Source organism: Crinia signifera, chromosome 6 (genome assembly GCF_055691185.1).
Source record: "Crinia signifera chromosome 6, ASM5569118v1, whole genome shotgun sequence".
Lineage (NCBI taxonomy): Eukaryota > Metazoa > Chordata > Amphibia > Anura > Myobatrachidae > Crinia > Crinia signifera.
The window spans coordinates 131319999-131608356 of record NC_139222.1 but is presented as its reverse complement, the minus strand read 5'-3'; the positions used below and the strand labels follow the sequence as shown (position 1 = coordinate 131608356).

General features: G+C 44.9%; 3 protein-coding genes, 1 long non-coding RNA gene and 3 pseudogenes across 5 annotated transcripts; 3 read left to right on the top strand and 4 right to left on the bottom strand.

Moving 5' to 3' along the window:
* The first annotated feature begins 69025 nt into the window (after positions 1-69025).
* LOC146012759 (U2 spliceosomal RNA) lies at positions 69026-69133 on the top strand (annotated as a pseudogene).
* Positions 69134-83746: 14613 nt separating this feature from the next.
* On the bottom strand, positions 83747-98205 carry LOC146008191 (uncharacterized). The gene is made up of 3 exons (XR_014444480.1): positions 98143-98205; positions 92566-92800; positions 83747-84144 (listed from the first exon to the last, which is right to left on the bottom strand). It is a non-coding gene; the product is annotated as an uncharacterized LOC146008191 (long non-coding RNA).
* MED24 (mediator complex subunit 24) lies at positions 98176-201863 on the top strand. Of its 2 annotated transcripts, none has more exons than XM_083147233.1 (26): positions 98176-98430; positions 103484-103624; positions 110522-110604; positions 111179-111217; positions 121343-121416; positions 139743-139966; positions 141711-141822; positions 147366-147516; positions 147713-147826; positions 149185-149232; positions 149691-149773; positions 165216-165302; positions 165391-165496; positions 168457-168599; positions 168735-168772; positions 170194-170276; positions 172488-172669; positions 174106-174205; positions 175088-175263; positions 176586-176850; positions 179061-179242; positions 179369-179462; positions 180183-180285; positions 198950-199027; positions 199566-199714; positions 201038-201863. In XM_083147233.1, the coding sequence occupies exons 2-26, from the start codon at positions 103495-103497 to the stop codon at positions 201152-201154; spliced, it is 2961 nt and encodes a 986-aa protein (XP_083003359.1). In that variant the 5' UTR covers positions 98176-98430; positions 103484-103494; the 3' UTR covers positions 201155-201863. The 2 variants fall into 2 exon arrangements, with proteins under 2 accessions (XP_083003359.1, XP_083003358.1); XM_083147232.1 differs by having other exon boundaries at positions 98177-98430; positions 198947-199027.
* Positions 201864-209685: 7822 nt separating this feature from the next.
* LOC146011610 (5S ribosomal RNA) lies at positions 209686-209802 on the bottom strand (annotated as a pseudogene).
* Positions 209803-211691: 1889 nt separating this feature from the next.
* LOC146011609 (5S ribosomal RNA) lies at positions 211692-211808 on the top strand (annotated as a pseudogene).
* Positions 211809-232261: 20453 nt separating this feature from the next.
* On the bottom strand, positions 232262-238403 carry LOC146007069 (uncharacterized). The gene is made up of 5 exons (XM_083145456.1): positions 238330-238403; positions 237634-237749; positions 235045-235137; positions 233971-234108; positions 232262-233377 (listed from the first exon to the last, which is right to left on the bottom strand). The coding sequence occupies exons 1-5, from the start codon at positions 238361-238363 to the stop codon at positions 233219-233221; spliced, it is 540 nt and encodes a 179-aa protein (XP_083001582.1). The 5' UTR covers positions 238364-238403; the 3' UTR covers positions 232262-233218.
* A 24204-nt stretch (positions 238404-262607) lies between these two features.
* On the bottom strand, positions 262608-288111 carry PSMD3 (proteasome 26S subunit, non-ATPase 3). The gene is made up of 12 exons (XM_083147231.1): positions 287879-288111; positions 274859-275049; positions 274534-274671; positions 273621-273757; positions 273235-273425; positions 272437-272540; positions 272204-272318; positions 271131-271250; positions 268504-268607; positions 267493-267648; positions 265074-265124; positions 262608-263237 (listed from the first exon to the last, which is right to left on the bottom strand). The coding sequence occupies exons 1-12, from the start codon at positions 287997-287999 to the stop codon at positions 263160-263162; spliced, it is 1506 nt and encodes a 501-aa protein (XP_083003357.1). The 5' UTR covers positions 288000-288111; the 3' UTR covers positions 262608-263159.
* Positions 288112-288358: the final 247 nt, after the last annotated feature.

Genomic DNA, 288358 nt, shown 5'->3' with positions numbered 1-288358 from the left:
GTTTGGGAGCCCAACTCCCATTAAGAGTACATGTGTGTGTGCTAGCATTAAGCCAGGGGTAGATGGGAAGGGCTAGGTTTGGGCACCAGTGTGGAATTTAGAGTGGGGCTGCCGGGGGGTGGGGGGGGGGGGGGGAGAGGGGGGTGGTTATGGATAGGCTGCTGGTAGGGAGGTTTAGGGTTAGGCAATTAAAATGGGGATTAGGGTTAGGCTGCAGGTCGGGGGGGGGTTGGATTTTGTTGGCAGGGTAGTAGGGTTAGACACTAGTGGGGGGGACTAGGGTTAGGCTGAGGAAGGGGGGACAGGTTAGCCTGCTTTAGGGTCAGGGGATGCCCAGAATAGTCACCTGACCCATGTCAGGATTGCCTGTATTGACATGGCGGTGTTGGTATGCTGATTGCTGGCATCCACATGGCCCATCATCCATATACATTCCTTATAAACATCAACCTTCCCATCATCAATTAACCCAATACAATATACATTATAATTAGCTGCCTTATGGCCCTTAATGAGCATGCATCATATTTGTAAAGCTGCTCGCTGGCAGCTTTACAAATTTGATCCTTAGCAATTCAAATGCTGTAGGAGGTGTAATATACACCGCATTGGTGGAATCCTCTGTATCAGGCCCATAGATCTATACAATCAAAATGTAACATGTGCGTGTTTCTGCTGCCAAGTTAAAATCTTATTTTAAGATTACATTTTTAATCAAGTTCTAAGAAAATCAAAACATATATATGTAGGGCTTGCTGCACATTCAGGTGCTCAGGTGTATATTTAGCCTAAAGGCATCTGTACAAACTATTTTTCAAACATGAAATAAACATTTCTGCTTTTAACTTCTTTTCTTTCCATCTTCAGATCATTAAATTGGATTGATTTGTGTAAGGCCTTCTGAAAATATAACTGAACATCATGATTGATCTTTCTGGCTTGATTTCTATGGCCCTTGGATATAACACAAATGCTAGTTCTGTATACTAAATAATAATATGTCCGAAGATTGGCTTTACTTCACTTCCAAGTGTAGGTTGAGGAAATACACATAAAGCAGCCTAAAAGGCTGCACCCATAGTACATAGCTGATAATGTGCCCTTTAATACAGTCTATTACTTCATAACTAGATGATATCACCAGCTTGTAGCATGTAAACATGCATTGAATTTGAAAGGAATGTTGTATAGAAAACTAAGCCTCTTGTTTGGGGTTAGTAATATTGATATAAATTAGCGAGATTGGATTCACATATTAAGATAATGCATTTATGTTGGAGATAAATACACAGATAATTAAAATGTATAAAATGTATATGTTTAAGATATTTTGAAATGACAGATCTATTCACAATATATATAAAGAAAAGTTACACTTTGAATTTATTTTTTTCCTCACAAAATAAGAACAGGATTAGTAATTGAAATGAGCACTAGGGTTTACTCACAGTAAATATAAAGAGAAGTTTTGTTTTGCTCGGAAAACTACACAGAATAAAAATAGGATTAATTATTGAAACGTGCACTAGGATTTATCCACAGTAAATAAGAAGAGAATATGAATAGGAGTCATTTTATTAAGCTGTGCACCAGCATTTACCACCTATATTAAATATTATATATTACTACTGTACATACTTAGTAATAAGTTAATGGAGGATTCTCTTCAAGTGGATAAAAAAAATCAGCAATTTTAGGTATATGGTTAAGGTATGTTTAACAATTCTTAATAATTCAATATGTTACAGTATATCATCAATAACAAAAGTCATCTACAGAGCTGAAGTCTTTTTTTCATCTAATACTTATTCTATGTAGGAAACTGAGATGGTTAATATATAACCGTTATTTAAGATATCCAATGGCAGCTGTGATATCAGAGAAAAAAGCACTATTGTTATAAATATAGGAGAAAAAAAGAAAATAATAAAAGGGTGATTTATGTAAATATTGAGTAAATATAGTTAAGTGGTATGTTTTGGCCTCTTTGGGATGTTCTTACTTAGTAAACCCAAGCAAATATTGTACTAATGTGAATGAAAAACTACCCATTGGTGGTGACCTCATTTTGTCTTGTAATGTGGAAGCCCCCACCTTGGAAATAACAGCAAAATAACACAAATAGCTTATCTGTGTAGTTGAATACACAAAGTATAATAATATCTAGCGGTTTATTACAATCACATACATACTGTATACTCACCATCACCAAATACCTACTTGCCACACAACACAAGTTGAGTGCTGAGATCAGCCCCCTGGACTGTCCGGATATTTATTATTTGATGTTATTGTACCTCATGAAGTTCCCATTCATTGGAATAAGAACAGCTCATCTACTCTAAAGGTTCAACATCTGAAACCAAGGGACGTACAACCAGATATATTGTAGTCATCATCACTACTGTCATTTTGCGCCCCGTGATTGTGCTCCTTCAATACTTCCCAGCTCATTACCTCAGTAATATCACATATTTGGCTGTAATGACCCCTTAAGCATTAATGGAATTAGTTTATCTGTGCCTTGAACTCACTCCTTTTTTCCATCATACCATTGTTCTATTTTCTCTCTAAAACTCCTTTTCTGCTTAAATGATAGACTTTTCCCTATTAACACTCTTGTGCCTCTATTTTTATATGACTGTTTTCTAGTAATTTGTTTCTTATAGCAACCAATCAGATTTTGTTTATAAATTTATCAGGATGCAATGGAGAAATGATAGACAGAATATGATTGGTTGCTATGGGCAACATCACCTCTTTTCATTTTATAAAAGCTTTAGTAAATTTACCACTATGTCTCCCTATACAGCACATGAAGCCTTGTTTTTGCACTTATGTTCCTGGCGACTGACTTGTTTCAGGCTGGGATGCTCCCTGCTTGTCCCTGTGACCCATTCTGTACAATGTCTATTCTGTAATAAATGGTTATCGAGTAATTTGCTTTGGTTTTGTTCTAGTCCCCATTGTTTAGCTACAGTATGCAGAGCTTTACATTTATAAATAAGTTATGATAGTAATCATAATTGCAGTGATATTGGCTTGACTGGCGATTTTTCTATTGAGAGTTTAAAAAGCTGGTGAATTATAGCTTACTTTGCCTTTAGCAGTGAAAATAATAATTTGGTTTGGAATCTACCTGTAAATTTCTTAATGTTTGGTTTTATAACTATATAATGTTTGGTTTTATAACTATTTAAGAGAATAAACCTTTATTAAAATTTACCTAAGAAGATCTACCTATGCAAGGTCATACATACTGTAGTGACATCGTGACTAGACTACTGCAATGCCCTATTTTTGGTCTCCCAGTAAAAGAATTGCACCGCTTGCAAAAGGTACAAAATGCAGCTGCCAGGCTACTCACCAACCATCCCCATTCAACACTCATTCTCTGCTACCTTCATTGGCTTCCAGTAAGATGGTGAATCATTTCCAGGATTTTCTTACTGACCTACAAAGCCATTACATGACAAGGACATAAGGTACCTGAAGCAGCTTCTGATCCCTTACTGTCCCACCAATGTTAGCAATACTTAGTATTTCCATGATTTCATCTGGCGGTCAAGATTTGTAGCCCCGACTCTATGGAACTCCCCACAGAGTTTAAGAGGCCTCAACTGTAGAATATGCCAAAAGCCTTATGCGTGGCACTGCTGACAGAGGACCTCGCACCACTCAGAGTAAGTATGAAAGCGGGCTTCTGGGGCTGGGTTGTGGGGGCTAGCTGCACAGAGATAGGGATGCTTGCTGCATAGAACGGGGGTGGGGTGGCTGGCTGTACAGAGACAGGGGGTTGCTGCATTGAACAAATGGGGACTGCAGAGTGAGACAAGGGGGCTGTCTAGAAGGACAGGAGGTGTGCTGGCTGGGGAGACAGAAAGTGTACTGTGGGCTGTTGACACGAGAGTTGTTGACCTTTTGGGGAGGGGGGGTGCTACTAATTTGCCTTAAGACAACTGGTTGGAGTTTGCAACACTAATTACAAATACAAATGAAAGGTACTTTGAGTCTTATTGGGTGAAAGATTATGATTTTTAGATTCCCCTTCCTTGATTCCTTGTATTTATGTGATACAGCCTCCATGATACAATAATAGGAAAAGGGGCTCTAGACTGAAAAACCCAGCTGATTTGTCCAAATATATGCTAACAATCTCTTATATGATAATTGACTATATATTTCATACTTATACATAAGAGGTAGTGGTAGAACTTGTGGCATCTTCTTTACTTCTAAGAATCGAGCCCCCATGGACGTCATCATTCCGAGCCCGGTTCAAAGCAGCGCTCTGAGATTCCCGCCTGACTCGGGTCCTTCCGCGTGGGAAGAACGTCATCACCCGGCGCCGGATTTTGCGAGGCTTTAAATAGCGGCTGCCGCGCCCGCCATCTTCACTCCAGTCTAGTAGTGGGTTGAGAGAGGGTGTGTTGGTGCTGCTGCTGGGGCTTAAACTTGAGCTTGACCTTGAACGCAATATTTTATTCGCTGGGGCTGTCTCTCCCAGTGCTGCGGTGTACTCTGTTCTCCTCTCTGCTTAGGGTGGGATCACCCTAGCAAGGAGGACAGTCTAACTGTGTACTTGTAGTACTACTGTCTCCTCTGTGCAGTCTACCTCTGGTGTGCTGTGCTGTAATACTTTTACTCGCTGGGGCTGTCTCCCTCAGTGCTGCTGTGTACTCTGTTCTCCTCTCTGCTTAGGGTGGGATCTCCCTAGCAAGGAGGACAGTCTAACTGTGTACTTGTAGTACTACTGTCTCCTCTGTGCTGGGGCCTACCTCTGGTGCTGTGCTGTAATATTATATTAATAATTAATTATATTATATATATAGTCCACTGGCGCTGCCTGCACTGAATCTGTCAGTATTATTTACTCAGTCCACTGTTGCCACTGGCAGTGCTACTGCCTAAGTGTACCTACCTAGTACATACTAGGCTGCTACATATAATTTAATTAAAAAATAATACCTGGGCTGCGTGTGACTGTAAAAAGTAATTTCATGCTGCTGGTGCACTGACGTGTGCCACTGTGTGCCACTGCCAAGCAGTACCTAATAATAAAATTAATTATTATAAATTCTGCTGGTGCATAATAGTCTGCTACTGGTGCTGTGTAACTACCTTTTGTGGTGACCACTGGCAGTGCTACTGCCTACCTACCTAGTAGTTTAGTTTCTCTACCTACTAGGCTGCTATATTATTAATACTTAATTAATTTAATTATATATAGTCCACTGGTGCTGCCTGCACTGAATACTGTGAATAAAGGTTGCCAGTATTATTTACTCAGTCCACTGTTGCCACTGGCAGTGCTACTGCCTAATGGGCCCTACACACATGCCGATGTGTGTAGGGCAACCTAGCTGTGCTATGTCGGGCCGTTCTGCTCAGCACACAGAGCTGACAGCCCACACACAGAGCGAGCTGTCAGCTCTGTGTGCTAAGCGAGCAGACAGCGCCAGTGTTCTCCGGTGGGAGAACCCTGCCGATGCCGATATTGATGGACACTGTTCATCAATCTCGGGCATCAACAAAGACGCGCGGGGACGCGCACATTGCTGTCGATATAGCCCCCACACACACACCGATGTGAGGGCATTTTCTAAGCGACTTTGCCAAACTAAGCAAAATCGCTTAGAAAATGCCTTCATATCGGCATGTGTGTAGGCCGTATAAGTGTACCTACCTAGTACAACTTTTATTTATTACATTTGTAAAAGGCTGCAATACTTTAAAACCATATAACAGACAAGGGTGGGTAAACACACATAAAAAATGGGGTGGCTGGCAGGTGTTTGCTGATAAGAGCTGGAATGTTCTGATTTGATTATATCTGCAAGGATGGCAGTGTATAGGGCCAATATTCGACCAGTTTTATGTCTGGTACTCTGATATAGCTCGGCTGATAAGTCTGGCTGGTTGCCCTAATTTAACAACAATTGTGTGCTCAGTTATACTGACACAGTTGCCGTGTTTATGCTAATCACAGGCAATAATATAACACTGAACTGCAGCTATGGTGATTATAGCTCTTCCTGTATGTCTACTCTTATATCAGACAGACCTTAGCACACATGGATCAGTGTGTGGTCGGAAGGTAGTGGGGGTTTTGCTGTGTTAAGTATCGCCCAATCAGCAAAAATACCCCTATGTACTAGAGTCCCAATGAAGGGTACCACTAGTATGAGCACAAGTGGACTGTAAGCCCTGATAAGGGCTATCGAGTCTGTATACTGCTGCACATCAATCAAAATGCATTGTAAAGAAAATAATAAATCTATCAGCAAGACACTGCTGCCTGCACACCGCTAGCTGGCGCGCTTCGCAGTTAAGCTTCCTCAGGGCCCTGAGGAAGCTTAACTGCGAAGCGCGCCAGCTAGCGGTGTGCAGGCAGCAGTGTCTTGCTGATAGATTTATTATTTTCTTTACAATGCATTTTGATTGATGTGCAGCAGTATACAGACTCGATAGCCCTTATCAGGGCTTACAGTCCACTTGTGCTCATACTAGTGGTACCCTTCATTGGGACTCTAGTACATAGGGGTATTTTTGCTGATTGGGCGATACTTAACACAGCAATACCCCCACTACCTTCCGACCACATACTGATCCATGTGTGCTAAGGTCTGTCTGATATAAGAGTAGACATACAGGAAGAGCTATAATCACCATAGCTGCAGTTCAGTGTTATATTATTGCCTGTGATTAGCATAAACACGGCAACTGTGTCAGTATAACTGAGCACACAATTGTTGTTAAATTAGGGCAACCAGCCAGACTTATCAGCCGAGCTATATCAGAGTACCAGACATAAAACTGGTCGAATATTGGCCCTATACACTGCCATCCTTGCAGATATAATCAAATCAGAACATTCCAGCTCTTATCAGCAAACACCTGCCAGCCACCCCATTTTTTATGTGTGTTTACCCACCCTTGTCTGTTATATGGTTTTAAAGTATCGCAGCCTTTTACAAATGTAATAAATAAAAGTTATATTTTAGATTCTTTCTATTAGGTGCACCTAACAAAAGGACATTCTTCTCTTTCCTTCATTAGTCCATTTTTCTTGTCCTGAGGTAGCACACCCCTACCTGCATCTATATTTGACCATTGGCATATAGGGGTCCTTCTTATATTGTAGTCCTGTGCGATCACCCCAAAACCCCCTCCCTTCCTGATTACCTACCTAGTACAACTACATACTAGGCTGCTATAGATAATGTAATACAAAAATAATACTGAATAATAAATAATAGTGCTGAGTGGGACTGTAAAAAATAATTTCATGCTGCTGGTGCACTGACGTGTGCCACTGCCAACCAGTACCTACTGCCATAATATATATAATATATATAATTAATTATTATAAATTCTGCTGGTGCATAATAGTCTGCTACTGCTGTAACTACCTTTTGTGGTGGCCACAGGCAGTGCTACTGCCTACCTACCTAGTAGTTTCTCTACCTACTAGGCTGCTATATTAATATTTAATTAATCTAATTATATATAGTCCACTGGTGCTGCCTGCACTGAATAGAGGCTGCCAGTATTATTTACTCAGTCCACTGTTGCCACTGGCAGTGCTACTGCCTAAGTGTACCTACCTAGTACCTACTAGGCTGCTATATATAATTTAATTAAAAAATAATACCTGTCCTGCAGTGCTGCGTGGAACTGTAAAAAATAATTCCATGCTGCTGGTGCACTGACGTGTGCCACTGCCAACCAGTACCTAATAAAATTAATTATTATAAATTCTGCTGGTGCACATATACTAGTATTGCTGACATATCTACCTGTCTTTTGCCTAGTACTGCCGTATCTACCGTCTGGTGCCTAGTACTGCCGTATCTACCTGTCTGGTGCCTAGTACTGCCGTATCTACCTGTCTTGTCTGGAGCTCACTGCCTAATGCTGCCGTATCTACCATCTGGTGCCTAGTACTGCCTTATCTACCTGTCTTGTGCCTAGTACTGCCGTATCTACCGCTGCAGTGCCACTCTTACATGAGACACGTGTTTGTGCCGCACACTTGTGTGGCTTAGCATAGTTATCCAGCTACCTCGGTGCAACCTTTTGCCCTAAAAACAATATTGTGAGGTGTTCAGAATAGACTGGAAATGAATGTTATTGAGGTTAATAATAGCGTAGGAGAAAAAAAAATCCAAACATAAAACGTTTAGGGGGTGTTTTGTCAAAACCCATTAGAACCCAAAACCTGAAGGTAATCAAAACCCAAAACCCAAATCAGGAAAAGTGGCCGGAGCACATCCCTACTTCTAAGGTGCTGCAAAACACTGCAGTACCTGTGAATCAGTATTACAAATGCTATAACATACAGTACAAGTACATATAAAATAGAACAGGTACTGGCAAGAGCTTATGGCATACATGGAAGAGGGCAATGCTTGGTCATTGGTATCTAATGGAATGGGAAGGAGCATATAATCAAATGAGATAGAATATGCAGATAGAGAAGGATCAGGAGTAGGGATAGGTTATCATAAAGAGGGGGGTATCAGAGGATTAGGCCAATGGCAGAACCCAAGAGGGCAAGATGGAGTTTATCTTGTTACAAAACCAGAACTATATGAACTGAAGTGGAGGATTTGATAATGAGCTTGTATTTATATAATGGAACACTGGACGCGAGAAGGCAAGAGAGGAAGATACAACTCTCTGCTGCATTTAGGATTAATTGTAGAAGGTAAAAACAAATAAGGGGAAAGCCAATAGTAGAAGATGCATTAGTTAAGATGGGACCTAATGAGAAGATAAAAGTTTATTAATATTCTGAGGTGTTTTAATATTTTTTCAGAGGAGGCAGCAGTACAGAACAAGAGACTGAAGTGTTGTAATAAATGGATGTTAGAACAACTGGGCGTAGAACTTTTTATTTTCAAAGTTTGCTCTCATCTTACTTTAGGCAGTATAATTACTTTCCAAAAAAATTGACATTTTTTAGAGGGACTGCTACTCTAACACTCACTTCTCTGACACTGCCAGCTTACTGTATATGCACTGGGTACAAGTTAGTGTCATTATATCCTCATTTACTCTAAATACATTAGCCAATGCAGCCTGGGACCTCAAGGGTTTCTTTCAGAAAAAAACAGCAATCCTCACACTACTCAACTCATATGCACGACAGGTTAACAAACCTACTGCTCTTGTGGGATACTTGAGCTCACATTCCCGACTCCCCAGAGCATCTCCAGCTTCTTCCTTTCTGCATACCGGAGCCTCCTTTAAGCATTACTCAAATGGGTTACAGTTGACAAGGTAATACTTTGACTGAAACAGTCTTACTGAAAGTACTACAACCGCTCTCACTACAGGATTAGCTGGAGGCCAGTGCTTCATTATTACATTGATCTTTTTCATCTTCCAGGTACCTAGTCACACTAGCTTGCACACCTCACACTTATTGTACAATGAGAATCAATGTCTCTGGCATGTACTCTAGGTGCATTACTATTGTAATATTCTTTGGCATGTCAGGACACAAAAGGGATTTATGTCAGGTGTCTTGTATGTATTTTAGTATTCCTTATGACCATTTGAGGATGGCAATACTAGTGGTATGTACAGGCTATTTGTTAGACATAAACGATTTATAGTAGCTGGCACTAGACTAATCTTTGTCCCACTAAATGCTGGATACAAGGGCGTAACTACCATAGGTGCACGGGATGCAGCTGCTATAGGGCCCAGAGCTGAAGGGGGCCCATCTTTGCTGTCTAACTAATAGGATTTACACACATTTATCACCATCAGTTGCTAAATAGTGGGCCCTTACAAACTTTTGCTATGAGACCTACTAATATCTAGGTACAGCACACCTCTGGCTGGATAAACATGTTTTTCAGAAATGCTAGTGAGACAACAGCCTTCTGAAGGATCGTCTGGAAAATATACTACAGGTAATGTATAATAAAGCTGAAATACAGAGTGGTTGATTATAGACATTGAACATACTGTACTTCTGTCCCAGTTGTATAGATTAATTATACACCAATCCCATCACTCAATGACTTAATGACTGGTGGTGGTGGTGGAAAGGGTGTATCAAACTCATGGAGATATAAGTACCAACCTATCAGGGCCTAGCTGCCATTCTATGAGTTGAAAATGTCAGTTCACAGCTGATTGGTTGGTACTTATCGCTCTCGCAAGTATGATGCATATTCCCCTGGAACTGTACATAAGGCAGCTTTTGGTAGCAGTTAAGATAACCAACAGGGGGGGTTACTGAGAAGAGGGTTTAATGCTCAGGATGCATTGCACAGGGATTTAATAGAAGCTATGGGAGATAACTGACAACTGAGCAATACCAGTAGATGAGCGGTGGCCGCCAGTGATGATGCAGGAGCGCGCAGCAGCGCTCATCCTTGCCCCATACACACTGGGCAGACGAGAAAACTGAGCAGCTTTCACATGAAAGTCTGCCAGTGTGAACGGGGCTTTATTGGTGGCATGGTCTTTTGTTAGTGAATACAATTTGGCTTTCAAGGGGTTAAGGAGTATTGTTGCTGCCTATATGGGTGTGATTCATTCAACACTCAAAAAGCCTTTTATTACATGTGTAATCTGATGGAAAAGAATATGTAGGGGAGGAGGGAGAAGACAGTGAGGGAAGAGAAGAGGGGGAAATAGAAAAACAATGTTTATCAGTTCATAACCAAATGTCCAGATATTTCCCTTCATTTCCCCATTTGTCCTGCTATTGACATCAGATTGCTGTTTCTTTTCTAACATGTGTTTTATTCCCACTTTGCTGTCACTCTTACATGGGCTTTGTCTTGCCTTTCACCCATCTGTTTCAGTTCTGCAGTGTCTTTCCCTGCTCTCCCCTTCACGGCTACAAGTTTTATATTCCACAACATGTTACATTTTTGCACACAAACTGGAATTAGTTTACGGTAAAGCTCATCTGTGCAAAATCTGTAATATCCCCTTAGAGCAGTTATGTGACCGAGGCCGGGAGACACGAAGAAGTAAGACTGCCAGACGAAGGAGGGGAGCATGAGACAGACTGATCTTCAGAGACGGATACAAAAAAACTAGAAAGCGGTCATATAAAAATAGAGGCACAACAAGAGTGAAAGCTGGGAGGGGAATATAATTTAAACTGAAAGGGAGTTTTAGAGGGAAAATAGAATAATGTTAAAAGGTGAAAGGAAAAGAAGAGAGTGGGTATTAGTCACAGGTAACCTAATTCCACCAATGCTCAAGGGGTCATTACAGCCATATGTGTCATATTACTGAGGTCATGTGCTGGGAAGTGTCAGGTGTCTCCTCAGGTGGATGGCAGGGAAGGAGTTAAATACTGTATATATATATTGTATATAGTATGCAGTAGTCAGAGAACAGATAATGAGATTAGGGCTGGCGCCAGTAAGGGGGAGCGTGGTGGGTGCGCAGAAGGAGGAGAGTGGGGGAGTGAGTGAAAGAGTACAGGGAGTAAGTAGGGAGGAATACTGGGATGAATGGTGCAGTATTTGGGAGAGAAAAATTGCAAAATATGCAAAAGCACATAGACGGTAATAGAAGAGTGGAATAGAAAACCATGGTGTACAATAGGAAAGGGATGGTGTGTACAATGAAAAGGTAGGTATTTGGCTATGGCGAGTATATGCGTGTGAAGGTAATAAACTGTTAGATATTATCGTACTTTAGGTGAAATTTACTAAGATGGCAGCTCTATTTCACATGGGATGTTGCTATTGGCAACCAATCAGAATCTACTTCTTATTTATTTATTTTGTACCTTCTAGAAGATAATAGATAGTATCTGATTGGTTGCCCATAGCAACATCCCATGTGGTACAGAACTCCCATTTTATTAAATTTCCCCCTTTGATTATTTAAGTACACAGATAGGCTGTTCATGTAGTATTATTTTGTTGCTGTTATTCACATAGTGGGGGCTTCCACAGTACAGGACAAAATGAAGTCACCTCCAATGGATAGATTTTTAGTCACATTTAGAATATTTGCTTGGGTTTACTAGGTATTATTATTATTATTATTATTAACAGTTTCTTATAAAGCGCAGCATATTCCGTTGCGCTTTACATAGGGGACAGTGATACAACAAAACAGGGTATTTACAGGCAGTCAAAATGTAGGAGGGCCCTTACAATCTATAGGAAGCAACATTTCCAACAAGAGGCCTATTCCTCTACACAGTGTTCCTTTTTCAATGTATGTTTAAATGCTGTAAGCAGGTGATATCATCTAGTTATTAAATAATAGACTGTATTAAAGACAGTGCACATTGGGCGGGATGCACTATCATCCGCAGCCCCTTACCGCCCCCCTCCGACGGCTACCGCTCTAAAATATGCGATTAGTATTGCAAAGGGCAGCTCTAGTGATAAGAGCTGGCATTTTGCATAGCAGCCAGCTGGGGGTGAGCATGTCCCCAGTGTCTCTCCCTCCTCCTGTCCCTGGCTGCTGCGTGGCTGCTCCTCCTCCTTCCCCCCAGAAGGTGCTAGGGAGGAGGTCACTGGTCCGGGAAGCACAGCAGGAGGTTGCCCAGACACCAGTGAGGGGGGAGCAGCGGGGGTCTATGTAGGGCGGCGGGGGTCTGTGTGGGGCAGCGAGGTATGCAGTATAGGGTACACCCCCTTCCCGCAGCGGAAACCCGGTGTGTGTGTTTTCCTACATACTAAAATGCTGTAAAAATCCAGGCAAAATCCCAGCATTTTTTCTTTAGTGCATCCTGCCCATTATCACCTATGTACTATGGATGCAGCCATTGTGCTGGTCTATAGTCACAAGAATGCAGCCAATCAGTTCACTAGGAACAAGCGGCATCAACAAGATATGATGCACAAATAAAGGGCAGGCTACATTTTCATAAATATTGATTCAGCATCATCTACATATACTGTATATGTCAAGTGTCCATATGTCTCCGAAACACTGCCATCTGTTGGCAGTGAGTGAAACTACATCTATTTCTCTCTCACACACGCACAAACACAGAGGCAACCACATGGTAGTAGGCTAGCTTTCAAAGCATTTGATTTAAGCGGGCTTACTAGTAAAACATATGGGTATCTCTACTGTGTGCGGGCATTTTGTAAAATTTAATAACTGCTTTTTTCCGCACCAAGAGTATTGTTTAGGGTTAATATCCCTCTAAAAGAAAGATAGCAGTGACAAGGGAGACGGTACACATGAAATGTGAATCCAGGTGTTAGAATTGTGGAAGACAGGAAGGGGGAGGGGGGGGGGGTTAAGAGTGTTGAGATATGAAAGAATCTTTAATGAAAACAACACTATTTTATAGGACAGCAATGTATCTGAAGTCTTCACTAACTTTAAAATAACCAGTACATGCATTTAGGGATTCATGTTAAAGAGGATCATTTCTAACACACTCATGAGAGAAACAGGCTGTAACTCTTTCTAGTTAATGATAGAGCAAAACATATTACTACTGTATAATGATTTAAAAATAATCACTGATTGTTTAGTCACTTTTGGAAATAAGAATGATTTGGCATATTACAGCAAACGGAATGTTTTAGGGCAGTGGTTCCCAAACTTTTTTAAATCATGGCACCCTAGAGCATCAAAATGTTTTCAAGGCACCCCTAGGCCAAATGTTTCTTTATTGAGAAATTTAGAAAAAAAATATGGTACTTGTGAGTTATCCGGGCTGCCGATTTCTAAATCGGGTCGGATCGGGCACATCGCATCGCATCGCATGCGACCATCGGATGCGATGCGATGCGATGACCCGATTTTTCCATAGGAATCAATGTTAAAATGGACTGAGTCCATTTTAACATGGAATTCAATGGGAAAAAGGGGTCCTTTTCATACCCCTACTATCCAAGTGGGCATGGAGTTGGATATAAACCTGTGGCGAGCGTAGCGAGCCACCGAGCCCGAAGCGTGGCGAGCGTAGCGAGCCCCGCGAGGGGACACAGAATACCGTCCCCTCACGGGGCTCGCTTCGCTCGCCACGCTTCGGGCTCGGTGGCTCGCTACGCTCGCCACAGGTTTATATCCAACTCCATGCCCACTTGGATAGTAGGGGTATGAAAAGGACCCCTTTTTCCCATTGAATTCCATGTTAAAATGGACTCAGTCCATTTTAACATTGATTCCTATGGAAAAATCGGGTCATCGCATCCGATGCGATGCGATATCGCATCGCATCTGATTGTATGCCTTAACTTAAGGCATACAATCAAAAAATCGGCAGCCCAGATAACTCACAAGTACCAAAAATATTAAATTAAGTACATTGGGGGAAATTTACTAAGATGATTTAGTAGAAAAAAATTGTATTTTCCTACGAAAATACGAATTTTTTGGGTGTATTCGTATTTTTGGCATTTACTATGCCAAAAATATAAATATTCGTATTCATATTGATGGGACATTCGTATTTGTATTTACAAATACGAATGTCTACACCATCGATAGAATACGACAGGAATCACCATTCAAAAGAATGGAGGTTCCTAATTTACTAAGCAGCAGTATTGAAAATACGGCTGCTAATTAATGTAAAACTGCCACGAATATACGGCAGGAAAATATACTTTATTTTCCTGTCGTATTTGGCAGAAGCCTGCACGGATCAGTCAAATCCGTGCAGGCTTTAGTGTAAAAAAATATAAAAATAAATGAATAAATGAAAAAAAAAAACGGCGAAACCAGCAGCAGGCTGACAGAGCCGGGGCTGGTAATTAAAAATCAGGGAACCCGACAAATAGAGGTTCCCCGATTTTTAACAACCAGCCCCAGGCTCCAGGTCTGGGGCTGGTTCCCAAAATATGGGGGACAAAATGATTAGGGTCCCCCGTATTTTAAGAACCAGCCCCAGGCCAAACCAGCCAGCAGGGTAATGTCACAGCCGGGGGACACTTATTATATAAGGTCCTGCGGCCAAAACATTCATCCCTACTGACCAGTCAGCCTGGCCAGGAGCCCTGGGGGAGTGGGGACCCCCCCAATAAAGGGGTCCGTCCCCCCTTCAGGACTTACCTGACCAGGCTGAAGCCTGGTGCTGTCCCCGGTGGCCCTGTGCTGTGGCCACCGGGCTGATTGAAGTGTAAAAAAATAGATGAAAAACTATTGTTTAAAACTGTGAAACTATGAGTCCCAGCAAGCCTCCCCCGCAAGCTGGGACTTGGAGAACCACAAGTCCCAGCCTGCGGGGCATTAAAGGGCCCGCTGGCACTTGTAGTTCCACAGTAATAAAAATAGTAAAATAAATACACACTGACACAATGAAAATAAAACTTTAATTCTTCCAACGCCCATACATACTGATATTTACCTATCTTGAGCCCCTAGGTAGCCCTCGGTCCTGGTGTCCAGTGTCCTGTGTCGTCCTCCATGTCCATGTCGGCATCCGTGTCATCCTCCAGGTCCATGGCGGTGTCCGGGTCCGAAGTAATCCATGGTGGAGCTGTGGAAGGAAATCCTACTCACCTGGTCCTGTGGCGAAGATGTCTTCTCTTGATCTGCCGTAGTCCAGGTATTCTTCAGCATGCCGGCGCTCCCCGCACTCTCCGCATCGGACTGTCAGAGGCGCAGAGATGTTTCATCTACCGCGCCTCTTCTCAGAATGATTTCTATTCACGTGTGTGTGGTGCACACACGTGACCGGCTCACTCCAGGCAAGGACGCCAGCAGGAAGCAGCGAGCGCATACATACTTTCACTCAGCTCAGCAGCAGACCTCATTCCGGCTTCCCATTACCATACCGGTGGGGTCTCCCAGGTAACCACTGGTATCGACCAGTGGACACTTTTCATTTTTTCATTTTTTTTCATTACTCTGCTGTATCTCACTGTTATTATTACTATCACGCTGACTTACATGCTCACATATTGCTGTACATTATCTAACTCTGCTGCACGGCATACTGCTGCAATCCCTGCCGCGCTGGAAGACAGAACTGGTCCAGGAAAAATCCTATGATTTAACTATTCACCCCAACACAACAGACCACAACCTGGTGTTAATTAGGGGATTAATGAGGATTTCTGATACCCTGACCTGGACCAGTGTCAGTCTCCACATCACTATCATCCATATTTTTGCTGCACTTTTTTATAAAAAAAAATTTCATGGTACAGGAACCAATTATTCTTTTTAAAGCATACCTAATAAAGGATATATTTTAACTAAATGTAACATACCCTGATCTGTAACATAAGGGTGCCCCCACCCAGAGTTTTCTTTTCTTCTCCTCCTCCCTTGGCATGGGTATCATAGTTCCACAATTTTAAACAATAGTTTTTCATCTATTTTTTTTACACTTCAATCAGCCCGGTGGCCACCGCACAGGGCCACCGGGGACAGCACCAGGCTTCAGCCTGGTCAGGTAAGTCCTGGAGGGGGCCGGGGACCCCTTTATTGGGGGGGTCCCCACTCCCCCAGGGCCCTTGGCCAGGCTGACTGGTCAGTAGGGATGAATGTTTTGGCCTCGGGACCTTATATAATAAGTGTCCCCCGGCTGTGACATTACCCTGCTGGCTGGTTTGGCCTGGGGCTGGTTCTTAAAATACGGGGGACCACTACTCATTTTGTCCCCCGTATTTTGGGAACCAGCCCCGGACCTGAAGCCTGGGGCTGGTTGTTAAAAATCGGAGAACCCCTATTCACGGGTTCCCTGATTTTTAATTACCGGCCCCGGCTCTTTCAGCCTGGTGCTGGTTACGGCTGTGGGGGGGACCCCACGCTGTTTTTTTTATTTATTTATTTTTATTTCCATTTTTTTTTACACCTTGCAGCCTGCATGGATCTGACTGATCCGTGCAGACTGCCTCCACTAATTCGTATTAGCGGCCGTATTTACGGTCAGCTAATACAAATTAATACGACATTGGAGGGTTACAAAGCAGTCATATTTGACTGCTTTGTAAATCCACCTCTGGAACACGACTTTGCATACGAGGTATGCAGTCGTATTCATTCGTAGCAAGAATATGAATACAATCATTTGTATTCGTATTCTTAGTAAATTTCCCCCACTGTGTCTGTAAATGTCACAGTTATGTGGTGAGGGACAGGATTAGCTCCTGTTTATTCACATATATTATGATTGGCAGCCACAAGCACTAGTTTTGCCTGTTACATTGACCATTAATAATATGAACCTTGTCCACCAACCCAAGGCACCCATGCAAGTGTCCTGAGGCACCACAGGGTGCCTAGGCACACAGTTGTGGAGCCACTGTTTTAGGGCATGAAATGAAAGAAATAATGGGGGAAATGTAATAGGATGAGAGATTCAGAAAGTGAGAGATTTGGTAAGAAACCTCAAGTTTTTTTTTTTTAAACGGCAATAATTTACACTGCAAAACCAGTTTGATTTTGCAGTGTAAATGATTGCCGCTTTAAGAAAAACCTGGAGATTTCTTACCAAATCTCTTACTTTCTGAAATGCTCATCCTATTAAATTTTGCTCAATATCTGTATGCCAATTTCAGTTGTTTAAGCACACTCACACGCACATAGCCTTTACAGCGAACACCACCCAGGACATCATTTCTCAATATGTTTTCTATCCAGTAAACACAAAAGTGTCAAATGTCACATATCCGTTTCCCATCTCTGCAGAGCTATACAGAGGCGTAGCAAGGAGCAATGGCACTTGCAGCAAGCTCATGTCACAGCACCCCCCCCCCCCCCCCCCCTCTACATACTGTATACACAGGCACAAACCAGCCACCTTGGGAAACAGAAATAAACATTGACCCCACATGGAATAAAATACACAAAAGCCCCACAAAAGAGAAATTCACAAACACACACAATGGCCCTTATTATGATCGCTTTGCTCGGACCCGTGCACAGGCTAAAGCAAATGTTGCAAACCCCGCCTAGCGAACGGATCGCCAGCACCGCCCATTTGCGCGTTGATTTAGCATGAGAACATCCATTCAAATGCCAGTTGGAACCTCCCCCATCAGGCCGCAACACCCCTCTCCACCCCCTGCTTGGAAGGCCACAAGCGAGCACTCAGCGACTGGACTTCTCACCCAGTTTGCTCGCTCCCTCCGTACAGACATGCACAGAAATGGTTCTGTGTATACGCACAACATTGGTGCACTTGCCAAATTCTGGTCGAGTGAAGGGATCAGAATAAGGGCCAATGTCCATCTACAGGAAAAAAAAAACACATATTGGTTCCCACAGCCCCCATCACATTTCTCTGCCACAGCCCCATTTCCATCCTCAGCCACATCACCTTCCTCAGCCACAGCCCACTACCATCCATTGCAGCCTGCCTCAGAACAGATAGAACAATGTGCAGCGACCTGTGATGTCACTCTGCTGCGCAGGTATAAGGTCACTAGTTTGACAAGCATTAAGTTGACCACTGAAGGTCGACATGACTGAAGGTCCACATGACTGAAGCTCCACATGGGTTAGGTCGACAGGGACATTAGGTCGATACAAGCATTAGGTCAACATGGGGAAGATTGACAGTAAAAAGGTTGACATGTGGTTTTTCCGTTTCTTCATTTAGCCAACATGTTCCGACAGGCGGTATTTCATGCCCTATCATTCACTAGAGCGTGGTGGGAGAATAACATAGTGTGCCGAGCATAGTGAGGAGAAGCATGGGGAGTGTAGCAAACCATGCGAGGGGACACTGTGCACTTTTTTAGTACCCATGTGTCGACATTCGGGACAAAAAGAGTGAAAAACCTCAAGTCGACCTTTTGACTGTCGAACTTCCCCATGTTGACCTTCAGTCCTGTCAACCTTCAGTGGTCAACATAATGCTTGTAGACCTAATGTCTGTCTATTTAATGATCCATACCCGCTACACCACCAACTGTAGGGGTATGCTCAGCCTGTGCTACATCTGGAAAGAGCCTAGCACTGGCCAAGACAAGCTACAAGGGAGATGTACAGCGAAAAAGGGTCCCATCAGCTGCCTGCACAGCGCTGTGTGAAGTTGTCAGCCCCTGGAGATCATGCTCCACCAGAACCACCCTCGCCTCTGAAGCCATCTAGTCACAGTGTGGATAACTATGAAGAGGACAAACTCAGTCACTGCCTAGACGGTCTGACATACAACAATTTGGACCCTTCTATGTACTGCTAATACAGGAACAAGAACCATTGTTGTATTGCCCCACATGGTAAAATATATGAGTGTCAATAAACTTTTGCCACTCATTACAAAATAATTATTGTACTTATTTAGAAAGATTGATACTACCTCAGTCTCTATGGGTAGCAACATGGCTAGGCTTCTTACAGACCTACCTTTAGCACCATCCATCACTGCCATCATGCATCCCTTAGGCCAGAATTACTGTACAAGGTATTGCTTTCTGAATTTAATGATGTGTTACAAGTTAAATTCATCACACTCATAGGTTAAAAGTAAACCATGGTGCTGCTCAGTGTCAGTATCAAGTGTAGTGGTACAAATTAACAAAATGTGAAAATAGTGACAAGAAGTGTGTGCTGATCAATCTGTGCTGAGGGATCTGAGGGATGCTAGATTGCACATCACAAAGCTACAATCGACCTGTGTTATAGATATAGACAGAAGTTATTACTTATTCTATCTACAGTTGGCTTTGAGGGATGGTAACCTAAATTTCACCCAGACCCCAACCTTAAAAATTCCTGATCACTAAGTAATCGCAGTTTGATTGAAGTAATCGTAGTTGGATTGACTGGAAGCCAACATTTCTGCGTGGAAATCTACAGTTGTCTGGGTGTGTTAAAAAAAAATGCGGGCATGCCCAGAGATTTTCAAGGTGAGTCTGTGACATCAGCAATGACCGCTTTCAGCCTCTCAATCAATCCTCAGAGCTACTCACATTTTCAGAGACTGCTAAATCCTGTAGAAGTATTACACCATTGATTACAATAAGGCTGTATTAAGAAAAGTTGGTGGAATTAACAGTAGTGTCTGAGTTCCACAGGAAGAGACATTGCAATGGGCTCAGGTGCTCTACAAGTTACAGAGGATAAGAGGATAATAACAAGAGTTTTTAAACTGAGGAAAGTTCTGCCTTCACATAAAAGTCTTTTCAGCTAGTGTAAATAAAGAAGGAAATGGTAGATACTCAAAAGCAGAGGATGACAACCCAAACCCACTGGAGGTCCATGAGAACATGGAGCAGCAGAGAAGTTTGATGCCACCACTGAAATGGCGGGTAAACTTGATCACGAGGAGTGGAGGAATACCAGTGGGGACCTGAATGGAGCCTACCAGGAACAGTCCTACTACCTATGCAGGCAATGATGGACCAGAGATGTCATACTACACCAGACCACAAGGCTGGCAGGCTTTTCCAAGGAGCAGATCTCAAACAGGAGATTGCTGTAGGAAACAACTGCTGACAGACACCCAGATAGCAACTGGGCTCCAAGGATGGATAAGATGGCCAGAATTTGGGGTTTAGAATCTGGGAATAAGCACCATGTTAAAATGGGCTTATACCATGTCTGGTGCAAGTGGAGGTACTTATGATGATGGTTGCTGCAGCTGGCATAAAATCTAAGCTTCATTTTTGCAGATGCACCAAACCCTAAATTGCAAGTGAAAGAAATTTAGCATTAGCATTCGAGATGTGCACGGAACCCCCATGTTTTGATTTTGGTTCTAATTCATCATCATGTGTTAGTTTTTGTCTTGAAAAAAAAAACACAGTAAAGTGTTTACGTTCAGATCCAGATTGGTTTTAAATCAATACAATATTGATAATCAATTGAAAAAATGTGATAAAAGTCAATAAAAACATCCAAAAAGATGTAATTTTTGAAATCCTAAACTCAAAATTCGGATTTAATATTCAAATTCCAAACTGCGGGAAGGTTGAAACCCAAACTCAGTTCAGATTGAATCTCCTCAGGCAGACCTACAGTTTAGATTTGGCTTGGATCTACAAAATTCAGGTGGATTTGCACTTGGCAAACTTTACCATTCCCAAACGTGGATAATAAAGTATGAAAAAGTTATAATAATTCAACAATCTTTTCATGTGTTGACTATTACCATATGGACCATTTCACTATGTCAACTGTATGGTGTTGACCTATTGACCTATTACAATAAAAATACCATATTAAATAGTGTGATGTTTGCATCAGGAAACAACATGGGCTGCTATGGTGGTTTCCACCTATGAAATTAAAATGGCGTCCTATGATGGGAACCCGAAATACAGCCTAGTTGCAAAGCTTATTGAAGGGATCTCCAACTCAACTAAAACTAAGGGGATTATTCAGACCCGATTTCTGGGCTGTTTATTTGCAGAGCCCTGCGATCAGGTAATCTCCACCCAGCCAGAGTGAAATCCCACCCTGTGCAAGCATGAGAGAAAAGCTTGCAAAAATATCTCTCAGCACATCCCACACCGCTGTGTGCTGGACCAGGGAGAGAGGCGACAGCAGAAGTCATTCTCTCACCTATGTGCGGTAGGGATGCAGTCCGCTCTTGCCTCCTCAAACATCCATCAAATTTCACATAGGCCAATGCGCATAGCCACTTAGCTGTCGCACGTACAGTACTGGACATTCTGTAAAGAGGCGGGCTGGCCACATCTCTCCACATTTATAGAGTGACTCCGGTGGTTGATCTTATTGGGAGAGTTGTCCTTTGTGATACTAAGTGCAAATGTAGTACATACAGGTATGTGAATAGTATAAATGCGGTAAGTGGTGTAAATGCGGTAAGTGGTGTGGGATGTGAGTGTGTGTGTGTGTGTGTGTGTGTGTGTGTGGTGTGTTTAAACACATTTTTATTCTTTTATTTTCACAGCATATGCAATCCCAAGATAAAAAGCATTGCTTTATATTTCACAATATAAAACTCAAACATTGCTTAGTAATGACACAAATATAACTCTTGGTGACATCACAAAACACTTCCAGTATAAGACTTTAATGCAACCACTTTGTATTTTTCCAGAGGAACTGGGGTATGCTGCAGTAGTGTCCTGTGCAGCAGAGAAGTGGTTAAGTTAGGGGCCCCTGCAAATGTCCCCCACGTGGGGTCTGAATATCCATAAAACGCCAGGCGGAAGGAAGGCGTCTTTACGATGGCGCTTTGAGGCAGAGAGAGATGGGGTCAGAGGTCAACAGGCCCCAAATAACTTCATACTGCTTTTATAAAACCCAACCCAGTTCTATTATGGATGGGGTCACAACTCTAAGGCAATGAGTGGGAGGGGGTACCCAGAGCAGGGAGAGGTACATGCAAACAGTCGAGAAACACAGAGGGGTATAGAAAAAACTAGAGACAGGGAAATAGAGACTCTAGCCTGGGGATTAAATTGTTACATGAGAGATAAAAACAGGAGTCTAGGCGGATACTGCACACAGAATATGTGAGGGATTTCATTTTCAGGATAGCAAGTTGCAAAATGTAAATTAGGAGTTTACAGATATCCACATCACATACAAATAACCCACTTTGTGTGTGTGTATGTTTAAGGCAAAGTAGTGGACATGGAGGGATTGAGAGTCCTCTGTGACTACATAAACGGTCTGTTTTATTATTTATTACAAGTATAAAAAAGTTAAATATTTTAGAGGCTTCGGAGAAGGCAGCCAGGAGAGAGGGAGGGGGGAATAAATGGGAGGCATATGGGCCTCTGTGCCACAGTCTCTTGCAAGAAAAGAGGACACAAGGTTAGGCTAGTGTTAATGTGCAGAAAAAGAGCATAAAGGAAATCACCAGGCTGCTTCTTCACCATGTGTTATACTGGGCTCTCCGTCATTGTGTCAGCCAATGGACATATGACTTTCTTTCCTGTCAGTTACTGTATCTGCAAAATGATCTAAACCAACTGCTTTGGTCAGTACTTAGTACTGTATGTTCCTATACTCGGTTACAAGAGCATTCATCTTTCTGAAAGATTTACATCATTATATGTAATGCACGAGTCTAGGTGCGCAGACTGGGACTTAAAAACAAAACTTAAGTATCCTAATGGAGCTGGTGTACCTACAGTTTATTAAAATATTCTGTGTGTGTGTGTGTACATGTGGTAGGGACTATAGATTGTAAGCTCCACTGGGGCAGGGACTGATGCGGATGTTCAACTATACTCTGTACAGCGCTGCAGAATATGCGCGCTATATAAGAAACGGTTAATAAATAAATAATATTATCAGGAAATATCAACAGATAATAAAAAATATCTTGCTTTAGATTTAGCTACTGTACCTGTAATTCTGCCAATATAACCGTGTAATTACTGCCAAAACTTCAGCCACTTGTAACCGAGAGATACATGTAACTTCTCTTAATTAAATCTGATTTCTCAATAGATCCTTTACTCTATAACCAATATATCAGAATAAGGTACTATGGAGTGCTGACAATGCAACTTATAGATCTTTCCATAAGTACAAGTCCATAGAATAACCATAAATATATCCCTATTATTTCAAAATAAACATGTGGATGCATAATCTTAGAGACTGGAGGACTAAGTCTATGTGTTCATTAAAGGATTTGTAGATATGTGGAAATGTAGCCTGCAAGGTCATAGCTGTGTGTCTGGGTGAGTGATCACAGTGAGAAGAGTAAATATGTGTTGAGTACATTTAGCAGTAAAGGTTGCTGGATGTGAAAGACTAATGCTGGGTACACACTAGACCTGGGGTAGCCAACTCCAGTCCTCGAGAGCTACCAACAGTTAATGTTTTCCAGATCTCCTCACAGAATCACAAGTGAAGTAATTAGCTCCACCTGTGGATCTTCGAACATTTTTCAGCTAGTAATGAGTGCACCTGTACAGCAGCTAGGTTGTCTGGAAAATGTGAACTATTGGTAGCTCTGAAGGACCGTAGTTGGCTACCACTGCACTAGACTATTCCTGTGGTGCAGCAGGAGAATGATAGAATGATATTGTCTGTAAGTACACACTAGCCGATATCTTTCCCTATATCAGTCAGTGGCATCACCCGCCCTCCTGCTCTGTAGTACGGATGGTATAATTGTTAGCATTACTGCCTCACAGTACTGAGGTCATGGGTTTGATTCCCACCATGGTTCTAAATGTGCTGAGTTTGTATATTCTCCCAATACTTGCGTGGGATTCCTCCGGGTACTCCAGTTTCCTCCCACAATCCAAAAATATACTGGTAGGCTAATTGGCTACCAACACATTAACCCTTTTTGAGGACCGGGGCTTTCCAAAGAGCCCAGTTCCGTGTCGCTATCCCCCCAGGAACTGGAGATATTGCCAGACAAAGCTAGAACGTTTTCCCCATAGGATAACATGGGACCCGATAATTCTGACCCCCACCCGGTTCTGACGGCTGCCATTTCACTCCGCGGCATCACAGAAACTCGTGGTTGATCTCATTCGAACCCAAAGCAATACCAGGCAGGTCCATATGGGTCAATTGGTTCCGGAGATATTGTGGGTAAACAGCGTTTTTATTTCTGAAATGTAATTTCATGGCTGTTCATGTTCTTTGAATACAGATTACTCAAAATCATTTGAAGCCCACTTAAAAGTTCTTCAATAAGGATACTGGTCTCATGTAAATGGGTCAGTTGATTCCAAAGATATAGCCGGTTAAAAGAGATAGCCGGTTAAAAGGGAGGGAAGGGGGTGGTTTCCCCCTCACCCCAGAAAATGCAGGAACTAGGCTGGTGTAAAAGGGGCTAACCTGGGAATTTCCCTGCATGATCCTTGGACAATATTCCCTGGTAAATCCCTGCATTTTCTGGTGTGAAAGGGGTATTATTTCAAATAGCCAGGAACTGCAGTGCTCTGAATACAGTCGGGCAGCCTCCCGCTCTCTGCCTGGCTGTCAATGGCTGTCACTTCTGCCTGGCGGTGGCTGTCCCCCAGTTACCGCAAGCATGTATTCCCCCTTGGCAATGAGCATGTAATCCCACATGGCAACGAGCATGGAACCCTTTGCAATGAATATGGAACCCCTTGGCAATGAGCATGGAGTTAAGCAGCACTTATGTAGCATAATATTTGTAGCACTATGGTGTTTGGCATAATACTGTGCAGAATGTCCCTGTATGAAGCATATTGTGAATTTTGATTTAATCTGTGTGGCATTATGTGAATTTTGAATTTTGGCACAATCCATGTAACATTATATGAATTTTGGTTCAATCCGTGTGGCATTATGTGAATTTTGGCACAATCCATGTGGCATTATGTGAATTTTGGCTCATTCCATTTGGCATCTTGTGTAAGGGGCAAGTATAATGGGGTCTAGTATTTTGTTGCATAGTGTGTAGAAGTTGTATATGGTGTGGTACACTACACTCAGGGACAAGCCCCCTTTTGAGTGGCCACACCCCCTTTTCCAGAGCACGCCTTCAGCGCGCTCACAACTACATCCTTTACTTTTGTCGCCAAGGTGGTACTTTAAACGCCAGGGCCTATTTTTAATCCCATTCCCGCCCTCTCTCTGCTCTCCTCTCCTCTCTCTCGCCGCTCCCTTAGCATGTACACTGGCACCACTAACACCCTCCTCCTCCCAAACCCTCTCCTATCATGATGCCCCCCCTATCATTTTCTCCTGGATCCGCCCCTGCATGAAGAGATGACAAGGGGGGTCGTTAACGAACCGTGGCAGTGTGCATCGTTAACAATATTGATTTACACACTGGATAATGTATACGCCATATAGTAAACAATATTAATATCATCAATATAGTGCACGATATATCGCCCTGTGTATACAAAGCTTAGCAATGATGGGTCATCATGTACTGTAGGTGCCAGTACAGAAGTATCAGTAAACCAAGTAAGTTTGGAATTAATTGAACATGTGACAACAGGATCTAGCTTATGTACAGCGATATAGCTAGGTTGTAAATATTAAAAATCATTCATGAGTTAAACATCTACTACTTTTCATTCATAATGTATCCAGCACCTTCCCCTGTCCTTAAGCAGGGAGCCCCTCTCTACTTCTGCCACTCAGACATAAGAGGGCCCCTTCTGGGTCAGAGAAGTTTCAGCTCCCTAAATCCTGTCCTCATAAATCTGAATCCTGCAGCACCCTGTCAGACAGAACAGGATCTCGCAGGAACAGTGCATGAAGACAGCCCGAAGAATGTGTTGGTAACATGCACATGTGTATTGCTAGTATGATCATGTATGTGCCTGCATTTCCTTTGTGTGCACATATACAACTGCAATAACATATAATCCTGTATCTAGGTAACTCAAGATATGAAATGTATCAACGTCCTACTTGGCAGAATTCCCAGAATGTTACTGTAGCAACTATGATTCAGGATTTATCCTGATTTACAAAGAGTGTCAGGGATGGTCTTTGATCTATGGCTATATCCGACTGCAAATTATCAGGACAGGACCAGTCGTGTTGGGTTTATAGTTACATGTAGAAATCCTAGTCAATTGCCATTTGTATGTGATGGTTGTATAATTGCCATGTTCTAAAACCACTTTCCTTTTCCAGATGGTTGGTATTTAGCTAGTCCTTTCCATGTGCAGGTACTGTAGTTGCCTCTTCATGACCTCCTGTAAGCCGCATCCTAAGGATCTAGTAACGCTCAGGACTCAACTGAATTCTGACATTGGTGTCTTCAATTGCAAAGTTCCAAGAAATGTATGAGGAGGTGTCAATAATGAAAGAGCTTTATTAATGTGTCAGTTTCTGGTCAACAGTCAATAGTTCAACACCATATGGTAGACATTGACAATATCTACCTAGGCAAAATGTTGACACAAGCAAAGTGCTGACATGGCAATGATTGACCAATGAAAAAAGCAACATGAAGGGTTTTTCTTTACTTTTTCATACTATACCATCCATGTGGGCTATGGTTGGGGATGGTAAAGCATGCCAAACGCAGCAGTATCAGAGCAAGGCACCTTGTTCAAAGCATGTAAAGGGACTAATTTGGGGTACATGTGATGAAATCTATAAATTGACACCAAAACACAAGAGGAAATCTTGAGCTGTTCATATATCTACAATTTCCATGTCAACCTTTTGCTTGTGTTGACCATTTGGTGTTTCCCCTTAATAACATAACCCAATTTGTCAAAATTAATTTTTGGATCTCATTACATTACACATTGCAAAAGGTCTTGTTTTGTCCTGGTGTCCCTAGGTGGTCCGCCAAGCACGCACCTATATGTCTATGCCTATTCTTCCCCAGGGGTGCCGGGTAAGGGTGGCTTTGCGATTCTGACGAGGGTTGGTCCTTGTGTTGCTTGAAAACTATTGAAATGCTTTGAGCAATAAAGGGTACAGAAAAAGAAAGAAGGGGAAGGGGATAGCTTAAAAAAACTCTAAATAATGAACTCTTCCAAACATGTAATTCTGGTTTGTAAAAGGTATACACTTTGTATGAACAAGGTCTAATTAAGTTCATAGAAAGCAAGACACAATCCGCCCGTATTCAGTCTTTAGTGGATGAATCCACTGCAATCCTTTAGAAACTGTTCTTATTATGAATTATTAACAGGACACAGCCAGTATGACATGACAGTACATGAACAAATGTAGTGTAGGCAACATTTCAGAAAGTCTGACACAGGTGCAGTTAAACAGCAGGCATGCATTACCAGAATCTTGAGGCAGACTGCGGTATTAGCTGTGATGTGATTGGTCAGATTTCTAGAAAACTTCCAGAAGTCTGTGATCATGTAGAAAGTGTTGTTTGTTTTTCAGAAGTTAAAGCAGCTTCAGAGATCAGTGCTAGACAAGGTACACTATATGGACAAAATTATTTGGCCACACCTGTTTGTTATTAAATTCAGGTGTTTCAATCAGACCCATTGCCACAGGTGTATACAATCAAGCACCTAGCCATGCAGTCTCCATTCGCAAACATTTCTGATACAAAATGGGTGCATTGTACTGTGATAAGATGCAAGGCTGTAACTAGGTTTGTGCCAATGGTGCCTTGCCCACAGCACCTCTGCACTGTGGGCATACCATCTGGCAACACCATCCAGATGGCTGCACACCTCCACTGCCTGCCTGCTACTCACTGACTCCGCATAGCCATTGCTCCCTGCCAACGATCTCCGCCACTGATCCAACCGATCAGCTCCTATGCAGAGACCAGCGGATGTTTCAAATGTGGTGCAAGACGCTAGCCTATTAGAGCTTGTGGACCAGCAGGCACAGCCTCACAAACTCAGCCATGATGCGGAAGACCACAGAAAGTACAGAGAGGGGTCAAGGACTGCTAAGTCTCATGGTGCATAAATATTGCCAAGGCTCTGCTGTTTTCATAGCTGAAGAATTCCGAAACTCCACTGTCATTAATATAAGCACAAAAACTGTGTGGCAGGATCATCATGGAGCATGCAAGCCACACATCACCAAGTCCAATGCCAAGTGTCGGATGGAGTGGTGTAAAGCGCATTGACTCTGGACTGTGGAGCAGTGGAAACGTGTTCTATGGAGTGACAAATCACGCTTCTCTGTTTGGCAGTCAGGTTGGCAAGTCTGGGTTTTACAGTATATGCAAACATGGTTCCAAACTTCAGCAGGATAGAAGTCTATTACTAATGCTTCCAGACAAGAGTACTGTACATCAGACTTTCACAGAACATACACAAATATCACCAGCTCAGAACAGTGAAGCCAGGCTTTAAATAATAATAATCATTTCCATGATTCACCTAATAAGTTCAATACTTATTTCTCCAAGTAACCATGGTAAAAAGACACACTGCACACAGGTGCTGCACAGTATATAGAAACATGAAATTCACTGGACTGAAGTGTCATGAATAATGTGGCCCTGCCCACGGATTCTAACACTTTAGTGGAAATGCATTTCCTCACCAAAGAAGTTTTGTCACGAACCTCATCCATTTTGAACTTTATAAATTAGCCCTGTATATCAATGTGCTATACCTCACATGACCACTTCTCTCAAATTTGTATTCCCTTTGCCCAGAGCTGCACTGCCGTACAATACAGAGAGCACCCTAGGGACCGCCATATAATAGAGAAATCATCTCAATGATTGTCATACAATACAGAGAGAACCACAGTAACTGACATAAGAGCATTATTGTGAATACTTAATATCCTCCCTCCAATAAACCCTCCCAGATCACTGTAGCAACACTCAACATAATTAACGATTTTACAACTATCAACAGCCATATCATCATTATTAATAATGACATATAGATTAACTTTTTCAATATCATCAAAAGAACTCCATCTTATTTAACTTCCCTCAACTATAGCAACTCCCCCCTCCAATAACACTCTCATGCTGCTGAACTGGTCTTTCGGTCTGTGCTGTTCCCACGAAGCGCAGCCGTATCACTTGTAAAGTGTGTTGAGGAGGTAGGGGCGGATTGGTAATAAAAGTAACTGGGAAGATTTCTGGTGGGCCGGGGTGTCAGTGGGACCATCTGTAGATGGGAGAGGGTGACAGGCTGATGGCGTGAGTGTTTTAGGACATCAAACTCAGAATCCAGCCTTATGAGGAATTCTACCCCTTCAACATACCCCACCCCCTCAACAGACCCTGCCTGCCTTCATGAGGGCTACTTCCGGAAACTTTCTGGGCCAGTTTTTCCATCTCATTCTGCTCCTGGGGGGAGGGACCAATATAGAAGAGGTAGATGCCATGCTCTGTAACATTGGGAAGCCCAGTCCCGTCAAGAGGAGGGATAGTGTAAAGGGCACTTTTTTTCAGGTGGCCATCCCTCACCAAATTCATTGATCATTAGAATATATATTTTTTATAAGTATACAATCCACAATCCTCCTGTCCTGCACCAGTGTCATTTTTTCTATTTGTGTGTGTAAAAATATTATATGATGGGCACTGTTTAATTTAATAGTAGGTCAAATTGATTGAAGGGACGAGTTGTTTAATGCTCGGTTGATAGTAATAATAGTAATAATTCAATGTGGGACTGGCTTTGATGGATTCATATGTATTAATTGTGAATACTAATTATTTAGGTCCGTGTGTTTTTGAGGGGGAAATTATTATTATTTTTTTTTAAATATGAATACAAAACTGCAGGGTATCCATTTCCAAAATTAAAGTACTGGTTTTGTATCTATGCAATATGGTTCCTACCCTGCTGAACTTAATTTGATTTTAGACTTCTAGTGATTAAAAACATCAGCTGAGCTAATTCTCAGCCATATTGGTTGACAAAGAGCCTTGACTAGTGTGGATATAATATAAAGTGATATCATCCAGTTTTTCAGAATCCAGTCTGCTCAATATAAACAGATCAATCTTTGTGTGGTTCATCTGCTATATTAAGATCTACTTTTAGATTTATACTATGTAAGATTCATGTATGACTACCATGTAGGGAATATATTTGTTGATTTTAAATACTGTGGCACTAACTCCATATTTTCTATTTGCTTCTATTGTGGATTTATAAAGAAGCAGTATTCTACCCTTAGGGCCTTATTCTGGTTAGGTCGGTGCAACGTACGTATGGTCCGTTTCACCATACGTTTCCCGTACGTGGACGGTGAACGTAAGTCCGCCCACAGAACAGCCGCACATGGACGGTCAAAACACCAACAATGGGGAGTGGCGTACACTTGAGCGTACGCCACCGTATATGGACGGGTCTCCTCTTAGACACTGTTAACTGGCGTACAACAGAGCGTACGCCACCGAATACGGACGGGTCTCGTCCGTTTTCACACCGACATCTTCTGTATATCTGAGCTTACGCCACAGTGCACGGACGGGTCTCGCCTTTTTTCAATGGAAAACTCAGCGTGTGTCACCGATCGTGAGAATGAGCGTACGTCCGTGCACGGTGGCATACCCTTCACATATATGGCACTGCAAATCTTGCCTTTCAGCTATAATTAAGACAATTAATTAATTATTCTAACTGTTATTCAATAATTGTTTTCTATTAACTCAATTGTCTACCTTAATAAACACCCTAATAAAACAACATTTTAACCCTCATTACATGTATATTTATTATGTTCTAATGTTGCATTTTAATCACTATCTATGTGTCCCCACATTGGTTTTACTTTTAAATAAAGCTTTGTTGGTGTTACAGTGAAAAAGTTGACACATGTTGACTTCTGTGAATTGAGTGTCCTGCTATTTAAAGTATACAAAATCACTTACTGAATGGGTGTAGATGGTTATAAAATAACTACCTTGACATATATAAGCAGGTCTTAGAATGAATCTTACCTAAAATTAAAACAACCTTTACATGTAGAGAAGTGTAGAAAGATATGCTTCCTATGTGTTTGAGGGCTGTGTGTGGCTTGCAGGTAGTAAAATCATGGTTTTCACTTAATAGGCTGCAGCATTGCTTATTACATTCAGGTGTAGTAATCAGCATTAATTAGCAGACCCAGGCGTCCGCTCTCATACGGTATCTCTAGGGGTGGTCTGGAGCTATGTCTGGAGCTATCTTTGGCGTCCGCCTGTTTTTGGCCCAAAATGCACGGTGCGTTTGCCGATCAAGCGGTTGTAGCACCGTACATTTTTTGTGCACACCCCCGTGTACGCCCATGTTTACGCCCAGTTTTCCTCATTATTCCAGCTGCTCCCCTAAAAACACCCCCATGCCGCCCACAATGACCGTACTCTTGCGGACAGGTTTTTTCGCACGGAAAGACCCGTCCGTGAGCGGTGTGAGGTCGCCGAACATGCGCATTGCAAAGGCTACGCATGCGCAGATGAAAAAAAAAACGATCCGCCCGTATACGGTCCCACCGTACCGAGCAGAATAAGGCCCCTAGTGTGACAGCAGCTGACAAAATGCAATCTTATTTCTGATTAATTTAAATCACTTCACATTGGAATACTTAGTTCATATATTTACAATGTCTCTCATCACAGCAACTGTGGACACACCCTATATTCACAATAGGCATGTAGTCAAATTCTCTTATATACTAAGCTACACCCCTCCAGCCCTCCCCCAATTATGGTGCCTCTTGTGATATTTTTTTTGGTCCCACCAGTGGGCATACCTACATTTTTAAGCTTCCAGGTACAAAAAGAATAACATGGAAGTAAAAATGATATCAGAACATTGTTAATGTAAAGTAACCTATTCTGTAATCATACCTCCCAACATGACCCTCTCCAGGAGGGGTGTGGTATATTTCCCCGACAGTCGGGATTCCGACAGTCATTACTCAGACGTCGGAATCCCAACTGCACAGCGTGGGGAGCGCAATGAAGCCCCTTGCGGGCCCGCTGCGCTCACCACGCTGCGGGCACGGTGGCGAGCTGCGCTCGCCACCTATTTTATTCTCCCTCTATGGGGGTCGTGGACCCCCACGAGGGAGCAGTCGGGATTCCGACATCGGTCGAATGACTGTCGGGGAGCTGTCCGGCACCCTCCAGGAGGGACACAATGCTCTGCTCCTAGACTTCTCTGGTAATGTATGATTGCCATCACCTGTGTTGAACAGGGTAAAGGTGCCCTTACAAGCTGAGATATTCATGTGCTGTGCGTTTTGAACTTTAAAGGTGCCATGCGATTTTGGCATTGGAAGGGGATGCAATGCGATGCGATGTACTGTGCGGGTGTGATGCGATGAAATGCGATGTGATTTCAGCCTCTTTTTTTTTTAAGTTAATAGTCACTAATGGACATTGCATCGCATTGCAGGTACTCCAAAACTGATGCGATGCAATGCAATGAACCACAAAAAGTACTGCCTGCAGATACTTTTTGTGCTTTACAATATTGTACCCGCGGGGACGCTCATCGCATCGCATCCTCGCAGGTGTGATTTAAGCCGATGCGATGCGTTTTGATCTTTAATAGTTCAAAACGCATGCTGAAATTGCAGCGTGTATGGGCACCTTAGTTGCTAAGAATGTTCTTCCAACACAGGTGATGGTAATCATACATTGGGGCAGATGTATTAAGACTTAACAAGAGAGAAATGTAAAGGTGAAAAAGAGAGATAAACGTCCAGCCAATCACCTACTTACTGACTTTTTTCAAACACAAAAAAAAGAAAGAATAGGACTGTCCTTTGAGGGACAGAACTTGGGGGCTCCTGCCAAGAGTTGCTTAACCAGCAGCCGTTCGGTTGGAGAGATAGTTAGTCCCGTATCAACTATAAAAACGAACAAATGTGAACAGCGCGTGTGTAATGAGAATCTATGAATAAAAATAAATGATTGGATGATCTCTTACAAAATGTATTCATTAATCAAAAAAAACAATAGTCTTAGACCAAATTGATAAACATTTTAATTAGTTAAAAGCAATCAAAAGGGAATCACCTTAAACATGGCAGTTGTATCGGAGAGTGTATCGGAGAGTCCGTTCCTATGTTACCCCTAGAACAGGGCTGGGTAATTGCGGCCCTTCAGATGTTGATGATCTACACATCCCAGGATGCTTTGCATTAGTTTTGCTATGTGGCCATGCTGAAACTGATGCAAGGCATGCTGGGATGTGTAGTTCATCAACATCTGGGCCGTAATTGCCCAGCCCTGCCCTAGAAGAACATAAATGATGTAGGATAGTTACCACCCTTAATAGGGTATGTTAGTCCTCCACCGAGTGTCCACAGGTCGGCCCAGGTGGCTTTATCACCAGGAGTGGCAAAACGCGTCAAGGGGCTGCCGGGAAACCCCTCTTTTTATGCTTTCTAATCCGGATCGTAGTCCGTACCAACTTGCTTGCACCAATGACTCCATTACTAGGTGCCTCCATCCCATGACCAGCCATTTGGCAACACACCACCTGTTAACCATTTTTGGGGAGCACTCGAGTAGCACATACAAAAAACTGTCGGTAATTTGAGCCAATCCTGGTACAACCTGTGGACACTCGGTGAAGGACTCACATACCCTATTAAGGGAGGTAACTATCATACATCATTTAGGTTCTTCTAGGCGTAACATAGGAACGGACTCTCCGATACAACTGTCATGTTTAAAGGGATTCCCTTTTGATTGCATTTGAACTACCGTATTTTTCGCTCCATAAGACGCACCTAGTTTTTTAGAGGAGGAAAACAGGAAAAAAAATATTCTGAAGGGATCCGAGCAGCATGGTCAGCCAGCGCAGGGAAGGGATCCAGGCAGAAGGGTCAGTGCTGACAGGCAGCCCCCCCCAAAATGAGGCATTTTATAATCCCCCCTCTTACCCAGGCAATAGCTATAGTAATACACTAGGAAGGGATGGTCAAAGCCCTTCTAATGATGGTACTGTCTTTGAGGGTATCTGGAGGGGGATCCTTTTTCTCATGCACCAAACAGAGCTCTGGGGAGTGGGTGAGTAAATCTCCGTTCCCTGTCAGGCAGTGACCCACCTTATAAAATGTAGTAGCTGCTGTTATAATCTGTCGCCGCTGTCCATGACACTTCTGGCACAGGGAGTCTCTCCAGCAGGGATCACGGGGAGAAGCACAGCCGTGCACTTGATCTGTGCTGGCCGGGCCTGCAAGATGGCCACCGCAGTTCAGGAAGCAGTGGGGTCTGTGCCACCATCTATCCCCTCCTCAACGGCAGGGAGGCAGAATGGGAGCAGCGGGGGACACGGCAGGGACTCACCACATAGTGCAGGGTGCCATCCGCCGCAATCGCGGTACTTCAGTCCGCGCCCACCGCTATGGAGTCTAGGGGCGGGGAGCGCTGAGCAACAAAGGCTCCGGTCTCCCAGGCCAGGCAGGCCACAACCTGCAAGGACCCGGGGGCAGGACTCCCGGTTCTGCGGCGATCACCAGCCCACGTCCTGGACAGTCAGCAGGGCTCAGGTGTTGCAGTAAGGTGGGTATTGGCAGGGCAGATGGGGTTAAATGGAATTTGAGCAGGAGCTCCGGAGATGTGCTGATATCAGCCGCGGGGGTCCCTGCAGCAACTACTAGTTCCCATCCGCTGCAGGGACCCCGCCACTGATATCACATACACCGCAGGGACCCGCTGCCAATCTGACCCTGCTGCCCAGCCCTGCCTTGCCCAGGTAGGGGGGAAGTTACTGGAGCAGGTGCACGGCACAGGGCAGCTGGCTTACTGGTGGCTGGTATTCGCTCCATAAGACGCACACACTTTTCCCCCCACTTTTTTGGGGAGAAAAAGTGCGTCTTATGGTCCGAAAAATACGGTATTTAAAATTTTTAACAGTTTGGTCTAAGACTATTGTTTTTTATTGATTAATGAATACATTTTGTAAGAGATCATTCAATCGTTTACTTTTATTTATAGATTCTCATTAATCACGCGCCGTTCAAATTTGTTCGTTTTTATTTTTTCAAACACAGCCTGTAACATGGCAGTTAAGGCCGCCATACACTATGTGATATGACCCCGATTTCCCCCGATCCAGATGGATCGGGCAGTGAAATCGGACCAAATCGCAGGTTTTGACACCCGGTCCGACCCGATGCGCGGTCCCGTGCGCATCGGGTCAGAGTCGGCGGCGAGGGAGGAGGTCGGGAGAAGCCGGCGAGGGAGGGGGGCGGCAGGGGGAGCCAGAGCAGGGAGCTGTCATGCTCCGTCCGGGTAGGGGGGGGACGACACGCCGCTAGTAGTGCGGACGCTGCGGGGGACACAGGCGGCACTGACATAGAGCCGGGCGGGGGGAGCCGGGAGCTGTCAGCACTGGAAAAAAAAAAGCCCATACAATGAATGGGCAGCCTGTGATTGGCTGAGCGCTCTCTCAGCCTGTCAACAATTGGCTGAGAGAGCGCTCAGCCAATCACAGGCTGCCCATTCATTGTATAGGCTTTTTTTTTTCAGTACTGACAGCTCCCGGCTCCCCCCGCCCGGCTCTATGTCACTGCCGCCTGTGTCCCCCACAGCGTCCGCAGTACTAGCAGCGTGCATCCATCCCCCCAGCCGCCTTGCAGCATCCCCCGCCCGCCACCTCGATGTCCCCGGCCCCCCTGCTCGCTCCACATTGCAGCTCCCCGGGAGTTGCAAATGATACATCACATGCGATGTATCATTTGCAAAACTTGGCACATCAAGTGCCAAATCGTGTGTCCCCCTCCCGGGGAAATCAGGTCCGACTTGTCCTTAGGACAAGTAGGACTAATGTATGGGGGCCTTTAGGATGTGATTGGCTGAACGTTTATCTCTCTTTGGGGCAGATTTATTAAGCTTGGAGAAGAGATAAACTGGAGATAAAGCGGAGAAAAGGTAAAAGGAGATAAAGCACCAGCCAATCAACTCCCAACTGTCTTTTTCAAACACAGCTGATTGGCTGTGCTTTATCTCCTTTTACCTTTTCTCCGCTTTATCTCCAGTTTATCTCTTCTCTAAGCTTAATAAATCTGCCCCTTTATCACCCTTGCATTTATCTCTTGCTAAGGCTTAATATATCTACACCATTAAGAGAAAAGGCCAGTAGCAGAGCATTGTGTCCCTCCAGGAGACAGCCATGTTGGGAGGTACAGTATGCATAATGGTGACTGAGAGCAGGGGGAAGCAGGGATGTAAGAGAGCATAGCTTTATACCTGCAGTAAGTGGTGAGTGCTCCATCACAATCCAGTCAACTATAGTGCACTAAGTATCCCTATTTTAAGTCTTTTAGGTGGGGCTATAGAACACAAGAACAGAGATTGTGCGACACAAGAACAGAGATTGTGCGGTTTTTATATAATATGCAGTGAGCATTTATGACTAGATTGTGTCAGTATGGAACTTTGGTAAATAAACACATTATTTAAAATGAAAACTGAGGTACCATCATATATACTACAATATGCTTCCATGCTGTATATTATCACATATTATGATTGACTCACACAGTGCTGAGGTTGTATGTGTCTGTATATGCAGTATTCCAGCTGCCTTGAATTTATCAGGACTGGGTTTCAGCATTATAAAGATTACTTCCTGATTAGTTACATCACAGGTTCAGTGTGGAGTGACATCAGACCACACTAGTTCTCACAAATTAACACTTTCTTCCTTAGAACGTTAAACCTCTATCTTTGGCAGTGAAGCAGTTACAGACTGTAACATAAAGCAGTGCAGGAGGAGTGATATCACTGCAGAAGCATGCAAAAACACAACTCCATTTCCCTCAATTAGCATAGCGGTTTAGCTACACATATTTCCAGAAAGCGTCTAATCAATTTTTGGCTGGAAGAGAGGAATCAGACGCCAGTTGCTTTGAGTTCCAACATGCTAATCAGGACTCGTGGGGAATGAAGACTGACGTGAGGGGTTGAAGGAGGGGGTATGTGCAGGATGAAAAATACATATTATATATTTATTACACATTCAGTTTCAGAGGAGTCCAGACCAATGGATATTGTGACCTGATTTGTGCAGATGCAGTTATGACATAAGGGACGATTTAGACCTGATTGCACAGCTGTGAATTTGCGCAACGGCCAACTGTCGATGGACTGTGCATGCGTATGGGCCGCAATGCACGTTTGCGACAGTTTCCAGTGATGAAGTCCTGCTTCTTTTTCTATTTGCAACCCATTTGCAAGGTGATTGACGTTCACTATGGGAGGTACCCGGCCGTTTTATGGGAGTGCTAAGAAAAATCCTAGGTGTGACAGAAAAAATGCTGGGAGTGTCAGGCAGTGTTTTAGGGGAGGGTGTGTGACGTCAGCAACAGGCCGAATATACCTGTATTCATTGCAGCTGCAGCTCAAAAATAAAACTGCAGAAGCAGCCAGTATTTACTTTGCATACAAAAACAATAAATGTATGTGCACCCCTTGCAGTGCTACATGGTTTGTTCCAGATACAAAGTTTAGTTTTTTTTTGCTTTGCTTCCAACTTAGGGGGTTATTCTGGTTGATTCGCAAGGCTGCGATTTCGCAGCCTTGCGAGTCAACCAAACCCCGCCCGGCGAATGGACGCCCACCCGCCGCCCCCTCGAAGTGCAGGTTCACCCACACAGGCTGCGAATGGATGTTTTTGCATGCCGAATGATGTGCTGCGTGCACACATATATAAGCAACTTTTAAGTTACTTACATATGCGTGCACGTGCACGTGCGAATGCACACAGGACCAAAAAAAAGTGAATAACCCCCTTAATCTGGGTACACATTAGCTGATGTATGCCCATTGTGATATCACCTACGATGGGCAGGGGAGCCAAGGGGGGGAGGGGGTGTTACAAATTTTCCAGGCCCAGGTCTGACAAAGGGGCCCAATGGAGGCCCTGGTCCTCCCCCCATTACCTGGAAGCAGCAGCTCTTCTTCTCATGGCTATGCCTCTTGCGATTAGGCCACACCCCAAAGGGACATGGCGGGGAAACCGGCATCGGCAAGTGCATACACACTTGCCAATGCCGGAGCTGCCATGCTGCATTCTGCATGGTGCTCGCTTGCGATGTCCTATGACACCCTGCATGTACAGATGACTGAGGATGTCGCTGACAATGGCTTGTCCTTCTAAACCACTGGAATTGCCAAATCCTTTCAAATATTGTCTAGTGTGTACCCAGCTTTAGAATTAGCCTTAAGTGCTATCGCACAACCTTAAAAGTACACAGTGAGTTTAATTTTAGAAAGACAGCAAAAATCCCTTGGCTTCGCACTAAGGCTTACATCAAAGTACATTATACTTGCCTACTCTCCTAGAACGTCCAAAAGGCTTGTGAAGATCGAGATACTCCTGTATTTGCCTACACCCCGCCACCCACTTACTGAGTAAAGTGGGGTGGCTGATAACATGAGTCGTGTTTAATCAGGGTTGCCTACCTGACCCTCCTTCAGGGAGAAAATGCTCTGTTCCTGGACTTCCCTGGTAATGTATGATTGCCATCACCTGTGGTGAGCTAGATAAGAAAGGTGTTTCTCCACAAGGGATGGTAATCATACATTGCCAGGGAATCCCAGGAACAGAGAATTTTCTTCCTGAAAGAGAGGGTCAGGTAGGCAACCCTGTGTTTAATCCATACTTGCCTCCATGAGGGAGAAAATGCTCTGTTCCTGGACCTCCCTGGTAATGTATGATTGCCACCACCTGTGGTGAAACACCTTTCTTATCAATTACCTAGCAATCATGGCACTAACAGGAAAGTCCAGGAACAGAGCATTTTCTCCCTCATGGAGAGGGTCAGGTAGGCAAGTATGGTTTAACCATGTCATTAAAGCCATGGCCCCCGCTTTACAATGCTGGTAATCTATTCATTGCATAGTGGGCGGCATGGTTATGATGGCATCAAGGCTTAAAGTGGTCCTAGAGAGTAGGTGGAATTAATTTCCCCTGCCACTGACTTGCCCCCAACAAACACACACACAAACACATACACACATTAGGGGGAGCCTGGGCCAGTGCCAGGTTTTCAGGCACGCCCCTACAAACTACAAAATTTGTGCCCAAACTCCCATACTTTATTAAGGGACAGTGGTCTCACAAGGAAGCGGTGAGGTCATGAAAATAATATCCCCAATTCAAAATATGCCACACAGTAGAACAATTATATGCACATTACGCCACATGCAGTGCCTCTGATTCATATTACACCACATACAGTAGTAGTGCCCCTTATTCACATAATGTCACACAGTGTCGCTTACACATAAGGCCCACAGTAGTATTGCTTAGTCACATAATGCACAATAGCAGCTGTATTCCTTACACAAAATGTCCACCTTCAAATGCCCTTTATACACATATCTGTCTCTTCAGGAGCTAGAACGGCTTTGCACCCCTGGGCTATCACTATTCTGGGATGGGGATAGGCCATTGTAGCCTATGGCTACACATGGCACTGGGCGAGGGGCAGTGCGGTGAGCGGGATTGGGGGGGTAATTATTTACAATAATCCTCTCTTCTTCAATTCAGTGGCATTGATAACATGACATGACATATGCCATACTACTGGGAAAGGCTTTTTTGTTGAAAATACTGTGTAGGACTGTGGTGAAGCAGAAACTGAGTTTCCCTATCATTAAAGGTGGGGGAACTCAATTCCCCTCAGTTCCCTCCCACTTTCACCCCTGGATGGCATCATTTCAAAGCCATGCTCAGAGTCTTTCTTGCCCCATGCCTACCCACTATGACAAGCCACACCCCCATCTCCTGTTGCTGTGTCAACGTGGCAACTATGAGGTGTATAACTACTTTCTCCTGCCATGAAACACCAAACCAAAAATTTTTGGAGATGCAAAAGATTCTGCTGTCAAATTATGTAATTACTAGGTGATTCATCGCACCCTACGGGCATTCTTCACACTGTCGTAGGGGGCTACGACCCATTAAATTTACAAATAAAGTTTGTTGTGAATTATGTTTGTATTTTGGTTCCCGCGAGAGTGGGATAGTGCAGGCTTAAACGTGTGGGTGGTTTGCGAGATCCCGCGAGACAGGGGTGAGTGCAGGTGCCGGGGCAGAGTGATAGTTATAAATGTAGCAAAATTATAGGTGTGTGGTATGAAGTATCCCCCTGCAGCGCCGGTGGACGCATCCCCCTTAGGATTCTATGGGATATGCAAAGCTGCCCGATGTATGAACATCGGGCAGGCCGGCTTTGCACCCATGGGCTATCGCTATTCTGGGATGGGGATAGGCCATTGTAGCCTATGGCTACACATGGCACTGGGCGAGGGGCGGGATTGGGGAGGGGGTCAGCGCATAAATAATTATTTACAATGCAATCGTGGGCGTTAATATTCCGGCCAGATCGCATTGTAAATGCAATATTGATAAATGTGGCCCTTTGGCTGGGTGTATAGTGGAAGTGTTGTTGCTATAGTGATTGTAAGATAGTGTGTGTGGTTGAATTGCTTGTGGGGGTCGGGGGGTGGTGGTGTTGTGGGTAGGGGTATGTTGGGTTATGGATTTTGTTGGTGTGCTGTAATTTTAGGTAGGTGTAAAGTGCATGGGTTGGTGGTATAATGGTGGAAAGAGTGTTTGTGTGGTATGAGTGTTGTATGGAGGGTGGATTGTGGTACCATTAAGGGGTGTTAGTGGTTGTGCTGCAGGCTAGGTAGCATATGTGCACAGTGTAGGCTTAGTTACAATATAGCAAAAAAGGTACCTGTTATCCGTTGGTGGTATAGTAGCCAGTGTTCTGTTCTTGGGTGCCGGGCTGGTGTCGGCGGACAGGCAGGTGTGAGGGGAGTGGGAGCTTAGTGTCCGCGGCGGCCGGTGGTGGCAGGCATTGGCCACAGTACAATCTGGCAGGAGGGGATGCCAGGCATCGGGCTCAGGGTAAAGGTGCCTGAGCCGGGGTGATCTCTTCGGGATGGCGGCAGGAGGAAGTATGAGGCAGCGGGCGCACGGGTCTGCACTGTGTGTGCGGAGCGTGTGCTGGGGTGGCACAGGGAGTTCCCACGAGAGTTTGCTGGCTTGAAAGTGTGTGTGCACAGTGCGAGATCCCGCGAGACTTCCCTGAGCGCAGGTGCCGGGGCAGAGTGAGCGAGTATGTGTACTATGTGGGTATTATAGGTGTGCGGTATTGGGGGGGGGGGGTGTAGCGCGGGCGGGCAGGGGGCAATATGTGTGTATATATATTTGGCAACATGTTATATTTGGTGTGCGTGTATAAGGCTGGAGGGGGGGGGGGGTGGTGGAGTTTCATGTGTGACCCCGCCCAGCGTTATAGACACACTCTGAGGATGATAGACACATGTAGCCAAATATATGAGATGACATCAACAGTGCACCCTACTACCAATTTAGAAAACCCTCCTTTCTGGTATGGATCATAGGATAGACAGACATTAGGTCAGGGTTGCCGACCCTCCCGCATTTAGCGGGAGTATCCCGCTTTTTGATCCATTCTCCCGGGAATATATAGGATCCTCCCGGTTTTTAGGCTGTCTGTCAAAAAAAAAAAAACAGTGACTGCGCATGCGCAAGTTACAAAGCGCAGGGGCTGACGGTGACCTCGCGGCTGTCCTATTACATGCTGGCCGGGGTTCTATAGCACCGGACATGGTCACCGACGGTCATAGCTGGCAGCGGCAGCACAGTGACAGCATGGGGCAGACGCGGGAGCAGCAGAGGAACTTGGAAGCGGCACGAGCAGCAGAGGGCAGCGCCGCAGAGGACATGGTAAGCTAGTGGCCGGCTTCCCTCCTGCTTCTCTCCCTCTGCTCCCCGCTGTTTTCTTTAATAGTGCTCTGGCTCAGGCTGTCTCTCTCTCCCCCCCCCCCTCGCTACAGTATAGCTACGGTGCAGGAGGAGAGGAACAGTTCTTTTTATAAAGCAGCAGCGTCGTGGAGGGAGGGAGGGAGGGAGGGAAGAAGGATTTTCAAATTTGCAAAATGTAGCTCTAAAGTACACTCTGAAATGTACTTTGCATAGCTCCGCCCATGACCCAGCCCATTTACATGCCGTAAATGAGGCGGGGCCATGGGCGGAGCAATGCAAATTACGTTTGAGAGCTCCCACGCCCCCTATTTCCTCTAACAAGCTGCTCTCTCCTGCAAAGCCCAGCTCAAAAGTCGGCAAGTATGCATTAGGTCAACAAGCATTAGGTCGACTGAAGGTCTACATGACTGAATGTCGACATGGGTTAGGTCGACAGGGTCATTAGGTTGACAATTGGAGGGGAAAGGACAGTTTGTCACGGTAGTGGTGCACCACAGTAAATAAGAACGACTTAAAAATTAACTTTTAATATTTAATCACATAAAACAGAGGATGCTGCGAAATATGACAGACTACATAAAACATATAACACGGACAAGTGAACAGATAGTGCTAATTAAAAAATAGGGCTCATGCGGCGTCCCTTGCACTACAAAATCCTGTTTATCATAAATTCGTCTCTATCCTGTGTATCGGCTGAATCGCCTCTTGACACCAGGGGGACGTGTTAAATTAGTGCAAATAGTCCTGTCTGTAAATACGTCTGTTGTGTCACGATGTTGTCATGTGCAGATGTTTATGATTGGTGCCACAGTATTAATTACTCGCTATGGAGGTACAGCGTGAATCACAGGTCTAACCAGCTAGTAATAGAATAGAATAGAGACTGGAGATGGTAGGTTCTAAATTGTGGTCATACAGCGGGCAGAAGTTGCCAAATATGTGCTGCTGCTCTATTAAAGGTAAATAAATTAAGCTGGTATGCTGTGTATCGAGTTGTAATAATAGGATAGGAAACCCTGAAGTGACCAAGCGCCAAATATAGGGTAAGTATCAGATGGTGCCGTATGGAACTCCACAATAAACACTCTACACCAGAGTTGTGGTGGGTTCTCTAGTAGGCTGGTCAAGGTATAATGCAGTAACAGGTAGTAAATCAATGCATGCCGATATCTCCTTTAATTAACTGTGGCCGACCTTACGGGTAAGACCCTGTGGATTTGGGTACGGTCCACTTGAAGATAGCTGGCGGCGTTCTACCGTTCAATACTGAAGATGGTGCGCCCTGTGTAGCGGCTAGGTTTGTGCAGCAGGTAAAAATTGCCTAGTGTGTGCCGCTCAATACAATGTAGGTGTAGCCGCTAAATTGGCTGTGCAGACGTAGCTGCAGTTTTGTTAGCAAAGAGTACCCTTTATAGGCGATGGTCAGATGTATGGGAAAATTTTTCAATAGCGGCCGTATGAAAAAGCCACACCGTGCGCTCTGCATCGGGGTTTGTGGACAGTTATCCAACCGGCTGCTCAAAGTCACTCGTAACACGCTGACATAAATAAACGTATTGTATGGTGATAAGTAGTGAGTATGAGCGTGCCGCAATGCCCTCTTGAATGCTGTAACCGACCATAAGGGTTAGACCCTGTAGCTTAGGTACGGTTCTCACGGGGTCAGCTGGCTACGCTCCAATACTCATGCTGCACCAACACGTGAACATACAGACATAAATCACTTTAAGCTAAACATTAGAGTCCTTAAAAGGACTAATATATCAGACAGGAATAAGGAAAAGGGAGCGTCCGCACGGCTATGGTGGCCGGCGTACGCTTCGCAGTTCTTCTTCAGGGCAACCTGCATGGATGTCACTGGTCAGTTTAAATAGGCGATACTCCATTGTTGTGCCAATGAGCATTCGTGCTCCGTCAATTGCCCCGCCTTTGATATTAACATATTGCATGAGTGTAAATCGCCCCATGTATTTGTCCTTGACGCAGGTATTTAATCAATCTGTCAGTAGGTTTAGCGGGTGACGCTATCTACCATTGAGGCAAATGTGCGTATAATCATGTTGTGGAGAATAATTATAACCTAATTGCATAAGAATGGCGTAATGTTTCAGCGAATGCTAAACCCTTACTAAAGGCCGGTCAATCTAATAGGGATGCTGTGGGCAAACTTATACCTCAAGTATAACGTCGCGATAGTGAATGCTGCACTTTATGTATAAAAGGTCGACATGTTGGGTGTCGATACCAGTTAGCATTCGTAGGCAGTGGGCGGTAAGCATGCTTTTGGTGGAGAGTCTATGGTCCTCAATTGTCTATATTATTGGACAGCACATCTAGCATAATTCGTCCGAATATCAAGTCTTTTGTACCGTTGTATATGTGCGGGGAGCATAAGTGCCAATTAGGTGGCTGAATAGGGTCTCGTGGGCGTATAGTACTGGTTATGTGTGTTGACACAATTTGTGTTGGTGCCCATAGATCCCCACTATATGATATACGGCAAGGAGGTTCCTGTATTCCGAGGATAAAGGAGCAGACGATGTGTCTATGTTTGCCGCGTAAGATGTGACAGTAAAAAGGGAGACTGTACATAATTTTAGTGTCGACTGATCCTCATGTTGACCGCTGATAATTGGCACCCAACCTTGAGTAGCAATAGTCTAACATAGGATATTTTGGGTTGACACGACTGTGTCGATGTATGCAGAGGTTAATAGGATCTGTTAGCGCAGAAATCCCCCACATAGGTACTAAATGCATCCCTTATTAGATGAGCAATATGCAGGTTCCTACATATAAAAGCATGACTGCTTTCTTGTATGCATAATAACCCTATATAATGGGGTAGTCATGGTGACGGCATCGCTGCTAGCATACGCATGTACGGATGGGGTATCAGTACAATCATAGTGCCGACACTGCTGTATGTTAGGGTGGGGTAAAGGGGCTCCTCGATGGGGGTTGGTCGAGTTAGGATTAATCGTTGATCTTAATCAATAAGTGATCGTGTTCTGGTAAGTTGCTTTTAGCATTTGTTTTTCTTTTTATCTATAGGTAACAGGCTTGAGGTCAAGTGTCCGGGAAGGCGCCCCACTGGCCCGCGACGTCCATCAAATCTGCAGGGGGTGAGTATCGTATACCTATGTGTCAGCCTTTGGGTTGACGGTACATATCTGTGGGTTCTTTACAGATTTTTATTAATAAATGGGTTCTCCCGGTCTACAGTGCTAGGTCCGTGTATCTTCATTTATAGAGATAAATATAGAATAATATAACAAATAGGGGTAATAATGTGTTTGGCTTTTAATTGAGTGAAAAGAGTGTATAGGTTACGTCGGTGTCAAGATTGTGCTAGAGTGCGGGTACCAAAATATTTGGGATCGTGAACATGAATAGCATATGAAAAATTGGGACTCCAATAAGGACCCTAAGGGTAGGATGTGTGATGGATAATGCACAGTGACACAGCAAAAAAAGGTCTGTAAGACAAGTGATAACGCAAAACAAGAGTGACGGGAGTGAGACGGGAAGAGGGAAGATGGGGGGGGGGAAAGGGAAGAAGAGGGAGTGGTAATAATAATAACAGAGATAATGTTCAGGCTGTATGTCGTGAGCCGTGAGTGGATTGGATGAGAACGTGTATTAATAAATAAATAAATCATGATTACATCTAAAGGAAGTAATATTAAGATACAATAAGATCCTTGTCACCTGATCATCTGATATCATAGAATGGACATGAATACGTCAGGTATGGCATAGGGGTAATGCCCTATACTGGTTACCCTGTAATTATGAGTTTTGTTATGATGGTATATATAGGGGGAATTCCCATATTGCAAAAGGGTGTTAATCAACATAATCTGTTAATATAACTGATCAGATATAGTCCTCCTGTTTACCCGTGGATGACATTGATCTGGGAGTCTGCCCAATATGTCTGATGTATCGAAGGAATGTGTTATTCTTTGGTTCTCGGCAGTTTCTTATTTTACAGGTAGCATACATAGCTATTTTCCTCATTCAATCCCTTGGGGACCATGGTGTCCATGAGGAAGATGAGTCGTGTTTCCTGTTTAAGTAGTGCCTTGTCTCTATCCCCTTTTCTGGTACCCAGATCAACTTCTATCATACCAAATGCTTGCAATTCCATTGGGTTGCTCCGGTGATGTTTCAGGAAATGTCTTGCAATAGGTGTAAGGGTTTTCATGTTGTTTTTATCCCTCTCTGCATTCCTAATGCTCGACATATGTTCTAACAATCTCTGCTTCAGGGGCCTGATAGTCTTCCCTATGTAGTGCTTGTTACAGGGGCATTTGATTGTAGATAACTCCAGATGTTGTACATGTGATGTGGTTTTGGATTTTCCTTGTTTTATTGAATTTGTCAATGTAGGACATGGTAGGAATCATGAGGGGGCATGCCTTACATTTCCCACATCTGTATGAGCCTTTTTTGATTTTACTGTTAGTGGTGGGTTTGTCCAGGTGACTCTGGACTAGGATATCCCTCAAATTATTGGAGCGTCTCCAACTCATTTGGACTCTGGGTCCTAATATATCATCCAGATCTTTATCAGTCCTGAGGACATTGGTGTGCTTGTTAATAATTCCTTGGATAGTTTCCCATTCTGGGCAGAAGGTTCCGATAAATCGTACCGTCTCTTTTGGTTTTTCTGTGTTCCTGACTTTGGGTAAGAGGAGTTGGTCTCTGCTAGTTTTCTCTGCCTCTTTGGCTGCCTTTCTAATTCCTCTCTTGCTATAGCCCCTGCATTCCAGGCGTTGTGACAATTCTTCCGCTCGTTCCTTATAGGTTTCATTTTGAGAGCAGTTCCTTCTCGTTCTCAGGAACTCTCCTTTCGGGAGACCCCTGAGAACAGGTGGAAAGTGCGAGCTTGTATGGTGCAGTATGGAATTGGTCGCAGTCTTTTTACGGAATAAGTCAGAGGATATGTGTCCATCAGGCTCAATTGAGAGTTTGAGGTCCAAGAATGTGACCGAGTCCTGACTAACATCAAAGGTCAGCTTGAGGTTCAGCTGGTTCTGGTTGAGTATATTAATAAATGCGATGAATAATTCCTTATCACCCTCCCAGATGATCAGCAAATCATCTATATATCTCAACCAGAGTTGAACATGCTTGGTGAATGGCTCATTCTCTTCACAGAAGACCACCTCCCGCTCCCACCACCCCAGGTACAGGTTCGCATAGGTTGGTGCACAGGCACTACCCATAGCGGTCCCCTGTACCTGGAGATAGATGCTTTCGTTGCAAGTGAAAAAATTCCTAGTGAGTATGAATTCCAAAAGTTGTATTATGAAATCATTAAATTCCTTATTTTGTTCCATACTCAGGAAATATTTTGTTGCATTGATGCCGTGTTCATGGATGATACTAGTGTATAACCCCTCTACATCACAAGTCACCAACCAACAGTTGTCATTGAGGATCACATCCTGGATTTTATTAAGGACATCCATAGTGTCGCGGGTGTACGATGGTAAGGTGAGGACATAGTTTCGCAGCCAATAATCAACAAATTTACTGGCTTTCTCAGTGAGTCCATCCATCCCTGAGACGATGGGCCTCCCAGGAGGGTTCTTATCATTCTTGTGTACCTTTGGTAGTAGGTACAGTGTGGGTACTTTGGGGTGATCCACAGTCAAAAATTCTAACTGTGATTTGGTGATCGTGCCTTCACTTGCTGCATCTTTGCATAGCTCCGCCCATGACCCAGCCCATTTACATGCCGTAAATGAGGCGGGGCCATGGGCGGAGCAATGCAAATTACGTTTGAGAGCTCCCACGCCCCCTATTTCCTCTAACAAGCTGCTCTCTCCTGCAAAGCCCAGCTCAAAAGTCGGCAAGTATGCATTAGGTCAACAAGCATTAGGTCGACTGAAGGTCTACATGACTGAATGTCGACATGGGTTAGGTCGACAGGGTCATTAGGTTGACACCAAGCATAAGGTCGACATGTGGAAGGTTGACAGTCAAAGGGTCAACTTTTTGACCCGAATGTCAACACAGTCAAAATGGACACTAAAAAAGTGCACCACTTCCCCTCGCATGGATGGCAGGGCATAAAATACCACTAGTTGGTTAAAAAAAAAAAGTGAAAAACCCCATGTCGACCTTTTGACTGTCGACCTTCACCATGTCAACCTAATGTCCCTGTCGACCTTCATGCATGTTGACCTTCAGTTATGTTGACCTTTCGTCATGTCGACCTTCATCCATGTCGACCTTCAGTGGTCGACATAATGCTTGTCGACCTAGTGATCGTCGTATCCCAAAACATTGGCATGCTATATTCAGCAGAGCAAAGAATGTATCTAAAGGTTAACTTTCTCAACATTGAATTGTCTCATACAGAGAATTGTCTCATATTTGCTACGCGATAGATGTCACCGTTAGTCAAGTGCAAAAAATATGTATTTTTAGATAAGTTACAATGTAATAGCATCAACTACTTTAAGCATATAAAAATATTAAATAATATATAACAAAAATAGTGTACACACTGGAAATACTGAGAGTGAAATGTAATAGGATGAGAGATCAGAGGTAAGTTCTAGGGTGGCCAATCCCGGGATCGAGATCGGCGGGATCCCGGGATTTGGCCCCCAAAACGCCAGGATTTCAATTCCGGGATTGGAGTTTCCAATCCCGGGATTTCGGGATTAGACTGCGCATGCACGCAGTCTAATGCCGGGCAGCGTCTGAGTGTCTGATTGCTGCTTTAAAAAAACTGAAGATTTCTTACCAAATCTCTCACTTTCTGAGTCTCTCATCCTATTACATTTCCACCTGAATGTTTTTTAGCTCTGCAGAAAAACTAAAATGTTGACCTTGGGGTATGCAGTAATCATGTGTATATCTGCATAGTGTTCACAATCTGGGCTTGATTCAGATTTGTTTGCTAGGTAGTGATTATGAAAGACTGTTCATGCGTATTGATCGAAATGCACAAGGGAAATTAGCGACAGAAAAAGTGTTTGGATCACAATCAGAATCCTCTCACAGTTTGACAGCTGGTGTTTGTGGGTGTGTCATAAAAAAAATGCAGGTCTGCCCAGCCTTTCTAGATTAGTGGCTTCACAGATTTCAGATCACAGATCAACTTTCCTCCAACCATCCAACTAGTTGGTTGGTTGGACTGAAAATCTGGTACTGTATGGGGGCAAATGCCAATAAACAATTTGCTCACAAACAGGAGAATGGACAAAAACATTCAATGAACTAGTTTGAATCAAATAGGTCCAACTACTGTACATTGTCTGAGTAAAGCCCTGTACACACGGGGGAGATATATTGCTCAGCCATATATTGCTAGCAATATATCCCTGAGCAATATATTGCTCAGTTTCTCCTTTTCATTAGTGACCAGAGATGGTCGCTGATGAAAGGGAACCTCTGCCGGGGGTGCCGCAGAGGTAATCAGCTGGTCGCAAGAGCGATTAGAATGGGACTGAAAACGGGAGCGCGCACCCAGCGATTTATCGCCGGGGCACACTCCCATCACTGGCAATATGGTCACCTGCGACCATATTTCCAGCGATTTTAGCCCCTATCGCCCCCGTGTGTACACAGTTGTCATCCATTTTTCAATTTGGGAAACAAAAGACTAGTTGGATGGTCGGAGGAAAGTTGGTGTGATGTGTGGCCAGCATTACTGACAGACAGTAAAATCCTTTTACTGGTCTGTGAATAGCATATGGATTTGCAAGTTGATGCCTATCAGAGATCCATTCGCAATTCTCTAGCAATTTTGCATGGGGCGGTTACTCTTTCTGTCCGGGCGGTGGCTTACTCCTCACAGTCCACAGAGAATTCTCACATTAGCGAACAAGTCTGAATCCGGCCTTCTCTTTGTAAAACAATCTTAAGAAATTGGGATAACAAGAACTACATGCTTTCTATAGCAGAAAATATGGACTTTGTTCCAGTGTTGAGGATTCACTTCTCTGTCACAACTTTAGTGCACTTTTGCTATGCGGAAAACACACTGGGGGTAATTCAGACCTGATAGCTGAATTAGCGATAAGTGAATTAGCAGCATCCAGCGGTCAGGTAGATGACGTCCCACTAGAGCAGGGGTTCTCAAACTCGGTCCTCAGGACCCCACACAGCTCACGTTTTCCAGGTCACCCGGCAGGTGCATTCATTAATCATTGACACATTTTAAAAGATCCACAGGTAATTATTTCACTTGTGATTCTGTGAGACTTGCATAACATGCGATGTGTGGGGTCCTTAGGACTGTGTTTGAGAACCTGTGCACTAGAGTGAAATCTCACCTTGCGAAGCCAAGCAAATCCTTCGTTATTGGCGCACTTTTCCACTGGGCACCAATCATCACAAGCTAGGAGTAGCCAGAGACTTACTTGGTGGCTGCAAGGATTACAGGCACATCCGGCCTGGAGCTGACGTCACCCACCCTTCCATTTTGACATTACACATCCTCCCTTAAAAAGCTTTTCCACGCCTGTGTTTTCTATGCACTCCTCACTTGCGAACGGCTATGCGAATGCATATTACGGGCCATGCAGTCTATCGATGATCGGCCGCTGTGCGAATCGCACACCAGCAATCAGGTCTGAATCGGGACCACTGTTGTGATAAAAGAAGGGAAAGAAAACTCCTTTATTGGCTTATGTATAAGGCATATAGCTAAACCAATGTATGCCCTGCTGTCCAATAAGCCAAGGAATCCTGGGAATTTGCTCTTGGAAAGCATTAAAAGGCATATCATAGTAAGGATGTATCTAAACTTTAATATCTGGCCCAACACAAAGTACTTTGTGACATATATTTATTATCCTTTATTTATAAGTGCCAAAATATTACACTGTCCACTTGTCCTGTAAACAGAGGGTTTCATGACCAAATATATTGACCCTATAGTTTGTAAGCTTGCAAGCAGGGCCCTCCTACCTCCATGTCGGTTTGTTTCTACACAGTTTGTTTAATCACTGTTGTTTCCAATTGTAAAGAGGAATATGCTGCGCTATATAAGAAACTGTAAATAAATAAATAAATATAAAGTCTTAAAAGATAAAATAGTAAAGCAAATCTCAAATTAAGCAGAAATTATAGAATTAATCCATTTTAAAGACACTTTTAAAAAGCTTAATAATTCCAGAAAATATGGTGTTAAAAGCTGCACAATAACAGGAACATGATCCCACATAAAGATCTTCTTATAACCTGCTTACATATTGGACCCTCTGCCATGGGGATGCAATTTTTGTTGCCGCTGCCATCCCTGTCAGTCCCCGCTGTGGTTGTGGGACCGGCGCATGTGCAAAGGCATCCTCTGTACAGTGCATGTGCTGGCCCCCTGCTTCTATGGGCTGCTTCAGCAGCAGCCCATAGATGCTAAATCCCAGTTCCGGTGCTTGTACACTGCAGGAGACAGACACAGGGACCTGCACATGCGCAGTATCACATACCCCGGATTCTATGTGCTGCAGCCGAAGCAGCCCATAGAGGCATCCCAAAGGGAGGGAACACCACCCAATGGGACTGCCTTGGGCGACTGGCAGTGCCAGACACAGTGAAGCAAGTGCAGTCTCACAGACTGCACCTGGCTTGACTTATTCAGGACACACAGTTTTTAACAAAACCCCCCAACACACACACACACCTCCAGTTAAAATCCGCCACTGACCACAACTGTAGTGTCTCAGCCTCACTGGTAACCTTAATAATGAAAGCTTTCAGAGTAGGTGGTGCTGATCTACATATACCCAGAGTATGCTAGGTGCAATTTGACCGTATTGGCTATCCGAAACATGTCAAAGCCGATAGCCAATACAATCCTGATTTGACAACTGAGTAAATCCGAGTTAAACTGTAACCCCACATCTCTAATTACAGGTTCTTAATAGTGCAGCAAATTCTGTTGTGTTTTACAATTGAAAACTGATAAATCAAACTGGGTAGATAGAGACAATCAAAACCTAGGAAGGAATTAATGAAGTTTATCAAACCTTAAAACAGTGGATCCCAAACTCAGTCCTCAAGGCACAATAATGGTTCAGGTTTTAAGGATGTCCATATAGAAGCACAGATGGATAAATCAAATGGACTAAGGTCCTAACTAGGTCATCTGTGACCATTTATTGTCATTCTTAAAACCTGGACTGTAATGCAGGTTAAAGAGTGATGGTGAATACACATGTAGCTCCCTTGTAATGCTGGTAAACACATGTGTATAGGATGCTCAGGGACTCACCAACCATACTGCCCATGTGCATGTAACAAAGGTTATACAACTGGCATGTAGGATCTAATGGGATGGTGACTTTGGCTTCAGGTTGACCAGCTTGCGATGTAGCCCAATGTATGTAAAGTAATGGTTCTATCAGTAAGTTACTGTACATTGGCACAGCCATCTGGCAGTCACCTTCCGAACTTTACCCCTAGAGATCTAGAGGTCTAGAGATATATCTGCAGATCAACTGATCTGCCCATATGCCTGTAGGTGTGCACCTAGCCTTAAACTGGCCATGCATCTACCAGAGGCAGAACTCTGGGAGGCAATGGAGTCATCTGCCGTCGGGCTCCTGCTCCCAAGGGGGCACCTCTCCTCCCCATCAAGTTTGAATCAGTTAAATGAAAGCAGTTGATATTGCTAATGTGGCTGACTCCTCCTTCTAACATCATTTTTGCAAGTATCACACCCTGTATTAGATCCCATGACCTTACTGGAGACAGACACCTTACTGAGCAATTTGGGGGGGCACCAATATTTATCTTGCCTCCGGGCAACTTGGATGAACTTACGCCACTGGCATCTACAGATCGATTGTCAGATCTGGCTGGTTGGAACAAAATCCTGGTAATGGATGAGAGCAAATGACAGTTGACCATTTGCTTTGAAATGCTAGAAAACTGTCATTCAGCTATTACCAGGTTTTTCTTCCAACCAGCCCAATCTGACAATCGATCTGTAGATGTATGGCCACCTTAAGTGTGCCTTGAGCACTGAGTTTAGGAACCTCATCCTTTAAATACCATTTTGGGACATTTGTGCATGTCCAGATTCAGTTATCCGATTGTTTGTGATCTATCCCATCACCTATTATATGGATATTTAACGGGATAATTATTCAGCAAACTAGTGCCTAGGGCTGGGCTCATGGCTAAATCCTCACTGCAAAGAATTTCTGGGATCAAAAAGATTATGTGATTTCACAGCTGGCAGTAAATGAGCAAAACTGTGCAGGCCGTGCTTACATTGTCTGTCTCATTCTTAAAAATTGTATGTTATGTTCCCTGCTATAACAAAAAGAAATCAGATGAGTGAGCACATGGTCATTCATTCTATACAGCATCTAGTCGCCTATTTGCAGCAACATGAGAGATGTCTGCTTACTTGTATGGTCCTTGCTGTCTGTTGTCACGGTAACTCTTCCCGCTAAGGATGCTGCGTGGGAGGATGTGAATGCTGCCGTCAGTGGCTCAAAGTAGACAAACAAACTCTAGTGACCCTCAGACATGATGAGGAGTAAAGCACATTAGCTGCCCCCACCACATTAGATGGTTCTCACCATAGTTCCTCATGTTTAGGCATTGCATTTTCCCTCTCATTACACTGGAATTAATGCAGAGGCTTATGTTTTAAAACAATTTAGAGCCTCTTCATTTTTTTCATTGACAATAATAAGATATCTGCAAATAGTCAAACTATCTTTTAATAATCTTAATGTCAAACTTCCATCAAATAGCCGATATCCCTAGTGCCTCAGTGCTTGTTTCTCTAGCCATAAAGTGTAGCTCTGTCTGTGGTTCTCCAGTCTCTGAGGTGCCCATGTTAATACTCACTAATTACCCATGTCTTGCTCTTGAAGTTTACAGCGGGTTCGAGGACAGAGGATGTGGCTATAATCACTACAAGCTTGAGTCAATGATTTTATTCTCTGCACAATTAAAGAAGAAAAAAAAAACTTATTTGCACTGCTGAGGCTGCTGCTTCTTGGAAAATGTGCTTAGCTGTTAACTCAATATTCCCCAAGCTGGAACTCAAATTAAAAAATAAAATAAACACCATATTTTGCGTTGATATCGCAACATCAATATCCTTTTACCTTTTCTAGAACTTTTTTGCCCTCAGAAACAGAACACCTTAACAGCACACAAATCACGCCTTCTCGGCGACAAACAGGTTAATGTGTGTGTGTGTGTGTGTGTGTGTACAGTGCTTGGTCTGTTAATCTGTGAAGAGACATATGGACTTCAGAGCAGAAATTATTCATGGTGTGGAGTAAGTAGTGACAGAGGACAAAGGTAACGTGCAAAGCAGCAAGCACATCAGACTAAGAGAATAGACAGGAATATTCATCATAAAGCATAAAGGGAATGTGTAAAAGTATGGATAATGAGAAGACAGAAGTTGAATGATGAAAACAGGTGTTCAAAAACCAGACATCTGAGTGAGGGGTAACCTAGAAGTGGTGAGAGAAAAAGCAAAGATATGATCCAGAAAACAACAGTGATATGGGAATTTTTTTTTAAATATACTAGATGTAGAAATTTGTTATAATACAGATGGTGGTGTTACAAGGAGGTGTGACAGAAGAGTGAGAAATTAATATAGTATTTGATGGCAGATACGAACCACTTGGCCCATCTAGTCTGACAATGTACGCCCATGCACTTAGACACTAAGGCCCTTTTTGGCAGGAGCCAATTAACCTACCAGTATATTTTTGGATTGTGGAAGGAATCTGGAGCCCCCGGAGGAAACCCACGCAAGCATGGGGAGAACATTAAAACTCTGCACAGTTAGGGACATGGTGGGAATCAAACCCATAACCTCAGTGCTGTGTGGTAGTAATGTTAATTTTTACAACAGGACAGTGGTTCCCAAATTGGGTGCCCAGGCTTGGTGATCCAGTAACAATTCACATTATTTATGGTCAGTGTAATAGGAAAGTATGTGGGGCTTCCAATCATAAATTATATGGACAAACAGAGGTGAAACCTGTCCCTCGTCATACAAATAAACCTAAGGATGAGATATAAACACAATTTACTTAATATTTTTTTCTAAATTATTCAGTATGAAATTTTTGGCCTAAGGGTGCCAGGAATCAGAACGTTTGGGCACCACTAAACCAGGAGATCTGAGAAACTTTTACAGAAGTCCCAGTAAGATACTTTTCACACTGCACCTCGGACCCAGGATATTGCCGGGTTCTAGTATAATGACCCGAGTCGAGGTGTGGTGTGAAAGCACCAAACCTTACAACCTGGGTCAAGCAGCCTGACAATTTGACCTGGGTTATAAGAAGAGTTAAACCCAGGTCACCCTCTGTATAATGGGTGACCCGGGTTTACTGTAAATGCTTTGGACCCGGGTCCGACCCATGTTTGTGATGTGAAAGGGTAATAAGGTATATGAGACAACCATGATATTCTATCAACACATCCAAATCTCCGTAGATAAGGATAATCATGGACAGATCTTTCTCAGGAAAAAAATCTACATTATTCCTGCTTTATAGAACCATAGTGGCATTTAAGACATGGCACTTACATTTGATACCCTGCAATAAGGTCACACAGGCTCCATGCAGGACTGCGATGACACAAACGCTCTATAACTGTGCCTGTGATTACATATTTTCTGTGGAACATTTTAAACAAAAGCTGAGTGTACAGTATGTTGTTCCTGTCATAATAATGTGGAGGACAGATGGAGGGAATCACTTTTACTGGCAAACCCTATTACTGTAGTACATTTAAATTGCCTCGGTCTGAATTATTTTCCAACGAGCTTCTTAGATACAGCCTGGGAATGATCCTCTAAGTGCTGGTTGACTGGTCTCTACCAAGTGTGAAGCATGTTTCTATAATTAAATTACCTTGGGTATTAGCACTGAGTCTGAGATAATATATGTGCTCTTATTTCATAAATTTCCTAATACAAATAACTGAACAATGTAGTTAAGGGATAATCCCACTTTAAAACAAGTGGTTTCCATTAATCACAATCATTCATGTTTGCTAGCACACAACATGGGGGTGTGGTTTAATAAAACGACAGTAAAAAAGATAGTTGTGACCATCAAATGATTTTGGCCCCGTACGCTACCCTGCAAATGGGTGTTTATGCATACCAAACATTTGCAAAGCAGGGATGTGTGGACCGCGGTGGGGGATGGGGGTTGGATTCGTGCAGGCTAGTGTTAGTTGTCTCGCTAAGCAGCGAAGTTACAACTTAGTGAGTCAATCCCCCCATGATATGTAGACTCTGATCTGATGGGTACGGGAACGTGCATTGGATGTCAGACACATCTGATTTGGCTTATTTTCATCAGATACAGCGGCGTAACTATAGCACCGCAGCCCCCACCACCGCGGGGGCCGCTGTTCATGTGGGGGCGCCGGGGGCTGCGGTGCTATAGTTAAACCCCCCCCAATCCCCTGCAGACTTACCTATCTCGCTGGTCCCGGCGGCTCCGTTCTTCTGCTGAGGACCACCACAAAATGGCCGCCCCCATATAGCACACTGTTCTCTGAAACTGTCTGCTGTATGGGGGCGGCCATTTTGTGGTGGTCCTCAGCAGAAGAACGGAGCCGCGAGGACCAGCGTGATAGGTAAGGCTGTGGGGGATTGGGGGGGTTTGCATAGGCGGCGGGGCGGCAGGGCAGGGGGGTAGGGGTGCTTGGCGGGGCGGCGGCGTGGGGGGGGGGGCGCCCGAAACGTAGCTACGCCACTGATCAGATATATTGTCCCAATCGAATGAAATTGGATGAAAAAGGTCAAATTAGGCCTGTGTATGGGGGCCTTTGGGATTAAAGACCCAGCAAATCCTCGTTTCTATGGGAATAAGCACTGTGATTGTCTGAGATGTACTTCTCACTTCAAACTAAAGTTTGTTTTGTATTCTCTGCAGGTGCTGGCTCTTAAAATTCACAAAACATTAGATGGAAAATACATGCTATAGGCAGCTTGATGAAGCCTGAGTGGAGCAAAATATATTATTTAGTTCTGTTGTCAGTTGTGCAGTTTCAGTGGGTGATAGGATGCTTAGTTTATTGCAAAGATCACTGCACATAGAGGTTTGATATCAATGCACTGCTCTGAATGAGTGCTACAGCTATTGTAATGCTGGTTAATATACTGAGAAAAGATCAGAACATTTTCACACTTTCCTCCTCTTCTTTTCCCTAGAGGAGGAATCATGGCATGGCTGAGGCCAGCACGCTGGTGCTAAGGCTAGAGATAACTGTGCAACTCCCTCCTTCCTCATCTTTGTTTTTCAGAAAAGTTGCTTTGTATGTAAAAAGAATGAATTACATACTAGTAAGCCCGCTCGAAGCAAATGCTTCGAAAGCTAGTAAGGCAGCTAAATGTACATGATTGCCTCTGTGAGAGAGAGAAAGAGATGTCGTTTCACTTGCTGCCAATGGATGGCAGTGTTTAGGTGGCACACAGACACTAGACATATACATATATGGAGTTCCGACTGGCATTCCATGCAAAACGGATAGACCTATGACTACTTAGCACTCCAGGTCTGCACAGGTGGTTGTGATTGATTCAATTATGTAGAAGCCTTATATACTGGGCTGGTGCACTCATTTAGTGTGGGTCAGTCCAGGATGAAGGCTGTATAAGCCGAAACGGCTCCGTTGACTGCTACCAGACTGTTTTATGATGCTGTACCCGGGTGACTATGCTATTTAAAGTCTCCATGCCTCTCTACCTCTGTCATCAGTTGCATTTCAGTCCACTTGTGGCTAGGACCTTGGCCACACAATAAATCCTCTTTTTTGCATTTACCTAGGAGTGCTGCCTCATATGTCTCCATGACATTAAGTTTTTCTATATATATATATATATATATATATATATATATATATATATATATATATAGATTATAGCACTGTTCTTTTCTGAAAATGTGGCACTATAGCTATATCTGCATAAGTATATTTTTATGATCATTTTATGGACATTTCCACTGCTGCAAACGACCTTGTGTAAACACTGCTCATTCTCCTAGGAGCCCATAATTCTACATAGGTTAGCAGCTGAGGAATAGAGCCCCCACATAGGACTTCATATATAAATATATATATGTATATTAGGCCATTGTGTCTTGCTGTCTCACTCCATGATAATACAGCCTTATTTCATTGCCAAAATGATACTTCATATTCCCAGCACCACCAGATATCAAGTTAGGACTTTGACATGTGGTTAAATCATCAAAATTACGTTTTGGCATGATGCTGTAGGGAGGGACAGACAACGAGTTACATCACAAAGAAAGACAAAAATCGACATGCTTCATTCAGCCCTTATGGAGCAACCGTGTTGAGGCGATGGAACCATGCCTCTCTTTGAAGTATTTTTTATCGCGATCGCCACCCCTTAAGGACTTTGGGATTATTTTATACCGCAATGTGGAAAGACCATGTTTAAATTCGCGAAAGTGCGGTGGGACTGGTTGCTCCGAGGGACTGATCTTACCCTCTAGGGCCTGTCTGATGTGTGATCTGTGCCCTGCCATTCGCTCCATAAACTGTCATGGAGACCACACGGACAGCGTATTATGTAAATGACATGAGTTGTGCTACACGTCAAGATGTGGCGAATGGGGATGCAAACTCCCATGTGAGGGTGTACAAAGCTATCCCCTGTCTCGAGAAAGCTGCAGGTTGTGCAATTGATGCACTTGTAACAAACCGGTTTCCTGACTAGAAAGTTAATATGTGTGGAGGGAACCTGTTTAGAGACATTTATTATGGACAAGCCTATCTTTTTTTTGTTTTGTTTTATAATAACTTTTTATTGAAATATTGCATTGCAAGTATACAGTTGTCTCACCATATTTGTTTCAATCAAGACACTGCACATTGTCAACAACCAACATTAGTAAGGGATGAGTTTGAACAATAATACATTTTTTTGTTTTGTTTTGTCACATAATCAAGCGTAGATCTAATAATGCATGTAATAATGCATGTAAACTCATCTATTGTTTGATCCTTATATGGAACACTCAACAGCAAGAATAGTATTATGATGATTACAATAGAAATCAGTAATAACAATGACAGTGATACAAGCCAATCTTTTAAATTGCGAGGTCTTGTATAGCTGGGTAAAATGGCCTCAATACGATTGCTTCATGGCCTCAACAGGGCTGAATGAAGCATGTACTGTAGCTTTTTGACTTTTTTTGTGAAGTAAAGGCCCATACACACTGGGCGACTTTGAGCTGAAAGCCGCGCAAAATAGCCTGGTAGGCCATCTGACCAATCCTCTTTTTCAAAGCAGTACCAGGGGGTCCGAGGCAAGGGATGGGAGTCAGCTGTTATGTTGGTAAGGGAGGCATGCATATGGTAAGATGGCAGCCATGATCTGATCCCAGTGCTCTAAACCCACTGCTCCCTGCTCACCTGAGACCTTAGGCTCCTAAAGGCATGTCTCGGGTGGCTTGTTGGGTAATAAGAGGCAGTAGAGGCCATGGCAGGTGCAAGGAGGCAGAAGGAGCCCAATAAAGGGACCGGGATTCTGACATGGTGATAGTGTGTGAAGAATCAGGGGTAAATTTAGAAAGATAGGACTTCTGTAGAAAATGGGATGTTGCCTATAGAAAACAACCAGTTTCTACTTCTTATTTATTTTGTACCTTCAAGAAGATAATATATATAATCTGATTGCTTGCAATGGGCAAAATCCCATCTTAAATAGAACTCCCATTTTAGTAAATGTTCCCATCAATCCCACTTGCTGTCTCAGATAGTTTGGGTGTGTGAAAGTCTCAGGTTTTGTCCCTGGTGTACCAACAGTGTAGCTCTTTGGGGAAGCTGGGTGACGTGAATTGTCATGGATGGGAGCTCTGTCAGTGTGCGACTTTGCCCAGCCCTACCATTAGTTAATTCTGTACTGGCTTTACTTTCTTTTCATCATATATAGTTTTTCATCATGTCCCTTTTTAAAAATGTATATCTTTTGGGTGCAGGAAAAGACATATCCATAGTAGCAGGTCAGAGCTTGTTTGAATTTTATTTTTATCATTAATTAGTGACACACCTTGGTTTTGTATGGGAGCAATTCTGAATTTACAGCTACGGTATATGCTTATCCAAGGTCTTATAAGTTTTCTTTGCAGATACATTAGTCAGTTTTCCCCCTGACGTCAACATGAAAAGATTTTGTTTTCACGTTTCACATGAAAGGGTCACGTAAAGTTGTCCAAAAGGAAAACATTCTCCACTCCGGTGAACTTCAGTCACATTAAGGGGTTTATTCTAGTTCATTCTTTCTGACAAAATCCTTCTTAGATGGACAAAACCATGTGCACTGCAGGGGGGCAGATGTAACATGTGCAGAGAGAATTAGATGTGGGTGAGTTATTTTGTTTCTGTGCAGGGAAAATACTGACTGCATGATTTTACACTTCAATATAGATCTCACTTTGAAGAAAAACCCCACCCAAATCTAATTCTCTCTGCACAAGTTACATCTGCCCCACCCGCAGTGCACATGGTTTTGTCCATCTAAGAAGGATTTTGTCAGAAAGAATGGACTAGAATAACCCCCTAAGTGTCATTCCCAAGCAGACTCTTATCGGTAATAGGACTCATTTGAACTTAAATGCCAATCTTCTATTTCGGCATATTGGTAATACAAAATGTAAATTCTAATTAAAAGAGCTCCTCATACCCATGCACACTTTCTAAAATGTTCCCAGGGGTTCCTGCAACTTGCTGGAGATGTGAGTAGGACTTTGGTTCCCCAGTGCATATTTGGTGGACATGTTCGACATTACGGCCCTTCTGGAACAATGTGATCGTGATTACAAGAGAAATATTGATTCCAGAAATTCCAGATGGTACAGAATTTTGGCTACTGAACCTGCACCCCTCCCCCTTATCAAATTCTAAAAAAATCTGTACTGAAGTACCTTAATAGCGCAGCAAAAGCAGTCATACCGGTCCACTGGAAATCCACCTCCCCGCCATCCCTTTCGGAATTGTTCCAGAGAATAGAAATGTACAGAACAATAGATGACATTATAATGTCTTCCTCTGATAAATTCCAAACATACTCCATGATTTGGCTCCCCTGGCTAGAATTTAGTGAAACAGATAAATACAAAAGCATCAACCTCCTTCCTGAACCCAAGCACCTGTGCAATAGAAAACAGCATAATTTTTCTAGATGTTTTTATGTTGGTTCCCCCACCTGACCACTTCCCCCCCACCCGTACATTTTCTTTGTTTCCCCTCTTCTCTTTATTAAATACAATATATTGCTAATATATTTTTGGTAAAAATATACAGTATATGACAAGTTTATTATTAAAATGTTTATTGGGAATTACAGTAAAATGTAATACTATTATGCCACACTTTAGTTTTATACTAACGTGTAGTGGCTTCTCTTATGCTTCTCTCTTCAATGCTGTCGAGGAAGACAGCATTGAATAGGGCCCGGCGGCCATCTCCCCTGTCGGGAGATGGGCGCGGGAGATTGAATACCCCCCTCTTTTTCAAGATTAAAAAGTAAATTTGTACTCTTCATCTGTAATCTAATTGTAATAAAAAAATATCATGGAAAAAAAGACCTCCTCAAACAAAAGTTGTGTCGATGCAACAGAAGCATTTACTATGGGCAAACACTGTGTACTCTCTCACTGGGCACAACGCATGCGCCTACAATCGGCCCAAACCTGTCCTCCGCCAGTTTGGACCTCACCTTTTCACTTCCATTCTTATCGACTTTAGCTGCAAGTGTAAAATGTGTAGAAAAACAGATATTCAAAATAAATGTTACTTTGAGGAAAAAAATGTTTTTCACATAAATTAAATAGGAAAAGAAAAAAAGGGGAAAGCTGAAGTTTTATATCAGTAAACAGTATTTTCTAAAATATTTTGAGGGAATTCCTGTAATACTGTATATATCAATCTGTACATATAATAATATAGAGTCCATCATCACTGCACGGCTCCCACTTGTCATACATTACATACATACATTAAAGATTCATATACTAAATAGGGAAGCCAATCCGGGGGCATTCTTTCAGTCCCGGGTTTTGGGATTGAAAATGCCCAATCCTGGGATTACAGTGCGGGGTGGCCGGTGGGCTGTGCAGGTGGGCAGCTGAGTAAGAGTTCCTGAAGGCTCCTGAGTAAGAGTTCAGATGCTGCCCAGCATTAGACTGCACAGTTGGCGATTATGGGGCCAAATCCCAGGATCCTGACAATCCAGAACGAGGGATTGGCCACCCTAATACTAAACCATACTGGACAATTCTATAGAATTGTGAAACTCACATCAAAATCTATCCAGTGGTTCTCGAGATTAGTACAAACAAACAGACAGACAGACAGACACCTTCTAGGTACTTTACTGTATACTACTTACTTTATTGTATACTACAATATGAAGAAATTTGTGCATTATATAAGGTCGTAGCCTACAAGTTGTTGTTTCTTTTGTAGCTAAGGACATTTTACCAGAATGTAAATTTACATTAATATAGTATAATACAACTGTTCATTATAATTGTTCAGCAAATAATTTAGGATTTAGTATTGCAGACTTTAAAACACTCCAGTTGTACCCTGGGGCATTTAACCATAGTTACCACAAGATCTGATCGGGTATTTAGAACACTGTTCCAATCCGGGTCAGATTCGGGATTCACTGCATTTACACTGTGGTGCCGACCCGGCACCGCTCACACTGCACCGCTCACACTGCACACGGGTGCAGTGTCTTCAATGCTGATGCTTGGAGATGACACCATCTCCAAGCGTCGGGAAGCCCGCCGGCCGGGACCCTCTGTGGCACCTAAGCCATGCTGGGGGCAAGCCCATCACTTGGGAAAGCTGCTGGGCTGCCCCCAGCCACAGCCCATGTGCCCCCAGCTTCCATCCATGAGGTGAATGGATGCCTCACACAGGCATCCATTAACCTTCTCCCTGACTCTGCTGCGGTCTGCATAGCCACACTTCCCAGGTTGGATTTACGGCTCTTTGGAGCCAAGTTATTTTTAAGGGGCCTACAGTATTTACACAACCTATTTACTCGACCAAGGTCGACCAGTCAATAACCTGGGATTGGGAAATGTTTTTGATGTAAAAGGGGTATAACAGATGCCCCGCAAGCCAAACACAGTTTGATCAGGAAAAAAAATCCTGGTGAGTGCACAGTTAAACCCTTCATCCAAAATAATAACATAAAAAAAGATGTGTATAATGAAACATGTTTTTGCTTCTAGGTCCATCCACTGCTGCAACATCCACATCCAGAGATGTCATTGGTTCATGGGAGGAGACTGCTGGGCCACACTCCCCACATCTGGAAAATGAGCCTGTCAAATGGCGTTTTTGCCCAATGTATATGCCGAACGATGTAATGAAAATTGATAGCCGATAAATCGCTCTCATACACACTGAGCAATTTTCACTCTGCCCAGTAATTTTCACAGGGTGAACCACTTAGCGGGAGACTATGAAAAGTGGTTCACTCAACCTGTAAAATAAGCAGACACTGCCCACCCATACACTCAAAGAGATTTTGAGTTCAAACTAGCTCAAAATGGGAAAAGTGAGCTACTTTGAGCTCAAAATCGCCTATTGTGTAATGTACAGCCCTTTACACATAACATTACACAACACACAAACAAACAATACAACAGTGCACATCATGAGGATATAAAAGAATCTTTGTCACCAAAATAGCAGTCTGAAAGTCATGACACCGTGCCAAATATTTGTGTTTAAGGCATTTTCACACACAACAAATATACCAAAATGCTATGTTGTGCACAATATTTACATCCAGAAAAGAATACTTACCCACATGTCTATCTTACGTTCTGATGACAATGTCCTAGAAGCTAAAAGCAGTGTTGGATGTTCAGCCTGTAGAGGGGCGAGCAGGTAGCCACAGCTCCGCCGAATGCACGCGCTCCCACTCCCCTTCTCCTGTGCACGGTTGTGAACGCATACGCAGCTGTGCACACAGGGGAAAATCGTTCACCATTGAAAGTATTTGCCCCTGCTCGCAGTGCTGAGTGAGCCAGGACTTACTTGGTAAAGGCCAAGTAAGGCTCTGGGCGTTCCCATTGGCTGGGGAGCAGCCAGAAAACACTGGCCACATCCCCCCAAACGCCGACAGGGTGTCAATCACCCCGCGAGCCGAGAGCGAAGGGCAGATAGTTTGCGTATGCGCACTGTGTACCGTGCATGGTCGCTCTATTATTGCTCGAGCTGCAAATTCGCAGCCCAGGCATGCAGGTCTGAATTGGCCCCTATGTGTGTGTACATGTGGTAATATGTGCACAAATGGTTAATAATACATGTTTTAGTTAAAGGACCAAACTGACTAAACAAACAACTGGGTTAGTTTACAGTGTGAACATCAGATATTATTCCAATATTTTACTTTGTTTTATTCACTCATAAAACATGTGCATTTTTTGCAAATGCAGCCTTTTAATTAAAATAGGTAGTAATTGCTTTTTTAAATCTCACCATATCTTCTCCACATCATTTAGCCAAATTAATAAGCATTGCATGAGAAACAGTTCAACGAATCAAAGCTAAACATGCGCTCAAATTGAGCCTTCTGGGTATTTGGAAGAAAAGAGATATCAGACCTAGACAGAGATATGATACCCAGAGTATGCCAGCCTGCCCGCCTCTCTTGTTATGCTCCATTTCCTTCACATGTCTAGGATCATCTAAAACCCACCCTGAAGGAATCTCTAACCCAGAAAGGACAGAGTAAAAATTATTTATAGGGAAGTGCCCATATGCAGCAGCATTATGCATCGATGATGCATAATGAGATATAGATAGATGCTGCATGAAGCACAGGCTGTTACACCGCACAAGTATGAGGAGTAGAGACATTTTACAAAGAGGAAACTGTATGACAGAAAACAATGACAATGGTATCTTTATGACAAAGGTTCCACATTTATGTGATGATGTGGCACAATTGCTCAGTGCCAGCCCTAACCATTTTGGTGCCCTAGGCAAAAATGTGGCTGTTGCCCCTTAATAGATAATTATACCACCAAGCTTAGTGATTATACACGGACACCTAAAGCACACACTGACAAAGATACTGCCCACCTCACAGCACTCATTCACTCTCCTCACAGAACCATTTACTGCCCTTCTCACATCACCACATATTTCCTCCTTCACTGCCCACCGAACGGCACCTCACTGCACCACGTACTGCAGAGAGCATTGCAGTGCCCACAATATAATGCAGAATATTGCACAGCTCGTCATAGAATACAGAGTGTTGCAGTGCCCACAGTGACCCTTCATTTGGAGGTTAACTGGGTCAGTCAACAGGCCAATCGGACCTGCAAGAGTAGCAAGAACCTTATTAGAGATGTGCAGACTCGGATTCCAGAGATCCGAGCCCCCTCGGATGTCATCATTCCGAGCCCGGTTCCGAGCAGCACTCAGAGATACCCGCCTGACTCGGGTCCGTCTGCGTGGGCAGAACGTCATCGCCCGGCGCCGGATTTCGCGAGGCTTTAAATAGCGGCTGCTGCGCCCGCCATCTTCACTCCAGTCTAGTAGTGGGTTGGGAGAGGGTGTGTTTGTGCTGCTGCTGGGGCTTAAACTTGAGCTTGAACGCAATATTTTGTTCGCTGGGGCTGTCTCTCAGTCAGTGGTGTAGCTAGGTGCCACGGCGCCCGGAGCAAGGGCATGTTTCACGCCCCCCCCCCAATTTGTAGTAGGTGAGGCTCCTGCGCAGTGAAAAGTGGACACGGACCAACATTATACCACACACCGTAATGCCCATTGCACATTTTAGTGAACTTTGTAATTCCAATTACACATAAGCCCACACATGATGCCCATTACATACTATACAACACTCCGCAATGCCCATGACATACTATATAACACTCCGCAATGCCCATGACATACTATATAACACTGCAATGCCCATGACATACTATACAACACTCCGCAATGCCCAAGACATACTATATAAAACTCTGCAATGCCCACAACATACTATATAACACTCCACAATGCCCATGACATACTATATAACACACCGCAGTGCCCATGACATACTATATAACACACCACAATGCCCATTTCATACTATATAACACACCACAATGTCCATTACATACTATATAACACTCCGTAATGCCCATTACATACTATATAACGCTCCACAATGCCCATGACATACTATATAACACTCCGCAATGCCCATGACATACTATATAACACACCGCAATGCCCATGACATACAAAACAACACTCCGCAATGCCCATGACATACTATATAACACTCCGCAATGCTCATGACATACTATATAACACTCCGCAATGCCCATGACATACTATATAACACTCCGCAATGCCCATGACATACTATATAACACACCGCAATGCCCATTACATACTTTATAACACACCGCAATGCCCATTACATACTATATAACACTCAGCAATGCCCATTACATACTATATAACGCTCCGCAATGCCCATGACATACTATATAACACTCCGCAATGCCCATGACATACTATACAACACTCCGCAATGCCCATTACATACTATATAACACTCCGCAATGCCCATGACATACTATACAACACTCCGCAATGCCCAATACATACTATATAACACTCCGCAATGCCCATGACATACTATACAACACTCTGCAATGCCCAAGACATACTATATAACACTCCGCAATGCCCAAGACATACTATATAAAACTCTGCAATGCCCATGACATACTATATAAAACTCTGCAATGCCCATGACATACTATATAACACTCCGCAATGCCCATGACATACTATACAACACTCCGCAATGCCCATGAAATACTATATAAAACTCCGCAATGCCCATGACATACTATATAACACTCCGCAATGCCCATGACATACTATACAACACTCCGCAATGCCCATTACATACTATATAACACACCATAATGCCCATTACACATTTGACACAAAAGTGCCACTTACCTACATGCTCGATGCCAAAAGGCTTCATGCTCGATGCCAAGGGGTTTCATGCTCGATGCCAAGGGGGACTGAATTTGCTCATTGCCAAGGGGGACAGAACTGTGCAGTGTCCCACTCCCCGCCGCTATTTTCAATTCAATGCACCGCCAGTAGTATGCAACAGGGAGGGAGCTGTAGTGTGCAGCAGGGTGGGTGGGTGCAGCAGGGTGGGTGCAGTAGGGTGCAGCAAGGTGGGGGGGTGTAGGCAGTAGGGTGTGGGAGGGTGGGTGCAGCAGGGTGGGTGCAGTAGTGTGCAGCAGGGTGGGTGCAGGAGGGTGGGTGCAGTATTGTGCATCAGGGTGGGCTGAAGTAGTGTGCAGCAGGGTGGATGGGTGCAGTATTGCAGTAGGGTGGGTGCAGTATTGCAGTAGGGTGGGTGCAGTAGGGAGGGTGGGTGCAGTTGCAGTAGGGAGGGTGGGTGACTGCAGTAGGGTGGGTGACTGCAGGAGGGTGGGTGGGTGACTGCAGTAGGGTGGGTGACTGCAGTTTGACTGCAGAAGGGTGGGTGGCTGGGTGACTGCAGGTGGGTGACTGCAGGAGGGTGGGTTTGACTGCAGGTGGGTGGGTGACTGCGGGTGGGTGACTGTGGGTGGGTGACTGTAGGTGGGTGGGTTTGACTGCAGGAGGGTGGGTGACTGCAGGAGGGTGGGTTGACTGCAGGAGGGTAGGTGCAGTTGCAGTAGGGAGGAAGGGAGGGAGTACACCTACATAGCCAGCCGCTCACCTCCCCCCTGCCAGTGTGCGTCCTGTCCCCCGCTGTGTCCGGGAGACGGAGAGAGACGTGCACTGCTGCTATGTAAAATTCATATCTTCCACGCTGGACCGCTAGCCAATAGGCGCTCGCGGTCCAGCAGCCACCAGTTGATTGGCTGCTGGACCGCAAGCACCCATTGGCTAGCGGTCCAGCGTGAGAAGTGAATATTACATATCAGCAGTGGACGACTGGACGTCTCTCTCCGTCTCCCGGACCCGGACACATCGGGCAGGGGAGCGGGGGAACGGTTGAGCGGGGGGACAGGCGAGCGAGCTGGCGGTACCGGTGCCAGCACAGCTCCGGCGCCATGCTATCTTCCGGCGCCTGGAGCGTGTGCTCCACCGGCTCCGCCGTCGCTACGCCTCTGCTCTCAGTGCTGCTGTGTACTCTGTTCTCCTCTCTGCTTAGGGTGGGATCACCCTAGCAAGGAGGACAATCTAACTGTGTACTTGTAGTACTACTGTCTCATCTGTGCTGTCTACCTCTGGTGTGCTGTGCTGTAATTATTTTATTCGCTGGGGCTGTCTCCCTCAGTGCTGCTGTGTACTCTGTTCTCCTCTCTGCTTAGGGTGGGATCTCCCTAGCAAGGAGGACAGTCTAACTGTGGGGTAGATTTATGAAGACAGCCCTAACGTTCCTTAAGGGCGCAGGTTCGCTTCACCACTTTATCGTGGTGAAGAGAACCTGTCTATCGCCCGAATCTATCAATGTTCGACTGTACGTTATGGGAGTGCGCTATCCCCTCCTGCCGGGGATACGCTTCCTCCCATAACGTTTGTGCGCTCCCCCCTCTCCCGAGTACTGCGCATGCGCCGGTTACCTTGTCAGGCGCTGTGTACCCGGCGCATGCGCAGATACATCCGTCGCACGGCGGGGACCAGCAGGCGCCGGGGAGAGAAACCTCTGTCAGCCGGGCAGAGGACCAATAAAGTTTTTTTAATGAACAAAAAAAAAAAAAACTCCGTTTAAACTACTACACAGCGCCAGAAAAATCCGGCGCTATGTACAAGAGCTAAAAGCAGCAGCGCGTGGCCACAAAGTATGTTGATAAATAAGGTATGAGGCAGGCGCCCACTTCCCCCTAAAGTATATACGTTACCCCTCCTCCCCCATAGCGCCGAGCGTTACAGACCCGCATCGCGGGTGTCATAAATGAAGTGAAGCGTTATCCCCTGCTTTAGCGTGCGGGGATAACGCATATGCCCCACAGCGCTGCTTCATAAATCTACCCCTGTGTACCTGTAGTACTACTGTCTCCATCGCTTCTCGGCCTTTTGGCTAAGATCAAGTGTAGTATCTGTTCTTATCAGTTGGGTCTGGACCGCCCCCCTGGCAGAGAATAGAGAAAGGTTGGACTAAACCACCTTGCTACTGAGCTGAGGAACGGGAATGCCTCATGTTCTGGGCGGGTGCAAAGTCTCACTGAGTATCTTCATCCTGCCGTAGGGGGGGGAACACACTCTCCTACTGGTAGGGAGGGGAGAAGCATCGGGCCTAGTAGATGGGGCTCTTGTTCGGGGGTCTATAGCCTCCGAGGGAGAGTCACTCGAAAAGCCTGGTCTAGTATCCAATCCCAGGAAGACGGGAAAAGCTGGGACCGAGTAGATTGCTCTCTGGTCCGGGGGTAACATGTCGCCCCCGGCCAGGGAGACAGCGAAAAGCCCAGCCCAGTACTCAATCCCTGGGAGAGGTGAAACGTCGGGACTGAGTAGGTGTTTTCTTCTCCTTCGGTTGGTCTATTCGGCCGCTGCGGGGGAGACTCATCGAAAAGCCCGGTGGAGTATCCATTCCCATGCCGGGGGGCCGGAAAGGGCCTGCTGGTGAGGCGGAGAAACACTTGGTCGGACGCTGACTGGCTGGCTGCTTGGAGTCCGAGGCTGCACTGTGCCCCCGGGGAAACTCGGGGGTGCCGAACATGCACGGGTGATCCCAAAATCACCATGCACTAGTATGGCACTAGCACTGCGCACTTTCCCTCTAGGTATGCGCTTCACGTCCTTACCTCGTCCTTTTGGATGGGGTAGGACAATTTTTCACACCCCCACCCTGGCCTTCTGGCTAGGGTCCTTTATTATTTATTTCTCTTCCCCCTCCCACGTTTGTCACTTTTCACGTTCCTTGTATTTTTTTGTAGTTTGTCACGTTTTTTTGGGTAGTGTGGTCGACCCTTTTGGGCCTTCCATTTCCCCAATGTGCCGAAGCTCTCGCCTTTTGGGGAGAGCTTCGGTCCCCCCGAGGACGACCCCGAGCCGCAAGGCGGAGGGAAGTCCACTGCGGGTCTCTCCAAACCACGGGGTGCGGAGGACCCACCGTCCTAACCCTTTCGGGGGTTGAGGAATGAGGGTCTCTCTAAGCTTCGGCGAAGAGGACCCACCGTTCCCTATTTTCCCCTCTTCGGCCTTATGGTTGAGAGGGGTTAGGGGAAAAACGGGGCCCTGTCTCTTAGGAGACGGACCCATTCGATCGCACGGCCTCCTTTGCACATGTTTAGGCACAGCACTGGTGGTGGGGAGCACACCTCGGGCTCCTGAGTTTTTTCAAACTACTGTCTCCTCTGTGCTGGGGCCTACCTCTGGTGCTGTGCTGTAATATTATATATTATATTAATAATTAATTATATTATATATAGTCCACTGGTGCTGCCTGCACTGAATCTGCCAGTATTATTTAGTTACTCAGTCCACTGTTGCCACTGGCAGTGCTACTGCCTAAGTGTACCTACCTAGTACATACTACATACTAGGCTGCTATAGAGAATTTAATTAAAAAATAATACCTGTGCTGCGTGTGACTGTAAAAAATAATTCCATGCTGCTGGTGCACTGACGTGTGCCACTGCCAAACAGTACCTAATAATAAAATTAATTATTATAAATTCTGCTGGTGCACTGCTTAATAGTCTTCTACTGGTGGTGTGTAACTACCTTTTGTGGTGACCACTGGCAGTTCTACTGCCTACCTACCTAGTAGTTTAGTTTCTCTACCTACTAGGCTGCTATATTATTAATACTTAATTAATTTAATTATATATAGTCCACTGGTGTTGACTGCACTGAATACTGTGAATAGAGGTTGCCAGTATTATTTACTCAGTCCACTGTTGCCACTGGCAGTGTTACAGCCTAAGTGTACCTACCTAGTAGTACAACTACATACTAGGCTGCTATATATAATTTAATTAAAAAATAGTACGTGTGCAGCGTGGGACTGTAAAAAAAAAAATTCCATGCTGCTGGTGCACTGACGTGTGCCACTGAGTGCCACTGCCAAGCAGTACCTAATAATAAAATTAATGGTACTCTTTACCTAGCACGGCGCCCACGATCTTGATCGTGGGCATCGTGAGGTAAAAAATCGTGTCGGTCGCGTCGTATGCGGGCTAAAGATGCCCGCACACGACGCGATGTCCACGATTTCCCATTGAAAACCATGTTAAACATGGACATCGTGTCGGTCGCGTCACGCCCGGCCATAAATGTGCACACGATGGCCGCGACGCGATGCCCACGATTTGCCATAGGAATCAATGTTAAAAGGCCCGATGGACACGATTTTAATGTTAAATGGCTGAATGGACCCGATTTTACCATAGGAAACAATGTTAAATGGGCCTTAGAGCCCAAATACTTACCCTGAACTATGAAATGGCCCCCCCAATTGTTTACGCCACCCCACGATCAACGTCAACCCGAAGCGTGGCGAGTGCAGCGAGCCCGCGAGGGGCGGCGGTACGCGTCCTCCGACCTTTTCATACCCCCACTATCCACGTCGGCGTGGAGTTGAGAATAGAATAGTGTGGCGAGCGTAGCGAGCCACCGAGCCCGAAGCGTGGCGAGCGCAGCGAGCCCCGCGAGGGGACGCGGATACCTTCACAGCTATACGCGTCCCCTCGCGGGCTTCACAGGTGTCCGTGGCAACGCGGACACCTGTGAAGCCCGCGAGGGGACGCGTTTACCTGTGAAGGTATCCGCGTCCCCTCGCGGGGCTCGCTGCGCTCGCCACGCTTCGGGCTCGGTGGCTCGCTGCGCTCGCCACACTATTCTATTCTCAACTCCACGCCGACGTGGATAGTGGGGGTATGAAAAGGTCGGAGGACGCGTACCGCCGCACCTCGCGGGCTCGCTGCGCTCGCCACGCTTCGGGTTGACGTTGATCGTGGGGTGGCGTAAACAATTGGGGGGGCCATTTCAGAGTTCAGGGTAAGTATTTGGGCTCTAAGGCCCATTTAACATTGTTTGCTATGGTAAAATCGGGTCCATTGAGCCATTTACCATGAAAATCGTGTCCATTGGGCCTTTTAACATATATTCCTATGGCAAATCGTGGGCATCGCGTCGCGGCCATCGTGTGCACATTTATGGCCGGCCGCGACGCGACCGACGCGATTTCCATGTTTAACATGGGTTTCAATGGGAAATCGCGGGCATCGCGTCGGTCGCGGGCAGACATAAATGTACCCGCGATGGGCGCCGTGATAGGTAAAGAGTACCAAATTAATTATTATAAATTCTGCTGGTGCACAATAGTCTGCTACTGGTACTGTGTAACTACCTTTTGTGGTGGCCACTGGCAGTGCTACTGCCTACCTACCTAGTAGTTTATTTTGTCTACCTACTAGGCTGCTATATTATTAGTAATTAATTTAATTATATATAGTCCACTGGTGCTGCCTGCACTGAATACTGTGTGAATAGAGGTTGCCAGTATTATTTACTCAGTCCACTGTTGCCACTGGCAGAGCTACTGCCTAAGTGTACCTAACTAGTAAAACTACATACTAGGCTGCTATATATAGTTTAATTAAAAAATAATTCTTGTGCTGCGAGGGACTGTAAAAAATAATTCCATGCTGCTGGTGCACTGACGTGTGCCACTCAGGGCCGGCGCCACCACTAGGCAGGTCTAGGCATTTGCCTAGGGCACTGGCCACTGGAGGGCGGTACTGAGCCGCCGAGGAGAGGTACCATAGAGGTACCCGTACCATAGAAAGCAGGATGCGCGGCGGGGACTGGGAGCAGGTGAGAAAGGTAGCGTAGCTTCCCTCCCCCCCCCCTGGACCCGGTGGTTGTGGGCACACGCTGCAGTGTTGCCCGCACCCCCACCCCTTGGTGCAGTATCGTCCGCACACCCTGCCCGCCATCCGCTGCCCGCTGAAATCTCCCCTGCAGCGGGGACTGGGAGCAGGGGAGAAAGGTAGCGTAGCTTCCCTCCCCCCCCCTGGACACGGGGGTTGCGGGCGCACGCCGCAGTGTCGCCTTCACCCCCACCCTGTGGTGCAGTATAGTCCGCACCCCCCTGCTGTCCGCTGAAATCTCCCCCGCAGCGGGCGGCGACACAAAGTTCCCCATAAGGAAAAACACATATTGTCCACCACGGAGGAGGGGAACACACATTGGGGAGTACTCTGATTCAATTGGTCCCCCTTGCGTTCGCATGGGGACCAATTGTTTGCAAATGTGCATAGGTTTTAATGCACGTGTCCAGCCACTGTGCGCGAGCGCCCACAACGCTCGCACACAGAAGTCTGGGCGGGGGGCATGGGGCTGGACAATTTGCGTATGGGAACGCTCAGCGTTTCATGGGAGTTCCCATGCAAACTGCCTGGTGACACGGGTGCGGGGGCGGACAGCTGAAGTCAGCGGATGTCAGCGGCCTGCCCGGTCCTCGCTCAGGGTGCCTGCGGGTCTGAGACACCATAGAGGTGTCTCAGATCTGCGAGCGCTAAAGAAATCATTCGATGGTCGCCGACTATCCAATGATTTCTCCCTCGCAACCCAAGGTTGCATATGGATGATTATGCAAATCATCCATTTGCATGCCTACAGGGGTTTGGGGGGGGGGGGGGGGCGGGCGGCCCTCGGTGGACTCGCAAGGCTGCAAAATTCGCAGCCTTGCAAGTCAACTAGAATAAGGGCCATTGTCCCCCATCTCCAAATGGAGATGAAGATGGGGTAAAAAATACACAACAGGGAAAAAAGTGCAAGGGGTACTTGGGGGGTGGAAGGACCAGGTGGCAGTGTGGGGCGGCACTTATTAGGTGATACAGGACCGAAACTGTGTGCACACCAATGTCTGCGGGGATGAGATGAGAACTTGTTAGGAACAGCCCATCCGATTGTTATTCTGTTCCATTTCCTAAAGGTGCCCATACACGGTCCGTTTAACGGATTCGTTCGGCACTTAATTAGCACGCATCGCATCCCTAGTGCATGCCTTGTGCATGCACTGTGATCCGATGCGATGTGTACCTAGTACAAAAAGTATGTGCAGCACATACTTTTTGTACCGTACTATGTGATGCGCAGGAGCGCGCATCGCATAGTACTAAACGGAGCCGGCGAAAACGGACCGTGTATGGGCTGCATTATCCAGATCTGAACATTACAAATACCAAAATAATGCTGGGTACACACTACATGATGTGTGTACCTAACGCAGTGACATCAAAGCAGGGGAACGTGTCATCGGCAAGTGCCTACACAGATGAAGCTAGGGATGGCCAATGGTGAAGTTGCCATTGATGGTGAGTCTGCAACCAGACATCGATAGTCATAAACTATGTGATGGATAACCATCAATAGCTTTAGCTATTGATGGTTATCCATTATCTTTGACTGAATCGCCCATGGGCCAATCAGAACGTGGGATGGGGCTTCCAGGTGTTGGGGCGGAACTATGCTCCACGTTCCGGCACCTTTAAAAAAATAAAGAAGAAACATTGGTTCTCCTTTGCCATCGATGTAGGGAAACCCAGAGGCAGAACTCTGGGAGGCAATGGAGTCATCTGCCGCCGGGCTCCTGCTCTCAAGGGGGCACCTCTCCACCACTGCCAGTTTAAATCCATTAATTGAAAGCCATCAAAATCGCTTCTGTGGCTGAGTTCTGAAATATATGTGTGTTCTCCCTCTCTTTCTGTATATACATACAGTATATATATATATATATATATATATATATATATATATATATATATATAGATTATTTTTTTTTGGCTCAAAATGGTGGTGTGCTGGTTCTTGTGCTCTAATACCAGTAATGGATCTCTGAATATATGATTATTATATGCTCCAGCACCTGCGACCCTTATATAATATATATTTCTTAACAGACTATATATATTTGGAATAACGTTGTGTGTGTGTGTGGAGGGGCACCAATATTCATCTTGCCTCCGGGCAACTGGGACAAACTTACGCCACTGGGGAAACCATCTGGTTCTACCACATAAATGGCAAAAGTATTCAACATCGGCCATAAACTATCAATGATTTCAAATAATCAATGGTCAATGGCCATCCCTAGATGAACCCCTATTCTAGGCTACTAAATGAGTAACTCAAATGTATACAGTATATGCTTCAGGTCTCTATAAAACAGTATAGGAAACTAAGAAAAAGGGATTCAGTACTGAATCCCGGCGGTCGGGACCCCGGCGTTCAGAATCCCGACGCCGGAATCCCGACAGCCAAAATCCCGACAAGGGGGGACGTGGATCGCCCCCCCCCCCCTTTGCGGGCTCGCTGCTCTCGCCACGCAGCAGGCCCGGTGCCTCGCTACGCTCGGCACACTAATTTATTCTCCCTTCAGGGGTGTCGTGGACACCCACGGAGGGAGAATGTGTCGGGATTTCGGCGGTCGGGATTCCGGCGTCGAGATTCTGAATGCCGGGATCCTGACCGCCGGGATTTTAACTGCATCCCAGAAAAAGCTATACAGGTTTTTCAAGTATTACAGATTTGTGCATATTTTTATTTTTAAATCGGACTGTTCCTAAAAGCCAGGAAGACCATGGGGCAGATGTATGAAGTGTTGATATGGGGGAGAATTGTGCTGATACCTCTTATCCTCCATTTATGATGGGGCTGGTTTTCTAAATAATTTACCATATATACTTGAGTATAAGCCTAGTTTTTCAGAACATTTTTTATGCTGAAAAAGCCCCCCTCGGCTTATACTCGCGTGAGAGTCCCACTTGAGTCAATAAGTTTTACCAGTTTTTTTGTTGTAAATTAGGTGCCTCGGCTTATATTCGGGTCGACTTATACTCGAGTATATACGGGTATGTCAGGAGCTATGTGCCGTTAAAATTATTGGCGCTGCTACCTAAAAGATAGAATGCCGATGCGGGGCACTGTGTGCGCTGACTCAGTGGCGTAACTACAATTGGGGTGCCCCCGCCACTGAAAAGGGTGTGTGCCCCCCCTCCTATTCCCCCTCCCCCACTCACCCGCACTTACCCCCTCACCACTGCATCTTCTGCCGCGACGATCCATTACGGTCCCGGGCCGGCTTCCTGGACCTGCTGCTATCTTCAGTCCCGGCGCTTCTGCTCCTCTCTCTGAATGTCACATCAAAAATGGCCACGGCCTTACAGCAGACCATTATTTAGGATGCAAGAGGACGTCTCTGCCTCCTCTAGCATCCTTAATAACTGTCTGCTGTGAAGGGGGCAGCCATTTTACAAATGACAGGAGGACAGGAGCACTGGGACTCAGTGCAGACAGGCACTGCGGGAATCAGAGATAGCAGGAACTGGCTATGGCAACTGCTAGCTCAGTGCTGTGCATATTCCAAGTCGTCTTTAAAGATTTTCCGGATTTCTAGATTGTAGTGCCCACTGATCCTGCCCTTCGCTGCATTGTCCTGCTTGTGATTTAACATTGGGGGTTATGTATAACGGCTTGGTTTCATTGGGTTGACCACAGGAAGGTTAACATTCATTAGATCGAACACTGAAGGTCGACAGGCCTTAGATCGACACCCTCAAAAGGTCGACCTGGGTCTAGGTCAACATGGGGAAGATCGACAGTTAAAAAGGTTGACATGTCTTTTTTTTTGTCCCGAATGTGGACACAGTTGGTGCACTGCATGCCCTTGCATGGTTTGCTGAGCTCGCCATGCTTCGGGCACAATATTTTATTCTCCCACCATGTACTAGTGGATGGCAGGGCATGAAATACCACCTGTTGGCACATGTTGGCTCAAAAAATATGTGAAAAACCCATGTCAACCTTTTGACTGTCAACATTTCACATGTCGACCTAATGCTTGTGTCGACCTAGTGACCCTGTCAACATATAACCATGTCAACCTTTTGGGGGTGTCGACATAAGGCCTGTCGGCCTTCAGTGGTCGACCTAATAAATGTGGACCTTCCTGCGGTTGTCCTAGTGACTGTGGGGCAGAATTATTAAGATAGGTGAAGTAATAAACTGTCTGGGTTTTATCACTGGCCAATCAACTCATAACTGGGAAGTTACAGGCTTGGTTTGAAAAATGACAGGTAGGAGCTGATTGGCCAGTGATAAAAACCAGACACTTTATCACTTCACCGAGCTTAATAAATCTACCCCTGTATACCATGTATAACATGATGAATAAGCACACACACATAACCTACAGCAAATAACCAGGCATTTCATTTCAGAGTAAGGCGACTAAAATTCTCATTTTATACATTTTACAGTGGCTTCTGTCCATTTTCAGACTCACAAACAATTCATGTAAATCTTCAAAGCTTTATAGTAGTCAGTGAATCAATGTTAAAAAAAACTACATAGCTTGAAACGAGTGAAGGAGGAGAGGAGAGCCTGCATCATTAGTGCTCAGTTCTATGGTGATACAGTACAATTTTTATAAGTGGAAACCCTCTAGCGCTAAAACATGAATGATAGTACTTCCCTTAGTCGGCGTGGATACTTCTTTACACACAGATGTATAGAATAAATCGTCCTTGTAGTTTAATTCTCATAGATTTTTATAGTCCATGTAAAGAAAATAAAAAAACAAAGACATCAATAATCCACACTGTGCAATTTTGTTCTACACCCGTGCGGATAGATGAAGACTGTGAGGTATTCTTTCTTCCACCCGACACAAAAACAAACAGATGTGGTCTGTATAAATAGTGTTGCGTACCAGAACTCACATAAAGATGTGGCTGGTTACACACATCAAGGTATCTTTTAATCTTTGGTGCGTACCCGACTCACAATTAAGAAGTATGGTATCCTCATATAAAGGTATCTTTCACCCAACAAATAGCAATTTTTAATCACGGGGATGCGTACCCCAACTCACTGGTGCAAATGCTGTGGTAATCGCATCAAGGTATCTTTCAGGCCACTCAGTTGGTAAATCAGAAAAGTGCTTTAATGACTTCCACATCCAGAAGTGATAATATAAAATAAAATCAAAACAGAGTGATCACTGTGACTACCGTATTCAATAGAACAATGGTGCAAACTTGGAATCTACAACCTGGGAGGTCTTCCGGACGATCCAGCCAGGGAGTAGGTCAGTCAGGGTTCCAAGGTCCAGCAGTCTTCCAGGGATCACCTTCCTCTAGATACACACAACGCGTTTCGATCCACTCCAGAGTGGATCGAAACGCGTTGTGTGTATCTAGAGGAAGGTGATCCCTGGAAGACTGCTGGACCTTGGAACCCTGACTGACCTACTCCCTGGCTGGATCGTCCGGAAGACCTCCCAGGTTGTAGATTCCAAGTTTGCACCATTGTTCTATTGAATACGGTAGTCACAGTGATCACTCTGTTTTGATTTTATTTTATATTATCACTTCTGGATGTGGAAGTCATTAAAGCACTTTTCTGATTTACCAACTGAGTGGCCTGAAAGATACCTTGATGCGATTACCACAGCATTTGCACCAGTGAGTTGGGGTACGCATCCCCGTGATTAAAAATTGCTATTTGTTGGGTGAAAGATACCTTTATATGAGGATACCATACTTCTTAATTGTGAGTCGGGTACGCACCAAAGATTAAAAGATACCTTGATGTGTGTAACCAGCCACATCTTTATGTGAGTTCTGGTACGCAACACTATTTATACAGACCACATCTGTTTGTTTTTGTGTCGGGTGGAAGAAAGAATACCTCACAGTCTTCATCTATCCGCACGGGTGTAGAACAAAATTGCACAGTGTGGATTATTGATGTCTTTGTTTTTTTATTTTCTTTACATGGACTATAAAAATCTATGAGAATTAAACTACAAGAACGATTTATTCTATACATCTGTGTGTAAAGAAGTATCCACGCCGACTAAGGGAAGTACTATCATTCATGTTTTAGCGCTAGAGGGTTTCCACTTATAAAAATTGTACTGTATCTCCATGTTGGAGGAGTGGTGACTCCTCAATAAGTGTATTGAGACCCTTAAGCAGCTGCGCCCGAGGGTGATCCAGATCATTTTTTTCTGCTCAGTTCTATGGTGCCCAGCACTTGCTAACCAGGGGAGAGGCAATAAGTGGGGCATGAGTCAGAACCAGTTGTCACTAGCAACCAACAAAATATTATAGTCTGTTTAAGATATACACCTAAGTTAACTGAAAAGTGACATTGAAATTGAAACACAAAAACGACTAATTCTTTTATTTTAAAAAATGAATCAAATTTATAATTAAATATCTGTTACACTCTCAGTAACAGACAGTTGCATCATCCATAAAGGACTATTTTGTCTACGCAAAATGAAATGCTATACCCCAATAAAACAGGCATAAGGCTTATCTATCAACATCGTAATTGAAAAATTCCCATATGCATACTTTCCAACTGCCCAGAATTTCACGGGACCATCATGGTTTTTTTGGGGGGGAAGGGGGGGGGGGGGGGGAGTTGGGAGTCCCCCCCTGCCACTGCTCTCATTAGCAGAGCAGTGGTGAATTGAAGCTTCTATTCACGGGAGGCAGAGTGGCTGAAGGCATGGCCAGCATCTCATACAGCTCTGGCTATACCCACACAGCGGCACAAACAGGGGCATGGCTACACAATCGCAGACATCCTGCAATGGCACACACCTTTGAGCAAAGCCACGCCCAATTTCCGGGGCCTTACATGGCGTGCTGCCCTATTGCTGACTAGGGACGTGACAATGTTGGGCGGAATGCATACTGTATGTGTATTATGAAATCAACATTTTATTTCCGACAGCTGTATCCCTATATCTCCTACCTTATATTAGGGCTAATTCAGCATGGATAGCTAATTAGAGAATTCATAAATCGAGTGATTATCGAATGACTGTGCATGTATACCGGACACCGCATATGCCAGAGGGGAATTAGCAACAGAATATGTGTTTGGATTGCATTCTTATTCCTCTCATGCTAGTGCTGTTTGCCGCCGGGCGGGAAGCACTTAAGATTTTGGAAAGACTGGCGGGTCCCCTCCACCTGCCGCTGCCCGTGTCCCTTCCACCCGCCGCTGCCACTGCCCCCTCCAACCTGCTGCTGCCCCGATCCCCTCCATCCGCCGCTGCCCGGATCCCCGCCACACGCCGCCCGCCGCCTTTCCCTAGGACAGTGTGGTCATTTCCCATTGTGGTTGGCCCCTACTATCCTTGGGCCCCTGGGCAACTGCCCAATAAGCCCAATGGGAAAGACGGCCCAGGGTCTGTGACGTTAGAGATGACCACTTACAGCCTGTCTCAGTCACAGGTTAGTGGAAGCTTTAGACTTCCAATTGAACTCCGATTGAAAATCCTTTTGATGGTTTGGGAATTGTGCATGGATTTGTGAGTGGATACCTATTAGCGATACATTTGCCATTTTGTCACAATTTTGCAAAGGGGGTTAACTCTTTCTGTCTAGGCACCAGCTTACCCCTCGCAGTCTATTGCGAATTCTCACATTAGCAATCTATGCTGAATTAGCCCCATAAAGTCCTCTAAAACAGCTCTTACCTGTCATGTATGGAATTCACAGAGCACAGAAGGACGTTTTATTAGCACATACCACAGATGCTGGATTGGATTGAGATCTGGGGAATTTTGAGGCCTACAGTAGTTAACACTTTGATCTCTTTAGTACAAAATTAGAAAACAACGCAAAATTGACCAATTCTGATATAGATAAATATAAACCGCCAATATAACAATATTAAGTAGTAAAGAAACAATCTAGAATAAAATTGACAAATATTTAATATCTAAAATATAGCACATATTTAAGATCTAAAAAAACACAATATATACAGCAAATTTCTCCTTTAGTAAATATAAATTGTATACATACAAACAATTACCCTTTGATTAAAATATATATCTTATCTCATGCTTGCTGAAGGCGTAATGCACTAACCTTTTGTGGTACAGCACGCCAAACATTGGGTCTGATTCAGAGTCAGTTGTCATTTTGTGAAACTTTTGCAAAATTACAACTGCCGGCACCAAGAACCGGGCAGCCCCACTCCCCTTTCCAGGGATGTCACTGCAAATTTGACCACACCACCCCCATCTCAGCTACCATTAATATTACATGTACTGCATATCATATGGAGAGAGTTTCTTTGATCCTGCATGATACATCAGCCAATCTCATAAAACCTTACTTTACAATATTACTGATTATGGGGGAGATTCTCTAAACTAAAAATGCGGTAAAACCCCTGTTATCAGGGTTTACCGCATTTTGGGATGCTCTAAGCATCCCCCGCCGGGTTACCGCGGTGGGGGGCATCGTCAGGAAAATCTGGTGATGCCCCATAGAAGCCTATGGGCTTCTAACGCGACCCCCCCGCCACCCCGCACCGACCTCCCCTCACCTATGTCCGGGAAGCACAGAGCTGTGCTGCCCGGACCTCCTCCTCCCTGCACTATGATCCTCTTCCGGGTGCAGGGAGAAGGAGAGCCAGCCCCCCCACCGCAGCAGCAGCACAGTGCCGGGCAAGGGAGGGAGGGGGGAGCCGCCGGGTCCCGATGGGACCCGCTGACTCACCGCAAAGGACAGCTCTTAACGCAAGAGCTGTCCTTTGCCATAATTATCGCATATGTTACAGCATATGCGATAATTATGTATGCGGTACCCGGCGATAGGGGGCGGTAAGGGGGAGCGGATGTTAGAGCATCCCCCCCTATATCTTGAGAAGTGTGGAATCCAGGAGCACTGGGTGTCCCTGCGCGGTGTCCCTGCAGCTCCTTGCCATGAGCATGTAACCCCCATTGGCCACCAGCATGTAACACCCCCAGCAACTAGCTTGTAACCTTCCCTAGCAACAAGCATATAACCCCTCCTGGCAACCTTCTTGTAAACCCTCCCCCCTCTGGTAATGAGCATGTAACCCCCCTTGCTATGAGCATGTATACCCCCCTGGCAACAATGAGCACTAAACCCTCCTGGGAATGAGCATGTAAACCCCCTGGCAACGAGTACACAACAGCCCTGGGGCTGAGCATGTAACCATTCCTGTCACTGAGCATGTAAACCTATCCTTGCAATGAGCACATAACCCCCCTGGCAATGAGAATGTAAACTTCCCTGGCAATGAGCAAATAAACCCCCTGACAATGAGTACATAACTAAACCCCTGGCAATAAGCAAGTAATCCCTGGCAAGAGGCTTGAAACATCTGGCTACAAGCATATAACTCCTTGGCAAAAAGCATGTAGGTAAGAGGCACTACAGTGGAGCATTTTATGAGTAAGTGGAATTAGTGGGGGTACTGTGTGTGTAAGTGGCACTATGAAGGGGCATTATATGTGTAAGCGGCATTACCGGGGGGCATTTTATGTGTAAGTGGCTTTAGTGGGAGGCATTATGGACCTTATTTAGGTCCATTTGCATCGCACCCATCCTTGTGAGCGGAGAGGGGGGTTACAGGGGAGGCCATTAGCATATGGGAACGCCCGCAGTCTTGGGTGCGTGCCCAGGCAAAGTCTGATCGACATGGCCGCACGCACGCGGCGTATGCAAACGCACGGGGGATGCAAATGAATTATAATAACCTCCAATGTGTAAGGGTGCAGTGTTTCTAAGGGGCTCTAGCTAGCACAGTGTGTCTAAGGGGCACTACTGTGTGGTGTAATGTGAATTGGTACTATTATGTGGCTGCTATATTTTTACGTGTCGATACTCCACCCACATTGCAGCTCCACCCACAATATACAGTGAGCGGCACTAAAATCTATGTTTGCCTCAAAAAAAATTAGGCTCGGACCTGCCCTGATTGGGCATTATGTTGTGGCATAATTTGGAATAAGTATTCTGGTTTGTGTGGCATAATGTGTTAGAGACATTACTATAAGAAGGAATATGACTGAGGTTGGGGGTTGCCAAAAAATGCCCTCCTAATGCTAACCCATCTATGCCTCTCTAAACTACACAAACCATTTATTGGCAAGCTGATCAAACAGATTGTGGCATAGATGGGTCAGCATTAGGAGGGATTGCTGATTCCAGAGTGCACCTGAGTGACATCACAATCTGATTGAGCAGCTTGCCAATAAATGTGTTGGGTGGACCCTATAAGTAAGTAATGGATGGGTTATTGTACTATGTATTAAAGTTTTGTAGGTGTGTGTGTGGAGAGTATGGGGAGAATCTAGGCGCCTTAAAAAATACAATGTATCTTATAAGAAAATAATTTATACATATACCCAAATGTCTATCATAAAAAATATTTTAAAATTAAAATAAAGATAAAGATATAGATATATAGGGGGAAATTTACCAAAATGGATTCGTAAAAAATAGGTGTATTCGTAGGCAGAAATACACCTATTTTTTACACATTTGTATTTTCGGGATTTACAATCCCGAAAATACAACAATTCGTATTTGTATTTACAAATACGAATATCTACACCATCGATAGAATACGACAGAAATCACCATTCAAAAGAATGGTGGTTCCTGATTTACTAAGCAGCCGTATTGATAATACGGCTGCTACTTGGTGTAAAACAGGCACCAAAATACGACAGGAAAATACACCTTTATGTTCCTGTCGTATTTGGCTTTAGCCTGCACGGATCAGTCAGATCCGTGCAGGCTTTAGTGTAAAAAAAACAGAAAAATTAAATAAATTTAAAAAAAAAACAGCGTGGGGTGGGGGGACCCCACGCTGTTTTTTTTTTAAATGTAACCAGCACCAGGCTGAAGGAGCCGGGCCGGTAATTAAAAATCAGGGAACCCGACAAATAGGGGTTCCCCGATTTTTAACAACCAGCCCCAGGCTCCAGGTCCGGTTCCCAAAATACGGGGGACAAAATGACTAGGGGTCCCCCGTATTTTAAGAACCAGCCCCAGGCCAAACCAGCCAGCAGGGTAATGCCAATCAGGAGCCGCTAGGCCGCAAGGCGGCCAATAGCGGCATTCGGGGGCGGAGCCGCACAATGTACACACAGTACCGTGCGGCTCAGCTGTTCGTCTGGTTCGGCTTCTCGGTTTGTTTTTTTGCAAAGACCCCTTCCCTGGACTACGTCGCCCTAGGACAGGTGAGTATAGTTTCCTTCCACAGCTTCCTTCATGGATTTCGTCGGACCTGGACACCGACAGCGACGATGACATGGACAGCGACGGTCGACATGGAGCCAGAAGACGACACAGGACCAGAAGATCAGGACCAGGGCTACCTACGGGATGAAGATAGGTAAGTATTAGTATGTAAGGGCTTTGGATGTATTAAAGTTTTATTTTAAGTGTGTGTCAGTGTGTTTTATTTTACTATTTTTAATACTGTGGGACTACAAGACCCAGCGGGCCCTTTAATGCCCCGCAGGCTGGGACTTGTGGTTCTCCAAGTCCCAGCTTGCGGAGGAGGCTTGCTGGGACTCATAGTTCCACAGTATTAAACAATAGTTTATTCTTTTTTTTACACCAAGATCAGCCCGGTGACCACAGCCCAGGGTCACCGGGGACAGCACCAGGCTTCAGCCTGGTCAGGTAAGTCCTGGAGGGGGGGGACCCCTTCATTGGGGGGGTCCCCACTCCCCCAGGACCCCTGGCCAGGCTGACCGGTCAGGGGATTAATGTTTTGGTCGCGGGACCTTATATCATAAGTGTCCCCCGGCTGTGACATTACCCTGCTGGCTGGTTTGGCCTGGGGCTGGTTCTTAAAATACGGGGGACCCCTAGTCATTTTGTCCCCCGTATTTTGGGAACCAGCCCCGGACCTGGAGCCTGGGGCTGGTTGTTAAAAATCGGGGAACCCCTATTTGTCGGGTTCCCTGATTTTTAATTACCGGCCCCGGCTCCTTCAGCCTGGCGCTGGTTACAGATGTGGGGGGACCCCACCCCGTTTTTTTTTTTTACACTCTGCAGCCTGCACGGATCTGACTGATCGTGCAGACTGTCAGAAAAATTCGTATTAGCGGCCGTATATATGGCCAGCTAATACGAATGGTTACACCATCGGAGGGTTACAAAGCAGTCGTATCTGACTGCTTTGTACATTCCCCTCCGGAATACGACTTTGCATATGACTGAAACAGTCGTATACAGTCATAGGGAAAATACTAATACGAAAAACTAGGTTTTTCATATTGGTAAATTTCCCCCATAGTCACAATATACATAAAAAAGAACATAAATACAGATGTACATACAGCTTTAAGATTGGTCAGGATGGGGGGGCGGGACGGGAGAGAAGGGAGCAAATGAGGGATAATAAATGGTCGTGAATGATATACAGGAGGGATTGAGATATATAAAAAACCAAAGTTGGTACTTAGCTAGGTAAAAGAAAGCAAATAGTTTTTAAAGGAAGTCCTTTTTCCTAGTTGAAAACTAGGGAGCAGAGCAGTAGTCTCAGGGCTCAATGGCAGGAAGGTTTGGAGGGTGATCCCGACTCTATCTTTTTTCTCAGTCCGCACACATCTGGGAGATTTACACAATCCGATTCGGTTAAGTTTTCCAACAAGGTATTATCTGAAAGGTCCTAGGACCTCTCTGAATCAGGAGCAGGCACTCAAGGGACAGATTGAGCAATTGTTCAAGGCCAATGTGTGTGTGTGTCTTTTAATGTGGTATTGGTTATGTTGTAGAACATGGGGGCCAGCGGGCCCATTAATGCCATGCATGCTGGATCTTGTGGTTCTCCAAGTCCCTGCATGTGAGGGAGGCTTGTTGGGATTTGTAATTCCACAACAACACCCAATTATTTACACTTTATTGTCATCCTCGGTGCCCACTGCCCAGTGACACTGGGACCAGTCCCGGGCTTCAGCCAGGGCCAGGTCGGTGCCCAGGAGGCAGGACCCCTTTATTAGGGGGAGGGCGGTCCCCACTCCTCCAGGGCCCTGGCCAAGGCTGACCAGGTTAATGCTTTGCATAAAAAATGTCTGTGGCATTAGTCTGCTGGCTGTTTGATCCTGGTGCTGGTTGCCAAACTATGGGGGACCCCTACTCGTTTTGTCCCCTGTGTTTTGTGAACCAGGACCATGCCATGCGCCTAGTGCTGGTTATAGAAATAGAGGGGGACCCCAGCTGTTTTCTTCCCTCTGTATTTCTGCAACCAGGACTGGCTCAAGGAGCCTAGGGCTGGTAATTGTCGAGCGGGGGGATCGCACACCGAATTATTTAAACGTGCAGGCTCCTGATTGGCCGCTAGGCGGCCAATAGAATCATTCGGATGAGAGGCGCGGAAGATTAAACATATCTGCACCTCTCAAAGTCCGATCGGGTACCGGCGGCTGATGCGATGGACTGCGGCGGAGACGGAGAAGATGACGGGATCTTCGCCAGAGGACCTGGTGAGTAGAATTTCCTTCCACAGGTCCCCCATGGATTTCTTCAGATACAGCACCCTGGACCAGCCCCGGAACCAAGGCACCGGAACCAAGGCACCAGACCGGACCCAGGGATGTATGGGCTTTGGATGTATTAAAGTTTTATTTTTATTGTGTGTCAGTGTGTTTATTTGACTATTTTTTATTACTGTGGAACTACAAGTGCCAGCGGGCCCTTTAATGCCCCGCATGCTGGGACTTGTGGTTCTCCAAGTCCCAGCATGCGGGGGAGGCGTGCTGGGACTCATAGTTCCACAGTAAAAGACAATAGTTTTTATTCTATTTTTTTACACTTCAATCAGCCCGGTGACCACCGCACAGGGTCACCGGGGACAGCACCAGGCTTCAGCCTGGTCAGGTAAGTCCTGGAGGGGGGACCCCTTAATTGGGGAGGGTGGTCCCCACTCCCCCAGGGCCCCTGGCCAGGCTGACTGGTCAGTAGGGTTAATGTTTGGCCACGGGACCTTTTCTAATAAGTGTCCCCGGCTGTGACATTACCCTGCTGGCTGGTTTGGCCTGGGGCTGGTTCTTAAAATACGGGGGACCCCTAGTCATTTTGTCCCCCGTATTTTGGGAACCAGCCCCGGACCTGGAGCCTGGGGCTGGTTTTAAAAAATCAGGGAAGCCCTATTTGTCGGGTTTCCTGATTTTGTAATACCAGCCCTGGCTCTTTCAGCCTGGTGCTGGTTATGGCAGTGGGGGGGGGACCCCATGCCGGGGTTTTTTTTACGGGTAAAAGGGGTACCCCTTTCCCACTGCCGAAAAAACGGCTTTTAAACGGGTAAAACTCTGCTTTTTACCCAGTAAAAAAGAAAACCGGTATTTTTAACCGGGTAAAGCAACCTGGAGCTTTCCCACTGCAGCCCTACCCGTTTAAAAAGCCTAAAAAAACTGCAAATGACCATTTAAGAGTTGCAGTGGGAAAGGGGTATCAGCAGTGGCGGAACTACCGTGGGTGCAGGGGATGCAGCTGCTATGGGGCCCGGCGGCTGGGGGGGCCCGATAGACAGCAAGCACTCCCCTGCACCGTGCTTGGGTTTTGTATTTTTTTGGGGGAACCGCGGCCGCCTATATTAGGTGAAGCTGCTCGCCGGAGGGGAGAGAGGAGAGCAGCGAGCACAGTAAGGAGCTGGGCGGGGGGATGGGCGGGGGCGCTAATCCGGAAGAGAGACTGCGAGGAGGGACTGTCTGCCTAGCACAGCGCCGCAGGCACGGCAGCGCAGTGGTACGGACGTTGATGTGATGTGCGGTGGTGGCTGTGGCTGTGTCCACAGAGAGGCACGGCCGCCACCTCCTGCTCCCCGCCGGCTGCCACCGATACCCTCCCCGCCGCCTACAACCCCCACTTCCCTCCAGGCTCCTAGTGCTTCAGTACAGTCCCCACTAGGAAGCCATGGTAGCAGATACAAAGCTCCTGAGCTTCAGGAGACTGCTGCTAATTTCCCCCGTAGTACTCGCTGTCTCTGCTCTGACAAGCAGATCGGGGACTGACAGCCAAACTTCTGGAGACAGCGCAGGGGCATTTTGACTTTGCTGCTGTCAGTGAGTGCTCACAGATAGGCAGTCGCTCATCCTGATTGGCTGCCTGTACGTGAGCTGTGATTTACTTCAAGAGAGCGGCACATTCAAAATGCTGCTGCGCTGTCTCTACAAGTTTGGCTGCCAGCCAGACTCAGTCAGTCCCCAATCTGCTTGAGTCAGAGCAGAGACAGACAGTCCTAGGGGCGGAAGTAACACCGGTCTCCTGAAGCTCAGGAGCTTTGTATCTGGCTCCACAATCTCCTTCTATGCCGCCCGGGGGTCTTTGGGCCTGAGACACCAGTCCCATTTTCCATCTCCTGATGGTGGCCCTGCAGCAGCACGCACACCTGCCCCCCACTCCTGCTACTGTTGCATTATTAAATGGCCTCTCATACTCCCACATGCTTGTGTGCACTGCCTCTCATACTCCTACACCTGTGAAGCAGAGAGGAGCCGCGCTGCCTGAAGAGCATCTTGGGACAGAAAAAGAATTAACGCGGTAAGTTTGTAATTGTTGCCTAATGTGTAACAGACTTTGAGGTGTGTCACTTAATGTGTAACGGCTTTGAGGTGTGTCGCTTAATGTGTAACGGGCTTTGCGGTGTGTCACTTAATGTGTAATGGGCTTTGCGGTGTGTCACATAATGTGTAATGGGCTTTGCCGTGCATCTCATAATGTGTAATGGGCATTGCGGTGTGTCACATAATGTGTAATGGGCTTTGCGGTGTGTCACATAATGTGCAATGGGCTTTGCGGTGTATCTCATAATGTGTAATGGGCTTTGCAGTGTGTCACATAATGTGTAATGGATTTTGCGGTGTGTCACATAATGTGCAACGGGCTTTGCGGTGTGTCACATAATGTGCAACAGGCTTTGCGGTGTGTCCCATAATGTGTGAGGGGCATTGCGGTGTGTCCCATAATGTGTAATGGGCATTACGGTGTGTCACATAATGTGTAATGGACTTTGCGGTGTGTCACATAATGTGTAATGGACTTTGCGGTGTGTCACATAATGTGCAATGGGCTTTGCGGTGTGTCGCATAATTTGTGAGGGGCATTACCCTTTGCAGCGAGGCCACACACTTTTTTATAGAATGTGTCCATTCTTTATTTTAGAAAATATCTATTGGAGGGGCACATTTTTACTGTTCACACTAATGGTGGCCACACACCGCGGGATGCGCACTGGTAGAGACCTGAGTTAGGGGGGGCCCCATTATAAATTTTGCTATGGGGCCCACAAAGTTCTAGTTACGCCTCTGGGTATCAGTAAATTTCCCCCACTGTCTGGGTTCAGTGTCTTAAACCTATGTTAGGTTTCTTCACACAGGTTGGAAAAAAAAGGAAACATACAATTGATAAACCAAAGTGGCTCAGTTTCTAACTGTATACAAGACAATTAAAATGTAATTGCATTTAGAAATAAGGAGAATTCTTAGAAAACAAATCAGCATCTCCTAACCTCCTGTTTCAATGTATGCCTCTGTATTATTGTTGCCAATAAACATTCAATTCTGTCTCCCTTATCTCCCGTACAGCTTTCTGCTTTTCAGCATCATACGGATGCTTTGGTCACCATGGTGACTATTATTTGTCCTGCTTAGCTTAAATGATACATATTACAGAATGAAGTGTTTGTTTATAACGTCATTTATTTTTTAAATCAGTTTCCAAAAAGAAATCTTAGACCCAGCCTTATTGTAAAACAGTCATTCTTCCACCTGCCCCCTCCCCCCGGCACGGATGTTTCTTGGCTCTGTTCAACTTTTATTCTATCACATGAAACAGGCAGGGCTGCTTTACAATCATCAGCCTCTTTTATATCAAGAGCTGTATTAAATTCAGCCCCTACCACAGGAGAAATTAAAGCCAATGCAATGGCTTCACAAGCTGACAAACAACCTGTGTGTAAGCCAATGGTAGTTGCTAGTCCAACATTCTAACATTATGGGGGAAATTTCCCCCAACGTTATGTCCAGCTCTAGTCACATGAAAATGGCGGTGACTTAAACGCCCCAACTGACCGATATTAACATGGTGACGACTGAGACATCCCATCTGACTAAGGCACAACCTAACGCTGGGAACTCTCACCACCCCTTCTCTGGCCGGTGTGGACACTCCGATGACGAAGTAGCCCGCACTAGCAAAGGGTGACAAACTGCTGAGCCCCCTTAGCTAATACAAATTTCGACACAGCAAAGTTAACCTTTATTCTAGCCTTGTCAACCTCGGTCTGTCTTGGACCGAGGGATCTTGCACATGAAGCGCCCCTCTGCCAAGACTACATCAGCGAACAGCATGCCTGTGCTCGCAGAAACCTTACTGGCCACCACCAGCTCGCTAATCTTGAAGGTGCCAAAGAACGCTAAAGAGAAGGCTAAACCGAAAAGTCTAGATCAGAAAGGGGAGTCCTCAATTACTGACAGCGCCCCTATCAAAGCCCCCAGCAAATGCAGATCGATGGGCCTGTGCACATCGGCCGTGGGGGTGCTCTTTAGCCCAACCACGCAGAACCTTACTTAGTACAAAAGATCTAGTGGGATCCTGATGCACCCGCAATTGCGGGCACCCATGGCCGCCTTGGACCTACCCCAGCAGTAGAGATCCTACACAAACGCCAGCAAGCAATCTGCCTCTGACTTACCCTGGATCTCAAACCTAAGGCGATGCGCCTCCCAATCCTGCCAGGCAGCTGAGTAGGCCCGACGAGTAGAAGGGGCCAAGGATTGCTGGGCTAAATCCATCATCCCTGATCTATAATCTGCCAGACAGAGTGCGGGAAGGTAAAACCTATAGAAGATGCTGCTGTCGCTAACTCCCGGAACCACGCAAAGTCAAAGCGGGAAAGTGCATTGGCAATGCAGTTATCCATGCCTGGAACATGTGCCGCGGAGAAGTCTATCTGGGCGCGCAGGCATTTCAGCACTAAATATTGCAGCAGCCACAAAGCCTGTGGCGATGCCGTACCATGATTATTAATCGCTGAACCACACCCAGGTTGTCGCACCAAAAAACAATTGTCCAGCCGGACAACTGCAGCATCCATAACTCCACAACAGCAATGATGGGGAACAGCTCCATTACGAGAAGATTCCTGGTAAAACCCTGCATGACCTATGAGGGGGGCCAGGACCCAACACACCACTCACCCTGAAAAAAGGCACCAAAACTAGCGGAGCCGGCAGCGTCCGTGTGCAGCTGCAACCGCGAGCTGGACACAGGCCGCGATGGCCATAACAACTTCCGGTTGAAGTCCTCCAAGAAGGAGGACCACACCAGGAGGTCACCCTTGATCTCTCCAGACAAGTGAATGGGGTGGTGCGTGCTGGAAATCCCCGCTATGGCCCTCTCCAGCTTCCAGCAAAAAACGTACTAAATTTCTCAAAGTAGGCACAAGAGATGGAACAACCCATGGGCAGGCAATGGTCAATATAGAAATGCCCCTCTAACCGGAAACCCATGAAACGAAACAAAGTGGGGTGAAGGGGTGAGGCGGAAAGTGGATTCCACATTGAGTTTGGCCAAGGGCATCTGAACCGAAACCCTTTATTCTGTCCAGGGACTCGTCGAAGAGCTGGTAACGGACCCGGCAACATTCTGCAGGAATAGCATCATTAACAGACTGCCCATGTGGATAAGACAGGTGCTGGATCAGACGGTACTTGCCCGGTAGATCCTGGGGCACCACCACCCCCCGTTGAGAAATGCACAAGTCAGGCAAAGGCTGGGAGACAAATGGTCCGCACATGCGACCCATTGCTATCTCCGCATCCACCTTCTGTCTCACCACATGGGGCAATTCTGTAGCCGAGCACAAATTCCTGCGTGAAATCACTGTGACACCCTCCCCAATGGGCAAACGAAACCCCAAAGTGAATCACTTGAGGAGGAATTTTGTGTCCCGCCTATTCGGGTATCGTGACAGCCATGGCGCCATAGCGGGGACCCTAATAGGTGAGTGGGCCTTACTTAGAGCAGAGAGCGTGCTGTGGGCTGCTGTGGCATCTGTAGACTAACAATCCATGGCGGGGTGGCCTCCATCGCACACTCGGTAGACGTGTGGGAACCAACAACTAGCGCCTTGTGTGCATTTGGAATCATTGTATGCGAAACACTTTCCTTTGCCTGAAGGGGGTGTGGCCCCCTTCTTTGCTGGAAAGGGCTTCTTAACCAGTGATTCCACTGTGGTTATCTGGCTGGTGATTTCCAGCCAAATCTCCACGTCCTTAAAACCTAGAGGCAAGGTGGTATTACCCTCCTGATTCTGACAAAACTTATCATCATAATCCCTCCAGACATACCCCTTGTACTTCAAAAACATCTAATTTATCATGAAGATGTACTTGACGACATTGGGGTGTTCTTCTGGTTTCTCGTCCAGGTAACAGTACCACGAGAAAACTATGAAGCCCTTGAGCCAATGGTGGAAGCTGCACTACTCTCGGTAATCGAGAAGAAGTCCACGAATTTACCAGCCTTGATCTTGTCGCTGACCCTCTTACGCAGACCCCTAGTCACTGCAGTGTTGGAGCAGTGTACCATCTCCGCATGCAAAGGCGGTTCCTTTGAAACCGCTGCCTTCTTAGGTGTGTTGGTCTTCCCCACTTTCTTTGCGACCTCGCGCGCAATTAGCTTTCTAATCTTACGTGGGTGCCCCACCGAGCCCAACTCCTCGCTGCTAGCCAAGCTGTCCGTAGAGGACTACCCCAAGGTGGAGACAAGCGCAGTAGTAACCTCACCTGATCCTGACGGGAGCCCCTCGATGGCCCCAACACTCCAGGAGAAGGAACGACAGTGGGGGAACCAGACATCGGAGCCAGGGCAGGCAGATTGTCTGACGCCTCCAGTGCCACAAGAGGCAAAGGCACGAGGGCTGGACGGGCCTCCGGAATAAAGGCGAGCATAGCCGGAGCAGCTGCCCCGCTTGGATCCATGGTTGGCGGTAAGAAAGATTCATTGGCTCCATCCGACAACCTGAATAAACAAGCAAAGTTACAGGAAGGTGCTGCACGACTGCAAGGCTGAAAGAAACTTCTGCAAGAGGAGGTACTTCCTGTAAGGACCTGCCTATATACCCCTCTCCTAATCACATGCCCCTAAGTTCACCCATAGGCTAACCACAAAACTGAAACCAACTTTATACAACTAGCAGTCATTAACTCCTTACTGAAAACCCAAAAAAGGTAAGCATCTTAAGTACACTCTGGCTTAGGCAGCCCTCGTTTAATCTGAACTTAATAGATAAAATGCAGTTGAAGTATTTTGCAAAGCCACACCACAATTGTTTAGTATGCAGTTGGCACAATTTATATCTATAAGGTATTTAAATAACAGGACTGATGCTATATTTTACATTTATTGTATTAAGTACATTAATTTGTTTCCCTTCCATGTATTCACCTTCTGCATTGCTGTATTCTTATTTTCCAATAGATTATACGGTACTTATATGTTAGTACGCTCTTACCCCCACTATCCATGTCGTTATGGAGTTGATTTTATATAGTGTGGCGAGCGTGGCGAGCCCCACGAGGGGACACGTAAAACTAAGCAAATAGCTTAGTGGGTGCCCAACAAACTTATATGTACCAATTATACATTATCTGTCATTTTCTCAGTACCTGATGCAAAATGGGTTTCAAATGAGTACCGTTTTGACTTTATGGAAAAGAAAGACGTAACAGAGTGCAAGGTCTTGGGAGTATGGAAGGTGTTCTAGCACTGAAACCTGTTTCTCAGACAAAAACTGCTTCACAGAGAGAGCATGTGGGATAGTGTGTTGTCCTGCTGGAGGATGAAACCAGTTTTCAACAACTCTGACTTCTTTCTTCCAATTATTTCTCACAAATTTCTATAAAATTTTTCAGTAATGTACACAAATGGAAAATGACAATTTCCTAAATATTTTTAAGTTCCTTGTAAGGGAAATCATATAAGTCAAACTTAAAAAAAAAAAACAATGTTTTCAGGCGGAAAGGGACGTGCTGATTTACTTATTACAAGTGTTGCAGTATAAATAGCCATGGGTCCCAGGAAACTAGGCAATTATGGAAATGTGGGGATAAAAATAGCAGCATGTACCTGGGAACTCCCTGTCTCACAGCATGGCCACATGCATGTCACCATGCTCATTACTCATAATGCTTCGTACCTTAATATTTATTGGCTAAGAAAATAAAAATAAATACTATTATTATAACCAAGTACAGCAAATACACCATGACATAGGGCAGTATTCAATGCTCCTGATTCACCATTTATTCGGCGAATCGGGCTGTTTTCACTCCTTGCAGTGAGTCTTTCCCACTGAAAATCTGATTCACCATATTCAATGTTCACTGTTCGCCAAAAGCGAACAGTGAATGCCGGCCAGTTCTCCATTTCATGCTCGCTGCAATTCGCTGGTGTATATCAATGGGGTTTTCACTGGGATTCGCCGAGCGTGTATTCAATGCTAGGATGGAGAACTGCTTTCACCATGATTTTCGTCATGATTCACCGTTTTGCATTCAACATATTTCAAGGTGAACTGGAATGTGATCTTTTAAAATAAAGGTTTTTTTTGGTGTAAAAAAAAATCAGTAATATTATTCTGTAAAGGGGCATGCTATCTGTATTCATGTGCAATTTATTTTATTTATTTTTTACACATTCGCCAGCAGGGGGCGGGGAGCCGCTTATTAAATATTTACTGCACACTGCTCACACTCATTACATATGCATAGGCGGGACCAGTGCAGCGGCTCCCTCCACAGAGCCCTTGCCAGCTCTCCCGGGGGGGGGGGGCAGCTACCATCTCCCTGCCTGCCGCCATCCCCCGGCAGGGGTTAAAAATTGCCTTCCGGGGCAGCGAGCCCGTGAGGCGTTGAATAGGGTGAGAGAGAGGACTGGCAGCGAATGCTCCAGCCCTCCAGAACCCTGTAAATGCGCAGCAAATCCTAAACAGGATTCAATGCACATCGTGAAAAACCTAATTAAATACTCCCCATAGAATGAAGGCCACAATGTCTTCCTGTACTGGTACCACTCAGGGTAAAGGCCCCCATACACTAGTGTGATTTGGCCTGTTTTTACCCAATTGCTACAGATTGGGCCGAGAAATCAGGCCAAAATTGCATGTGTTTGACATTGGAATCAAACTGATGCACTCATAGGCATGCGCAGCACATTTTATTAGGGGGTGCACCACCTATTGTGCATGTCTAACAACACCCATTGGGTGCATCTAACGCCATCAATCAGGCATATCTAACCATCATCTATTGGCACTCACTACAATATAAAAGTCTCTCAGCCACAACATAATCTCCTGCCTATTTCAGTTAGTTTTTAATCTTCTTATTATTCTCTGTAACAGTTCATGCAAATAAAGTCAAAAACATATATGGATGACACAGGTATGTAGTGATATGGCAATGGTCTAGTACAATTAACAATGCAAAACACACATAATTGAATGATGTGCTCTTCTTTTAATAGAATACAGTTCTAAAAAGCAAAAGTCTTTAGTAAAAGGTATTGCTGGTTGCTAGCCGCAGGGAGGTGTTTATAAGGGCGGGCACAGCATTAGGGGGAGCCTGTGCACCCCTAACACTCTATGTGCGCACACCTATTTATGCACTATCCAGTGAGCATCTAGTTGGATGTGCTGCACATAAGATAAATCGTATGTGCAGCTGTCAGGTGCACATCACAGGTGCTTTTTAAGGTGCCAACACATGGTACGTTTTATACTTCATGTGCTCTGTACCAGATCCCATCTACTTAAAATCACATGCAATGCTCTACAACTGGGGTGGCCAAACCGGTCCTCGAGATCTACTAACGGTCCACGTTTTCCAGGTTACCTAGCTGTGCACAGCTGCAGTTATTACTAAGGGTGCGTACACACGGGGGCGATTTTGTCCAAAATCGCGGGAAATATGGTCGCTGAGCGACCATATTGCCCGCAATGGGAGTGTGCACCGGCGATATATCGCCGGGTGCGCGCTCCCGTTTTTGCCCCTGTGGTGATCGCTGGTCGCAGGAACATGCTCCTGCGACCAGCTGATTACCACTGCCGGGCTCCCCCAGCAGTTTCTTTTTCATCAGCGACCATCTCTGGTCGCTGATGTAAAGTAGAAACTGAGCAATATATTGCTCAGCCATATATTGCTCAGCCATATATGGCTGAGCAATATATCTCCCCCGTGTGTACACAGCATAACTGTCAAATTTTAAAACATGCTGCATTCATTCCTACTATAGATCCACAGGTTGCCTGGAAAACATGTACCATTGGTAGATCTTGAGGACAGGTTTGGCCACCCCTGCTCTACAACATCACATGGCAAGGCAAAAAAACCACGGTGTGATGTGATCTACACACAATGCGTTTTGAAATAAAAAGTTCAAAATGCATGCGATAATCGCATCATGTGTGGGCACCATTAGCACCCATGATATATTGCATCAGATTTCCCCTGAACTCCCTGGAAGCTCCATGGGAGTCAATAGTCTGTGACTTAACACAATCACATACCCTCCAAGTGTACCGATTTAGCCAGTCTGTACCGACTTTAAAAAATTATACCGATTGTACCAGTTTCAGGGATAAGACGGTGGCTCCTCCTCCAGCGCTGCATGACAGCCGATAAGATCAAAGCAGCAGCTACTTTCCGTTTGTGGAAACTAGGATCTTTGATAAAGTCACCACCCAGGTGACCCGCTGTCCTCATCAGGGGGAGGAGTCAGCACGGACCACATTTGCAGAACCACAGCTGCAGGACTCTGACGGAGCAAAAGCATGTTTGAAGGCAGTACCAGGCACACATTCCGGGGGCTAAACACCTGATGGCAGTGCATCCCCCCCCCCCCCCCCCCCCACACACACACACATACCCGGGGGCAGAGCACCCTTCCCCCCCACACAACCTGCAGCATTGCGCCCTCACCCCTACCACATACCCGGCGGCAGAGCACCATCCCCCCCCCACACAACCTGCAGCATTGCGCCCTCACCCCCCTACATACCCAGCGGCAGAGCACCATTCCCCCCCCCCCCCCCGCACAACCTGCAGCATTACGCCCTCCTCCTGACACCAGTGTTCCCCATGTATACTAGGACAGTACATGCTGCCCACCCTGTATAATAGGACACACCACAGGCCCCTCCACCTGTATATGACACTACATGCTGCTCATCCTGTATAGGACCCTAGATGCTGCTCCCCCTGTATAGTATATGCTTCTTATATTAAAAATCTGCCCAGTACACATTCATTTGGAAAGGGAGTGATCACTCCCACTTTACCTGAGGCCATACCCCCTATACAAATGACCATGCCTCCTTCCTAAATGTGCACTGATTTCTGCCCTTCAACTGTCGGAGGGTATGCAATCAAGGTGCCAACACCAGGACAGTTTTGGGCTTGCGACGCACGTACTTTTAAGGCGCGTACACACGGGGCAATATATTGCTCAGTGTCCTGTTTTCATCTGTGACCAGAGATGGTCGCAGATGAAAATGTCACACTGCCGGAAGAAGATGCAGTGAAAGTCGCTGGTCGGAGGAGCATGCTCCTCCGACCAGCGACCATTTAGGGGCTGAAAACGGGAGCGCGCACCCAGTGATTTATCGCTGGTGCACGCTCCAATCACTGGCAATATGGTCGCTCAGTGACAATTTCCAGCAATATTTGCTATAATCACCCCCATGTGTACGCACCATTAGAACTAGATAGCATTGTATCTACTTCTAAAGGTGCCCATACACGCACCGATCCCGGCGTGCGTTCTGGGCTAAAATCGCATCGCATGCCTTGTGCATGCAATGCGATGAAAAGCAAGTACAAAAAGTATGTGCAGCACATACTTTTTGTACTGTGTGATGAGGTGCCGAGGGAGCGCGCACATCAAAGCACAGATCGCACCGCCGGGATCGGTGCATGTACGGGCACCTTAATGGTGTATTCAAATCACACACTGCTTTAGCACATCACATGCATCTTGAACTAGATGCAATGCAATCCAGTTCAAAATGCACGGTGTGCGTCGCAAGTGTGTGGCCACCTTTTTAAAAAAAATTACACATCAAGTGCCAAGTCATATGTGGCTAACATATGACTTGGCACTGATGTGTAATTTTTGCTGGGGAGCTACCGGGGGAGTTCAAAGGAAAGTGAATCCGACACATGTATAGCGGCCTGGATCCCATGGTAACTAATGCAACGCCACCGACACTCCATTGACTTCACCAGATGTATGTAATACACGCCCCGACATCCTATAATAACACCCGTGCGCGCGCGCTCTCGCCGCAGCTATACAGTACGTACGGCCTCACTTGCCAGCGTCAGCCGCTGCCGGCCTGCCGCCCCCTCTTTAGCGATGGACGCCCACCATCGATGTGAAAAAAACAACACACTACATCGATGGTCTATGACCGATGTTAACACACTCTCCTCCTGCTGTACTTCTCCGCCATAGTCTCAGCGTTACAAAACTACATTTCCCGATATGCCATTCGCCCGAAAATGACGCCATTTGCTTGCGACTCAGCCAATCAGGTGCGATGAGCTGTCATGGCGGCAGTTAACGCGTAGGTGTGAGTGTAGTCACCGGAGGTAAGAACGATGCTTAAAGGTGCAGATGAGTGCGGTAATGTGCCGCTCGGCCTATATGCCATCAGTAATGTTATGTATCGTGTTTCTGTGCCAGAGTTGGCTGCATAGAGTGACCGGGTCATAGCTGGGACTTGGGTATGCCACTGCTCTGCTACAGCTGTACATGCCCGGGTACCCGCACACCCTACCGGCCAGAGGTTGGACCTTGTCATTCAGCAATTCCCGGAGTGAGAATATAATTGAGATGGTCAATATAAATACAGTCCCTCCCCCCAAATAAGAGGAAACATTCAAGGGTAGATTGGGAACTGAAAGTGACGATAGAAAACGTAGTAGAATTAGCCTGACATGGATAGCACCAGAAGCATAACATGTCGTGTAGCTATGGCAGTATCACTCGAGTTTCTGTACTTGGTACTTCCTCATTTTTGCTGCCACAGCCAGTTGCTGCTTTCAGAATAGCACCATTGTTAGCTCGCCACGCTTTGGGCTTGGTGTCTCGCTCTGCTTCTCTCGCCACAATTTTACTAAAAGTAATAAGGGAGCCGGACGGGATCCCAACAGTCATTTACCCGACGTCGAGATCCCGACTGTTAAAACACCGACAGACGGTTTCTTGACGGCCACCGGCTATTCTCCCTCGTGGGGGTCCACGACCCCCATAAAGGGAGAATAGAATATGTAGCGAGCCACCGTGCCCGCAAGGGGCTTTGTTGCGCTCGCCATGCTGTCTTAGGGGCAGATGTATTAAGCCTGGTGAAGAGATAAACTGGAGATAAAGTGGAAGGAGATAACGCACCAGCCAATCAGATCCAATCAGATCCCAACTGTCATATTTCAAACACAGCTGATTGGCTGGTGCGTTAACTCTTCCAAGTTATCTCCACTTTATCTCCAGTTAATCTCTTCTCCAGGCTTAATACATCTGCCCCATTGTCCGGCCAGTCGGGATCCCGTTGTGGGGCTAATGACTGTCGGAACGCTATACCACACCCGGTAATAGATGAAGCCGTGGACATAGGAGGGTGGCGTGTACCCAGGGTGGTGCGGGTTACGCTATGTAAATTCTGTAGCGTAAGCTGTGGCTGCAAAGATGAGGAAGTACCCTGTACTGCATAGGTGATAACATAATTAATGGGTACAATGCAGTGTAATGAGTGCTGTGGGCTGTCAGCAGGCAAAACGGGTCTTGGGTGCGTCTGCCCATCGGGATCTTACCTGGGAGCTCTATAGCCAATTTACCCCTGTACAGGTTCAGCAAATTTCACCAACAGGCTGCAGCTTCTAGGCTCTGGCTGGCTCAGTCCTGCTGAGTGCTTGCTGCAGAGTTTAGGCCCTGTCACTCTCACACTGGGCACATACCTCCCAACTTGTAGGGAGACAAAGGAGGGACACAGGGATGCGTGCCGGAGGTGCGCTGAAAATCTCAGGGGAGGGGCCTATACTCGCGCGCTCCCCCGTGAGGCCACACACCCGATTTGATGCTATGGGGGCATGACTCTGTGAGCCTCTAGCCATACCCCCAGCCCCCTGGCTGCGGGAATAGACGCTGTGTGCATACGCACAGGGTTTATTCCTCGCTGCTCAGCAGCCTACAGGGGGACTCCCAACAGCCCCCCCTCGCCGCGGGTCACTGCCGGCCGTGGCCCGGCCCGGGACATTCTCGTGGTAATCGGGACTGTTGGGAGGTATGCTGGGCATGAGCCTGGCAGCAGGACTCAACGTCCCTCAGTCCTTCTGCCAGTAGTCAGACTGATGAACCCTCCACCCTTTGTGCTCCTCTCTTACAACAGCTGCTTGAGCTGAGTCTGTGAGGTACTACTGATGGCTGCCAGAGGTACCTCAACTGCAGCAGCTCCTCCTCTGCTTAGGCAAGATGTGAGGCTGCACAGTGTGAACTCTAAAGCTGGATTTATCTGTCTGGTGGGAATAAAAATTTGGTAATGTATGGCAGCAAATGACAGATTGCTCCCAAATGCTGGAAAACCAATAAAAAATATTGTAGCAAATAAAATTGCATACGTTTACTAATCCATGAATCCTGGCATTACAAGCTCCAATTCTGTGATTCAAATCCTGCTATTTTTAGGCCCAAATCCCTACTCATCCCGATCCATGAATTAACCACCCTAATCCTGTCTGTCTTTGCCATACCTCCCAACATGACCTTCTCCAGGAGGGACACAATGCTGTTTTTGGATTTTACTTTTAATTCATGATTGCTATCACCTGTGTACAAACACCTTTCTAAAGGTGCATACACACTGTACAATTTTTTTGCAATTTTTTCATTGAAAGACATTTCCATTGAACCCAGTGTCCTGGACGAAAGAGATTGACGAAAGACAAAAAATCTAGCTACAGTTTATAGGCTCTTTTTGAAAGATATCCAAATTGAGCTGCATGCACAGTTGACGAACAATCTTGATGAACAACTGGCGGGTATGTGCATCATCATTCGTCTTTCGTCGCAAATGCACTGAAAGATATTTTGACCAATTTTATTTAAATTGGCTGAAATGAAATACATTTTTCAAAAAAATTGTACAGTGCATTTATGCACCTTTACCCTTTAACTTGTTGGAAACAGGTGATGGCAATCATACATTAAGAGGGAAGTCCAGAAACAGAGCATTGTGTCCCTCCTGGAGGGGGTCATGTTGGGAGGTATGATTTTGCTGCTCACTCTGAGGGTTTCCTCAAGCATGTGCTGAGTTTATGTTTGACGTTTGTTGAGTTCACGTCTTAACATCAACCCTATTTTGTTTTTACGCAGTACATATTCCAATTCGCACCTCTTTTTGTTATCCTGTAAAATACCATTGGTCTTTTTTGCTTCTCTTAACACACTCATAATAACCTATAATTACAGTGGCCAAAAATACTGTGTTTTTTCTTGAAATTAAGCTACAGTAATAGAAGGTCTGTGTATGTTTATATCTGCTCAGTCATTACATTAAAACCATTTACGCTTTAAGTGAATAACATTGATGATCTTGTTATAATGACATATGTCAAGGGGTTGGCTATATTAGGCAGCAAGTGAACACTCAGTTTTTGAAGTTGATGTATTGGAAGCTCTAAAACTGGGCAAGCATAAAGATTTTGTGTGCGTCAAAGGCTCACTAATGCATGTGGGGTGAGAAGGCCAGCTGGTCTTGTCCTATCCCACAGAAAGCTACTGTAGCACAAAGTACTGAAAACATTAATACTGGCTGTGATAGAAATGTGAGAACACACAGTGCATACCTGCAGACTGCTCAGCATGCCCATGCTATTCACTGCCCAAACTGCCTACAATGGGTATGTGAGCATCAGAACTGGACCATGGAGCAAGAAGGTGGCCTGCTCCTATGAATCACATTTTATTTGACACCCAGGTGCCTCTGTGTCATTTATACGGGGAAAAGATTGCACCACTGGAAGAAGGCAAGCCAGTGGAGGCAGTAAAATGCACAGGGCAATGTTCTGCTGGGAAACCCTGTGTCTGGGCTTTCATATGGATGTTCGTCCCACCTATTTATAGTGGACCAAGTACACCCCTTCATGGCAACTGTAATCCTCCATGACATCGGTGGCAAGAGGAGGCCCTACATAATATTAGGCAGATGGTTTTAATGTTATGGCATGTGGGTGTGTTTTCTCTCTGTCGCTCTCTATTTTTTTTATATATATATATATATATATATATATATATACACACACAATTGTGCTATCTAAACAGTACATCATAGGTATCCTGAATTAAAGTGATATTATGATATCTCTCACAGACTTACTTTTTTGGGGGAGAATTAAAAGTTACATAATGGTCTGTCAGCATGCAGTGCACAGGTTAATTTATGGGGCCCACACAAATTGAGAATTGGCTGCATGCCATGACCACTGAATGCAGCTGTGCTGAAAGAAAGTATCACATTTCAAGACTGATCACTCTCACTTTCTGGTTTAATAATAAGTCCAAACAAATAGCGATGTTGCTCTGATTCAACTTCATTTTTTGTGTGTGTTTTTCAGTTGATAAAATATGGTCCAAGCTGACTGGATTTTGCACTAGTAAAATTTTTAGTTGCTTTAAGTAAAATTCATCTCGTACTGTCCGTTATGGTGGACCCAATTTGGGCGCGCACAACTTCAGGGGGAAAAAATGCTATTCTCCATGCCTATCCTGAATGAACCTATAAAAAGGCACAAATTCTGGCCTATTTCCACTACCTTCAAAAAAGTGGGTTTATAGATGTGAACGTGATGTGAATTGTGGGTTCTTGCTCAGTGGAAAATGCTCCATCCAGGTCATAAGGCCTGGACATCTAGTGGTAGCTAGTATCATTTTTCCACCAAAATCCCAGGTTACACACTATTTTTGACCTGGGGTTTTTGCAGGTCTCCATATCCCTTTGTTCCACTGCCCTGTTTTTCTGGGTTGACACAATTTCCTCTGAAATGGGAAACCCTGGAAAGCAGGGGGGTGGGCACAGACGGGTGGTCAGCGGCAGGCTTGAGGTGGCTGTGCAATGGCCAGTCGAAAATCCCAGCTCACATTACCCGGATTTCTACCCTGTCACCATTTCCACTGCCAAAAATGTGCATAAACCCAGGAATATTTAGGCCGGTGGAAAAGGGGGTAGGGTTTCAGCTAGCAAGGACCTGGGTGAGCTGCAGTGTAAACGGGTAACCTGGGTCATTCAACTCAGGACCTGTTAATAGCTGATAAGAGACAGATTAACCAGTGTTAACCGCGCTGACCCAGGAATAACTTTTCTCTGTAAAGGTATATTTAAAGGTATGTTTCAAATTTAATTTCAGAGCCGGGACATCGGTAGAAAAAAAGAGGTGTAATTCTGGAAAATATGGTGTTTTAGTCCTTTGATCTGTTTATATTATGCATTATTATTAGTTATATTATTATCATTAGTTATGATTGCTTATCTTAATGTTGGTAGCTCCAGCAACTGTGAAGCAGGTTGACAATGTGTTCTGAATCCTTGTTTATTACTATAGTCTCTTTTTGGTTATATTTGATGGTCACATTAGACATTTTCTTCTTGGACAGAGACTTGAGAAATGAAACTTGTAAACCTTAAGCAGGCCATCCTACAGGCCTGGAAGGAGAGGTGGAGCGATTACCAATGGGCTATCAACATGAAGAGGTTCTTTCCGAAAGGAGTCACATGGGACATCTTGAACTTAGCAGGTCAGATGAAGAAATTTACCTTAACTTCTTACCTAGAGCACAAAATACTCATCTCCTATATTGGTCAGCACATATAGAATTGGAGTATTGCCTCTTCCTGCACAATCAGTGAGGAGAGCATATTTACATTTAAGAGGACTACTGTAGCGATATATCACATCTAAAATGTTGCCCTTCAAAATGCAAATAATCTCCTCACTGGCTAGTATCCTGCACCTAGAGGGAGTATTACTTTGGGTGGTATTCAATGCCGCCGGTGAGGGAGTTTGTGTGGCGAGGATGCCTTCTTTTTGGCGAGGTTCTCTGAAAACAAGCCATCCTCACCGGCCGCTCGCTGTATGCAAAGTTCTGGGGAAATCTGATTCCCCGGAACGGCGTGGTCTGTCACAAATGCAGCAAGCCCAATGCATATAGTGGTGGGCCATGCTGTTTGAACGTCCGCACTCGCCGTTTTCACCTCCCTGAAAAGAAGCAACGAGGTGGAAACCGCGAGTGAAGGGGGGGGGGAAAGGTTGTTGAATAATGACCGCGAGCTATGATGGTGTGCTATCGGCACTGCTCGCCATCATAGCTCGCCTAAACAGCATTGAATATTGTGTAGCATAAATTGAAAATGGAAACGGGAAAAGACCCATACTGCATGCACCAGTGTCTGCCACATGACTGGTGAGGTATAATTGGGGAAGGCCAGGTATTATAAGGTTGTGTTCACGCAATTTGTGCTCTTGCAGACCTGCAGAAACAATTAGGGCCAGATGTATCAACCTTCCAAACGTGTATGTAGACAAATAAGCGCTCAAAAGATAACCAAAATTAAAGTGTAATTTAAATAAACTTAATATCACCCAAATGCCTTTCCATAATTGACCTGCTGTATGCCATGGATCATTGATTATGCGATTACCAATATATTTATATTGTAAGTGCAACCTTATATCTAAATCCACCACATAAAAGTTATTTGCACTATTGTTTGTTTTTATTTCTTCCATGGTATGTATGTACTTTGAATTAGAGAAACACAGGTTTCTCTAATTCACTCATATATATGAGTATTGGACATTTTGGTGGATTCCCAATTGAAAATCTGGAAGGATCCATTTAACCTGTTTGGGTGATATTAAGTTTATTTAAATTACACTTTCACTTTGGTTATCTTTTGAGCGCTTATTTGTCTACATACACTTTTCTATTCACTTGTCTCATTGTGGTAATATTTTGGGATTATTACCTTAGCACTTGAAGTTTAATTGCACACTGTGATTTGATTTATATCACTTTTAACCTTAAAAACGTGATACACAACCCGCCAATCAGTTCCTACATGTTTTTTTTTCAAACCCAGCCTGCAACATGACAGTTAGGAGCTGGTTGTTTATCACTCTCCATTTTATCACTTTTTGAAGCTTGATACATCTGCAGGATGGTGCAGATACACGCATGATGATGGCATAGTTGCTTCTTAACATAATAGCATATGCTGCTGTTGCCAAGTAGGATGCTACTCAAGATATGTAAGCCTGTATTTGTGAGGAAATGTGCGGTTTGTGCTGTCATTTGTTTATGCCCAGTAAGTAAACAACACTGCATCAGCTGCTCTGTCTCTACAGATGGTAGATTGGACAGACACGTAAGCTCCATACACACTAGCCAAGCCGGCTGATGCCGATAGATTTATATCGGCCGCAGGCAAGTGATATTGTGCATACACACTGAACAATATCGGGCGCCGATATCTTCAGTGACTTCACTGCAACCTGCTAAACATGCAGGTCATTTGGCGATTAAGCAGATGTATGTAGTCTGGTGTGGTGATAAGTGCAAGGAGATAATGCAGCCAATCCGCTCCTTACTGTCAAGTTACAGGCTGGACTTCAAATATAACAGGAGCTGATTGGCTGGTGCGTTTTCACCATCCACCTTATCGCTTCACCATGCTTAATACATCTGCCCATTGTAGGAATTGTACTAAGATTTGATTTCTATTTCTCATTGGATGTTGCTATGGGTAACCAATCGGAATCTACTTATTTCATTATGTAGCACCTTCTAGAAGATAATAGATAGTATCTGATTGGTTGCCTATAGCAACATCCCATGTAAAACAGAACTCCCATCTTAATAAATTTCCCCCACTATAAGCAAACTGTGTTTCTTTCACCATTTGAGAAATTTATGAGTTGATTACGGCTAGCCCAGTACCGATATTGGCAATTAAGTGCACAAAGGTTAAAACTATCAGCGGGAAGTTTTAGGACAACCTATATCCTTTGTAAAATCTGAAACTCCCCATACACTATATGTGTTGCTGGCTGCGGCCGGTAAAGTTAACAATATCATCTGCCTAAATTCATTGCACACACTGAAAGATATCGGTAAATTATATTGTTCAGTGACATCATTCAGTGATCGTCTGATCAGCAGACAGAGAGGCACCATAATGATGCTCATCGTGTACACACTAGATGATATTGTGAAAAGATATCACTCAGAAGGCACTTTCGGAGCAATATCTTTCACAATATCCTCTAGTGTGTTTGGGCCTAAGGATTTCACAAAAGATATCTTTAAAGATATCTTCAATGACCAAGTCCAGGAGTGTAGCAGCTGTTGATAATATAGTCAGGATTGAGCTGCAAGTAGAGATGACAGAGGGGGTCACTAATGACCTGAAGGAGCATGCATCCATAATATCATCTAGTGTGAACGCACTAGAGGATATGCACGATAAAATAGTTAACAATGGTCATTATCGTACATATAGTTCAATATATTGTCTAATGTGTATACATCTTCAGGGTAATTGTGTTTGGAATGTGTGGTAACCTAGTACTGGAAAGTTATGATTATATCAGTATTTACCAACAGAATATTTTAAATGTATAAGTCATACCCAACTCTTTTTTTTTTTACCTTTTCTTTTCCCTACCCCATTATTATTATTATTATTATAATTTTATTTATAAGGCGCCACAAGTGTTTCGCAGCGCCGTACAAAGGAACAATACAGGGAAACAAAACTTGGCATAACATTGAATAAATAACAAAAATACAGTACAAATAAAGAGCGCCACAGATCAATACACATTACAGCTTGGATATAAGTAGTGAGGACTCAATCAACATACAACTAGAGGCTTGAGGCCAATGATGGAGAGGAGTATGCAGACGAAGATGGTCACTGAGTGTTGGAGTAAAGGAGAGCTGTGAGTGAAATGTGAAGAGAAGTGGGCTTTGACAACAGGAGGGAAGAGGGCCCTACTCGGAGGAGCTTACAATCTAGTAGGAAGGGGAGACAGACAGATTACAAGAGGTGCAAGCGAGGGGGTGGTGGTTAGATAGCAGGATGTAAACAGGAAACAGGCAAGGGGTCGGAGAACCAGCTGGTTTATGCAGTGGAAGGGTACGCTTTGATGAATAGGTGAGTTTTCAGTGCCTGTTTGAAGCTTTGCAAGGTCGGGGAGAGTCTAATGGAGCGAGGGAGTGCGTTCCACTGAAGGGGTGCAGCACGGGCAAAGTCCTGTACTCTAGCATGGGAAGCAGTGATCAGGGTGGAGGAGAGACGACAGTCGTCAGCTGACCGTAGAGGGCGGGAGGGTGTATGAATGGAGATGAGGTTAGAGATATATGGAGCAATGGAATTAGAGATGGCCCTGTATGTGAGTGTGAGGTGTTTGAAGAGGATTCTGTAGGGGAATGGAAGCCAGTGCAGATTTTGTTGAAGGGGAGTAGCAGAATTAGAGCGGCGGGAGAGGAAGATAAGCCTGGCTGCAGCATTGAGGACAGATTGGAGAGGAGCTAGTTGGGATTGAGCAAGGCCGGTGAGAAGAGCCTTACAGTAGTCAAGCCGTGAGATGACCAATGAGTGGATGATCAGCTTAGTTGCACTCTGTGAGAGAAAGGGCCTGATGCGAGCAATGTTGCGTAACTGGAACCGGCAAGAATGGGCCAGCGTTTGGATGTGGGGTGCAAAGGAGAGGGAGGAGTCAAGAGTGACACCCAGGCAGCGGAGTTGGGGAACAGGGGGGATGATGGTGTTGTTAACAGTGATAGAGATATTAGTAGGGGGCATAGCTCTGGGTGGGGGAAAGATAATAAGTTCGGTTTTGGCCATATTCAGCTTCAGAAATCGCTCAGACATCCAGGTAGAGATGGCAGCGAGGCAGTTGGAAACTTGAGAGAAAACAGTGGGGGACAGATCAGGAGAGGAGAGGTAGATTTGGGTGTCATCTGCATAGAGGTGATATTGGAAGCCAAAGGAGTTAATGAGTGCACCCAGAGAGGAGGTGTACAGAGAGAACAGAATGGGGCCAAGGACGGAACCCTGAGGGACCCCGACAGGAAGGATAGAAGGTGGTGAGGTAGAGCCAGAGGCAGAGATTGAGAAGGAACTGTTGAAGAGGTAAGAGGAAAACCAGTTGAAGACTGTGCCAGAGAGGCCAATGTTTTGGAGTGTGTGGAGGAGGAGAGGGTGATCCACAGTGTCAAAGGCAGCAGATAGGTCCAAAAGGATAAGCAGGGAGAAGTGACCCTTGGATTTGGCTGACAGCAGGTCATTGGTGACTTTCACTAGGGCAGTCTCAGTGGAATGAAGTGGGCGAAAGCCAGATTGAAGGGGATCTAGGATGGAGTGGTCAGACAGGTAGCTGGCGAGACGCCTGTAAACCAGCCGTTCTAGTATTTTAGAGGCAAATGGGAGAAGAGAGATAGGGCGGTAGCTTGTGGGAGATAAAGGGTCCAGGTTAGGTTTTTTAAGAATAGGCGAGACCAGAGCGTGTTTGAAGGGTGAGGGAAAGATGCCAGTAGAAAGAGATCGGTTAAAGAGGTGAGCAAGGTGGGAGCAGCCAGTGGGGGAGAGGGAACTGAGGAGACGGGAGGGGAGAGGGTCCAAGGGACACGTAGAGGGGGGAGAGAATGAGATGAGGGAGTGGACTTCCTCAGCTGTAGTAGGGCAGAAGGATGACAGAGTGGGGAAGTTGGTAGGGGAGGATGATTGGGGTGGGTGGGCAGCAGAGGGGGTATGGAAGGAGATATCATGTCGGATTACCTCAATTTTAGAGAGGAAGAAGGAGGCAAAGTCAGTGGCAGTGAGGGATGAAGGGAGGAGGGGTGGTGCAGGGCGAAGTAGAGTGTTGAAAGTTTCAAAGAGACGTCGGGGATTGGAGGAATGGGAAGAGATGAGAGATTTGAAGAAAGATTGTTTGGTATAGGAGAGAGCAGCGCTGTAGGAGGAGAGAATGAACTTGAAATGGAGGAAGTCTTCCAGAGAGTGAGATTTCCTCCAGAGGCGTTCAGCAGAGCGTGCACATTTTTGCAAGAATCGAGTTATTTTGTTGTGCCAGGGTTGTGGTTTAGAGCGTCGAAGGGGAACAGTGTGGAGGGGGGCTACAGAGTCGAGAGCAGAGGTGAGAGAAGAGTAATAGAAAGAGGCAGCCTGGTTGGGGCAAGTCATGGTTGAGAGAGGAAAGTCTCCAGGGAGGACAGGACAGTGGGGCCAAGAGACCCGAGGTTACGTCTGGTGACTGTGGGTCTGGGCAATGAGGGGAGAGGGGAGGATGAGAGGGTGAAAGAGAGCAGATTGTGGTCAGAGAGTGGGAAGGAAGAATTAGAGAAATCAGAGAGATTACAATGGTGGGTGAAGACTAGGTCAAGGGAGTGTCCGAGATTATGAGTGGGGGTGGAGGTCCATTGAGAAAGTCCAAAGGAGGTGGTAAGGTCAAGAAGGTTAGAGGAGGCAGCATTATTGATGTCAATAGGAATGTTAAAGTCACCGAGGATGATAGAGGGGAGGTCAGAGGCGAGAAAGTGTGGAAGCCACGCAGCAAAGTTATCAAGGAAAGGGGAGCAGGGGCCAGGGGGGCGGTAGATTACAGCCACAAGGAGGTGAATGGGGTAGAAGAGGCGGATAGTGTGTACCTCAAAGGTGGAGAATGTGAGGGAGGGCTCAGGTGGGATGGCGCGGAAGGTGCAGTTGGGGGAGAGGCGGATGCCCACTCCTCCACCCTGGCGGCCATCCGGTCTGACCGAGTGTGTGAAGGAGAGGCCTCCATAAGAGAGGGCAGCAGGGGAGGTAGTGTCAGATGCGGACAGCCAGGTTTCAGTGATGGCAAGAAGGTTAAAAAAGTGGGAGATAAAGAGGTCGTGGATAGTTGGAAACTTGTTGCAGACTGATCTAGCATTCCAGAGAGCACAGGAGAAAGGAAGGGGAGGGGACAGGTGAGATAGTAATTAGGTTGTGAGGGTTGTGGGTGCGTGTGAAAGGTGTGGAGGTTGAGAGGGGGTGAGACCTGATAGCAAGGACTGGTATGGGACTGGATCTAGGAGCCATATTACTGTGTAAAGTTGATCAGAGTAGTGATATAGAATGAGGTTGGAGTGGCCTAGAATGAGTAGTGAGAGGGTGATGTACTGGAAGCGTGGAGAGCCTACAGGAAGTATAGTTAATGTATAAGGGAGACAGAAGCAGTGTGTGACAGCATTTAGTTCAGCATGGAGATCAGTGTCCAGGTTGTGCAGACTGTAGGTGATGATGAGGCAGGAAACTCACTGCAGTATGTTGATTGCTGGGGTTGCAGATGGAGGACGAAGTGTTCTTTGTCCTCCTGTTTCCCTCCTGTGCATCTCCTGTATATCTCCTATGTTATATTACTATAGTCTGCATACTTTACACTAGAATACTTCACATCTAGAAGACTACACAGCCAAAGGCCTAACAGCCTAGCATATAGTGTCTGTCCTAACTGTCTGTCCTAGGCTGTAATATAGTGTCTGTCCTAGGCTATCCTAACAGCCTAGCATACCCCATGTCTGTTTATGTTGCCATAATACACCAATAAAGTATATTAAACTATATAAGTATACCACAGTAATACCAGCTATGTTTTTGTGCATTGACAGAAGCACTTTTGGACCAGGCTATGATTGGACCAGCCCCAAACCCTCTAATCCTCTCTTATCTCAAATATGCAATTAACTCCCAGGTACTGTATGTTCTCTATCCCAGTGTTCACATGTATTGTCCCAGACCCACATTTTGGCATCCCATACATTAAGTCCTTATGCCAGAAAGTAATTTCCCTTGAGTAGCCTAAAGATTGGTTACACAATATTTGCTTATATTATCAGAATGGTATTATTATTCTATCACTTTTTCTGCTAGTTGTGACTGCTGTTTAATAGGTTGAAGTATTCATTGGGGTTAACAGTCATGTTGGACCCATATTTGCAGAATGAATTATTATAGGCAGGTTGGTCTACAATGTATGAATGTTTTAGTACTGTGAATTAGCTCTGAGATTGTTCTGTTTTAATGTTAGGTTTATCTAATCGTTTTACTGTTATAATAAGTATATTGCTGTTAATAAGGTTTGATTGCTAGGGGAATATGTGGTTATGCAATATAATGAAAGCAAGATTAACAGTTACTGCAAATTTTAAACAGTCAAGGCTAATGGCATGGCAACGCTCATCGTGAATCAGATTTATAGTTAATGAAAATCTGATTTAACAATTTTTTTTTTATGTACTAATATTTATCCATTGTGTTTATTTCAGATGGTGTCTTATTCCACAGTTCTGATGGCTATCAGCAAGGTACAGTATGTGGATGGGGTATATTGATGGTGTCTTCTAAATGTTAAGCCCCTTACACACTAGATGAGATTGTAAAAGATATTGGTCAGAAGGACCCTCTAGACAACATTGTTAACGATGCGTGCTCATGTGCATCATTAACGACCCTCTTCCTTGTCTGAATAGTTTAGCCAAGGGAGGACCTCGTTAATGAAGGCCATGCTAGTATGGCCCCCGCTCCCCTGCTATTACTCCCTCCCCACTGGCATCGGCAAGCGTGTATGCACTTGCCAATGCCGGTACACCGCTGGGTTCCTGTCGTGGACAATATCGCTGGGTACACATATCAGCTAGAGTGTTCCCGGCTTAAATTTTTAATTGGTTAGCCTTTTTCAGGGTTTTTTAAGAAAATAATAATTTTGCTTTAAAAGTCAATGAACCACAAGTTACAAGCAATAAAAACAACTTCCAGTGGTTCTGTCCATGTAGCTACAGTATGTCTCTTTTCTAGCAGAGGATTATAAGTTTAGAGAACCTGAGCCTTCGGAGGCTAATGTGTACAGACTTGTACTGAGGCTTTGCTCTAACTGGGACAATGATTCTGAAATCTTCAGAATTCTGAATGCAACAATTCATAGCCTTGGAAATACTTACATATCAAGAACTGTGGCTCCAGATCTGTTGTTTGTTTGCCGAGTGCTCTGTAGAGGTTAGCTCTCTATTAGACAGGCTAGGGATTGTATATTGCTCAAGAGTGGCTGCGGTCAACCTTGCAATTATTCTGATCTAAGTGGGGACTAGAATAAGCTTTGTAAGTAGTCTGATTTCGATTGTGCAAGATTTTGGAAAGTTTAGACTTGCATTGTCCTGGATTAGCAGTGGTTACATCTGGAGGTAAGCCTTGGATGTGTTCTTATATCTCAGGATTGCTGTATAGGTTTTTAGACCTCTATGGGAGTGCCTTGACCATGGTTACATCATTGCCAATGGTTGGCTCTTGTGGCAAGATTCAACACTGGTTATTCTAATTAATAACAGTTAAATAGCTACAAAGTAGAGTCCTGCATCTTCCATCTGGTAAGGGTGCCAGACAACAAGATAAATGTCCAATTTGGCCATACACCTTTGCCCTTTTATCATGTTCACTCTAGGTGTAGGGTGCTGATAAGTGAAGATTACTTATTTACATTTTGAAGGGTACAATTTAGATGTGCTGTATCTACAGTAGTGTTCATTCTAGCACCCGCCATATTTGAAAACCCATTCAGTTCCTCTTCCCTGCCTGGGGTGTCGCTGTCTGCTGTGGTGTTTCTAGCACAGGTCTGGTTTTCATATCAGTGCTGATATACAGACCTCACTGTGCTAGAAGCACTACAGCAGACAGCGACACCCCTTGGCAGGGAAGAGGAACTGCATGGGTTTTCAAATATGGCGGGTGCTAGAATGAACACTAGTATCCATACAACCAAAGAAGCTCTGATTTTTAATATTCCCTGCTCACTGACCAGCACCTACATTACATGCACTAGGCATGTAAATGCACTTTATTAGCCTCTTTTGCAGGGCGCCCCGCCCTGCCTGTTTTTTTAAGCCTCTAAATGTGTCCTGCCCTTTTTGTGTGTACCCTTCCGCTGCCCCCACAGTGCTGACATGCCGCTGAGAACTTTCTTTGTCAGTGTCAGCTCTTCCAGCTCCCTCCGCCCTTGCCCACCACATTGCTGAACTCTCTGCTGAGAACAATATGCCAGCTCTTCCAGCTGCAGTCCCCTGCACTGACATGCAGATGAAGTCCTGTGATGAGATCGCCGAGTCATCTCAACTCTTCCAGTTCCTTCCAAGCCCCCCCCCACCGCCGTGACATGCCGCTAAGCTCTCTGCTAGCAGCGGCTGACAGTCAGCTCTTCCAGCCGGTTAAGCCCTCCCACCGCAGACAGGAGGTCTGGCTGGGTTTGCCTTTCCCCACCCTGGGCAACAAGCATGAAACTCCACATTGTAGACCTTTTTTCTGATGCTTGGCAGCAATTAGAATATAAGATACTTGAATGTTTTTCCTCATGTACCTTGGTGGCACTGAGAGTGTGAATTCTAAATCATTAGGTTCTGTTCCTTTGCTTAGTAGGCCTTACATGTATGCAAAGGGATACATTTTCGAAAAACCAATAACTACATGTTTCTGAAAATAATGGATAGATATTAGAAGACAAAAGCTAAAGGTGTTCATACACAGGTCCGATTTGGGTTGATTTCATCTGATTCCGATGGATCAGGCCGATATATCGGGCTAAATCGGCCCAAATCGGAGGTGTTTGACATCAGTTGGTTCCAATGCACATTGGATCGGAGCCTGGAGATTTTATAAGATGTATCGGAATTGGACCATCAGTGGCACATCCTGGGTGTATTTTAGCACCCACCCATGATGTATTGCATCCGATTTCCTTTGAACTCCCCCGGCAGCTCCCCAGCATTCTCTTACATGTGATAAATCGCATGCGATTTCTTGCATGTCAAAAATGTCACATCAAGTGCTAAGTTTGGGGTATTCCTCCTGGGGAGCTCCAGGGGAAACCGTTCCGACTGTGTATGGACACTTTTAGTCGTGTATCTTCTATTTATGGGATTACAGATAGGTGGAAATTTACTAAGATGGGAGTTCTATTTCACATATTATGTTGCTATGGGCAACCAATCAGAATCTACTTCTTATTTAGCAGGTTTCAGAAGATAATAGATAGAATCAGATTGGTTGCCGATAGCAGCATACCATGTGAACTCCTATCTTAGGAAATGTCCCCCATAGAGGTGAGGCTTGATTAGATCCTTGGAGACGGGTATCAGGTGCTGTTAGATAGCCAAGGGAGTGACACACTGGCTGGAGGTTGGTTTAAATAGACATGATATATATAATTTGGGAGGATGTGGCCCTGAAGTAGGTAGCTCTTGTTAACCTGGGACCTTGTAAGTAGACAGATTCTGGGTAAGAAGACAGAACTGAATAACTGTAGGTGGCTCAGAAATAGATACATGTAAATGCATGTATGATCATTACATGCCCACTGCCAAAATGATGTCGTGTTTTGGGGCACACTGCCTAATATAATAAATAGAGATGTCCAAGTCAACCAGCTAGCCAGGAAATGAAGGATTTTACATGACGGGCATATGTCTCTTAATCCTGAATATCCATATAACCACCAAGTAGACTGTTTTGGGTAACACCCAGTACACTGCTGCAGTTAAATAAATACCGTAACTGGTTTCTTTTTGTAGTCTATATTTTTCCATCTTATATAAACCAGACGAGGGTGAAGATGAAATGCATAGCCTCACTGGGGCTATATGTCACCGAGCAGGAACTACAGAAAGAGACTGTTTTTTTCCTTTTATGAAGAAACATTGGATTGTTGAAGGCAAATGAGGACTGCATGTTTACACTTTCATGTATACATTTATGTGTACATAATATTGCTCTCTGGTCACCTCGCCTCCACAGCGGAAAAAAAAAAAGAAATCAGGTCTCTAGCTGAGAAACGCAAATATTTACATTAGGGAAAGAAATATGGTCAGCAGCTAGGGAGATGTATGTAAGTGGAATGTAACCCTTTAGCGTTTGTAGCATGCAGCAATGGGAAGGTTATATGGGGTTTACCATAGAAAGACATTGCTTAGAGTAAGGAGTTCCTTTAGTGGCATGCAACGCAGTGCACAATTGACCAGAATAATGTGGAAAATAGAATATTGAGAAGGAGCATATGTTGTGCTTATGAACAAGCGATCCGATTATTATAAACATAGGGATAATGTGATGAGTATATGGACAGATAATGTATGATGGATTTGTGGAGCAATAGGAAGCTGTTCAGGCTATATCTGGACAGGAGGGAAAGGCAAAGAAGTGGTACATGAAAATAAAAACAGCAGCTCACTGTGCTTCTTGAAATGATTATTAGCAGTAAAAGAATGAAAGCAATTGGATTGCAAATATATGGTGTGTACACACTTGTACAATGTGCATGAGCTTTTGACTATATAGTCAAAATCTCATCTGGATCTCATGCAGATCGCACAGGTTTTAACCCTTGCAATCCCGATGCGCGCTCCCGTATCGCAGCCAGAAAGTCTTGGCTGCTTAGACTATATCTGGGGTAGCCAACCCTAGTCCTCGAGAGCTACCAACAGTTCATGTTTTGCAGGTCTCCTCACAGAATCCCAAGTGAGCTAATTAGCTCCATCTGTGTATCTTTTAAAATGTGTCAGTGATTAATGAGTGCAGCTGTGCAGCAGCTAGGTTGTCTGGAAAAAGAGGATTTTGGTACTTACCGATAAATCCATTTCTCTGAATCAGCAGGTGACACTGGAATCACATTGGGGTTTAGAGCTGGGACAGCTGGGAGCTAGGCACTACTAATTTGATTAGGGAAGGCTGGCTCCTCCCCTCCAAGACCCATCAGCCCCAGTTAGGAAATTGTCCTACTAAAGGAGATGGTAACAACAAATAGTTAGATGAGACAACAAACATTCATCAAACATACCGAACTTGCACGAAAAACACAAAAGGCAGGAAAAACTCCAGAGCTTGGAGGGCGTCCAGTGTCACCTGCTGATTCAGAGAAATGGATTTATCGGTAAGTACCAAAATCCTCTTTTCTCTCTCATGCAGCAGGTGACACTGGAATCACATTGGGGAGGTTCCAAAGACCATGCCCCGGGTGGGAGAGCTCTGTGGGTCCTGCAACACCATACGACCAAATGTCGTAGAAGAAGAAGCAAACGTTTTAAACTGGTAAAAGCGAACAAAAGTGTTCACTGATGACCATGTGGCTGCCCTGCAAAGCTGGGAAGCCGTGGCTCCCCTTTGAGCCGCCCAAGAAGTGCTCACAGACCTAGTAGAATGAGCCTTCACGGTCGAAGGTGGGGTCTTCCCCGCCTGAATATATGCCTGTGTGATGGTCAGACGTATCCACCTAGCCAAAGTCTGCTTTGACGCAGGCCATCCTCTGCGGAATGCGTCATAGAGGACAAACAGACAATCTGACTTTCTGATAGATGATGTCCTCAACACGTAGATCCTGAGAGCCCGAACAACATCCAATGTAGACTGAGAAGATGGATCACTCTGAAAAGCAGGAACCACGATGGGCTGATTTACGTGGTACTTAGACATCACCTTCGGCAGAAAAGACAGATGAGTACGCAATTCCGCTCTATCTTCATGGAAGATAAGATACGGGGCCTTACAAGATAAGGCGCTGAGCTCCGATACTCGACGAGCTGATGCTAAAGCCAGAAGCAGCACTGTCTTCCAGACGAGGAACTTCAAAGGTACCTCCTCTAGAGGCTCGAACGTCCTGGACTGAAGAAAAGAAAGGACCAAGGCAAGGTCCCACGGAGGTGTCGGTGGGACAAATGGAGGTTGAACCCGTACTACTCCTTGTAGAAAAGTCTGGATCTCTGGGATGAGTGCTACCTTCTTCTGAAAAAGAATGGAAAGCACCGAAATCTGCACCTTCAAAGACCCCAACCGCAGTCCAGCATCCAGGCCCCTTTGGAGAAATAACAACATCCTGGATAACTTAAAAGTTCTGAAAGGCCAACCCTGAGACCTACACCAGTCTGCATAGACACGCCATATGCGATGATAATGAGCCGCCGAAGATGGTTTACGAGCCCTCAACATCGTCGGGATGACAGAACCTGGAATTCCCCTAGCTCTTAAAACCTCGGTCTCAAGAGCCACGCCGTCAAATGGAGGGAGGACAGCCTCTGATGGTAAAACGGACCCTGTTGTAGAAGGTCGTGTCTCTGCGGAAGAGGAACTGGTTCGTCCGCCAGAAGCTGCCGAATGTCTGAAAACCAACTTCTGCATGGCCAAAATGGGGCAATGAGGATTGCTTGGACGGATTCTCTTTTCAACCTCTTTAGAACTTGACCCAGAAGCGGAAGAGGAGGAAACAGGTACACGAAGCTGAATGTCCACGGTATTGCCAGGGCGTCGGTCCCTATGGCGTGTGGATCCCTTGTCCTTGCCACATACCTCGGAAGCTGATGATTCTTTCGAGATGCCATCAGATCTACCTCGGGAGTTCCCCAGCGCTCCGTGAGTTCCCGAAACACCTCGGGATGTAAAGTCCACTCTCCTGGATGGAGATCCTCTCTGCTGAGAAAGTCTGCCTCCAGGTTTTCGACTCCCGGAATGAACACAGCGGTGAGAATCACCTGCCTGCTTTCTGCCCACTGAAGAATCTTGGTTACCTCCGCCATGGCCATCCTGCTTCTCGTGCCTCCCTGACGGTTGACATAGGCAACCGCTGTGGCGTTGTCTGCCTGAATCTTTACCGGCCTTCCCTGAATAATCTTGTTCTGCTAGCAAGGCGTTGAGGATCGCGCGTAGCTCCAACACATTGATGGATAACTGACTCTCTCTGGAGTCCCATCTTCCCTGAAGACGAAGACCGAGCACAACTGCCCCCAACCTCTCAGACTTGCGTCTGAGGTTAGGAGGATCCAGTCCCAGATGGCAAATCTTCGTCCCTGTCTGAGGTTCTCCGAGTGGAGCCACCAGAGTAAGGACTGACGAGCCAGCGGAGATAGCCGAATCAGTCTGTGTAGAGACAGCTGGAACGGTCTGGAATGAAATCTTCCCCAAGTTACCGCTGGAAAGGAAGCTACCATCTTCCCCAATAGCTAAACACATAGGTGAAGCCGAACTCGACGCGGTTGCAGAACCCTGCGGGTCAAGGCTGTTATGGAACTGATCTTGTCCTCCGGCAGGAACACTCTCTGAACTGCAGTGTCCAACCAGAGTCCCAAAAACAGAATCCTCCTGGAAGGAGTCAGAGTGGACTTCTTGAAATTTAGAATCCATCCCAGACTTACAAGGGTCTGAACTGTCAGAAGCGCGTGTTCTTCCAGTAATTCCACTGACGGCGCCTTGATGAGCAGGTCGTCCAGGTATGGTATTATGGTCACACCTTGATGTCGGAGAGAAGCAATAATGACTGACAGAGTCTTTGTAAAAACCCTGGGCGCCGATGATAACCCAAAAGGCAGGGCCCTGAATTGAAAGTGATCCTTCCCTATGGCAAACCTTAGGTAAGCCTGGTGAGCCTTCAAGATGGGCACGTGCAGGTAAGCATCCTTGATGTCCAACGAGAGCATGAACTCGTTCGGCTCCAAGGATGCAATGACAGAGAGAATCGACTCCATCTTGAAAGGCTGGTATGACACCAAAAGGTTCAGGGATTTGAGATTTAGGATGGGTCTGGCTGACCCATCTAGCTTGGGCACTACAAAAAGATTTGAGTAGTACCCCTTACCTCTCTGTGTTGCCGAAACCGGAATGATAACCTGAGACCTTAGCAAGATATCTATCGCCCCCTGAAGAGCCAATCTCTTGTCCTGAGACACGGGAAGAGCCGTGGTGAAAAAACGCGTGGGAGGCGGAAGGTCGAACTGAATTCGATATCCCTCCGAAATAAGCCTTCGAACCCAAGGATCCTCCGAAAGGGAGAACCACTGGGTTCTGAAATCCAACAGGCGAGCTCCCACCTGCGGTTCCCCCACAAAAGCTGGCAAACCGTCATGCCACCGGCTTCTGAGGTGGCTTAGGCTCCTGTGGTGGAGCGTTGGAGTGAGGGCGGGCTCTAGCACGAGCGCCTCTGGAAGATTGAAATCCACGTCCTCTCCCTCGAAAGGACTGCTGCGGACGAAAGGACTGAAAAGACGGACCCGCATAATGACGCCGTGCTGGCGGAGCCGCTGAGGGAAGGAATGCGGACTTCCTCCCCTGTAGCCTGCGAAATCCACTTATCAAGCTCCGGTCCGAACAGGATGTCTCCTGTAAACGGAAGTCCTTCTACTGCTCTCTTGGACTCAGCATCTGCTTGCCATGAACGCAGTCATAACGCCCTCCTTGCGGATATGGCGTTGGCCGAGATACGAGTAGATATAAGCGAGATATCCTTAGCAGCGTCGCCCAAAAAGGTTGCAGATTCCTTAATGTGCTCTGCCAATTGACCAATCTCATCATGCGACATACCTGAATCCAAGCCCTCCAAGATCATCTCCGCCCATCTAGCATTGGCCTTGTTCACCCAGGCCGATACGATAGCAGGTCTAAGCTGGGCGCCCGCCGCAATGTAAATGGTCTTCAGGGTGGCCTCTAGCTTGCGGTCCGAAGGATCCTTCAAAGAAGATGCTCCCGGAACCGGCAACGTCGTCTTCTTTGATAGTCTGGACACAGATGCGTCCACTGGAGGCGGAGTCTCCCACTTACCTAAAGCAGCTGGGTCAAAAGGATATAAAGATGGGAAGCGTCTAGGTATCTGAAAACGTTTATCAGGGTGTCTCCAGGCAGCCAAAAGCTGCTCCTGATTTGGACAAGGAAAAACAATAGCAGACCTCTTTGTCTGACCAAACAAGCAGCGTCCTCTGGTAAATTAAGGACCTGCTTAACCGCAATGATAAGAGCTTCAATGCCGCCCGGGGTAGGTTCCGGATCAACCGGATCATCCTGCACCTCCTCCCACTCACCCTCCTCCATTTCTTCAAACGGAGGCTCCTCATCAGAATCGTCTGACTGAAACATAGTCTGCAAAGGCCGCTTTTGACTAACTGATGCCTGTCTCTGGGTCCTGTTCATTGAAGAAGCTAAGGACTCCACCGATTTAGCCAGGGTAGAGGCCCACGCCGGCTCAGCCCTGCATGACTCGGCCAATTCTGCAGATAATTTGGACATGTTCCCTGCAAGCAGGGAAGCCCATTGAGGGGTAGGAGGCTCATCCACCAAGGATCCCGTAGGGGACGCAGAGCAGATCTGACAAAGCGATGGCCTGCCATCTGCCGAGTATTGGGAAAACTTCACATTACAAGAAGTGCAGGTAAAAGCCTTCTGGGAAGCCTTGGTATTTGCCCTGGCCGTCATGTTCCCCGCGCAAGCTCTGACCAAACTGCGCTAACACACACACACTGAAAACAAGCCCTGTCACCCACAAATACCCTCAAATAATTATACCCCCAGGGGTTAACAAAAGCCACTGACTGCAGTAATCCTATGAGACAGGAAAAGAGCAGCCATTAAAACCAGGGTATTTCTCTGTGTGTGTGTGTGCATACAGTGAGTAATATTGGGCCGTGCCATGCCCGCCTCAGGCTTAAAAGCCTGTACACTCTCTCCCTCCTTCCCCCGGTAGCAGCTCACAGAAACAGCGCGCGTCTTCTCACGCGCCCCCTGCAACGCTGACCGCCCGCTCCCTGCTCACACCCCCCTCCGCCCGACATCAGTCAGGACAGGAGGCACTGTGGAGCCGGAGAGACGGCAGCAACAGTGTGCCGGCGCGATCCAAGATGGCGACGCCGTGAGTGTAACGCGCATCCCGCGGCGGCAGTTTGGGAGGGTGCAATGATGGGGAAACTCACTTACCCCAGAGAGGCCACTGTAAGCGTGACTGGCAGTCCCTTTTCAGAGGAGGGCTGGCAGGAGCACGAACGTCAGGACAGGCGCCTTTACAGAGGCCCTGACCGACAGCCTGGAGAACCAGGGGCGCAGGAGCCCCGGACCCAAAACTTTTGAATAAGCAGGGAAGGGCTCTGAATAAAGCTTCACAAAGCCAGTAGAGAAAAACCTGCAGGAGCAGGAAGAAACGTGACCAGCTCCCTGGGCACAATTTTCTAACTGGGGCTGATGGGTCTTGGAGGGGAGGAGCCAGCCTTCCCTAATCAAATTAGTAGTGCCTAGCTCCCAGCTGTCCCAGCTCTAAACCCCAATGTGATTCCAGTGTCACCTGCTGCATGAGAGAGAAATGTGAACTGTTGGTAGCTCTCGAGGGCTAGGGTTGGCTACCACTGGACTGTATAGTGCAGATCTGCACTATATAGTCTAAATTGTGTATATATAGTCTAAATTGTAATATAGTCTAAATTGTAATATAGTCTAAATTGTACAAGTGTGCACACACCTATAGGCTGCACTTACTGACAGTGACGGTCCACACAAAATGCTACATGGATTGGTAAAAGCAGAGCATGTGATTACCTCAGCACAGTATAGCCCCAATACTTTTATGAAAGATATGACACTGGATAATGATAAACAGGCCAGAAATATAGACGTGTGCATTTCAAATATTTTCTTTTTTTTCTGTTTAGTTTGATGACTTTTCAAGAGATCTCTGCATCCAGTCCCTATTAGAAGTCATGGACATGTTCTGTGATAATCTGAGGTAATGTTTAAGTTCTTTTAACTTTTCTATTGAGCAGCCTTTGTGTTCTCTTGACAGACCCAAAGCAACCAATTAGCAGCTGTGAACTAGTGTGGATCAGAGCAGATATTGGGGCAGGTGTGTGTGCATGCTTTTGTAGTATAGTTAGTATAGGGATTAGATGCATTTTCAGACCTGGGGATAGATGCACCCACCTTCAAAATGTGACAAAGTGGAGAGTGATAAACAATCAGCCAATCAGCTCCTAACTGCCATGTTACAGGCTGGATTTAAAAAGGAGCTGATTAGGGAGACTGTTATGAGATAAGATTTGAGCCTTCGAAGGTTGTGGCGCTGGGAAAGGCTGAATTTGATTGTTTGAATAGCTCTTAAGCAGCCCATACACGCTGCTTTGTGGGCGTGCTGTACTAGCCCGGATCACATTGCATTGCATTGCATGTGCATCCGTTGTGCATGCAATGCGATGCAATGTGATGAAACCTAAGTACAAAAAGTATGTGCAAGCACATACTTTTTGTACTTAAGTTTCATCACATTGCATCGCATTGCATGCACAACGGATGCACATGCAATACAATGCAATTTGATCTGTGCTAATACAGCACGGAAAGCACGCCCTCATAGCAGCGTGTATGGGCTGTATTAGTCTCTATGCAACTTTTTGAAATAGATTGAATTGCAGCTAGATGGCAGAGGTAAATATCAGATAGGAGGAGGCTGTAGTAATGCAGATGGGAGATGAGTGAATGGATTATATTGGTAGCCTCTGGAGTATGATAATCTGCCAATATTTCAGAGTTGGATGTCTAACTTTGCAAATCATAACATGTGAATTGACATTTGTATGCGCAACTGATGCAATGTATGTATGCCCTGTTATCCCTTTTGTACCATGCTTGAAGCTGCACTGTATCCACAAAAAATTCCTGGTATACGAGAGTATACATGGCCAATAAAGGGATACTGATTCTGATAAAGCAGTGAGTAGATGCCACTGTAACGTCTTTGGAAGAGATATACTATAGTGATATTCTTGAATGAGGGGAATTTGGGGAGATGTGATCTCGAGATCAGAGAGAAGTTCTTTTTTAAACATGCTGACACTTAGGTAATATTGTCCAAAGCCTGTTAAATTCCTTGCCCCTTCCTGGGAGGTCACTCTTTTCTTTTAACAGAGGTCTGGTCTGCAGATCCGTGCTGAAATACAGATCAGACCTGTGCTAGAAGCACCACAGCAGAGTGATATCCCAGGCATGGAAGAGGAACTGCTCAGCTTTTAAAAGATGCAGGGTTCTAGAATACACACCAATCCATGTGGTGGTAGCACATGATAATACAGAAGGGGAGAGTTCAGGGGATTAAGAAGTATCTTTGCTTTTCAGTAGTGTGGATGTGATCATGGATGATTAGTTTTTGAAAAAAAGAGCTTGTACAGGGAGAACAGGGTTTTATGGGACCTCAACCCATACTGAAAATAGGAGAATGTGCCAGAGGTAAGAACTGTGCCTTGAACCCATTGGAGTAAAGGGTAAGCAGGAGTAGTGAGTGAATAACATTGGATAAAGCTTCAAAGTGGTCCAGAAGGATAAGTATGGAATAGCAACCTTAGGGCAGTATCCAATTAGCTGCTTTACAGATACATCTAGCCTCCTTGTGTGTGAAACAGACCCTCTAGTCGTGTCATGCAATGTCATAACTCGGAATCCCTGAGCGTCTTTGTGTGACTTTTTCCATTACATGCATTGTAATGGAAAAATTGGCACGCAAAGTGGCTCTGCACTACGGAGTCTCACAGATATGTGTAATGTGACTTGTAGCACATTAAGGATAGATGTATGTGGCTACATCTGTAATTTGCAGCTGATTGACTTGACCTGAGCTATCCTATTTGCCCCAATGCCGGAAGTTATTGGGGTTATGCTTTGCGTACCTTAGGTATGCACTTCCCTTATAACTAACATATAACAGTTTTTTCTGTTAAAACACATGGTTCCAGGAACTTATCCCGGATCACATGTGTTTTCTCCCGAAAATTGATAATTTTTCTGCTAAAAAAGGGCTATAATTGGATAGACTGATTAATAACCATCAGGCTAATATGGCATTAATAACTCTTTTTTTTATCTTAATCCACCAGGAGACACTGCAGTCTTCATTCATTCGGGATAGAGTGGTGATTGAGGGAATTGGCATTTAAAAATTCATAGTGTGGCAGGCTCCTCCCCCTATAACCCCTTCCCAGAAATCAGTCTTAGAAAAGTGCTTTAGAAAAGTTTAATACCCTGGGCTTGGTCTCCTCTATATTGATTAAAACTTTACACCCGAGGGAAGGAAGACCGAGGAAACCAACGGTCTACCTGTGGTGTGCGTCTCGGGGACCAGCCGCAGCTGCCTGTGGCTCACGTTACTGGTCTGTCTGCGGCCCATACCACACTGCCAGGGGTCCGCGGCTCCAGTAAGGGCGCACATGTGCCATTTGTTACCCTAGCGAGTTCAGCGTGCTGGTGAGGCAGAGGAGTCTGTAAGGCCGCTGTACACAGCGTACGCACTACTACCCAGCCTCTTCCTCCCTGCAGAGCTTGCATCCTTATACGGACAAACGCCATTACCCACACTGCAGACTACATAAACTGTGCTTGTGGCGTGATCTCAGCTGACCTGCACAGTCTCAGCGCTGCCACTCAGCTTTACTTTCTCTCACAGGACAATGACTTGTATTGCATTGCGCTGGGGTGTTTGAATATATAGATATATCTATATTATTACAATTGTGGGTGTCAATTCGGGGGTTTGGTGGCTCCTCTCCCCCTATTGTATTATTTTTCTATCCACCTTGTATATCTTGGTGTGTGTGAATGTGATTGGCCTTGCTGGGAAACCAAACTTTCAATCAACATCCTGGAGCTTCTGGGGCAGGAGGACCATTTCCTGTGAGGATGTGCCATCAGAATTCAGTCACACAAGGACCCGGCTGTGGAGGCATTGGATGCCCTGTAAATTATATGGAATTACATTCTAATGTACTTTTCTTTTTCCCCTCATTCTGGGGCTACTAAAAGGGATCAAAAGAGAGTCTGCTTCCGTCATGCTAGGGGTTCAGACTGGCTACGCAGGGCCTGGTACTCAGACCTGCATCTCCTTCTGAGGGATGACCCCTGGCGTCTTCCTCTAAGGGAGGACCTGCTACAACAGGGTCCATTCATTTACCCCACGACTTAAAGCATCTTCGTTTGCATCCACGTTGCTGAGTAGGCCTGGTATCCTCACATTAATCACCCCTACCATGCTTACGACAAGGAAGACTATTACTTCAGCCCATTACTGTAGAATCTGGAGATCCTATGTCTTCTGGTGTAAGAAACACAATACCTGCAGCTGTGTTTAGTCTGTCTCGACTTCTACGCTTTCGTCAAGCTGGAATTTCAGCAGGGCTGAAGGTCCAGGCTTCGGCCCTGTTAGTCTTCTTTCACCGACATCTGGCCCTGCTTCCTGAATTCCAAACATTTCTGAATGATGACTTCAGCCACCGTATATTTGGCTCCTATGGAACCATGGTTTTTGTCCTTGGTCCTATCCTTCCCTCAGTTGGATATTTTATAGCCATTAGTCGGTGGATTTGCACTTTTTAACCTGGAAGACGGTTGGCTTGTTGGTACTGGCTTCAGCCAGAAGGTTTGCGGAATTTGGTGTTCTATCTGCCGTTCAACCTACGTGGTCTTTGACGAGGATAGGGCGGAATTGTGGACCCAGTTGGATTTCTTACCGAAGCCATTGTGGTTCTGGCCTTGGAAGGGGATTCCAGCTCCCTGGATGTGGTACGCGCTCTGCCCATATATGTCGACAGGACAACTTCCTTGCAAAAGTGTTGTATCTTAAATGTGCTGTGATAAAATAAGTGATATCGCTCAGTATGGCTAAAATGATCGATATCGCTGATTTTATCTCTCACCGTGTGTATGCACCTTCAGTGTGAGATGACGATTAATTTTTTTTAGGATGGAATGAGGAGTGTATGAAAAAGTGTTGAGGAGGATATTGGATTTGGCATGTGGGAATATCTTGACAAATGGTGTCAATTTTTGTACTTGTGGCTGAATAAAAGAGGTCCATATTGCTGGTTAAGACAGAACAATGAAGAACCATGTTAAACCTGTGTAATACTTTTGTCGTTACTTAATTCTCAGTTAAGCCCCCTCCCACCATATATAATTGGTCATAAAGTAATTATTTATCATCCTATTATCTTTAAGGTACTTGTGTATTATCACGGCGCCCACGATATTAAGTCGTACAACATATAATCGTATCGCATGCCATACACCCGATGCACAGCGATGTGATTTTAAATTGTATAAGCCCCCTATACGATTTTTAATTGTATAAGCACCCTAATGGGTGCTTACAATGTTAAACGCACCCCCACGCCACCCCCACTATGAATGCCAACTCGAAGCGTGGCGAGCCCGCGAGGGGCGGCGGTATGCGCCCTCCGACCTTTTCATACACCCACTATCCACGTCGGCATGGAGTTTATTTTATATAGTGTGGCAAGTGCAGCGAGCGACCGAACCTGAAGCGTGGCGAACGGACGCGTATTACTTTACATGTATTCCGCGTCCCTGCGCGGGCTGCTCTGGATTAATTAAAACTTTACACCCGAGTGAAGGAAGACCGAGGAAACCAACGTATGCGTTGGCTGTGGTGTGCGTCTCTGACCCCGTCACCGCATCGGGGACCAGCCACAGCTGCCTGTGGCTCACGTTACTGGTCTGTCTGCGGCCCATACCACGCTGCCAGGGGTCCGCGGCGCCAGTAAGGGCGCACATGTGCCATTTGTTACCCTAGCGAGTTCAGCGTGCTGGTGAGGCAGAGGAGTCTGTAAGGCCGCTGTACACAGCGTACGCACTACTACCCAGCCTCTTCCTCCCTGCAGAGCTTGCATCCTTATACGGACAAACGCCATTACCCACACTGCAGACTACATAAACTGTGCTTGTGGCGTGATCTCAGCTGACCTGCACAGTCTCAGCGCTGCCACTCAGCTTTACTTTCTCTCACAGGACAATGACTTGTATTGCATTGCGCTGGGGTGTTTGAATATATAGATATATCTATATTATTACAATTGTGGGTGTCAATTCGGGGGTTTGGTGGCTCCTCTCCCCCTATTGTATTATTTTTCTATCCACCTTGTATATCTTGGTGTGTGTGAATGTGATTGGCCTTGCTGGGAAACCAAACTTTCAATCAACATCCTGGAGCTTCTGGGGCAGGAGGACCATTTCCTGTGAGGATGTGCCATCAGAATTCAGTCACACAAGGACCCGGCTGTGGAGGCATTGGATGCCCTGTAAATTATATGGAATTACATTCTAATGTACTTTTCTTTTTCCCCTCATTCTGGGGCTACTAAAAGGGATCAAAAGAGAGTCTGCTTCCGTCATGCTAGGGGTTCAGACTGGCTACGCAGGGCCTGGTACTCGGACCTGCATCTCCTTCTGAGGGATGACCCCTGGCGTCTTCCTCTAAGGGAGGACCTGCTACAACAGGGTCCATTCATTTACCCCACGACTTAAAGCATCTTCGTTTGCATCCACGTTGCTGAGTAGGCCTGGTATCCTCACATTAATCACCCCTACCATGCTTACGACAAGGAAGACTATTACTTCAGCCCATTACTGTAGAATCTGGAGATCCTATGTCTTCTGGTGTAAGAAACACAATACCTGCAGCTGTGTTTAGTCTGTCTCGACTTCTACGCTTTCGTCAAGCTGGAATTTCAGCAGGGCTGAAGGTCCAGGCTTCGGCCCTGTTAGTCTTCTTTCACCGACATCTGGCCCTGCTTCCTGAATTCCAAACATTTCTGAATGATGACTTCAGCCACCGTATATTTGGCTCCTATGGAACCATGATTTTTGTCCTTGGTCCTATCCTTCCCTCAGTTGGATATTTTATAGCCATTAGTCGGTGGATTTGCACTTTTTAACCTGGAAGACGGTTAGCTTGTTGGTGCTGGCTTCAGCCAGAAGGTTTGCTGAATTTGGTGTTCTATCTGCCGTTCAACCTACGTGGTCTTTGACGAGGATAGGGCGGATTGTGGACCCAGTTGGATTTCTTACCGAAGCCATTGTGGTTCTGGCCTTGGAAGGGGATTCCAGCTCTCTGGATGTGGTACGCGCTCTGCCCATATATGTCGACAGGACAACTTCCTTGCAAAAGTGTTGTATCTTAAATGTGCTGTGATAAAATAAGTGATATCGCTCAGTATGGCTAAAATGATCGATATCGCTGATTTTATCTCTCACCGTGTGTATGCACCTTCAGTGTGAAATGACGATTAATTTTTTTTTAGGATGGAATGAGGAGTGTATGAAAAAGTGTTGAGGAGGATATTGGATTTGGCATGTGGGAATATCTTGACAAATGGTGTCAATTTTTGTACTTGAGGCTGAATAAAAGAGGTCCATATTGCTGGTTAAGACAGAACAATGAAGAACCATGTTAAACCTGTGTAATACTTTTGTCGTTACTTAATTCTCAGTTAAGCCCCCTCCCACCATATATAATTGGTCATAAAGTAATTATTTATCATCCTATTATCTTTAAGGTACTTGTGTATTATCACGGCGCCCACGATATTAAGTCGTACAACATATAATCGTATCGCATGCCATACACCCGATGCACAGCGATGTGATTTTAAATTGTATAAGCCCCCTATACGATTTTTAATTGTATAAGCACCCTAATGGGTGCTTACAATGTTAAACGCACCCCCACGCCACCCCCACTATGAATGCCAACTCGAAGCGTGGCGAGCCCGCGAGGGGTGGCGGTATGCGCCCTCCGACCTTTTCATACACCCACTATCCACGTCGGCATGGAGTTTATTTTATATAGTGTTGCAAGTGCAGCGAGCGACCGAACCTGAAGTGTGGCGAACGGACGCGTATTACTTTACATGTATTCCGCGTCCCCGCGCGGGCTGCTCTGGGCTCGCCATACTTCGGGCTCGGTGGCTCGTTGCGCTCGCCACACTATATGAAATCAACTCCACGCCGATGTGGATAGTGGGGGTATGAAAAGGTTGGAGGACGCGTACCGCCACCCCTCGCGGGCTCGCTGTGCTCGCCACGTTTTGGGTTGGCGTTGATAGTGGGGGTGCCGTTGGGGGTGCTTTTAACATACTAAGCACCCATCATATTTAATTATGTTATAGGGGGCACTTTTAACATTGGAAACCCATTATCGTGCTTATACAATTTTAAATCGCATACCATTGTATATGCGATACAATGGCATACAATGCCATACATTGCAATGGTATACAATTTAAAATTGTATAACATCGCCTGCCATCGCGTAACTTTGCATCGCATACCATCGTATGCCTTATGGTCTGCGATGCGATAGCACCGTGCTAGTACACAAGTACCATCTTTAACCCCTTCCCGACATTTGACGTACATTTACGTCATGGCCGGGATGTACTTCCCGACACATGGCATAAATGTACGTCATGACTTTAAACTGTCACTGCGTCTAGAGACGCAGTGACAGAGGGACGATGTCTGCTGTCCCTGACAGCAGACATGTCCCTGCATGCCCAGGGGGGGCTGCGATGCCGCCCCCCCGTCGGCGATCGCTGTGATTGGCTGTTCAGTGTGAACAGCCATTCACAGCGTTTTCCTGTGTTACCAGCGAATCAGACGCTCGGTAACACAGGTGTCAATCACCGCCGGGCGTCAGGGGACATGAGGGGGTCATCGGTGACGACGACACCTCACCCCACCCTCACCCCACCTGCCCCCAAGGCTGTGATTGGTCCGTGGGACCCACGGACCAATCACAGCCAAGGCGCGACATTTAAACTAACGGTGACTGCGCTGCAGACGCCATTCCGGTCTGGAATTGCGTGCAGAGCGGTCACCGTGCCTATCTGCCGTGATACTGACCTGATCCTTGCAAATACTTACCTGATCCTTGCAAATACCTTACCTGATCACCTGATCACTGCTTGTAGCGTGCTGGATGCTTCCTGGATCTGACTTCTTGTGACTTCCTGCTGCTGCTGCAGTGTGATAGAGAGATAGAGAGAGATAGAGAGAGATAGAGAGAGATAGAAAGAGATAGAGAGAGATAGAGAGATAGTGACAGAGAGTGCTATATTTTGTGTCTGCTACCCCCCCTTTTTGGGGGTGCAGGTTTTTTTTTTATATATATATAACTGTCAGTGCTGCTGCTGCAGTGTCATAGAGTGATAGATAGTGATAGATAGTGATAGATAGTGAGAGATAGTGAGAGATAGTGAGAGATAGTGAGAGATAGTGAGAGATAGTGAGAGATAGTGATAGAGAGTGCTATATTTTGTGTCTGCTACCCCCCCTTTTTGGGGCTGCAGTTTTTTTTTTTATATATATAACTGTCAGTGCTGCTGCTGCAGTGTCATAGAGTGATAGATAGTGATAGATAGAGAGATAGTGATAGAGAGTGCTATATTTTGTGTCTGCTACCCCCCCTTTTTGGGGCTGCAGGTTTTTTTTTTATATATATAACTGTCAGTGCTGCTGCTGCAGTGTCATAGAGTGATAGATAGTGAGAGATAGAGAGATAGATAGAGAGAGATAGATAGAGAGAGATAGTGACAGAGAGTGATAGAGAGTGCTATATTTTGTGTCTGCTACCCCCCCCTTTTGTGCTGATCAGTATATCTGTGCTGATCAGCAACTTTTTGGGGGTGCAGGGTTTTTTTTTTTTTATATATACCTGTCAGTTGCACCAAAGGTTGTGCACCTGCTGCCCCTCACTGGTAATCAGTGTCGCATCACTGATCACCTTTTTTTTTTTTTTTGAGGGTGCTGTGGGGTATTTTTTTACATTTTTTTGATCAAATTTTTTTGATCAAATTCCTGTTGCCTTTGAGCGCTGTTCAGTGACGGACGTTACTGACCAACATCTGTGCTCAATTTTTGGCGCAGGACCTTTTTTTTTTTTTTTTTTCTGCACTACATACACACTACATACTACATTGAAATAAAGTTTGTACCCCCCCTACACTATACACGTGTTGAAACATTTCACTACCAGAAACACAAAAATAAAAATGGCATCCCAAATGTCATCCCAAATGTCATCCCAAATGTCATCCCAGTCATCCAGAAGAATGTATTCAGCGGAGGAGGCATATGCCATGCTTGCCTCTGACTCTGACACAGCCAGTGAGGCAAGCGGGGAATTTGAAGGATTCATCTTAAGCTCCTCTTCCTCCTCTAGTGATGAGGGACCCCCTCAAAGACGCCCCCGTAGAGCAGCTGAGACCCCCCCCCCAATAATTGATCTCGTATGGACCCCACCACCAGACAATTTTGAGCCCCAGGTTCCTGAGTTTTTGGCCATCCCAGGAATCCAATTTGATTCAACAGGTCTCAGAGAAATTGACTTTTTCAAATTATTTTTCTCTGATGATTTTATAAATTTAATGGTGGACCAAACTAATTTATATGCCCAGCAGTTTATTGCTCAAAACCCCACGTCATCATTTGCTAGGTGGACCCCTGTAGATGCAGTAGAGATGATGACGTTTTGGGGTCTGGTGTTTCATATGGGCATAGTAAAAAAGCCAGAAATTAGGCAATATTGGAGTACAGATGTTCTGTACAGCACCCCACTTTACCGTATGGCCATGACCCGGAATCGTTTTGAGTTAATCCTTAAATTTTTGCATTACAACGATAATGCACAGTGCCCACCCAGAGATGATCCCACCTTTGACCGGCTATTCAAAGTCAGGCCGGTCATTGATCACTTCAGTGCCAAATTTGAAGAGATGTACATCCCAGATAAATTCATTTGCATAGACGAGTCCCTTATACATTTTAAAGGAAGGGTTAAATTCCGCCAGTACCTTCCCAGTAAGAGGGCAAGGTATGGCATAAAAATGTATAAGCTGTGTGAAAGCACCTCAGGGTACACCCACAGGTTTAGGGTATATGAAGGGAAGGATTCAAGAATTGAACCGCCAGAATGCCCCCCCTCCCTCGTAGGTGTTAGTGGAAAAATTGTCTGGGATTTAGTGCACCCCTTCCTGGATAAAGGTTATCACCTCTATGTGGATAACTTTTACACCAGCATCCCCCTGTTTAAGGCCCTTGGTTCAAGAGGTACAGCAGCTTGCGGTACTGTGCGCAAGAACCAAAGAGGCCTCCCAAAAACGCACATTGCCCAAGTAATGAGAAGGGGTGAAAGCAGGGGAATATGCACCGAAAATATGTTGTTGGTCAAATATAAGGACAAGAGGGATGTCCTTATACTGACAACAATTCACGGAGACAGTACCACCTCCGTCCCTGTACGAGGTACCAGTACCCACACCTCAAAACCTAATTGTATCCTGGATTACAATAGGTACATGGGCGGAGTGGATCTTTCAGATCAGGTACTGAAGCCGTACAGTGCCCTGCGGAAAACAAAAATCTGGTACAAGAAGCTGGCCGTGTATATCATCCAGATGGCACTGTATAACGCTTACGTGCTATTCCGTTTTACCAGCCAGAGGGGGACATTTATGCACTTTCAAGAGGAAGTCATAAAGGGCCTAATATTTGGGAACCAGCAGGCAGAGGGCCCCAGTACTTCTAGTACTGGCCCCCGTATTGTACCAGGGCAGCATTTTCCTGATGAAATCCCCTCCACTGGAAAAAAGGGCAGGACACAAAAAAGGTGCAAAGTTTGCTATAAAAAGGGAATAAGAAAGCAAACTATTTTCCAGTGTGACACTTGCCCCGACAAACCCGGCCTATGTATAAAGGAGTGTTTTAAAATATACCACACGTCTATGGATTATTAGGTTCATCATTTCACCGTGCTTCGGGGGTCTTGCTAATGCCACATAGCACCCACCATTCATTCCACCAGAATCTGAGCCGCAAAATCCAAAAATCACTCCTTCCCTTCTGAGTCCTGCCATGCACCCAACTGGTATTTTTTGGTCACATGTGAGGCATTGCCGTACTCGGGAGAAATTGGGGCACAGATTTTGGGGTGCTTTTTCTCCTTCATTCCTTGTTAAAATGACATATTTTGAGCCAGAACTGCATTTTTGTGTAAAAAAATGTAATTTTTCATTTTCACTGCCCAGTTGTATCAAAATTGGTGAAACCCCTGGGGGTTTGAAATGTACACTATACCCCTAGATGAATTCCCTGAGGGGTGTAGTTTGCAAAATGGGGTCACTTGTGGGGGGGTTCCACTGTATTGGTGCTTCGGGGGTCTTGCTAATGCGACATAGCACCCACCAAAATTCCACCAGAATCTGAGCTGCAAAATCCAAATATCACTCCTTCCCTTCTGAGTCCTGCCATTTTTTGGTCACACATGAAGCATTGCCGTACTCGGGAGAAATTGGGGCACAGATTTTGGGGTGCTTTTTCTCCTTCATTCCTTGTTAAAATGACAAATTTTGAGCCAGAACTGCATTTTTGTGTAAAAAAATGTAATTTTTCATTTTCACTGCCCAGTTGTATCAAAATTGGTGAAACCCCTGGGGGTTTGAAATGTACACTATACCCCTAGATGAATTCCCTGAGGGGTGTAGTTTGCAAAATGGGGTCACTTGTGGGGGGGTTTCACTGTATTGGTGCTTTGGGGGTCTTGCTAATGCGACATAGCACCCACCAACATTCCACCACCAAAAATCACTCCTTCCCTTCTGAGTCCTGCCATGCACCCAACTGGTATTTTTTGGTCACATATGAGGCATTGCCATACTCGGGAGAAATTGGGGCACAGATTTTGGGGTGCTTTTTCTCCTTCATACCTTATGAAAATGAAAAATTTGGAGCCAGAACTGCATTTTTGTGTAAAAAATTTAATTTTTCAGTTGCACAGCCCAGTTGTATCAAAATTGGTGAAACCCCTGGTGGTTTGAAATGTACTATATACCCCTAGATGAATTCCCTGAGGGGTGTAGTTTGCAAAATGGGGTCACTTGTGGGGGGGTTCCACTGTATTGGTGCTTGGGGGGTCTTGCTAATGCGACATAGCACCCACCAACATTCCACCAGAATCTGAGCTGCAAAATCCAAAAATCACTCCTTCCCTTCTGAGTCCTGCCATGCACCCAACTGGTATTTTTTGGTCACATGTGAGGCATTGCCGTACTCGGGAGAAATTGGGGCACAGATTTTGGGGTGCTTTTTCTCCTTCATTCCTTGTTAAAATGAAAAATTTTGAGCCAGAACTGCATTTTTGTGTAAAAAAATGTAATTTTTCATTTTCACTGCCCAGTTGTATCAAAATTGGTGAAACCCCTGGGGGTTTGAAATGTACACTATACCCCTAGATGAATTCCCTGAGGGGTGTAGTTTGCAAAATGGGGTCACTTGTGGGGGGGTTCCACTGTATTGGTGCTTTGGGGGTCTTGCTAATGCGACATAGCACCCACCAACATTCCACCACCAAAAATCACTCCTTCCCTTCTGAGTCCTGCCATGCACCCAACTGGTATTTTTTGGTCACATATGAGGCATTGCCATACTCGGGAGAAATTGGGGCACAGATTTTGGGGTGCTTTTTCTCCTTCATACCTTATGAAAATGAAAAATTTGGAGCCAGAACTGCATTTTTGTGTAAAAAATGTAATTTTTCAGTTGCACAGCCCAGTTGTATCAAAATTGGTGAAACCCCTGGGGGTTTGAAATGTACACTATACCCCTAGATGAATTCCCTGAGGGGTGTAGTTTGCAAAATGGGGTCACTTGTGGGGGGGTTCCACTGTATTGGTGCTTGGGGGGTCTTGCTAATGCGACATAGCACCCACCAACATTCCACCAGAATCTGAGCTGCAAAATCCAAAAATCACTCCTTCCCTTCTGAGTCCTGCCATGCACCCAACTGGTATTTTTTGGTCACATGTGAGGCATTGCCGTACTCGGGAGAAATTGGGGCACAGATTTTGGGGTGCTTTTTCTCCTTCATTCCTTGTTAAAATGACAAATTTTGAGCCAGAACTGCATTTTTGTGTAAAAAAATGTAATTTTTCATTTTCACTGCCCAGTTGTATCAAAATTGGTGAAACCCCTGGGGGTTTGAAATGTACACTATACCCCTAGATGAATTCCCTGAGGGGTGTAGTTTGCAAAATGGGGTCACTTGTGGGGGGGTTCCACTGTATTGGTGCTTTGGGGGTCTTGCTAATGCGACATAGCACCCACCAACATTCCACCACCAAAAATCACTCCTTCCCTTCTGAGTCCTGCCATGCACCCAACTGGTATTTTTTGGTCACATATGAGGCATTGCCATACTCGGGAGAAATTGGGGCACAGATTTTGGGGTGCTTTTTCGGTACTTGTTTCCTAGCACGGCCACACCGATTTAGATCGGGGTGGTCGTGTCGGAAAAATCGGGTCGATCGCATCGCATGCGATTTGGTCGCATGCGATGCGATCGACGCGACCGACCGATTTTGGACCCGATTTTTTTCATTGAATCCAATGTAAATTGGGTCCCTGGGACCCAATTTTACATTGGATTAAATGAAAAAAATTCCCAACCCCCCCAAATGTAAGCGCGTAAACTCCAGCCCACGATAGACGACAACCCGAAGCGTGGCGAGCGCAGCGAGCCCGCGAGGGGCGGCGGTGCGCGTCCTACGACCTTTTCATTCCCCTACTATCCACGTCGGCGTGGAGTTGAGAATAGAATAGTGTGGCGAGCGGACGCGGATACCTTCACAGGTAAACGCGTCCCTTCGCGGACTTCACAGGTGTCCGCGTCGCCACGGACACCTGTGAAGGCCGCGAAGGGACGCGTATAACTGGGAAGGTATCCGCGTCCCCTCGCGGGGCTCGCCACGCTTCGGGCTCGGTGGCTCGCTGCGCTCGCCACACTATTCTATTCTCAACTCCACGCCGACGTGGATAGTAGGGGAATGAAAAGGTCGGAGGACGCGCACCGCCGCCCCTCGCGGGCTCGCTGCGCTCGCCACGCTTCGGGTTGGCGTCTATCGTGGGGTGACGACGGGGACATCTATAATGTGAAATGGGTCATATTGGCCCATTTCAAATTTTTTCACAATTTTTCACCATTTCAATGTTAAAAAATATTTTAACATTGAAGCCTATGCAAAAATCGGGGGCATCGCGTCGCATCGCGTCGGGACCAATGTTAATGGTCCCGACCGACGCGATGCCCCCGATATTTTAACTTTCCCGACAAGATTTCAATGTTAAAATATTTTTTAACATTGAAGCCTATGGAAATATCGGGGGCATCGCGTCGGTCGCGTCGGGACCTATGTTAATGGTCCCGACCGACGCGATGCCCCGGATATTGTATCCTAGCCGGCAAAATGGACCTGATTTCAAAAGAAATCGGGTCCATCGGGGGTAATCGTGTCCCTTAATTAAGGGACACGATTACTCCAGATTGTGGCCGTGCTAGGAAACAAGTACCGCTTTTTCTCCTTCACACCTTATGAAAATGAAAAATTTGGAGCCAGAACTGCATTTTTGTGTAAAAAAATGTAATTTTTCATTTTCACTGCCCAGTTGTATCAAAATTGGTGAAACCCCTGGGGGTTTGAAATGTACACTATACCCCTAGATGAATTCCCTGAGGGGTGTTGTTTCAAAATGGGGTCACTTGTGGGGGGGTTCCACTGTATTGGTGCTTTGGGGGTCTTGCTAATGCGACATAGCACCCACCAACATTCCACCAGAATCTGTGCTGCAAAATCCAAATATCACTCCTTCCCTTCTGAGTCCTGCCATGCACCCAACTGGTATTTTTTGGTCACATGTGAGGCATTGCCATACTCGGGAGAAATTGGGGCACAGATTTTGGGGTGCTTTGTCTCCTTTATTCCTTGTGAAAATGACAAATTTGGAGCCAGAACTGCATTTTTGTGTAATGTACACTATACCCCTAGATGAATTCCCTGAGGGGTGTAGTTTGCAAAATGGGGTCACTTGTGGGGGGGTTCCTAACTTTTAGCATCTTATGGTGCCTAGAAACCTACATGGTGCCTAAAAAATAATCTCATAAAAAGGAGGCTCCAAAATCAAGTAGGTGCTCCTTCTATTATGAAGCCTGTGGTTTGGTCAACGTGCACACTAGGGCCACATATAGGATATTTATGAAAACAAAAGAATTGGGGGAATCAATTTTTAGTCACATTTCTCTAGTAAAATGTACTGTGTTCCTTAGAAAAATGTATTAAAATTGCAAATCTGCAAAAAAAATGAAATTTTGAAATTTCACCTACACTTTGTTTTAATTCCTGTGAAACACCTAAAGGGTTAACAAACTTCCAAAATGCTGTTTTGAATACTGTGAGGGGTGCAGTTTTTGAAATGGCATCATTTATGGGGGTGTCTCACATACAAGTCCCTCAAAGTCACATCAGAACTGAGCTGGTCCCTAAAAAAATCAGTGTTTGAAATTTTCTTGAAAATTTGAAAATTTGCTATTCATATTGTAAGCCTCCTAGTGTCCAAAAAAATTAAAAGGAAGTTGAAATAATGATGGAAACATAAAGTAGACATATGGTCTATGTTAGTTATTAACTATTTTGAGTGGTATGATTATTTGTCTCACAAGCAGAAAATTTAACATTTTGCAAATTGCTAAATTTTCCATTTTTTTCCGACATTTTGGTATTTTTCACAAAAAAACACAGACTGTATCGACGAAAATTTACCACTAACTTGAAGTACAATGTGTCACGAAAAAACAATCTCAAAATCACTGGGATAAGTAAAAGCAAAAAAAAGTTATCCCCACTTAAGTGAGACATGTCAGATTTGAAAAAAAGGGCTCTGTCAGGAAGGCAAAAACATGCTGTGTCAGAAAGGGGTTAATATTGGTGAAGGTGAACAACGTTTTTTTGTTTTAAGGCAGCAGTCCATGGTTTTGCCTTGTAAATGATTGCTGCTTTAAAATAAACATTCTAGTTTAGCCATCATCTTGCACTTGGACACTATTACATATGCCCCTTGTAGTGCCACAAGGTTTAATATAATTAATGCTTCTATCATCCATTTTACCCTCATTGGAATAAAAATTAAATTGTCAGCATAATTTTAAATGAAATCTTGGTACTTGTTTCCTAGCACGGCCACACCGATTTACATCGGGGTGGTCGTGTCGGAAAAATCGGGTCGATCGCATCGCATGCGATTTGGTCGCATGCGATGCGATCGTCGCGACCGACCGATTTTGGACCCGATTTTTTTTTTTAATGTAATGTAAATCGGGTCCCTGGGACCCGATTTTACATTGTATTCAATGTAAAAATATTCCCAACCCCCCCAAATTTAACGGCGTACACCGCACCCCACGATAGACGCCAACCCGAAGCGTGGCGAGCGCAGCGAGCCCGCGAGGGGCGGTGGTGCGCGTCCTCCGACCTTTTCATTCCCCTACTATCCACGTCGGCGTGGAGTTGAGAATAGAATAGTGTGGCGAGCGCAGCGAGCCACCGAGCCCGAAGCGTGGCGAGCCCCGCGAGGGGACACGGATACCTTCACAGCTAAACGCGTCCCTTCGCGGACTTCACAGGTGTCCGCGTCGCCACGGACACCTGTGAAGCCCGCGAGGGGACGCGTATAACTGTGAAGGTATCCGCGTCCCCTCTCGGGGCTCGCTGCGCTCGCCACGCTTCGGGCTCGGTGGCTCGCTGCGCTCGCCACACTATTCTATTCTCAACTCCACGCCGACGTGGATAGTAGGGGAATGAAAAGGTCGGAGGACGCGCACCGCCGCCCCTCGCGGGCTCGCTGCGCTCGCCACGCTTCGGGTTGGCGTCTATCGTGGGGTGACGACGGGGACATCTATAATGTGAAATGGGTCATATTGGCCCATTTCCCATTTTTCACATTTTTTCACTATTTCAATGTCAAAAAATATTTTAACATTGAACCCGATGGAAAAATCGGGGGCATCGCGTCGTGACCATTGTTAATGGTCCCGACCGACGCGATGCCCCCGATATTTTACCTTTCCCGACACGATTTCAATGTTAAAATATTTTTTAACATTGAAGCCTATGGGGAAATCGCGGGCATCGCGTCGGTCGCGTCGGGACCATTGTTAACGGTCCCGACCGACGCGATGCCCCCGATATTTTATCCTAGCCGGCCAAATGGACCTGATTTCAAAGGAAATCGGGTCCATCTTATGGATCGTGTACCTTAACTAAAGGTACACGATCCATAAGATTTGTGGCCGTGCTAGGAAACAAGTACCGAAATCTTAATTGTGGCTCATCAATTTTTTAATTATATTTAGGGTATCTTGATTAGTATTAATTATTGATACATAGGGGGTTATTCAGGTTGATTTGCAAGGCTGCGAATTCGCAGCCTTGTGAGTCCACCAAACCCCGCCCGGCAAATGACCGCCCACCTGCCGCCCCCTCAAAGTGCGGCTTCGCCCGAACAGCTGTGAATGGATGTTTTGCATAAACATCCATTTGCATGGCTCGGGTAACCGCCCACATCTTTCGATGGTCACCGACCATCGAATGATGTTTAGCGTGCACGCATATATAAGTGACTTTTCAGTTGCGTATATATGCGTGCACGCTGGCGTGGATGTGGCCGGGCAGCTGACATCCGGTGATGTCAGCTACCCACCCCCCCCACACCCGCGTCACTGCCTCATTACCATGAGAACGCCCAGCGTTCTCTTGGGAATGCTGGGCGTTCCCATATGGTAATGGGGCAGGCCGGCGCCCCCGCCCCTCCCCCCCCCTCCCCCACGCCGGCAATCCTTGATATGGCAAAAATCAACCTGTTTTTTCAGTGTAAATGATTGCCGTTTTAAAAAAAAAATGGCAATACTCCCAAAATCTCACACCCTATTACATTTGGCCCTATATGTTTAATGTAGCTCTTTATTGTGTTCGGTCTGGCATATAGCTCAGAATCCGTGCAGTTGAAGCAATCTCTCTGGCCAAGTGCCCACATTTGTCAGAGTTTATTTTCCAATGTAGAGCCTACCTCCATGGGCTTTATCAGAATATGTCTGCTGAGCTTTGGCAGCTTTGCAATACAGTGTAACTTTTACGTTTATCTGTATGAGGAGCTTTTCCGAGGAGAAATGCTTATGTTGCATCAACAGGGACTTGAGAGAGGCAAGTTATTGCCACAAATACCTTACTATTTGTTCTGCCCATGCTGGCCTTATGGGTTTCTCACATGTGTCTAGGTGCAATCACCTAAGTTTAAAAAAAAATCATGATTGCAACTTTATCACTTTATAATGAGCTTGGATCATCTTTTGCATTACACAAACTTCACAAGTTTCCATATCTGTATTCACAGCTGTCATGGAAAAGCAGAAGAATGCATCAGCTTATGTCGGGCCCTAATGAGCATTACAAACTGGCTCCTGCGATGCTCCACCTTCTATGCAGAGAAGCTAAGGGAGGTTTTAGATCCAATGACTGGGGAATGTCAACTGTCAATGTGCCTGAAGAGGCTTGAGTCCATCCTTTCCAGTACCAAGAATCGTGCACTCGTCCACATTGCCAAGCTTGAAGAACCAGGTAAGCAATCTAATTTTTTTTTACATTTCTGGTCTCTTCCTTTGTTTAAAATACTGTAAATATTTAGAGGTTTTATATTGTATACTGCAATATCCATTATTGATCAAACAGCACACAGAGGGGGAGATGTATGATGCAGTGATAAGGAAGAAGTAATAAAGTGCTTGGTACTCACCAGCCAATCAGCTCCTGACTGTCAAGTACCAGACTGGGTTTAAAAAGGGACAGTTATCACTTCACCTCCCTTAACACCTTTGTTTCGACTATTAGAGGTTAAGTCAGTAACTAGCGGAATCAATAGCCAATAGATACTGACTTTGCTGCTTACACGTAATTATCAGTATCCTTTATGTGCGCCCCCCCCCACAGCACAAAAAAAAAGCAAGACAAGGACATGGTGTAAACATTGCTGCATCATACCACTCAACTACAGGGTGGCAGTAACCAATTTATAATAAAAGTAAGGGAAGGAGAAGCACATATGGGAAGAAGATGACACTTGAGAGGCTAATATGAATGAGCTCTTGCTGTATAACGCTCATGCAGTGGCGTAGCTACGTTTTGGGCGCCCCCCCCCCCCCCGTCACCGCCCCGCCGAGCACCCCTATCCCACCGCCCAGCCAAGCAACCCTACCCCGCCGCCCATGCAAACCCCCCCTCAATCCCCCACAGCCTTACCTATCGCGCTGGTCCCGGCGGCTCCGTTCTTCTGCTGAGGACCACCAGAAAATGGCCGCCCCATACAGCAGACAGTTTCAGAGAACTGTGTGCTATATGGGAGCGGCCATTTTGTGGTGGTCCTCAGCAGAAGAACGGAGCCGCAGGGACCAGCGCGATAGGTAAGTCTGCGGGGGATTGAGGGGGGGTTTAACTATAGCACCGGCGCCCCCACATGCACAGCGCCCCCCCCCCGCGGTGGCGGGGGCTGCGGTGCTATAGTTACGCCCCTGCGCTCATGCATGGATGGCAGCACACTGTAATCATTTATTTTACTTCTGTATTACTGAATAGGCGTAATAACCTCATTAAGAATGTTTAAAATTGCACTGCCCTTTTTGTTTGTTAGTTTTGCTGTCTAAGCTATGAGTGTGCCTCCTTATAGGAACATACTTTTGGCAAGCTTACAAATGTTGTCACTAGGTGATGAGACAAATGACTCCCAGGGTGCTACAATAGTTTCCAGTCAAAGAACAGCCCTTTCTATAGCGGAACATTTGACATCAAATTGAATAGCCAAGAAATGATCTCTAAAACTGTGATTAAGATCTAACTGTATAGCATACTTCCCGATAGACCTGCGTAATCCCCAACAACCTAAAGTTGGGTTTAGGTGATATCCATCGGGTTAAGGTGGCTCTGTAGGTCTGACAGGCGGCTGATAATCCGTTCTTTGCAAAAGCTTTGTTTTCACAGATACAAGTGATTTGTATAGCCACATTGCCACCTGGTGACACAATTTGTGACTAATAATTATTTTGCCATAAATGTCTAATGCATTATCTGAAGTACTGTACAACTAATGTGAGTGCTGTAAATATGGATGCTTTCATTTTAACAGCTACATACACATTTATTTTTGAGAACTCTCAAAATTTCCCACTGCATATGATAGCTTCTACCTCCTAGTAGTATTTTGTGTTGAATAATGTACCTTCTTTCTGTATCGGATCAGCAGTGCCACTGTGTGATAGTCTCTAGCTGGCAGTTATGTCAGACCTAGTTATCATGTCTTATCCTCTTGTAGCCTCCTGGGCAGCCGTTGAACAGTCATTGCTACGACTTGCTGAATGTATAAATCTCCTTCCCAGTGTTCAGCTGAGGAACCTGGCAGAGGATTGCGTCTCACTAATCAGGAGGTACAGCCCTGTGTGTGTGTGTGTGTGTGTGTCTGACTGGCTAGTTTTACTTTACATGTACAGTAGTTTTATAGAAAACGGAACTGAAATTTAATTTGTTGTGTCTGGGAACCCAAAAGCTTTGTGCATTTTTATAATGAATTCCCAAAGTCTTTCCAATGTTTATATGATAATATCAGATGCAGATTTGCCTGTCCAGTATAGCGAAGAGTTTAAGGGCGGGATTCCGACTTTTGGAAATGTCCTGACAGTCGGAATCCTGGCCTGTTTTTGTCCAGCTCGAATGAAACTCGACAGCTGGAATTACATTTTTTGTCAAAAAGTGGGCGTGACAAAACAGATCTAACTTGTTTCAAAGTCGGATCGGTTTCGTCATAATCTGCCTTCAATGGTGACTGAAACGGCAGCATTGAATAGGCAGTGGGCACTACTTCCCCTGTCTGAAATAGCAGCCAGTATTGAATATCTCCCTTATAGTGTCGTTTAAAGTGGATGTGTCCCAAATAAACCTGCAAAATCTTTATATACTCTGGTGTTCAGATATTTTACATTGTAACCTTTTCATTACCCTCTGTTACCCTCTGGGCTTGGATGGCTTCCATTGCTGCCAAGGGATGTTTAACATAAACATCCCTTCGCAGGCTATGGGGAAGCACCCACACCATTTGATAGTCGCCGACCATTGAATGATGTGGAAGGTGCACGTATATCTAAGTGACTCTCCGATCACTTAGATATGCGTGCATACTCGACAGAAACTGGGGGGCAGCTGACATCTGGTGATGTCAGCTGCCCGCCCCCACGTCACTGGGTGATTTCCATGGGAACGCCCATAAAACGCTGGGCTTTCCCATGAGCGCATTGCCCGGCCTGCCACCCCCCGCCCGCAGTCTCGGTTGCATATGCCTGGTGAACAGTATGCACGCACCCGGCACATGCACAGAAATGTGCATGCGCATTTCAAAAACATTGTGCTCGTATGCAAATCAGAATAACCTCCATGGTGCGTACACATAAGCCGATATGCATGGTAAAATTGTTAACGATATCGTTATCGTGCATATCATTAACGATTATCGCATAATTAGTACCCAACTTTAGAAATTGTCTGGTCTGCTTTGAAGAAGAAAAAAAAACTTAAAATTCTCTCCATTTCTGATAAGGATTCATAATTCATTACAAATCTTCATTGTAAAGTGTTTTCCTATCTGTATCGACTGTTTAACCGTGCTTCTTTCTTTTGTTTTATTATTTGTGTTTTGTGCGGAAATGCAAGTCTGTTATGTTCTGTTTGTTTATAAGGACATTTCTGTGTTTACAAAATGCAATCAGCCATAAATGGTCCACGATGGCCCCTTTTGTACAAGGCATCATGTACAGATGTGTCCTCCTACATCTAGCCTTAACACTCCATGCAGCCTGAGATGCCAGGTCACGTGCGATTCTGTTAACACTGGGTGTCATTCTACTTGCTTAAAGTATGTCAAGGTCGCAATACAATGCCACTAGGACACACAAGGAGACTGCTGTTTAAATTAGATATGACACTTGTATATTATATGTGATTAAGTGTATATGGAGCAGAACAGAACTTGTGTTGGAATAAAGCTGCAGCTGCTACATTGTAGCACTTTTTATGCAGATTTAGACACTCTTTTCAGTCGCCCACAGATATAGAAGTGTACACATTTTCAGCCAAGCTAGAAGAGTCTTGCGTAATCTGGCGGATGCAGAGGGGCTGTTTGGCTTGCCTGCAACAAAGATGTATGAGAACGTATCTGTAGTTAAGTAAAGTTATGCCAACCTAGTACCTGGTTACAGTTTTGCTTTAACTGCTGTCTTGTAGCTAGCAACCTTACATCCTTCTCTATCATCCATCTTGGTGACACAGCTTAATCTTGGGATGTAGTGGGGTCTCCAGGAGCCAGGCACCTATGCTGCTACTTTAAGAGGCAGGCTCCTCCCTACTGCATCCCAGAAATCCCCAGTTCGTTTTTTGGTGCCCACAGGAGAGGGTGCATATGCTATGGGCTGCGTGCTGCATTCGTTTTAGCGTTAGCTAGGATTTGTTTTCTTATTAATATTTTCTTAGTTAGTGCAGGTTACAGTGTGAAGCTTCTTTAAACTGAAAAAAGGACAGCAGATCCTGACAAAAGCAATTTCTTGTTCAGATCTCTGTGTGCTGAGAGATAGAGCTGCTTTCTCTCAACACAGCAGTCTGAACTCCCCATACTCTTGGGCCCTGGGGAGAGACCTGATCCGGCTCCCTGCTTAGAGGGGGATCATGGGTGATTGACCCCCCGCTATGGCACCACCATTTTAAAGGACTTGCAGGCAAACTCCATGTTGGAGATGAAGCCTGTTACAGGAGCCCTGCACAGCAGGGCACTTCCAAGTGATCCCATATCGAGGGGAGACACTGGAAGGCAGAAGAAACCGCAGATGGGAGCGGCTGAAGGGGGAGGACGCTAAAAGGCTTCCCCTCCCCGCTGAAGAAGGGACTTGGTCTCTTCCTCACTCTAGTCTGGCACACTTTTCCCCACACTGTGCAGAGCTGAAAGGGAGATTTCTCACTGCAGGCTATTGTGAAAGTTTCTTCTGAGCAGCGCTTCTCCAGTGACCACTGAGGGTCCATTTCAGGCCCATTCTAAATTTAAAATCACTGAACAATCATCTGTGGGTAGACCACTTCAGGATGGAGTCCCTAAGGTCGGTACTCCTATGCATTGAACCAGGGGAATTTTTGGCATCTGTAGATATTCAGGATGCATATCTACAGTGTTTATTTGCGTTAAACATCAATCTATGCTGCGATTCGCCATAGGCTCACAACATCTGCAGTTTCAGGCTTTTCCGTTTGGTCTGGCTACTGCACCGAGGGTCTTTACAAAGGTCATGGCAGCGGCCCTCAGGTTGAAGTGAATTGTAATCATCCCATACTAACAAGACGTTTTGTTCCAAGCGGAGTCGGCCGAGATGTTGCGGGACCACCTGGTAGTTGCGACGCAATTCTTGCAGGAACACGGGTGGATATTGAATATCCAGAAATCCCATTTGGGTCCAACCCAAAGACTGCAGTTTTTGGAAGTGGTTCTGGATACTCACCTGCATCAGGTGTTTCTTCCAGAGTCCAAGGCCAGAGACATACGTCTGTTGGTCATATCACTCCTTCACTCTCCGAGGCCATTGATCTGGAGGTGCTTGAAGCTGTTGAGCAAGATGGTGGCCACATTTGAGACAATGCAGTACGCAAGGTTTCATTCAAGGATTTTCCAATGGAACATTCTCACCAGTTGGTTAGGGAATCCAAAGTCAATGAAGCATTGTTCTGACAAGAAAGTCCTTAGTCTGATGGACGGACCTGGAAACTTTCCAGCTGGGTCATTCCTTGCAAATGTGGGACTGGTTGGTATTCACGACCGATGCCAGTCTCAAGGGATGGGGAGCAGTACCTCTACATCTCAGGCTGCAGGGGCTGTAGTCCAACACAGAATCCACCTTACCGATAAAATATTGGAACTTCGTGTGGTGTGGAGGACTCTTCAGCAAGCGGAGGAGGTCGACTTGATGGCATCCAAACACAATTGTTAGGTGGCCAGATTTTGTTCTCGAACCAGGGATCCGACAGCGTGGGCAGTGGATGCCATGACGGTTCCTTGGAACTTCGGCCTGGCTTATGTCTTCCCTCCTTTTCCCATGATTGCTCGGGTCCTCAAGAGTGAGGACGCAGAGGTCGAGGGTCATTCTGGTAGCACCAGATTGGCCCAGGAGGTCCTGGTATTCGGACATACTGAGGTTGTTGGTAGCGTCGTCGTGACGTCTTCCTCTTCCAGACCTGCTCCAGCAAGGTCCTTTTTCTCCACCAGGACCTAGCTTGTCTCAGTTTGACGACCTGGATTTTGAGACCTCCTTATTGAAGAAGAAAGGTTTCTCGGAGACAGTAATTCGGACTATGCTGAGAGCTCGAAAGTGATATCATTTGAACAAACAATTGTTGAACTTAAGTACACTGTCAAAATTATACATTCCTTTGTTTACCATGTAAACAAAGGAATGTATAATTTTGACAGTGTGCTTATTTCAGAAAAGTCAATATCTTTGCAATCCCTGTCTATAAAAGTTCAACAATTGTTTGTTCAAATGATATCACTTGGGTAGTACTCTTAGGGTAGGAATGCAAGGTACAATTAAAAGAAAACAGTTTGCTTAAAAATTTCCACATTAATAGCAGTAACTAGCATTTACCAGCTTTACTTGTGTGAATGTCTAAACACCAACTTTAAGTGCACCAAGAGTAAAGCGTGTGGTTTTTCCATTATTGCTCCTCTCTCTGTTGTCACATTGAGCTTATACCAGTGTTTCCCAAACTTTTTTCAATCGAGGCACCCCTAAGTATCAGAAAAATTTTCACCGCACCCCTAGCCCAAACATTTCTAATTGAGAAAATAAAAAATAAATATTGAAGTAAGGAAATTGTGTTTATATCTATTCCTTAGTGTCAGTTATGTGATGGGGGACAGGATTCACTTCTGTTTGTCCACTATTACATTGGTCATAAAATAATTTTAATGGGTCATAGACCACTAATCCAGGGCACCCCTGCAAGTCCTCCAAGACACCCCTGGGTGCCATGGCACACAGTTTGGGAACCACTGGCTTATATCCTTTTAAGTCACTAAGATATACAGTAGAATAGTGAAAACACAATCAAAATTGGTCCAGTAGTTTTTGCGTGGTGCTGGGACAAACCTACAAACACAAATTCTGATTGTTGTTTTGGTCTCCTCTCCATCATCTACAGTATACTTATGATTGGCTTTGTTTGGCTCTCTGGACACAAGAATAAAACCGAGGTGCCTTCCACTGGTAGTAATATATATCTGGTCTCTCATACATAACCTTGCGGACGACGCATGAGATAAAAGGCGGCACTCAGACGGATTTTACAAGTGCTTTTGTATTATTTCAAAACCTTGTTACAATCCACATGACAACGTTTCAAGACCTCTGCAGTTTTGTCATCAGGTCATACATCAAAGAAGGTAAAGTGCAAAGTGAAATAGACAAACAGTTTGTCTATTTCACTTTGCACTTTATCTTCTTTGATGTATGACCTGATGAACAGACCGCAGAGGTCTTGAAACGTTGTCATGTGGATTACAACAATGTTTTGAAATAATACAAAAGCACTTGTAAAATCCGGCTGAGTGCCGCCTTTTATCTCATGCGTCACCCGCAAGGTTATGTATGAGAGACCAGATATATATCATCTACAGTATATAAATGTCTAGTGTCCATTTTGTCTGTCTCTTAAACACTGCCATCGTACATGGTCTATCTTGAAATATTAATTTCTATTTGATAGTATACGAATTTTCATTTTTAAATTCCTTTGATTTTCATAAAGATTTTTAGAGAGAGAAAAGTGTCAACAATCTCCTTTTTAATATTGAATTATTTTCCTTTAAATGTCTGTCTGGTGTGTTACAGCACATTTTAATTTCTTATGGTTCCATCTCGGTCTGTCTTTCTGCCCACCGCAGCATTCCCTCATTGTTGTCCACTCACTCTGACCAGCTACACAGGACTGGCTTTCCAACGGTACATGCTGTTGTTATGTTAGAAGGTGCAATGAACCTGACAGGGGAGGCACAGCCATTGGTGGAACAGCTGAACACCGTGAAGAGGATGCAGGTGATAACATGATATATTTATTGTAGAGCAATGCTAAAGGTTTTCCTAGACTAGTACTACTAATCCCATCATCAATACAATTGCTTTCAAATCCTTCACTATGTTAATTCATTACAGTCAGAATAATGTGCCATTTTACCACTTTAACTGTGTGCTAATTAATAGTCTAATTTTGACCATGTCCTCTCCTATTAAGCGCATCCCATCTCACCTATTCCTCCTGGAGATCTGGAAAGCATGTGTTGTGGGGTTAATAGAGTCCCCTGCTGGAACCGATGAGCTGAAGTGGACTGCATTCACTTTCCTTAAGGTGTGTCCTGGCAACATGTTTACGTAGGGGAAAAGCATAAGGGCCCTTTAATGTTTATTTGTGTTCCCATTTGTGTGTTTAAACAACCATGGAAACATAAAAAAAGCATTGCTTTTGTATTATGTGATTGTAGCGTAAGCCTGTCATTTATATCAACACAGCAGAATGCTTAAATTTAGGAGATTTGGTATCTATTTTTGCATCCTATTTGTACTTCATAATTAGTCACCTCTCTGGATTGTATCACTTGTGCATCATCTACCAATGGTTTTGCTGTCCCCTAGTGAATGCTTAGGATGTATTCTTCTATGTTTAGCTGTCTCCAGTGTATGCACATGGTGGTTATGATTTAAATATTGTATTCAGCAGAGTAACTGCACTTCATTGGTATCAGGGTGCTTCAGTCAGTCATATGAAGTTCTACTTGTCATTGCTGGGGCTGTATAAACTGGTAAATAGTGTGATGTAACGATCTTCTTTCAGTAAACGCATAGATGTTAGTGCAGGATGGATGGGATTGTCTTTTAATTTCCACAAACTTATGTCATTAAAACACTGGCCAACATTGCAATTCATATAAGTGGTGGGTAGGCGCTCTCTTCTTGTGCACCCCACTAATTATATTTCACCATGTTTGCCACAACAAGATCCTAGCAACTCTTGCATTGAACAGTCTTCAGGCTATTTTGCTGTATTTGATCCCCTCAAAGAGAGAGAGATGTTTTTTATTTGACATTTTCACTCTAGATCCATTGTGGCTGCAAAAAAAAAAAGATTCTCTTACCCTGTACAGCACCTAAAGGCAGAGCCCCTCTACAGATGTTGTTGTGTAAAATGGCAGCTTGGAGCAGAAAAGACCAATTTACATGTGATCCACACCATGTGGGCTCAAAGAATTCTGGACAGATCTCATTTTCAGATCTAAATTTGGAGGGTGCATCCAAGTAGTAACTGAGCTCAACTCAGTACCCCAGTACAATCTAGTATAGCTGAATTATCAGTGGATCATTTTTCAGATGATCAAACATATTGGGCTGATCAAGAGTTCCGTGATAGATGGGCACATTTGCACAGTCACTGTATGCATACTCTCTTACATTCCATAGTGCATGCATATGTGCCTATATGGAACAACTGGCTCTGTATTTTTCTCAAAGGCTTTGGAATGTTTATTTATTAACATTAATGTGTTTGATGCTAGCATACGTCTAGGCACTTTGAAACTGGCAACAAATTCTATAATCAATTAAGGCTTTGTATTAATAATTGCACAAGGAGGTAAGAAGGCCCTGTTTTCACATTAAAGAAGGCCCTGTTTTCACATTACACTCTATTCATTATGGTTGTTTCCTCTTCAGATCCCACACGTGCTTTCAAAATTAAAGAAATTCTGGCAGGTGGATCAGGTAAGACATTCCATTTTATCACTGAGTAGTTGTTGAGTAATCTATATAAGTGCATATTCCATCCTGTCTCTTAGCAATTACTGAGTATTACACATACACATGCATTATATGCTACCACTCTGCAGTAACTGAGCATTAATTACATGTGCTCATGTATTCCATCCTATTACTCAGCCGTCACTAAGTAGTACATGCGCTTATGTATCCTTTTACTTGTGTATTCCCTCTCATCATATAGCAGTCACTGAGAATTATATGTGCAGACATTTTATATCCTTTCACTGGCACTAGACCTTCACCCAGCAGACCCTACAGTACCGTATTACGTATACGTGCATATCTCTTTATACCAGTCAGCAGTCACTGAGCATTATTACATGTGTGCATAGATTCCATCCCATCACTGCTATTAGATGGACATTAAACATCCAGTACTGTCACTCTACTATGTCTTATAGGATTTTAGCGAAGATATGAACACCGCTTTTGAGTATTTACTCAAACTTACCCCGCTTCTAGACAAAGCCGACCAGAGATGCAAGTGAGTCACCTACTTTCTGGGTTTAATTTTTAAAACAATCTTCTGATCAATTGGTTGTCTTTAAAGAAGAGTTAAGGGCCCCATACATCAGCAATTAATTGTGACAATTTTCAGATATGGAGATGATTGCCACAATTAATTTTAGATGTGTGGGCTCCCTCTTTTGGCAATCCCAATCAAAATCGCCAATCGATTGCTTAATCAGGTTTTTAAACATGTTTAATAATCTGGTATTATCTGCAGATATTTTTTATATGTGTGGGCATTCCCAATTTGTCTTCTTCATCTATTTACATTATGAACAGCAATCGATTGGGCAATTTCCAGATATGAAGATGCAATCTTTAGATGGAAAAATCTGCCGATCACTGAAATAAATCTGTAATGTATGGGCAAAGTCAGATAGATTGTAAAATCCATTTATCTGGCCAAAATATCCCTGTATCTGAAAATCCATAAATTGTGATTGCTGATGTATGGGGCCCATTACATGTTATTTACATGTGACATTTATTTTTATGGTTTCTTCTTTCAAGCTGTAATTAGAAGGCCATATATAGATAGATGGACCAGCGCTGACGGTTTAAAATGTTTACAATTGGACCAGTGGTAATGTAACGCACCTCGAATACTCAGTGCAGTTCTGGGCCCCGCACTATAAAAAGGACATCATAGAATTAGAAAAAATCCAAAGAAGAGCAACAAATCTTATTAGGGCAATGGAGAATTTAAACTATGAGGAAAGATTAAACAATTTGGGACTATTTACACTAGAGAAAAGACGTATAAGGGGGGATATGCTCAACATGTATAAATATATTAGGGGCCAATATAAGGAACTGTCAAACACCCTTTTTTCTACTAGAAAGGAATCTAGGACGCGAGGGCACGAGTTTAGATTAGAAGAAAAAAAGATTTTGTTCATCTATAAGAAAAATTTCTTTACAGTCAGAGCAGTCAAACTTTGGAACTCTCTTCCTGGAGAAGTGGTGTCGGCAGACACTATAAATATGTTTAAAATAAGGTTGGATAAACATTTATTGGTTAAAAACATCCATGGGTACGAATAAGTAACAAAATCTGTCTTTAAAACAGGGCTGTGGAGTCGGTAGATAAATGGCCCGACTCCTCATACGGCTGACCCCGACTCCTCGACTCCGACTCCTCTGTATTAATATGTGAATATATTTGATACATTCCTTGAAGGAAAGTAAGGCAACATACATATTATTACTACAAAAACTAGAGGCTGGGAAGCCAACAGTCTACTGTATTGAACAGTTTAAGCAAAGGACAAACACAATGTTTGTCCGCTGGTTTGCTTGCTCGTCACCGTTCAATTCACTGACACAACGAACGATTTCTTTACCGAATCCTTACTGGCGACGAAAAATGGTGCCTGTGCATCAATATGAACCAGCGTAAGGAATGGCTTAGCCAAGGTAAACAAACGACCCCGCGCATGAAACAACATCTTCATCCATGTAAAAAGATGTTGTGCGTATGGTGGGAGAGCTTGGTTGAATGAATTTTTCGAGGTATTGAAAACCTTATTGAACGTTTGAAATAAGTTGTAAACTACAAGGGAGAATACATTTATAAGTATTGGTGCTCCGAATTGTGCGTTGCGTGCCATAAAGTGAAGCACATGAAAAGCATGCTTTTTCATGGTCACTTAACGTGTTCGTTTTGCGGTTACGTGAGGCACTGCATGCATTGGTCTTTATTCTTACAGTAGAGAAGTCATTAATTATAATTGTCGGAGTAGGAGTCGGTGCATTGTTTGCCGACTCCGACCCCAGGTACTCGAAATTTACTCCGACTCCAACTCCGACTCCACAGCCCTGCTTTAAAATATCATAACATACTATACAACAAGGGATAAGCTACTATAAACATAGGTTGAACTAGATGGACGAAAGACTTTATTCAGCCTCACCTACTATTTAACTTATGTAACAGTTGTAATGTATTAAAATACAATTTAAAGGTCTGTGTGTGTGTGTGTGCGTGTGTGTGTGTGTGTGTATATATATATATATATATATATATATATATATATATATATATATATATATATAACTGTATATCCAAAGATATACAGAAGCAGCACTCCTTATTTGATTTTTAAAGTCCCAACAAACAGACAATTTATTCCATTGGCAACTGAGCATAAAATTTTTTGCAGCTTATCAATCGGCAATTGCATGCCTTTAACAGTAGCGGGGGTCACAAACATAATCACCCATCCTAGTAGTGTAGGGAGAACACAGTCATAGTCGACGAATCCGTTTCGGCTCAATAGAGCCTTTCTCACAGACTGACCCAATGCTAGTGATACTCAAGCAGTGTTAAATAGCCATCACCATTAGTTTCAATCAAACCACAACAGCTGTTGTGCATCACAGACCAGCCAATCCTAGCTTATAGCCAAATAACGCCCATGCCCGATACTCCATGTATGGAGATAGACAATCACACACCCCTATCCCACTCATGTGGGTCTCACCTGCCACTATTGGACCCCGGGCTCACTCGTCCAGCTGCTGCGGTATCAGCTCAAGTGCTGGAGACGGAGGTGGAACGCAGCACTTCGCGCCGCGTCACCCGCGTCATCACAATGCACTAGGTCCAATCAGGGAAGCCGGCGTCTCGCATCATCACCTGACGCGATCCCGGCCACTCCCCTGGACCAACTCTGGAGCGCATCGCCATGTTGGAGAGGGCAGGGTGCTCTACGGGCTAGGTGTCTGGGGATGCGGACGCCATCTTGTGGAGGTCACTGAAAAAGACCTTAGGTAATCGCGTCTTAGGCATTAAAGGAATGTAAAACAATAATTACAGGCATTAACGGCGGGGGCAAGTCACCAGATAGGCTGGCTGTTAAAACACATCAGTGAAGTGAACATAACGAGACAGATGACAACATATAATATATACAGTATTTACAGTGGGGAAGATTTCATAGGAATATCAGTTAATCCTGAACCAGTGACATATAGCCCGATGAGGTCAGACACTAGCCCAATGAGGTCAGGCAATGACTGAGCGGGAGATCACATGCATGTCATGGAGTCACAGATAAGCAGAAATAGGGTATTCTTCATTGAGTCCAGATGGTGATAAGGTATCCAGTTTCCGAATCCACTGGCATTCCCTCTGTAGCAACATTTTATGTCTATCACCTCCTCTTCTGAGAGGAGGTATATGGTCAACCAGCATGAACTTAAAGTCCCTTATCGAGTGTCCGGCATCTACAAAGTGCCTTGCTACCGGAGGTGTATTTATATCAACCCCATTCAGGGCCTTTTTGACAGAAGATCTGTGCATCGCTATTCTCTCCTTCGCCATCCTGATGGTCTTACCCACGTACAGTTTGTTGCAGGGGCAAAGGGTGACGTAGATGATGAATTTAGATTCACAATTTAAGCAATGATAAATCGGAAATGTCTGTCCGGAGATCGGATGGGTGAAATGTGTACCCGTAACTAGGAAGCTGCAGTTGGCACATTTTGTGCATTTGTAGGTGCCATTCCTAGATGTCAGCCACCCGCTTGATGTCTTAACGGGGCTGATGTCGGAGTAGGAGACCCTCTGTTTCAGATTACTGCTCCTTTTGTAGCTGAATAGTGGAGAATTGGCACAATCTGGGCCCAACACTGGGTCGGTGCTCATGATGTGCCAGTGTCTCTGTACAGACGATTTTAGGAGTCCCGAGTTGGTGGAATAGGTGGTAGGGAACACTATTCTGTCGAGGTTAGAATCTTTATTTGATGGTTTAAGTAGGTCCTCACGTTTTATGGTTTTACATTTCTGTACTGCTTCCTGGACCTCTTTTTTATCGTATCCTCGATCAAGAAATTTTTGTGCCATAATCTGCAGTTCATTATTAAGATCATCCGGATTAGAAGTAATCCTCGCAACTCTGATGAGCTGCGAGAAGGGCAACCCTCTCTTAAGCGGCTGAGGATGAAAGCTGTCGTATGCCAAGAGTGTATTCTTGTCCGTTTTTTTTTTGTATACTTTAGTATCATATTTATTGTTTTTGACAGTTATTGTTACATCCAAAAAGTTAAGGGAGGTTGGATCGCTTGTGCAAGTGAACCTGATCAGGCCAGGTAGGCCATTGAGGTAAAGGACAAAGTCATCAAGTTGCTTCTGTGTGCCAGTCCAGACCATAAAGAGGTCATCAATGTACCTCATATCAATTGCCACATATTTGGAATATTGTACATTGGACATAATATGAATTTTCTCATACTGGTACATGAACAGGTTGGCATAGGATGGGGCCATATTGGACCCCATCGCTGTGCCAACCAGTTGCAGGAAGAACGCATTGTTAAATAAAAAATAGTTCTTATGCAAAATTATGTCGATAAGAAGAAGCAGATAATCGACAGGCGGGCCTGTGTAGTCAATGTTCCCCACCAGAGTATTACGGACTGCCTCTATACCTTCCCTGTTGGAGATGTTGGTATAGAGGCTACTGACGTCCAGGGTAGCCAATATGCTGCCAGTTGGGGGTCCCCCGAATCCCTGAAGTTTGACTAAAAAGTCAGTGGTGTCACGTATATAGTAAGGGGTACACTTAACTACCGGTTGTAGGTGGTAGTCCACGTATTGGGAAAGGGGTTGACTCAACGAACCCCTGGCAGATATAATTGGTCTGCCAGGGGGAGCCACCATGCTCTTGTGTATTTTCGGTAAGATGTAGATTAAGGGCACCTTGGGGAACTCCTGTTTAAGAAAGAGTGAGGTTTGGGTATCCACCCAGCCATTGGTGTGTCCCAGATCTATTACTGAGTCTATCTCCCTCTTGTAATTAGAAGTGGGGTCAAACGTCAGTTTCTTATAACAGTTTGAGTCATTGAGCTGTCTCATTATCTCAGTCACGTAGTCTGTATGATTCAAGATTACAATACCCCCGCCTTTGTCGGCGGGGCGGATTATTATGTTCCTATTGTCATGCAAGGAGCGTATAGCTGTTGATTCTGCTCTCGTTAAATTGGACCTAATCTTGACATTCTTAGAGGCATTATGTAGGTCAGTTTTGACCAGCCTAAAGAAAGTGGCAATTGACGGGTTGACTGTGGGTGGGTCAAATGTACTCCTCGGTTTAAAGGGGCTTACCGTTCTGTCAGTCGTAGGACCCTGTCTTTTATAGAAGTCCATTAGGTTCAATTTACGCTGGAACTTATACAGTTCTACTTCAAGATCAATAGGTTTTTGTTTGTACGCTTGTATAAAAGTAAGTCCTTTCGATAGGACCGTCATTTCCTCTCTGGTAGGTGTATAATCAGAGAGGTTGTAGACTACTTGTTCCTTGGGCCTGACTTGGAGGTCGCCCCTCTTCCCCTTGTGTCGCTGTCCCCCTCTTCTTGTCCTTTTGGGGTATTCCGATTTCGGCTGCGCGTGTGTACGCGCTCCCGAAAAAACGGCGGTCGTCTAGGTCGAGAGGATTGGTCGGAGTCACTTTGAGAAGTGTGGGAGTCTATGTCTGTGTATTTTCTGTCGTAGCGTCTCCTAGGGCCCTCGTTTGTCTTCCAGGGGCGTCGGGTATTTTGTTTGTTAAGCCAAGGATAGACTCGTAGGTCTTTATACTTTGTAGATGCCGGACACTCGATAAGGGACTTTAAGTTCATGCTGGTTGACCATATACCTCCTCTCAGAAGAGGAGGTGATAGACATAAAATGTTGCTACAGAGGGAATGCCAGTGGATTCGGAAACTGGATACCTTATCACCATCTGGACTCAATGAAGAATACCCTATTTCTGCTTATCTGTGACTCCATGACATGCATGTGATCTCCCGCTCAGTCATTGCCTGACCTCATTGGGCTAGTGTCTGACCTCATCGGGCTATATGTCACTGGTTCAGGATTAACTGATATTCCTATGAAATCTTCCCCACTGTAAATACTGTATATATTATATGTTGTCATCTGTCTCGTTATGTTCACTTCACTGATGTGTTTTAACAGCCAGCCTATCTGGTGACTTGCCCCCGCCGTTAATGCCTGTAATTATTGTTTTACATTCCTTTAATGCCTCAGACGCGATTACCTAAGGTCTTTTTCAGTGACCTCCACAAGATGGCGTCCGCATCCCCAGACACCTAGCCCGTAGAGCACCCTGCCCTCTCCAACATGGCGATGCGCTCCAGAGTTGGTCCAGGGGAGTGGCCGGGATCGCGTCAGGTGATGATGCGAGACGCCGGCTTCCCTGATTGGACCTAGTGCATTGTGATGACGCGGGTGACGCGGCGCGAAGTGCTGCGTTCCACCTCCGTCTCCAGCACTTGAGCTGATACCGCCGCAGCTGGACGAGTGAGCCCGGGGTCCAATAGTGGCAGGTGAGACCCACGTGAGTGGGATAGGGGTGTGTGATTGTCTATCTCCATACATGGAGTATCGGGCATGGGCGTTATTTGGCTATAAGCTAGGATTGGCTGGTCTGTGATGCACAACAGCTGTTGTGGTTTGATTGAAACTAATGGTGATGGCTATTTAACACTGCTTGAGTATCACTAGCATTGGGTCAGTCTGTGAGAAAGGCTCTATTGAGCCGAAACGGATTCGTCGACTATGACTGTGTTCTCCCTACACTACTAGGATGGGTGATTATGTTTGTGACCCCCGCTACTGTTAAAGGCATGCAATTGCCGATTGATAAGCTGCAAAAATTTTGATGCTCAGTTGCCAATGGAATAAATTGTCTGTTTGTTGGGACTTTAAAAATCAAATAAGGAGTGCTGCTTCTTTGGATATACAGTTTTCTATGATTTCTTGCTGACGGGCACCCTCAGAAATAACCTCTTAAGTGTGCGGATTCCCTAAGTTTTTATATATATATATATATATATATATATATATATATATATATATATGAAAAAAGATAGAAGACAGAGCGCGCCACTATTTTATGGAGATCCACCACCAGAAGGATCAAGAAAATATATCGACAGGTCACTGTGCAACAGTATTTAATACAATTAATTTAAAAACAAAGTAGAAGAGGGGGCGTGACCACGGCGGTACGTGAGTGAGCTCAGGTGTGTGGGAGCTCCGGCACCTGTATGTGCTCTCCGCTTGGAATCCCCATGTGAGAAGACACCCGATGAGACATCTATCCTAACCCAGCCCAGACCAGACTGAATCCAGCCACCAAGCTCCAGAGGCTTGTATACTGCCCGTACACCGCCCGGTTACCATCCTGACTTGGCTGCTCACCTGCCGCCACTGAGACACGGTCCTCTCTTTAGACGGAGGGTTCCCCGGCGGCTTCCCCAGTGTGCAGGACGGAGGCGAAGACGGGAGCAGTCTGTGGAAGCGGTGGACGCCGGCGAATCGCGTCATTGGGAGGACGCGGCACACACGCCGAGTGAGAGAAGGCGAGGCGCTTCCCCCCACAGCTGAAGAGGGAATTTCAAACCCCGCGGCGAGGGAGGCTTGGAAACGCTCCCCGGCTTGGAAGCAGGTGCCGGCAAGCCCCGCTCAAGCAGCGAGTGGAAGTGGCAATACTGCAGGCGTCCCTCTAACTGAGCTCCAGCCCAGGCTGACGGTGGAAGCCCCTGCAGAGATCGGGGACTGCATATATAATCTCCCAACCTGTGTTTGGATTCCGGATCAGAGACAGCGAGTGGCAGTGGTGTCCCTGCACGAAAATTCAGCTCAGGCAGACGGCAGGAGTTATAACAAGGACTTGGATGGTATACTACAATCGTATCCTCTCCTGACCCTGGTGCAGACAAAAGTACTGAGGTAAAAATCAATCTTAAAATCTGTGCTGCAGCTAAGACTGTCTATCTTTTCTTTGAAAAACGTATTAAGCTGAATTATACTTGACAGATAGTAAATACTCTCTATAATATACAGATTGCTGTAAGGGAAAAGGTGCTGTGAACTTTCAATCAAAAAGCTGCATTTAACCAGAAGCTGATATATTTAAAGGGATATTAACCTAACATACGGCAAAAATAAAAAATGGGAAAAACTGGCCAAACCACAGCTGCGGCACGCTTGGAAAAGTATGCTCGTTCACAAACGCAAGCTGCAAATAACTCACAACTCGCCACACCGCAAACAACACCCTCCAAACCATCGCCCCAACCCCAGGTCCCAGAAGTTACACTACAGCAGGTTTTGGAGGCTGTTAATAACTGCGAAGTACGACTCTCTGAACAGATTAATAAACTACAAGCTGATATTATGCTAATCAGAGATGACGCACAAAAAACCAGGGATAGGGTCACGGAGTTGGAGAAGCGTGTCTCAACAACTGAGGATACAGTTGGTCCTCTACAGGCCCAAGTTACTAACATCTCTAGTCAGTTGATGGACTTGCGATCCAAGTTTACAGACATGGAAGGGCGTTTAAGGCGGAACAACGTCAGATTTGTCGGGTTGGAGGAACGTGTAGAAGGGAGAGAGCCGGAGAAATTCTTGGAAGAATGGTTAAAAAAAGAGCTGGGGCACGAAAGTTTCTCAGCCCAATTCTCAATTGAAAGAGCCCATCGTATACCCGCTCGTCCACCTATCCCTGGCGGACACCCCCGTACCCTTATCGCAAAGTTTTTGAACTTTAAGGACCGGGATAGAGTCCTAAAACTAACTAGGGACAATACTGACTTTGGGTATAACGGGACAAAGATATCTACCTTCCCGGACCTCCCTCAAGAGGTGCAGAGAGATAGAGCCAGATTCCGGGACATCAAAAGCAGGATGAGAGAACTCGACCTGAAATATTCAATGCTGTATCCATCGAGACTCAGAGTGATTGCTAATGGAGAAGCAAAATTCTTTACTGTACCCTCAGAAGCTGCCACGTGGTTGGATAAAACATATCCCGGCAAAAAACAAATAGCAATTGAATAGATATTAAATACTGCATATTTGATAAGCTAAAATTGTGATAACATAGGTAGCTTATGGAGAGAGTGGCTGAAAAAAAAAAAAAAAAAAAAAAAGAGTTTAAAAAATAAAGAAAAAAAATAGGGTTGTCTTTCTTAGTAGGGGAAGAAAAGCGGGGGAAACAGATGTTAAGCAAAATATAGATCTAAGTGCCGGGGGCAACTACCGTACCAGACGCGGTCATTAAGTAAAAGTCCCCAAGCAAAAGAAGTGTGCGGGAATATTTGGGGGTAACGACATAGGTATGCCTCACTGGGTAGGTTATACGGGGTGGGGGGAGGAGGGGGGGTACATGTTATATGTTGTATGTTTTTTTGTTGTGTTTGTTTGCTGCATTATTGTCCTAGGCCATGATCTCTATTTACTCCCAAAAAAAGTTAACGGTAACCTGAAAATTAATCTCTGTACCAGGGATCTCCCAAACCCCTCAATCAACATATTTCACCTCTGGTTATACTTGTGTAGCGGATATAAGGTAAAATACAATGAATGTTTCTTTCCGGAACTTAGTAGAGCCGAGACACTTAACTGGCTGAGAGAGCGGTATATTCACAAAAAGCTAAATGGTTAAAATTTTGACTTGGAATGTTCGCGGTTTGAACAATAAGATTAAAAGATCTTTAGTCCTTAAGCATTGTAAGGCCCTAGATGCCGATATAATCTGTCTACAAGAGACCCATTTGTGTGGAGACAAATTATTGTCTCTAAAGCGTCCATGGATAGCGCGAGCTTTCCATGCTCCGTTTACCACATCCTCGCGAGGGGTCTCTATATTGATTAAAAAAACTGTTGTTTATGAGCATATCTCGGTCCAGATCGACCAGAATGGTCGCTATGTGTTTATAGAGGGATTGGTTAATACAGTTAGGTTAAGTCTGTTAACAGTATATGTTCCCCCACCGTTTAAATGCGATGTATTAAGAGCCGCATTGGAATTTATTGTCGCCAGGCCTGATAATCCATTTATATGTTTAGGCGATTTTAACAATGTGATGAATTACGGTCTGGATATATGGAGCCCCAGAAGGGGTAGTCCGGTGGGGAGTACCAATCTTGCCAAATTTACAAATGAATTGGGTTGGTATGAGGTGTGGAGAGAAAAGTTTCCGGAGAAGTGTCAATATTCATGTTACTCGCCTACTTTTAATAATTTTTCAAGAATCGATATGATCTTCTCATCCAGAGATTTACTTAATAAGATCTTAACAATCGAATATAAATCCCGAGGGATCTCGGACCACTCTCCATTGATATTACAAATGGACCCAGAACCCTGTCGAGGCCACCAGTATTGGAGGCTTCACCCTGCATGGCTGCCTCAGCTGGGAGATCTAGGCGATGTGAGGGTGGAAATTGACGGCTTCTTCGGAACTAATATTAACTCCACCAAACCTGCAATTGTCTGGGAATCCTTTAAAGCCTTCCTACGAGGTATATTGATTAAGAAAACTGCCCAGACTAAAAGAACACTCCAAAAAACAGCTTTGTCGTTAGAGGGAAATATGATTAAGTTGGAGAATATATTTCTAACTACCCAAACTGAACCAAGTAAACAAGAATGGTTGGTGGCACAACGCGCCTGGGTCACACACCTACAAGATATGGCGAAATGTAGGTTGCTAAAGGAGTCCCATAAAGCGTATTTAAATTCAGACAGAGCAGGAAAACTTATGGCGTACATGGCCAGAGTGGACAAACCCCCGAATGTAATCCCTAAAATATGTACAAATACGGGTGAAGTGGTTACCGATACATTTAAAGTGGCAGAGGTTTTTGTGACCCATTTGGCAGAAACATATAAATCCAAGAGTACACAGGGGACTCTGGATTGCAATAAATACCTACATAACCTTGAGCTCCCTGTGCTATCTCATGAAGCCAGAGAATCATTAGAACAACCTATCAGTTTACAAGAGATTGAAGGGGCAATTAAGGGACTCTCGACAGGCAAGGCATCTGGGATCGACGGCCTGCCAGCTGAGCTATATAAAGTATTTGAGGGTTTGCTGGCGCCAAGGCTATTATACTTCTTTCGAGAAATGGAAAGCGAGGGCACGTTATCTCAATCTATGACAGAGGCTGTTATTACAGTGATACTTAAAAAAGGAAAAGACCCACTTAGGGCAGAGTCATATAGGCCAATATCCCTATTAACGGTCGATGCAAAGATATTCGCAACGGTTCTCGCCCATAGATTAAATAATGTAATAGACGAAATTATACATCCAGATCAGACTGGATTTAGGAGGAGTAAGTCTACCGCAATAAACCTCCGCCGGCTATTTACCTACTTACAAATAGGGAAGATCACCAATACTGAGGTAGCTGTGGCCTCATTTGATGCCAATAAGGCCTTTGATTCGTTGGAGTGGCCGTACCTGAAAAATACATTAGAAGCATTCGGTTTCGGTCCACGATATATAAATAGGATTTTTACAATTTACCAGAGTCCCACTGCTAGAGTCTCTATTAATGGGTTCGTCTCAGAATTATTTCCCCTTTTTCGCGGCACGAGACAGGGATGCCCACTCTCCCCCATCCTATTTGCGGTGGCCATTGAGCCAGTTGCATGTAAGCTCAGGAAAAACTTTTTGGAAAATCAAGCAGGGGGTGGGGGCGAGATGGGCACCCTTGTCTCGTTGTACGCAGACGACCTACTGGTCGGTATGTCCAACTACAAGAAAGACCTCCCTCAGGTAATGGCTATTCTCCAGGAATTTGGTTCTTACTCGGGTTTAATAATAAATAAAGATAAGTCCCATTTGATGGTAGACGACAAGGTGGGTGGGCCGGAGTATATAGTAAATGGAGAAGCGAATATCCCCATGGTTGATAAATTCAACTATTTAGGAGTAGTGATTTCTAAGGATCCAAAGGAGTATGTAATAAATAATATCCAACCGTTGGTTGATGAAATAAAAATAAAATGTAAAAATTGGATGAAATTGCCCTTGACCGTTATGGGCAGGGTTAACCTAATAAAAATGATACTACTACCTAAGGTACTTTATGTACTTCAACATTCACCTATATATATTAGCAATACGGTATTTAGGAGGCTCAACGGGGTATTAATACCATTTATCTGGAGAAATAAAATCCCGAGGATTAAATTGGAGACACTTATGAGGTCAAGAGAACAGGGAGGACTTGCCTTTCCGAACTTTAAATTCTACTATCTGGCTGCCCAGATGGCGCACTTGCAGGAATGGCTTAAGGATTCGGGTCAAGCAACGGAGCTACTGAGAATGGTCAATGCGGCCATTCCGGGTTATACCCCATTACAAGCCATCCTCACAAGTAAATGCCGTAAAAAATATCCCCAGATTCTCAATCAGGCAATAAAAATATGGAGATGGCTCAGTAGGGAACAAGGCTACCTCGGGTTAGACCCAGAGACAGCCATTTTCTCACTGACTCCGTTTAACCAACTTGAAAAACAGCAAGGCAGGGTAATATGGGATGGCGCCGGAATAAAAACAATCGGCCAAGTCATTGAACAAAACAGAATAAAAACATTCCCTCAGCTTCAGGAGGAATATGAGTTGCCAAAGACTATGCATTTCCAGTACCTCCAGATAAGGAGTGCCCTGGAAGAGTATAGTAAAAATACACATATGGATGTAAAAGATAACCCAATAAAAACTTTCATTAAAAAAATGGGCATAGGTAAAAGTACTTCCAAACTGTATAAATATATTATCACTATAACACAGACAGATCAACTTGAGGGCCTATTGTTGAAATGGGTCGGGGACATACCGGAATTAACAAAGGGGGATTGGGAGAAGGCACTCGTAACAACAAAGATTTCAACAAATTGTTTAAGAGTGCAACAAACCCAGTATAATATTATCCATCGAACCTATTTAACCCCTGAAAAAATAAGTAAATTTTCAGGTAAAGGGGCAGATAAATGCCCAAAATGTAAAGAGGGAGGGTGCGATTTTTGGCATCTCATCTGGCAATGCAATGTGGTGCAAAAATTCTGGAATGACATCAGGGGTGTCTTGATCAGTCTGGGAATATCCCAGCTAGAAATCAAGCCCAAATCATTGATATTGGGAGTCTGGCCTAATCAGGGCATGACCCCAGAAAACAGACAGCTGGCCATTAATTTAAGTTCGATAGCAAAACTTTGCATTGCCAGGAATTGGATGTCAGGGAGAGCACCGGGCCTAACAGAATGGACCAACCTGGTTAATAACACCTTTGAACACGAAAGAATAATATATATAACAAGAAAAAATATAAATAAATTTCACAAAATTTGGGGTGAGTGGTATCACTCTAAGTATTACAATGCAGCACAAAGCACTTAGAACGGTGAACGTTAAACCACCTAACAGAAGTTAGTCTCACAAAGAAATTATAATATATATAAAAAGATATAGGAAAACATATAGAAATATATAAGATTAAAAAGTACACAAATACTGATTCTATTAAAACACGAAAAAGTCAAATAAAATTCACGGTAGGGTGTACACAGTAAGTCTGAGCAACTTAAAATTAAATTGCCCAAATAAAATAGGAAGAATATAAAAGTATAATGATTTGAGTTACTAGTTGTTTGAGTCACAATACCGTAGGGATACACTATAGGATAGATATGGACCTCACAATAAGTTAATCTGGCGGGGAAGAAAAAAAAAAAAAAAAAAAAAAAAAAAAAAAAAAAAGGGGGTTCGGTCAAAGACTAAATGTAAAATTTCCCACCTCATCAAGGAACAGAAATAAGTTACAGGACAGGGGTTAAAGAACAAAAAAAAAAAAAGGAAAGGGGTATAATAGATGGATAGAAACTGGGTATAAGTACAGGAGATCAGGGTCTTAATGATGCAGAATTTTTTTATTTTTCTATTTTGTGTAGTACGGCTGAGATAGTGTAGTGTCAGGGCTTTTGGATATGTAAGTAATATGTATGTAATATGTATGGATCTAAATTTTGTATATCAATGTTTATGGATGAGTGTATGTCCAGAAAATGTCAAATAAAGATAAAAAAAAAAAAATAAAAAAAAAAAAAAACAAAGTAGAAACATTTTTGCTTGTATGCAGTCAGTTCTCTTCAAGCCAGTTCCTCAATATGTGGAACAACAGCAGACAAGTATCAACCAACTGCAGGATACTTGTCTGCTGTTGTTCCACATATTGAGGAACTGGCTTGAAGAGAATCTCTGAAGACCTGTTTCACTATCCATTTAACTAAGGAAAGTTACCCCTGAGGTAATTTTTTTTGATGAAACGCGTTGGGTGTTTTTTCCTGATTATATCGATTCGACCAACTGACTGCATACAAGCAAAAATGTTTTTACTTTGTTTTTAAATTAATTGTATTAAATACTGTTGTACCTGTCGATATATTTTCTTGATCCTTCTGGTGGTGGATCTCCATAAAATAGTGGCGCGCTTTGTCTTCTATCTTTTTTCTTCTATTCCCCACTTCCCCCGCTAACAGGGGGACTGACAGAGTGCTGCCCAATCTACTTTATGTAGCGCATTGAAAGGGTACCCCACTCTTTGTTCCATATATATGTGTGTGTGTGTGTGTATATGTGTATATATATATGTGTATATATATATATATATTTATTATTATTAATTTTTTTTTGTCATAAATGAATAAATAGATTCATATACTTCAATCATCACTGTGTTACTCCTTTGATTTTTTTTTTCTCACCAATCCTGAATTGGGACCTCCAGCTTAATTCTGGAATTGTTAGTTAGCAGTGAAGCAATCTGTTGTTGTCACGGAGTGGAAAGTCCATGTTGGTCTCTCAGTAAAGGTCTGTCAGATGCAGGTGATCTTGTGCATAATACCCCAAAACACTGCAATATATAGAGTCCAATGGAGTACGAGGTGTGCATACACGTGCCATTTGTGCAAAGGGAGGCTGCTCGCAGGGTGATTGACACCCTGTGGGCATTTGGGGCGGTAGCGCAGCGTTTCCAGGAGTGTCCCAGAAACGCAAGTATTTCCCGGCCGTTGGGAGGGAGGGTCGCTAACGTCATCAGCGTGACGTTGTAAATCAAGACTTACTCTGTGCTGCGATGAGGGGGGGAAAACCATTGGATGGTGAGTGCATTTTTAATGGATTTTCCTCTCATGTGCACGGCTGCGATTGCATTTGCAGCCGTGCACATGGGAGGGGGAATGCAGTTGGTGCAGCAGCGTTTACCTGATCTCTGGGCCCTGAAATGTCACAGACCAGCGATCAGGTCTAAATTAGCCCCACGTTCGTACAAGGAGACTGAAATGGCGAACAACTCAGTGCCTTTCCCTGGGTCTTGCACACTCAGCTTCCTTATGAGCATGTTTTATTAGATGGCTCTCCTCAGTCTACTAGAATCATCTTTATCTGGACAAATTGTAGAAACATTTCTTGAGTTTGCAAAGTGATGATGTTGCTTTTGTTACTCTGCGTCAAACTTTTAAACAATGATATTTGATTGGGTATTACATAAGTCCACTTCCAGTAAACCAATCAAGAATAACATCAGTATTTGTATGTCTGTTTTCCAGCTGTGACTGTGTCGGTCTGTTACTACAGGAATGTAACAAGCTGGGTTTGCTCTCTGATCTTCACTTGGAGAATCTTGTAGCTAAAAGGTGACACATCTCGTTTTGCTCCCAGCATTCCTTTTTCCTAACATGCTATACAGAGCAATATCCTGTAACACCTGTTATCGTTACCTAGGTCTGCAGACCGAGAACATGCTCCACGCTCATCTGAAAGCTCTGCCATCCAACCCAATCCAGGGCTAATACTCCGTGCAGAACCCACTGTGACCAACATCCTGAAGGTGAGAGATCTATTAGGGTCCCAGCTGAACAGAAAGCAATGTGATGTATCACTGTAAAATGCCCTCCTCCTTCCTTCCACATTTGCTTGTACTAATACTACTGTACCAAAGTGTAGAAAACTCAACCAAATGTCTCCATTCACTAGAAAAATCTCTATTATTACTATTTATAGTGGAGTGATGTTCTACATCAGGGGTGGGGAACCTTTTTTTGTGCCAAGGGCCATTTGTATGGGGAAAAAAATCCTTTGGGGGCCATATGCAAACATTTCTCTTACAAACTTTCCTGCTGCAGCTGTCCCAAGCTCTGGCAGATGCTGCTGAATAGGACTCACAGTCTCCGGATGCTGTTGATTAAGAGGAATCTTGCGAGAACTACCGACCGACCGAGAATTCCCCTGTACTTGACTCCCAGCAAAGCTGCCGGGTGGGTGGGTGGGCCACTCAGACCGGCTACAGGGGCTACATCTGGCCCCCGAGCCTGAGGTTCCCCACCCCTGCTCTACATCCTCTTAGATGTGTTCAAACCCCAGAAGATCTTTCTCTACTGTGTCTTGATGGGTGCACCCAAAAGTAAAACATTTCTCTATATTTTTTGTGGGGTAGGTGGTGTTTTTTGGAAGTGGCCTTCTCTGTCAGCCTAGGTGGACACTGGAACCCTGGGGTATGGTGACTTAAGAGACCGGGAGTTAAACTTCTTGATAGTGCAGAAGATGATCCTGCTCCTCTTATACCCTGCTCCCAAGCGGACAGTGTTTTCTTGGTGCCTCTCAAGGAGGGCACCTTTTGGAGTGGGGTTGCTAAGTGGTTCAACGTTTCAGTCTTGTTTAGACTTTTTTCAAGAACAGAGGCATATATATATATATATATATATATATATATATATATATATCAACCGGACCAAAGGCAAGTTTTTAGTTTCACTATTATTTTCTGCATTGAGCAGTCAGCACTGACCCGCTCTGGTGCGTCCGCTGACTGCTCCACCTCCCCACATTTGGACATCACAGCCTGCGTATGGGGGCAGGTCAGAATATGGGGCCAGCAACTGCCCTTGGCAACGGTGTTCACCGGCTGGTTGGAGAGTATAGAGTGGTAGATGCCTGCGGTCATGGAAGCGCTGCTCAGTCTTCTCTGAGCCACCGGCTAGCTGACCAGATTTCCTTGTACAGGCAGCATATAAGGGGATCTTTCCTGCAGGTTCCTGGGGTTCCAGGAGGCGACGGTTCTTTCCCTGTAGCTCTGTCCCCATCCCCTTTGCTGTGTTCTGATCTAGGTTCTTTGCCGATTGGGCTTCTCTGTCCTACCCCTTTTTTAAAGTTTGGTGGCCATTGTAGACTGCATGCTTGTCAGCTATACAGAAAGTAGCTCTACTATCTTTTCTGTATTTTTGTCTTTCTCTAAGGAACCCTCAAACCCTTGTTTAGTAGCAGCTTCACATTACATCCCACAACAGCGCCCATTTGTGTTGTTTCACAACCATCTCATGCTTGTCAGCTACCTGGAGAAGTGTCAGCTGCTTTCTTATACCTCTGTCCCTGGTCCCAGGTTATACTTTCCCCCTCTTCACTTATCTGTGTTGGAAATTGGGAACTGCATCGCATTACTTTATTTCTATTTTCTTGCTTATCCAAAAGGAAAGGGCTGCATGCCTAAAGGTGTCCAGCCTGCAAAGAAATTATTTCCTGTGTAGCACAAGATCACACAGGATTTTGTGATTGTTACTCCGCAGATGCCCCTGGTGGTTCCACTATGGTTGTCAGCTCCACAGGAACCAGACTTGGTGGTATCTCTATCCATGGTCATGTGGGAGCTGGCTTCTCTGCTGGCAGCATCTTAAGTTCCTGTCTCCACATCCGAACAGAAACCACTCCCTCTTCAGAGTGCTCAACAACACCCTAATCCACAGCAATCTCCTGTAGAACCCTTTGATTGCAGTGCCTATCATAGTCTGTACTATGCGTAGTCCAAGTTTCCAGTTCCCTGAAACAGACCTTAGGTTCTGAATTTAGTGCAAACACCCTAGGAAAGAGACTTTGGTCCTCAGACAGATAACTCCCAGTTGGAGGATTCCTGGGAGGACGAGGCTTGGTCCCAGGCTCCTGATGTTGGGATGTCCTCAGGACAGGATCTTACTGGATAAACTTTTCAAGGCGGTTTGTTTGGTCTTACAAAATTAAAATACAGATCAGCATTCTGCGTCTAAAGAAGTAGTATCCCTCTATTTTTCATACTTACTACTCGGCTTGACTATATTTATAGGGTTGTCTCCAGTCTTCGTGTCAATCAAGAGATGTGGTCTCATCTCTTTCATATGCTTATTCCCCAGAAAACAGTTGTGCAGGTCCTGCAAGTCAGACTCTCTCTTTCTTCTCTAGGAACGTTCACAAACAAGGCTGACCAGCCTCTATACAGACTCCATTCGCTAAGCTTATCTGCTAGTGGGGAATCCAGTTCATGCGTTGATCAGGGACCATTGAACTCAGTTGGTTGGCCCTTCTTCAGATGGCCTGCCATGGGATTCCTGCAGACCACATGGTCTTCTGCCCACAACTTCATAAATGATATTGCTGATGTAGCCTTTTGGGCTTCAGGTCCTTCTTGCTGCTCAAGACTTTTCCCACCACTGAAGAGGCAATTTTGGCATGTCCCAGTGTCCACTATTGCCTTTTCTGAAGCCATGGTGGACACTGGGCGTCCACCATCGCGCTCTTACACTGGTGGAGGGTCTTGGGTCTGGCATGTGTGTGTGTGTGTGTGCGCATGTTCCGATTTATGAGTCTCTTTTTCCCCTTGTTCCTAGGGCTTGTTAAACCCCCCCCCCCCCTCAAAGTCCTTTAATTGTTTGAAAAACATCATTGTGAATAAAGAAAATGTCTTGGATTTTTAGAATAATTCATGTTTTTGTATGATCAATCATAGGACACCCTTCTTATTAAGAGTTGGTATTTGTTTTACAGACTATGGATGCAGATCATTCGAAGTCTCCAGAGGGTCTTCTGGGAGTTTTGGGCCATATGTTAACTGGGAAGAGTCTGGATCTGCTACTGGCCGCTGCAGCTGCTACCGGCAAATTGAAATCTTTTGCCCGCAAATTTATCCAGTAAGTTATGTGTGGTGGGTGACTTGTAGCGGTTAACGTTGTATGGTGTATGTTATATATGTAGTGGTAAGTCATATGTGGTGGGTGACTTGGAGTGGTGTAGCATGCATTTTTGTATGTCCTCTTTTCTTCCAGGTTAAATGAATTCACCCGGCATATCGGTGCTGAAAGCTGTAAGTTGAACATCTTTCTATGTACTTCATTGCTATGAATGGACTCACCTGTCACAGTCTCTAAAGGCCTATACACATTTGCCGATTTTCAGCTGAAAATCGTTAAAATCAGCCGTTTTTTAGATGAAAATCGCCTAGTGTGTATGCCCCCCAGATTGCCGACTAGCGATGATGCGCGCTCCCGCATCATCGCTAGCAAGGTGGTTCATCTGCTGGTTTTACTTTACTTTACTGGTTTATTGCTGCATGTGTACGCTGCCGGGCTGAAAGATTAACCACTTTCAGCCCGGCGGACCCCCACGCCGCCCCACCTGTCATAATACTCACCATGTCCGAGTGCTGCTGCGCCGGCTCCACGCGTCCTGATGCGAGATCCCAGCAACACTTCCTGCTTGCTTGCCCAGCCCCCTTGCCCTTTTCCCCACGGAGCACTTCTCTCTCAGGCAACCCGGCAACACACTCTGCTGGCCCCGCCCCCCCTGCTCTGCTTTACACAGAGCAGGGAGTACTGCTGGCCACCAATGTTAAATGTTTAAGGCAGTAATATATACATTGCTGGCATATGCCAGCAATGTATATATTGCTGGCACCACTGGCCACCAATATAATGTTACTTATAAGCCAGTAATATATACATTGCTGGCACCAATGATTATTAATTTGCTTGCTGCCCACCAATGTTTATTATCACTGCCCACCAATGTTTATTATCACTGCCCACCAATGTTTATTATCACTGCCCACCAATGTTTATTATCACTGCCCACCAATGTTACTTACAAGCCAGTAATAATTATATACATTGTTGACACATGCCAGCAATGTATATATTACTGGCACCACTGGCCATCAATGTTACATTAAAGCCAGTAATCGTAGTTGTGCACATGGGCGGGATTTTGCCCAGTCGGAACAGAGTGAGGTGGCGTTTACCTGTTCGCTGGGCTCCGAATATACAGAGCCCAGCAATCAGTTCTGAATCAGGCCCCTAGAACAGAATCGCACTGAATAAAATGGCCGCTGCTCCCACCTTGGAAGTCAAACCCAGCCCATTATGTAAATATCCTTTTATATGAAAGATTTTCAGCAAAGTCTTTCGCCTCAGTGTGTACGCACTACTTTGGTGAAAGATAAATCTATCAGAGAGAAGTCTTTTGAAATGAAAATCCTTTTAGACTTGTTTTCTCAAAGTCAACAATATACATATATACACTTTGCTTATTTTGTCAATTTGTTTCCTTCTAACTGCACATTATTAATCACACAGTTACTCCCTGACCACATATAGGCTCCTTAGTTCATACTTTAACATGTTTTCAGAATCACTGTAGTAGGTGACTGTAGCTAGTGATTTAGATCTGAGTACGGTTTTTCTTTTCAGCTGAAATAAATTACCTCCTTATTTATTCCTTTTTGTACAGCAAAGGCTGCATCAACCCGTGCTTTGCTTTTCGATATCTCGTTCTTGATGCTCTGTCATGTGGCACAGACCTATGGCTCAGAGGTATTTCATTATTTACTTTTTTTTTTTTTTTAAATGCCTGAGATTTTTTTTTTTAGGATTCTGTAATTGCCTTTGGTTTCCTGAAAGTAGTTTTACTATAAATCCACAAGAGAGTGCTGTTGGTCAATATTCACTAGACTTGAGTAGTGTAACACCAGCCAGTTATGTGTTCCAATGAAGTGTAGCTTGCTGTGAATACTCATTGTTGCTAAATCATTACATCTAAAATGTAGGGTTCTGTGTAATTATGAAAACTAATACAATTGATTAAACCAGTCCGGAGTGCTCCAAGCAGGAATATTTTTGAATACATATTCCTGGGTGCACCCCCCCTCATCATAGTCAAAGCACTTTAAATAAATACGTCATATATAAAATTAAAGAGGGGATGAACAGCTTTACCAAAACATATAATCCTCGTATGATTATGAAAACCTATGTGTAGTGACAAACATGGGTTTTAAATTACCTCCATGGTGGGAATGCAATTGTTGGGCACCCATCCCGGCACCTGCGCACTCCTGCTGCCAGTATTCAAATGGTTATGGCGACTGGAACGCACACATCTTTTCAACTTGCTTCCCCCGGGGTAGCGAGTTAAAAGGCAAGAAAAGTCACTTGTCTGGCCGCCAACTAGGACTTTTTGATGTGCCCAAAAAGTCATTAAAAGTCATTGAAAGTCATTACCTTGAACATTAACTTTCTATTGGCTATCTTTACATTAGGGAGAACTTCAGAGCTCTGTAGGTCTCTATTTTATTATTCATGATCTGCTCTTGATACCAAACTGGTGCCAGAGTCTACTGCGCAAGCACAGATCTCCATGTCTTTATTTCATGGGAACATAAAGTATTGCGCAAGCTGAAAAATCACCAGAACATGGCAGTCTTTGCCATTTTCCTAGTGATATTTGCAGCTCAGCAGCCAGCGCTAGGCCAAAAGAGCAGTAAGAATAAGTAAATGGGTGCAGGGGGTGTGTGGGCCACACTGGACCCAGGGGCACATGGGCAGCCCACACCTTGCACCCATTATAGATACATCTCTGCTTTCAGCCCAGATAAGATCTTCAAGTTGCATCAGATCATTTTGATGCCAGCCTTAGACTGAAATTAGTCTCCAGATAAAGAGGCTCCCTCCCTCTCTATTACACTTTCTTTCCATGTTATCTATTGTAGAATTATTCCTGTCTCTGTTCTCTGGAATTTGTTATAACAATGCTACAATTCCCTGCAGCCTTTCGTGGTAAAGAGGAAGAGGTGTTATCATACTTCTTCTGAAGTAATTTTCAACATGCCCAATCTGCTGCCATCACGCTGTATGTATGGGGCAGCATGGATGGTGTAATGGTTAGCATTACCGCCTCACAGCGCTGAGGTCATTTGTTCGATTCCCACCATGGCCCTAACTGTGCCGAGTTTATATATTCTCCCAGTACTTGCGTGGGTTTCCGCCAGGTATTCTGGTTTTTGAGCTATTTGGCTCAAAACAAAGTAACCCTAGAATGTCTGTGTGTGCGTATACATGTGGTAGGGAATATAGATTGTAAGCTTCACTGGGGCGGGGACTGATGTGAATGTTCATCTATACTCTGTAAAGCGCTGCGGAATATTTACGCTATATAAGAAACTGTTAAGAAGAGTAATTATATATATATATATATATATATATATATATATATATGGTGAGGAGGTGCGGCACTCGCAGTGTTTCGAGGCTCTAGGCCCCTTCTTCAAGGTGTGAACCTCACACCTTGAAGAAGGGGCCTAGACCCTCGAAACGTCGGGACACCAATGTGACACGTTTGTTATGTATTTTCAATACACATCTACTTATTGCAAAATCCGTGAGTGCCGCCTCCTATGTTTTAAGTATATCCATTCATTTCTGTGGAAGGCACCGCGACCCGTACTATCACCAGCCAGAGTGCCGACCGACCCGATATATATATATATAGTAAAATGTGTGTATTGCCTCAACTCTTTTCTTCTTAATTCATGTTGAACACTGGGTTGCAGAATTAATACAGTAGCTTTGGCACTTTTAATTTCCGAGCAAAATAGTAAAAGCTCTGTATAACCCTGTGCTGGCTACCTAGGCAACTTTATTTGTGTCTGTGCTTGCCAGATGGCACAGGCACTTGGGAAGACATTGCATGTAGAGGCAGACAGGACATGTCCTTATTCTAGTATAAACATTGTCTTTTTGTTACAGATGATCCTGTCTGATGGCAGTGCTGGATCTGAGACTCCATTCTTTGAGAGCTGGATGCAAACTTGCATGCCAGGAGAGGGCAAAGTCCTAAACCCAGAGCATCCCTGCTTCCGCCACCCTGATATCCCAAAAGTGGAAGCCTTGGTTACTCTTCTGAATACATCCACAGAGATGAAACTGGTGTATGTCATGTAACATTGTGATAATATAGTAAATAGCTGCCATGCCTCCTCTTGCTACTGCAGTCATTACTGCAGTCATAGCTTCCATGTGCGTTCCTGTAATTATCGGCCTCAGCTTTTTTTAATTTTCAAGATTGCAACTGCATGGTCGAGAAATATACACTCATTCTAGTCATTTTCAAATAGGAAATTACTGTAAAGCTGTTACATCAACTTTTCCTGTTATAGATTTTTTATTTGTTTGAAGATGAAGGTGTTAATGGATGATGGTGTTATGACCCTGGAATCATAGCAGTCTGTTTCTTCCAAATGTAGCATAGCGCCTACATCCAGTTGCATCTTCATTTATTACAAGTTGGTTATACATTGCGTACATATTCTGCAGCAATTTACAGAGAATATTTGTCTATTCACATAAGTCCCTGCCCCAGTGTAGTTTACAATATATGGGGTCTAGTTACTAAGTCTTGGAGAGAGATAAAGTGGAGGCAGATAATGTACCCCTCAAACACAGCCTGTAACCTTGCAGATGTATTAAGCCTGGAGAAAGAGGTAAGATGGGAGGTGATAATGCACCAGCCAATCAGCTCCTAATTGTAATTTTTCAACCCATCCTTTGGGGGGTATTCAATCTTCGGGTCACGGCAGACGAGCTTGCTCGCCTGCCGTGACCCAGTCCCGTTCTCGGTCAGCTCGACCGAGAACATGCAGGCGGGATTCAATGTCCCGCCTGCAGCGGGACGAGAAGGGGGCGTGGCCGCGAGTTGCGGCCGGGAAGTGACGAGCTGCAGCCGGCAGCTCGTCACTTCCCGGCTGTTCTCAGCAGAACGAGCCCGACAGCTAGAGATGTCGGGCTCGTTCTGACAGGAAACCCTGTTCAATGCTGTCGGGGAAGACAGCATTGAATAGGGCCCGTCGAGCATCTCCCCCACGGTAGATGCTCGACGGCGATTGAATCTCCCCCATAAACTTGACCGATGAGCTGATTGTCTGGTGCGTCATGTCCTTCCATTTTATCTTTTCTTCAGGCTTAATATATCTACCCTACTATCTCATACCACTTTATATCTCTCCAATGCTTTGTAAATAGACCGCTACAGTATGTACACACACATATATACATAATACTAGGGTTAGTTTTTTTGTCGTGAGCCAATTATAACCTACTGATCTATTTTTGGATGTTTAAATGAAGTATTCAGACAAAGACCACGAAAGCACAGGGGGAATATTAATAGCACCCATGACGTCAGTGCTGTAAGGCAGCAATGCTAACTAATTCCCCCTTAATTTTATAATTTACACTTTGGTATAACCACCATAATCTGCACACTAATAATAATCACAATGAAAATGAAACTTTGAAAAATGAAAATACTATAATATAATATGTTTTATTGTTTTTAAATAAATGTATTTTCCTCTATTTTGTACAGTCAGACAAAGTGGCATGAAGTTTGTCTAAGTATACCTGCTGCAATCTTAGAGGTTCATAATGCCTGGGAGAATGGAGTTCTTACTTTTGAAGCCATCCAGGTATAAATCCATCTCTAACTAGACTTTTATTTCACCTCCTAGTACATCAGTGTATATACTGTACCTATCATCCCCTTCCTAGTACAGACATCTCACCCCCTTCCTAGTACAGACATCTGAGTACATTCCTCTTAAGGTGCATCCTCACGGATATATTTGGCCAACGATTCAATCTAGTTAACGATTTCCTCTGAATTCCTGCACAAACGATTTGGTGTCAATGATGAACGATTGAGCAAACGATTACTCATAAACGATTGACCTTTAACGATGGTGGAGGGAGAGGGAGTCAGTCAATTAGCCTTACCAAATCGTTCATTGTGCATACACATGAAACAATTGGTCTATGATCTTTCTGCATGCAGGAAAGATCATCGACCCCTACCAACGACCGGCGGGTATGCGCATTGTCCGATATATCGTTCATACACACAATTTGAGCGATTGGACGTTTCAATCGGTCGGGAACGCCAAGATCTTTTGCCAAATGTATCCGTGTGTACGCACCTTTACCCTCTTCCTAATACAGACATCTGTGTACACATCTCTAATCACATTATTAGTGTAGACATTAGTGCACCTTCTCACCTCTTCCTACTACAGACATCATTGCCTGTTCCTCTAACCTATGGGTCTTCAAACTGCGGCCCTCCAGATGTTGTGGAACTACATGTCCCAGCATGCCCTGACAGTTTTGGCATGCTCTTATAGGAAATAATGTGTCAATGCATGCTGGGACATGTAGTTCCACAACATCTGGAGGGCCGCAGTTTGAAGACCCATGCTCTAAAACCCCTTTCTAATCCACAAATCAGTGCACCTTCTCACCTCTGCCTAGTACACAGGCACTTATGTCTGTCCATCTGTTTTTGGAACTTGCAGAAAATTACAGACAATATAAAAGGAAAGGTGTGCAGCCTGGCCGTGTGTGCTGTAGCCTGGCTTGTGGCTCATGTTCGGATGTTGGGTCTAGATGAGAGAGATAAGTCTTTGCAGATGATCCGCCAATTGGGTACATCCATGTATGGAGACAACATATTGCAATTTTACAATGAGCGGTAAGATTTATTTTTTCTTAAATAGTTTTTTTTTTTAAATGAATTTTAAGTAAGAGCACAGAACAAAGTAGGCCACCAATGCAGTGGTGGTGAGTTTATTATAATATACTGTAGTACAAGATCAATAAACAGTGGCACCAGCGTGCCTAATTGGAAATATACACTTACACATTTTTTGGTACGCTGATTCACTTACTCAAGTACAGTTTAGTTGTTTATTTTTTTTTTATCTGATACGCACCATGAGAGTTGTGTGAAGTTTTGTCTTTGAGCACAAAAATGTACCCCTGTGAAAAGGTTTGAGTGACGACACAATCCTGCTATGGATTCCTCGGAACTTAGGAACAATCCCATAAAAGAAGAAATATACATATTTTTTAAGACTTTAATTTGTTAATGTGTAAGTGTGTATTCCTAATTAGGTGAGTCTGTGCCACTGTTTATTGATCTTGTATTCTATTGTTGTGATAGTGGGTGATTTATCACAGGCTTTCAGCTGCACCTGTTTTGAAGTGCAGAAATCCTATACTATTTGTCTTTTATTACAATATAGATTTACTAAAGGTTCTAAAATAGACAGTGTTCAGTTTTCATTTTTAGAAACTATAGTAAATCTACACCTACAGTACTGTAGGAAGCATTGGGTTGCATTGAGCATTTGGGCAGCCATTTTATTTATCAACCTGTTTAAGTATTTAAATGGGGTTCCTGGAGAAAGGACCACTGGTCTTTAGTGCAGTCATGGGGAACCTTTGGCCTGCCAGGGCTGATAGATATACTTATAGCAGGACCCTGTTCATGCCACAATCTACCTAGGTCATGCTGGGGTTGACCATGCTAGTGACCAGGGTAGGATTCATGACCTGGGTAGACCCTTTTACACCAATCCTGGACCTGTGTTAACCAAGCAATTACACAGGTTTTATGTTTGAATGAAAGGGGAGAATTATAAAAGGCAGAAGTCATACATTTCCTAAATAATCGTGGTAAGCTATTAGATAATGGACGGGTATGTTATATATTGCTAATGTGGTGCACTTTAGAACTTTTAATTCTGTTTTATATCTTTGTAGATCTGTTTTGTATTCATCTGTTTTTTTATGCTTACTGGAAGCTACCGTATAAATAGTGCAGTCTACAAGAAGCCATGTCCTCTTCCACCGCAATCTTGTTTATAAAAGATCACTTGCATATTGTTTTATTTCTCCTGCCTTTTTCACTGCAGACATCATCTTGCATGTTCTAATTCCCCGCTGTCATTTGAATCATTTGTTTTCTCCCTATCTCCTTAATTCTTCTGACAAACTGTTATGGATGCTCAGAGTGATCATCATGAGTTCCATACTGGAGAATATGTGCTCTGAAGTCCTGCAGCAGACGGCCACTCAAATCAAATTTTCAGTGACTGGCAGTGAGCCTGTGCCATATGTTCACCGGCTACCCCCCAAAAAGCCTATTAAAGAAGTCTTACACGGAGCCTTCAGCACCACATTAGAGAAGGGCTGGGTTGACATCAGATCGCTTCACATCTTCGACACTCTTCTTCATATGGGAGGAGTCTACTGGTTCTGCAACAACCTGGTGAAGGTGCGGCAAGTTGTTACCCCAAAGTACTTCCAGACCTTGTAGTAATTGTGGTTTTGTTCGTTCATTCGGTACTTGTTTCCAAGCACGACGCCCCTGGTTTTGATCGTAGTACATCGTATACAATCGCATTGCATGCAATATAGCATGCGATGCAATTCGATTTTTAATTGTACAAGCACCCTGATGGGTGCTTACAATGTTAAATGCACCCCCATTGTCAATGCCACCCCCACTATCAATGCCATCCTGAAGCGTGGCGAGGGCGGCGGCGGTACGCGTCCTCCAACCTTTTCATACCCCCACTATCCACGTCAGCGTGGAGTTGATTTTAGATAGTGTGGCGAGCGCAGGGACACGGATTACTTTACATGTATTCCTCATCCCCTCGCGGGGCTCGCCACGCTGCGCTCGCCACATTATCTAAAATCAACTCCATGCCGACGTGGATAGTGGGGGGGTGCATTTAACATTGCAGGGTGCTTGTACAATTAAAAATCGCATCGCATGCCAACTGTATAATTCAGTTTGTCAGTGCTTAAACTATTGATGATCATGCTTGGTATTGCAGGCCATAACTGGTAATCTCACAAGTGTTCTGTATCCAGAGTGCAAATACAACAGAATTTACAACATGGGTAAAGGTGCATACACACACTTGACGAATTGCAATCGTGAGCGATATTGTTACCGATTTCCCTTGAACTTCCCAGCACACGATATAGTTATCGTTAACTACCCACAGGAGCGCGCATCAGCTTGGAAGTGAGGAGGGGCAGCAGACTGAGTCAGACCAACTAACAGTAACATAATGCTATATCAGGACGTAGATAGAGAAAGTGATGTATCTATTTGAATTTATGGTGTGTGTGTGTGTGTGTGTGTGTGTGTGTGTGTGTGTGTGTGTGTGTGTGTGTGTGTGTGTGTGTGTGTGTGTGTGTGTGTATGTATAGTAATAAAACTTGTCTCGCCTGAATTTTTCTTATTTTGACCCAGTGCTGCTTACAGCGCCCAGGCGATGCCATCTACAGTTTCCTGTTCTATGAAAACAACACATCAGAGGAAGTTGATGGAAAAAATGTTACATGACTAGCTTTGATAAATATTCATAACATATACTGTAAACAATGCTGAGATGTTTCATCATATCAGTTTACCTTGTATATTATGTTATGGGACATTTTAGTACAGGACTTTCCTTTTCCTATGTGCAGCATTTCAGAATGAAAGGATTACTTTATGTAAAACTGCAATTAGTGAATGAATGTAATAGCAAACAAGGATTGCACGCTTTTGCCAAAGCACAACAACTGCATTTATAGCATAGATTCCCATTGTTCGGAGATAAATATTGCTTTATATGCTTAGTAAGCAGACAGATTTGTAAGTAAACATTGCTCACAAGAAGTAATGTGTCTAAAACTGGAACTGCATCTGTAGTAACACTGGCTTCATAGACCTTGTTAGCTCACACTAATGTCAGAGAAGGTTTGGCAAGCACGTACAATACAAAATGGAATTTCAGTTCTATGATCAGGCTCTTTTGTCATATTTTTAGTCATTCTCCCAACTTTTATAGAATATGGATATTTATTATTCCTCATACTCCTAGAGCAGGCAATTTTAGTTTTACTTATGACTTCCTGTCTTGTAGAACTGGAAAGCAGTTGAAATGGATGCGGTATGGGGCTCCGACAGTGGGGATCCCGACTGCCGGTGCTTCGACAGGGGGGCCAGCGCAAAGAAGCCACAGGTTATGTTCTCCCTCAATGGGGTTCGTGTACCCCACAAGGGAGAATAGCCCTTGTGAGTCGGGATCCCGACGTTGGGATACTGACTATCATGATTCCCGCTGTCAGAGAGTCATCCAGGACCTGTTGAAAGTTATTAGGAAAAAAAAGGTTGCTTATTCTCATTCTATTAGCACTGCTGTCCTTACCTGCCACCACATTGCTGCTTTTGGTAGTTGTGTAAGAATGTTTTTTGGTGCATTACAAAGTACAGAATGGGAGGTCCAAAATGCCTGAGATGGACTTGTGTATATAATATAGCACCAGAATGGGCATGATTAGCAGGTAATTCAGGGCTGTATTCACATGTCAGAAGACTGTTGGTGAGGGATGAACTTCAGCATTTTAATGAAGGAGTCATCTCTTTAGTATTGGCTGTATATAGTATGTACAGCAAGTGAGTAATCGCTCTCTTTTGTGCAGGAGCTGCTGAGAGAAACTCGGATGGAATTTGCTGTGCGTGCAGTAGAATTGCTGTATGCCATCTTCTGCTTGGACATGCAACAGCTCACGCTCACCCTCCTAGGACATGTTCTGCCTTCGCTTTTGACAGATTCTGCCAAATGGCACACGTTAATGGACCCGCCAGGCCGGGCACTGGCAAAGTGAGTAAACCGTTCACTCTCCTGCTACAGTTTTTCACATTAACAGTCAGTTCTGTCTCCGCTGTGTGTTATTAGCATGGCGCTAGATGTCCATCTTTATTATGGTTGTTTTTTTTTTTATCGTAGGCTTTCTGTCTGGTGTGCAATGACTTCTTACTCCATACACAGCAAAGGACAGCCTTCTCCCCGACAAAGGAAAAGACATAGGGAAGACATTGAGGTGGGTCCATGGTGCATTCAGTCCAGTATTTCTTCAGCAGCAGTGATTTCAATGATAGATGCATTATTAAGCAGTACAATGGGTATATTCTTCCCATACACAAAGTTAAGGCAACCATGAAATGAGAATTCAAAGTATCAATTAACTACGAATTACGTCATTGGTTCCATTAAATCTTATGAATTTCTTAAGGAAAATTGGACTGTTTCCAAAATGACTGTTACTCATAATTTATTAAAGCCAGCGCTCAAGACTTCTGTTGATGAGGATCTTTTTACATTGTATGTATAGAATGTTATTGCACTTACAGTGCATATAGAATCGGTGTGTCCACTCTGCAGTGCAGCCTATTGGAGAATCCTGCATTCATCTTCTAAGGTGCCCATACACGGTGCAATATATGCTATGTGCGATTTGTACTAGATTGCATTGCATCTTTCAAATTGCATGCCTTATGCTACAATAGCGTGCGATTTGCACTAGATACAATGCGATCTACTACAAAAAGTATTGCCTGCACCGACTTTTTTGGCTTGCTATATGAACTATGTGGAAAACGCACCGTGTGTGGGCACCATCAGTTGGAAACAGTGTCATTTTATTTACATGAGAAATATCTTATTCTGTCCCTTTTTGATGGATGGTTGTTATACCTAAATGTAATACTTTTTTGTGGGGCGTTAATGGTCATGAAGGCAATGCAATGGTTTCTATTTGCAGGATTACAGCAGCCTTTTTCCTCTGGATGACACACAGCAATCCAAACTGATGCGTCTTCTCAGCTCCAATGAGGAGGAACATGTATCTGTGCAAACCAACCCCAGTAAGTAGTGGTCTCCCTACAAGTTCATGGGCTCATTCCAACACAACAGTTGTAAATGGAGGTTGTGTTATTGAGAAGAGTGTATATGTACTTTACTAAGGTATGTACAGTATATAAATCAGGTGTTCACTGAAAGAAGTTCAGACAAAGTCATATTGCAGCTATTTTGAAAGGGTGCAGTGGGGGTAGTTTTATAGTAATGCCCCGTACACACCGTTCAATTTGGTCTATTTTTCTATTCAATGTTGCTTATCAAAATCAAAGCGAAATCCAATGGATATCGAACCGGTTTGCAGGCAAGACTATATAGTACAGATCTGTACTATATAGTCCAAATTGAATGCGTTTTGCTTGGCGTCCGATTCAATCCCAATCGAATTGAAAACAAAATTGCACCGTGTGTACACCCCTTAATATCTCAAAAAAGAAATATGAAAACCAGGAGTGTGGATGGGGCGTGATGGAGAAGGTGGTCTTTTTGTTGAATGATGTGGATTTTGTTTTTAAGTAGTTGGGAAAACCATGAGGTGTGATAGAGGAAGTTAATATGGTGCCAGTTGCCAGTGAAGGAGGTTGCGTAGGGATAGATATTAGATTAGTAAAGAAGGCTGCTGAGTAAAAGGCAGTGTTGTAACATAATGTAATCTACATAAACAGGAAATTTTATTCTAGAGCTTTCCATTTGCCTTTGGAATTCTTTAGTTACTAATTTGCTGTCCGGCTTATGTTGATTGCTCCCATAGGTAAGGGTGTAACCTATTTCATACTAATCCTTTCACTTTTTTGAAAAATGTATCTCAACTTCCTGGTGGTAGTGGCGGCACACCCTCCAACAGACTGCTGGCAATTCCCTTCTGTTAAAACAATGGACCTGAGCAGGCTCTTGGCAATTTAAGCTTCAAGGGCCGTCAGTCATCGTGAATAAATGAAAACCACACATTAGTTTAGTATTTCTGCATTCCTACAGTCCATTTCCTCTTCTGCTGTTTTTTTTTTTTTCATTTCTAAGGAGTTCCCTACATTATTTTTAGGAACAAGTTTGCAGTCAGTCATATTCAAATCCTTTGCAACTTTACCAGTTATACAATAGTGTATGTCTATTAAGACAATATATACTTTTTACATATGCTAAAGGATCTGTTTACTGAATTCAAAGGGAGAAAATGAAAAAGCCTTTCCCATCATATAGAGTTAATGCCTCATTCCCTAACCAGACTCTGGTTTACCCTTAACAGAAATAACATCTTCTGTGCTAAATGGGGTGTACTAGTATCTCAGGGTTGCCTACCCTCCCAGAATGACCAGGGGGTCCGGATACCGGCGGACCCCTGCATTTCCCTGATGGCAGAGGTTTAAATTGCCGCAATTCACGGCTTTTCGGCTGAGGGGGCGGGGCTAAATAGGCAAATCACATCTATTTTGCCCCCTGCTCTGAGACCCTCAATTGCGGGATTGCATTACTGGGGGCAGGGACTAATGATGTCTCCATCAGCCCGCTGCCAGAAGTGCTGCTGACAGTCTCCTCTCCAGGGTTCTTCCGGAGAGGAGACGGCAACCATGTTGTATCTTATACCACCCAGCCCAATGCTGGTTTTGGAAGAATATTCCCCCATAAAGACATTAAACTATCTATGAGGTGAAGTGCTGCCACTGACCACTCGCCGGACCAAATTATTCCTTTGTGTGCTAAAAGATGTCATAACAGAAAGTAAAAGCAATTTTTAAAAGGACATTGATCTGTTTCAAACTTGCTGGATATGGAGAGAGGAAACTGTGAAGACAAATTGGTAGGTGTCATTTTGACAGATTATTAACTATTGACTTTATATTATGAAATGATACTGGCACGGGTAGCCCCAGTCATATTCTAGACATGGCTATACATGTTGCCTGGCACCAACACCTGCCTATGTACCCCTAGTATGTATTCCTGTTTTTTTTATTGCTGTAAAAGCCGCAGTTACTTCTGTAAAATGTTTTCTTCTTTGAACTGGTCCCACTAGTGCGACTGGGCCAACTAAGCACATGGGGCCTTATTCTAGTTCACTCTTTCTGACAAAATCCTTCTTAGATGGACTAAACCATGCAGGTGGGGCTGATGTTACTTATGCAGAGAGAGTTAGATTTGGGTGGGGTTTTACTTCAAAGTGAGATCTATATTGCAGTGTAAAAATAAAGCAGTCAGTATTTACCCTGCACAGAAACAAAATAACTCACCCAAATCTAATTCTCTCTGCACATTTTACATCTGCCCCCCTGCAGTGCACATGGTGTTGTCCATCTAAGAAGGATTTTGTCAGAAAGAGTGAACTAGAATAAGGCCCTGTGTTCCATTTTTTTGCCACTTTTACTTGCATCTTTAAAACCATATCTACAGACGAATAAAGGTACCATTAAGAATCTAGCACCATAAAATACATAACATTGGACTTTTCTTTATCATCCACTAGGGGGCACAGGAGTTCACGCTGGGTATGAGAGGTGAGGTAGCAGAGCGTGCACCAAAGGGTTACAGAAATGTACCCAGCATGCTCCCTGCCTCCCTTCTCCCTCATATCCCGCCCCCTGACCCTGGGTCACCAGTTTTTTCTTTGGTGCTCAGGCAGACTGAGCGGCGCCATTTTTTTCTCGGCTGTTAGTACAGCCAGGGTTACTGAGCTGCCGCAGCGACTGCTCTTTTAGTGAGTGTCAGCGGCGCAGCTCCTACACCCGGAGACGGAGACGGCAGCGCTGGCAACTGGGCTGGGGTCTTCCGTCGCGGGGTCTTCACTCCGGAGGCTCCCGCAGCTGCGCCGCGTCCTGGGACAGGTAAGCAGCGGTTCCCTGCGTGCAGGGGGCCGCGTCTAGCAGCAGATCCCCCCCCCGTTTTGTGGGAGTCAGCGGGGGGGCAGGCGGTGTGGGTCTGGCGTAGCCACCCTTCCACTAGACCACCAGGGACTGTTATTCAGGTGTGTCCCCGGAGGTTGATGCCTGAGGGGGTTAATGGGATGTCCTGAGGTCCCTCCCCCACCCCTGGGGACGTGTTGAGTGCTACCTCTCACAGCCCCAGGTGTTCCAGCTCCTCCTTTAAAAAGCCTAATCAGCAGCCATTCTGGCACATGCTGGGTATAGAGACAGGAGGCTGCTGGAATTCTCCCTTACACCTTGCTCCTGGAGCCTGGTTTGGTATAGTATTCTCCTCTCCTGCTGCTGGCTGGTTTGTTGAGCTCTGCTACTGTCTCCTTTCCTGTGTATAGACAGGCCAATCTTGTCTGTTACAGGTGAAAGGAGTTGTCACCATACAGAGTTTGTGTGTTGCATAATCTCTGTCTCCTATTCAGCTTGCCGAACTGTGATATATTTGCCCTTTACAAATTGCTTTGCTAAGGCTTTTTGTGTGAAAGGCTGCAAGTGTGTGGTGCCCCTGGGCCTTTCCTGTATAGGGACACTTGCTTATTCTGTGTCTGGTAGTAACTGCTGGTGTTGTTTGTTTGCTCGGTCAGTATGCCTAAGGCGAAGACCAAGGAGGCTCCTTCTCCAATGCAGCGTACCTGTAGAGACTGTTCGGATGTACTGTCTCAAGAAGAGGAGGAGGTTTGTTCCAGATGTATCACGGTGGAAGCAAACCCGTTACCTCTGCCTCCTACCCAGCAGGAACCGGCCTGGGCCTCGACGTTGACTCAGGTAATGACACAGCTTATTGACCGCTTGTCTGCACCAGCTCCCCCTGCGCCCCTGCCCCCTGTCGCTAGTGCCAGTGGTGGGGCAGCTCAGGCTTATGTAGAACCCCCATGGTTGCAGTCCTTTGCACAGTCTGTGCAGGGGTTAACGGCTAGTTTGGCTGACAGGGGGTCCAGGCGGCAGCCTATGCAGAGGAGTCCTGTGCAGGATTCTCACGATTCCGATTCGGACTCGGCTGCAGGGGGGTCTACTGATACTTCAGATCACGGATCCACTGTGGCCGACGACACTTTGTCCTCAGCAGAGGTAGACTCACTGGTGCGGGAGGTCAGGGCAGTCCTCCAGTTGGAGGATGAGGCCCCTGCTCCTAGTAGTAAGGTCCCGCTTTTTAAGCGGCCTAAGAAGGTGTTGGCTCAGTTTCCACCTTCGGCCCATATGGAAGATTTATTGGAGACAGCTTGGGCTCAGCCGGCTAAAAGGTTCCAGCTTTCTAAGCGCCTTACTTCTTTCTATCCGGTCCCTCCCTCAGAGAGGGCTAAGTGGGAGAAGCCTCCCCCCGGTAGATGCTCATGTGGCTAGGCTGGTGCAGTCTTCAGTTCTGCCCATTCCGGATTCTTCTTCCTTAAAAGACCCGTTGGATAGGAAATTGGAAAATTTCCTTAAAACTGCTTATTCACAGGTGGGCGCAGTCACGCGTCCCTCTCTTGCAGCAGCATGGGTTGCCAAGGCAGTTTCTGAATGGGCGGGCATGTTGGAGTCGGGATTGTCCGATGGTTCTAGTCGCAAATCTCTCCTGGGCCACGTACAGAATATACAAAAGGCTAGTTTGTATTTGGGGGAGGCTGCTCTGGACTCGGGAGTCCTGGCTTCTAAGGCTTCCGCAGCCACTATTGCTGCTAGACGTGTTTTGTGGCTTAGGTCCTGGCGAGCGGATAACAATTCCAAGAGGGCTTTGGAGGCTCTCCCCTTTCAGGGGGATACCCTGTTTGGTCCAGAGTTGGACAAAATTGTGACTACCCTGGTGGCCTCTAAGACGGCATTTTTGCCTTCGGCGGCGCCTCCCCGGCAGAAGTCAACGTTTCGGACCCAGGGTAAGGCCAGAGGTCAATCTTCTGCCAGATTTGCCTCGGCCTCCAAAACAGCCAAACCCCGCACCAAGCAGCCCTGGGCTACCAGACGCCCAGCGGCCAAGCAGACTGACAAGCCTGCAGCCTGACAGGGCGAGGCCCCACCCGGGGGATCCCAGGGTGGGGGGCCGTCTCCTGTCCTTTGCGCCGACGTGGTGCGACACCACAACGGATGCTTGGGTAAGGGGGGTGGTCTCCAGGGGCTATGCCCTAACGTTCCGGGTTCCCCCTCCTCAGCGTTATTTTCGCACGGGTCTTCCAAGGGAACCAGCGAAACAACTGGCGCTACAGCTTTCCATCCAATCCCTTTTAGACTCGAACGTTATTGTTCCAGTTCCTCAGGAACAGAGGGGGCAGGGGTTCTACTCCACTCTGTTTCTGATCGACAAGCCGGACGGTTCTCACAGACCGATTCTCAATCTAAAGGCGCTCAATGTGTTTTTGCGGGTGCCGAAGTTTCGTATGGAGTCTCTTCGGTCCATTATTCTATCCCTGGAACCGGGGGACTTCATGGCCTCGCTCGATATCCAGGACGCGTACCTCCACGTTCCCATCCGGCTGGACCATCAGCGATTTTTTAGGTTCGCCATCCAGGAGGACCACTTCCAGTTCAGGGCTTTGGCCTTCGGACTGTCCACGGCTCCCAGGGTGTTCACCAAGGTGATGGCAGTTATGTTGGCTCACTTGCACCGTCTGGGGGTTCGATTGATCCCGTACCTGGACGATCTCCTGATCGTGGCGAATTCTCCAGTCCTATTGCAGAGTCATCTGCAATTGGCGATTACGCTTCTATCATCTCACGGCTGGAAGATAAACTGGAAAAAATCATTTCTGACTCCTTCTCAAAGGATGGTCCACTTGGGCGCTCTGCTGGACACTCAGCTCCAGAGGGTTTTTCTGCCGGAGAGCAAGATCCACTCTCTACAGAAAAAGATTCTCTCCCTGCTCAGTCACAGAAGGGTCTCTGTGCACAGTTGCATGGTGGTGTTGGGCTCTATGGTCGCTTCATTCGACATGGTGGAGTATGCACAGTACCATTCGCGACAGCTTCAGCTGTGCGTTCTAAGCCAATGGTCAGGAGATCATTCTCGTCTGAAGAGTCAGGTGATCACGCTATCTCCGGAGGTCCGCCTGTCTCTCACTTGGTTGAAGGCGGACAACTTATCCCAGGGTCGTCCATTTTGGATTCCATCTTGGATTCTAATAACCACGGATGCCAGCCTTCGGGGCTGGGGGGCGGTTTGCAACTCTCAGTCGGTTCAGGGTCGCTGGACAGCGCAGGAGAGTCGCCTGCCTATCAATGTCCTGGAGTTGAGAGCAATCCTTCGGCTCTTCAGGCCTTAGAATCTCTCATTCAAGGGTGCCCGGTAAAAGTCCAGACCGACAACGCCACAGCTGTGGCCTATGTCAACAGGCAGGGCGGGACACGCAGCAAAGGAGCAATGAAGGAGGTGTCCAGAATCTTCAGGTGGGCGGAGAGACGTCTTCCTGCAATCTCCGCAGTCTTCATCCCAGGGGTTCTCAATTGGGAAGCAGACTATCTGAGTCGGCAGGACATCAACACAGGAGAATGGGAACTTCATCCAGAAGTGTTCCAGTGGCTGACGTCCCAATGGGGAGTGCCGGAAATAGATCTGTTGGCGTCCAGGCACAATTGCAAGGTTCCTCGGTACGGCTCTCGGACAAGGGACCCCGGAGCTTTCCTGGTAGACGCTCTCACGGCACCATGGCCGTTTCGTCTGGTGTATGCATTCCCCCCATTTCAGCTTCTTCTTCGTCTTCTACGCAAGTTCAAGAAGGAAGGAGGAATGATGATTCTAGTGGCCCCAGACTGGCCCTGTCGAGGTTGGTATGCCGACCTAAGGAATCTGTCAGTGGCGTCTCCTCTGAGACTGCCTCTATGTCCAGACCTCATTTCTCAGGGTCCGCTCCACCACCCGGACCTGAGCCGCCTGGCTTTGACGGGCTGGCTATTGAGGCATCCCTCTTAAGGGATAAAGGATTTTCACCGGAGGTCATTCATACTATGGTGCGTGCTAGAAAGCCTTCGTCAGCACGGATTTATTACAGAGTGTGGAGGACCTATTTTGATTGGTGTTCGTCTAGAGGTTTTCAGCCTAGACGTTTTCATTTGTCCCGCCTGCTGGAGTTTCTTCAGGCGGGCTTAAATTTAGGTTTACGCCTTTCCTCTTTAAAGGTACAAGTGTCTGCCTTGTCAATTTTGTTTCAAAGGAAGTTGGCGTTCATGTCAGATGTAAAAACTTTTTTTCAAGGGGTTCTTCATCTGCAGCCTCCGGTAAGCCCACCGGTGGCTACATGGGATCTTGCTTTAGTTCTCAGAGCTCTTCAGTCAGCTCCTTTTGAACCTTTGGAGGAGGTGGATTTGAAGTGGCTGTCCTGGAAGGTGGCCTTCCTCCTGGCTATCTCTTCGGCTAGAAGGGTTTCCGACCTTAGTGCATTATCTTGTAGGCCCCCCTTTCTGGTGTTTCACCCGGACAGGGCGGTCTTACGTACCAAGCTAGATTTTCTTCCTAAGGTTGTGTCAAATTTCCACCTCAACCAGGAGATTGTAGTTCCTTCTTTTCCTGGGTCATCAGAAGCGGAGGCTTCTCTGGATGTAGTCCGTGCGTTGCAGATTTACCTGCGCAGGACTAAGGCGACTCGTAAGTCGGATTCTCTTTTTCTTTTGTATGAGGCCAGGAAGCGAGGTTGGCCTGCTTCCAAGCAATCCTTGGCGAGATGGCTCAGGTCAGTCATTCGTCAAGCGTATCTTTCAGCGCAGTTGGTTCCTCCTGAGGGGGTTACGGCACACTCTACCAGGTCTGTGGATACATTCTGGGCCGCTAGTCTAGGGGCCTCGGCAGAACAACTCTGCAAGGCAGCGACTTGGTCTTCTTCCCACACATTTATCAAATTCTATGCGTTTGATACCTTTGCATCGGCTGATGCACAGTTTGGTAGACATGTGCTTTCCGCAGTCCAGGAGCGTCCCCCACCCGTGAGGGGACAGCTTTAGGACGTCCCAGCGTGAACTCCTGTGCCCCCTAGTGGACGATAAAGAAAATAGGATTTATGGTCTTACCTTGATAAATCCCTTTCTTTGAGTCCATAGGGGGCACAGGACGCCCTCCCAGACGCACCTGGTAGCGGGGCTTCCTATATGGGGAAGTTCCATGGCTTTGACCTTGTATGCTATGTGTGTGTGTTTGCTCTTCCTTCTTCTCTGCTCCGCTCCTGCCTTGGGCTTGCTAACGAAACTGGTGACCCAGGGTCAGGGGGCGGGATATGAGGGAGAAGGGAGGCAGGGAGCATGCTGGGTACATTTCTGTAACCCTTTGGTGCACGCTCTGCTACCTCACCTCTCATACCCAGCGTGAACTCCTGTGCCCCCTATGGACTCAAAGAAAGGGATTTATCAAGGTAAGACCATAAATCCTATTTTTCAAGGGATGGGGGACTATATGGTGAAATACACTTGTTTCATTCTTTTGACAGTCCTTGGCCAGCCAAAGACATATTAAAAAAACAATATAATGGAGTTTTTTGTTTATGCACAGATTTCTTATGGGTAACTGTATACCTCTCATAGTCATTCATGTCCTGCGGTTTATGTCTAGAGCAGTGGTCAGGGAACTCGGTCCTCATTACACCACACAGTGCATGTTTTGCTGGTAACCCAGCAGGTGCACAGGTGTACAAATTACTCTCATATTATAAGGTCTGCAGGTGGAGTTAATTATTTCACTTGTGATTCTGTGAGGAGACCTGGAAAACATGCACTGCGTGGGGTAATGAGGACCGAGTTCCCTGACCACTGGTTTAGAGTGGCAGTTTGATGTGATCCAAGCTCTGGCAATACAGACAGGGCCATTGATAATAAATGACATGTGAGAAAATGTGTAATGCCCTGTGTAGAATCACCTACGCCCTAGTTTATATTTTAACTGAAAATCTGCTCCTCTTGTAAATAGCTTTTCCATTTTCACTATGCTTGCCTAACTTCTGTTTAAGCAGAACAGAAAGTCACATATTATATCTATTGAAGAATATAACTAGAATGCAGAATCATTCACCACATAAAAGGAAATGGTATGATGTCGTTGTAAGGCAGTTTATTAGTGTATCATTTTTTAAACTTCACAAATGTGTGTGTTGCCATGCATCTTGTAGCTGCTTGTTTTTACTGATGACAGCACACATGATCACCAGGGGCTTAACATCCTGAGTACAGGGAAAAATAAAAATCTGATAGCTTCCTTTTGATCACTTCTTTTCCGTTCTAGAAACTACTTCTTCTTTCTCTTTATACTTTGGTTCCATTACTTGACAGTATAGTCAGGAGAATTTACGCCAAAAGCATACGTCATTGATTGATGCAAGTCATGATGTTTCTGCTTTTTAGAGCCTTAAAAATAGCACTCCATGGCTGCAATGGTAAACCTTCACCTGATCCATTATTTCATGAGATTACTACACTGGATTGTACACTCACACTTAATGCGGTAATTCTAGAGTTTTAGAGTGACCGATTTCCTGTCAGACAGTGAGCTATTGGTATATTACCATGTAAAGTTGTGGGGTTTAGGACAGAGGGCGAGATGTATTAAAATACATCGCCGCCCTTCGCGGCCCCCCCGCCGCGATGCCGTCGCATATGTATGTCGTCACCTCCCTGCCCCCTCCTGCATCCCTCACGCTGGGGACAGCTAAGCAAGCTGTCCCCGGCGCCTCCTCCTCCCCCCTGCAGCCGGAAGGACGTCCGGCTGCCTCACTAGGGGGGAGGAAGGTGTTACCTTCCGGGTCCAGGAGGACCTGGAGCAGGTAAGAGAGGGGGTCGGCGGGTTTTTCGGTGGAGGCGTCGGGCGGCGAAAAGAAGCCCATAGGCTTCTATAGGGTATCGCCACCCAAAGGTGGCGATACCCTACACTGCGGTGACGTGGCGGCCGGGTAATAGTACATAGGAAAATGCGGTAAAACAGGGGTTTTACCACATTTTCCTGTTAGTACATCCCGCCCAGAATCTACTCAGAGCGCCATATTCCCCAGTGCCTCGCTTTTTTAGCGGCCACACTCGTCGTTTCCACGTCACTACAAAAACCTAGAGAGCTGGAAATGGCGTGTGCAGGGGGTTAAGTGTAACATAACTTGCAAAATGTAAACTAAAATTCATTCTACATCAGGCACTGGAGTCCTACTGGTGACTGTAGGGCCTAGAGAAAGAGATTGCATCTCTTATAGCCGGGGGGGAGGGGGGCTTTTTTTTTTTAAAGCACAGGTTTTGACCTTGACAAAGAGGCCTAGAGCCTTGAAATGCATTGGAATGATGGGGAACAAGCACAGAACTGACGCGCTGCCGGAGACGGGAGGAGAAAATGATCAACTACCATTAGAGTTAGACAGCTAGTGAGCCTACCTATCCCAGTCTGCAAAGCTTGATATGGAACACCCTCCCACACAGCCAGCTCCAAACACCACAACAAACCTTATCATTGCTCTAAAGAGAGCTGTAAACATTTCCCCAAAAATATTTTTATCTTCATTTTTATTATCAATGTTGATTTAAAAATGGCACAAACTATTGAGTCACCTTTTTATCACAATGTACAAGCTTGATTACTCTATTTTATAATGAAGAAGGCAAGTGAGATGCTTGGTTGCATAGTGATAGGAATCCGCAGCAGAAAGAAGTGGTAATGCCAATGTATCGGTTATTGGTACGACCTCATCTGGAATACTGTGTCCAGTTCTGGAGGCCAAATCTGCAAAATAATATAAATACATTAGAGCCGGTACAAAGAAGGGAAACTAAAATGGTGCAGGGCATACAGCAAAAACCTTACCCAAAAATACTAAAAGATTGTAACATATATTGTTTGGAGCAGAGAAAGGAAATGGAGGACATATAAAAATGTTCAGATATACCAACTGTTTTAACAGAGCACAGGAGAAAAACATTCTTTAAAGGATGAGAAGTATTAGAACCCAAGGACATTCACTGAATTTGGAGGGGGGGAGCTTCAGGGTAAATTTAACTTCACAATAAGGAAGTGGATACGTGGAATAGCCTCCCATATATGGTGGTAGAGGCCAAGACAGTAGAGCAATTTGTCTGTATAGATGGTTATCTTGTAAAGGTTCACTCTGATTGCTTGATTCCTTTACATAACTTGTCTCCATAGGAGTACTTGCTGTCTTTGCTTCTAGCATACCGAACTCCTCAATGGTTTCTTGAATCTTGCATTTTTTACTTAATGTGAATGCTCCATCATCTTCTTTTGAGACTTCCATTCCCAAGTAATGTGCTATGTGGCCTAAGTCTTTTGTTTCAAAATGACTGTTTAGTTCTTGTAGTAGTTCAACTTCATCCACTTCTTGTTCAAAACAAACTAGGAAATCATCCATGTAAATTAATGCGTATAGACTTCTTTCCTCTATTGATTTTGTATAAAGACAGGGGTCTGCTTTGCTTCTGATGAATCCCTTCTCCATCAATACTTCATTTATCTTTGTATTCCATGCTCTCGCTGCTGGTTTTAGACCGTATAGACTTTTGTAAAGCTTGCATATTTGATCTGCTAATTGAGAATCTACGAAGCCTGGTGGTTGTTCCATGTATATATGTCTTCCTTTAGTTCACCATGTAGAAAGGCTGTCTTCACATCAAAATGTTTCACCTGCATACCTTTTATGGCTGCTGTTAAAGGTAAGGTTCTGATGGTGGTGTGCTTCACAACTGGAGCAAACGTCTCATCATAGTCTTCCCCAAATTTCTGTGGATATCCTTTAGCAACTAATCTTGCTTTGTATCTGTATCCTCAGTATCGTATTTGACCTTAAAAGTCCATTTGCATCCTATGGCCTTTTTATCTGCTGGTCATCTGGTCAATGTCCATCTCTGGTTATCTTTCATTGACTCAATTTCTTCCTTTGCAGCTCCTAGTCATTTCTGTGCTTCTCTTTCTGAAAAGGTAGCAATTTCTTCCCATGATGTAGGTTCTTGTATGTTAATATCCTTTGCTTTGTAAGATAAACGTATGGGTGCTTTTCCTTTATTTTTTCTTGAAGAGCGTCTTACGCCTTCTGTTGCATTTTCCTGAGTGTCGCTGGTATCTATCTTATGTTGTACCTTGAATTCTTGAGTGATCTCTCCTACATCTGTTTCATTGGTTTCTCTAATTTCCTCTTCAACTGCGTTTGCTGGAATAATGACCTCATCTCTTGGTTCTTCAATGAATGTCACACTGTTGCTTATGGTTATTCTATCACCTTTTTGACTTAAGATTCTGTAACCCTCTGAATGTTCACCGTAACCGACTAGAACTCCCTCTACTGCTCGGTTCTGTAACTTGCTCCGTTTTTCTGCAGGAATGTAGGTTATGGCTTTGCATCTGAAAACTATGATGTGCTTTAGGCTGGGTTTCTTACCATACCATAGCTCATGAGGTGTCTTCCCTACTGCTTAAGAGAGTAGTCTGTTTTGAAGATAGGTGGCTGTCATTGCCGCTTCACCCCAATATTTATCAGGAAGTCCTGAATCTGTAAGCATACATCTGATCATTTGTGTTAACGATCTGTTCTTTCTCTCAGATACACCATTTTGTTCTGGTGTGTACGGTATAGTCTTCTGATGCTCTCTGCCATGTCTTCTTAAGTACTGTTCTATTTTCTGTCCTGTGAACTCACCTCCGTTGTCACTGCGAAAAGATAGCATATTCTTCTTGAATCTGTTTCTGGTCATAGATACATAATCTTGCAGCTTGTCAAAGACTTCATCTTTGCTTTGTATAAGATAAGTGACGGTGAACCTGGAATAGTCATCAGTAAATGTCAGCAATATACCTTTTGCCTCCTGATGTGCGTATTTTTATAGGTCCGCATACATCATTGTGTACATTGGGATTGTCACCCTTGTTGCTTTTATACAACACTGGCATGTCATCATTCCAAAGATTTTGACACTGCGAGATCCTTTGCTAGGCCTCTTCTCTGCATTTCCTTTGTTTCTGTGTACTTAGCTTTACCTGCTGTGCTGGTCCAGACAACATAAGTGTTCTGGCTGTAGCTAGTGTTTCTCTTCCATTTTGGATAAAACTCTTTACTGACAATAGTGCCCCTTCCAGCTTAGGAACATATAGTACATCTGTTACGGGTATCTGTATGTAGTTGCCATTACCCTTGGAGCATAGGAATTGACCTTTCCCTTCTGCAGTGATGTTTGTACCATCTGCCAGGTAGATAGTTTCCTTATGGTTCAAATCAAGTTCAACGAAGAAGTCCTTGTTATTTGTCATTTTACTAGTCGCTCCTGAATCTACATACCATTTGTCTGACAATTGGGCTACTGTCGCTTTAAATGTCCCATTCCAATTATGTGCACTTGTATCTGTGAGTGTGGCTTTGGCTTTTTGTTTGTGAAATCTTCCAGGTGGTCTGTGCTATTCTGACTTCCATATGGTGCAATCTTTCTTTAAGTGACCCACTTAAAGATGAAGATGATCCAAGATGAAATAGCAGAAAGGCATTCAGTGACATGGACTAATACAGATGAAGACAGGTCTGGGGCTGATAGGTAGATTTGAGTATCATACGCATACAGATGATACTGAAATCCAACAAAGCTGATTAGTTTGCCAACCAAGGGATGTGGTATAGATTGAGAAAAGCAGAGGATCTAAGACGTGCGCTGAGGTACTCCAACTGACAGAGGTAGCGAAGAAGAGGCGGAATCAGAGAGACAACACTGAAAGAGCGGTTAGATGGGTAGGATGAGAACCAATAAAGGACTGTGTCTTCAAGACCTAGGGATTGTAGTTTTTGTTTTTAGAAGGGTATGGTCAACAGTGTCAAAAGCAGCAGAGAGATCTAGAAGAATAATTATAGTGAGTAGCCTTAGCAGTGCCCAGATCATTCGCTATTGTATTCAGTGCTGTCTCTGTGGAATGTTGGGAACAAAAGACTGTCTGAAGTGGGTCCAATAAGCTGTGCGAGTTAAGAAAGTGTGTGAGGCTAATGTGTGTGCAAGTCCGTCAAGTAGCTGGGAGGGGCACGGAAACTGAGACATAGGTGGTAGTTTGAGAGTGAGCTTAGGTCAGATACCAGTAGAGAGAGAACCGATTTTAGTAAGGTTGGAATGAGCACAGGAGACACATATTTACTTACTTTGTTGGGGTATATAGTCGAGAGGAGAGGTAGTAGAGTACAGATACTTCATCTTCATTTTCAAGGATCAATTGAAGCGAGAGGGATCACGTAGATAATTGAGCAAGTCACTGATTTGAGGAGGAGCATACCATTTCATCTCGTATCTTATTAATCTTGTCCTTTAATGTAGGAAGCAAGATCTTTAGCACCAATGGCTGGTGGTTTGGGTGAGAGAGGAGAGAAGGGGAGACAAGTGATTTAAATGTATTAAAAATATGTTTTGGGTTAGACACTTGAGCAGAGATGAGACTTTGGACATGTTTGTTTGGCAGTTTCCAGGGCAATACTATAGGAGAGGTAGATAGTCTTATATGTGAGGAAGTCCATTGGACTGTGAGATTTACCATATACATTTAACTTTCTGTTAGAGATTTTGTAGGTGTCTTGTTAATTTAGAGTGCTACAGTTGGCATCTAGGCCTACATAGAGGGGGACATTTACCAAAATGGATTCGTATTTTAAAAGTGAAAAAAGTCGTATTCGTAGTCGTATTGGCGTGAATTTCTGGCGTATCCGTGAAATCGTAATTTAACAAGTTAAAAATCGAACTATCGTGGAAATTATCTTGGCGTGAACTTGTCATATTGAGGTCGTATTCGTATATCAAAATACGACTACGCATGTGTACGAAAAGTCTACACCATCGATAGAATACGAATGATTTTTGCATGGGCTAGGTGTATTTTCATCATGTACTAAAAATTCGTATTCGTGAAGTTGTAAAATAGGATTCGTAAACAACTCAGAATCGTAAAAAAATTCGTGAAATAAAATACACCCTCCTTGACAAGGTCTATTTTAAAGTGTATTTCACCGGCTTCAATGGAACACATGTGTTATCATTTTAAAAACACATCACAGACCTTAGAAATCACACATGTGTGCCTTATAAAAGCCAAACATCCACCTACAAACACTTCCTGACTTCTAGCATGGCAGACTATATGCTATATCAGGGTGCTTCAGTGTGGGCTTTGAGACAGCTGATGTCTTGGCTGTGCCAAGGAAGAAGACGCCGGCGTCATGAAACTGAGCATGACCAGCAGGTCCACTCAGAAATCACTTTTCACAATCTCACCAAAAATCACCAAACAACTCTCCACTGCACCTCTCTCCTACACACTCCAAACTACACCCACAACAAGTTTTGGCGCCTCCACGACTTATATATGGGTGTGAGAGCCCTCCCGAAGTGTAAAAGAGATACACCAATCACGCTTGTAGTTTCATTTTCGTAGTGAGCCATGTGGTTGAATATACGAAAATTCGTATTACATTTCACGACAAATTCGTGAAATAACGGGCTTTTCAGACAAAAATCTCTACGCCATTCGTATTTCACCTACGACTCTACGACAATACGAAAACATGCGTAAACCAACATACGTATGCCTACAACATCGAAAAATACGAATTTAAAAAATACGACTTTGTAGTAACTTAAACCCGGAACACGACTTTTTTAGGATCACTATCATTCGTACTCATTCGTATTTCCTACGAATACAAATACGAATACGAATTTTTAGGGAATCCATTTTGGTAAATGTCCCCCAGAGTGTGGTGGGTAGCTGGGGCCAATTAAAAAAACAAAACTTTTTATTGAAGCCATGTCACACACAACTTGTTCTACATCTGTAAACATACATTGTGTTCACATCAAAGTGCAATACAATTAGATTACAAATTTCAGTTGTCTGCCTCTGTCTTTGACATTTGCATAGAAAACCAAAGGAAAATAATCCCCATTACCCAATTCTGTTTTACATTCCAATGCAAATAAGACAATCCAAAATTACAGTTAACTCCAAAAACAAGGATTTATCACACACAATTAGGGATGCCAATCCCGGGGCATTTTTTCAATCCCGGGATTCGGGATTGAAAAATGCTCAATCCCGGGATTCCCGGGATCCCGGGATTGGCTTCCCTAATTGTGGGGGCACATGGGGAGCACACAGAGGAGGAGAGAGATACAGTACTAGAGTCCCCCTGACTGCTGGGAATCCGGTAAATACCTGCAATCACCTCGGACATGTTCTCGCGTGTTCCCTCACACCCTGGGCGCCCGAGCGCTGGGTGGGTGGGCGGGTGGCAGGGAGCGCTGGGCGCCGGTGAGCGCTTTGCCGGCCGTGAGTGCATTTGGCCGTCCGTCAGCGCTGGGTGGGTGGGCGGGCATTTGGCCGGGAGCGCTGGGCGGGCAGCCGTGGATGTGCGGCTGTGCCCTGCGCAGCGTGACCTCGCAGCGTGACCTCGTCACACTGCGCACTGCGGGGTATGGGAGAAGCCGGGCAGCGTCTGAGTGCTCAGACGCTGCCCGGCATTAAACTGCGCATGCGCAGTTTAATCCCGAAATCCTAGGATTGGAAATTCCAATCCCGGGATTGAAATCCCGGCGTTTTGGGGGCCAAATCCCGGGATCCCGCCGATCCCGATCCCGGGATTGGCCACCCTACACACAATAAATACATCATTTGTGTCCTTGTTTCCCCACCCCAAGGACACCCAAAAAAATAAAGCATCACAAGAGAATGAGTGGATTACCTCCCACACCCTAGTCATATACCATAAAGTGTTGTTTAAGGACTCATGTATTTGTGTTTTTATAGGTGATAGTATTGCTACTTAGCTTTCCCACATGTCAAATACATTTTTCCACTTTTATTTATCTTTCTCTAACATCACTCCTACTCACTCCATTATAAAAAGATAAAACCATTTTGTTCTAAATAAAGCCAGTGATGGAGGTTCAGGATGTGTCCATACTTGCAAGAAGGACTTCCAGGCTGCTGCACTCACTGCCAGAAGCCAGTCTATTACTACCCCTGGTTAATGCTTGATCAATTTGTTGCCAATAGAGTTAGTGATTTGAAGGGTGAACGGAGACATTTGATGTTTATGAGGTTACCTGGGTTTATATGTTGCTGCAAGTTAGGTGTCGTCTGTGAGCAGGGCACGCTGTTGGGGCCTGGATTTGGTGAAGTGTCACCAGCGAATAGAAGCAGGAGAGAGAGATACAGTAAGTGTATCTGTAGGAGGTTTGTGAACATTTTCGATGGTGACAGGTTGTGGATGTTATTGTCAATGTAGAGAAATTAATAATGGGGAGTGGAGAATTGAGGCACGAATGTGTATAGAGTGGTGAGTTTCAGGGGTGTGAGGGATGTGATTGATCTAGAGAGAATACCATGGAGTGCGATGCAGAGGAGTGATTTGTAGTACATGGTGTATTTGAAATAGAGTTATTTTGGTGGGTGCTGGGCGGGGTCCCAACAGTCATTATCCCGACTGTTAAAATACTGACGCACGGGTTCCCAACGGCCACCGGCTATTCTCCCTCATGGGGAGAATAGAATAGGTGTCGAGCCCCCACTGTGCCCGCAGTGTGGCGAGTGCAGTGAGCCCGCAAGGGGCTGTGTTGCGCTCGCCACGCTGTCTGAGTCCGGCCAGTCGGGCTAATGACTCGGGATCCCGACTGTCGGAACCCTGTACCACACCCATTTTGGCTTAGAGTGCAATGACTTGCAATTGTTAATACCTGTTGACTGCTGTTATTCAGATGTGTGCCCCTACAAGGACATCATTGCAACTAAAAATAGACTGTGCAGGCAAAGTAATGTTGTCTATGTCGCATACAGAGTATTTGGCCATATGCCAAATCGCACATAGAAACATAGAATTTGATGGCAGATAAGAACCACTTGGCCCATCTAGTCTGCCCCTTTTTCTCTAATCTGCCCCTAGTCAAAAGTGCAAGAGCATATACTCAAAATTGGCTCCATACACTTCAAGGGGGAATTGCATTGTCGAAATCAGCCATAGCTAATATCTCAGCATATGTATGCCCCTTTAGAAGTTAAACTAATATTTAAACTGAGCACACACTTAGAATTACTGGTATAGATATTAGCAATGTAATTAGCCAAATATCATATATTCATTTGCTGCAAATATTCTGTTGGAGAAATGGTGCCCATATACTTAAGCGATCAGATGCAATGCGACATGTCGCATCGCAACTTTAGTGGTGCCAGTGGCGTAACTACCTAATTGTCATCATTGTGATGAGATATCAGGTGGTGGAGTGGGGACCGGTGGAGCCTGAAAGCCCAGTGAAGAAGCGCTTTCAGGTGGCGGGACTTGGCAGTTGCAGCAGATGAATTTGAAACACTGGACGGTCCTCTGATTGGCCGAGGCAGCTGAGAGAGCTCTCTCAGCCAATCAGCGGCCGCCTAAATGTGAGGCCACTGGTTGTCTCTCGCTCTCAGCGGCCTCAGCCAATCAGTGGGCCGTCCAGTGTTTTAAATTCATCTGCTGCCGCAGTCCCACCAACTGAAAGTGCTTCTACACAGGCTCCAGCGCTCCGGTCTATAGCTCCACCGCTGCCAGCGCTCAGGTACTCTCTCCCCGCCAGTGCTCCGGTCCCACTCTTCCTCCGCCCCTGTCAGCTCCGGCTCCCCGAACCCGCCGCTGATTGCATTCGATCAATTGCATGTGGTTAAAAACCACATGTGATCGCTCATGCAATTCTATTAATATTATGTGCAGTACATAATACTGTATCTATCGACGTGCCTGCACAAAAGAGCGCTATATCAGTAAAAGGGATAATCTATCCTGCTTCAGTAATGTATATGGATTAATAATAAAAATTATTAATTTTCCACTCACAGCAGAACGTCCCATGAACAACTCTCTCTCTGCCTCGCAAATCCACAACATCAGCTCCAAAGAGCCACTAAACCGAGTGCTAGGTAAGATTACACAGTGTCCTTTGTAGAATTCTAATTGTCTGCACTTGTTCAGCTGGAATAAGAGGGGTACATTTACGAAGATGACAGTTCTATTGAAGATGGGTTGTTGCCCATAGCAACCAATCAGATTCCATTTCTTATTAATTAAGCACCATCTACAAGATAATAGATAGAATATGATTGGTGGCTATGGGCAACATCCCATCTTCAGTAGAACTTCCATCTCAGTAAATTTACCTCCTAACCAGGGCTGGGCAATAAGTGGACCTCCAACTGTTGATGAACTACACATCCCAGCATGCATCACCTTAGTTTTGCTATTTGGCCTTGCTGAAACTTATGGCATGCTGGGATGTGTAGTTAATCAACAGCTGGAGGGCCGCTTATTGCCCACCCCGGACCTAGACTGAAAGCTTTAATGAGCAGGGTCCGCTCAAAAGAAGTTGTGTTACAGTATGTTCCATTTTACGTACCTAATAATTGGATGATGTTTTGCCCCTTGTCCAATGATCACTCTTCTGATTCTTCTTGCTCACAGCCAACCTCTTCTTGTTGATCTCCTCCATCCTTGGCGCCCGGACAGCAGGTGCCCACACTCAGTTTGTGCAATGGTTTATGGAAGAATGCGTGGAGAGCTTGGAGCAGGGAGGGAAAGGAGGGATCCTGCAGTTTATGCCCTTCAGCATGGTAAATATGGTGGACACTGTGTTACTTTGTCATTCAAAAAAAAAAAAAACTTTTTGGTTCTTTATTATTATCTTCTTTCACTTAACCCCTTTGCTGCTGAGGGTCTTCTCACCCCTATGCTAGGCCATTTTCCTTTGCATTTGTCACATTACAACATGGAAATCGCTGGTCTATTTTATGCACAAGCTATGCCTTCTCATTTTCAAAGGACTATGTATATTCCTGAAATACCATCATTTTTCCATTTCCGATAAAATGTAACCAAAATAGACAAATAACTGTTTTTTTAATTGAAATGTGGGCAAGTAAACCAAAAGCACACATGATTTTATGTTTTAATCTTTTTCATATTTGTATATAGATGCATTCAAATATTTTTTAGATTTTGCTCCTTCACTATTACTCTTTCCAAAATTGCATTGAGCAGGATTCTTCAAATAAAAAAAAAAAGTGCACTTAAAATTAGTGGTTAAAAAAACTAAATTGCTTATGATGTTATAATATGGCAACCTATTTTTTTAAACTGTTAATCCTGCTCTTAAATGGAGGGACTCATTTTTTTATTTCACATACAGTAGGAGAGATCTGGGCTTCAGTTACCCCTAATAGCTATAGAGGAGTGTGTATTTTCTAGACTGTTCCTGGCGCCCAAAGGGGGTGGTCATGAGATGCACCCAGAAATCATCGCGCTGTGGCCTGGAGCTCGTCAATTCACAGCTGCTCTCGGCAGAATGTGCCCTTGTGAAGTCGGGCACGTTCTGCCGAGATCCCTGTTTAATGCTGTTGGGGAAGACAGCATTGAATAGGGCCCCTCCGCTATTTCCTCCTTTGGTAATACCGGCGGGAGATTGAATACCCCCCTTAAACGGTGTACACACAATGCAATGTGCTAGGCAATTTTGACATGATAGTTAGCCAGAATCATAGCATCTGTACATTGCGGGCGATAGCAATGCGCGGCGAAATAGAATGTGCAGGCAAGGCAATTTTCACTATGCTGCACAGTGCAGTGTATTTTGTCAATGGCTAAATTAGCCATAGTCCACATCGCCCATGGTCTTTGTCAAAATTGGCATAGTCAAAGTCACTTTGCCTATGTCTGTGTGTGCACCCCCTTAAGAAGGGTGAGCCACATTCATCCTTAGCTGCTAAACAGGTTTATAGCCTTGCTTTACCATAAGAGGTCAAAGGTGCCAATGGTTTTATAAGCTTTTCCATGTGGTTTTCAGTGTCCAATTTGTAACTATTTTGGTGTACAGTCATTTTTAACATTCACTGAGGTTTGATTAATGGTCCTATTTTCTGTGTTTTTTTCCTACACAGGTTTCTGAGTTGGTTAAAGTCTCCACCCTGTCTAGCCCTAAAATAGTTTTGGCTATCACAGACCTGACCCTTCCACTCGGGAGAAGAGTGGCTGCCAAGGCTTTGACTGCTCTATGATGATCTATTGTATGAACATTTGTCTCTACTATGTGGTTTGCGGTTTGCCTAAAACCAACTTGGCCGACTACCTAATCTCACCAAGACTTCTGCAAACAAAATGCAATTCACATTTATAACCATCGCACCTTTTGGTGCCAAAGTGTCAGCCTGTCTCAAACTTGTTGATGATGTTATAGTTTATGGTTTAAACTTGGCAATTAAAGGGCTCATTAGAAAAAACAACAAGGTTCCCCAGTATTGACCATCTTTTTCACTGAACCAAAATTCATCAGTACTGGCACTAACGATTGATACGGTCTCATGAACGAGTTAAGCCAGGGCAAGATCTACTCCATCAGCAAGGTTGTCAATGTGCCTAAAACCCTTACTCCTGCCATGTATTAGGTGTACTTCCTGGCAATGGCAATAGATTCACATACTTATTTGTGTGACTAATTGTGAATTTTATATTATTTTGGGCACCCCTGAGCTAAGCCTGATAACTCCTGCCCCACATCTGTCAAGTAAGTGTATGTTTCTGAATACCACCCGGTGCCGCTGATATATGTCTTATTCAATTAACTGTTCCCAACTGCAGTGACTGTCAGATGTCCCAGGGAAGAAGCGTTCTCAATACCTATGTAGAGATTTGTTATGTTAGTATTATACTGTTGTATAATTTATATTAGAACAATACATTTTTTCTTACTTGTGTGCTTTTTATAAAGCTTTGTCTGAGACTTTTTTTTATTGCAAACGATTTACTACTATCTTGCAAGAAAGTTAGCGCCGTGATTTCATTGAACTTTTCTCATATTCTTAGAAATGAATGGGATGTTTGGGCAGGCTAAGTACTGTAACATGTATAGAAAGGGGATGGCTTGGCAGGTTGGCCAGTGCACATAGAAGAAGATGGCTTTGCAGTTTATACAGCAAATGGTTGCTCAGTCAACCTGAGCAGACTTCACTGAAGGGGAAGCACAGGCAGTAGCACATGAAGTAGTAGGGGATCATAGCACAGACGTCACATAGGCCCTTATTCTGTTTGACTTGCAAGGCTGTGGATTTTGCTGTCTGCATGGCCGGCCAGCCCCGTCGCACACCGCGTTCCCCCACAGGCATGCAAATGGTTGTTTTGCATAAACATTTATTTGCAGCCTTGTGTGTGGGGACAACATTATTCGATGGTCGCCGACTATCGAATAATTTTGCAAGCGCTCGCAGATCTGAGACACCTCTGTGGTGTCTCAGATCTGCCAGATGCCCTGTGCAGGAAGCCCACTGCCAGCACCCGCATCATCTGGGAATTACATGCCGCACAATCCTGACTATATCATCAACAGAAGCTACACACCTAGATTTGGTCATTGAAGATATCTTTGAAGATATCATTTGTCAAAAAGTTAATGAGTGACATTTTGGGGAGTATTCAATGGTTTTATTCTCCATGTGCAGCGAATCCTGTTTAGGATTCGCTGCCGGCCCTCCCTGTCACCCTGTTCAATGCCGCAGGGGCTCCCTGCCCCTGACGGTGAATTTGAACCCCTGCATCGAATGCCGCAGGGAGCTATATAAGCCTCCCTGCCTGCCCCAGAATTTGTGGGGGAAGGCTCCCGGGGACACAGGCAGCAGAAGCTGCCCCCCCCCAGAGAGCTAGCAGGGAACAGGGGTAGGGAGCCGTTTCACTGGTCCCGCTCCTAAGAAGCCGGGACCAGTGTGCAGTGAATAATTGAATATCTAATGAGCGGCTCCAGGCCCCCTGCTGACAAATGTGTAAAAAAAAAAAAGAATTAAATATATATTAATGTGCTTCAAGCACATGAATAAAAATAGCATGCCCCTTCACAGAAGGGGGTGAATCAGATTTTCAGTGAAAACGATTCACTGCAAGGAGTGAAAACAGCCCGATTTGCCAAAAGAATCTTTTGCATGTCCTCTAATGTGAACCCAGTATTAGTACATCTCTCCCAAAGAGAGATCTTTTATGCCTTGAAAATCTGTACTTTATTAAAATCGTTGTTTGCACTGAATGATACTGGAAATAATCATATCCATACTTTTCCTATTGAGGTTATGGAACAATCCCAGAAGTTACCTGGCAAGGTTCCATATATGTCAAATAATATCTAAAAGTTGCCATATATTTTATTTGATTACAGCAACATCTTGTTTTCTGTCATTTCCGTCTTTTTCTCTGACTTCTCTGTACTGTCATTAATATGCCTGCGGTGTTTTGTTCCTAAAATGACTAATTCTGTCCAACTACATGTGTTAAGTAACTGCTTAAATAAACTGTAATGATTCAGCAATATCAGAAACACCAGGAGGAGCAGATAAACTATTTTTGCACTGAGGTCCTACATTTGTGGATGTGCTGCCAAGCCCAGTGAAGGGAAATTTAAAGTAATATAACTCTTTTGTGCTACCAAGGGAAAAAAAATGTCAACTCTCCTATGACCTGTAGTGACCCATATAATTAGTAGACCTTCTCAAGTTCTAATCAGTGGGCAACAAAGCTAATTATTACAACTGTGGTTTTCTGCCTCAACCCTCGTGTATCCCCACCAGGCCATGTTGAAGATTTGTCTGTGGGATAAGTAAGTAAGTAAGTTTTATTTATATAGCGCACTTTCTCCAACAGGACTCAAGGCGCTTTACAGACATTAAAAATAATGCACATACTGTAATACAAAGGGTTGTCAAAACGGGCAACAATGGCAGTACAGATATACATCACACATACAGATATGCACTAGATGCATTCTAATGAGGGACATGGACAACATATTTACTGAGCTGTACAGCACCCAGGCAGCCATTCGTCGGGGCCACATGGTGATTGCACCAGCCAGAAGGGTAGACAGGTAAGACAGTACAGATATAGGACACATACAGATATATACTAGATGTACTCTATTGAGCGACACGGGCACGGGAACATATATTTACTGAGCTATGCAGCACCCAGGCAGCCAATCAGCGGCGCCACATGGTGATTGCACCAGCCAGATAGGTAGCCAGTAACAGTACTGATATATATATACTAGATGTATCCTGATGGGGAACATGGACATGGGGAACATATATTTACTGAGCTATGCAGCACTCAGGCAGCCATTCAGCGGCGCCACGTGGTGATTGCACCAGCCAGATAGGTAGCCAGTAACAGTACAGATATATATATACACTAGATGTATCCTGATGGGGAACATGGACATGGGGAACATATATTTACTGAGCTATGCAGCACCCAGGCAGCCAATCAGCAGCGCCACATGGTGATTGCACCAGCCAGATAGGTAGCCAGTAACAGTACTGATATATATATATACTAGATGTATCCTGATGGGGAACATGGACACGGGGAACATATATTTACTGAGCTATGCAGCACCCAGGCAGCCATTCAGCGGCGCCACATGGTGATTGCACCAGCCAGATGGGTAGACAGGTAAAACAGTACAGATATAGGACACGTACAGATATATGCTAGATGTATCCTGATGGGGGACACGGACATGGAGCACACAGTGTAGGCCGCTGCTGTCAGGCTATGCACAGCAGAGGCGCAACACGCGGTGCGGGATAACAGGAATAAAATTTAAGAGAATACTACAGTGGCATACAGTGTATACAGTGTATGCCCATACACTGTATAAGTACAGGCCCATCAGAATAGATTTACTCAACTGTGCATGATTAAAGAAATCCATCTGTGTATGGTACTTGGGGACTGGAGTTGAAAACCACTGTAGATATTGAGTTTGTGCTACCACTACCTGCTACGCAGGGGCATAAGTTCATCACTATCGCCCAGAGGCAAATTAAAGCTTGGTGCCCCTCTTGAAAGGAGAAACAAATATGTGTGCGAGTGGGGTTGTGTATAGAGTACATAAACAAATTAGCAGAACAGGAAAATAATTACTTTAGATAAATATACACCACAATCTCAGCTGGTTTCCAGGGTCCATCTCCACTGTGTGACAATTGTCAGTGTCTGACTCTCTGCAGCATGCCAGAATAAGCATTCACCAGCAAGTTCCCATATAACTGTTCAGCAGCAGCTGAGCGGTACCAGGTGGGAACTATCCTGTTCCCTGTTGCATGTTGTTAGCAGGGCTCCTGAGATACATCCAGCTAGCTAGCAGCAGATGCGCCACAGAGCTCTGTTGGAAGAGCAGCAGTCACACTTGGATTCGGCTGTGAAATACACAAGTACTGCTGTACATACAGGACAGGTGACTCTTTAGGGCTTGGAGCGCGGAGGCAGGAGAATCCATTACTACTGGAAGTTAGGACTCTGCTGCTATGTCCTATTATTATTTGCCTACAAAACTTATGGGAAATAACAATAGTGGAGACCCACTACATTGAGACTCATATCTGGATGGACTATTCATAAAATAAATCTTTTTATTTATATATATATATATAGAGAGAGAGAGCAGCATAATCGTCACTAAGCATTAGTCAGCATAAAGTTTGGTTACAATGCAGTCATTTAGCTCTGTATTAATATATTCACCAATATGTGGGAAATGTCACTGTCGACAGTACCATTGCTTAGTGCTATGAGCACCTTCCTCATGGATTGCTGATATGGATTTCTTCAGGACCAGCGGATGGACGGAAACCTACCTATGTGTCACGGTATGTGTATGTATGGGCTCAGTGTGTAATAAAGTTCTACTTTAATTGTGACCGTTTTTTCAATTTAACTATTTGTATGGCTATGGGACTACAAGTCCCAGCGTGCCCTTTAATGCCCCGCATGCTGGGACTGTGGTTCTCCAAGTCCCTGCATGCGGTGCAGGCTTGCTGGGACTCGTAGTTCCACAGCAATACACAATAGTTTCATCGGTACTTGTGTAATAACTGGGCGCCCAATTTTAAGATCGGATCAGAAAATCGTATGCGATGCGATTTTCCATAGGATTCAATGTTAACATGGTCCTGTTGATTTCCCCACTATCCAAGTGGGCATAGAGTTGATTTTATATAGAGTGGCGAGCGCAGGATTACTTAAAATGTATTCCGCATCCCCTCGCTGCGCTCGCCATGCTATATAAAATCAACTCTATGCCCACTTGGATAGTGGGGAAATGAACAGGACCTTGTTAACATTGAATCCTATGCAAAATCCCATCGCATGCGATTCGATGCGATTTTGAAGAAAATCGCGTCGAATCGCATCTGATTGTATGCCTTACGGTAAGGCATACAATCACAAAATCGAGCGCCCAGATATTACACAAGTACCGTTTCATCTATTTTTTACTACACAATCATCCCGGTGCCCAATGCCCAACAGCCCCAGGTTTCAGTTTGGGCAGGTAAATTCTGGAGGGGGGACCCTTTAATTGGGGGGAGGGGGGGGTCCCCACTTTCCCAGTATCCTTGCCCAGACTGACTGGTCAGGGGGTAAATGCTTTGGCCGTATGTAATAAGTGTCCCCCGGCTGTGGCATTACGCTGCTGGCTGGTTGGGCCTGGTGCTGGTTTTTTAAATATGGGAGACCTCTAATCATTTTGTCCCCCGTATTTTGGAAACCAGGACCGGCAAAATACAGGGAAACCCTATTTTGTTTGTTCCCTGATTTTTTTCTGTTCCCTGAGATTCCCATCATGCCTGGCTCTTCTCCCCTATAACCCCGCCTCCATGCTAGGCTAGTCAGTTTTTTGTTGGTGCCTGCAGGAAGCAGGTGCACCAGTATTTTTCTCCTGGGATTGCTTGACAGCAATCCCAAGCTTTTGAATTTTTTTTCTTACTTTTACACTGAGCGGGCAGCACTGCTGACATTGCGCTTGCAGAGCTGCTGCTCCAACACCACCGCCGGCATCCATTACCTCCTGTCACCCCTGGGGTGTACACAGAAGAGTGGACAGAAGACAGGGACGCGGACAGCACGCAGGGCACCGCATTTCTTCTTGGACAGCGTGGCCGGACCGTGGGAGGGTAAGCGCTCTCAGAGCACAAATCGCTGTTCTAACTGAGATTCTATGGGTACCAGGTCACAGCGCTGGTGTGGACACTGCCTCCCACAGCAGGGATTCCACTAGCCCACCAGGGACTGGGAGTGCAGGCTGGAGGCAGTTATCCTGAGAGGGAAACTGTCCTCCATTTTACATTAGGCTCCATGTTAACCGGTGGGGGAAGTCCAGCATAGGAGGAGGTGGCGTTGGCCTGCAGCCCCTCCCACCAGCTTTAGGCACCAGTTCACTTCAATGCTGGGCGCCTATTTGCTGCAGATTCGCGCTTCCAGCTCCTCTCTCAGATCCTGGCAGCCCTCTTCACCACTGTGCAGACCCTGGAAGGCTGAGTGCTACTCCCCTGTAAAAACATCACCTGCTGACAGGTTTTTACAGCACTCACTGACTCACATAGGGCCTTATTCGAGTTCACTCTTTCAGACAAAATCCTTCATAGATGGACAAAACCATGTGCACTGCAGGGGGGCAGATGTAACTTGTGCAGATCTAATTAGATTTGGGGGGGGGTTTACTTCAAAGTGAGATCTATATTGCAGTGTAAAAATAAAGCAGCCAGTATTTACCCTGCAAAGAATCACCAAAAAATCACCAAATCTATTTCCATCTGTACATGTTACACCTGCCCCCCTGCAGTGCACATGGTTTTGTCCATCTAAGAAGGATTTTGTCAGAAAGAGTGAACTCGAATAAGGCCCATAGTCACTGGTAGGCTTCTGGAGCAATGTCTAAAATCCATATTTTCCCTGGCAGGGGAGGTTAACAGACCCACTATTGCCGTGTCCTGGGCCGCAAGGGCTGTGCAGGACTGGTTAAAGGTAATAGTGCAGGAAATTCCTACAGATGTTTCTGATGAATGCGCAGCATGTTTGTCACATGTGCATCAGGCCATAACATACATTGCAGAAGCCATGATTGCTAAAGTTTCAGCAGTGTCCGTGCATGCCAGACGCATACTCTGGCTGCATTCGTGGAAGGTGGACACCAAGTCCAAAAAGTCCTTGGAGGTTTTACCCTTTGCAGGGGAAGTTCTGTTTGGAGAAACGCTAAACAAAATAGTGGCTTCTCTGGCTGCAGCCAAGACAGCATGCCTCCCATCAGCCTCTGCATCCACACAGCCTAAGGTCAGTTCCTTTCGGGATGCAGTTAATATCCCGGCGGTCGGGATCCCGGCGTTCAGAATCCCGACCGCCGAAATGCCGACACATTCTCCCTCCTGGGGTGTCCACGACACCCCTGGAGGGAGAATAAATTAGTGTGCCGAGCGTAGCGAGGCACCGGGCCCGCTGCGTGGCGAGCGCAGCGAGCCCGCAAGGGGGGGCGATCCACGTCCCCCCCTTGTCGGCATTTCGGCTGTCGGGATTCCGGCGTCGGGATTCTGAACGCCGGGATTCAATACTGAATCCTTCCTTTCACCCCATGGGAAAGAGTAAGGGACAGGTGTTTTGTAGCCAACCCTAGTCCTCGAGAGCTACCAACAGTGCATGTTTTGCAGGTCTCCTCACAGAATCACAAGTGAGCTAATTAGCTCCATCTGTGTATCTTTTAAAATGTGTCAGTGATTAATGAGTGCAGCTGTGCAGCAGCTAGGTTGTCTGGAAAATGTGAATTGTTGGTAGCTCTCGAGGGCTAGGGTTCGCTACCACCGGTCTGGACAGTCCAGGTCAGCCAAACCCAAGCAGAGACAGCCCTGGGCGGCCAGACGGGCTACTCCTAAACCAGAAAAGCCTGCCACCTGACGGGGCGGGCCTCCCCTGGGGGATCCCAGGGTGGGGGGCCGACTTCTCTTCTTCTCGGAGAAATGGCTCAAGACGTCCTCAGACACTTGGGTGAAAGAAATGGTGACCCATGGCTACGCCGTGTCATTCAAAGGGTGCCCCCAAAGCGATACTTACCCACATATCTACCCAAGGACCCACGGAAAAAGTCCTCTCTGCATTAGGTAGTAGAGTCCTTACTACAGTCCAGGGTAGTAGTGTCTGTACTAAATTCGGTGTCATAGGAGAGACATAGGGAGAACAAAAGGTTTTTGGGGCACACTTGAAATTTTAAGATAGTGAAAAGATGGTGTACACATGGGTGACATAAAATCTAACCTTTATTGATAACACTTTTAAAAAGCATATAAGCACACGTCAATTAAGTACAAAGAACATTTTCAAGAGAGAATTGATTAAAAACATATATCAATCATCGTATGAGTATATCTACGGAGTTTATTTTATAATCGTAATATACAATGCAGACAAAAACGAAATTGTAATGCTATAATCGTCAAGTGGGCGAAAATGGTTTGGCAGGGAATTTACCAGACCGTAATTATTTGAACAAGGCAAATCAACACAAGATAATAGTATAATAATAGCATGCACATAAATGTTGCAGAGACTAGTAATGTGTTGTGGTCTTGCTTCAGACCCTCCTGTGACAACAAATAATGGACCCAAAAGTAATGATATAAGTAACAGGTTTATATTACTATTGTTGAAGCGGGATTTAATAGGTAAAGGGAGAAATAAGAATGCTCTTCGTATACATTCGCTGCTTCTGCTGTCGGAGTGTGTGATACAGCACTGGATATTCCCTGATGGTCTCCCAGGAGGTACTGATCCAGCCAGTCGCTGCTTAGCTGCTGAGTTCAGATGGGATCAGGCGGCCCAGCGATGTATGGCTGTATATAGCATTAGATGAGAGAGCCTCAAATGAAACTAGGAGCCAGTTGTCACTTCTGCTTTTCCCCGATGTGGCTCAGGAGAATGAGAGAGTGAGCGAGTCCAGATGAGAGATAATAATAGATTAGAATGAAAGAGGAAAGATCAGAAGGGTAAGGAGAGGCCTGCTCTCAGAATAATGATATATGTGCCCACTGCTGGATTCAATGGATTCGTGGTCACTTGGGCCAGTAATGGGGAATACTGCGCACAATGCCACATGCAGGGGTGAGTAAGGTCTTTATAAATCATAAATCATAGTATGTGCAAGATGTATCAATTCATCAGCAACATACATCACAGCATGTGGTTCAAGGTATGTATCAAGACAGTATAACCCAGCGTATTGGTTAAGGACACCAAATACATGAAACCAAACCACAGGAGATACAGACAGTGATTATTAATTTAATTGCCTATTACTAAACAGCTGTAGTAGAAGGTTTTAAATTAGGGTAGTTGGTAATAATTCAATAGTAACAGCAATGGAGTGGGTAGGGGAATTGAAGAGATAGTATGGGATAGTCAATAAAGCAAAACAACAATAGTGTGCAATTAAATTTTTAAATTTATAACCTGCGGGTCACATTAATCGGAGCTCAATTTCTCATATGGTGGACACCTAATTTATAGCGTGCCCCATATGATATCGCATAGAGGTCCTGCTCAGTGGCGGTATTAGGACCAAAGGTCCCGCTCAGTGGCGGTCTCAGAGTGTGTGCGCATCAGACACAGAGTCTGTGCGCCACCGGTAATCTGTGAAATAGAAAGCAGATTACCTCGTATCAAATGCCGGCAGTATCAGCGCGTGGGGAGATGAGCCGTGTTTCGCCCCGATTGGGCTTGATCACAATGATGGCACGTCATTGTGATCAAGCCCAATCGGGGCGAAACACGTGTCTTCTGACGTCAGGGAACTATCCAGCCACTCAGATCCCTCCCGCTGTCCTTCTCAGAGCAGCGCGGCCGGAGTGATTTAGACGGCAGAGGCTCTCACCGCACGGCTCATCTCCCCACGCGCTGATACTGACGGCATTTGATACGAGGTAATCTGCTTTCTATTTCACAGATTACCGGTGGCGCACAGACTCTGTGTCTGATGCGCACACACTCTGAGACCGCCACTGAGCGGGACCTTTGGTCCTAATACCGCCACTGAGCAGGACCTCTATGCGATATCATATGGGGCACGCTATAAATTAGGTGTCCACCATATGAGAAATTGAGCTCCGATTAATGTGACCCGCAGGTTATAAATTTAAAAATTTAATTGCACACTATTGTTGTTTTGCTTTATTGACTATCCCATACTATCTCTTCAATTCCCCTACCCACTCCATTGCTGTTACTATTGAATTATTACCAACTACCCTAATTTAAAACCTTCTACTACAGCTGTTTAGTAATAGGCAATTAAATTAATAATCACTGTCTGTATCTCCTGTGGTTTGGTTTCATGTATTTGGTGTCCTTAACCAATACGCTGGGTTATACTGTCTTGATACATACCTTGAACCACATGCTGTGATGTATGTTGCTGATGAATTGATACATCTTGCACATACTATGATTTATGATTTATAAAGACCTTACTCACCCCTGCATGTGGCATTGTGCGCAGTATTCCCCATTACTGGCCCAAGTGACCACGAATCCATTGAATCCAGCAGTGGGCACATATATCATTATTCTGAGAGCAGGCCTCTCCTTACCCTTCTGATCTTTCCTCTTTCATTCTAATCTATTATTATCTCTCATCTGGACTCGCTCACTCTCTCATTCTCCTGAGCCACATCGGGGAAAAGCAGAAGTGACAACTGGCTCCTAGTTTCATTTGAGGCTCTCTCATCTAATGCTATATACAGCCATACATCGCTGGGCCGCCTGATCCCATCTGAACTCAGCAGCTAAGCAGCGACTGGCTGGATCAGTACCTCCTGGGAGACCATCAGGGAATATCCAGTGCTGTATCACACACTCCGACAGCAGAAGCAGCGAATGTATACGAAGAGCATTCTTATTTCTCCCTTTACCTATTAAATCCCGCTTCAACAATAGTAATATAAACCTGTTACTTATATCATTACTTTTGGGTCCATTATTTGTTGTCACAGGAGGGTCTGAAGCAAGACCACAACACATTACTAGTCTCTGCAACATTTATGTGCATGCTATTATTATACTATTATCTTGTGTTGATTTGCCTTGTTCAAATAATTACGGTCTGGTAAATTCCCTGCCAAACCATTTTCGCCCACTTGACGATTATAGCATTACAATTTCGTTTTTGTCTGCATTGTATATTACGATTATAAAATAAACTCCGTAGATATACTCATACGATGATTGATATATGTTTTTAATCAATTCTCTCTTGAAAATGTTCTTTGTACTTAATTGACGTGTGCTTATATGCTTTTTAAAAGTGTTATCAATAAAGGTTAGATTTTATGTCACCCATGTGTACACCATCTTTTCACTATCTTAAAATTTCAAGTGTGCCCCAAAAACCTTTTGTTCTCCCTATGTCTCTCCTATGACACCGAATTTAATTCAGTCATCCTGCTGAATCTTTTGGGAGCACCACCAACCCAGTACCTCATAAGAATTTTCTTGTTAAAAGGTCGCATGTTGGTCTATACTAAATTCTAATTTTTCCAATTTTCTCTCACAAACTGCCTGTGACACCTCACCAAGTTATTTCTAATAGTAGTGTCTGTACCTCAGCATCAACGAGGCCAGGGGTATTATTCAACCCTGTTCTTGGTTCAAGAAGCCAAACAGGACATTCTGGCCTATTCTGAACTTAAAATCACTGAACAGATCAGTGAAAGTGTCCAAGTTCCACATGGAAACGCTCAGGTCCATTGTGCTGGCAACGGAACCAGGGGACTATATTGGGTCTCTGGACATACAAGATGCGTATCTACATGTCTCCATTACACAATCCCACCAGCAGTTTCTGCGGTTTGTGATATTACCAAACCATTACCAGTTTGCGGCCCTCCCTTTCGGGTTGGCTACTGCCCCCAGAGTCTTCACGAAAATCATGGCAGTGATGACGGCATCCCTAAGATGGCAGGGGGTCAGAATCCGTACCTGGACGACCTACTGATTCTTGCCAGTTTGCAAGAAGCTTTGCTGACACATCTCCAGCTAACGCAGACAGTTTTCCAGTCTCACGGCTGGCTGATAAACTGGAAGAAATCAGCTCTGGTGCCCTCCAGATGAATGATACATGTGGGAACCCTGCTGGATTCTCATGCTCAGAGGTTAATCCTTCTTCTGTAGAAGGGCCAGCAGGTGCAGGCCAAGATTCGAAGCTTCCATCGGTTACAGAGGGTCTCTGTTCATCAAGCGATGGAAATCCTGGGCCTGATGGTTTGCACGGAAGAAGTAGATAACAAGTTGTCAAAAGGTTATGGCAAGGGAGTATAAGATGCCCTGTCAAACTGCAGTGTGGGTAAGGGGTAGTCAACCCCTTATAAAACACTGGAAAGAAGAAAAAGGTACACTGCGCTGTGCAATATATCAATAAATGAAAATGACGTTTAATACAATTTAAATTAAATTCTGTAGTGCCAATTTAGGTCTAAAATATAGTAGCAGTTAATAAAAACATATAGACACTGACATAACATGAGATTAATAAAACATCTGCAATGTGACAGAGGGAACTGATGGTTTAAGGCAGTCAATACGGTACCATATTTGTAAAGTCCTGTAGAGAGTGGTTCCATTCCTATGGTGCCTCTTTGATGGTAAAATAGAGCTGGGGCTGACTTGATATTGTCCAGCAGTTGAGAGCCAATATTATTGGTTGTGCATTGTGTCCAATTAGCCAGCGGTACTTTCTTTTGGTGGGATAGCACTCCCTAGCTTATATTGGACCTCCGTTCAGCTTGGGGCGCAGATTGCCCTTTTGGATGGAGTGAACAATGGACGCTGGCCAGTCGGCAAGATGGGTGAAGAGGCTGGTCCGGAACCCAATGTAGAATATAGCAGCAATGTGGATAGGACTAGATTTGTAAATTCCCTCTGATCCACCAACACGTTTCGCCTAAATCGCAGCTTTATCTTGATATCTTGTCCATAAACCTGTTGGAGCTACGGGCGGTGTTCAACACCCTCCAGTTGTCACAGGATCTGTTACAGGACCGACCTGTTCAAATAAGATCTGACAATGCAATCACGGTGGCTTATATAAACCACCAAGGAGGTACTAAAAGCATAAAGGCAAAGAGGAGGGTATCCAGGATCCTCCAATGGGTCGAAAGTCACGTGCCGGCCATATCAGCAGTATTCCTTCCAGGAGTACTGAACTGGGAGGCAGACTTCCTGAGTCGCCAAGACATTCACGAGGGAGAATGGTCCCTGCACCTCAAGGTATTTTGTCAAATAGCCAGGAGGTGGGGCGTTCCAGACGTGGATCTAATAGCCACTTGGCACAATCACAAGATGTCGCTCTTCGGATCCAGAGCCAGGGATCTCCTGGTAGCATTCACGGACGCTCTGTCGGTTCCATGGAATTTTCATCTGCCATACGTTTATCCACCAGTGTCTCTGTTTCCTTGACTACTCAGGAAGTTCAAGCAGAAGTGAGGAGTTCTAATCTTGGTGGCCCAGGCGACACTGGTTTTCAGATCTAGTACAGCTGTCAGCTGCTTCTCCTTTTCAATTACCTCTGCGGATAGACCTACTAGGTCAGGGACCTTGTCTACACCTGGATCTGAAGAGGCTAAATTTGATGGCGTGGCTCTGGAGACAAGAGCCAAAAATGGTCTGCGCCTGGCTTCTCTTCAAGTCCAGGTGTCCGCCTTATCGGTGTGGTTTCAGGGAGTGCTGAGGATTCAGTGGTTCTTACTATTCTCTCAAAACCGCCTTTCAAACATTTGAATTCAGTTGAATTGAAGTGGGTTACAGTCAAGGTGGTTTTCCTGATGGCAGTTGCCTCTGCCAGGTGAGTGTCTGACTTGGGGGCATTATCTTGTCATTTCCCATTTCTTATTTTTCATAAGGACAGGGCCTTTCTTAGGACTGGGCCCTCTCACCTTCCTAAGGTGGTTTCAAAGTTCCATGTGAACCAATAGATTGTGGTCGCTTCCCTGAATTCTTCCAGGTTGTCTTCGAAAGAGAAATCGTTAGGTGTGGTGAGGGCACTTCGGATATATGTTTGAAGAACTGAATCCATTAGGCGGTTAAACGCCTTGTTTGTTCTCTATGGGTTCCATAGAAGAGGGTGGCCTGCTCACAAGCAGTCCTTAGCACACTGGATCAGGATGGCAATCCAATAGGCATATGAGAAGGCTAATCTCCCGTTCACTTCCTCTATTTCTGCACATTCCACTAGATCGGTGTGTCCGTCGTGGGCTGCTAGACGGGGTGCTTCCGCAGAGCAGCTGTGCAAGGCAGCAACGTGGTCCTCGGCCCACACATACCTGAGGTGCTTCCCAAGATGCCGCATTTGGGCGGCAAGTTCTACTGGCCCCTCAGGCAGACGCCTGAGGGGCCAGTAAAATACTTAGAATACTGCTTTGGGACATCCCCGATGTAATCTCTGTGGGACCCAGGAACCCTGAAGAGGAAAAGGGGAGTTATGGTAAAACCTACCTTTGGTTAACTCCCTTTCTTCAAGGTTCCTGGGCCCACAGGGCGCCCACCCTAGTACGCCTGATGTCTGTGAGGCATGCGATCTGCTTGCTGGCCTCTCTGTATGCCTGTACATGTGCGTGCCTGTGTTGTGTACTCTGTCCTACTCTGCTTCCTGCTGGGGCTTGCTGAAATAACTGACTAGCCTAGCATGGAGGCAGGGTTATAGGGAAGAGGAGCTAGGCATGATAGGAAGCTCTGAAAGCTTTGCAGAAGTTGGTGTTCGGTCCTCTGGATCTGCCTACAACCCTGATGTAATCCCTGTGGGCCCAGGAACCTTGAAGAAAGGGAGTTAACTGAAGGTAGGTTTTACCATAACTCCCCTTGTTTATTGTGGTACACTGAAGCCTGGAAAATTAAGTGTATTTTTCAGATGTATTTTACTGGCAATTAGTGGCCTTATCCGGCTAATTACCGGCAATTAGCAGGTGTATATTACATAGGGCCGCTTAGTAAATTAGGAATCACCATTCTTTTGAATGGTGATTCCTAGTCGTATTCTATCAATGGTGTATACATTTGTATTCTATATACGAATACACGTATTTTTGGTATAGTAAATGCTGAAAATACATATAAAATAGGCGTATTTTTATATACGAATATACCTATTTTAGCCGTATTTGGCTTTGTAAATTTCCTCCTGAGTGTCTGTCTTCAACACAGAGGAAAACAGACATTTGTAGTTCGGTAACATAACAATCAGATAAGTCCATTATCCAATTCTTAAGGGGTTGTACAGGATGATTAACAAGACTGACTTCCATATAATATCAAAATAAGGAACTGGAGATTACAGTCAAAAATATTGAAAGATGAAATACAGTTTATCTTGCCATTAATAACTACGCACTTCCCTCTTATTGCACATTGATGTGCGTTAAGAATATTTTATGTGTAACATTATTACTACGCATAATTGCCATTGACATTAATGCACTGATCCCAGCCCATAGTAAGGAAGTGGATGGCTTCAGTGTACAAACTACTGGGTTGCTGATGGATCCACTGTGTCCTGCATTCCCTTGTGACACGTGAACCGTTGACCCTTTTTAATTAACCCCTTACCGACGCAGCATGTTTTTGCCTTCCTGACAGAGCCCTTTTTTCAAATCTGACATGTATCACTTAAGTGGGGATAACTTTTTTTTGCTTTTACTTATCCCAGTGATTTTGAGATTGTTTTCTCGTGACACATTGTACTTCAAGTTAGTGGTAAATTTTGGTCGATACAGTCTGTGTTTTTTTGTGAAAAATACCAAAATGTCGTAAAAAAATGGAAAATTTAGCAATTTTCAAAATGTTAAAATTTCTGCTTGTGAGACAAATAATCATACCACTCAAAATAGTTAATAACTAACAAAGACCATATGTCTACTTTATGTTGCCATCATTATTTCAACCTCCTTTTAATTTTTTTGGACACTAGGAGGCTTAAAATATGAATAGCAAATTCTCAAATTTTCAAGAAAATTTCAAACACTGATTTTTTTAGGGACCAGTTCAGTTCTGATGTGACTTTGAGGGACTTGTATGTGAGACACCCCCATAAATGATGCCATTTCAAAAACTGCACCCCTCACAGTATTCAAAACAGCATTTTGAAAGTTTGTTAACCCTTTAGGTGTTTCACAGGAATTAAAACAAAGTGTAGGTGAAATTTCAAAATTTCATTTTTTTTGCAGATTTTCAATTTTAATACATTTTTCTAAGGAACACAGTAGATTTTACTAGAGAAATGTCACTAAAAATTGATTCCCCCAATTCTTTTGTTTTCATAAATATCCTATATGTGGCCCTAGTGTGCACGTTGACCAAACCACAGGCTTCATAATAGAAGGAGCACCTACTTGATTTTGGAGCCTCCTTTTTATGAGATTATTTTTTAGGCACCATGTAGGTTTCTAGGCACCATAAGATGCTAAAAATTAGGAACCCCCCCCCCCCACAAGTGACCCCATTTTGCAAACTACACCCCTCAGGGAATTCATCTAGGGGTATAGTGTACATTTCAAACCCCCAGGGGTTTCACCAATTGTGGTACAACTGGGCTGTGAAAATGAAAAATTACATTTTTTACACAAAAATGCAGTTCTGGCTCAAAATTTTTCATTTTCACAAGGAATGAAGGAGACAAAGCACCCCAAAATCTGTGCCCCAATTTCTCCCGAGTACTGCAATGCCTCATATGTGACCAGAAAATACCATTTGGGTGCATGGCAGGACTCAGAAGGGAAGGAGTGATTTTTGGATTTTGCAGCACAGATTCTGGTGGAATGAATGGTGGGTGCTATGTCGCATTAGCAAGACCCCCGAAGCACCAATACAGTGGAATCCCCCCACAAGTGACCCCATTTTGCAAACTACACCCCTCAGGGAATTCATCTAGGGGTATAGTGTACATTTCAAACCCCCAGGGGTTTCACCAATTGTGGTACAACTGGGCTGTGAAAATGAAAAATTACATTTTTTTACACAAAAATGCAGTTCTGGCTCAAAATTTTTCATTTTCACAAGGAATGAAGGAGACAAAGCACCCCAAAATCTGTGCCCCAATTTCTTCCGAGTACGGCAATGCCTCATATGTGACCAAAAAATACCATTTGGGTGCATGGCAGGACTCAGAAGGGAAGGAGTGATTTTTGAATTTTGCAGCACAGATTCTGGTGGAATGAATGGTGGGTGCTATGTCGCATTAGCAAGACCCCCGAAGCACCAATACAGTGGAACCCCCCCACAAGTGACCCCATTTTGCAAACTACACCCCTCATGGAATTCATCTAGGGGTATAGTGTACATTTCAAACCCACAGGGGTTTCACCAATTGTGGTACAACTGGGCTGTGAAAATGAAAAATTACATTTTTTTACACAAAAATGCAGTTCTGGCTCAAAATTTTTCATTTTCACAAGGAATGAAGGAGACAAAGCACCCCAAAATCTGTGCCCCAATTTCTCCCGAGTACGGCAATGCCTCATATGTGACCAAAAAATACCATTTGGGTGCATGGCAGGACTCAGAAGGGAAGGAGTGATTTTTGGATTTTGCAGCACACATTCTGGTGGAATGAATGGTGGGTGCTATGTCGCATTAGCAAGACCCCCGAAGCACCAATACAGTGGAACCCCCCCACAAGTGACCCCATTTTGCAAACTACACCCCTCAGGGAATTCATCTAGGGGTATAGTGTAGATTTCAAACCCCCAGGGGTTTCACCAATTGTGGTACAACTGGGCTGTGAAAATGAAAAATTAAAATTTTTTACACAAAAATGCAGTTCTGGCTCAAAATTTTTCATTTTCACAAGGAATGAAGGAGACAAAGCACCACAAAATCTGTGCCCCAATTTCTCCCGAGTACGGCAATGCCTCATATGTGACCAAAAAATACCATTTGGGTGCATGGCAGGACTCAGAAGGGAAGGAGTGATTTTTGGATTTTGCAGCACACATTCTGGTGGAATGAATGGTGGGTGCTATGTCGCATTAGCAAGACCCCCGAAGCACCAATACAGTGGAACCCCCCCACAAGTGACCCCATTTTGCAAACTACACCCCTCAGGGAATTCATCTAGGGGTATAGTGTACATTTCAAACCCCCAGGGGTTTCACCAATTGTGGTAAAACTGGGCTGTGAAAATGAAAAATTACATTTTTTTACACAAAAATGCAGTTCTGGCTCAAAATTTTTCATTTTCACAAGGAATGAAGGAGACAAAGCACCCCAAAATCTGTGCCCCAATTTCTCCCGAGTACGGCAATGCCTCATATGTGACCAAAAATGGCAGGACTCAGAAGGGAAGGAGTGATATTTGGATTTTGCAGCACACATTCTGGTGGAATGAATGGTGGGTGCTATGTTGCATTAGCAAGACCCCTGAAGCACCAATACAGTGGAACCCCCCCCACAAGTGACCCCATTTTGCAAACTACACCCCTCAGGGAATTCATCTAGGGGTATAGTGTACATTTCAAACCCCCAGGGGTTTCACCAATTGTGGTACAACTGGGCTGTGAAAATGAAAAATTACATTTTTTACACAAAAATGCAGATCTGGCTCAAAATTTTTCATTTTCACAAGGAATGAAGGAGACAAAGCACCCCAAAATCTGTGCCCCAATTTCTCCCGAGTACGGCAATGCCTCATATGTGACCAAAAAATACCATTTGGGTGCATGGCAGGACTCAGAAGGGAAGGAGTGATATTTGGATTTTGCAGCACAGATTCTGGTGGAATGAATGGTGGGTGCTATGTCGCATTAGCAAGACCCCCAAAGCACGGTGAAATGATGAACCTAATAATCCATAGATGTGTGGTATATTTTAAAGCACTCCTTCATACATAGGCCGGGTTTGTCGGGGCAAGTTTCACAGTGGAAAAAAGTTTGCTTTCGTATTCCCTTTTTATAGCAAACTTTGCACCTTTTTTGTGTCCTGCCCTTTTTTCCAGTGGAGGGGATTTCGTTTGGAAAATGCTGCCCTGATACAATACGGGGGCCAGTACTAGAAGTACTGGGGCCAGTACTAGAAGTACTGGGGCCCTCTGCCTGCTGGTTCCCAAATATTAGGCCCTTTATGACTTCCTCTTGAAAGTGCATAAATGTCCCCATCTGGCTGGTAGAACGGAATAGTACGTAAGCGTTATACAGTGCCATCTGGATGATATACACGGCCAGCTTCTTATACCATATTTTTGTTTTCCGCAGGGCACTGTACGGCTTCAGTACCTGATCTGAAAGATCCACTCCGCCCATGTACTTATTGTAATCAAGGATACAAATAGGCTTTGAGGTGTGGGTACTGGTACCTCGTACAGGGACGGAGGTGGTACTGTCTCCGTGAATTGTTGTCAGTATAAGGACATCCCTCTTGTCCTTATATATGACCAACAACATATTTTCGGTGCATATTCCCCTGCTTTCACCCTTTCTCAGTAATTGGGCAATGTGCGTATTTGGGAGGCCTCTTTGGTTCTTGCGCACAGTACCGCAAGCTGCTGTACCTCTTGAACCAAGGGCCTTAAACATGGGGATGCTGGTGTAAAAGTTATCCACATAGAGGTGATAACCCTTATCCAGGAAGGGGTGCACTAAATCCCAGACAATCTTTCCACTAACACCTACGAGGGAGGGGGGGCATTCTGGCGGTTCAATTCTTGTGTCCTTCCCTTCATATACCCTAAACCTGTGGGTGTACCCTGAGGTACTTTCGCACAGCTTATACATTTTTATGCCATACCTTGCCCTCTTATTGGGAAGGTACTGGCGGAATTTAACCCTTCCTTTAAAATGTATAAGTGACTCGTCTACACAAATGAATTTTTGGGGGATGTACATCTCAGCAAATTTGGCGCTGAAATGATCAATGACCGGCCTGACTTTGAATAGCCGGTCAAAGGTGGGATCATCTCTGGGTGGGCACTGTGCATTATCGTTGTAATGCAAAAATTTAAGGATTGTCTCAAAACTAGTCCGGGTCATGGCCATACGATGAAGTGGGGTGCTGTACAGAACATCTGTACTCCAATATTGCCTAATTTCTGGCTTTTTAACTATGCCCATATGTAACGCCAGACCCCAAAACGTCATCATCTCTACTGCATCTACAGGGGTCCACCTAGCAAATGATGACGTGGGGTTTTGGGCAATAAACTGCTGGGCATATAAATTACTTTGGTCCACCATTAAATTTATAAAATCATCAGAGAAAAAGACTTTGAAAAAGTCAATTTCTTTGAGGCCTGTAGTATCAAATTGGATTCCTGGGTTGGCAAAAACTCAGGAACCTGGGGCTCAAAATTGTCTGGTGGTGGGGTCCATACGAGATCAATCATTGGGGGGGGGGGGGTCTCAGCTGCTCTACGGGGGCGTCTTTGAGGGGGTCCCTCATCACTAGAGGAGGAAGAGGAGCTTAAGACAAATGGCAATTCATCGCTTACTTCGCTGGCTGTGTCAGTGTCAGAGGCAAGAAGGGCATATGCCTCCTCCGCTAAAAACAGTCTTTGCGATGATTGGGACATTTTTATTATTTTTAAGTGTAGTGTATAGTGTAGGGGGGGGGGTACAAACTTTATTTCAACACGGGGGGTATGTAGTGTGTATGTAGTGCTTTAACACGTGTAAGTTTAAAAGAAAAAAAAAAAAGCTCCTGCGCCAAAAATTGAGCACAGATGTTGGTCAGTAACGTCCGTCACTGATCAGCGCTCAGCGGGAACAGGACACCCACAAAAGCACCGTGGGTGTAAAAACAATAAAAAAAAAAAACCACAGCACTCTCCAAAAAAAAACAATTAAAAAAAACTGCAGAAAAAAAAATTATATCAACCCTGTGCCAAAAATGCTGTTCAGTGATGTACGTCACTGATCAGCGCTCAGCGGCCACAGGACACCCACAAAAGCACCGTGGGTGTAAAAACAATTTAAAAAAAAAACCACAGCACTCTCCAAAAAAAAAAACAATTAAAAAAAACTGCTGAAAAAAAATTATATCAACCCTGTGCCAAAAATGCTGTTCAGTGATGTACATCACTGATCAGCGCTCAGCGGCCACAGGACACCCACAAATGTAGAGTGGGTGTAAAAACAATAAAAAAAAAAAAAACCACAGCACTCTCCAAAAAAAAAACAATTTAAAAAAACTGCTGATGACTCAAAGGCAACAGAAATTTGATAAAAAAAAAAAATTAGATCAACCCTGTGCCAAAAATGCTGATCAGTGATGTACGTCACTGATCAGCGCTCAGCAGCCACAGGACACCCACAAAAGCACCGTGGGTGTAAAAACAATTTAACCCCACAGCACTCTCCAAAAAAAAAAAAACTGCTAATCAGTGATGCAACACTGTGATGCAGCAATGTGAGGGGCAGCAGGCACACAACTGTGGGTGCAACCTGACAGGGTATATATAAACCCTGCACCCCAAAAAAGGTGCTGATCACTTAGTTTATAGTGATCAGCACAAAAGGGGGGCAGCAGGGGGGAGCAGATACAAAATTAAAGCACACAATTTAAATGTCTGACACAATGACGCTGCTGCAGCAGCAGCAGCAGCAACACAAGGAAGTCACAAGGAAGTCACACCAGGAGCTGGCAGCACGGATGCCACCAACGCTGATCAGGTCAGTATAGGGCACAGATGGGCACGGAGACCGCTCTGCACGCTGTTCCTGACCGGAATGGCGGCTGCAGGGCTGTCTCCGTTTTTTCATCTGAGGTGAAATGGCTGTGATTGGTCCGTCGATCCGACGGACCAATCACAGCCTTTTGGGGGCAGGTGGGGTGAGGTGGGGTGACACCAGTGTCACCCTTACACCCGGTGGTGATTGGTGCTGTACTTTACAGCACCAATCACCACCGATCCCTGTGTCACCGGCGAACGTTATTCGCCGGTACACAGAAAACGCTGTAATTGGCTGTTCACATTGAACAGCCAATCACAGCGATCGCCGAATGGGGGGGGGCATCGCTGCCCCCCCCTGGGCAATGAGGGAAGATGTCTGCTGTCAGGGACAGCAGACATCGTCCCTCTGTCACCGCGTCTCTAGACGCGGTGGCACTTTAAAGTCATGACGTACATTTATGCCATGTGTCGGGAAGTACATCCCGGCCATGACGTAAATGTATGTCAAATGTCGGGAAGGGGTTAAATTTAAAAAAAGTTTTTGTTTTTTTTAAAATGTTTTTACTGCAAGGGCTGTTAAGTGTGGCTGTATCAGGTCAGGGCTGTACTGTAAGGCAGCCCCTGCTGCTGGTTGGGGGAGCAAGCAGCAGCGGGATCTGTGTGGGCGCTGGCACCCAACCGGCGCACTGAGATGCTGCCGCCTGCCACTGCCTGAGCATCGGAGGCGAGTCAGCCGCAAAGCAGGCACGGCCATGACAGAGACGACAAATCCCCCCTACTGATTTACTGGACTGTACACAGAGCTGGCTATTGGCTACTGTGTACAGGATGGGTGGGGGCGGCCTGGGACGTGTCAGAGCCAGGGGAAGTAGCAGTGTCTGCTGGGCTCTCTGCCTCTATCCTGCTTCAGTTTCTCCATTATGCGTGTGACGTCATCACGTCACACGCTAGGGAAACATGCTGTGTATATATATATTTGTCTTGGGGGGGGGCGCCACAAACTTTTTGCCAGGGAGGAGCAAAATTTAAAGTTACGCCACTGGGTCAGGGGTGTTGCCATCTATGCCGTTTAATTCCTGGGGTGAGCCAAGTCTGCCATATAATTTCATGGGGTGCTGCCAAGTGTGCAATATCAGTGCAGGGGTGATGCTTAGTGTGCCAGTGTCCAGTGCTTGTGCCACCCACTTGTGTCGCTTAGTTTATTCATCCAGCTACCTTGGTGTAACCTTTTGGCCTAAAAACAATATTGTGAGGTGTGAGTTGTTCATAATATACTGGGAATGAATGGAAATGAATGTTAACTAATTAATAATAGTGTTGGATCAAAGAAAATCATCTGCGATTTTAGCGGGTTTTATTTTTTTATTGAAACAAAAATACAGATTCAAAACATGAAGAGAGATCCAGATCAAGAACTAAAACACAGAAAGTGTCCGGTGCACACCCCTAGTTTAAATGTGCCAAAGCTTCAATAAACACGTTTGTCTGATATGTCTGAGTCATTATTTGGTGTGTGAGTGTCATGATTTTTTAAGAACTATAGAAACCACAAATACATCCCCAGGAAGAAGGAAATTGTTAGCAGAGTACATGGTATACACTGTATTGTGCAATCTGAGAGGATTATCATGACCAAGTGATAATAGCCTGTGCCAATAGCCTGACGTGGCAATACTCACATTCTTTTAAATATTTGTATCTTCAATATACTGTACACTTTTATTCAATTATTAAATCCCTTTATTTTTTCCTTTTATAAAACTATTAGGGGAAACAAGGGGCATTGCATGGGTAAAAATCAAGAGGTTAACATAGGCAACACATCAACATATAAGTAGTGCTCAAAAGAATAAAGAAAAGAGGTGCATAGTGTTACACTCACTGGCAAGGTACATGCTGTGTTAGCGCATCTCCCATATTTGGGGGGAACAAGCTGCCACCTTGCCCCCCATTCTGATGCCCCTGCTGGTAAAATAACGTAGTCTCTTTCAGAGACATGCTAGTGTGCAGATCCCTTCAGTTCCGCCCCTCACAGAATATAAGTATTGTACCGCATCCACACACACAGCACCATAGTGTATTACATTTTTTATTACATTACATAAGGTGTGTACACATGGCAATATAATGAACAATACTGTATCTCTCATTTTGGTCGTTCTGAGTAATATTGTTCATAATCTTACTCAGTGTGTACGCAATGAACAGTGAGCGCTCATGATAATATAATATACTTGATGATAGTGCTCATGAAGCGAATCATCAAGTGTGTATGGGTAACACAACATACTTAGCGCTCTCCAAAGTACTACACCCAGTACACACAGCATTATACACAGCCACCAACCCCCATATTATACCCAGTAAACACATCACCAAGCTACATTACACCCTACCACCCCATATTACACCCAGTACACGCATCATTCTATTACATTATATAGCACCAGCTCCGGGTGCCGATGTGTCACCTGGCGCTGGAGCTCTGCCGCCGGCTCCCCCGCCCTGCCCGGCATCAGTATGCAAACAGTTTAAACTTTAAACCCGGCAAGCGCTCTCACGGTTTGGGACGCCGGAGGCAGGGATGCAGCGCCATGACCATATTACATTATACACAATCTACTCATATTACACACAGCACCATAATACATTATACACTGCGCCCCATTTTTACATACAGCACCATATTACATTATACACAACCCCCCATATTACATATAGCACCATTGTAACCCTAATATAGGTTTACATAAGTAATAAGGTTATGTGTGTGTGTGTATGTATATATATATATATATATATATATATATATATATATAGATAGATAGATAGATAGATAGATAGATAATGAAAGAAGACTCGTCACTCCAAGGGGATTTTTCAGCCAATATATTGAGGCAAAAATGCAAATGTCCAACGTCGGTGACGCGTCTTGTCCCGCAGCTTTGCCTAGCAGCGGGTACGCGATGACTTCAGCAGGAGGCGCCCCGTTCTCCGGAGGGAGACGGAACGTGTCATGCAGCCGGCGTGTGGAATTGGCCCGGGCTGAGCTGGTGAGTGTATATATGTGGTCCCGCCGCCGTGCAGGCTTTGTATTTGTTGTTGTCTAGTTGGACAGGGCACATGGCGCCTTGAGAACAATACTTCTGTATTGAAACGTCGGCTATTTGTACCTGTGCACCTGATATTTGCATTTTTGCCTCAATATATTGGCTGAAAAATCCCCTTGGAGTGACGAGTCTTCTTTCATTATCTGACTTATTTGTCTCGGCACCCGGGGTCTGGTGTTTATTGGAGGATAGAGTGCCGAATCGTTCCAACCTATCTATCTATCTATCTATCTATATATATATATATATATATTGCAAGCTATGCCTTTTTTATTGTTGTAACAGTTATATGGATATATACAGTACTTATGTATGTGGTATTGTAAACTGTATAGTTATGTTTTCTTTATATACATTAATGAGGCCATTACATTATAACACTGTGCTTTATATAAATATAACATTGGTGGCAGTGGAAAGTGCCAGAGCCTCTCATGTATCAGCTGCCTACCAAACAGCTGATCACGTGAAAGACAGTTGAATAAGGCAGGGGCGTAACTAGTACTCTGTGGGCCCCATAGCAAACTTTTGAATCCCCCCCCCCCCCATTGACACTACAATGGGGGGGGGGGGTGAAGGAGAGGGGGCTGTTGAGTAAGGAAGTGGGTGTATAGGAGAGAGGGGGGTTGTAGAGGAGGAGATGGGGTGTAGAGAAGGAGATGGGGGTTTAGAGTAGGAGGGGGGTCTAGAGGAGGAGAGGGGGTTGTAGAGGAGGAGAGGGTGTAGAGGAGGAGATGGGGTACTTGTGTAGTTTCACGGCGCCAGCATGGCGCCGTGCTACTTCCGGGTGTCCGCTCGTCACTAAATATGTCAAATAAACTAACTTAACTCCATGCCAACATGGATAGTTCATGCCTCCTCTATCCATGTTGGCATGGAGTTGATTTTAAATAGCGTGGCGAGCGTAGCCCCGCAAGGGGACTCAGACGCACGGCGCCTTGCTGGCGCCGTGAAACTACACAAGTACCGGAGATGGGGGTAGAGAAAGAGAGGGGGTTGTAGTGGAGGGAGAGTAGGGGTAGAGAAAGAGAGGGGGTTGTAGTGGAGGGAGAGTAGGGGTTTGAAAATTTAGTGACAGCCATTAATCCCCCCTCCCCCCTCAGTCATAGTGCATGTACCTCCGGCTGCGCTCCTGTGCTGGGCCTCCAACTCAGTCCTATCCCCAGTGCAAAACCTCCTCCTCCCGATCTGCACCATGGTGTCAGGCCTCCTCCTGGTGATCTGCGGTGCCAAGTTTTCACCGCACAGCACCGGGCCTCCTCCTCCCCCCTATCCCTGGAGCATTGCCTCCTCCACCCATGATCCCTGGAGCATGGCCTCCTACTCCCCTCGATGCCCGGCGCCGCGCCTCCTTCTCCCTGCGATCCCCGCTGGCGCTGTCTTGGCTGTCAGTTCCTGCAGCTCTGTTGAGTGTGAGCATGAGACCAGACCCAGCTCCAGAGATGCAGCCCTGTGCTGCCAGCGCCGGGTCTCATGCTCAGAGCTGCATGAACTGACAGAGCCAAGACAGTGTAGCAGCCACTGCCGTTCAACTTTAGTTTTTTTAAAGAACAACTTTGGGAGGGTGCAGGGGGATGCCTGCTGGGCCCTCGCCCCCCCCCCCCCCCAAGCCGCCGGGCCCCATAGCAGCTGCACCCCCTGCACCCTCTGTAGTTACGCCACTGGAAAAAGGCAGTTGTACTGTAGGTAGGAGTGCAGGAGATGGGAAGGATAGGAGCTGCCATAGCTGTCTGTCTTGGAGAGTGCTGAGCGCTGCTGTGTCTTTCTACACTAAAAGAGTGAGCGCTGCTGTGCCACTGAAGCCACTGACAGGCTAGACAGGCTGAGCACTGCTGTACCTATGAAAATACTGTCGCTGACTGGAGAGCCACTCCGCCCGCTGAAGTGCTGCTGCTGGAAATAGTGGAAGGAGGGAGCTGGCCGCTGACATCGCGGTTTGGCTACCTGATGCTGAAGCCGTCTCCTAAGCTCCTCCTAATGATGTAGGCAGCGGCGCTGGCTTGCCACTGGGGAAGCCCCTGGTGCAGTGACTGAAAACTGCAGGAAAGAAAGGGAGCTGCTGGTGCTGAGTATAAGGGAAATTGCTGGTGCCATTGATGGAAGATAAGCTTCGCCCCACCCAATATAAGAAAAGCCATGCAGAAAGTACCTATCCTGAATAGTTACACATATACACATATTGAGAAAGACATAGACAGTAAAGGCAGACTGGGCGACTTTGAGCTGAAAGTCACTCAAAACACCCAGTTTGAGTGGTTTCAGCTCAAAGCCGCCCAATGTGTATGCCCCGACGATGAGCAGTGAGTGCTGCTGCGCTGGTTATACCAGAAGATGTGCGGCTTTCAGGACGGCTTTGCATAGCTCTGCGCTATGCAACGCCGTCCTCCCCCTCCCTCCGTCGGCACCAGGCAGGGGGAAAGCCACTCAGTGTGTATGCACTGAGAGGCTTTCCCCGCAGCGATGATTGGCATCATCGATGTCCATACATGCTGGGCATAGTCGCCCAGTGTGAATGAACCTTAAGTCTACAAGAAAGATAGCTACAGGAGCAGTGAGACAAAACCATTGTATTGTTATACACCTATACATTTCAGGAGAGCCACTGAGAGCTACTATATTAACTAGGCTGGGGAAGCAGCCGAATTACATGCAGCTCTAAGAAGTAGCTGTCATACTGGATAGTTACTGGGATCTCAGCCAAACTTTAATGGTTTGCTACTTTGTAGCAAAAGCTACTCAGGCTGTTCATCTGATACATTTCAACCTTTCTGCGGGAGAGAGTTTGTTCCTTTATAGTAGTTTGTTACGTAAGTATATTGTATAGCAGGGGTGTCAAACTCAAATTCATCGGGGGCCGAATAAGTAGTTTGGTCATCCTCAAAGGGTCGGTTGTATCTGTAGGACTATGTGTCCACTCTTTATTATCATAAATTATTGTCACTGCATTCAATTATTACTGTTTTTTGTAATAATGTAAGTAATAACTAGCAGGGAGATTGGCTGGGGGCCTGGGACAGGGCACAGTGACGTGACGTCAGATCACCCAGCAGGTGACCTGGGCCTCTGGGTTCGCAGGACTCTCGCTAGAGTTCTGGACTGGTGGTGACAGTGGGACAGATAATGATAATGACCCTGGACACAGGCAGCCGCACTGCAGATTTGTGGGCTCAGGCTGCGGCTGTGTGCTGCTGGCCTGGCTCTCTGCCTGCCCGGCCACGGACTCTGGACTGGACAGACTGGTCTGGACAACAAGAGACAACACAACTGTGCCCACCCCACTGCCGAACTTACAGTAAATATACTGAACCAACTGATGCCACTGCTGCGCAGCACGGCACCACAGGCAGGAGGCAGCTCACCGCCGGGCCGGCGTCCAAGTCCGACAGGCAGCCGCAGCAGCATGCACGTCACGGTGTCACTGGCACTGCTGTCAGGCGGGCGTGTCACACATGGCAGCGCCGTAGCCGCTGCCCGCAGGAGGAGCCGGGGAGGAGTCGGGGACGTCACACAGTGACACTAACAAGTCTGTGTCCACTGTCCTGCCTCCCTCCTCCTCCCAGCAAGCGCCGCGGCGGAGTGACTGTGTCACCCGGCTTCCTCACGTTGTTAGGTATGTCTCTCTCGTCATGTGAGTGAATGTGATGTGACACTCACACTGTGATGGCTTCCCGCAGTAATGTAATCGGCGCCAGGTGGGGGTGGGTGGCGGCGGCTGCACAGGGCCACATGATGAGGTCTGGCGGGCCGGATTTGGCCCGCGGGCCTTGTGTTTGACACCCGTGTTGTATAGGATATAATATTGTGCATAGTAATGTATAATGTTTTGTTCTATATTGGACTATATTGTCATGATTTATGTTTATGTGTACATGTAGATTAAACATTATACTTACCATGTTATAGGTGGGTTGTTTGATTCCTTAGGTTGGGCCGCTCCTCCTATATAGGATAAAATAAAAAGAGATAGTAGGGTTAGAACATATAGGGAACAATTATCCAAGACTAGGCAAATGCCATGGGCATCTGGAATGCCTAAGGGTGCATACCAAGCCTGGCTGTCTACCGCTGTGATCGGGCAGCTCAGCATGGAGTGAGAAGGGTATATAAGTCAGTTTGACAGTCACATTAACATCCTTGATAACGCTGCATCTTGGGAAAGCAGCGAAATGCGTTTGAGACCCCAGCCATACCCTAAGCTCTGCTTCTGCTGGACTCTGGACTAACTCTACTGGTCATACCACCAAAAAGTCCTAAATCAACCAGTTTGTGGGAAGCATCATTTGGTCACCTCCAGTGACTGCAGAATTGAGTCCACCTATTTCCAGGTCACCAACTAGAGAGGATCCATCCCTATAGCTGCATACCCCTTCAACCTATCAGGGTTCAATACCCATCTCCTCAACACCCCAGGAGAACTCTCTGGCAATTTGGGTACATATTGACCCCAGTCAGCCGATTGGCAGAAGGACTCCCGTATTACTAAGTACTAGACCTGTACCAACACATCCATTCAGGTCATCAACTAGAAAGGTTTCCTCTATATTTTTGCTGGGAGCTGCACACCCTCCTTAACCCACTGGGGTTCATCACCCATCTTCCAAACATCTCAGGAGAACTTCTCTGGCAAATTGGGTATATAGAGACCCCAGTCAGCTGATTGGCAGGAGAACTCTCATACTATCAAGAATCCCACTACTGCCTATGGTAACTATGTCTACAATGTATATACAATTTACCATTCCTAATCAAGACTGTTAACTATGGGACAATAGGAACAGGCCCAGCATGCAGAGTTTTTATCCTGAATGTATTTTGCAAATGCTCATTTTAACTACTGTTTTTATAGCTTATCTGAATAATAGTGTAATAAATTGTCTGTAAAGATCATCCTATCCATTCATCTTTTCAGTAGAATTTATAACCCAAAAATCTTTTTTTCAAGCGCTGCCAAGAACCTTGCATTCTACTCTAAGGGGGGCTGCAATTTCCTGGGTACTGCTCGTTGTAAACAGTAATTAATTATTTGCAGGGGAAGGGGAGGTTCGGGCTGCCATTTATTTTAGAGAGAGAGGCTGGCACTGTGCTGTCTGACAGTAGGGGGAGCTAGCTGCAGAGGCAGCGTGTAGCTCCTTCCAGGCTGTGCTCTGTCCATGGGACTGTGGGAGGGGACTTGGGGAGGCAAGGAGGACTGTTATCTGCAGCTGGGCAGGTGAGGTTGTTATATTCCCCAGGGTTTTATGCTGGCCGAGGGAGTCAGGGACTGTCCTGATACAGTATTTGTTTGAGGGTTATGCTATGTGTATATAATGTGTCATCAGCGGCGCCATCTTTATGTTGCTGCTCACAGGGCAGCAGTGGAGGGGGCTCAGCAGGCCAGCATTAGTGGAAAGGGGGGGGGGGGGGGAAGAGAGTCAGTGAGTACATGTATGCCACTTTCACATCGAAAATCTGCGTTGGACTCAGGATCGGAGCATTCACATTAAACCCGAGTCACCCATTATACAAAGGGCGCCCCAGGTTTAACCCTTCATATAACCAGGGTTGTATTGCATGGTTGCTCGACCCAGTTTATAAGGTTTAGTGCTTTCACACCGCATCTCAGCCTGGATCACTACGTCAGCAGCCCGGCAATATCCCGGGTCCAAAGTGTGAACGAGGGCCTACAGAAACCCACTCAGGAAAATCCTGCGTTTGCCCCTGGGGACCCCTACGTTTTCCCCCCTGTATTTTTGGAACCAGGACCGGTCCAAGAGCCAGGTGCTGATTTCTTAAATACGAGGCATCGCTATGACTCCCCCCCCCCCCCCTTTTGGTCACTTTTTTTTTTTTATTTGAACTTTTACACATTTTTTGGGGACAGAACTCTGTCAACCTCACCAGGCTAGACCTGATCTATTTGTTTTGCGATTTTTGATCATTTCAATTTGTGATTTTTATGTGTTCTATGAGAAAACATCTGGACGCGTTTTTAATGTGAGATTTTTTAGACAGGACAAAATGTGCAAATTTTACCGCAATTCAGATGTTATTTCATGTGTGATTTTTTGAAAATATGCGAAGAGTCTATTTTTGTCCAAAAAATTACACACGTCTAAAAATCACATCCTATTACATTTCGCCCTAGGATCTACTTTAACTTTCAACATAGACATATGGAAAGTGGTGATGTTCTGTTAAAAATACGTATGCATTGGTAATCCATTGTACTGAATTAATTTCTGCTTTTATTATGTGAAGAAACAGTTCATGAAGCCCACAAATGGTCAACAGCGCTAAACAGGACATCTCAATACTTATACACATACACTATACTTGTAAGCCCGCTCGAAGCAAATGCTTCGAAAACGAGTCTGCTACATTGTGATTGCCTCTATGTTTGTGCATGTGTGAGAAAGAGATGTAGTTTCACTTGCTGCCAGCAGATGGCAGTGTTTCACAGACAAACAAACTGACATATATATGATATCATAAAAATTTTTTTTATTTATTTTGGCAAAAACATTTATTCTTTCATTAACATTACAAAAATATTGTCAGATGACCATTATTTTATAAATAACACATTTAAGTTAAATAAGTATACATAATAAATACACAGAAAATAAATCAATGGTCCATAAAAAATAACACAATATTAAATACATAAATAATATAAATATTTTAAATATCACAATACACTACAAAACAGGAACAGAATACAGTCTGCAGCTTCTGCATCAGTATTATTTTCATTTGCCATAAGGCATACATTGACATTCCACAGCAATACGCAAAACCAATTTATTACCATTATTTAAACAAATAAAAATGAATTTCTAATCACTTCTACATGACACTGCGATTTGGGATGGACAAAGAACTCAACTCTCCTACAGGGGTGTATATATTTTAATGCTTAGGTATCAACTTTTCCCACTCACATCATGTGTGATTGTTTCACTATGCCAAGATAACTACAGATGTGGGAAGACTCAGAGTTATATAGCAGTGTGCACTGTGTAACTTCTCATTCATTTTCAGTGGAAATAGAAATGTATTATTAACTGTGATTTTCACAGTACATACACTGTACATTATAAATAATATATATTATTATTATTATTATTATTATTATTATTATTATTATTATTTGGGGAACTACAATTCCTTCTCTAACCAATTCTTTAGTTCAGCATAATGAATATTGTAGAACATTGATGCCCTGAGGATATTTCCTTCCTCTCACTTCTCCTTACTCTGAGGAGTTCCCTAACACAGCCAGAGGACTCGCTGGTAAGACAAGGGAGAACCAGTGGTAGAAGACGGCACATGGAGGTCAAGAAAGTTTAAAATGCACAACACCGTGAATTAAGACTGAGCTGGAAGAGTTCACCTGAATGACATGGAGAAATGGTTGGATACCAGTAAAGTGAAATATTCACTACTTTTGTTTCTTCAATTGCAGCCTTTGCAATTACAGGTTTCTGGGTGGGTGGAGGATGTTTAAATATTAAACAGAATTCCTCTTAAGCCACCATAATAATGGCTATATTCTGAAATGTGGTCATGGCATCAATGAGGTCATGGAGGATGAGGAAGACTCCAGCGTTCTTCTGGAATAGGGAGAGATTATTGGGCAGTCCATGTGGAGAAGGAGGAGGTACAGGAAGTCCTTGAACATTCCACTGTTGGTGAAGAAATGAGCACGTCAGATTTATAAAACATCCATACATAATACAAAATACAGTTCAATTGATAGGAAGGGTGCAACTGATACAGCTTTCCAAAAATGAATCTGACATGAATATTAGTAAAATCTACATAAATAGACATAAAATATAATACTGATAATAAATGCATGAATTTACCAATTATAACATTAAAAAATAAGACCGTATGGCTCACTCAGCAAGCTCTGTGATACTGAGCTTGCAAAGGCACAGGGCATGACAATAGCTGTGAGCTGTAAGGATGCCCTACTGTAGGCCAGTCTTTCCCACCTCCAGGCCTCAGCGACCCCTAACAGTGCATGTTTTACATAATAATCAGCAACAGGGATGATGGTGATGCGCCAGTGGTTCATCACTGGAGGCACCACTGGTGCACCCTTTCTTTACAGCGGCATGCCCGTAAATGTTCCAGGAGAGCCCATGCCGGCAGTGCAGACCACCGAAGGAGTTAAATTGCTTCATTAATACACATTGTGCACCAACTATGAAACTGTATGTTCCCTTTCTACAAATCCAACTCTGATTCCTCATATTTTTCACCTGCTTACCTCATTCTCTATCATGGTGATAAACTCCCGGAGGTCATAGAGCAGATTGGTCAGGCTAATAACATTGTGCAACTGAGTAGAGCTGAGGAGGGAGTGAGTAGTCTTCAAGCCATTTAGCAACTTGATGTAGCATTCCCCCTGTTTAGGAAGAGAGAGGAGCAGATAAGTATAACTGAACTGTTAGCACTACACTTTCATTTCCATCACTATGCTACAATACTGGAACAACTAGATATCCTGAAAGAAAATATAAGGCAGTCTGTATTAAGGATAAATTATTTGTATCATTATATAATGGTGTCTTGTTATTATGTTAAATATTATTATTATTATTTGTTCAATAATGTTTTGCAGTGTCTCACAACCACAATTCACAGGACCCCTAACTGTTCACATCTTCCAGACCACTCATTGTGCACAGGTGTATCACCAACATCATATTTTAAAGATTCAGCGGAGACCTGGAAAGCATGAACTGCCTGGAGTCCTGAGTTTGAGAACGCAAGTTCATCATCATAACTAATTATGAACCCTTGGAGTGCCCATGTTGCTGTGAGAGACGTGCAAAATATCCGCTAAAAATGCCAGTCTCGTGCACGCAGTATTTAAGGATACTTTTAATTGACTTCATATAATTTGCTGACGATAACTAAAGTGATTCATATTCCTCGACTACGGCTCTGGCATTTTTAGCAGATATTTTGCCAATCTCTCACAGCAACATCGGTACTCAAAGGGCTAAGGGGCAGATTTATTATCATTATAAATACTCATTCTGAGCTTGTTTTCAGTTCATTCAAAACTCCTAGTCCCTGTACAATATAGTCCAACTATAATAGTGTATAGTAATAACTGCCAAACATTGGCATTTAGTTCTTGTGCACTACTAATTCAAGCATTTCATTATATCTTAAAACCAAAAGGGTTCAAAAGCCTGTAGTGCAGTTACAGATATACAGTGCAATATATTCCCTACTGGTGACAATGACCAAATCACTTGTTCTGTATTAATATAAAGAATGCCTCATTATTCGTGTACAGTAGAAAGCAGCTAGCTAGCCTGATGGTACTCACCTGGATGAATCTACCACTTTCGCACTGTTCCAGAGGTAGTGGGAAGAGCTTCAGTATTTCCCTCTGTAATTTCAAGGTCTCTAGATCTAATGGCTGTAAAAAAAGTAGTTTTAGTGTTATTACTGATGCACCAATATTCTTGTGCAAGACTATGGTTAACTAGGCTGCCTTGCAGTGCCGTACTTCATCTCTCACCAAAAGAGTGCTAACACATTTCTAGTAAAATGGCTGAATGTATACACTGGCTAGTAACAATGGGGCAGATGTATTAAGCCTGGAGAAGAGATAGGACAGGATGTTCTAACATCTGCTGCCCTGTATCTCCCCCCTTTGCCGGCCACCGCATTCTTAATAATTGCATATGCTCTAACATATGCGATTATCAATGGGATACGGTCATTAGGTCTACAGTAACTAGGTCGACAAGCATTGGGTCGACGCCACTAGGTCAACATGGGTTAATGTCGACATGGGTTAAGGTCGACATGGGTCAAGTTTGACATGGATGTAGGTCGACGTGGGTCTAGGTCAACATGACATTAGGTTGACACTAGTGTTAGTTCAACATGGGCTAGGTCGACAGTCAAAAGGTCGACATGGGGTTTTTCACTGTTTTTTGAGCCGACATGTGCCAACAGGCAGTATTTCATGCCCTACCATCCACTAGAGCTTGGTGGGAGAATAAAATAGTGTGCCGAGCGTAGCGAGGCACCATGCTCGAAGCATTGCGAGTGAAGCGAGCGATGCCAGGGGATGCTTTGCACTTCAAACTGTGTCCATGTCGACATTCAGGCAAAAATAGTGAAACCCCCATGTCGACCTTTTGACTGTCGACCTAGCCCATGTCTACCTAACGTTAGTGTCGACCTAATGTCAAGTCGACCTAGATCCATGTCGACCTTGACCCATGTTGACCTTAACCTATGTCGACCTAACGCTAGTGTCAACTTAATGTCATGCCGGCCTAGACCCATGTCAACCTAGATACATGTCGACCTTGCTGTATGTCGACCTAGTGGTGTCGACCCAGTGCGTTATCTCCTTCCACTTTATCTCCACTTTATCTCTTCTCCAGGCTTAATACATCTGCCCCATTGTGACACTATGGGCCAGATGCACCAAGCTTCAAAAAGTGATAAATTGGAGAGTGATAAACAGCCAGCGAATCAGCTGCTAATTGCCATGTCACAGACTGTGTTTAAAAAATGTCAGGCAGGAGCTGATTGGTTGGTTATTTATCACCCTCCATTTTTATCACTTTTTGAAGATGTGACACTATATGATCGTAAGGACTCAGCGGTACTCACTGATTAAGGATGTGAAACTATGATATTGAGGACTTACGGGCACACCCTGACTAAGGATGTAGTGTTATCATAATGAGGACTCAAGGGTGCATACTGACTGCTAAGGATGTGACACTATGTTTTTTTTTTACTAAGATATGAGTAGTACATATTTCAGATGGGATGTTGCTATGAGCAAACAATCAGATTATATATATTATTGTCTAGAAGGTGCTAAATAAGAAGCAGATTCTGATTGGTTGCCCATAGCAACGTACCATTAGAAATCGAACTTAGTAAATAAACCCCAATGACAGTAAAGACTCAGGACCAGATGTCTCAAGCTTCAAGAAGTGCTAAAATGGAGAGTGATAAACAACCAGCTAATTAGCTCCCAACTGTCAGGCTAACAGGCTGGGTTTAAAAATGACAGGTAGGAGCTGATTGGCTGTTTGTTTACCACTTTTTAAAGCTTGTTACATTTGGGCCCTAGAAGTATACATTGACAAGGATTTGAGAGTGAGAACTCCACAGAACATTTACTGTTAAGTTATAACACAGGGCCTTATTCTAGTTCACTCTTTCTGACAAAATCCTTCTTTGATAGACAAAACCATGTGCACTGCCGGGGGGCAGAAGTTAAATGTGCAGCGAGAATTAGATTTGGGTGAGTTATTTTGTTTCTGTGCAGAGTAAATACTGACAGCTTTATGTTTACACTGCAATATAGATCTCACTTTGAGGTAAAATCCCACCCAAATCTAATTCTCTCTGCACATGTTACATCTGCCGACCTGCAGTGCACATGGTTTTGTCCATCTTAAGTCCCGTACACACGGGGGGATATATCGCTGAGCGATATATGGCTCGCGATGAGCGATATATCGCTCAGTGTCCCGTTTGCATCAGCGACCAGAGATGGTCGCTGATGCAAAAGAAACTGCCAGGGGAGCCTGGCAGTGAAAATCAGCTGGTCGCAGGAGCATGTTCCTGCGACCAGCGATCACTACAGGGGAGAAAACGGGAGCGCGCACCCGGCGATATATCGCCGGTGCACACTCCCATCGCGGGCAATATGGTCGCTCAATGACCACATTGCCCGCGATATTAGACAAAATGGCCCCCGTGTGTACACAGCCTAAGAAGGATTTTGTCAGAAAGAGTGAACTAGAATAATGCCCACTATGACAGCGGAGACAAATCTGGTCATATTCTGAATCACTTTGGATTAGTATAAGTATTATACTAAACCAAAGTGACTATACAGCAAAATAATGTACAGCTATTATTAATCCATACTCACCATGTTTTGCTTTATGTGCGTTGCTTCTTCCCTAATTTTTTCACTGAGTTCATCTGAATGCATTGGTAAAGGAGCTGCGATGATTGTACAAATGAGTGAGAGGGCTACAGCCAGTCCTGTAAGGAGACAAAGCACTGCCTGTCAGGACATGGTCATATACTGTATATTCTACACTCTTCTAACACTGCAACAAACTTTTATGGTTCCTGTGCCTCACTCCTCCCTCTTCCCCTCTTCTTTATCTCACCCTCAGGACATCTTCATGCCTTACATACCTATGTAAAAAATGTTTAACCCAATATGTTCTAAGGTTATTATAAGAAACTGCAGTCACAAATTTAGGCCCTCAATGTTCAGTGCTCCATTGAACCTATTTCTAAGCAATGTTTAGCACAAAATGGGGTTGATTATAATAACAGAATGCAAATTTGCAGCCATTTGTAGCATCCAATGAGCATTTAGCTGTAACTGTCTAACCCAAGTTACACAATGAGGTAAAATACCTGATTGGTTGGTTTAAGTCGTTATACATTTGCATTGTATTATTAAAGGACACATATCTAACCCACCTAGATAATCCCATCCCCCACATAATACAAATACTTATTGTAGCAAATTGATATCTAAATGTGGACAACAAAGTTGTTAACGAAAAAAAAGCAAATGGCCGAACATTCTACCAAAATATATACCCACCTCTTACTGTAAGCGTTCCTTTTAGGGGTGACATAGTTTAAGATCAGGCAAAATGAATGATCTCAGGAGTCTGGTCAGGTATTGAATGCTCCATTCCTAGGTATTCCATGATACTTTTATACCAATAATGTGGAATTGCCCTAGTGATGTAATCCATTGCATCATTACCTAACAAGTACACTGTGACTAACTTTTGTGTAATAGTAAGAACAGTAGCTGTGCATCAGTAACTCCTGGTTAGGCAAAGGACAGGAAGGCAATGGACAGAGTGCTGCCATCATGAGGTCTTTTAGAGAACTGAATCAGGATTGCTGAGGCTTGCAAACATCCTAATAAAATAACGTATATATGTAAACTTGCATTACATGAATAATCTACCAACCACATTCACAAAGAAACAACTATCTCCTTGAAAAATGATCTTCCAAGATAAAGATTTAACTTATTATTTTCAATTCTAGATCTATTTTTCTAACCAGCGAAGCATGCTATATAATAAAGGCTAGCGCAGATTCCCAAACCTTTTTTAAATGACGGCGCCCAAAAGTATCAGAAATGTTTTCATGGTACTCCATGGCCAAATGTTTCTTATTCAGTAATTTAGAAATAGAAGTTAAGCAAATATGCCATACTAAAAGGGGGGAAAACACGGTGTGATTTACTTTTATAATCTGGATCGAATCACTCTTTCAATTTAGACTACATAGTACAGATCTGTACTATATAGTCTTGTCTGCATGGTCTATTAGATTTTGATGCCGCAGAGGCATGCATCGGAAACGAAAGCAGCTAAAAACCGGTTGATTTTGATTCGATTTTGCCTATATAAGCAAAATCAAAAAGAAAGTTCCATAAGATCAAACCGTGTGTACAGGGCTTTACTGTGTGCACACCCTATTAGCTTTAATTATGTGGTGAGGCCATTGGTGCAACTATAAAGGGTGCAGGGAATGCAACTGCTATAGGGCCCGGCAGAATAGGGGGCCCCAAGGTCCAGAAGGCTACCCCCTGCACCCTTTTTTCCAAATAGTGTGGTGGTGGGAGCAGGGGACTCGGGGTGGCTGCAGGAGGAGACCTGGTGTGGCCGGTGAGAGCAGTGGACCAGGCACAGCTGCAAGAAAGAGAACACTCGGCACGGCTGCAAAAGGAGGAAACCTGGGGTACAGTTGGGGTGTGTAATGGGATTTGGGGGCACTGTGGGGAAGTGTATTAGAAATACTATGTTGGTTTTTTTTTTTTTACACCTCGGTGCCAATGGGAGGGCCCTTTCAAGATATTGCGATGGAGCCCACAACATTCTAGTTACAACCCCTGGGTGAGGGACAAGAATTGCTTCTGTTTGTCCAGATATTTTATAATTGGCAGCAGTGTGTTTGCCTATTAGGTTAACCATAAATAATTAGAATTGGTCCTGGACCACCAATCGAATGCTAGGTACACTCCAGAACGATCAAGTTCGCGATCAGATCGTGAAAGGATCGTACAATGGTCGCACAATCTGCACACAATCTGTACCCAGCAGAAGGAGTCTTTTACAAATGCCGAATGCAACAGTAGGATCTCCAAAATGACCAAACGACCAGCGAGGATGGATTGGAGTCAGATTGAAAACATGCCCAATTTACATACAATTGGTCGAGATTGTATAGAAATTGGGGGAATTGAGGCCAGATCATTCTGGTGTGTACCCAGCATAAGGCCCCCCTGCAAGTTTCCTGAAGCACCGCAGAGTGCACCGACACACAGTTTGGGAACCATTGGTTAGCATGTACCATTGATTTGCTGTGCTTTTTTCTGGCAAAAGTTTCATACATAGCCTAGAAAGGCTTTAACTTGCCTTTTTATGCTGACGGTCTGAGATGAAAATGAGATGCTGGTTTACTGCAGACATCAGATGATCGGAGTCACTGACCATCGGACCTTGGTGGCTGCTGCAGCATGTGAGTTATTACATTTTAAATTTGATTGTTAAACAGTAAAAAGCCTGTTGTATTTTTAGCCTCCTTGGCCATGTCAAGCTCCAGCAATGCCCACCTGGAGGGGGCAGCCATAAAGTCGGAAAATCTATATCAAATATAATTGTTTATATTGTACTATTGATTTATATAACTGTTAGCAATCAGTGTGGCTGAAATTAGCAAAAATGGGCAAACATTTATTAGACTTTTTGGTACTTGTGTAGTTTCACATCAGCAGCTGGCTGCCCGCTCCTTCCGGGTCCGCATCCCCTTGCGCTCACCACACTTTATAAAATCAACTCAATGCTGACATGTATAGTTCATACCCCCACTATCCATGTCGGCGTGGAGTTGATTTTATAAAGTGTGGGGAGCACAGCGAGCCATCGATCCCAAAGCGTGGGGACATGGACCCAGAATGAGCGGACGGCCAGCTGCCGCCGTGAAACTACACAAGATGGAATGTCCACATACATTAGCTATGCTATATATTGACATCCGCTAATAATCCTAACTTAATCTTAACATCCATTTAAATCAGACCATGTATGGTCAATGGATCCGGACTTTGGGTCAACATGCGGGTCAATAGTTCGACCACTATTGGTCAATATGCTTTAGGTCAACATGGACACAAGTAAAGGTTGACACTGTAATGGTTAACACATGAAAAGGTTGACATGAGTTTTTCACTATTTTTATATTTTTTTATTTTTCATACTTTACCATCCAGGTGGAGTATGATTAATCAGAAGTGTGCTGAGCACAGCGGTGGCAGAGCAAGGCATGCATGATCATGGTGAGTGAAACGAGCCATGTGAGGGTACGTGGGAAACTAATTGGGGGTCCATGTGATCAAATCTACAAATTGACATGAAAATACGCATGTTAACCTTTTCATGTGTTGACCATTTCCGTGTTGACATTTTGCTGGTGTCTACCTTTTTTCTCATGTTGGCCTTCTGCATGTCGACCTTGGGCATGTGGAACTTTTGGTTTTCGCCTAATTACTGTTGACCTTATGACCCACACCCCTAGACGGTGATTACAAAAATCGTTACACACATACCCTATACCAATAATACATTTTCTTGAGCAAGGCCACACTTTTTTGACACTGAAAAAAAATGGAGATTCTTTTTATACACAGTAGGCACACACACACACACACACACACACACACACACACTCAGAAGTGGTTTTCTGGTGTCAGCGACCTTTCATTCAGCGTGTTTCTGAGTGCAGTGGTGCTAAAATGCCACACACAGCCCGGGTGCGGGTTTTGGCTCCACTGCCAGCCAGCATTATTTCTTTTTATACTTACAGTGTCAAAATAAATTCAAACATGAACTAAGTCTCTGAACTGTTATTATTGGGTCTAATTCCGACCTGTTAGCAAGGCTGCATTTTTTGCAAATTTTTTGCAAATTCATGTGCGCAGCACGAGGGGCAAATATAAAGTGTGCAGAGAGAGTTAGATTTGGGTGGGGTGTGTTCAAACTGAAATCTATATTGCAGTGTAAGAACAAAGCAGACAGTATTAACCCTGCACAGAAACAAAATAACTCAATACCCCTTTTCCGTTAGACAAGACGGGTTGCACCCTGGATTTTGTACCCGGCTTGCAAACCCTTTCCCACTAGTCTTCCGACTCAGCATAATGCCGTGCAGGTTACGTCATCTGAAAGCAGGGCCAGGGCCGGGACGGCGGTTAGAGATGAGAGCATCTCCCAGCAGCTGCTTATACGTTGCAGTGAACGGGACCCGGGTCGCATCAACCCGGTTTACCAGTTTCCACTGCCCCTGGACCCGGGAGCATACCAGGTCCAAACAGGTAATTTCCCTGGGTTGAATTGCCAGGGCAGTCAACCTGGGATTTTTCCTTGCGACAAGTTTCCGTTTAGTCTCATCTGAGTGAGACAGACAATCTGTGTGAGCCGAGCGCTGAGGACGGCGATGCGGAATGCGCTGTGTGGAGCAGGGTCTGTGTGCACTGTGCCTGTACTCCAGGCTTAATTCGGCTCTGTGTGTGCCCGCCCCCTGTGTCTGCACTGTGTTAGACTGGCAGTGGCTGTGGCAGTCATCCTCTAAGTTGTCACCCTGGCCCCTGCTACCCTGCCTAGACAGAGCATGCAAACCCTGGCATAGACACGGAACCCCTAGCATCGAGCATGGAACCCCCTGGCATCAAGCATGAACATTGAAACCCCTGGCATCAAGTATGAAACCTGTAGCAATGAGCATGTAGGTAAGCAGGCCTTATGTGGCATAATATATAATAGGAATTACGGCATGTTGTATTATAAGTAATGGGCATTACGGTGCATAGCATAACATGTAATGAGCATTTTGGTGTTTGCTATAACGTGTAATGGACATTATGGTATGTGGCATGTGTAATGGGCATTATGGTGTGGTATAACGTGTAATGGGCATTATGGCATGTGGTATAATATTTAAAGGGTGTGTGTGATGTGTAATAGGCATTACAGTATACATTTTTGACTTGCGTATACGGCACGCACAGTCCCTGTTTTTTTAGTTTGTCTGGCTCCTACACTTTCATCCTGGCACCTAGATTTAAGAAAAATTTGTTGAGCCCTGGCATAACGTGTAATGGGCATCGTGGTGTGTGGCGTAAAGTGTAATGGGCCTTACAGGTATGGCATAATGTGTAATGGGCATTATGTGTGTGAAGTAATAATACATGGCATTAAAAAAAAAAAAATAGAATTGAAGCAAAGGTTAAAAATAGCTTTCTGACGCTGTGTTAGGTATACTGACTATCTATGGAGGGGGGGGGGGGTGTTATGTGCTTAATATGGGGGGCTGTGCTAACTATCTATGAAGGGCTGTGATGTCTATGGGGACAATGCTAAATACCGCAGTATAGCTCAGACTTTGCTGAATTTTTTAATGTCTGTCTGTCTCTGTCATAAAGGTTGCTGACCCCTGTTCTAGATAATAATAATAATAATAATAATAATATGTTCAATAAACATGATTATAATTACATCTTCTAGATGCTTATCCTAATTAAGAATTAACTTATGAAAATCAAATTGTATTTTATGCATACCTACAACTGTCTATATTTAGGCTTGGACCACCATTACACCCTCATTTGTTGTTGTTTTTTGTCCCAATTCTGGGACATTGATACTGCTTTCACATTGCAGAAATGGGTAATGACACGGTATTCTTAAATGGGACTTTAAAACGGGTCTGAGCCTTGAGACCTTTCACATTGCAGGTGAAAACCGTTTTAAAAATCATTTAATACCATTCAAACATTCAACCCGTTTAACCCCCAAGGGACACGTTTCAAGCCATTGAAATAGAGCTGTTCAAACTGCCCAAAAAACAGCTTTAAAACGTGTAGGACTCTTCTTTTTAACCGTGTTGAAATACCGGTTAACTTTAACCGGTAAATCAACCCTGGCACTTTCACATTGCAGCCTTAAACGTTTTAAAATGGAAAAAAAACGGCAATATACCGTTTTAAAAGTGCGATGTGAAAGGGGTATGAGGAGATATGTTGTTAGGAAATGGGATTTGTTTTTTAAAAAATGGGATGGGGACGATGATGATCGTAGCAGGTGATCTGTACAGATGATCTGTAGCAGGTGGTGCAGAAAATCTGCCTAATATGAGTCTCTTACTTGGGAACGTTACCACTTTTCCCAAAAAGCAATGCACAACTTTTTGGGATTTTTAAACTGCTTAGAGCAATGTGTTATATATCCCTTCCCTTCTGGAATACCCTGTAAGGAACACAGAGGAATGGGACCAGAGGTGGAAAAAAAAAAGATACCTTGATGTATTGGACACCATAATTCCTGCACCATTTTAGGAACCACTACCTGCTTTGTTTAATTTATTATCACTGTAAGGGGTACGCTTACCATCTTTGCACCCCTATATAGAAACCTTTATTTGCTGGGTTGAATTATTCTGTAAGTTTGGGTATGCTCGACAGATTTATACAAATCCGTATATATAGGGGGGGGGATACAAAAAAAAAAAAAAAATATATATATATATATATCGACCAATTCGACTGCACACTTGGGCTCTTAGTTAGCAAGAAACGGCTGACTCCTCAGGTACTCTGCAACGTTTCAATGTTTAATACATTTTTTTCAAGCATGAGGTGCTTGAAAAAAATGTATTAAACATTGAAACGTTGCAGAGTACCTGAGGAGACATGTCCTGATGAAGAAGCACACACAATAAAGCTTTGAAACGTCGATTAATGAATTTATGACCCTCTGAGCATTTTTTGGAAGTGAGTGCCGCCAACATGAGGAATTGTTGTATTGGGACCTAAAAGCTTGGGTACCTGTGGATGGCACCCCACATTTGAATCGTTTGAGGAGTGCGGTTCCTGAAGGACTATATATATATATATATATATATATATATATATATATATATCCAGAAAAACAGAATACCCAGCGCAAAAATGTCCTTGTGTGAATAAGTCCACAGAATCCACAATGTGTGCAGTCACTCTTGGCAAAATATATAAAAAGGTTTACTAATATCAATATGCTCACATACATTGGAAAAGGAGAAAAGCTTGCCAGCCACGTGTACAACAGGATCCTAGCATGCACTTCTCTTCGATGTAAACCAACAACCCCCGGATCAGCTACACGATGCCGGTCAGGAAACCAAACGCCAGAGCTACACTGGAGGTAGTACGGAGCGCCCGCTGTATCACCGGTGGAAGGAGGACGTTACCACCAGGGCGTGGCTTGTAGATGGTCTGACGTGGTAACGTCCTCCTTCCACCGGTGATCCAGCGGGCGCTCCGTACTACCTCCAGTGTAGCTCTGGCATTTGGTTTCCTGACCGGCATCGTGTAGCTGATCCGGGGGTTTGTTGGTTTACATAGACAAGAAGTGCATGCTAGGATCCTGTTGTACACGTGGCTGGCAAGCTTTTATCCTTTTCCAATGTAAGTGAGCATATTGATATTAGTAAACCTTTTTATATATTTTGCTCATTGAATGCGTTTCTCTTGTTTCCTTTATATATATATATATATATGAGCGTTTGGATGAGTCAAGTGGATGTCCAACCGCTGAGGATATTTATAATTATTTGCTCAAATTGAAAAAGAAAGAGGTTGAGTTTCTGATGCACGGAGTTACCCTCTCCGAGTACTATCGGGAGAAGAAGATACCACGAGGGTTCCGTATTAAAAATGTACCCACCATCGGGCGGTATAATAATGAATTCTGTAGGCGCTGGGTCGCCGTCTTAAATAACTGCTCTTTCGACCTGATGACTCTGGTCATCGAAGAGTCGGCAAGGGAGATGGCAGACATTCAGAAACGCATTGCAGTGTACCAATCTACCCATCAGAACACACTAGCCGATGATAAATCGGAAGATTGGCTAGTGAAACTAGATACAACAATCTCCACTTTCAAAAAAGAGCTTGTAGCTTTTAAAAAGAATAAATTCGAGAAGGTTAACAAGGACTATGTGGAGCACAAGGTCTATGTGTGGACCACGGGTTCTACTAAAAATTTCAGAAGGAATTTACGTCAACAACGCCAACCTAAGCGATGGAACTTGGAGACAGAGTCAAGTAGTGAGTCGGCTAGTTCTAACACTGACTCTCAACATCGCCAGGCTTCAAAAAACGAGAAGCGCCCACTGACAGGCGTCCGCACAAGAGCAGGCATAGGAAAAGAGAGCGACCCCAGCGCAGGGGTGGGCAGGGGCGTCGGATCAAAAAGCAAAGGGCGAGGGAAGAGAACCTGATATTCAATCTATCAGATAGGACACTGACAGAGGTAGAGGCTCGGGTCTTGAGTTATGGACTATCATTCGTACCCACTCAAAAGTTTGACGATTTTAGGTGGAAGACAGACCTCCATCGATTACATCGGAATCTCAAACTATGTGATTTCTTCAGTAAAGAGAGTGGTGGGGCTGGCAATGTCCAGGATCCCCAATACGCGAAATTTAAAAAGAAGTCTAAATTCGACCCCTACTCTAATAACACCTCGATTGCAGGCTTCATCAAAGTCCTAGATGCCCAGGTCCAAGTATCGGCCCCCGCTGTCACCTCTCATTCTAATCTTTCTAAGGAAGAATGGGGTGCTCTCAAAGATTTAAGATCCTATGAGGACATCATGATCCTCCCCGCTGATAAAGGCGGGGGGATTGTTCTGTGGGATGTGGAGGCATACAAGAAAGAAGTATACTCCCAGCTCACCAATCCTGTTACATATGACAAGTTGCCGGCTGATCCAACAAACCACTATAAAGTGGAACTTGACACCATTCTCAAGGAGGCGGTCTCCCAGGGATGGATCCCAGTTTCCACACAAGAGTACTTGACTACAGACTTTCCCAGAACCCCCATTATATATTGTTTACCAAAAGTGCACAAGCACCCTACGACTCCACCGGGTCGGCCAATCATTGCGGCCCGGGATTCGCTTTATAGTCCTATATCTACCTTCTTGGACTTCTTCCTTCAGCCAGTGGTGCAAAAATTGCCCACGTATATCCAAGACACCACCGACCTTCTGAATAAGATCACAGCATTTGGTGATGCCATCCCCGGGATGTGGCTATGTGCGTTGGACATTAGTAGTCTATACACGAGCATTCCCCATCGTGAGGGGATACTTGCGACAGCCAGGATGCTCGAGTCAGATGCCAGCTATATCGGTCCCCCCATCAGCTTCATGACAAGACTACTTGAGCTCACGCTCACCAGAAATTTTTTTCTCTTCAATAAAGAGTTTTTTCTACAGCGGACGGGGTGTGCGATGGGTTCTCCCGTCGCACCCTCGTTCGCCAACATATATATGCACTTCATTGAGCAAAAACTGTTCTTTGATTCAGCATATGCTGCCAACATCAGCTTTTACTGTCGATTCATCGACGATGTCCTGTTGTTCTGGACCGGGACTGAACTGTTGTTCAACCAGATGATGAGTGAGATTAATGCCCGGGACTGTCCCATCAAATTTACCCACAATACGAGCCAATCTGCTATCCAATACCTAGATGTCCATCTTGAGATCGAAGGCACTAGGATTGAGACATCGATCTATACCAAACCCATGGACAGGAACACCCTGTTGAGTGCCCAGAGTCACCACCCCCCTTCCCTTATTAAGGGACTACCCTTTTCCCAGCTGGTGAGGGTAAAAAGAATTACCAGCAAGAGTGAAGTGGTCTCCAGGGATCTGGATACCATGAGTGAGAAATTCCTGGTGAGGGGTTACTCGCCTAAGATCCTCGCAGCAGCCAGGTCTAAGGTGGATGGCATTCCCCGCAGTGAACTGTTAAAGAAATCAGCTCCTAAGGGAAACGATTCCGATAGGTTTGGTTGGGTCCGTGATTACAATGAAGCAGACATCACCATCTCAAAGTATTCCAAATTAAACTGGCCAGTTATCCAACGAGATCGAGATCTGAGCAAGCTTAAAGATTCTACCTTAATGCCCTGCTACAAGCGTGGCAGGAATATCAGAGATTGGGTGGTGAGCACTGATATTTCTAAAAGGCTCGGCCCCAATACCCAAAGAAAACCAGGAGGGTGCTACAAATGTGTGGGGTGTACCACCTGTCGGGGCATGACGGGTTCTAAAATATTCTATCACCCTCATCTAGGGTACAAGATACAGATAAAGCACCCTGTGACTTGTACATCCACCCACGTGGTCTATCTGATAAAATGCCCGTGTAGCATGTGCTACGTGGGCAAAACAATCAGGACATTTCGCGAGCGGATCGCGGCTCACCGTTCCGCCATCAAAGCAGCTTTAAATAACAAGGAAAATGACCAGCCTGTCGCCCGGCACTTTGTGGCCGCGAGACATACATTAGTCGATCTCAATTATATTATAATTGACCATGTACCTGCTGACCTCAGAGGGGGTGATCGTGGCCGGCGTCTCCTCCAATTGGAGACATATTGGATCCATAAACTGGACACTATGCAGCCCAAGGGCTTGAACGAGCAACTGTCTTATAATATGTTTCTTTAATATGTTTCTCTGATATTTCAGTCATTATTGCCCTGTACCAGCATTGATGTTTTGCTACCCGTTGATTTTTAGTTTTCATGTTTATTTTTCACTGTATTGGTGTTGTGCACTTATGATACAATCTCTTTCTGCAGATCTCCCTGTTAGCCGGCATCCAGCGGCGTCAGGTTACCTGGCAACCACAGTCCACCCAGGGTGAAGCAGGCGTCATGACGTCTATACGTGGAGTCAGAGGTCGCCCGCAACCCGGAAGTGGTGTGGTGTACGGAGCGTCCTGGCTGTGGGTGCGGCGAGGCGGGAGGTGGTCTGCGGACACGGTATATAGGTAAGATATGTTCATGTATGTATTGTTGGATGTGTTGGTCTTGAGAACGGAGTAAATTCCGAAACGTCGGCTATTTGACACTGAGTCCCGCTGTGTGGCGTGTTTATTGAAAACCGAGTTGAGTGCTGCTGTGTATCCAAGCCTGCATTTCCCCTTCTGCAGCACCCCGGTATATTGTGTTTAGTGAATCCTGGAGTGCCGGACCCTGTACCCGCTATATATATATATATATATATATATATACACAGATGTAGCAATGTTCATCTGTCCTACCTATGGCGGTTGGCCTGACAGACAAGTCATGTCGCAGAATTGCGAAGTGTTACAAAACCTGACCAGTCGTGTTGCAGGGCAGTGTAATGCTTAAGTTCATGTTATAAAATCACCAATTGGCTTGCGTAGATGCTAGAATTAGGCTACGTAGATGCTCATTCAGCCCCAGAGACTCGGTGGGGAAATGAATGCAGCGCTTAGCCCACTCTTACGGAGCTAAGCTTGGCATATATTGCCCCACGAGTCCCTGGGTCTGAATGGGCATCTATGTAGCAAAATGACTGTACAACATGGTGGCGGGCTGAGACTATCGGCCACAAGGGAGCCACACCTATGGAGCTACAGTGATGGCAATTCACATATCCATCCATGGAATTGTACTGTAGTTTTCATTATTGATGCAGTCGCCACCCAGCTGCAGAGACAGTGTAATTACATTCTCTCAAATGATTTTGCCATAGTTCACCATAATGGGACATTTCTCATGGCCCGATAACTAAGCCAGGATGGCGGGCCAACAGGAGAGATGAGCGTGGTCTGTATATAAGTAGCACTTCTGCAGGTGAATGTAGAATATTGGTTCCAGGACCAAAATCAAGTCACAAAACACATTCTCCTCCCTTGTATTGAGAAGTTAAGCTTGTGCCCATTATAGAAAGTAAGATGTATACTCCATTGGGGGGCCTTTATGAAATCTATGATGTATGCTCACTGGGGGGGACGGGGATGCTTATGAGATCATAGAGGTGGCCATTCACAAGGTTCGACAGGAGGGTAGAAGGAGGGAGGTACAAATTTACCATATAAACCTGTTAAAATCTCAGCCCTAAAAAGGTTCCCGATTGCCAGGTACCCATTGAAGTCACACTTAGTCCTAGTCAGAAATAGGAAGTGGTAAAATCAGCGCTGCAGTGTCAAGATATGTTTTCTGCCATTCCGGGAAAGACACAGATCATCCAACATGATATTGTGACCCGGGTTGGTAATTAAACAGAGGCCGTATCACGTATCTGAGGTGAAGCTGTAAACTGTAAACTGAAGCAACTTGGGCCAGAGACTAGCAATGCTTGGCATCCAGGAGAGCTAATGCAGGTCCTGATCCACTCCAGTAGACTGAGTCTAAGGCCCATTGGAACCCGGTTGGTGAGAAGATATCACTGAAGGACTTTGGGCGAGATCAACGTGATGACAGCAATTTGGTACACGCCTTTAAAGTGGTTAATGCTGTGTGCCATATTTTGTATTGAAAAATGTTTTGCTATATTGTGTTGCTACTTTACAAGGGGAAAGAGTAGATCAGCTATTAGTTCCCCAAAAGCTGGAGCAATTGTTATTAGAAGTTGCTAATATGCATTTGCGAGGCGGCCATCTGGGGGCCTGGCATCTATGCCTCCAGTAAGAGTGACAGGAATGCCCGGTGTGCCAGAGTTTAGGGAAGGATTGATATAGATCTGATAAGGCCAGTGGAAAAGTCTGCTCGAGGGCACCAATACATATTGGTGGTAGTTGATTATGCTACCAGGTATCTGGAGGCTATACCACTCCGTAATATGAAATCTGGCACTATTGCCTGAGAGCTACTAACCATGTAAACCCACTTAGGGATACTGAAAGACATCTTAATGGACCAAGGTACCCTTTTGTTTCTAAATTTATGAAGGATTTATGCCGGTTGTTAAAAGTAGACAGGATTACCAACCCAGTGTACCACATGCAAACAGATGGCCTGGAAGAAAGGTTTAATCAAACCCTTAAGCAAATAATAAAGAGGGTGGTTTCTCAAGAAAAACAAGACTGTGATTTGCTCCTACCTTATTTGATGTTTGCGGTCAGAGAGTTACCCCAATCCTCTACAGGGTGTAGTCCCTTTGAGCTCCTCTATGGGAGACAGCCCAGAGGGATTCTGGATCTCTTAAAAAGGGTGGGAAGAAGAACTGTGCCAGGACCCTAACGTCGTTAAGTTTGTGGACCAGTTATACGGCTGTCTAAGGCAGATTGCACCACTCCTGAACGAACAAATAGAAAGGGTCCAACAACGTCAGAAAAAAGGTATGACGTTACCTCAGTCAACTGGTCCATTAACCTGGGTGGTCATTAAACAAAGGCCATATGGCATACCTGAAGCAAAGGGGGCAGCGGTAAAGCAGGACGAAGAAGATATGTGTGTTACGCCTAGGGGTTATTGAGGAATCCTCCAGTGAGTGGAATAATTCAATTGTCATAGTACCTAGGCCTTCAGGTGTTTTAAGGTTCTGCAATGAGTTCCGTAAACTAAATCAAGTGTCTTTGGTTTGGTTCTTAGTCTTACCCTATGCCCCAGGTTCATGAGATGGTAGAAAATGTAGCCAATAGTCAGTATCTCACTACACTTGATTTGATAAAAGGTTATTGCCAGATTCCATTGACAGATGCTGCTAAGGCAAAAACAGCCTCAGTCTCTCTACCTCAGTGGGCTTATTCCAGTATGAAGTGCTGCCATTTGGTTTATATGGTGCCCCAGCAACCTTCCAGAGAGCATTGAATAAGTTGCTGCAGCCCCACAGGGAATATGCAGCTGCATATTTAGGCGACATTGTTATTTTCAGCTCTGACTGGGAGTCACACCTACCAAAGGTAGAAGCCATTTTGAAGTCTCCACGGACACACAGGTTTTCTGCCCAACCCTGAAAAATGTGCCATGGTGGAGGTATTTGGGTATATTATGGGCAGAGGACAGGTTAAACCTCAGCCTAGTAAGGTAGAAGCAACCCCTCACCTGGCCTAAACCCAAATGTAAGTCACAACTTTTCTGGGGCCGGTGGGATATTATCGCAAGTTCATTCAAGATTTTGCCACTAGAGCAGCTCCACTAACCGAATGTCTTAAAAAACAGACAAGATAATGTGGTCTAGACCAGTGGAAACTGCTTGGCAGGATTTAAGATGAGCTTTGTGTACCAAGCCTGTTTTGTAACCTCCTAACTTTAAAAAGCAATTTGTGTTACAGATGGATGACTCTGAGACAGGATTAGGATCAGTCCTTTCCCAAGAGTACCCCCTGTGTAGTGAGTACCATTACTTGGTAAATTCAACACCCCACCCTCTCCTATTACATTAAGGAAATCTTTATCTCCTAACTACTATTTTGGGACTATCAGTAATATTGCCCCCCCTCCCCATTTCAGGACTGCCGGCAGGGCCATCTTAACAGCAGTGTGGGCCCCTTAGCAAATCAATGCACTGGGGCCCTTACCCATTCTCCCCTCCTACGGGTGGGGTGCTATCAGCAGCAGCTTTGATGTCCCACGGGTGTCAGGGGGTGCTCTATCTTCCATTCAACATGTAGGACTTGGAGCAGTAACTTCTGCTAATTACTCGTTTACTGCACAGGTGGTGGGAGGGTGAACACTAACGTGTGGAAGGGGGCAATGAGCTGAATGAAGGGTCCCTTGTAAATGACTTCCAGGGAGGTAGGGGGTGTTTTATACGCAAGGGAGGTTTGGATAATGGAGAGGGTTTAATATTCGTCATTATCCGGTGGAAGGGCAGCTTGTTTGACTGCAGATATCGCCATTATCTGAAAATAGATTTCTTAGCCTTCAATATTATAAAAACCTAGAGTCCCAACTTTCAGGAGGTGCTGGGAACTTGGGGATCAGAGATCAGGAGACAGAGCAATCCATTGACAAAAATATAAAACTGTACACTAGATTCTTGGAGCTGGAGCAGGGACCGGCTGCTGGAAGGCTGATATCTCTGGTTCTGGGCATGATAGAGACAAGACGCTAGTGTCGACAGAAAGGGGAGAGTCCCCTGGAATATACTCTCAGAAAAACTCTACGCCAGAGAGAACCTGAGAAATATGACTGGGAATTGCAATTAACAGGTCGGATGTGGACTGCTGTTTTGAAGTTGGATATCTCCAGTTCCCTAGGACCGATTTTCAAAATTATGTTATCCCTGGAAAAAGGAGATCCTCAGCTATCAGCATAGGGCCCTTATACACCTGTGCCCATTAAGCCCATACGAAAAGACAGCCCTGATTGCCGGGACTATATAAAACCAGACCCGGACAATACCCCGGACTGGACATCGAAATCTGCAGTCCGGAGCTTGTAGTGTTCGGTCTGGGGGGTGTCCTGTCCTGGGGTTGTATTATTTGGGGGGATGCTTGTGATAGCTATCACCAGAGACAAGGGGAGATTACAGCCTCCCCGTGTGGTTCGGACCATTCCTGTTTTTGCTTCATGGCCGGACCATACCGGGAGGCTTTATTCTCCCCCTTCTCCTCTTCCTGGTGACAGCTGTCATGTAAAGCCCCCCCAGACAGGACACCCCCCGGACCAGAAACTACAAGCTCCGGACAGCAGATTTTGATGTCCGGTCTGGCGGTCCGGGTCCGGGTCCGGTTTTTACCCATGCCCCGGGACGCCGGCTTCCGTACAATACGGAGAGATGAGAGACATTTTAGCAGACTTCATGGTTTCATTTAAAGATACATAATTATATCTGAATGTGTTGTGTATACAGGCACATCAAATAACCTTACCTTTGCAAAGTTTCATCTTTAACATCTTGGATATGCCCATATACTGTACACCTATTTAAGTTAATTAACTTTGATATTTTAATTTTTTACATATGTTTTGTGTCTATATATCATTTTTTATTACATTTATATGAATTATTTTAACTTGCATTTAAGTGAAATTAAATGATGCTATAAAGGATCACACATTGGTTCCTTTGTGAGAGCAAGCAAGATTAGATGTTATATTTATCGCTGTCTATATATTTTTACTGATCTCAGTCGCAGCGGTTATACATGTTTTGTTTTTGTTTAGACCAGGTCAACAGATGAGGTAGTAAGTAAGTTAGTAAGGACAGGGGTGATTGGGATGGGTCTCCTGGTGTTGTACCAAAACGCTCTTTAAGTGGCAGTGAGCGATTAAATCTGTAATTTTTCACTTTACTGGAAAATGTCTTATTCATAGTAACAAGTGACAGTCTTTCATTTAACACTGCAATTTCAGCATCCATCAACGTTCGACAAGATAGATTATAAACAACGTCCTCCCTCTTTTTATGTTTTTGCATAGCATCTTCCACTCCTGCCCTCTGTGACCCTGGTACTTTGGACCCCTCAGCAGTCCCTTTGTTACGAGCTGCTGCCACAGCTTGTTTCCGTTTTGTCTTGTTTTTGTACCAGCTTTCCATGTTTTCTGATGTAACCTTTGTTGTGGAAAAACTGGATATCGGGGTCATTTGGCTACTGCTAGGAGCCACCTCTGGCTGGTCTGTGTTACTGCAGCCTGGCTTCTGTATGTGCAGTCTCACCCATCATAATTAGGCCAGGTATGGGTTATTGGGTCGACGCATATTAGGTTGAAATGAATTGGGTTAACCACTTATGGTCGACATGGCTTAGGTCAACACATAAAATAGGTCGACATGGCTAATATGTTCTGATAGAGCTTCTGTGTGTGACTGTTTAGATTTACCTATGTCCTGTATGTACCCACTCTTGCTGAGCTTCAGTGTATGTCTATGTGTATATTCTGGTGTCGCTATTAGCGTCCTCCGACAGACAGTGTGCTCTGCGCAGAGTGTTGCCATAGAAACGGGTGTAAGTGAAGATATTTAAATATCCCATGAAGCCCAGACAAACTGTAGATAGATGAAGAGGGTGTCATAACAGCAGAGTCAGACAGGGCTTAATAGAGTCAAAAGAGGAGTCATAAAAGACAAAAGTTGCAGCAAACAGACCATGAGGCAAAGCAATATTAAAATAAACCAGTGGTTCCCAAACTGTGTGCCGTGGCTCCCTGGGGTGCCTCGGGACACTTACAGGGGTGCCACAGGTTGGTGGTCCAGGACCAATTCAAATTATTTATGATCAATTATTTGTGGACAAAACCAGTGATGGTGGCTGCCAAACATAAAATATGTACAATCAGAAGCAAATCCTGCCCTTTACAACATAACTGAACCTAAGAAACACATATAAACACAATCTACTTCATTTTATATATTTTTTGGGGGGCCTAGGGGTGCCGTGGAAAAATTCTGCTACTATAGGGTGCCGTGATTCTAAAAAGATTGGGAACCCCTGAAATAGACAAAATACAGAAAGATGGAAAAAAATTATAATGACATCAATCAGAGAGCAGATCACAACAATTACAGTAGCAATAAATTTGATTCTAAAAACTTTTTTTTTTGCCTATATGAAGCTTATCATATTTTATAAAGGTGTTTTTGTTACAGGTGAATCCTGAAGCTCCTGCATTTCCATGATATTGGTATATATATATGGACTAGAAAGGAATCACATAGACTGGATTGAAATTAAGTCTGGTTCTTTATTTGGAGCAGGTAGACAGCATACCAGCCTGGCAATTCATAAGGCCCCATGCACTATACAATTTGGGCCCAATATCACCTGATTCCGGTGGATCAAGCTGATAAATTGTCCAAAATTGCATGTGTATGACATCCGATTTGATGCGCAATCTGTGTGCATTGGTTCGGAATCAGATGTTGGACAGGCTGCACATAAGACAAGTTGTATGTGCAGCCAGTCAGTGGCACATCGCAGGTGCTTTTTAGCACCCACGAAGTATTGCATCCAATGCAATACGGTTCGACACCTAACTGCAAAGCGAGAAAGCACCGGGGAGGAGGGACGCGCCCCTCGCTCTGCATCCATGGCGGGTGGTGGCCAGCGAGCGGTGGGAGGCTGGCTGGAAAAAGAACCAATAATATATATATATATATATATATATATATATATATATATAATATATATATATACACACACAGAGAGAGAGTTTATTTATTTATTTTTGGGCAAGATGTGAACTCAAGAGACAAGCAAGAACACCATGCAATTCTGTTCTTTTTAAAAAGTGAGTTACACAGCTCAGTGACAACTTCCTGCATCCTGTGTGCGCAGTGAGTTGCATAACAATATCTGTCACCTCATTGAAGCAACACACAAATCAGCTCTTCCAACAATCCCTGCATTGTTTTTTTTTTATTTGCTTGTTTCACTGGAATTTCCCACTTCCAGATCTATTTTCTAGCGATTCAAAGTGTAATGTGCATGGAAGAGAGCTGACATCTGATATGACGTGCATGTCTACTCCAGTCTCCGTAATTCCAGTAACCCTTTCTGGAAATAATACAACTTTCAACGCCGCAGCAGTAACACACCTGGCTTATAACCCTCTCACCTCGTTCTCCTGACAGGATACCTTTGATCTGGAAGTTTCCATCCAACTAAAGGAAAGCAATAGTCATAAACTGCAAGACATCTATTCATACATGTGAAACAGGTTAATAGAAAAGGGAGCAGATGTATTAAGCTGTAAAAGACGTCCAGTCATCCAGCTCCTAACTACTTATTGATTGTATTGGAACAAAATGACAGTTAGGGGCTGGTTGGCTGGACATTTATCATTCTTTATCACCCTCATGTTTATCTCTTTTTAAGGCTTAACCCTTTGACTGACAAGTGAATTTGTCAAAATTGGTGTGAAAATTGCCAAGCAAACATTTTTTATTCATCTTAATGACCTGTAGTGTTTACCTAATATAGGGAATATAATCTTTTTTCACTCAACATTTTTATTTGAATTTCTAAAATAAATGTGAGTGATGCTGGCATTTTTAGCAGATATTATGCGCATCTCTCTAAAGCTGTGTACACATGGAGGCGATATGGGCTATAATCGCTGGGAATATGGTCGCAGGCGACCATATTGCCAGTGATGGAAGTGTGCCCCGGCGTTAAATCGCCGGGTGCGCGCTCCCGTTTTCAGCCTCATTGTAATCGCTGGTCGCAGGAGCTTGCTCCTGCGACCAGCTAATTACCTCTGCGGCACCGCCGGCAGAGGTTCCCTTTCATCAGCGACCATCTCTGGTCGCTGATGAAAAGGAGACACTGGGCAATATATTGCTCAGCAATGTATTGCTAGCAATATATCTCCCCTGTGTGTACGGGGCTATAGAGATGTTGGCACACAACTGGTTAATACATCTGCCCCAATATTTGGCATATGTTTAGCCTTTCCATACTATCCCATTAAACCGGGACACTCATGTTTCTGTGGCTGATTAAAACCAGGTGGAATACAGGCTAAAGGTGCGTACACACGGGGGAGATATATTGCTCAGTGTCTCCATTTCATCAGCGACCAGAGATGGTCGCAGATGAAAGGGAACCTCTGCCGGGGGAGCCCCAGAGGGAATCAGCTGGTCGCAGGAAAAAGCTCCTGCGACCAGTGATTATAACGGGGCAGAAAACGGGAGCACGCACCATCACTGCCAGCGACCATATTCCCAGCGATATCAGCCCATATCGCCCCTGTGTGTAAATATCTTTAAAGTCAACCTGCCACAGAACCTGTGTAATTCATGAGTGTCCCAGTTTAAAGGGATAGTCTGGAAAGGTCCAAGTGCTGCTCTCCCCAGCTCCCCCCCATAACTTCAGTGACCTGGCTAATTGCCGGGTTGCTGTGGGGGCTAAACATTGCAAATGCCGGGTCGCTCCCAGGACAGACCAACTATTGATCTATAAAGGTGCCAATACACTTTGCAATCATTGCATGCGTTTTGAACACAATCACATCTCATTGCACGCAAATTGCATGCTATTTACATTTACAGTGCGATCGGGACCTAGTTCAAAAAGTATTCTTGTGGCCACTTATATGGAAGCAAGCCCTGATACGCATCAGTGTATTTTCTACAAGTACACTAGATCTTACTAACGGCTCTCTACATTTGGATGTAGGTCATTTTCTGATTCACCTCTCAGATGGGGATGCAGTTAAAATCCCGGCGGTCGGGATCCCAGCGTTCAGAATCCCGACCGCCGAAATCCCGACACATTCACCCTCCGTGGGTGTCCACAACACCCATGGAGGGAGAATAAATTAGTGTGCCGAGCGTAGCGAGGCACCAGGCCCGCTGCGTGGCGAGCGCAGCGAGCCCGCGGGGGGGGGGGGGGGCGATCCACGTCCCCCCCCTTGTCGGCATTTTGGCTGTCGGGATTCCGGCGTCGGGCTTCTGAACGCCGGGATTCAATACTAAATCCCTCAGATGTAGCCATACATGCCCACGCTTCTAGGTGCCACCTTCACATTCTCCCTGATATGCTTTTTCAAAAGTAGGCAAGTATGCTAAAATGATACCCATTCTGGGTGGCAAAGGTACAGAAAATTCACTCTGGTGACGTGACCATGGTAGTTACTTATTTGTGCACTAGCATTACACTGAATAGGCATATTACAATCCACTCTACATCACACAGTATGTCATTATTAAGCAATATGCATAACTCCAAACTGTCCCAATTTTAATTTTTTGGGGACTGTTCCACAAGCAGGCAGTAGTTTCCCATAGTTGGGGGGGGAGAGAGAATTAGGATTCCTCCTGTCACTCGCTGCTCTGCTTGACAGTGCAGCCGTGAATAGATACAGTGTGCATGTACACAGCACTTCGAGGTACTGGGGGCACGGCCACAGTTCACAGAGCGCTGGCCATGCCTCCATAATGATGGCAAACGGGAGTGAGGTTCGCAATCGCAACATTGTCACAAAACAACATCCTTTGTGCTGAGTCTACCCCCCTTTTCAGGAGTGGGGCAAGCCACATACAGGAGACCACATTTAATAAACAGTTGGGAGGAATGAATATGTGGCACTACAGCTGTTGTGGAACTACAAACATAAGCATGCCCTGCCACTGGCTTTTTTAGTTAGGACATGCTAAACCTGGCAGGACATGCTGGGATGTGTAGTTCCATGTTTCCTGCCCTTGCCAAATGTGTTTGTCTTTGTGACATGAGTCTGCGTTTAAACATGTATCTTTCTGTAAATGAATAGGAAGATGAAGATGCATGTACATTCTTGCGTACATTAATTCCTGCCTACCATTAGCAATCTGCTTAACAATGATGTCATTACAGGAAGGCCCTAGGACTTAGTAGATCAATGACGAGAGGCACTCACTAAATACGCACTAATCTGGTATATACAAGTCTAGATTGGGGAAGCAGGAACACTTTGTCGTAATATAATTTTAGTGAACTTATGAAGAAAAGGAAGAGAAATATTTGGACGTCTGGCTTACTAGTCAGCCAATGTTATGCTGGGTATGTTCTCTGCCCACTATATATATTACAATGGAAGAATGGTCACAGTGCTCTCACTGCCCTTGGACCATTTACCTACCAACAGTCCTGTGTGTCAACAGCTTGCAGGGGGCATCTATTTCCTGGATAGAGGGTCTGAAGTCATGCCTAGGAGAGCTGGGTATGCCTCCAGGGTATGCGTCAAGGCCCATGGATATGGCAAACCCAGGGGTGGAAGTGTGGTGGTACGGCGTACCGCTATAATATATAGTGCCGGTACCCCGTACTACCATAACAAAAATCCAGAGATCGCTCGCACTGCGCATACGCCGGTTTGAGGCGCGTTGTAACGTCATGGCGCCATATCTCTAGCCCCGCGCCGAGTGTCCTGGAGCTGATGGTGCAGCTACCTAGCCCCGTGCTGGGTGTATCAGCAGTTGTGTTGGAGCAGGTAGAGCATTGGGGTAGTGGGCTGGGCTTCTCCCTTTGCTCCCAGCTCGCTATTGAAGTAGCTGACTGTGTGTAACACCAGAGGCAGCAGACAGCACCTTGAGACGTCTGCATGACTATTGCAAAGATAAGGTTGTGTCACAGGAGGTGTACTGTGCATACACTGCGGCCCTTATTCAGATCTGATCACAGTACAAATTTGTTCTCAAAATGGGCAAAACCATGTGCACTGCAGATGGGGCAGATGTAACACGTGCAGAGAAAATTGAATTTTGGGTGGGGTGTGTTGAAACTGAAATTTAAATTGCAGTGTAAAAATAATGCAGCCAGTATTTACCCTGCACAGAAACAAAATAACTAACTCACACAAATCTAACTCTCTCTATACATTTTAAGAACAAATTTGTACTGCGATCAGGTCTGAATAAGGACCAGTGAGTGTATGATAATGTTTCCTGTGCTATTGTTACTCCTGTATATTGTGTAGTGTTGATATTTGAGCTCTCAGATAATGGCCTGGATACTGTGGGTACGGGTATGATCATGTGTGCATGCACTGACAAATCTCTGCAGTACAGGTTCGGTGTATTGTATATGGTGACATACAGGGTGCCTTTGCAGCTATAGCCTGTACTGTGCTGACACATGGATGCAGGGCATAGTGATTGCTGCCCTGTGTGTAGGTGAGCTACATGTACACACCCACTCCCTGATTTAAACATTTGTCTACAAAATGCTTTAAATAGCCATGCCGTAGTTCTCTTCTGTTGCACTGTTTCAGACTGCTGGCAGATGTACTAAGTTGTGGAAAGTGACAAATTCCAACTTCATAATTGTCCCAACCGGGGCCCCCATTAAATTGCAAAGTACATAAAATACCTCTCTGCTTAGTCCAGAGTGCACAGAAAAGGAGCTGTAAATTTGGTTATGCCCCTTTTGTCATGTAGCCATGCCCATTTCTCAACATGTGCCGCACAGTACCACTAAGGCATTGTTTTGTACCTGATAGAACCTCTTTTTTATGTGAGTAATTAGGGTGTGCATTCCAAGATTCCTTCCCCCATAATCCTCACAACTGTCCAGCAGGCCGTAATGTCCCTGTTGTTGTTATGTAGGAAGGTACTTTTCAGTTTGGTATGTATCCTGTGTTCATTTAAATATTTTCTTTACAGTTGTACTACAGGTACCAGGGGGCCCTGTTTGGCAAGGCATTGCTGGGACCTGTAGTGTGCCAGTGTTGAAGAATACCGAAACCCACTGCTACATGGGTGTGTGAAATAAAGTCTACTGCCATCCAGCTGTCCGTAAAAGAGAAACCCACTGTTTTGATTACAATGTAAAAATAAAGAATCCTGCACCTATCCTAGATTTCTGTTATGAAATGTAATTCTTCACCAGGTATTAACCCCCTATGAGTGCCAAGTGAATTTGTCAAAATTGGTGTCTGAGCATTCTAGTGCTCAGACACTACTGCTTCCGGCACAGAGGAGGGGGCTGCAAGAGGAAACAGTGTGAGGTTCCCCGAAGCCAAAAAGGTGGGTGTGGCACTTGTGGCTACAAAATCAGAACATAGACAGCAGAATGCTCCAATGTTTCAGTCTATTAACAGTGTCCTCCATCCCTGTTGACCATGGGTCTGATTCTTATTGTTCATAAACCTAATAGCTTATGTACAATATTGATGAATTGGAATCAGCACGTAAACAGAAAGGGTCCTGTGTGACCACCCGCAATTCCGTTAGCCATGATTGACATGCTGCAGAGTTTGGGAACAGTCTACAAATGAGGCTCATCAGCAGCTCAAAGCCTCTTCCATGCCTACAATAAAGGAAAGGATATAACAGAAAACAAGCAGAACATATTTCTGCTCGGCATACAATACCAGCCTGTGTGGAGCACATAGTTGCATTCCATCTCTGCCACAAAATCCAACAAATTGAAGGTACAGTATCGCACTGTTGTGTATTCTCCTTTCACTGTATCACACACCACAACATGGACTTTGTGGTGCCATCAATGGCTGTATCCAGTAAGAATACCGGGGTAAATACTGACCTAAGGAAACTTGTTCCACAACAAATTACAAATTTAGTATCATTTACGTAGTACACAGTCAGTCTGACTGTGTATCCGTATGCTGGCCACTACCTAGAATGATCCACACTATAGTGCACGTCTCTCCTCCATGATCTAATTATCTTTCACAGTGACAAGATAACAATATGAGTCTGGTGGTCAACCAGTGGTGAATTCCCACTAAGCATGTTAGGCACTTGCCTCAGGGTGCCGCGATACTGCAGGCTCTCTTATATGAGAGCAATGTAGCCACATGAGGCTGGTTAAAGGGGGGTGGGGCAATGAGCAGTAAATATGTGGTGGGGAGAGGCTGGCTTTCTGGAAGTATGAGGGCCATCCAGACATAAAGGGGGCAAAAGGAGGAAGTGATGTGATGAGGGTGACCAATGATGTTGTGCCTAGTGGCATTGTGAGGTTAGTTACAATCTGAGAAGGGACAGTGCCCAAGGGAGACTATAACAGATAGAGCCAGACAGCATAGATACAATGCTTACTTTCCTGGCAAGGTAAGCACAAAGTGGACTATTTATGTGCCCTCTAAGTTACATCCAGCATCCACAATGTTTATGTGAGTGCTAGAGAAGAGTAGTCAGAGTACCATTAGATTATGGTCAGTTGCATGAGAACAGAGTGGATTATGGGCTATTAATTGACCTTGTAATTAGAAAAAGAAAAGAAAAAAAAATCAAGGTTTTAAAGTCTAGTATCATCCCTTGGCAAGAGATCAAGTACCAGCCAGCCAATCAGCTACTGTTTTTTTTTTTTTTTTTTAGGCAGTTAGAAGCTGATTGGTTGGTAATTTATCTCTCTCCAAATTCAAATCCTCCTCGCTCTGCACTGTATCACTTACGTCCCCCACATGTCTTGTATGAACTAATACATGTTTTATGCACTTTGCCTTCTTGTCCCCTTATTGCTTGTTTGCCCCAATATTATGTGGAGTCGCAAAATATTATGTTGAGTCGCTTCTGTCGTTTTCTGACATCTTGCTTCTGATTATTACAAAGATACCAGACCCCCCCCCCCCAAAAAAAAAAAAAATTCCAGCTGAAACAATTTGGTTAGAAACAGCCTTTAATGAACTACTAAAGAGCAAAACAAAAACTTGATGAGTGCCACCGTCGTGTTATAGTCCTGTGCATTAAAATAAAAAAATCCTGTTTATAAGTTAATGACACCTGGTCATTTGAGATCACGCATAATTTTATCAATATAATGCTGGAAGTGAGGATATTTAAATTGATTGGCAGGACATGTAAAATTGTCAATGTCTTTCCTTGTGTAGATAAACAGAACACAAGGAAGAATGACAACATCAAGTGTAGACTAAATGAAGGTCTTAGGTGAGGAACATAAACGTAATGTTATAGGCCCAATAGTAGGTGCTCGTTGGCATGAGTCCATAGATACATTATAATGGAAGAACTGGTGGCTTTGTTCCGTCACAGTGTAGATGAGAAACCTACCAGTTCTCCACTGAACGGACATGCACTTCTGGCTGTTTATAAAATGCTGATTGGGGAGGGAGTAGTTGCACATGTAGGTATGAAACCAAATAAAACCCTGATATAAACAAAACATAAATGTGAAGCATAATTAAAGTAAGGGTCATGGGAATCCATCATCATCATCTTCGGCCATTTCTTTAGCAAATTCTAAATCCTGCTGCTCTCTCTCACGCCTCTCCTGAGGGGAAAGACAATGGGGCAGTTCAGAACAAGAAAAGCAAATAGAAAATTAAACTAAAAAACTTTAAAAGGACTTGTCTGAAAATATATAATAATGCAACTGAACTATTGCATGGTCTCATTGGGGTGGTGGGAAACTTGCTGCTGTTCTCCGGAGTTGTGTATTAATAGTAGGAAACACCGCAAATGAAGAACCTGACTGTGCATGACAGCTGTATCAGACTAATCAGAAGTCAGCTAACATTTTTACTAAAACATCAATTCTGGAGTACTTAAACCAGGCTTGTCCAACCTGCGGCCCTCCAGATGTGCTAAAACTACACATCCCAGCATGCCTTGCCACAATTTGGCTATTAGGGAATGCTAGAATGATGGCAATGCATGCTGGGATGTGTAGTTGTAGCACATCTGGAGGGCCGCAGGTTGGACATGCCTGACTTAAACAGTGCTCCAATATAAAGTTGTATCTTCTAGCTCACAGATTCCCAAACTCAGGGGTAGATTTATTATTAGGCGATCAGGGGAATATGCGCTATCCCCGTGCGTTATGGCAGGGGATAACGCTTCCCCCTGATCTATGACACCCGCTGAGTGGGTGTCTAGCGTGCGGCGCTGTGGGGCAGGAGGCATTGCGCAGCTACAATATTTCGTAGTGCGAGTCTGCCTCCTGCCTAATTTATGAAGGTCAGCATCACTGACCATTCCGCCGCCTGCAGCTATTGACTTCGACAGCTGCAGGCAGCGCTCCCCCGCTTCGGCCAGCAAGATGTTGATGCATCTTGTCGGTGTCGCTAATGAGGCGAAGCAGGAAATGTTATAGCGGCGCAATTATCGCCACTATAATAAATCTACCACTCAGTGCTCAGGACCCCACACAGTGCATGTTTTGCAGGTCTCCTCACAGAATCACAAGTGAAATAATTAGCTCCATCTGTGGATCTTTTAAAATGTGTCAATGAGTAATGAATGCACCTGCCGGGTGATTTGGAAAATGTGAACTGTGTGGGGTCCTGAGGACAGAGTTTGAGAGCCACGGTTATAGCTATTTAGGGACTAAAGCCCTATACACACACACACAAGGAAATTGTAAGAGATTTCGCTCAGAAGGACCTTTCTGAGCAATATCTTTTACAATATTCTGTAATGTGTACTAACTATGCATGCTCCCGTGCATTAATGACCCCTCCCGTCTGCTGAACATGCAGGTCAATTTGGCTATATAGCCAACGACCTGCATGTTCAGCAGCTCCCGGTGATGTCACTGAATGATACCGTATACAGATATTATTCAGTGTGCACACTAAATGTCGTTTGCTCTGGAGTTCAGGGGGGAAACACTGACGATAATATTGGCTAGTGATTGCCTAGTGCAGTGATGGCTAACCTTGACACTCCAGCTGTTGTTAAACTACACATCTCAGCATGCCTTGCTACAGTTTTACTATTTGGCTATGCTAAAACTCATGCAGGGCATGCTGGGATGTGTAGTTCAACAACAGCTGGAGTGTCAAGGTTAGCCATCACTGGCCTAGTGTGTATGGGCCTTAATATCCCAGAGAGATCATACTAAGCAATATACTGTGTAGCAGTTACAAGTAAACATAGATACGAGTTATAACTAGATGGCTACAGAATCAAGCACATTTCTGAAACAAACCCTGCAGATGGGTTCAGAGGACACCAGGACAATTTGGATATACCATTCAATATCGGACAAGAGTTAGACAGCTTCAAGTAATGATCCAGTAATCAACGACGACGACAACACACACACACACACACACACACACACTTTTTTCACATTTGGCCATTGTTTCCGCTATCTAATTCTCACCTCTGCAGACTCCAAGTCTTTGTTGTAAGATTTGGGAGGGAAACGCATAGCCTAAAAGTAAAAAAAAAAAAAAAAATTGTGAAAAGGTCAGATATAATTTATCACCAAAAACATAACATGTTTTACAGTATAACTTTCCCAAAACATGTCAAATATTCTCATTGGCACATTTTACCAGTTCTAAATCACAAAAAAACCCGAATATTAAAATGACATATGTTCTATTACAGTTGCATGTCATGTGAAAATACAGGTTAAGTCTCCCTTAATCCATATAATCCAAAAACCAAAATAGGTACTTATGTATTATCTGGGCTCCCATGTTAAATGCACCCCATTTTTTCATACCCCTACTATCCAACTACGCATGGAGTTGATTTTATATAGTGTGGCGAGCGCAGCGAGCCACCGTGCCCGAAGCGTGGTGAGCGCAGCGAGCCCCGCGAGGGGACGCGGTCTCTCATAAGAAAAACGGGAGTCCAGATATTACATAAGTACCCCAAAATATTCTTAAAATTGTGGTTTTTCAGAACACCCGCCTCTTTTTCATACGTACCTTGTCCCCTGATGTCCACGGCGGCCATCGGAATACTCTTCAGTGACATCTCCAGGCCCAAGGATACATTGTGCGGACACGCTGGTGGCGTCACCAGCGCACCTGCGCAATGCACCCATAGGACCGGAAATGCCACTGAAGAGGATTCCAAAAGGACACTGTGGACATTGGGGGACCAGGTAAGTATGAAAAAAAAAAAAAATACATATATTCCGAAAGCCGCAAAAATCCCTGATCTAAAATGCTCGTGGACCCAAGCATTTTGGATTAGGTAGATTCAACCTGTATAAGTTTAAAGAGAAACGAACTGTAAATATATTTACAGTAAACAACTAATCACTTTTGTCTAACACAGAGAGCTCGACAAACCCCGGTTGCCACGGCGACCAGAATTTCCACCCTGGAGACCAGAGGAGATAGGACACAGCGGCAGTGTGTCTCACTTCCTGCCTATGGAGTCCATACAGCCGCGGATAGTAGCGTGTCTCTCTCTCCTCCCTCCCTCGCAGTATATCGGAGGTCCGGACACCCCCCCCCCCCCCCCCAGACATCCTCCTGAGAGGCGTTCCGCTCCCCATTGCCAGGGGATGTTCTGCGGCGGTTTGGCCCACCAGCAGGACCCATAGTTACCTCAGCGGGCTCTCCTATAGTACCTCTGCCGGCTTACAATAAACAATGATGCTGCTTGTCGGTAGCAGCACTGCAGAAGCTGCATTAACTGACAGAGGGCGGGTGTATGGGGTGTGCTGCTAAAAAGAAAAAGGCAGTGACAGACAGGGGTGGACTAGCAAAGGGGGTGGGGTCAGCTGTTTGGGGTCACGGGCTCGCTGTACTTGTGCAAAGCCTGTAGCCAGAACTATGCTGCCAGCCGCTCTGAGCCCTGCTGCTGAGACTTCCTAGCAGTAGTCCAGGAATATTGGTGCTCCTCAACCTTATACCAGCCACCAATGAGCTGGGCTCTTTACAAGATAGCCCCTCCCCCTATCTCCAGAAGTCCTCCCTCCTGGTCAGCATCCACCCTGCTTCCTCCTCCTCCCCCCTTTTGGGAACCAGGTAAGTGCCTTGAAGGAGTGTGGTGGGCAGGGGAGTAGGGGGTGTTATGTCTAAGAAGAAGAAATAGATTTATCAGTGACATGTGGCATACATTTGATTTTTAGTGTGTGTGGGGGGGGGGGGGGGGGGGAGGAACTGCCTGTCAGCAGAGATCACCAATTAGAACCCCCAGCCCCTGCAATTAGAAAAGCAGAATCTGGTCAGCATCTCTTTTCCCCCTGCCCCCTACCTCCCACTCTCTTGTACAAAATGTATTATGGCATGTGTAATGTTTTGGTGTGCGCGGTTGATAATTTATCTGGCTCCTACATTTTCATCCTGGCTCCTACATTTTAAAGAAATTTGTTGAGCCCTGGTCTAACATGAGCCATTGAGCGCAATGACACACCATGAAGTTCTAGGTCGGATATGTCTTCTGCAAATGTAAATCACAAACTGCTTTTAAAATAAATACATTCTTTCTTTAGTGTAGCCCTTCCCACTACCTCATAAGGCTGTGTCTACACATTTTTTAGCATTTTAGCAGGATGCAGTAAAACAGAATCCTGTTTAGCAGGATGCGGCAGGTTTGTCTATATGTCCTGCTAAACAGCTCCTGTTCCACCGGATCCTGCTAAAATGCAATGTGTAGATGCAGCCATATATTTAAATGTGCAGGCTCTTTCCTGCCAAACAGAAACCTTTTAAAAAGGGACCTGTCAAAATGCAATGTGTAGAGGCAGTCCAAGGAAGCAGTCATTATGAATAAGCTTTAAAGTGGAGTTTGACTTTTTCACCACAAACAAAAGCATCTACACCCTCTGACCTTACCTTAACAGACATGTTGTGTATATCAAGACAGAAAGAAATCCGCTGGTGGAAGGCCAGCTGGGGCTCTCTTGTAGAGTATATATCAGTCATCTCCTTAGACTGGACATATCCCTTCTCGTGGTTAATACTGGCCTCAATCACTCCATCTCGGATTGCCTGAAATAAAAAATAAAAGAACACGTTGTAAGAAGCAATGTGAAGAATACATTCATTAAGATTTTCTATGTGGTCTACTGTACGCTCACATTTGATGGTATGATTGTAACATGATAATAATATCAGTTCATTCATCCGTGTAGCAGTGTCTGTTCAGTGCCATGAATTAAAATAAGCAAAATGAGGTGGCAGGTATAAGTCATCTCTGCAACTTTTTGCAGTTCAATGCCAAACTCACCAACAACGGTCAAAGCCAAAAAAAAAAAAAAAAAAAAAAGAGGGTAGGGAAAGTGTTTATTTTAATGTTAAAATGCTAGGACAAAGTGCCGATACATCTCTGGTACAAACTCACAATGAATGCTTATGCATTTAGAGGAGATTAAATAGTATAATTTGGCCAATAAAGACATGTCAGTTTCTATAGAAGGCTCATAAATGTCCACAAATGATGTGGGGCATGCAAGTTGAGGTGTTTCATTGATGGGAATGCATTTTCTAAACTTGCAGATAAGAGTTTATATATAAAATAAAAACTGGAAAAACACTTTATTTACACCAGAATAGTGAAATTAATTTGCTGGCTCTCATTCTTTTGAACCCATCCTATACTTATAGCCATTAAGAGCATTGAATACTATTTTACTATTTTATCTTATATGCCACTTTTTTTTTTGGGGGGGGGGGGGGGGGGTTCAGGGTGATGTTCTTGCACTTCTCCCACAGGATTAACAAGACTGTATTTTAGCATGACTAATATGTTGGTGTACATGGCCTAGTAAGTAAGGTTTTCTGGGTAAATGTTCTCTGGGACTGTAGGTCTATGGAGAACAGGCCTGGATATTCTCCCACACTTACTTTAGCAACTATGAACTCTGCATCCTCAGGACTGTCCAGCTGTAATTTCTGAGCAATATCTGGCAGAGAAATCCGAGAGTATGATAAACTGATCATGCGCACACCTAGAAAAGGGAAGGAGTGAGATAATAAGGTGGGTAATAAGGGTCAGATGTATAACGTTTACATGATGTGATGTCATAACAAATTCATCCTGCAATATTATGTGGAATCTCTGTAAACTGACATCAGAAGATGAACAGGGATTAATTTCGTCCAAGTTCCGTACAATTTATTCACACAGATTGGTATTGTATACAATGGTGCTAGTAGTTTTCATCCACACTGACAAATGAAAACAATTCCAAAATTTGCAAAAATGTATACACACATTGCTGTATTTTCATAGTTAAATTTGAACCACTATAGAAAAATCGGTACTTGTTTCCTAGCACGGCGCCACCGATTTTGATCGGGTCGGAAAAATCGCATCAACGCAATTTTTACATTGGAATCAATGTAAAGTGGTCCCCGAGACCCGATTTTATATTGATTTCAATGTAAAAAGCCCCAAAACCCCACATTTTAATATCAAACCCCCTGATGGTTGAAATAGCACCCCATTGTTAACGCGACCCCACTATTGATGCCAATCCGAAGCGTGGCAAGCGCAGCAAGCCCGCGAGGGGCGGCCACACTATATAAAATCAACTCCACGCCGACGTGGATAGTGGGGGTATGAAAAGGTCGAAGGAAGAGTACCGCCGCCGCTCGCCACGCTTCGGGTTGGCGTCAATAGTGGTGTGGCGTTAACAATGGGGGTACATTAACCATACTTTCTAACCCTATACAATGAGAAATTGGCCATATTGGCCCATTTCCCATTGTTCCCTATGTAAAATCGGGTTGATCAACCCGATTTTAACTTTAAAACTAATTTAACATTATTCTCTACGGGAAAATCGGGTTGATCGCGTCGTGGCCCATTATAATGGCCCGCGATGGACCCGATCAACGCGATTTTGTCTTTCACCAGCAAATACACTACCTGGGGGTCTAGCAAACAGGCTGTAAGCGACCAGAGATTTTTTGTGGAGAACCCCCCACGTCAGGATCTGTATTTAGGTGTAAGATACGGTTCTGTCATTTTTTCCTTTTATTTTATTTCTGAAATTGCATTTAATCGTGTGTGTACTTTTAAAATCATTGTAATATCTTGTAACTATTTTCTAAAGCTCTGTAGTATTTCTAGGAATAAATAATACATATTCTCAGTCCTGGTTCTGTGTTCTTAAGACTCATTAGCCTCAGAAGAGAATGCTCCAGCGTGTTACCATTTGTATATTGTATTGTGCGGTCAGGTGCGAGCCAAGCCGCCCCTTGCGCAGTTTCAAGCGCTAAAATCAGGTTTTGGATGGTGGCAGTGTACCTCAAGGAAAGGACCCGAGAGTCCAAAGTGAACCCCAGTCACGGCCGGAGCTGCTCAGATTGAAGTATCGGAGCAGGCGACCGGTGGGTCCGTGACATTTGGTTACCAACCTGATATCTCTATCGCTGTTGAGAAGATGACAATCACTCCTACCTCTCAAGCTCGCTGCCTAGGTGTTATCCTTGACTCAGAACTTTCCTTTGTACCCCACATTCAATCTGTCTCAAAATCATGCCACATGCACCTAAAAAACATATTTAAAATTCGCCCTTACCTTACACAAGACACTGCAAAAACTCTAATCCATGCTCTCATCATCTCACGCATTGATTATTGCAATAGTCTCCTTATTGGCCTTCCCCAATACAGACTCTCACCACTACAGTCCATTATGAATGCAGCTGCAAGGCTGATCTTCCTAGCCAGACGTTCATTGTCTGCAAAGCTACACTGTCAGTCACTTCATTGGTTACCTGTATTCTACCGTATTCAATACAAAATTCTTTTACTTACACACAAAGCCATAAACCAAACTACACCAACATACATACTTACACACAAAGCCATAAACCAAACTACACCAACATACATATCTTCTCTTATCTCAAAATATCATCAAACATGACCTCTACGCTCCTCCCAAGATCTGCGTCTCTCATCCATACTCATTACTCGCTCCCATTCCCGACTGCAGGACTTTCTTCGGGCTGCACGCACTCTGTGGAATGCCCTCCCAAGCACAATAAGACTCTCCTCCAGTCTCCAAACCTGTAAGCGTTCCCTTAAAACTCATCTCTTCAGGCAAGCTTATCAAATTCCAGAACCAGTCATAGAACCTTGCGTTCTGGTGGAATCGATGCAATAAAGAATACAGTATCTATCCTTATGTATCAATGCCTATTTCTCTATAGATTGTAAGCTTGCGAGCAGGGCCCTCCTACATTTTGACTGTCTGTAAATACCCTGTTTTGTTGTATCACTGTCTGCTATTGTAAAGCGCAACGAAATATGCTGCGCTATATAAGAAACTGTTAATAAATAAAATACACTGGTGATTGTCATAAAATCGGATCCATCGGGTTGATTGCATGCCTTAAGTACCTTAAACTTAAGGCATGCGATCAACCCGACGGGCGCCGTGCTAGGAAACAGGTACCGAAAAATCTAGTCTTTCTTATGCTAAAACAGGGTCTGTTCCTACATTAATCCATCTACTTACCTGTCTTAATGACATTATGTCTCAGGCGGATGATAAGGGTGTAGGTTCCATCTGTCTGAAACTTCTCGCAGAACTGATCTAGCACCTGATTGAATTTGGATAAATTGCCTGTGCGTACAGCTGAGAAAGAGAAATGGATTTTAGGGTGCTGTAAAGAGTAATGGAAATTATAAGCTAATAAGCAATTCCAAAAGATCTGAATAACTTTTTGGGAAATCGTTATCAATTACAACTTTATGCTCTTACCAATTGTAGTACCACTCACAGGGGAGATTCAATTTATTTTCCCCAGTGGCAGTCACTAGGGGGAGCAAAATGGAGTGCCTATCAGCCATGGGCGACATATTTGTTCCCACAGCCAGCTTAGGTGGTGAGGAGAAATGCATGAGAAGTCCATGGAGTCGATCCTTTTAACCCCGAAGTGTGCAAGTTGCCATTTGGGTGCAGTTTTCACGCCGAAAACAGCACCCAAACTAATCCTATATCTCACACCCTTCGCAGGGCCGAAGTCACTGAAATTTTCCTCGCACCCCTATGGAGGTGCGAGCACTTTTCAGTGAATTCGGCCCGCCGTAAATCATTCGCACCCTTCGGGGTTAATAGGATCGCCCCCCATGTCTTGGGTGACCTAAGTAGGACTTCTTGCTTTGTGAAAACTAAACTGCTCTGAGAGTTGCCCATTACTTTGGGCAAAGGTTCAAACAAAGGCATTGACCCCACAGTAAGAAATGACTGCTCACCAACATATGAAGAAAACATATAGATTTTTTTTTTTTACAAGTAATAATTTCAAAATATTACATATAACCCCTAGAAAACCAGGCAAGGATAAAAATGCAGCAGGTACAGTATGTGTTGGGATTACAAAATATTTCATGGTATTTCACCAACACACCGTGAAGACCGCCATACTACACATTTAGCATACCTATATAAAACCACAGTACGTTGTTCAACAAGGAACATAGGACTTCAAAAGACAGAAAAGTGCAATGTAATCATACACCCAAAAAACACAGGGAAGGGCGCAGGTGTGCGTGTAAAGCTAATAAACACAAGAGGAAAATATTCACCTTGAGTCAGCAGGAAATAAGGCATGAGAGACCTCTTCAATGAGTGCTGTCGGAATTGAAGACGGTCTGGAATTTCTCCTAATAACAGTTCTACCACAATCAGCAGCTTGTGGACCTGAGGAAAGTAATAAAGACAGAGTCATACATTCCACTTTGCAATGAGACAAGCAGGAAATATAATACATAAATTATCTGTGCGACATGTGTACAGGTTAATGTAAACGAAGACTCACTGTCTGTTTGAAGCCAACGGCTGTGTGCTGGGGTGCCTTCCTCAAGGCATTAGTCAAGGTTCTTCTAGCTTCAGTATATTCCAACTGAATGGCTTTAATCCGGCCTAAAAGAAGAAATTATATGAGACAACTCATCCAACATGTCATAGACCTATTAACTGAATTAGGGCAGTGGGCACATTGCTGTAAACAATGTTTAAAAGGGTAAGAATATAGAACAACTAATAAAGTGTAGGGCAAAAGGGTAAATGCAAGTAAAGAACAATGAAAAAATTAGTTGAAAATTGGACAATAGAGTTTACTACAATAACAACACAAGTATGGAGAGAATGTTAGCACTTCTTTCAGACGCGGCGCAGGTACCCGAAGGAGAACACTGATCTTGTGACCATCCATGAGAGAAAAAAAGTTGGAGCATATTCCAAAAAAAATGTATCCACTTCACTGGCAAGAGATGACTCAACTGGGTTAGAACTCGTACATATAATTTTAAACTATTATTTACAGAAAGTTTTCTCCAAACTCCATTATCCCAGTATACTGCTTTTATTACAAGAAAGGCATACCATATATACTCGAGTATAAGCCTACTTTTTCAGAAAAAATTTTATGCTGAAAAAGCCCCCCTCTGCTTATACTCGAGTGAGGGTCCCACTTGAGTCAATAAGTTTTCCCAGTTTTTTTGTTGTAAAATTAGGTGCCTCGGCTTATATTCGGGTCGACTTATACTCAAGTATATACGGTATATCTCTCATCTTCACTATTATGGCAACAGAAACTTAGCCATCTTCTCCTCACCTGTATAATACAAATACCGGGCCCACTCATTGTTGTTTGCTTGCTCTGGGAATACAGACTTTGACACCAGTTTTTCGGCCTGGTCATAAAGGTTAAACTGTAAGTAGTTTCTTAGCAGCAAGTTCAGTAATGTGGCCTGTCCATCAGCATCATGCCTGAGGGTGGCTGTGCGTAATCTTGCATGCAGGAAGCTGTACATGTTCAAAAAATAAAAATAAAAAAAAGTGTCCACTTTTACTAAACATACAAGTATATACAAAAATATATATATATATATATATATATATATATATATATATATATATATATATATATATATATATATATATATATATAAACTAGTGGCTTAATTTATACTGAGCAGGTCTACTGCTCTGGGTACTTACCTTCGGACAACATCCAGCTTGTTAAGGAATTCATAGATACGAGAGTGGTAGTAGTAGCACTTTGCTACTATCAAATCCAGAGCTCGTCGGTTTTGGGGGCTGATCTTCTGCATCAAGTCATCTGAAACTTTCTGAGCCTACGGGTGGTAATAATAGAGATTTAAAAAGTCCCAGATAAATAGCCTGTTTTCGGGAGCAGCATCCAAATAAATCCATAGGTACAGGAACTTACAAGTAAGAAAAAGTGGGTCCAAAGTGAACAGACCCATATGCATCAAAGCCAAAGGCGTGTGTGTGTGTGTGTGTTTGTTAATTACACACACACACACACACACACACATATATACATACAAACAAACAAAATGTTCCATTAGAACACTGGATTGATGGTTGCTGAAAATGGCCTATGTAGATATTCCTTTAAACGTTTGCAGCTAGTATAGTCATTTACCACATTAACACTATATAGAATGTATTTCAGATTAATTATGTTATCGTAATTGAAAAAAACAGCGCTTTGCTTTCAAAAATAAGGACATTTCTAAGTGACTCCAAACTGAACAGTAGTGTGTGTGTGTGTGTGTGTGTGTGTGTGTGTGTGTGTGTGTGTGTGTGTGTGTGTGTGTGTGTGTGTGTGTGTGTGTGTATATTTACATTTTCAGCACATGTCAAAAAACTCTGCTAACACAGTTAAATAGCACCCATGTTTGGAAATATCTGGATACACTGACCTAAAATTAGATCCCATTGCCTGGTTATCAGTGCTACCAAAATCCATGAACATTGTGTTTAAAGCTTATCGAATAGTATTTACAGAACTATGACACACATCTGGCACAGTCTGTACACATTTAGGTGTTTTGGAAAACATAGCGCAATATTTCTGCACGCCTAATGTAAAAGGAGCACTCACCTCAGTGTACCGCTTGCTGTTCATCAGATATATCACCAGCAACAGCTGCAGGTAGGCTTCCACCTCAGGGAGAAGAGGAGCTGAGGCAGCCTTACCTGTTCGTGGCCTAAACTGCAAATCACCCTCTGTGTCCATCAGCTAGAGAGTCAGCGTGAAAGAAGTAAACATTAGTGGACCAAGCTCTAAGTAATGTCACGTGACACGGTTAGTGGTTACATATAGAACATCTTTTGGAAAGAAAAACCATAACAATACATATGAAGTGAATATGGCCATTGTGACAGTAAAGAATTAAACAAATAAATTTTTATTGATGGGTCCTCACCTCCTCCAGGAAGCCAATTAGCATGTCACGGGTAGCAGGATTGGAGGTGAAGAACCCATTGATGGCTTTATGCAGGACATTGGGATTAAGACGACGGGACGTGGATGGCAAAGCTCGCAATGCACGTAGAACAAATCGAGGCTCCTTGCCAGAAACTGCCTTCTCAATCTGTTTCACATGCTCCTTAATGTCTACAGCAGAGGAAAATAAAAAGCATTAATTATAAATCAGTAAATTGAAGCAAAATTACTAAATTATATATTTCTACACATACTCCATGCCACAAATACAATGTGTGGTATTAGAAGCATAACAACAATACTTGGATATTCTTTCCCTTGTTTCTATTAAAATTGCACATTATGCCACATAAAAGTGGCTTTTGGCCTGATTCAACCTTGCATTGCAGTTCTAGAGGAACATTGTGTCCATCAGAGTAAATCTGACCTTACTCAGGCTTCTAGTTGCAGGGAGCCTTGAGACTCCAGGGAAACTGCGCAGTCCTTAGCCTCTAAATGCCCGTTTTCCCACACTCAGGCAGAGGTGATCACATTATAGTGATCCGTGTGCAAGACCTGTCCTACACATGCACAGATATCCTGAATATTGGGAAACTTCACAGAGAATCGCATAAGTAACTCCTGCTGCGTAAGGTCCTATAAGCCAGAATCACTGTGTAAATCATGCATCTTGAAGGTTAATTGTTTGTTTTTATCTATGAGTCTATAGAAATTGTACCAGATATTTATTGGCTGCACGTGTGCACTAGACCCGCCATATCTGAACCCAGAAGCAAAATGACACAGGATAGACCAGAGACTCCAAAACAGTCCTCAAGGCACCCTAAAAGTATAGCTATTGCTCAGCACAGATGGATAAATCAAATTGACTGAGGTATTAATTAAGTCACCTGTGGCCGCGCGCGCGTTATAACATATATATTTTGTGCTAGTTGTAATGCTCACATAGAAACATCTATCTTTAATGTTTACATAACTTCCCACAGTAACCATGTATGATGTTTGTTTTTGGAATACCTACAATTAGCATCATGAACATAAACGTTCCCATAGTATACCATTTCTTTTCATTTGTTTATGAGCTGTCTCACAAACATTCTTTCGTACAGGACAATAGAATTTATATTTAGTAGATTTTTTAATATTGTAAGTGTCTGGTAAAATGGTTTATCCCAGAAGTTCCCAAAATGTACCCTAATAGCCTGGACTTACTGGGGCCATGTTGTATATCCTGACCTGGTGCCTGCCACTTGGAACTTGTGCAGAGCCAATTGTATATCAATTGGATGATTGGGCACTGCGGTGAAAAAAAGTGGACCAATTTTATTCCATACTTGGTCAACGTTTCGGGGGTCAATCCCCCGTCGTCAGGACATATACAATAAACTATACAGGACAGATTGGGTTCCAGGATCCAGCGTCAGGCTTGTTATCACGGCGGCGGTCCATTAGATGGTCCGTTGAATGGACCGGGGCCGTGATGACACACCTGACGCTGTGCGCCATAGTACGCGGTGACGTCACCTCAGAGCGCAGGATCCCGGAAGCCAGCCCGGTGGTGCGCGTGTGAGATGACCACAGGGAGGGGGTAAGTATAGACTGTTACAAATACACTCTGCCCTGTCCTGTATAGTTTATTGTATATGTCCTGACGACAGGGGATTGACCCTGAAACGTTGATCAAGTATGGAATAAAATTGGTCCACGTTTTTTCACCGCGTATGAGAGTCCTTGAGTGCCTATTTTTCCAATTGATAAATACCAATGAAATCAGTTTCTCTCATAATTATAGATTTGGAATATTTCACTATTACGGTTTCCTTTTATTACATTGCAAGATAAAGTGTGTACACACTGGCCAAAATATCGGCAGTTCACTTGAATGGCTAACATATTGACAGACCATCGCCCAGTGTGTACTATCACTATTTCTCTATCATCCGGCAGGGGACACTGGCGTTCACGCTGGGTAATAGAGGTGGATGGCTGGGAACTGGCACACTGTAACTTTAAACAGCTGGCTCCTCCCCTCTAGTACCCACAATCCCCAGTTAGAAAAATTGTGCTCGGGAGCTGGCCACGCAGGAGTTCTCTCCTGTATTTGCATCTCTTTTGGGCATTCTTTTTCTGGCATTCCCTGCTAGGGAAGTTATCTCAGTTTCTGAGTGATTTTGTGTTCCCTGTAAGGGAGCTTGGCGCGCTGGTTCAACCAGCACTGACTGTCAGGGTCTCTGCTAAAAGACGCCTGCCAGCCTACCTGTGTTCCTGCGGTCCCCCACCAAAGGGACCGTCAGACACCTTTTCTGCCTGCCTGTGACGCCGGGAGCCCAAGGACAGAGTCACTAACAGTGAGTACCCTTTCAGCGGGGCGGGCTGTTTGTGCTTCACACAGCGCGCCGCGTGTTAACCCGCTGTCGCGTCTCCCAGCAGGTGCAGAGGGGTTAAAACCTTGCTGGCTGGGAGGCTCAGCGTAGCGGGGAGATAGCGGTATATCGCTGTGTGAGGCTGCTCAGACGCGGTACCGCACGCGGCGGGCGCCATTTTAAATGTAATGCCGCGGTGAGGGGGACTTGGCAGTGCTTAGTTTTACAAATGTGGGAATATTGCTGTGTTTAGCTTTATTCTGAGGCATTGTTCTGCTTGTCACCTCTCTCCTGCTTAGGTGTACAAGTCAGTGGGACGTTAACCCTTATATCCCCTCTGGTGGCTTTATAGCTTTGTGTAGGGGGGAAGGTTTGGGTTGCTATCAAGGGGGGCTTAGTCTTCCCTCTGGTACCTACAGTCCCTGGGTCCTTACACCCATCCTGTCTCTTGTGTGTGTGAGGTGTGTGTAAGTGCTTTGAAAACATGACTGGCAAGGCATCCACTAAGGCTGCGCAGAAAGCCTTCATATTCATCGTTTGTGGTGTAAAGTTTTCACAGTCCTCTGCTGAGGGAAAGGCTACTACTTGTGAAACTTGCAGGGGTATATCACAGGGTCCTTCTGAGGTCCCTGTTGCTCCTCCTGCATGGGCTTCCACATTAGTGGGGGCCATGTCTCAGCTTTCCTCTGAGCTGGCTGAATCTAGAGTGGCTCAGCCAGCCTGGGTCTCTTCTCTAACTAGATCCATGGATTCATTTGTGTCTTCTATGTCTGTTCCTTCTCTACAGCAGAGGCGGCCAAAACGGCCGTTGCTTCTGCAGGACTCGGATGATTCCGCGGAGGAACAGGAGTTCTTAGCAGACGACATGGATCCGGACCGGGATGATGATCAGGTCCAGCCTGCAGCTGAGCCAGAACAAGCCCCGGCAGGGGTGGAGGCGCTTATAGTTGCTGTTAAGCGGGTCCTTAACTTCCCGGAGGAGCCGGAACCCGTGTCCCAGGATTTAGAGCTCTTTGAGGTATGTCCTAAGCAGCTGGTGGTTTTTCCTTTTCCTAAACAGGAACAACTTAATTCACCATGGCAGAACCCGGATAAACGTTTCCAGGTTCCGAAGAAATTTCTTTCCTTATACCCGTTTCAACCGTCTGCGCTCGCGCAGTGGGTGACTCCTCCTCCCGTGGATGCCTCTTTTTCGAGGTTGTCCAAGAAGACTACCCTGCCGGTTCCGGGGGCTACGTCCTTAAAGGACCCTGCAGATAGGAAGCTGGAGAACACGCTGAAGGCCATCTATGTGGCAGCAGGAACCCAGTTGCGACCAGCGGTGGTGTCAGCCTGGGTAAGTAAGGCCATTTCTAAATGGGCTGACCAGCTAGTCCAGGGTCTGGATGCGGGCGTTCCTCGCCAGGAGCTGAAGGTATTGGCGGAACATATCCGCGAGTCGGCAGATTTTCTTACAGACGCATCCAAGGACATCACTACGGTTGCTACCAGGGTATCGGCCAACTCTATCGCCGCCAGAAGAGCCTTGTGGTTGCGGTCCTGGCAAGCGGATATGGAGTCGAAGAAGGCGGTAGAAGCCTTGCCTTTTACTGGGGACATGCTGTTCGGCCCTGAGTTGGACAAATGGATCTCCCAGGCCACGGGAGGTAAGTCGGCTTTTCTGCCATCTGCCCCTCCTCCGGCGAGACGTCAGTACGCGGGGCCCTCGTTCAATTCCTTTCGACCGCAGCAGTCCTTTCGCGGGAGGGGAAGAGGTTCGTCCTCTTCCTTTCGTGGGTCCCGTGGAAAGACAAGAGGCCAGCCTGCGGCCAGGGCCCAGTTGCCCAAGCCCCAGGAGAAGCCTGCAGCGTGACTATCCTCCAGCCATGCTGGGGGATTCCCAGGTTGGGGCCCGTCTTTTGGAATTTCGACAACAGTGGCTTGCCACCACGTCGGATCCTTGGGTCCGTCTGCTCATTTCGGACGGATACAGGATTCAGTTTGCGGGTCCCCCACCTTCAAGATTTTTCACGACTGCTCTGCCACGCGAGCAGGAGAAAAGAATACAGTTGCAGGGGGCTATGGAGAAGCTCCTGAAATCCAGAGTGATTATGCCGGTGCCGTTCGAGGAGAGGGAAAGAGGATTTTACTCGAATCTATTCACGGTTCCCAAGCCAGATGGATCCGCGAGACCCATTTTAAACCTCAAGGCGCTCAATTTGTACGTCCAGTACCATCCTTTCAAGATGGAGTCAGTACACTCTGTCATAGCTTCTCTGGAGCCTCAGGAGTTCTTACTTTCCTTGGACATAAAGGATGCGTACCTCCACGTCCCTATATGGAGGCACCATCAATCTTTTCTCAGGTTCGCTGTTGGTCTGTAACATTTCCAGTTCCGCGCCCTTCCGTTCGGGCTGTCCTCAGCCCCTCGAGTTTTTACGAAACTATTGTCAGTCCTGCTAGCCTGTCTGAGGCTTCAGGGCATCAATATTGTGCCGTACCTGGACGACCTACTGATAAAGGCAACATCTCCGTCTCTTCTGCAGGAGCATGCTCACAAGACAATTCTGTTCCTGACGCAGCATGGGTGGATAATGAACTATCCAAAGTCGTCGTTAGTGCCGTCCCAACGCCTACAATTCCTGGGCCTGTTGCTGGATACCAGAGCACAGAGAATATTCCTACCAGAGGACAAGATTGCTTCCATCAGGTTGTTGGTGCGTCAGATTCTACTCCACAAGAGAGTTCAGATCCTACTTTGCATTCGGCTGATAGGGAAGATGGTGGCAGCCTTTCCTGCGCTTCAGTTCGGGAGATTCCACTCTCGAACCCTTCAGTTGGACTTGCTTCGTCAATGGTCAGGTTCTCACCTGTTCATACATCGGAGGGTACAACTATCCAGTCGAGCAAGGTCTTCACTGCTGTGGTGGCTACACAGACAGAATTTGACTCAGGGCCGGCGGTTCGCCATATGGGACTGGGTAGTTCTGACAACAGACGCAAGCCTCACAGGCTGGGGCGCAGTCATCCTGGATCGTCGACTGCAAGGCCTCTGGAATCAGTGGGAGACAAGTCTGCCCATAAACATCCTGGAGCTCAGAGCGATTCACAATGCTCTACTGGCTGTTCCAGACATTGTTCAGGGCAAGACGGTCAAGGTCCAGTCAGACAACGCGACGGCTGTCGCGTACCTAAACAGACAAGGAGGCACCAAGAGCAGGGGCGCCATGAAGGAGGCCGCAAGGATCCTAGACTGGGCGGAGAGACACGAGGTGATTCTGTCGGCAGTATACCTTCCGGGAGTCGACAATTGGGAGGCCGACTTTCTGAGCAGGCAGAAGTTCCATCCGGGAGAGTGGTCTCTGCATCCCGACGTGTTTCAGGAGCTAGTCAGGAGATGGGGTCTGCCTCAGATAGACCTCATGGCCTCCAGGCACAACCATCAACTTCCTCGTTATGTCTCACGAACAAGGGACGAGGGAGCTTGGGCAGTGGACGCTCTGGAGGTTCGGTGGCCCTTCAACTTCGTCTACCTGTTTCCTCCGATTCCGCTTCTAGGAAGGATCCTCAAAAAGATAAGAAGGGAAGGGGTCCGAGCCGTGTTGATTGCCCCCTTCTGGCCCAGACGCACTTGGTTTGCCGAGATTCAGTCGCTGCTCATAGACCAGCCTTGGACACTCCCGGACAGGCCGGATCTCCTTCTGCAGGGACCTTTTCTGCACCCAGCGCTGAAGCCTCTCCGTTTAACGGCGTGGCTATTGAAGAAGACATCTTAAGAAAAAAGGGGATACCGGCGTCAATAATTCCTACGATGATGGCGGCCCGTAAGCCGGTGTCTGCTAAGCATTATCACCGGATATGGCGTGCATATTCCACTTGGTGTTCCGCTCGGGGTTACCCGTTCAGAAGTTTCCATCTGCCTAGGATACTTCGATTTCTGCAGTCGGGGTTAGATTCAGGACTTCGTCTAGCCTCCCTGAAGGTGCAAGTTTCTTCGTTGTCCATACTGTTCCAGAAGAAGCTGGCCTCATTGGCAGAAATCAAGACGTTTTTACAAGGGGTGGCCAGAGTCCAGCCTCCCTTTGTCCCTCCTACACCACCGTGGGATCTGCCTTTAGTTCTGCGTTTTCTACAGTCCGATGCTTTTGAGCCCTTGGAACAGGTAGACTTAAAATTCTTGACATGGAAGACAGTTACGCTATTGGCTCTGGCCTCGGCAAGGAGGGTCTCAGAGTTGGGTGCCCTGTCTTGTCGGGCGCCTTTTCTTGTTTTTCATTCAGACAGGGCGGAGCTTCGTACAAGAGCATCTTTTCTGCCTAAGGTGGTTACTACATTTCATGTGAATCAACCGATTGTCATCCCTGCTTTTACGGATTCCGACCCGCAATCGGTTTCCCTTGATGTGGTTCGAGCCTTGCGAGTTTATGTGTCTAGAACAGCGTCATTGAGGAAATCAGACGGCCTATTTGTCTTGTACGACGCCCTTAAACGGGGTTGGCCGGCCTCTAAGCAGACTATAGCTCGATGGATCAAGCTCACTATTAGGCAGGCCTATTTGGCTGAGGGTAGAGCGCCGCCTTCCTCTATCACAGCTCATTCCACCCGTTCGGTGGGTACTTCGTGGGCGGCGCGTCGAGGCGCGTCTTCAGTTCAACTATGTAGAGCGGCTACATGGTCGTCCTCTCACACCTTCATTAAGTTTTATAGGTTCGACACGTTCGCCTCTTCAGCGGCGGATTTTGGTCGGTTGGTCTTGCAGGCTCCTCCGAGTTCTCCCGCCCAAGGGGGAATCTTTGGAACCTCCCCAGCGTGAACGCCAGTGTCCCCTGCCGGATGATAGAGAAAAGAGGAATTTGGTACCTACCGGTAATTCCGTTTCTCTGAATCCGCAGGGGACACTGGCCTCCCTCCCTACTCTAGTCGCCTGCTGGTCATGTTCTCTTGTGTGTACAGTTCTTGTGGTCTGTATATATGTATATGTATTGTATATATGTTGTGAACAGTTTAATGGTAAGCCTAGTGTCCTTCCTCTCGTTCCAATTTTCCTAACTGGGGATTGTGGGTACTAGAGGGGAGGATCCAGCTGTTTAAAGTTACAGTGTGCCAGTTCCCAGCCATCCACCTCTATTACCCAGCGTGAACGCCAGTGTCCCCTGCGGATTCAGAGAAACGGAATTACCGGTAGGTACCAAATTCCTCTTTTCTGTAACTGCCTCATTCACAGATAAATTGCATCAGCTGTGCAACACAGCTGATGCACAATAGGCCTACAGCGCATCATTCTTGGTGTACGGCCGATCCGCTGACTACTCTTACAGTCACTGGGCAGGCAAATGCAAACGCAACCAAACAGTTTTAAAGTTGATGACAACGGATCAGGCAGTGTGTATGGAGAACACGTTGCCCGATCCATCTGTAAATCAATTAGTCTAAAGATATATCTACTAGTGTGTACCCAGGTTAAGAGAAAAAAACTTTGGCTACCATTCAGAGTATGTCTATGTGATATTATTACTGTATTATTCTGTATATAATGCCAAAACATTTAACAGCCCAATAAAGCCACAAATTCCATAATACTGAAGTATAACATCATGTAACAATGTCAATATGTTAGGCATGCACAGAAATCATATTAAGCTAAAAAACATCTAGCCGTCAGTAATACCACAGTAATTCTCCACTACAGAGCCAGGATAATTCTGAGCCCATCAACACAGCAAATCCCTGGGTCTCAGCTCTGATCTGGGTAAACAGCAGGATGTAGCTTGCTTTTCCACGTCCCTAAATCCTGGTTTTATGCACGTTCACATGCAAAAACTTGGGATTTTAAAAGGTGGTGTAAAAACCTTTTTTTCATTTTTAGAAGTGTTAGTATAAATACCCCTAGTATTATTTATTTACAGTTTATTACATAGCAAAGCTGATTCCGTTGCGCTTTATATTTCTAGACAGTGATCGAACAAACTGGTAAACAACAGACAAACCCCGGTCGCCAGGGCGACCAGATTCTGCTCCCTGGCGACCTGGTCTTGGCCGGGTGTGCTTGTAGTGCAGTGCCGGTCGTCAACCCCTCCTCCGCTCCCACCGGCTGTATAGGAGCCAGAGAGAGGCAAGAGCAGGTCTGTCGTGGTGAGGAGCGGCAGTGGTAGCTTGGCTCCGACCTGGCGCAAGTTTTAAAAAAGCCTGATACGGGGGACGGGGGTTTTCGCCTGCCCTGGCCTTCAGCAGCAGCTCGGATCTTACACTTGTTTGTCCATTATCCCTGCTCTCCCGCTCCCTTCAGTGGGGTTTGCCGCACTATTAGCCACGGTCTATGCGGAGCACTGCGGTCGCTGGAGCCACCGCTGTGTAGGAGCCGGCTGTCATCTCGGACCCTAAGGCCATTGAGGCCACCCCCACCTGGCAGTCTGGCTGGCGCAGCAGCATGAGCACCCTGCTCAGCCCGACTCGCATCTCCCGCCTGCAGGAGAAAGAGGCGCTGCAACAGCTCACTGAGGGACCGCCTGGCCATCTACATAGACAAGGTGCAGGTCAAAGAGCGGGTCCATGTTACCCCCATAGTGGCAGAGCATGTTAACCCCTGACAGACCAAGGTAACCCCGTAGCAACAAGCATTTACCCCTGACAGACCAAGGTAACCCCGTAGCAACAAGCATTTACCCCTGACAGACCAAGGTAACCCCGTAGCAACAAGCATTTACCCCTGACAGACCATGGTAACCCCGTAGCAACAAGCATTTACCCCTGACAGACCATGGTAACCCCGTAGCAACAAGCATTTACCCCTGACAGACCATGGTAACCCCGTAGCAACAAGCATTTACCCCTGGCAGACCATGGTAACCCCGTAGCAACAAGCATTTACCCCTGGCAGACCATGGTAACCCCGTAGCAACAAGCATTTACCCCTGGCAGACCATGGTAACCCCGTAGCAACAAGCATTTACCCCTGGCAGACCATGGTAACCCCGTAGCAACAAGCATTTACCCCTGGCAGACCATGGTAACCCCGTAGCAACAAGCATTTACCCCTAGCAGACCATGGTAACCCCGTAGCAACAAGCATTTACCCCTGGCAGACCATGGTAACCCCGTAGCAACAAGCATTTACCCCTGGCAGACCATGGTAACCCCGTAGCAACAAGCATTTACCCCAGGCAGACCATGGTAACCCCGTAGCAACAAGCATTTACCCCTGGCAGACCATGGTAACCCCGTAGCAACAAGCATTTACCCCTGGCAGACCATGGTAACCCCGTAGCAACAAGCATTTACCCCAGGCAGACCATGGTAACCCCGTAGCAACAAGCATTTACCCCTGGCAGACCATGGTAACCCCGTAGCAACAAGCATTTACCCCTGGCAGACCATGGTAACCCCGTAGCAACAAGCATTTACCCCTGGCAGACCATGGTAACCCCGTAGCAACAAGCATTTACCCCTGGCAGACCATGGTAACCCCGTAGCAACAAGCATTTACCCCTGGCAGACCATGGTAACCCCGTAGCAACAAGCATTTACCCCTGGCAGACCATGGTAACCCCGTAGCAACAAGCATTTACCCCTGGCAGACCATGGTAACCCCGTAGCAACAAGCATTTACCCCTGGCAGACCATGGTAACCCCGTAGCAACAAGCATTTACCCCTGGCAGACCATGGTAACCCCGTAGCAACAAGCATTTACCCCTGGCAGACCATGGTAACCCCGTAGCAACAAGCATTTACCCCTGGCAGACCATGGTAACCCCGTAGCAACAAGCATTTACCCCTGGCAGACCATGGTAACCCCGTAGCAACAAGCATTTACCCCTGGCAGACCATGGTAACCCCGTAGCAACAAGCATTTACCCCTGGCAGACCATGGTAACCCCGTAGCAACAAGCATTTACCCCTGGCAGACCATGGTAACCCCGTAGCAACAAGCATTTACCCCTGGCAGACCATGGTAACCCCGTAGCAACAAGCATTTACCCCTGGCAGACCATGGTAACCCCGTAGCAACAAGCATTTACCCCTGGCAGACCATGGTAACCCCGTAGCAACAAGCATTTACCCCTGGCAGACCATGGTAACCCCGTAGCAACAAGCATTTACCCCTGGCAGACCATGGTAACCCCGTAGCAACAAGCATTTACCCCTGGCAGACCATGGTAACCCCGTAGCAACAAGCATTTACCCCTGGCAGACCATGGTAACCCCGTAGCAACAAGCATTTACCCCTGGCAGACCATGGTAACCCCGTAGCAACAAGCATTTACCCCTGGCAGACCATGGTAACCCCGTAGCAACAAGCATTTACCCCTGGCAGACCATGGTAACCCCGTAGCAACAAGCATTTACCCCTGGCAGACCATGGTAACCCCGTGGCAACAAGCATTTACCCCTGGCAGACCATGGTAACCCCGTAGCAACAAGCATTTACCCCTGGCAGACCATGGTAACCCCGTGGCAACAAGCATTTACCCCTGGCAGACCATGGTAACCCCGTGGCAACAAGCATTTACCCCTGGCAGACCATGGTAACCCCGTGGCAAAAAGCATTTACCCCTGGCAGACCATGGTAACCCCGTGGCAACAAGCATTTACCCCTGGCAGACCATGGTAACCCCGTGGCAACAAGCATTTACCCCTGGCAGACCATGGTAACCCCGTGGCAACAAGCATTTACCCCTGGCAGACCATGGTAACCCCGTGGCAACAAGCATTTACCCCTGGCAGACCATGGTAACCCCGTGGCAACAAGCATTTACCCCTGGCAGACCATGGTAACCCCGTGGCAACAAGCATTTACCCCTGGCAGACCATGGTAACCCCGTGGCAACAAGCATTTACCCCTGGCAGACCATGGTAACCCCGTGGCAACAAGCATTTACCCCTGGCAGACCATGGTAACCCCGTGGCAACAAGCATTTACCCCTGGCAGACCATGGTAACCCCGTAGCAACAAGCATTTACCCCTGGCAGACCATGGTAACCCCGTAGCAACAAGCATTTACCCCTGGCAGACCATGGTAACCCCGTAGCAACAAGCATTTACCCCTGGCAGACCATGGTAACCCCGTAGCAACAAGCATTTACCCCTGGCAGACCATGGTAACCCCGTAGCAACAAGCATTTACCCCTGGCAGACCATGGTAACCCCGTAGCAACAAGCATTTACCCCTGGCAGACCATGGTAACCCCGTAGAAACAAGCATTTACCCCTGGCAGACCATGATAACCCCGTAGCAACAAGCATTTACCCTTGGCAGACCATGATAACCCCATAGCAACAGCATATTAACCCCTGGCCTCAAGCATGAAACCCATATCAACGAGCATGTAGGTAAGCAGAACTTATGTGGCATAATATGTAATTACGGCCTGTGGTATTATAGTGTTCATTCTAGCACCCGCTAGTTTTGAAAACCCATGCAGTTCCTGTTCCCTGCCTGGGGTGTCGCTGTCTGCTGTGGTGTTTCTAGCACAGGTCTGGTTTGCATATCAGTGCTGATTTACAGACCACACTGTGCTAGAAGCACTACAGCAGACAGCGACACCCCAGGCAGGGAAAAGGAACTGCATGGGTTTTTAAAGATAGCGGGTGCTAGAATGAACACTAGTATTATATGTAATGAACATTACGATGTTTGGTATAATGTGTAATGGACCTTGCGGTGTGTGGTATATGTAAATGGGCATTATGGCGTGTGCACATTTTGGGGCATGCCTTCGGCGCTCACTGTCCCTATTATTAGTTTATCTTGCTCCTACATTTTCATCCTGGCTCCTACATTTTAAAGATATTTGACTAGCCCTGCGGTAGTATTCTAAACCCTCCCTTAATGCACCCCATACAGCCTAACACTAAATTTGCCCCCATAATGCCTAAACACAACAATTTAAAGATTGACATATCTGACAACTAAACAGCATTCTTTACACAACAACTCAAAAGGCAGTACAGATGGTGTAATGGTTAGCATTACTACCTCACAGCACTGAGGTCATGGGTTCGATCCCCACCATGGCTCTAACTGTGCAGAGTTTGTATATTCTCCCCATACTTGTGTCGGTTTCCTTCCACAATCCAAAGATATACTGGTAGGCTATTTGGCTCCCAACAAATTAACCCTAGAATGTCTGTGTGTGCATGTACATGTGGTAGGGAATATAGCTCCTATGCCCCTCTACTGGGGCATGAACTGATGTGAATGTTCAAATATTCTCTGTAAAGCGCTGCGGAATATGTATGCGCTATATAAGAAACTGGTAATAAATAAATACTTTAGGCTTGGTCTGCATCTCACTGCTTAAGTGCTGGTCGCGATTTGGCTAATGTGCTACAGGCACTCATTCCCAACGCTATACAATAGCACATTTGAAATCCAAAGTACAGTTCATGTTATGTGTATGTATAACATCACAGGCATTACAGAAGACAGTCCGAAGCAGAATAAACATTGAGGCAGACCTAATGCATGTATATGCAGCAGAGACAATGCAGGAGGCAGTTCTAGTACATGGCTTTGCTTCTTCAACATTTCAATATATACACAGAGCGTATTACTGAGTGTGCCCTATCCTCTGGGCAGGGTACAGCATGCAGTGGATGTTCTGATGGCACAGACACAATAACATAGGGCATATACAGGGAACAATGGTGTATGTATACCTTCCAACGTGACGCTGTCCAGCTCCTTCTTTCCCCCCTCCCCGGTGGTCGCCGCCACGGGCTCCTCCTCCTTCATCTCTACATCCACCGGTTCTCGCTTTTTTGCCGTAGCCTCCTTCATGCTGAGTATTACCCGGTGCCTGCAGAACCAGTTTCCGCTTCCGGTCCGGGAATGACTGGCAAGTCTGTCTCTCACTCTGCCGTAGCGCAAGGGCTGCCGGGAACAGACGCGCAGGCTGAATAGTGGATTTCCGACTCCGAGGCTCATTAATCAATCTGATTCCTCCTGACTGTCATGATGAGTCATGACACAGGCAGTTGTTTCAGTGTAGAGCTAGTCACGCTAGGTAGCTGTGTGAGCTGCTGTGCTGCGTTCCCTGACACAGTGTCATGATGGTATGGATGTTCAAATACTATAATTTCATATAATGTGATCTGACCACTGTCATTAGTTTTCAGGGAAAATAGTAAGTTTCAATT

Excerpts from the sequence above, each read along its gene's own strand:
- MED24 (XM_083147232.1), top strand. The coding sequence starts at position 103,495 with ATGAAACTTGTAAACCTTAAGCAGGCCATCCTACAGGCCTGGAAGGAG. Across the intron at positions 141,823-147,365 it reads TGCGTCTCACTAATCAGGAG|CATTCCCTCATTGTTGTCCA; the intron begins GTACAGCCCTGT and ends TGCCCACCGCAG. Across the intron at positions 149,774-165,215 it reads AAAGCCGACCAGAGATGCAA|CTGTGACTGTGTCGGTCTGT; the intron begins GTGAGTCACCTA and ends TCTGTTTTCCAG.
- LOC146007069 (XM_083145456.1), bottom strand. The coding sequence starts at position 238,363 with ATGTCACCCCTAAAAGGAACGCTTACAGTAAGAG. Across the intron at positions 237,750-238,329 it reads AGGAACGCTTACAGTAAGAG|GACTGGCTGTAGCCCTCTCA; the intron begins GTGGGTATATAT and ends GTCTCCTTACAG. Across the intron at positions 234,109-235,044 it reads AAAGTGGTAGATTCATCCAG|GGGGAATGCTACATCAAGTT; the intron begins GTGAGTACCATC and ends CTTCCTAAACAG.
- PSMD3 (XM_083147231.1), bottom strand. The coding sequence starts at position 287,999 with ATGAAGGAGGCTACGGCAAAAAAGCGAGAACCGGTGGATGTAGAGATG. Across the intron at positions 271,251-272,203 it reads TTATTTCCTGCTGACTCAAG|CTGTACGCACAGGCAATTTA; the intron begins GTGAATATTTTC and ends TCTCTTTCTCAG. Across the intron at positions 265,125-267,492 it reads TACACAACATGTCTGTTAAG|GCTATGCGTTTCCCTCCCAA; the intron begins GTAAGGTCAGAG and ends TTTTACTTTTAG.